At 39.4% G+C, this 251,211-nt stretch overlaps 7 protein-coding genes and 2 non-coding genes across 14 annotated transcripts; 5 read left to right on the top strand and 4 right to left on the bottom strand.

Annotated features, from left to right (window-relative positions):
- Positions 1 to 12,380: 12,380 nt before the first annotated feature.
- Positions 12,381 to 22,599, bottom strand: LOC117020340 (UL16-binding protein 3-like). Of its 2 annotated transcripts, none has more exons than XM_033102749.1 (5): positions 22,381 to 22,599; positions 18,584 to 18,838; positions 18,083 to 18,355; positions 17,092 to 17,218; positions 12,381 to 14,060 (listed from the first exon to the last, which is right to left on the bottom strand). In XM_033102749.1, the coding sequence occupies exons 1-5, from the start codon at positions 22,475 to 22,477 to the stop codon at positions 13,868 to 13,870; spliced, it is 945 nt and encodes a 314-aa protein (XP_032958640.1). In that variant the 5' UTR covers positions 22,478 to 22,599; the 3' UTR covers positions 12,381 to 13,867. The 2 variants fall into 2 exon arrangements, with proteins under 2 accessions (XP_032958640.1, XP_032958641.1); XM_033102750.1 differs by having other exon boundaries at positions 13,928 to 14,060; positions 17,071 to 17,218.
- Positions 22,600 to 33,293: 10,694 nt separating this feature from the next.
- Positions 33,294 to 72,984, top strand: LRP11 (LDL receptor related protein 11). The gene is made up of 7 exons (XM_033100348.1): positions 33,294 to 34,073; positions 41,273 to 41,430; positions 56,576 to 56,717; positions 60,647 to 60,772; positions 61,644 to 61,850; positions 66,176 to 66,268; positions 71,061 to 72,984. The coding sequence occupies exons 1-7, from the start codon at positions 33,440 to 33,442 to the stop codon at positions 71,213 to 71,215; spliced, it is 1,515 nt and encodes a 504-aa protein (XP_032956239.1). The 5' UTR covers positions 33,294 to 33,439; the 3' UTR covers positions 71,216 to 72,984.
- A 2,593-nt stretch (positions 72,985 to 75,577) lies between these two features.
- PCMT1 (protein-L-isoaspartate (D-aspartate) O-methyltransferase) lies at positions 75,578 to 120,304 on the bottom strand. 3 transcript variants are annotated; one of them, XM_033100362.1, is made up of 9 exons: positions 119,924 to 120,304; positions 106,752 to 106,856; positions 105,493 to 105,524; positions 94,061 to 94,165; positions 92,128 to 92,248; positions 90,179 to 90,264; positions 86,142 to 86,311; positions 76,894 to 76,976; positions 75,578 to 76,389 (listed from the first exon to the last, which is right to left on the bottom strand). In XM_033100362.1, the coding sequence occupies exons 1-8, from the start codon at positions 120,150 to 120,152 to the stop codon at positions 76,907 to 76,909; spliced, it is 918 nt and encodes a 305-aa protein (XP_032956253.1). In that variant the 5' UTR covers positions 120,153 to 120,304; the 3' UTR covers positions 75,578 to 76,389; positions 76,894 to 76,906. The 3 variants fall into 3 exon arrangements, with proteins under 3 accessions (XP_032956253.1, XP_032956269.1, XP_032956260.1); XM_033100378.1 differs by lacking the exon at positions 76,894 to 76,976 and having other exon boundaries at positions 86,095 to 86,311; XM_033100369.1 differs by lacking the exon at positions 76,894 to 76,976.
- On the bottom strand, positions 80,831 to 80,934 carry LOC117020926 (small nucleolar RNA U13). The gene has a single exon (XR_004422760.1). It is a non-coding gene; the product is annotated as a small nucleolar RNA U13 (small nucleolar RNA).
- Positions 98,648 to 98,778, top strand: LOC117020920 (U6atac minor spliceosomal RNA). Its single transcript, XR_004422755.1, has one exon. It is a non-coding gene; the product is annotated as a U6atac minor spliceosomal RNA (small nuclear RNA).
- Positions 120,305 to 122,346: 2,042 nt separating the features above from the next.
- On the top strand, positions 122,347 to 133,734 carry NUP43 (nucleoporin 43). The gene is made up of 8 exons (XM_033098744.1): positions 122,347 to 122,506; positions 122,852 to 122,974; positions 123,886 to 123,963; positions 124,958 to 125,138; positions 126,946 to 127,081; positions 127,830 to 127,981; positions 130,276 to 130,398; positions 133,302 to 133,734. Exons 1-8 carry the CDS (start codon positions 122,387 to 122,389, stop codon positions 133,529 to 133,531), a joined length of 1,143 nt encoding a protein of 380 aa, XP_032954635.1. The 5' UTR covers positions 122,347 to 122,386; the 3' UTR covers positions 133,532 to 133,734.
- Positions 133,735 to 140,697: 6,963 nt separating this feature from the next.
- LATS1 (large tumor suppressor kinase 1) lies at positions 140,698 to 187,032 on the top strand. 2 transcript variants are annotated; one of them, XM_033098731.1, is made up of 9 exons: positions 140,698 to 141,782; positions 151,041 to 151,207; positions 153,420 to 153,908; positions 158,163 to 158,310; positions 164,471 to 165,984; positions 168,016 to 168,598; positions 170,963 to 171,145; positions 171,374 to 171,480; positions 183,104 to 187,032. In XM_033098731.1, the coding sequence occupies exons 3-9, from the start codon at positions 153,567 to 153,569 to the stop codon at positions 183,611 to 183,613; spliced, it is 3,387 nt and encodes a 1,128-aa protein (XP_032954622.1). In that variant the 5' UTR covers positions 140,698 to 141,782; positions 151,041 to 151,207; positions 153,420 to 153,566; the 3' UTR covers positions 183,614 to 187,032. The 2 variants fall into 2 exon arrangements, with proteins under 2 accessions (XP_032954622.1, XP_032954613.1); XM_033098722.1 differs by lacking the exon at positions 151,041 to 151,207.
- Positions 187,033 to 193,236: 6,204 nt separating this feature from the next.
- KATNA1 (katanin catalytic subunit A1) lies at positions 193,237 to 228,830 on the top strand. Of its 2 annotated transcripts, none has more exons than XM_033101538.1 (11): positions 193,237 to 193,354; positions 202,085 to 202,259; positions 203,616 to 203,773; positions 212,099 to 212,279; positions 218,763 to 218,884; positions 220,005 to 220,110; positions 221,001 to 221,159; positions 225,289 to 225,415; positions 225,892 to 226,026; positions 226,341 to 226,467; positions 227,276 to 228,830. In XM_033101538.1, the coding sequence occupies exons 2-11, from the start codon at positions 202,098 to 202,100 to the stop codon at positions 227,472 to 227,474; spliced, it is 1,476 nt and encodes a 491-aa protein (XP_032957429.1). In that variant the 5' UTR covers positions 193,237 to 193,354; positions 202,085 to 202,097; the 3' UTR covers positions 227,475 to 228,830. The 2 variants fall into 2 exon arrangements, with proteins under 2 accessions (XP_032957429.1, XP_032957437.1); XM_033101546.1 differs by lacking the exon at positions 193,237 to 193,354 and adding an exon at positions 193,361 to 193,523 and having other exon boundaries at positions 227,276 to 227,628.
- Positions 228,817 to 247,798, bottom strand: GINM1 (glycosylated integral membrane protein 1). Its single transcript, XM_033101557.1, has 8 exons — positions 247,598 to 247,798; positions 243,593 to 243,652; positions 243,339 to 243,435; positions 237,876 to 238,027; positions 237,173 to 237,329; positions 236,515 to 236,645; positions 234,750 to 234,913; positions 228,817 to 229,686 (listed from the first exon to the last, which is right to left on the bottom strand). Exons 1-8 carry the CDS (start codon positions 247,718 to 247,720, stop codon positions 229,575 to 229,577), a joined length of 996 nt encoding a protein of 331 aa, XP_032957448.1. The 5' UTR covers positions 247,721 to 247,798; the 3' UTR covers positions 228,817 to 229,574.
- Positions 247,799 to 251,211: the final 3,413 nt, after the last annotated feature.

Here is a 251,211-nt window from a genome sequence, read left to right as displayed (position 1 = left end):
CTCGCAGCCCCTTCACCACTGCGCGCGCCCCCCTCCCCCCCGCACATCTCCCCTCCCACACACACTGCTTCCGGACACAAGGCCCCGCGTGCCTGCCACACACACACTCCACCCTCTACAGAGACACAGGGGCTTCCCTCTCCACCCATACCCTTGCTTCCTCTCATTGTTACACAAACTTCTTCAACAGAAAGTCCTACCCGCCTCCTACAAAATTCTTCCACACAAAAGATTCCAATCTATTTCCACTGTAATCTCCAGAAACACTCCTCTCACAGACATTTCCCTGACACACACGTCCGCGTACACACATGGTGCCTCCCCAACGGCACCTTACTCCCACACTCCCCACACCACACTACATACCCCTTCGATCCTGTGCCTGCCTGTCAAGTCACCGATGCAGACGTCTCTCAACACACCTCTAGCGAACATCACACACACACACACACACACACACACACACACACACAAATGCACCAAAACTCCCCAAAGTTCTCACTCAAGTTTTACTTGCCCCCCCTTACCCCACGAACACACTCTCCCTGTTGCTTGCTCACTCTCCTCACACTCACTCTTCCACAATAACAAATAAATTAGTGTCTCTGCAACCCATAGGCTGCTCTCTTCTGCCCTCCTCCCCTCATGGACACTGTGTCTCTATGTCTGTCTATGTGTCTCTCTCACCGATGCCCTGCCCAGTCCTCCCCAAGACAGGGATCCTTTCGGCAGCCTCAGAGCCTTCACCTCGGGGTGGTTCGCAAGGAAGCTGCTGCCAGGAGCTCCACTCCAGGGCTGAGCCAGGAGTGATTAGACGTTTACCTAGAACCCTAGAACAATGCCTTCTCCTTTTTGATGTTCCAGCCCTGTCTCTAAAGCTGCTCACCAAATCACTCTCTCACTGGCAGTACAGCCCTGAGCCCACCCTAGACGTTAGGGACAGCCACATCCTGCCCTGCTGCCTCCTTCCTGTCCCAGGCAAGGGACTCTCTTCCCAACAAATAGATCACGTGGCGCAGCTCTCCCACTCACAGCAGAATACTGTCCACCTCTTATGATTCTCAGCACCCACCACATGGCTCCTGCTGGGAAAGATGCTAGTCTGGAACAGGCCAGCATTTCCTACACCCACTTCTACACAAAATTTCACAGGGTTCCCCCAGTTCCAAATCATTAAGGACTCCAAGTCTTAGTGTAGACGTTTTGCCCACTGGCCCACAACAGTGTGTACCTTTGTAACTCAGAGCTTATCCTGCTTACCTGATAACTATTTTCTAAAGTAGGAGATCTTAGTCAGCTTTTCTCAGCTCTGTGCTGAGAGGGCTCAGCAGAGTGTGAGTGCAGCCCTCTGGATGTGAGCAGGAGGTAAAGACTACTCCATGCCTTACAGGGAGAAGTTTACTATAAAGAAGTATTAAACTACGCAAAGGAGTGACTACAACACACAAGGAGAGGCTACGTGGTTCCCTAGGGTTGAGGACAAACTTGGAAGGGGACCCCTCCCCAGGCTCTGGTTCACACCTTATTGGAAAAGCCGTAGTTCAGCTCACTGGATAGCAGAGAAGTTCTCTCTGGTTTGCCTGAGCTGGAGCTGATCTGCCCTTCCAGGGAAATAGGAAGGAACCTTCTAAAGTGCAGGCAGGCACAAGCAAGAAGCAACTTGGGGCATGTTCTCTTCCTTATTAATGTAGGGGATGGACCCACATTTTTTTCTTTTTTCAGTTTATGTTTTCTAAAGACTAATGGTCGTCACATGGTCGTGATGGAGGCCTCTACTTGATGTCTGGTGGGAGGGCTGATGACCTTCTAATGCCTGATTTCTGTAAAAACACTGGGTTGTTGTCCTGCTCTCAGCTGGCCTCAAGCCCCTACTTTGCCTGAATTCTTGTTCTTACTCACTGTGTGTCTCTGAGCCTAGCTCTTCTCTTTTCTCAACTCCATTACCATTACCATCCACAAATGGAACATCAGCTCATTTACTGAGTCTTCACACCGGACCCGTTTCATTTAAAGAAACAAAACAAAATGGCTGACACCAAATATATGTGTGTGCAGCCAACTTTACCAGGTTGAAGGGTTACATGGTGGTGATACAAAGAATTAAAAAATCGGTTATTAGCTGGACTAATTGCCTACCTCTTTTTGGACTAGACATAAAATATCCATTATTTGACTACATCCCTCACCTATTTCCCAGTCCTGGTTCTCAGCCACCATCCTCTCAAGCCTGGATTATTGCAGTCCTATCCCATCTGGTTTCCGTGTGTACTATTGCTTCTAATATATCTATTGACAGCTAGTGGCCAAAATAATTCTTTTTAATATTAAATTTATTAGAGTAACATTGGTTCATAAGATTACATAAGTTTCAAGAGTACAGTTCTATAATATATCATTAATGTATTGCATTGTGTGCTCACCACCAAAATTCTAATCTCACTGCCATCCATTCTTTTTAGTTTGTCATTCCCTGACAGGACCATTTAAAAGTGCAATATCCCTGCCTGCCCAGGCAGTCCCAAACCTCTTATTCTGAACATAATTTCCCCTAAAACAATGACCACTTTAAAACATATTCTATAATGCGCTTATTTACACATTTTGTGTTTGTACCTCCTATTAGAGTGACAATTCCATGAAGCCAAAGATTTTGTCTTGTTTGTAACACTTGAAACTGGACTTAGGACAAAGCAGACAGTCAATAACGAAATTACATGTGATCGTCATGCATTACTGCAGTGGTGTAACTCAGGACAAGGGCCGAGTATTTTCTTAGTATAAAAAAGACTGTCTACATGTGTCTCCAAGGTCTGGACTTCATTGCTGTTGAAATGTAAATACCTAGGGAAAAGCACCTCCCAGTCTTCCAAGCACCTAGGAACCTAGTTTAAGTTACAACCTCTTAGTCTCTCAGATCAGTACAATTAGCTAGATAAATGGCTACGGACCAAATTCTCACAGTATGCAAGAGTGAAATGCTTTTAGGGGAAGTGTAAGCAAGTATGACCTATCTGTATGTTACATACATTTCTAGAGCTTTTTACAAGAGCACTGAGTAGTCCTGGGCAGTTATATTCCCCGCACTTTCATGTAGAGAGATGTACGTTAATTGCTAGCATTTCAAAGCGGGAACATCCATTGTGCTGCCTCACTGTCTAACAGTCACCAAGGTACACAGCTACATGTTGCATTGTAGTATTAAATGTCCTATGTCTCCTGGCCATATGAGTAAAGAAATATGTGGGAAGTGAAAGCAAAATACAGTTTGAAAAGTAGGAAGCCTGAAACTTTCCTGGAAAAATTCTTTTAAGTATTAAGTGATTCTCTTTGTTCTTCTCACAGCCTAAAAGTCTTGTGCTAGTATTCTATTGCTACGTAACAAATGACCACAAACCTAATGGCTTAAACCATTCCTACTTATTGGCTCAAAGTTCTGTAGGTCAGCAATCTGGCTTGATGTGGCTGGTTTCTCTCCTCAGGGTCACACCAGGCTACAGTCAAGGTACTGGCCAGGCTGCAAACTCATCTTGACTGGAGAAAGATCTATTTCCAAGCTCACTCAACTTGTTGGTAGAATTCCCTTCCTTGCAGTTGTAGGACTGAGGACTGTAGGATATACCTATTTTCTTGCTGGCAGTTGGCAACAGTTTGTTCTCAGTTACGAGAAATTGCTGTACTTCCTTGCCACAGGGTCCCCTCCATCTTCAAAGCCAGCCAACAAAGACTCTCCCTCACCTGAGTCTGTCTTACACTCTGAATCTCTCTCACCAGGAAAAGCCCATGCTTTTTCGGCTCATCGGATTAGGTCAGGTCTACCAAGCATCACATCCCTTTCCTAAAGTCACCCGTGCCATACAATATAACCTCATCACAGGAATGACACTCCATCATATAGGTAAGGTCCTCCTACACAAAAGGAAGAGCATTATACAAGGATGTGGACCCTTGAAGGTCATCTTAGAGCTCTGCCTGGCAGGTGTGATGGGTAAGCGAGACGGGTGGGAGGGTGGGTGGGACTGCCTGTGCCTGTCACTGACTGACTCCCAGAGAGAAAGCACCAGGGAAGCTCTCCTCTTTTGCTTACTCCCTCACCCTTCCTTTTCTACCATGTTTATTCACCTGTCAGCTCCACCATTTTCTGCCAGATTACCCAGGTTATTATTTGCAAGCATCTTTTAAGACAGTAGTGATTTCCATGGCATAATAAACCTACCATTAATTTTCCCGTATCACATGGAGCAGGAATTACCTTTTAGTTACACAATTATGCAAGTATCCTTGTGCCAACTAATGATTAGTATATCCTTCACGGATATTTCTTGCCACCCCTATTAGGTGTGAAATTTCTAGCTGCACTAGGGTCTATTTCTAGGCTCTCTTTTTCTGCTCCATTGGTCTATTCTTTCTGTATCTACATTAGTACTTCACTGTTTTAATTACCATATATTAAAATAAGTTTTAATATCAATCTGATGGTTTTTCACAAACACACATGTGTAACCACCACCCTAACTCCCTCTCCCCACCCCCCCACCCCCCCCCCCCACCCCCCCCACCCCCCCCCACCCCCCCCACCCCCCCACCCCCCCACCCCCCCACCCCCCCACCCCCCCCCACCCCCCCCACCCCCCCCCCACCCCCCCACCCCCCCACCCCCCCACCCCCCCCACCCCCCACACCCCCCCCACCCCCCCACCCCCCCCACCCCCCCACCCCCCCCACCCCCCCACCCCCCCACCCCCCCCACCCCCCCACCCCCCCACCCCCCCACCCCCCCACCCCCCCCACCCCCCACCCCCCCACCCCCCCACCCCCCCCACCCCCCACCCCCCCACCCCCCCCCCACCCCCCCCCCACCCCCCCCCCCCCCGCTCAGGTTCAAGCTGTTGATTCTCAGTCTAGTTGTGTAGGACGCAGCTCTCCCTGGCCCATGCTGGTATTATGAGCCTTGTGCTCCACCCGGCTGAGACAGTTGATCGCCAGCAGCCCATGTCAGCCCTGCCGCTGTTCACAATCTTAGCTGTAGAGGGTGCAGCTCACTGGCCCATGTGGGAATCAAACCAGCAACCTCAGCGTTAGGAGCGCAGCTCTCCAACCACCTGGGCCACCGGACCACCAGGCCACCCTGGCAATTATTCTTCTAACTTGTATTATCATGAATTAGTTTGACCTGATCTTGACACCAGAAATGTGGCACCAGGACCACCCTCAGGTCACACCATGGCTTCATGCAGTGCTTCTCTTGGCCCTCTTGGAATAAGAAATCCAGTGTACAGAAAGGAGGGGGGCAGTGGCCCATACCTGTGGGACCCACAGCCTTTCATATTATCTCCACCCAGAAGCCACAGGAAGGACAGGGCACATTTCTAGTTCTTCAACACAGAGAGAGGCCTCCCTGAAAGATAATTCCCTATGGGACGGGGGCACCCGCATCTGGGACACCCTGTATACCTTAAATCTGGGATCAGTAAACCAGGATTGTGGCCAAATCTAGTTCCCCATTCTTTTGCATGTTGTATTTGGTTGCTTCTACATCATAAACATGGAGGTGTGTAGTATATACAGAGGCAGATACCAAGAGCTCTGTAAAGACAAAAATATTCACAATCTGCCCTTTATAGAAAAAGTTTGCCATCTCCTGCCTAAATCTATGACCTGTATGTGGTGCTGTCTCCCCAGTAGGAGGAAATATGTTTGGGACCAAAGGGTAGGGTCAGAGTGCCCCAATTTACCGTCATTCCCAGGGTCACACTTTGGGAAACTGGGCTTCCTGTCCCTCCTAATCTAGGTTCTGGGAGGCAGATTTGGAGGCTTTTACTGGGTGTGTCCTCAGGGCGGGGTTCGGGGTGGGGAGGTGGGGGATATTGGGTGCCATTCGGTGGAGGAAGGGGTTAGGGCCACTCAGAGATGGGAAGGTGCTGGAAGCACTGGGGTCCATGGGGACAGGGTGAAAGGCATGAAATGGACAGTGAAGGAATGTGCTGAGCTGGATAGAGGAGCAGTGACGCATGAGGGGAAGTGGCTGAGAGGTGTCTGGTGAAGTGAGAGCCTAGAGCTACAGGTCTGATGATCCCCTAGAGAGGACGCTGGGAAGTTCAAGGGTGGAGAGCAGTGGTATAATGGTTTGTGTAGAAAAGTTGTGTGAGCCGAGTGGGGGCGTGCGGTTATTCGGGTGGTGACCGTGCCTAAACGCCCCTGTCCTGACTCTCGGGAACCTGAGGCTGAGGCTCCCACCTCCCAGAAGTGCAGGATGCGAAGGGGACGACGGGGAGAAGGGGAGGGATGGTAGGGGGAAGGTAGGGGGAGAGCCAGGGGTAAGTGGAAAGGGAGGGGAGGGGGAAGGGTGGGTGGAGGAGGGGTGCGGGTTACGGGTGTGGGTGCTCCCGCAAATTTCTCGCTGCGCACTCTCTCCCTACCATCCTACTTAAAAACATTTTTTTTGCCTTTGTGGCCTCTTTTCAGACCCTCTCCTTCCCTGTGGTGGGTGACAACCTGAGCCTGCCGGCCGCAGAGCCGAAAACGAGCCCGAGTAGTGGACTGAGCTGGGGTGGCGGCGCCACCCGGAAGGCAGGTTCCCCAACCCGGGTGGGAACCCACTGCCCGTCCTGATCGTAACGCCGGTCTCGCCCCGCAATGTCCATCGACGAACTCACCGTCCAGAGCCACCCCATACAGTCGCGGGACCTGGAGCCCCGAGGCGACCCTGCTGTGGCGCAGAGTCGTGTCCACGCGGTCCGAGGAGGAAATGAAACCCCAGAGTCGTCCTTGCCCGTGACCCTCTGGGTTGTGCCGCCTCCTCCCCAACTTGCTCCTGGAGGCTAAGTGCACGAAAATTTCACTTCTTTCTCCTCGAGTCTCTCAGCCCTCCTTTTCTCTACCCCATTTTCCTGGCAACTATCTATTTCAGTCTCCTTTACGGTTTCACAATGATTCATTTTCTTAAAAGACTCACGATTTTATCTCAAGGTACTTCCTTAATGAAAGTGGACGAAGACAGCCCTTAGCAGTTATCCACTGGGTGTTTTTTAGTAGTTTCTATCCCAGCAGAGCCCAAGGCCTTTTGTTAACCAAAGTACTTCCTCTTTGATAAGTCTGGGGTACTGAGGTCAGATTTGTATTTCCAAGTTTTCCTGCAAAGACTCCAAAAGTCCCACAGTGCCACCTAGAGGCCTCCAATGAGGGTCACCTAGCACTTAAAGTTCCAGAACTGCCAAAGACAGTTTTATCCTCTTGGGCCTTTTCATGTTCACACTTGTCTCATCCATTCAATCATTCATGCAGCATCCGACCGACATTTAAATAACATCAGCTTCTCTGGGAATAATCAACACCAAGAGTAAAACCAACGTCTCTTGAATCTGAGAACCTCCTGATTCCTGTTCAGAGGTCCTGTTCATCTGTGGTTTTATTTCTGCATTTTCAAAGACACCTCAAATGACAGAAGAAGTACTATGGCCTGCAGTGCATGGCCCATCTCTCTCATCACGAGAGACGCTGGCCCATGGCTTCTGGAAAGGCTGAACAATTAGGAGACCTGTGTTGGTCCTCAGCACGTGCAAGCTCAGGATTACTGGTGTGATCTCCTCACTTAATCTCTTTTCATTCTCCGAGGTAGCGTTTCCTACATTACAACTATGGAAACGGATGCAGAAACAAGCACAGACCCATCAGCCAGAATTTCATCCAGATACGTGATTCCTATTTCTGGGACCATGATCTAGAGTTCACATCAATTAAAATCACTTCAGGAGCCAGTTGCACCAGCTCCTGTGATCTGCTAGGAGTCTGGGAACCAGGAGCATACGCTGGGGATGAGCCAGGGATGCCCAGGTGTCCACAGAGGTCCATCCTCCTTCCACCCGGCCTTCCTGCCGGTCTCTAATACCAGCCTTCTGCCTTCCTTGTGTTCTCCTGTCACGTGCCTACTTAACCCAGCTTCATGGGTTGAGCCAACGAGGCCCTTCCTGGTTACCTCCTCCCAGAGATTAAACCCGGGTTCCTGACCCCCATCCTTATGCATGGAAGTCTCTTCCCACACGCAGATCACCTGCCCACCAAGATCTGGCAAAACCCAAGCCTGAATCCTGCCCACCCTTTGTGAGTCTCTTATCTTCCAAACCAGCATAGGCCCCTCCTACATAGAGACTCCAGTGAATCAGCCCAGAGCCTTCTATCTCCTTTAAACCTGTTAATTTACAGTTTTCTGCTATCCAGTTCCCTGGGCTCAAGCAGAGACAAGTCCTGTGTCCTGGCAAGGGCCTCCTCCACTTGCCCACAGTCTTAGGACAGTTTGGACTTATTGCCACTTAAGCTTATTGTCTTCAGATGGAGAATGTGTGGAAGAGGAGTTAGTTCTTAGTTCTTTGTTCATTTAATGGAGAAAAGGCCCGTTGGATGGAAGCACAGCGAGATTTGGGGGCTCTCCAGTCCTCACACCAGGCTAGGATCTCTCCAGCAGCCAGTGGCTACAGGACTCCAACCTAGTATCTGTCCACAGTACCCGCTGCCTTTCCAAGAACCAAGTCAAAGATCCACTAGGGGCTGCCTGTTGGGGATGCCCCATGGGATCATAGTGATAAACTGAGTGGGGGTGGGGTTACAGCCTGGGAATCAGGGATGGTTTGCACAGGTGGTTGTGGTGTAAGTGGGTCACGTACATAAGGAGAACCTTCCCTAAGCTCACGTTCCCCCAAGGTAACTCAGTTCACCACAGATTGAGCAGCAGCATGTATTAGACTCTGTTTACAAAAGGACAAAGGGACACATTGTATTTCCAATGACCACACGACCGGTGGAGCACACCAATGTACAAGCACCTCTCTCCCGGTGTGACATCCTTACTGTGGACCTGGGTGTTAGGACACAGGGGAGGAGAGAGGAGATGATTAATTTAGCCTGCGGACGTGTCATAAATGGGTGAGCTTTGAGGAAAGAGATTGCCCCCATCCTGCTGGTAGGCCTTGTCGAATCAGTCGAAGGCCTGAAGAGAACAGTAAGACTGACTGCCTACAGAAGAGGGAATTCTCCAGCAGACTGCCTTCCCACTTCACGTGCACCGCTGGCTCTCCTGGGCTCCAGGATGCCCGCCTGCACTGCGGGTTTTAGACTTGACAGCCTCCATAATCACTTGAGTCAATATTTTATAATAAATCTATCTGTTAATCTGTCTATCTTTCTGTCCACATCATCGTGGTATGTCTCTCTGGAGTACCGAGACTGAAACAGGACGGAAAGAGGGACTTAACGGGAGGTGATATTTGTGCCCAGCTTTCCAGATCCTAGGCTCTTGGCCAGTGAGAACCAGATGCTGACAGAGGAATGGGCCACAACAGAAAGCCTAGGGGTGCAATGGTGGGAACCAGACGACTGGCCGGTGGCCAGACCTTAGAGTATTGGAGAGGAAGAAATTTCAGGAGGTGACATGGGACAGAGAGGGAGGCTATGTGGGAAACCCCTGGCACTCATGAGTTTCAGGCAGGAAAGCCATTAGGAACACACACACACACACACACACACACACACACACACACACTCGGCTATGTCCTAACACCCAGGTCCACAGTAAGGATGTCACACCAGGAGAGAGGTGCTTGTACATTGGTGTGCTCCACCGGTCGTGTGGTCATTGGAAATACAATGTGTCCCTTTGTCACTTTTGTAAAACGGAGTCTAATACATCCTGCTGCTCAATCGTCTGTCATGAATTGAATTACATTGGGGAAGCTGAGGGAAGGTTCTCCTCATGTACGTGACCCACTTACACCACAACCACCTGTGCAAACCATCCCCGATTCCCGGCTGTAACCCCACCTCCACTCAGTGTATCACTATGATCCCACGGGGCATCCCCAACAGGCAGCCCCTAGTGGATCTTTGACTTGGTCCTTGGAAAGGCAGCGGGTACTGTGGGCAGAAATGAGATGGGAATTGGAGGCTGCTGGAGAGACCTTAGCCTGGTGTGAGGACTGGAGAACCCAAGTCCCACTATGTCTCCTGCCAGTGGGCCTTTTCTCCATTAAATGAGCAAAGTACACTAAGAACTCCTCTTCCTCACATTCTCCATATGAAGATGATCAGCTCAAGTGACAGTATTGATAATGTATAAAGATAAAATGTGTATGATAATAACAGCACAAAGGGGGAGGGTAACAAAGTTATATTGGAAGAAAATTGGTATGAATCTGAACTAGATTATTTAAGGTTAAGAGGCTAATGGTAATCTCCAGGGCAACTAGTTAAGAAAAAGATTCAAAATAATACAGAAAAAGAAACAAGGGAATAAAAAGAGTTAAGGTGGAAGTGGTTTATTGTGTTAAGACCTGTGACATATGAAGGATGAGGGAAGTGGAATTGGCCAAGGAGAAACTTCAGATCACTATGCACATTTGGATACGAGTTCTGAAGAGCAAGTCCCAAACAGAAATGAACAAAAGTTTAAGTAATTACCTACAGAACATAATTTATGAGATTCTTTATGTGTTGGATTTAGTGTTTATAAAAGGTCATTCCATTTGACAGTAATGTGTAGGTTAGATATTCTCACTTTGCAATAATCCCAAATTTACAGAATAATTGCCATGAAATTATAGTTCACCATAAATATATGATTTACAGGTAACCAAATAATTTTTGCTTCTGGATTTGTTTTTTATCGAGGCAAAATATATATCGATTAAAAGTGGGTAAGAACAATAATCTTAAGTTTCCAGGTTGATGAATTTTTCCTTATGTGTTAGCCAAATAATTGCAAGATAAAAACTTCAAATATTCTTGCAAAATTTACAGCAAAAGTTGAATATAGTATCTCCTTTAAAAAGGTGACATGATATACGTGTGGGGTCTCCAAATGACTTAGAAACAATTATATAATTGCTTAGAGTCGCTGGGCAAAGCGTCAGGAGCAAAACCCACTGCTACCCTTCACACCATACACAAAAATTAACTCAAATTGGATTATACATATTCATGTATGTGAAATAAAACTATGAAAGATTACAGGAAAGGTACTCGTGTCCTTGGGGCACCAAAGAATTGAGTGATAAAAGGGCGTGAGCTGGGATGGAAAGCAGTGACCAATGAGGGGAAGTGGCTAGAGAAGTGATGCCTGGGGCTGCAGGTTAGGTGATCAGCCGCTGAATGCCCTGGGTGGTTCAAGGGTGGAGGGCAGTGGGCATGAAGGAGGGTTTCTATGGGAAAGTCGTGTGAGCAGAGCGGGGCACGCAGTTGTCTGGAGATAGAGACCCTGAGGGAGTGCCCCTATCCTGATGCCTGGGGTTGCTTGGCTCAGGCTCCCACCTCCCTTACAGGTAGCCTGAGGATTGGGCTGGGTGAAGGGGCTTCAGCAGAATTTCCCACTGTACCCTCTCTCCCTCTCCTCCCACCTCAAAGCATTACTTTTTCTCCCAAGCCACCTCTTTTCTGTCCCTCTCCTTGCCTGGAAGGGAGCCTGCAGAGGGGATTGAGAGGGGATAGCAGTGGTGCTACCCTCTGGAAGGTTCCTGAACCCCATGGCACCAGGTGACTGCCCCTTTCCCAGTCTTAACTGTCTCCTCCCCTCCCCCACCCATCGTCCCCACCTCCTCACCCCTCCCCACAACTCCTTTCCCCTCACAGCCCCTCTGAACCCAGAACCACCCCTCTGCTCAGGGACAGTCCTGCAGCTGATGTAGGACTAAGAGAACAAGACGAGTTGGTGGCCACTGTCTGTGCCAGTAGACCAGCAGCCTAGAGAGCAACTCAGCTGTAGCTCAGAGCCTCGTCTGCATCCAGGGTAGTGAAAACGTATCCCAGAGAGATTCATCCCACTGGCTTCTCTCCTTATTGCTCTGGCCCATGTCCCCCCTACCCTCCGTGGGGTCACAGTTCCTGAAATATAATACTCAATCCTTTTGCCTCCTTCCCCTCAGCCCTTCTTCAACCCATCTCACGGCCATCCCATCTTTTCTCATCTTCATTTCCAATTTCAGAATCATTCCTTCTTATCTTGCCATCTGTGACAACATGGATGGATCTAGAATAGGGGTGTCCAAACTGCGGCCCGCGGGCCAACTGCGGCCCATGATCCATTGTTAATTGGCCCCCAGCAAATTCCAAAAATACATTTAGTTTACTTAAATAAACCAGGTGAGGCAATATATACTTCAGCTCGAGTGAGTGGCCCGGCTGTTTGTGTATTTTACCGCATAGGGCCCTTGGTGAAAAACGCTGAAAAAAGTTTGGACACCCCTGATCTAGAGGATATTATGCTAAGAGAAATAAGTCAGGCAGAAAGACAAATTTCACTTATATATGGAATTTAAAAAACAAAATAAAGGAACAAACAAAACAGAAGCGAACTGATAAATACAGAGACCAAACCGATGGTCACCAGATGGGAGGGGTTTGGTAGGCAAGCGGAAAAAAGGTGAAAGGGATTAAGAAGTACAAATTCCCAGTTATATAGTAACTGGGAATGTAAAGTACCGCATAGGGAATGTAGTCACAATATTGTGTTAAGTATGTACAGTGTCAGATGGGTACTAGACTTACTGGGGAGATCACTTTGGAAGGTATATAGATGTCAATCACTATGTTGTATACCTGAAACTAATACAATGTTGTATGTCAACTATAATTGAAAAATAAATTTTCTTAATAAAAAAATTATTCCTTCTGGTAGTCAAAAGGTATGAACTTCCAATTATAAAATAAATGTCATAGGGATGTCATGTACAGCATGGTGACTATAGTTAATGATATATACAAATATAGAATGTTGAACACCTGAAGCTAATGTAAATGCTATATATCAATTATACCTCAGAAAGTTTTTTTAAAAGGAAAAATAAAACGAAGAAATACTCTTTGGGGGGCGGAGGATGATAGATTACATGCCTTCTGTTATGAGTTGAATGTGTCCCCCCTAAAAGGTATGTTGAAGTCCTAACTCCTGGTACTTGTGAATGTGACTTTATTTGGAAATAGGGTCTTTGCAGGTGTAATCAAGTGAAAATGAAGTCAGTAAGGTGAAGAATAACCTAGTATGGCTGATGTCCTTATAAGAAGACATACAAAGGCAGGCAGGGGAACACAGTGTGAACACACAGATTGACAGAGGGAAGAAGGCCTGGTGACAACAGAGGCAGACACTGGAGCTAAGCAGCTGTAAGCCACGGAATGCCAGGGGCGGACTGCAGGAAAATCAGAAGCCGGGGAGAACATGGCTCTGCCTTGACCTCAAATTCTAGTCTTCAGAACAACTGGAGAATAAAATTCCATTTTTGCTTTTTCTATTTTTATTTTTTATTGAGACATAATTGACATATAGCATTATATTAGTATGAAATGTACAACACAATGATTTTATCTTTGTATATATTGTGACGAGACCAGCACAGTAAGTCTAGTTAACACCTATAAATATGCATAGTTACAATTATTTTTCTAGCAGTAAGAACTGTTAGATCTACTCTCTTAATAACTTTCAAATACACACTATAATGTTGTTAACTATAGTCACCAGAATGCACGTTATATCCCCGTGACTTGTTTACCATGTAACTGGAAGTTTGTGCCTTTTGAGTATAAGAAGTAATGATTCTGAAAGTGGGAATGGAGATGGGAAAAGACAGGGTGATAAGAGAATGGGGTGAAGAAATGCTGAGGGGAGGGAGGTGGGGAAGTATGAAATATTAGCAGAATTACAGCCCATGTCACAGATGGCCAGGCACTGGGACTCAGTGACTCAGAACAAACTCCTGTGGCCAACACTCCCCAAAGTCTCCTTTGTATTTCCACCACCAACCTGTTCGCACCACAGTCAGGTCGCTGTCTCGACTTCTACACTTGAGGCACCAACTTCAGCCTTGACCTTCTGGTCTTGCATCTGCTACCGGACTGGACTGACACATAGTGAGTTCCAGATGGAAACCACGACAGACTCGCACATTAAAACCAGGAACGGGATGGGATGCCCTCGAGGGTGCAGGAATTTTCCTGCTGGTGACCAGATGATCCCACCTCTATCTCCGCCTCTGTGTCCTCTGCATAGCTGGTTGTTGCCTACCAGGCAAGAAGAGGAACTGAAACGAGAGGGGGAATTAAGCGAAAAAGTAATACCGGGCCACTGGATGAGGAGACAGGAGGGAGAGAGGGCAGGGCGGGTATTTCAAATGAGCCCCACCTCCGCCCCACCCCCACGCCCAAACGGCCCGTGCCCCCACCCCACACCCACCACCCTCCTTCCATGACAGATGCTTCTTAGAAAATGGAGCCCTGAGCCCCAGCATCCGGGGCGTGGACAGGGGACATTTCCACAGGACTGCAACCCAGAACAACTGCATGCCCCTACTCTGCTCACAGGACTTTCCCACAGAAACCCTCCATCATCCCCACTGCCCTACACCCTTGAACTTCCCAGTGCACTTTGCCAGCAGATCACCTAATCTGAAGCCCAGGCCACTCATTTCTCCAGCCACTTCCTCTCATGCGTCACTGCTCCCAAGCAGCTCATGCTCTTTTGTTACCCAATTCCTTGCGGTCCCAAGAACACCAGTGCCTCCAAGACCTCCCCATCTGTGAAATGACCCTAATCACTCCCTCCACCTAATGGCAATTTATCTCCCTGGCCTGAGGACTCACCTCAGCAAAAGCCTCTGCACCTGGCCCAGGGAACCTAGAGTAGGAGGGACAGGAAGCACACTTTTCCAAAGTATAAGCCTGAGAATGATGGTAAGGAAGGGCATCTCACTCTACCCTTTGTCCCAAACCCACCTTTTCTGCCCATTGAGGAGGCAGCAGCACATAAAGGTCGTAGATTTAGGCAGCAGGCTGCAAACCTTTTCTACAAAGAGCGATAGTGAGTGTTGTGATTTGCAGGACACTCAGTATCTGCCTCTGTATGCACTGCACACCTTCACCTTCCAGTGCAAAGGAGCCAAACAACATGCAAATGAATAGGGAAACCAGATCTGAACACTTTCCTAGACTGCTGACCCCAGATTTAGGGTACACAGGGTGTAGGGACAGAGTCCCAGAGCAGTTTCCAGGCTCTTGGCCTCACGTGGAAAGGTGCTGGCTCGGGTAATAGATGGCCATCAGCTGTGACTAGTTGGCCATCAGCTGTAACCAGCTATCCATTGGCCACTGCCGTGGCTGAGCTAGCAAGAGCAGATTGCAGTTAGCACGGCGGATTGCAGCTAGCAAGTGAGATTGGTTGGCAGAGAGAAGTGGATGGCAGGTTGTGGATAGTGTGTGTGGGGACAGAGCCCCAGAGAGCAGTTTCCAGGCTCTCGGCCTCATGTGGAGGGGTGCTGGCTCGGGTAGTAGATGGCCGTCAGCTGTGGCTGGTTGGCCGTCAGCTGTGGCTAGTTGGCCGTCAGCTGTAACCATCGAGCCATTGGCCACTAATATAACTGCCGCAGCTATGTTGGAGAGTTGAGTCGAGTTGGTCGGTTGGCAGAAAAGCGGACAGCAGGTCGCACGTCCTGTGAATCCAGCCTCCAGTGAAACTATAGTGGTACGACTACCCTACCTATGGCTCCGTGGGTGTTCCTTTTTGGCCTCACCACATCCTGTGTTCTTATGTGGGGAGCGGGAGCAGAGACCTGCCAGACGCCCCGCACGACTCCACATGGCTCCTGCTTCCTGTGTCTCCAACCCAGCCGCCAGCGAGAATATAGTGGTATGACTCCCCTATCTACGGCTCCGTGGATGTTCCTTTTTGGCCTCACCATATCCTGCGTTCTTATGCGGGGAGTGGGACTAGAGACCCTGGAAGAGACTCTGCCTGTCACCCTGCATGACAGCAGGTCATCCAAAGGCCACCAACCAAAGGCAGAGTCATTGAGATAGACACACTATCACGGGCTTCCTGGTAGCATCGTCAGCCTGCAGAAAAGAGCAAGTGGTGGGCCCAGTGGCTGAGGAAATCCTGGCCCGTTCTCCTGGGGCTACCGTACCCAGTTATGCCCCATCTTGAGACTTGTCCTCACCAAGGTTGTGTATTTCCCTGCACCTATCATCCCTTCCCTGTGACCAGCAGCCTCTAGCAACCTCCATCTTCCTTTTGCACGTAGAGAGTCAGCTCCAGAATCTGCTACAGACCTTTTGGGCTCAAACTAAAGTGGGGTTCCCTCACTCAGGTTCTGATTCTCCCAGTTACGGGAAAGCCTAAGACCTGGTGGGAGGTTTGATGGAAAGGAGGGCCTGTATCCTGACACCTCTAGCCTGGGGAGGGTAACAGACAAGCATCCTTCTTTTCTCTTTCTTACCAGCCTCTTAGCTAAAGCACATATAGCTCACAGTATGAGAGTCCCAGCCCTGCCCCATCCATCCCGGTCAGGCTCAGCTCTGAGCAACAGCAGCTCAGCCCCACCTGTCTCCCCAGTCACCTCTGCTCAAGGCAGAGGCCCCTCAGTGGCTCAGGATCTGAGTCTGGCTGTCAGGGGATTGCACAGGGCTCAGCCAGGAATCCCAGGTGTACACGGAGAACTGCCTTCCTTCTAACCTCGCCACGCACAGTCCCTACTGTTTGCCTTCTGCCTTATTTGCTGTCCCCGAAGCCACTTTCTGTGGGGACACAGCCCTGAACTCTACCTGTTTGAGTTGGGTCTGAAAGGCCTTCCCTCCCTCTTCCTGGGATGAGACCCTAGTCCCTCTCCTCTTAGCCCCCTGGATGAGCCCCCTTACCTTGGACACATCATATGGAGCCACCATGCTGCTCTCACCCGAATGTGAGTGCTGCTCATGCCATGTGTCCCTGCTGTCCCCACACTGGGCCCAAACAGACTCTCCCAAACAGAGAATCTGAGTCAGGACTGAAATGGCTAAAGACCGTAAGCATTCGTGTGGGCCCCTCCCTTTCCACTGGCACTGACAGTGAGGAGATGCCAGAACTCAAGTCTGAGCTGTCCCAATGGTTGCTATCAGGCGACATGAGGTGTTATTCTCCTGTCTCATTTCCATGATGAAAAGGTTAAGAGAGGGGCAGGAGTCGGGCTGGGAATTCACCCTTCCCCGTCTTCACTCCAGGCCATCTGCCCCTCGTTCCCACGCATAAGCCTTCAGTACTTGTTACTTTAAAGGACATACCTTGTGACCTAAAGGACATACATTATGATCCAGCAGGTAAGGAAGAGAGGGAGGTTCCAGGCAATAGGTGTGACGGTCGAGGCCTTGGAATGAGCTGTAGCTGCGGCCTTGGTTGGTGGGGCTGTGTTTGGGACCGTTGTTGTGGGGGCTGCAATGGAAACACAAGCATGACAGCCCTTGTCCAGACACCAAAATGGGGAGACGCTTCCTCAGGTCCTCTACCCCGGGTAATCCTACAGTGCAGACAGTTTCTAACCTACTAAATGGCAGCTGCTACCCTGTTTCCCTGAAAATAAGACCTAGCCGGACAATCAGCTCTAATTGTCTTTTGGAGCAAAAATTAATATAAGACCCGATCTTATTTTACGATAAAATAAGACCAGGTCTTATCTAACGTAATATAAGACTGGATCTGGTATCAATTTTTACTCCAAAAGATGCATTAGAGCCAATTGTCCAGCTAGGTCTTATTTTCCAGGAAACACGGTATGAAAGGACCTGAGGCAGGAAAGGAAGAAGGGGTGTGTCCTGTCCTCCAGGGGCTCATAAAGCTGATGGGGGAAGCAAGGGTTACAATATGACCAGTCACTGCTGCTGTGACAGAAGAGGAGGTGACACATGAGGAAGGTGCTAGAGAAGTCCTCTCAGGAACTGACAGTTGAGGTGGTATTGAAGGATTCACAGAAATAGGCCAGGTGAGATGGGAAAGAAAAGTGCTGCTAAGGAGAGGGAGCAGTGCAAGAAAAAGTTCTGGAAACAGAATGATGCCCTCCTGTTTGGGGCCAGCAAGAAATCCTCTGTGAATGACCAAAGATATGTGCAGTGAGGAAGAGACGTCACGAGGTGCGATGGGAAAGGAAGCATGGCACCTATGGCTATTATGCTCCCAGAAAGAACTCACTGAGGATGGATCCTTTTTCAAAGCACACACTCACACATACTCAACACACTCAACACACTACACAATCTCATCTCAAGACAACTACCACTTCATCCCTGCCTTCTCTCTTACCTGTTGTGTCTACCTGTTTCTCCCAGTGCACCAAGGCTGGAAGCCATTCCTGGCAGTCTCCCAAGGAGATCTTTGTGAAATGAGCCATCAATTCCTTGTCATGCTCCCACTTCTCTTTTATCTGTTCGCCTCCAGGATGTCCCACTGTATACTTTCTGGTCTTCGAGTCAAAGAGAAGGTATCTCTGTCCATTGAAGCTGAACTCCCAGGATGCACTGGTGCGTCCATTGGCTTTACACTCACACGTCATCCTGGCCTGCAGAGTGAGAGGAACTACCCCACAGCCCCATGGGAAAGAGGTCAGCCTCTGGTCTTGACAGGTCCTTGGCCCCCACCTGGTGTCTATCTCCCCTGGACTCTTTAAACTGATCCTGGTCTCCCTGACTTTTTTGCTGGGTTACTTAGAAAGAACCAACACCCACTTTCTTTTTCACACGAATACAATAAATGCAGCTAACCCCTCAATCTGCTCTTTCCTGCATTTGGACTTTTCCAACTTACCACTGTCTGGGTATTTCTCCAGTTTGATGTCAGGCAGTTGCTGTTTGAGCAAGTCCCCCACGTGACACAGTGTATCAATCTGGTCTTTCCAGACTTTTGTAGCATTAATATCCTCTCTCAGGTGATTCATACATATAACCTTCTTGCTGCCACAGTCATAAAAAAGAAAATTCTTTTCATCCACCTGGCCTTGAACTTTACACCATGGTTGTCTATTAGCAGTGACATTGAAATCATAGTGAAGAGAGTGAGCATCTGTGAAAAAAAAAAACACAGGGTGGGGTTGGAAATAAAAGTCCCAAGGCACCTCCTCCATGATCTCTGAGACAGCAAAGAATCCCCCTGGCTGTGCTGGTAGACCAAGGACTGACCCTGCCTGACCCCTCCCTTCACCAGTAGAAGGCAAGTGCCCCTCCTTTGCTTGAGGAGGACCAGGAGTCCTCTGCCTGGAAGAAGCCACACATCCCCGGATATGTCCCCTCTGTCGACCAGTCCAACATCCAGCATGAGTCAGCCCATCACCACTGCAGGGATGTGCCAGGTGGCTTTGGAAGAAAGGCCTAGATGCCAGAGGATTGTCAAAAATGAGCCCAGAGTCCTGAGGGGAAATGGGCAGCATATAGGAAGCTGCTCCTGGGGAAACTGTATCATGTTGAGGGTGTGTGAGGACATGGACAGATCCCAAAGTTGGAGAAGGCATCACTGACAATCATGGGTCAAAGGACTTAGCACAGTCCTGGGAGGTGGTGCTAACCTGATAACAAGATGGGTCATGTAAGCTTGGAAAAAGGCCTGGCAACACTGAATAAAATATTACAGAAAAGGCAGAATTCTGAGGCAGGTGGTGGAGGAAAGGATCAAATGGCTCAGAGAAGTTAATATGCCAGAGTGGCTATAATATGAAAAGGCAGAAAAGTGTCCAGTCAACCATGCTCCATGGGAAAACCTGAAGATAAACTCTTGTTTTTCAAACCTAGGAGCAAAGCATGGGTGAAAAGAGCTCCAGAATTCTCAAAAGGCACAATGGTGACCTTTGTTGAACGTCAGGATGGTGGTAGGAGTTGGTGTTCCCCAAAATGGCTTCTTGTAGTAATGGGGATGGAAAATGTCGAAATAATGGATGCCAGGTGGAAATGCTCTGTCAGGAGCAAAGTAGCCAGAATGATCAAAATGATTAGAAAGGTCAGAAATCCAGCCATGGCCTCAACCACAGACAGCAGTGACTATGGCTCATAGACCACGGTGATCGTCCAGGCAAAAGGCATGAGCACCAACCTGGGTACTTCCTGCCTGATTTAAGTGATAAAACGAAAGACAAAACACAAGGTAAATTATTAGGAGGTAAAGCAGCCTCCCAACAAGATTGGATCCTTTGCCCAGTTTTCTGAACTGAGCCACGTCTCAGACCTGGAACCCACTACTAGAAGGAGATGCCAGGTTCCAATGAGGAGGGATCCACCAAGGTGACAGCAAGTGCAGTGATTCTCCCGGCCTTCCCCAAGGAGCCATATGCAATTGACTCGGTTAAGTGTACATGGGGACAGAAACCCCCCAGTAGTTCATATGGGACCTAATGTGTGAGTTGTCATCATCCCTGGGGATCAGAAGCATCATTCTGGCCCCCCTTTTCTTGAGGGATGCCTGGCGGTAGGGCCTGGTAATAAACAGACACCTGTTCTGGGTCCTGTGTACAGAGGTGTTATTGGTCCATAAATCCACATAGTGGTTATTTCACATTCCCCAGATTTGTAATAAGAATGGAAAATCTTTGTAATTAGTAAATCACTTGTGAGCTGAGGGCTATCATAGTAGTGAAATTTAAATACAATCTTCTCAAACTATCTTCGCATTCTGTAACTAGAACTTTAAAACAGTATTTTATCCTGGATAAAATGACGGACGTGAATATGAACCTTCAAAGCCTAAAGGGTACAGGGGCATGATCTCTACCAACCCTGTAGCCATTTAATAACAGTGTGGTCTGAAGACACTCTGTAAAAGGCTAGCTACTAAATGTTTTAGGGTCTGCAGACTGTAGGCTCTGCAACTGCTCACCCCTGCTGTTGTAGCAGGAAAGAAGCCATAGACGATACATGAATGACTGAGTGTGGCTGGACCTGCCACTAGTGCCCAATGACCATGCAGAATCTATGACACTAGAAGTATCTGAAGTAGGAAAAGGTGCTGTGTGGACTTCATGGCATCTTAATGGGAGAATCACATCACAGACCCATAGGGTCAGAAGTAAGGCCATGCCCCTTGCAGCGGGGGTTGCATTCACACCATTTACAGAGCCTCCTGGTAAAGTACTAGGGCCTGGAAGAGATGAGGTGTCTCGCTGTGAGATATCAGAGTGCCCACCATGAGGGTCATCAGGTCAGACAGGCCCAATGGTCATTAAAAAAAAAAATCATTTTTGAGGCATTGAAATGAGCAGGGTCACAGGGAACAAATGAGATGCAGAAGCAGGTGGCCCTGATCTTGACCCCAGAAATGTTGCACCAGCAGAACCCTCAGGTCACACTTATGGCTTCCTGCAGTGTCTCAAAGGCCCCCTGGGGCCAAGGAATCCAGCCTACAGAAAGGAGGGGGGCAGTGGCCCATACCTGTGGGACCCACATTCTCTCCACCCAGAAGACAGGCAGGACAGGGCATGTTTCTCGTTCTTCCACATACAATGGAGACTCCCTGAGAGGTGATTCTCTAGGGGGCTGGGACACTCATATCTGGACACTTTGTATACCTTAAATATGGGGTCAGCAGTATAGGAAAGTATAATTCTTGCCCCCATTCATTTGCATGTTGTCTTTGGCTGCTTTTGCACTAGAAGGTGGAGGTGTGTAGTGCACTCCTCCAGAGACAGGCACTTAAAGGGCCTGAAAAAAATCACATTCCCTCTCTGCCTGCCCTTTGCTACTGTGTAATGAATGAGCCTTAAATGCTGCTGCTCGCTCAGCAAGTAGAAAATATGGGCTTGGGACCAAAGGGTGGATGGAGCGAGATCACTTCTTTGCCATCAATGTCAGCGGGAACTTTGGGAAAGTGTGATTCCTGTCCCTCCTACTCTAGGTTCCCTGGGCCAGGTGCAGAGGCTTTTGCTGAGGTGAGTCCTCAGGAAAGTGGGATAAGGTGCCTGGTGGAGTAAGTGGTTAGGATCACTTCACCCTGGGGAGGTGTTGGCAGCACTGGAGTTCTTCAAAGCCCATAGAATTGGGTAATAAAACAGCACTGTGAGCTCTCTGTGGGTAGTCCCGAGGGGAAGTGGGCATGGTGAGCAGAGCCTGCGGCTGCACGGTTACCCATCAGCTGGCAGAACCCGCTCAGTTCAAGGGTGGACGGCAGTGGGGATGAGGGAGGGTGTGTGTGGGAAAGCTGTGTGTGCACAGTAGGGGCACATGTTTATTCCTGTAGGCGACCCTGCGGAAATGCCCGCGCTGAGGCCGGAATCGCGGGGCTGGGGGTGTGGGTCCTTCAGCAGAATATCCTGCTGCGCCCTCTCTCCCTCCCTTCGTCTCCCCGCCCGCTCTACCACCCCTTACCCCCAACCCCCAATGTGCCCAACATCACTTTTTCTCCCAAGCCGCCCCGTTTGGGTCCCGTTTCTTACCGGGATGGCGACAACCGGCCCCGTAAGCCCGCGGGGCTGAACCGAGCCCTTGAAGAGGATTGAGGAGGCGGCGGCGCCGCCCGGGGACGTTCGCGAACCCCGCTGGGCACCAAGTCCCTATCCCCGGTCTCAATACCGCCCATCCGCTCCTGCCTCCCTCCTACCCCTCACCCTAACGCCCCCAACTCACCGCCGCGCGCCCAGAAACAGGGCGCTGCCCAGGTGCAGTCCAGCAACAGAAGGACCGGGAAGACGAGGCAGAACTTGGAGCCCGCAGTTTTCACCATCGTCACCACCGGGAGCAGCAGGGCAAAGCGACTGAGCCCGGGAGACGTTTCTGCGCAGAAAGCAACGTGTTCCTCCTCACACTTTCCTCCGGAGCGAATTCTCGCTCTACAGCCGAGGAGAAAGTCTACACTCTACTTGCGGGGAAAGTCAGCCCCAGAGGGCGGAAGAGGGGGTGGAGACAGGGCGCCGCCGGCATTTCTGACGCAACATTGGTCGGCCGGCCAGCCCCGCCTCCCCTACTGCTAGCTCGAGCCTGGGCGCTCCCGTCCTCCGGCAAAGGAGGCTGCGAAAGTGTACGTGGTCTGTGCGGCTACCTGGGGCCCCCGCCCATATGCCCCTTCTTGTCTGGCGGCCGCCACCCCTCTTCCCAGCGCTCTCACCCCGCGCTCCACTCTGCCACTTCCAACACCACCACCAGCACCACCTCCCCGACTTCCTTGCCTCCACCCCACTTCTGGGGACATGGGAGCCCAGACTATTGGGAACCGAGGAGTCAGGATAGGGGGTACCCCGAGGGTCTCAATCCACAGTCACCCACAAACAATCCTTTTGCCTACTCTGCTCAAATGACTTGCCCACACAAAGCCTCCGTCATCCACACTGCCCTCTGCCCTTGAACTTCCTAACAGGCTCTGCCAGCAGATCACCTGACCTGCAGCCCCAGGGGTTCTCTTCACCAGACACATCTCAGCCACTTCCCCTCACCACTCACTGCTCCCCACCCCAGCTCACCATGTTTTATTACCCAATTCGTTGGTGTTCAGATACTCCCGTGTTCTAACACCTTCCCATCTGTGAAGTGACCCTAATCACTTCCTCCACCAATGGCACCTTATCCCCCTTTCCTGAGGACTCACCTTAGCAAAAGCCTCTGCACCTGGCCCAGGGAACCTGGAGTAGGAGGGACAGGAAGCACAGTTTCCAAAGTATGACCTTGGGAATGATGGTAAGGACCGGCACTCTCATTCTACCCTTTGGCCCAAACCCACCTTTTCTACTCACTGAGGAGGCAGCAGCACATAAAGGTCATAGATATAGGCAGGAGGCTGCAAACCTTTTCTATAAAGAGCGATAGTTAGTGTTGTGATTTGCAGGACACTCAGTATCTGCCTCTGTATGCACTGCACACCTCCACCTTCCAGAGCAAAAGAGCCAAACAACATGCAAATGAATAGGGAAACCAGACGTGTACACTTTCCTAGACTGCTGACCCCAGATTTAGGGTATACAAGGAGTCCCAGATATGGGTGCCCCACTAGGGAATTATTGCGCAGGGAGCCTCCTCTGTGTGTTGAAAGCCAGAAACAATCCCTGTCCTGCCTGTGTCCTCTGGGTGGAGTGAATGTGAAAGGATGTAGGTCCCACAGGTATGGGCCACTGTCCCCCTCCTTTCGAAGACTGGATTCCTGGTCCAAGGGGGCCTTTGAGACACTGCATGAAGCCATAGGTGTGACCTGAGGCTCTTGCTAGTTTAACATTTCTGGTGTCAAAATCAGGGCCTGCTTCTGCATCTTATTTGTTCCCTGTCACCTTGATTATTTCAATGAATGAAAAATCACTTCTTTCTTATGACCACCGGGCCTATCCGACTGATGACAATCATGGTGGGCACTCTGATATCTCGTAGCCAGACACCGCATCTCTACCAGGCCCTAGTACTTTACCAGGAGGCTCTTTAAATGGTGTGGATGTCCCTGCTGCAAGGGGCTTGGCCTGACTTCTGACCCTATGGGTCTGAGATGTGATTCTCCCATTAAGATGCCATGAAGTCCACATGGCACCTTTTCCTACCTCAGATACTTCTAGTGTCATAGATTCTGCATGGTCATTGGGCACTAGTGGCAGGTCCAGCCACACTCAGTCATTCATGTATCGTCTATGGCTTCTTTCCTGTGACAGCAGCAGAGGTGAGTAGTTGCAGAGCCTGTGGCCTGCATACCCTAAATTATTTTGGAGCTACCCTTTTACAGAAAGTCTTCAGACCACTGTTATTAAATGACTGTAGGATACGTTATCATGCCCGGGCATCTGTTAGGCTTTTAAGGTTCATACTCTTCTGTCTGTTTTATCAAAGATAATACATTATTTTAACATCCATTTACAGAAAGGGAAGACAGTTGGAGAAGACTGTACTTAAATTTCCCTACTATAGTAGCCCTCAGATCACAAGTGATTCACTAATTACGAAGGTTTTCTTTGGAGAGTCTGTGGAGAAACAGGAACCCTCATACACTGTTGGTGGGAATGTAAATTTGTACAGCCACTATAGAGAAGAGTATAGAGGTTCCTCAAAAAATTAGCAATAGAATTACTATTTGACCCAGCATTTATTCTCCTGGATAACTACCAAAAAAATCTGAAAACACATATCCATAAAAATATGTGTACTCCGATGTTCACTGCAGCATTATTAATGGTGGCCAAGACATGGAAACAACCAAAGTGTCATTTGGTAGCTGCTTGGGTAAAGAAGATGTGGTATATACACACAATGTAATACTACTCTGCCATAAGAAAAGATGAAATAGGGCCATTTGTGACAACATGTATGAATCTAGAGATTATTATGCTAAGCAAAATAAGTCAGACAGAAAAAGTCGAGAACTGTATGACTTCACTCAAATGTGCGATACAAAACTGAAAGCAACAAAGGAACAAGACAAACAAACAAAGAAACACTTATGGACACAGACAACAGTTTAGAGGTCACCAGAGGGTAAGTCGGGAGAAGGATGGTAGAACAGGGTAAATGGTGTCAAATATATGGTGATGGAAGGAGAACTGATTGTGGGTGATGAACACATAATGTGATATACAGATGATGTATTATGGTATTACACACTTGAAACCTATGTAATTTTACTAACCATTGTCACCCCAATAAATTTAATTTAAAAAAATGTTTTCTATTATGGTTACAAATCTGGGGAACGTGAAATGACCACGGTTTGGATCTATGGACCAATAATACCTCCCTTTGCATGACCAGGAACAGGTATCTGTTTGTTACCTGGCCCCATATCTGTTTGTTACCTGTCCCCACCGCCAGGTACCCCTTCAAGAAAAGGGGAACAGGATGAGGCTTCTGATCCCCAGGGATGATGACAACTCACACACTAGGTCCCATATGAACTACTGGGGGGTTTCTGCTTCCCCGTGTACACTTACCCGAGTCAGTTGCCAAATGGCTCTTTGCGGAAGGTCGGAAGAATCACTGCACTTGCTGTCACCTTGGAGAGTCCCTCCTCATTGGAACCTGGCGTCACCTTCAAGTTATGGGTCCCAGGTCTGAGACATGCCTCAGTTCAGGAAACTGGGCAAAGGATCCAGTCTTTTGTTGGGAGGCTGTTGTGGGGACAGAGCCCCAGAGAGCAGTTTACAGCAGGTCGCATGTCGTGTGAATCTAGCCTCCAGTGAGACTAGAGTGGTATGACTCCCCTACCTATGGCTCCGTGGGTGTTCCTTTTTGGCCTCACCATATCCTGTATTCTTGTGTGGGGAGCCGGACCAGAGACCCCGCGTGAGTCCCTGCACGACAGTAGCATTCCGGTCTGTGTTGAATTTACGTGTCCTGAGTTCCAGCACTAATTTCTGGAATAAAAATTAAAAAAAAAATTTTGATCTGCCCTAAATAAAGAATTTGAGTTAGGCTCCAAATCAATTCTGCTCAGTGGAAGCAAGTTGTATGTCTAAAATGAGGCTGCTGGGTCCCTTCCTTAGGGAGCGATAGAAGAGGCTAGAGAAGGAAGTTTCCTAAGAATGATTAAGAAGACTCAATGGGTGTCCCCTTCAAGCAAGGGACCCATTTTCTCCATTTTCAATTCTTCCTAGCATCCAGCACAGAGCCTTGCATGCAGAAAAGGCTCAATGGACAAATAACAAGTGGTTAAGAGGACACAGAAAGAGCAAGGTGCTCTGGAACCAAGGCCCTATGTCATTATACTATTTATTTAGGAGTCCTAGGGCACCACTGCATGGGTAGGAAAGAACCTTTCCCCATTGACACACAAAAGATTAAAAGTAAGTGTCCTCAACAGACACCTACCCCAAGTATATTTACTAAACTTTTTCTGAGTTTCCAGAATTCTTTGATGCCTGTAGTATATGCGTATTTATTGTACATTTCTCATATTACTATTAGGACGTATTGCTTTAAATGTAAACGTACTTTACCTGGAAAAGTATCAGCATTTGAATAAAAATATACTGAGGATATTATTTGAAAACAACTAACACACTGTTTAAAAATAAATGTGTCCTGAGCCTCACCACCTTTTGGACACTTGGTGACTTGTTCAAGTGCCCACTCCAGCTGCTGTATTCTTCTCCAACTCCCTTCTTCACCCCCAGAGCCCCAAACCATTGGTCCACATCATTGGCCCTTTGGGGTCCAGACTCCTCCCTCTCATCCCCTAAGCCCATTCTCACACCACTTCTCCAAACTGGTCTGCAGTTTGTCCAGTTGTCAGGATCCTGCTAATTAACTGACTGGTTTCTAACTGAAGGGGTTTCTAACTGGATAGTGTGATTCTTTTCCCAGTCCCCTGCCCCAGCCCCTGGAATATGTGGCTTTTGTTTTTTTGTTTTGTTTTTTTCCCCCAGAAAAGGAAGTAAAGTTTATTTTCTATTGAAAATAAGCAAGAAAAATACCACTGCTTTCAAACTATAGGTAGGACTTGAAACATTTTAACAATACATTTTAAAAATGTTTACCATTGAAAAATTCTAAAGTGCGTTTAAGGAGCAGTAAACTTAGAAGATCCTAAACCATGCAAATTGAGGGGTAACAACAGCATTAAAATAACAGACACAGATCAGTATTTGTGTGGATAAGCTAATGCCCACTTTCCAGAAAGTCAAGAAATGCTCACATTCTTCCCCCAAATGTATTGGCTTTTCCAAGGGTAATGCTTCATATGAGCTCTGGGAACCAGCGCTGTTGGTCACTGGCGGTACTTGCTGTGGGCGTCGCATTCAGCTCTGGCGTGTTGTAGAGGAAGTCCTGTGGATTCTAGAAGCCAAAGCCACATCTGTACCAGTTAAGTCTGCTAAGGACCTGTCTACTGAGTATGTGTTTTAGCAGGAGCCTTCAAACAGCATAATCTAGTCACTGAGTGGGGGCAGCAGTTCCATGCATTGACATAGGTCACTGGGGAAGATCATTTTGATTGAGGAGCCTTTGTCGGGGCCCACCAAACCGTAAGGACATCCCCATGCATTGAGCACCTTGTGTGCTGGGCCGAGCACTACTGACCAGTATGGCATCCTACAAAGACGCGGGAGGTCGACACAGTATCTATAATTTGCAAATCTGCAGAAGACGGTCAAAAGGAAAAACCAATTTTCTTTGCCAAGGCCACACAGGAATTCAGGACTGGACCTGAGATCCATCCCAGGTCTGTGTGTGTGTCTGTCTGGTACCCCAAGCAACCCGTATACTCTCCCTTATACCCAACAGGCTTCTTGGTGAGCTCTACAACAGCCGCTTCAGAAATAAACTTGCGTGTCCGCCGTCCAGCCCGTGTGTGTGTGTGTGTGTGTGTGTGTGTGTGTGTGTGTGTGTGTGTGTGTGTGTGTGTGTGTGTGTGTGTGTGTGTGTGTGTGTGTGTGTGTGTGTGTGTGTGTGTGTGTGTGTGTGTGTGTGTGTGTGTGTGTGTGTGTGTGTACGCACGGGTCACAGTATCTACTTCCGGGTCACAGTATCTACTCCCGGGTCACATTATCTACTTCCGGGTCCCAGGGTTTGGCTTCTGTAGCATGGGCGTCCTGTGGTATCTCCCTGCTTGTCTCTCACTGGCCACCCTTGGAGGACCTGACCAGCTCCACAGTCACATCCGGTTCTGCATTTACTGAGTGAAGACTTGCTAAGATGTTTAAGGATGAAAGGACATCACTCAGAGCACTGGAACAGATTCACCATCACCACATCTTCCCTCCTACCTCTATATCCCCATGACCAAATATGAACAAGCTCCTGAACTCTGCAGCCCAGGAAGACTCCATGGAGCTGGGGGACACTGTGCCTACAAGCTCCTTTTCTGTTGCCACCTTTAGCGCTCCCAAGGAAATCCACAGAGGGCGTCCTTCAGCATTTGTGTCAGCGGGCTCTGGCCCCCAGGGGACTTCAGAATCAGAACCCGTGGCTAGGCTGGAATCTTATACTTTACTTTCCCTAGACATATCCACATTGAAAGAACTTTTACAAATAAAATCATAAGAACATTAGAGTTAATTATATGCTGTTAAATTCCTTGCTGTGGCAAAAGCCCGGGAAAATGAAGAACCTTTTTCTAATTAAAATAAACAAATTTCAGGTCACTTTTTGCGTTACTTTTCTAAGTGAAAATGAGGCACAACCACATTCCAAAACATGTTGCCAAAAACCAGGTTAAAAAAAAAAAAAAAACCTCTAAAAAAATACTTAGTAATATTGGAATCCCTGACCCTTTCAAAACATCTTCAACAATGAATTTCAGCCTGTACTTTTTATCCAGAAGAGCTCAAGGGTTTGGGGTGGGGTGAGGGTGGGGACGGAGGTAAAGAAAAGAGCTAAGGATACATTCTGCATCCTGTAGTTGGAAACATGGCAAGAGTCAGAATATCTGAAGCAAGAAATGAACAAAAGTCTTCACTGAGTCCAGCAGCAACAAGCTTTCTACTAAAGCCTGCGTATTTAATTCCACAATGGCATAGGCTTGTTTGGCTTCCAGAATGTATGGTGCCTATCTTATGTAATTTGCATAAAAATGTCAGGAATGTGAGGGTGTGAAATATTAACTCTCTATATAATTATTAAGGGATTCTTTTTCAGAGTAAAAAATTGTTATGGAGTTTAAATAAAGGCTGAGAAGTACATTTCGTTAGTTCCTCTTTTTTCTTTCAGAGCAGTGGGAATCAAAATTTATAATAATGGAGGTCTCTTTGATGAAGCGTGATAAGGCTAAGTTTTCTGATTATGGCTACAAATTCTTTAAATAGCTTCCATAATTAATTATTAAGAGAAGTAGACTTCTTTTACATGTGGAAAACTAAAATTGTGAGCAAGAGAAAATATAAGATGTCAGTACATGATCTTTTAGGGCACAGAGAGCTTTAAATGGATTCCTGTTGGTCAGTATTTTGGAAGTGGAGATGTCACTTTTGAGGAAGTGTCTCCAGGAGATGCTTTTGCCCTCAAAAAGTCATGATAAAGAAAATGCTGTTCTTTCTTTTGACTGGTGCTGTTCAACATTGGGGGACGAGGAGGAAAATCAAACACTCACTCTTGTATTTCCTCTCTGTGGTTCACAGACATAGGTCTGACTTGCAGAAAACATGTAGCAGACACAGGAGAGATGGTCATGAAGCACCACTGAGGGTCTAGATGGGTCCCCGAGAGGGTAGCACACCAGTGTTTCAAGGGGTGTAGGAAGGAACACCACTAGCTAGATTCGTTTCCTTTATTGATTCTTGGGAGGCTTGTAGTCACACAGTAGCCTAGCCAACTGTCCCCCCCGTGTCTTTCCTTAAGGAAAGAAGAGGCTGTAAGACTGTGCCTTTCTGGGACTCTGTTCCATCCTTGTGTTTACACCTTATGTCTCTCTGTCTGGTCCCCAAAAGATGGTTTGCAGCCAAAGACAGGTAAGATATCTCACGAGAGATACAACCTAAGCCAGGCGGAACCGAGTGGGGACCCCTAATGAGCTGCCTTAGAGAAATATGGAAAGGGGCTTTGCCTCCCCTTCCCCCTGCCTGGGAAAGTCTGTTGCCAGCTCTGGCTTTTCCCTTGCACCTGTTTGTGAGAGAAGTCATGAACACAATAAAGATCAGTTCTCTCCACTTATCTCAATGGAGCTGTTACAATATGAGAGACTTGACCCTGAGAAGATACATACCTTAGGTTAGACATCATGGGACATTGTGCTTCGGCTGTTTATAGACAAAGGGTGATTGGAATAAACATTTTTCTGCTATGATGTATGAGTCTCACAGACCTTGTAAGAAACAATGTTACTTTCTTGTATTTGTATAGCTATCATTAAAAACCTTCAGTCGGCCTTATTCTGGGCTCCAGTCCTCTGAGACTGAGAGACCCCTGGCCTTCTGAGAGATTTAACTGCATTAAGTCTCTGTTTGTTTCTTTCTTAAAAACTTAACCGAAACCGCCCCTTCTCGCACCCTCACTGCCCTTGTTGCGCTGGACGCGAGAGAGGCTGACTTTCATTTCCACATCAGCCTCAAAAAGGTCAACCCACAGTAAACACGTCCAATTGTGCGATAACCAGATGACCAACTGCTGTCTTCTCAGTAGAAATATGTGCTCCATGAGGACAGAGCACAACCCCTGTTCATCTTTAGACCACAGGACCTGATAGAGTGGCTGTCACATAATAAGTCGGTAGCCTAGAGGGAGGATGGTGTATTCTTAGATTTGACAGGGCTTATGCTTTTTTTTCTTTGTTTTAGTACCACCATTGAAGTCCCCAGATACGTACTGAAGAGCATGGATCATCCCCGTGATCTTCATTTGCTCAGTGCTAACTGGCATCTTCACTATGGTCCTTAGGAAGTCAGGATCCATGTCAGATGAGAAGCAGGCTGGCCTCTGGCTCTTGGCCAGGACATAACCTGGTAATGACTCGGGAGAGGTGCCATGGTCTCACCTGCCCCTGTCCTGTGATCCATCTCTACATAGAAACGATGCACTTTCTTAGTGCTGAGCCCCCACACTCCACAGCTGCCATTGGAAATCATGTACATGAAAGTGTTCAGCAAACTTTGATATCATATACAATTGTTTGTTAACATTATGTCATATTATCACATATGTTTATTTTTAACATTAATGGTTGTAATAACTAGTATTTAAAAGGTTTGCTGATAACTTCTGGGGTCATTTTTATCACAGGTGAAAGTTTCTCTTCATAATAAGCCTACTGAAGCTCTCTGAGGTCTAGCGCAAAAGAAATCCTTATGTTGCTTCAAGGGTGTCTTATAGTGGCTGCAGTTGTGTGGGGTAAATATCTTCTAAGTGGAAGAACCTGTAGCCCATGGTGGCACAGTCCAGACAGAGCCTTTAGAGGTGAGACCATTTTTTTCAGCATCCAAGTCATTCAAATACACACCTTCAAAAACTTGAAGGCCGGCCTTGGTTGCTCAGGCAGTTGGAGCTCTGTACTCCTAACTCCGAAGGCTGCCGGTTCGATTCCCACATGGGCCAGTGGGCTCTCAACCACAAGGTTGCCAGTTCAATTCCTCGAGTCCCGCAAGGGATGGTGGGCTCTGCCCCCTGCAACTAAGATTGAACACGGCACCTTGAGCTGAGCTGCTGCTGAGCTCCCGGATGGCTCAGTTGGTTGGAGTGCATCCTCTCAACCATAACATTGCCTGTTCCACTCCCGCAAGGGATGGTGGGCTGTGCCCCCTGCAACTAACAACGGCAACTGGACCTGGAGCTGAACTGCACCCTCCACAACTACGATTGAAAGGACAACAACTTGACTGGGAAAAAATCCTGGAAATACACACTGTTCCCCAATAAAGTCCTGTTCCCTTCCCCAGTAAAATCTTAAAAAACAAAACAAAACAAAACAAAAAACAAAAAAAAAAACTACTTTAAAATTTCTCCTTTTCATGGAATGACGAGAAAAATTGGGCTATTTTTTTTTCTTTCTTGTTTTTTATTTACCACCTCCTACTCTGTTCTGGATCTGAAAACTACGGGTTCCTAAATGTCAGCTCTGAAAATAAAACATTATAGTAAAGACGGCTATTTTCCTACATAGTTATTTATTTTTGCCCTCAAAAACAAGAAATACAGACAGTTAAGAATATACAATTCATGATGTTCAAGCAATCCAATCAGAAAATTTATGGACCTGCTAAAAAACAAGAAAATGTGATCCATAATCAGGAGAAAAATGAGCCAAGAGAAACTGAGAAATAAGATGCAGAAGCTGCTCACAGGCAGCTAGACCTCTGCAGTGTAGCCTCCACTGGGCTGAACATTTTCATATACCTTATTATGTCATTTAAAACACAAGTCCTCCCGCTCTTACCTGATCTAAGCTGAAGGCCCCTCCTCATGCTGTGGAGATAACATCAGGTCCCCATAATTGGCTGTGTTTAGATTTCTAGTTATGTTTGTGGAAACCTGAGTGAATGTGACTACCGATTTTTCTATTTTTCAACCGCACTGCCCACTCTTTGCTACTCAAGTACAACATCTCGGGAACCTAAAGTGGAATAATCAGGGACGTTGAAGGTGAAGGACAGATATGGTGTCTAGTGGTTCCTCAGTTGAGCTAGTCCGTGTGTCTAGAGCAGTCCCTGAAGTCACAAGGATTTGTGGGAGCCTCGTTCCCCAAGAGCTCGTGCCCCATTGAACTGACACCCTGAGCAGGTCTGGCTTGCTATAGAGAACGCCTGGCTTTGATATAAACCCTGCACAGAATGGAAGGGCCGCTAGCGAAGAACCACACACAGCCCAGCGCTCTGGGAAGCTAACTCACCTCCCAGGATTACTTACTTCCCCTTTCAGAAGCAGAGGTAGGAATGGACCGGGTCCAAGCAAAGGAAGGGGGCGGAGAGCGGAGCGGCGAGCGGGGGGCGGGCCTGGGCGGAGCTCCACGCGCCTCCGCCCGGCGGCGACCACTGTTCGCTAGCCGACTGCTGATCCGCGGGGAAGCCGCCCGCCTTGCGGCCACGGAGCGCGCCCCGGGTTCCCGCAGAGAGGCGCGGGCCCGCGGAGGAGCCCCCGGAAAGGACGAGGAGCGGCGCCAGGCCCGGTCGGCCATGCCTCCCGCTGCTGCTGTTTCTGTCGGCGATCGCGCGCCCGCGCCCCCGGGGGCGCAGCCAGGCCCCGGAGAGGCAGCGTTTTGAGGCGCCAGGGCCCGCCCGCCGCGGCCGCGAAAGAGGCCCTGGGCCCCAGCTCGCCGGCCGTCCTCGCCCACCTCGGCTCGCTTCGTCAGCGGCCGGCCGCCATGGCTTTCGCCGCCCGGGAGAGCGCTAGCTCGAAGCGCAGGCGGCCGCCGCGGCACCCGGTGCTGCGCGGGCTGCTGTTGCTCTGCCTGTGGCTGCCGAGCGGCCGCGCCCCCGCCCCGCCAGCCGCGCCGCTGTCCGAGCTGCACGCGCAGCTTTCGGGCGTCCAGCAGTTGCTGGAGGAGTTCCGTCGGCAGCTGCAGCAGGAGCGGCCGCGGGAGGAGCTGGAGCTGGAGCTGCGCACCGGCGGCGGCCCACAGCAGGGCTGCCCGGGCCCGGCGGGCGGCGGCTACAGCGCCATGCCCGACGCCATCATCCGCACCAAGGACTCCATCGCAGCCGGCGCCAGCTTCCTGAGGGCGCCGGCAGCCGTGCGGGACTGGCGACAGTGCGTGGCGGCCTGCTGCTCCGAGCCGCGCTGTTCCGTGGCTGTGGTGGAGCTGCCCCTGTGGCCGGCGACTGCGGCCACCGCGCTTGGCTGCTACCTCTTCAACTGCACTGTACGCGGCCGCAGCGTCTGCAAGTTCGCTATGCATCGCGGCTACAGCAGCTACAGCCTCAGCCGCGTCGCGGAGGGTGGGCAGCAAGGCCTGGAAGCCGGCTTCCCGGCCACCGCTCGGGCCTCGCCTCGGCTGGGTAAGCATGCCGCTGAAGGAAGCCAGGGTCAGACCGCTTGGCTTGCTGTCCTTGCACCTGATGGGTGGCTGCATCTGTAAGATCCCGCGCTGTGCCCTCATCAGCTAAGTCAGAAACGAAACACCCTTGTTCCAAGTTATCTTAGTTGCGTGCATCCAGAAGAGTGGCTTTGATTTCTTAGTGTTAGGGTTGGCTTCTGGAAAAGAATCCCAGTAGATTGAGCAGAAGCAGGCATGGTGGGCTGCTTCTGCAATTTTTCTAGCCTTGGGGATAGAGGCTGATGTGGGTGGTTTAACTGAAATTCAATAAGCTCAAAGCAAAAAATAAAGTTTATTTTAGCTTCATGTTTTTTATAAGATATGATTTGTGTCAAGTAATTGCCAAGAGCAAAATGTAATTAGATCCCAGATTGCTCATAACACCCTGTTTCTTAGCTTGGCTCCCGACTCCAGATTCCACCTACCCTTGCTTTCATCAGACATAAATGAGAAAGAACAGTGTCAGCTATTTTTGAAGTGGGTCCAACTGATTCCCATGAACTACGTTTCCCTTTCATAGAGTGAAAAGAAGGGACTTGATTTAGTTGAAAATAAGAAAGTTTGAGGCACATCCCTTTTTTAAAAGAGCTAAAAATGAAGCTTTTCATCTGATGGTTTTACTTTCTGCAGATGTTCAGAATGAAAATCAAGACACACAGGAGGCACAAAAAATTCCATGTTTCCCGGAAAATAAGACCTAGCCGAACAAACAGCTCTAATGTGTCTTTTGGAGCAAAAATTAATATAAGACCCAGTCTTATATAATATTGTGTTATAATATTATATTATATTAATAAGACCCGGTCTTACATTATATTTTACCCAGTATTATATTATAATAAAATAAGACCAGGTCTTATATTAATTTTTGCTCCACAAGACGCATTAAAGCTGATTGTCTGACTAGGTCTTATTTTCGGGGAAACACGGTCGTAGCACTTGGAGGTTAAGGTCACCGAGGGAATAAAATCTTGATTGGGCCCACTTGTGGTCAGCTCAGTGTGTTTGATCGCACTCTATTGTTGTTTGACTTATACTAACACAAAAATGATGTCATAGCAAGATTAGAGGGGGTAGTAGCCTCAGCCAGTTCAGAAATCCGGAGTCTCCATGACCTTCAGTTCCAATGAGAATGGTCTGGAAATCTGTGTGTACCATGTCCTGTCTGCCTACCCATCTCCATCCAAGAGGAGGCTCAGAATTCTTGTCAGGGGAACCGACATCAAAGATTACTCAGTGACTGCCTCCGCCTGGAGGGAGACACTGGGAAGGACCCCCAAAGTTTTCTCACTGAAGGGGGGACAGGAGGTACTTTTACTCGGATCATACCAGCATCCCTGAGCCTGCCCCACGGCTGTTACACATACATCCTTCCTCACTGTCCAAACATGGACCCAACAGCAAAAACACCCCAAATCCCTTTCCCTAGATCGCGGTGCACACCGACATTGCCAAAGGGAACTTGCCTAGAAGCCAGGGGAAAACGAAAGGAAAATAAACAAAGACAAAGCATGCCCGTGGAAATTTGTTGAAAGTTTAGTTTAGAAGTTTCCAAGTCTTTTTTTTTTTTTTTTCTATTTCTTTGCCTTAGGAGTTTGTCTAGGAATTCAGTTTTGTAGATGTTTAGGGGTGAAAATAGGTAACCCCTGGGGGGGTTGGTCCTCATTGTGGAAAAACACTGCCATGCTCACACTTCAGATGCCTAGCAACATGGAAATGTGGAATGGCGCCCTCATTCCTCTCTGCAGGTAGGGCAAAGGTTACCCTACCCAAACTCCTGTGGTTTCCCTGCCCAGATACTTAACCTTTTCACGTTCTTTAAGCTTCTGAGACTACTACGGTGTTTCCTCGAAAATAAGACCTAGCCAGAAAATCAGGTCTAATGCATCTTTTGGAGCAAAAATTAGACCCGATATTATTTTACTATAATATAAGACCAGGTCTTATATTAATTTTTGATTCAAAAGACACATTAGAGCTGATTGTCTGGCTAGGTCTTATTTTCGGGGAAACATGGTACAGTTTTCCTTCTTGAATGTTTTTTCCCCCTAACTGTGAGCATTGGAGCTGGAGGCTAAAGGAATATGGAAATGGTTGAGAAAAACTCTTGCAGAGAATTTGTTAGGATGAGTAAAAAGATCATAAATGGTGAGGGGCCAGGTGGGATGGGATAGCACAAATTTATAGGAAAACCCATCAGTCCTGTTTGTTGCCGTTTATTGGTTTTGGTGTTATAAGCTCCTTGGACATAGGACCTCTCTCTCCTCCCAATACCCAGAGATCTAAGTTCTATTATAAACCGGTGTGCTGGAGGCCTTGGCAAGAGAAAGTAACTTGCCTGAGGGTCTCAGGGAGTTGCAAGGGGGTTGTGGAGCTGTGTCAGATGGAGCAGCTCATGTGTTCTCCAGCAGCACCAGGCAACCCGGAAGCAGAGAAACAGACTGACCAGGTGGCTGTCGAAGGTGGTAGGAAAATGCAGGGACCAGCTGAGGATGCAGGAAAGAAGTGTGTTGACATGACTGAATCTGCCTGCAGTAGTGTGAAAAGAGCAGGGTAGGGGGCTTGTGGTCCTGACACCCGGGTGTGAGAGCCAGCTCCTCTATGTAAGGGTCCCTACTATTCTCTTGGGACTTGAGTGCTTGCCTTGCCTTCCAGCCCAGGCTGTTGTGCTGATCAAGGAAAGGATGCTTTGTGAATTACAAAGGCAGCACACATATAATGTGTTATGGGACCCTGGTTGGGTTGTGCAGCTGGTTGGAGGGAGGGGTTGGGGACTGGGAGCCCCAATAAAAGTGAAAAGCAGCAGCAAAGAGGGTGTGGAGAAGTTGGAGCTGGAGCTAGACAATATAATCTCAAACGGCTCACGGACCAGAACCTTTATGTTGTTTCCACTAGATGTTCAGCTTGAAAAGCAGGGTCTCTGGGAAGACCCTGTGCAGTTTTGGAAATCAGGCCCCCTTTTGTGTTAGGGAAAATCAAAGCTGTTAAGCAGTGCTCTGCTCTCCCCTCTGCACACCCACACACTGCCACCTCCAGCCTCTCCCTCTTCTCATCCAAGTGAAAACGAAAGACTTGATCTTCCTTATTCAAGGCTAATCCCTCCACATTGCCTGACCGATCTCCTCCAAGGAGCTTTCTGTCTCACATTTTCAACCTCTCCCTTTTGTTTTGTAAATAGACATCAGAAAAGAATGGCAAGCAATTATATTTAATAAATAATATTGAGATAACTGTTTGAGAATGTTGGGGAAAATACATTTAGACCTGCACCTCTGGGCACACACCAATCAATTCCAGATGGGTTAAAGAATTAAATATTTTTTTTAAAAAATTAAGCCGTAGGTTACTCCATACATAGAAAGGCTTGAAGAAAATAAATTTACTATTGTGTATCTGGAGGGAAGATAACTTTCTAATCAAAGAGATCACAAAGAGAAAGGATGGATGATATACATGTTTTTCAAAACCTCTTTATGTCAAGAAACAAAAGGAATTGCAAACAAGAGTCTGGGAAAGTATGAGATAAGAGTATTAATATATTAATAGAAAGTGCTTATGCCAATCAGTAAGAAAAAAATAAATGGGCAAAGGATATGAACCAAGTTTCCAGAAGAGGATGTATACTTGATAAACGTAGAAAAATGTTCAACCTTAGAAGTTAATCAAAGAATAAGTTTGCTCTTTATTCTGCTATTGGCATGCATGTGGAGAAGTTAGTGTTATGTCATATGGTCACCAAAAGTGTACGTTGGTACCTCTCTTTTGGAAATCGGGAAATATGTAGCAGAGGCTATTAAAATATTCATTCTTCTGGAATATATTTTTTAGGAAAATGGTCCATGCTAAAAAAAACATACCGTGTTTTCCTGAAATTAAGACCTAGCTAGATAACCAGCTCTAATGCGTCTTTTAGAGCAAAAATTAATGTAAGACCCAGTATAATAATATAATATAAACATAACAACATAACATAATATAATATAATACCGGGTATAATATAATATAATATAATACAATACCAGGTCTTATATTAATTTTTGCTCCAAAAGACGCATTAGAGCCAATTGTCTGGCTAGGTCTTATTTTCGGGGAAACACAGTATGAGCAAAAAAGGCATAACTTATAATGGTGTAAAACTTGGTAAAGTAAATGTCCAATAATAGAGGTTAGGAAATCAAAATGGCAATTGGGAAGTTCATGTAGTAATATGGGCAATACTAGGATATGTGCTAGGTCTAATATCAGTAAATAGAACATATTAATAAATTAGATTAAATTCAGGATGTAAATTTATATTTAGTATAACTGGAATATACTTTGGGGGTGTCAAAGAATAGGGGAAGGACAGAGCTCTTTAGTTAGAAAGATCTGGGCTGACATTTGAACTGACAAAGTTATCCCCTGTGTCAGCTAATACAACTGAGTTGACCTCTCTGAGCCTGGTTTCCTCAGGGGTATGATGACAATGACAATATGGTACCTTCCTTAGGGACTTGTGAAAGTTGACAGAAGTTATGCCTCAAAAGGACTTAGCGTGGTTCCAGGTATAAAGAAATCATCCAGTAAATGGAAGCTATTGTTGTTGTCATCAGTTCATACGGAGAAAGACTAGAACAGCACAACACCTGAGATGATGATAATGATATTGAGGTGGCGAATCATTTCTTTTCCTAAAATGTTGCAATTTTTAAAAACTGCCACCAAAAACCAACAAAAAACCCACAATGGATTTTGACTCATCGTAAATATCTTAGCCTCTTCCTTTAGTCGGGTCCCACTTTCATATCCTGGCTTCAGGAGGCCCCACTGATTTCTCAGCCTCAGCTGTATCATTTGTGTCCATTCAGTACCGATCCAGAGTCTAGAACCTCTTCCCTGTCATTGAGGCTCTGTTCTCAGCAGCGTGTTGTAAATAAGATTAGTGAACAATATTCTCTGTATAAAATGCTATCTTGGTATGTTCCCCAAAATTGGTATGAGTCTTACCTCTCTAAATCTTATCAAGTTTGTCTAGTTTTCAAAAGAAATCAATGTTACCATAGTACTTAACAGTGGCTTATTACATTTTTATGATGGGAATTCAAAATTACATATGTCTTGTTCTTCATCAGCAAGTCAAGTATTTTTAAGTGTAGCATACCCCTTTCCTCTTCTTGTTATCGTTTGTTTATTTTAAGGTCTGTTTCTGAGTAGATAAGCTCTGGCTTATTTGAAAATACATTATACAGTATAATTTACTAGACTTGAACTGAGGAGGAAATGTATCTCTGTTGTTTCAAATACAACAATGATCAATTTAGAGGACATGAGGATTTCACTGTTTATAAATCAAATCTTAAAGCTCACCTAAAGAAAAGGAAATGAGGAAAAGGATGATTTTCTTTTCTTCCTGGAGGGCAAGATTAATTAGTTATGTAATACGTGGGATATTTCAATGCTTATGTGATTCTTCCATCTGAAATCTTTGGGGTTAAATTTTTGAGGGTTTAAAGATAGATAGATAGATAGATAGATAGATAGATAGATAGATAGATAGATAGATATAATTAACATCCATTGCTGTTTATATGTTATATAAATATATATATATATGTTATAGCATATAGCTATATTTCAGTCTGTCTACTGAAAATTAGTATTTTAAAATAAATGTTAATGCAAACAGCTGCTAACTATAGTGTAGTACTGCTGAATTATATGATGTTTTCCAAAATTATAAAATGGTAAACCTTGTGTGAAAAGCAATGAACCTTCCAGAACCAAAGGCGAGTTCTCTATAAATCTCTATAAAATAGCCTATGAGTGATGCGGTTGCCACATCTCTCCTTACCTGGGAGAAGCAGAATAAAGACATCAGGCACTGGATTTTTGCTCAGAGGTGGAAAAAGGCAGAACAAGTTTCTTCTTAGGCAGGGGTTACTTCTGTGGCTTCTTCAAATCTGAGTTATGAGTCCTCATTATTTTAAATGACTGTAAAAATGGGACTCATCATGTTCTCAGTACACATATGTGCCCTTTGGCAATATCACATGTGCTTATTCTTTGTAAGATGCTCATTAAAAAAAGTCATCTCCATTTGAGGCTGGCAGCGGCATTCTCCTTCAGAAAAGTCACAGCTCAAAGAGCTGCCAGTCCCTCACATAAATCCCGTCTCTGGGCCTTCAGAGAATTACTAGATGAGAAGATAGGGGTCTGAATAAGTAGGTCTCTGAACATACAAAAGGTAATGCTAACCTGTAGAACTTGTTTTTCCAGTTACATATTACTAAGTTTCTTTAAAATACATGTGGATTTCGGTAAACTGATTAATAAGAAACGTAAATCGATGAAAATATTCACAGCTCTCCTCTTAGAAATGCAGCTTCTTCCATCAGTCATCACTGAAGCAGCTGTCAGTTAAGTATTACTATTTAAATGAACATAATTAGCCTTAAATTAGTACCATTCTAGATCATATGTAAATACATAACTTGTTTTACTATCTCAGAAACTCTATAAACCGGCTTCGGTTATAAAGATTAGTTATTTAGAAGCTGTGAGTCTCTTCTATTTTCCTAGATGAAAAATTGGATTCCATAAAATTTCTTTGTGGGTTTTATTTTGTATGGATCCAAGAACTTGCCTTAACTTTCCACTCCTTTTTCATATCAAGTTATATCACTCCCATTTTATCACTCTTATTTTTAAAACTTGAGGATAAGAAAATAAAAATCTATATCAGAGGTGGGTTTGGTTTTTTCAAGTTTTGTTTCAAGAATTTTTTTTTAATATAAGTTCATTTAACAGACCTTTTAACATAAGTTGTTTATAAATTAAGTGAAAATTTCACTCTAGAGAATAAAACTAATCCAGATTTACACATGGGAAGGCTTAATTCACTATCTTCTACCCATAACTTTATCCTTGCTACTGCTCACAGCTGACACTCCACACTTCCTCTTCTCTGTGTGTTACAGCTAAATTCCACATTCATAATTCATTGCTGTTTTATTTATTATGTAAAGAGAATACAATGAAAATCAGTAAGAAAATAACTTTGAGTTGCTATGTATTTTCTTAGCAGTTCTTTGCTAGACTATATTCTAGCAAACAAGATACCTGTCTTAATCAATTAGAGAAAAGTGGGGAATCATCTTTCCTGTGAATTACTTTTTTTCACAGAAAAGGATGAGCCTCCACTTAGCAAGGCTGGGCAGGATGTGGTTTTGCGTCTGCCGGTAGACGCGGTGGTTTTGGATGGCCGCGAGAGCACAGATGACCACGCCATCATCCAGTATGAGTGGACACTGCTGCAGGGTGACCCATCAATGGACATGAAGGTAAGTCACGTTGTCGTTGTAATGAAAACTCATGTTTCAGTGAAGTGACCCTTGGTAATGTCCTTCCACTTACGTTCCCAAGATGTCTGTAAGCTAGCAGGAAGGTATAAAATAGAGAAAGTACATATAAAAATAATCTCGGAAAAAATGGTTTATTCTATAAATTTACTTTTCTACTGAGTAAACAGTGATCCTGATAATTTGCTTTAAAGCTTACTCTCGTTCTTGCTGCTTTTTTTGTTGACTTCTCCAAAATCCAGAAATGCTTTAAGAAAAAGACTCAGATTACTTTTTAAATTTTTTATTTCTTTTCTTACTTCAAGATCCACGTAGAAAATGAGAAACATACAAAGCAGTATAAAGAGGAAAATAGCAATACGATGAACTCATTCTTCACGTGGTCCAGAAAGCAGCCATCTTACCTACAGTTAGGCCTGCTTGAGATAATTGAGTGCATAAGTGAGGGAGAAGGTGGCACGAGGTGCCCTGATCAGGTGCTCACACTGATTGTCATCAGGCTTATCTGGGCCAAGCTGGAACTGCTACAAATGGGACTGAACCACTTGTCAGCAGCTGCTGACACACAGTCTTGAGTGATGAGGCAAAGCAGCTTTCTATGAATCCTGTCAGCACCCTTCCTAGTTAGGAGGAGTTCCTGGCTTAGGCAGATAAACTTCAATCAAACCACTTCAGTTAGAGAAAGCGGAAAATGCATCCGTCTGCCAGGGCTGCCACAACGAAGTACCACCGGTTGTATGGCATAAACAACAGAAACTTATTTTCTCACAGTTCTGGATGGTAGACGTCTAAGATCATGGTTCCAACAGTGGTAGTTTCTTCTGACGCTTCTCTCCTTGGCTTGTCGTGTGCTGTCTTTTCCTTGCTAGGACTGCCTATGGCCTACCCTCTGTGGGGAAGCACTGATTTATATTCTGTTGGAACAAAAACAAAACCAATAATCACCTAGTCCCGTGAAACTGCTTGAAGTATACTGACTTGCTCAATGATTGTAGTCTCATAAATGGGCTGGACCCTTGGTCAGCATGTTACCCAGCCTCCCACCCATATCTGAACCCCTTCTATCCCATCCCTTCTGGGGGTCTTCCACCCTCTGCCTAAATATTTTTAGAGATTAAAGCTCTCTATATCACACATGTTCTATGACATCTTTAATCAGCTGTAATTCGTAGGCAAACCGGAAATGCCTCCCTGTTACTTCTGTGCATTGGTGCTGCATCTTCTCTTTGGAAAGGCACCGAACACGTCTTTTTTCATTCTGTGTAACAGTCCCTTAAGTCTTTGAAAAAAAATGAACCTCTTCACTTGGAATGCTCTCCTCAGAACTCAGTACTCCCGCTTCTTTCAGATGTTCTTCACATGAATTGATTTTCAGACCATCCACTATCCAGCTTCTTCTGGATTTTCTTAGATTCATCTATGCCCTTCTTAGAATCTGACATCCCTAATTGAACCCCATATGTCAACTGAAGAGCTGCGTATCTTCCTGACACAGACATCACCTGCTGTGATCCAGACATGATCTCTACCTCTATTAATGAAGCTTAATTTTCGTAAACTATTTTAGTAGCTGCATCACACAGTAGATTCGTGTTGAGTTTTCCATTAGCAGGATTACCTGAAACCTGCTTCATTTTTCTGCATGAACTGCCATCCTGATGGGCTCCACATCCTGTCTGTGTAATTGCTTTATGGAACGTGAGTGCGGGACCTTATATTTATCCTTTTTACATCTCAGCTTTTGGGTTTTCATCTACAACAGAAATATTTTTCAACTTTAAGTGTCATCCGTCATATTTATTATCCTTCTATGCATTGTCAGCTGCAAAACTAATATATCTTTATTGAAATCTTTGGGAGCTAAGGTTGATCAGGAAAGGTGCATGGACAAGTCCTTGATAGTACCACTAGACAGCTCCCTGAGATGGACACTGACCATTAATTGGCACTTCTGGAATATATTTGTTTGAGCAGCTACAAAGCTGCCTCTATTACCATCTAGCTTGTCATCTATGCTACTGAAAGCTTTATTCTGTAAACGATGAATTGCATATATGAATGTTAAATAAAAATAATGCTGATGATTCAGTATTTAATTTATTGAAGATTTTTGTAAAGGAATGACAAAATTAAACATTTCTTATAGGCTTTTAGGGCTGACTGCTGTGCCATCAAGAGGAAACTCTGGACCAGGTTCCCAGCCAAGTGAATAACAGCAATGGCAGACAGACCTAAAGTTATAAAACCATCAGCTCAGTGACAAAGTCTGTAATAGGAGAGACAAATTGTGACTGTCTTTTAATGGCATACGTTCACGAATGGCCCCAAAAGTCAGCTCTCACCCTACTGTGACTTGATCATATTCAAGGCGTCATTGATTGAGCATCCACTCAGTGCCAGGCAATTTAGACGTTTCTGTAATCCTCAGAACAACCTCACCAGTAGGTGTGTCCCCATTTTATGAATTTAGATTGTCATAAAAAGCTGTGAAAGACTGAAATGGCAAGAGATTACTGAGCATCTTTCAGTGGAATACTGGGGATTATAAAGCAGATTTTTTAGGGTTAGCATTTATAAATTTTAGAAAACAGATAGTAATACAAATGCTTCTTGTCTATAGAAATGCAAATAATTTTTTCATATAGAGAGGCAATTGATTCCTGCCCTGTAGAAAAGTGGATTTCAAATATGACATTTAGCACTTGTAGGTATTAATCTATTAATACACTCATTTCATTACCGAATAGATATTGATAGCGAACTTGGTTCAGTGCATTCATGACTGCTTACGAGTATATCTGTCTGTTCTTCAGATTCTCCTTTGAATCAGTGGAACATCTTATTGGCTCTTCTTCAATTAACGAGTTAAATAAAATCTTTGACACATGTTCATATTATATTTGTATGAGATCATGGTTTTAACATTTTGAGAATTTTCCCTTAACAGTAATTAGCAACCTTCAGGAACCATCCCCCTGGTCCCTTTTACCTGGGCAGCCTGATTTTATACCCCCAAATTTCTAACAGGAAAATAGGACTCTTAAATCACTTTTTTCTGAGAATGGGCTCCAGCTGACTGGAATGTTAATATACTCCGCCTTTAGATGCAAAATGGGGCAAACTGGGAATGGAGGAAGGGCAGTTATAGCCTAACATAGCACAGCCGTTGAGTTAAAACCCAGTGTTGGATACCCTTGTTCTTAAGCCCGTTGACTATCCCCATGACTCAGGATCTCTCACTGGGCAGACTGTCCCCTGAGCACCTACCCTGCCCCTCTGGAGCCCTCCTCCCTCATCTCCCCTGTTCTCCACCACACACGCAGGCTCCTCACCCCCTTCTCTCACCTTCTGTGGTGGAATACTCAGCCTTCCCTTTGTCTTGCAACACTTTTAAGACCAGGTCCTAAGGCCTATCTTTTCACATCTGGATGACCCATTCAGTTATTCGAAAAACAGCAACAAAAAAAATTAATAAGGTTCTCACTCTAAGAGGAGTTATGTTGCCAGCTTAATTATGATAAAATTAATAGTTAACCTCTTTTAGCACTTAGTGTGTCCGGTACTATGCAAAACACTTTGTACCAACTAAGCATATGGGACAGCTCGTTTTTGGTTTCTTCATTTATAAAGAAAGAATAGGAGAGATGACTGGTCAGAATCAAGAGGCTATCCAGTAGATTTTAAAGTTATACATGTCCTGCCCTTGAAAAGGATATTCTATATCCACTTAACTGAATGTTAATCTATAATACATTCTTAAATGCAAGAAGATACGTTTTTCAGGCAGCCCATTAGATGACTCTCAGTTTCATGATTATTCAACACAATACACTTAAATCTGAAGTCAGAATATAAAATATGACATTTCGGGACACGATACAGAGTATGAGGATGTTCAGGGAAATTTGGGATTCATAAATCTGTGGATTGATTTATATCCATCAGAGGTAAAAAAATTTCTAACTAAATAATTTTAGAATATCACGTGTAATCAAAACTCATGAAAGGATGGATTCTGTTTTCACCAATAACTTCATTATTATATTCAAACCAATTGCACACTGGCTTGCCTGCTGTACATAATACATTTTTAAAAACAGGTAGGTATAATATCATCTATATTGGGACATGTTTGAGAGTAAAAGGATGTGGTTTTAATAATTATACCATGACCACAGAGATAAACTGGGATTGTTTTGAGCAAACAGGAGCATGGGTTCTTCTTGATAAAATCCAAGTTTCATGAGACTGGACTGTCTACATGAGGTTTCCCAATCAATCTCATTTTTAGACCACCCTCAACAGATGAAAATAATATTTTAAAACTGAACCTTAGAGAAAGGTTTCGGGAAAGGAACATAAGTAGAAACAACAATATGGACTTTGATTTTTTTGTCATAGGGCAAAAAAGCCCAAAATAACTGGTGAATTTCAAAGTGCATTGTATCTCCTTGTATAAGAGGTATTTTGTCATGTAGTCCTCACTCAGATTCCCTGGGATCTAATTTGGCTTAATACTGAAAATGCCCACAAAAGGAAAGAATCATTATCTGTTAAGGAGACGATTTTAAATCGTATTGAAAGAATTTATAAAAATTTAGTGAGCAGGATTTTCAAGGTGGCCTGGGTTGTTCAACCAACACAGAAGGTTCCAGAGAACCTACAGCGATCTTGAAAGACTAAAGGCTAACTGCACCTGTTGTCTTCTGTTTTCTACCTGTCTTCGTTGATAATAGGCCAAAAAAATACATAAAATTTATAAATCACAACAGAATTTATAAAGATAATAAAGGATGTCTTTAGAATTATCTTCAATGAGGCAAGGAGTGATGAGCTGCAAATGGGTTTAAATTGCCTGTGGATGCTGCCAGGGAATTTTATTTCCCACCTTCTTCTCTCCTTTCTTCCTTTCCTTCTCCTGTTCCTTTCTTCCTTCTTTCCTTCCTCTTTCCATGCCTTTTTTCTATCTTCTTTTCTTGATATTTTTCCCTTTCTCTCCTAAAGCCTATAACTACTCTGTGCTTACTAGGATTCTAGTAATACTTGCTAACTGATTCTTTTCTTTGTTACTTTCTTTTTTTGAAAAAAAAATATTGAGTAGTTGGCTAACTTTTCAGAAAGTACCTTTCTAGCCCTCAAATTTTGATCATCTTTCCCAGCAAGACGGACAAAACAACACTGCTGAGCACGTCTGGCCGGATGGTGGTGTGAGGAAGGGCTGTCACGTGCGGTCTGGAGGTGCTTTGCACCTCGTCAAGGGAGAGCTAGGCACATAGAACCTACTATTACTTCTTGGCTGTTGGACAATTTCTAGTCTTCATAAAAACGAAATGTAAATCATCTCAATACAAGTTATCCCAGATACTCTAGGCCATGGAGTGGGAGTGTGGAAGAGAAAAAGAGGAGACTTTCTGGATTTAAAAAAGGAAGAAAAATAGTAACTAATTGAGAACGCTTCATACCACATTTCATCTATTTCTTTCCTTCCTTCAGTGAATCAGTTTAACAGGGAATAAAAGAGATCAAACAGATAGTAAGAAAAGGGATAGTACAGTACTTCTAACACAGCATCTACTTTACTTTAGTTTTTGAATCCTATTCCACCCCTTCCTGTTTATGTGACCTTGACAGATGATGTAAACCATTTGCAAATGAGAATAACAAGAGTCCTCTCGGGTGTTTTCCTGGGATTAAGAGAGGTAATGTAACTGTGACACCTGGAACAGTGAGCAGACAAAATAAACATTAGAAAAATTATGATGTTATTTAGTTTGTTATGAGATCATTTTTCCTTTGATGATGTTCACTCGGTTCCTGATAGTCTTGTCTTACGCCCAGGCAGGCTGTGTTGTCGCCTGGGTGATGTTTTTTTAGAGATTCTCCCAAGGAACCCTCAATATTCTGTGTGCCCTTCAGTGCCCTGAAGGCCTTTGACAGGGAACAAAACCTCTCACTCCTCAAATGCCTAAGGAGGAAACGCTTCACACTCTGGTCTGAGTCCAAAAAAAAAAAACTTTTAAAAAAGTACAATTGTTGATACTGAAAGAGCCAGACGGTCTGGGTGTTTTCTGGGAGTGAGAGTGTTATGGATACCAGGACCGGAAAGAACCCAAGCGGCACTCAGAGAGTTAGGAAGCTCAGCTTTATTACGCCAGCAGGCTCAGTGGGATCCTTCCCAAAGACTGAGCCCCTAGCAAGGTTTTGAGCAGATTTTCATGGGTTGGGGACTTCCTTGAGTCGGGGAAGGGGCAGGTGTCGTCTGGTGATTGGCTCGGGGTGTGGCTTGGATGGGGTTATGCGGAAGTGGGCTGGGGCTTAGGGACTTCCCTTTTCTCTTGGGCCATTTTAGGTCAGTTCTCCCATCAAGAGTAAAGGCAGAAGGAGAGAGGGAGAAGGCAAAAAAAAAAAAAAAAAAGCCACATCCCATGGTTGTAAAACAAATCTGAGCCTTCCCCAAATTTCACAAGCATTCCTGCACCTGAGTTATTTCATTTGCCCAAAGCTTTAAATAAGGACAAGAAAGTCATGGCAGCTGACAGGGCATTTCAGGGACAAAGATGATTCCTAGGGCTGCAAATTCCCTAAGTCACACCTGGGGATAAGGTGGTGCACGGGACTGAGTATTCCAACGTTGTTTTGAGGACTTCTTTTTAAGTATCTCTCTTCAAGAATGAAAGGTCATATCAGTCAAGAAAAAAATCCAAGTGAATCCTAGGACTTACTGCGCTAATTAGGCAGGAAGACACGTGACAGTGTGCAGGCTTGGGTAATAATCCAGACCTGTCGTGTTTCAGTGTTAACTAGGAGCCTAAATGGAAACTACGCTTACTTAAGCATGAAATTCTTCTTACACAGTAGCTCAAGGCCTTGAATACTTGCATTTTTTTCTTTAAGAAAATTACTTATAAGGAAATGTTGAAAAATAATTTCCCTGGGGAAAAAAATGTGCATACCTCATGAAATAATCTGGGTAAATTGAGTTAAAAAAACATCTATTCCAGTAGGAACTTAAGTCCTTTTTTCTGTTCAAAAACATTCAACTTCCTAGGCAATAAATTTACAGCACAAGAGGCTTCCAGTATCACAGTTGCCTGCAGGGAGTTGGGGCTTCCAGGTCATTCTGGGTTTCAACCTGACTTACTGTCCCTCTTCCTTCAAAGGTCCTGGCACTTCTATGTGAGGGGAAGCTTTAAGAGGCTTTAAAGAACTTGTTTCTTTTTGTGAAAAAGTATCTTGCTTTTCCAGACCATAGCAGCTGGCTGGTTTGTGTATAAGCTGTGCCTTATTCCAAGAAATGATTCTTGGAATAAGGCCCTGGAAGGCCTTTCCTGCTGATCAGGAGACAGGATCCTACAATGACTATGAGTCTGGAATTTAGAATCAGGTGGCCTGAGTTCAAACCTAGTTTTGTCTGTTTCTTGAGCAGGTTGAACCTGGGGAAATGACTTCATTCTTTAAGCCTCAGCGTCCTCAATTGTGAAGAGGATAAGAATACCTGATAGGGTTGCAGTGGATGTGAAAATGGGAAAATGCAAATCAAGCTCTTAGCATATTGCAGAGCATTGAAGGAGAGGTGACTGTCGTGGTTAATTCTAAACATCTTGGGATGTAAAATATCTGTGGGGTCTCTTTGACCAATAGTTTAATTGAACTGCGATCAGAATAGATTTACTCACTTGTATATAAACAAGGGCCTTCAAATGGCAAGGAGTGAGGAAGTCAGGCACTGTGACGAATGTGTAGAAGGAATTCGCCCTCAAGTAGCTTGACCTTGGTTGAGGAGATTAGATATACAATAATAATAGGAAGTAGAAAGTGGCAAGACTGTAAGCAAATGTAGATAAAGTGCTATTGGAATTCAGAGGAGGGAGAGATTACAATCTAGCTGAGGGAAGTCGGAGAAGGCTGCAGATGAGGGCCCTGTGATAGATGTCTCTGTAATCTTAACATTTTAACAATAGGACCTATAAATTATACTGACTTGAAAATTTCAGGTTGAAAAGACCTACATACTATGTAGTGCAAGCATTTTGGACATGTCTGATGAGAGTGTTCCAGTTCAAAGTGTGTTTTCTGATTTCCGTAACTAGGGCCGTGGAATCAGTATCCATATAAAATGAGACTCAGGTTTGGCTTTTCCCAGAGGATAGTGGACCATTTGCCCAGAGGTCTGTGCAGTAACATACTTTTACAAACTTCCCTAGTTTGGAAAGAAGGGACAGACAGTAGGAGAAAAAACAGGAGGGAAGCAGTGCCGACCTTTGGTCTGCAGAAACTCTGCGTTGTGGCCAGTTGTCGAGAAAATTGGCTCATGCTCTCAGGGAAGGATGTCCTGCTCTTGGTGGGAACATGGGAACGTCTGTCTTATTTTCTTTCTCCTCTCTGCTGTCTCTCTCCATCTTCTTTCGTATTCTTTGCCACTCTATTCACTCTTTTGCCTATTCATTCTTCAAACGATTGAGTTTCTAGTCTCAGACTGTAGGTACTGCTGGTGGTGAGAAGACAAATAAAGCAAGATTCCTTGTTCCAATCACCCTAGTGAGAGAGTTCAGGGAGGCCCAGGAAAAGCTTTCACCCAGAATATAGGGCGCAGAGTCTGTATATGAAACGCCTGAAACGTTGGCTTTCTCCTATATTTCTTTGCTTTCCATGTGTGTTTCTGCGTACTGTTGGGAGCTAAGTTTCCCCCACCCCTTTGATTTTATATGCTCTTTCTTCATGCTTCAGTCTCTTCTTCCTAAGTAAGCAGCTTTGCTTATATCTAAAAGCATTTTTAAATTTCAGTATAAAAAAGTGATTTTTGTCTGCCTGGGTTGAGTTAGAGGCATGAAAGGGAAATAAGGGCAAAGTTGGGGAAAACTGGTTGTAAACATATTCTGAAACGATAACACAGAAGTGAAATTTGGTTGGGTTGTAAAGGGCAGAATAAGCTCAGTTTTTCCTTCTATTCTCTACTTCTAGAGGCTTCTTCTAATCATGGCTAATTTTTTAGGTGGGCTACTATTTATATGGTGTGTTTTAAGAGGATTTGAAGAGCAAAAGAAAGGCCCCAGTCTAAAAATACTTCTTCCGGGCCGGCCCGGTGGCTCAGGCGGTTGGAGCTCCGTGCTGCTAACTCCGAAGGCTGCTGGTTCGATTCCCACATGGGCCAGTGGGCTCTCAACCACAAGGTTGCCAGTTCGATTCCTCGAGTCCTGCAAGGGATGGTGGGCAGCACCCCCTGCAACTAAGATTGAACACGGCACCTTGAGCTGAGCTGCCACTGAGCTCCCAGATGGCTCAGTTGGTTGGAGGGCGTCCTCTCAACTGCAAGGTTGCCGTTTCGACTCCCGCAAGGGATGGTGGGCTGTGCCTCCTGCAACTAAAAATTGAAAATGGAGACTGGACTTGGAGTTGTGCCTTCCACAACTAGGTTGAAGGACAAGGACTTGCAGCTGATGGGCCCTGGAGAAATGCACTGTTCCCCAATATTCCCCAATAAAAAGAAAAAAAGATGCACATGTGAAACTGATCGAGTGTATAGGAGTTGCCCTGCCTTTATAAATAAATAAATAAATAAATAAATAAATAAATAAATAAATAAATAAATAAACAAATAAATAAAAATACTTCTCCCTTTGATTCCTGAACTCTCAAGAGAAGCAGTTTAATTCTGTCTTAATTACTACCTACTGTGGTCCTATTCTTCTGAAAATGATCCTCTTCTATGTGGGATTACAAAACAAATCCCAAATGCTTGAGGAAACTGTTAAAATGACTTTCTTTCAGAATTGACAAAGATGGGCACGTCCGAGTTCTATTCCTTGTAAATATGATGTCACTCCCTTCGTTTGACCATGTATAACAGGAAAAGTCAGGCTATGGGATTCATTTTGCTTCTCTTTGTGGAATACTAAGTCGTATCTGTGATGAAAAGGAAATAGAAAAAGTAACCGTTAACTGAAACAGGGCCTAAACATGTGTCCTGCGGTATCTAAACACTTGTGGAACCAGTGTGTTTCCTGGCCCCTGATACTCAGGGTGACGGCCTCATTTCATTTGTCTCCTTCACAATACATGTGAGGAGATGGCATTGAATTATGACAACGGTTGTTATGTACTTCAAAACCCTAGTAGCGATCTTACCCGGTTTTGCAAGTTGGATTAGCCTACAGGAGGCTAAAAGTTAGTATACATTTGCATTTGTGGTTTCTGTGGAGTCTCCTACTGTATATTTTATACCATATTATCTCATCACTACTTTGTAAGTGACTTAGGCCCAATCGTTTTATACACTTGAGAACCAACTGTTGGGGTGGAGGGAATAGTTAGGTATGACTTATTTTGTAACTAAGTGTATGTAATGATAAATGTGTACACATGTGTGGGTGTGTGTATTAACTCAGTGAATATAAAATCCTTGCCACTTGGGCCGGCCCGGTGGCTCAGGCAGTTGGAGCTCCATGCTCCTAACTCCGAAGGCTGCCGGTTCTATTCCCACATGGGCCAGTGGGATCTCAACCACAAGGTTGCCGGTTCAACTCCTCGAGTCCTGCAAGGGATGGTGGGCTGCGCCCCCTGCAACTAGCAACAGCAACTGGACCTGGAGCTGAGCTGCACCCTCCACAGCTAAGACTGAAAGGACAACAACTTGACTTAGAAAAAAAAAAAAAAGTCCTGGAAGTACACGCTGTTCCCCAATAAAGTCCTTTTCCCTTTCCCCAATAACATCTTTAAAAAATAATAATAATAAAATAAAAAAAATAAAATCCTTGCCACTGGATTACTATCTAGGGGGGTAGAGTTAAGTTAGAACAACCAGCTGTGTCATATATATTGGTTTGCAAGAAGCTATTTACTTCTGAACATGTAAGGCCGTTTCTGCTGAACAAGAGATCGGGGGCAGAAATTAGAAGCTCCTTGTCTTATCTTTATTAAAGGTAGTATCTGTCTTCAAGTTACAAATTGGGTATGTTGTATATACTTTGTGTGTGTGTGTGTATGTGTGTGTGTCTGTGTATGTGTGCGTGTGTGTATTCTGACTCCTGACACTGCAGAACTGTTTATAAAATGCTTTAAATCCTTTCTAGTGTCATATAAAGGTGAGGAGATAACTGGAAGCGCCTGGGTGCTTGAAGGGAAAATGCCCGTCTTACAGTTTTATATATTCTAAATAGATGATTTCGAGGAAAGGCAGCCTTTTCCCCCTAAATCAATGAAGAGCCCGGAAGGGATAGTTAATCCAATCAGATCTAAGTGTGCCCCTGGGCTGTGGAAGGCGGTTACCATGGCTGGATGCCGACCTGGTGTTTCCTGCATTGGAGAGGAGGCTGCGAGGAAGGCAGAGGGAGACAGCAAAGCCCAGAGACGGGGATGCTCCTTCCAGCCCAGAGTTGGAAAGAAGCTGTGACACGGGTATGCTAAGTGTTGACAGCCGAGCCCAGTGAGGCCCAGTGACTCACTCGGTTAGCAGAAAGCTGGGGCACGGCCTGGGTGACAACAATGTCCGCGAGGACGGCTCAACCCGCTCCCTAACCTCATAGCTCCCCCAGTCCCTTAAAGTCTTCATTAACTTTATGTCCACTTCACTCTGATGGCCACACCCGGTGTCCCTGTGTCAACCCACCATACAAAGCCCCACTCGGATCAATCCCACAGTCTACCTTCTTCTCTTAGACCCCGGGCAGCAAATCCCACAGCTGCTGACCTTTGGTGGCTTTGGTCTTGTCTGCACTCAGGCAGCAGTGGGGACAGAACTTCCCTGTCTCACACCAACTTACTCAAGGCTGCAGGGCTCACGTCAGCACAGTGTGGTAGCCATCGGCTAGAGGCTCCCTGCATAGGTCCCAAGAAGCAATAAATATTAATAGTTGGATAACCCGCTGCGTTACTGCCACCCAGCAAGGCCTGCCTGGTTCTGAGCCAGAGCTGGAGAGAGTGGGAGCCTGCCCTGCCACCTTGGCTTAGGCAGCCCCTGCTGTAACCCCTCCCCTTGCACTGTCATTGGCTCCCCTTGGTTCAGCCTGGCACTACGGTGGCCAGACGCTGAGGTCATAACTGATCCTTTCCTTGCAACCACGTGGACAGTGGGGGGAGGGCAAGTTTCCAGGAAAAGGGTGCCAGTCCCACTGGAGCTCAGGTCTCCTGGCTACTGTAGTAACTCAGCAGAGACAGGATGGGCTCCCACCAGGGTGGTTACATTGGATGTAGTAAGAAGCCCTCAGATTCTGGATGTGTTTTTAAAGACGAGCCAACAGTTTTTCCTCATAGGTTGGATGTGGAATGTGAAAGAAAAGAGGGGTTAAATATGGCCCTGACGTCCCAAACCACAGTTCTTGTCGTTTTCAATCTTATTCGTCTGCATCTCTGATCTTCTCTAACTGTTCTCAGACTGACTTCCACTTTCAGCTCAGTGCGTCCTGGTTTCTGAGGACCACGTGCCCGCTCCACACTCTTTTAAAGTTATCTTCTTGTCCTTACCTTGTTCTCTGCTGGCCCTTCAGGTAGTATTTTATGAGTTCTCATATAAGTGACCATGGTTTGATATCTTTTTAGTGTAGTTGGGCCTGAAGATAATATAACAGTGTGACAGTGAATACTGCTTAACATCTCTTTGAAATAAGCAACAAGGGACAGGTGGCCTTCTGTGCAACTCTCTAGCTTAAAGCTTTTGCAGTGAAAGTGATGGGACAGCTTGAAGGCTGTTTTACAATGCAAGGTCTCAATTCTGTCGCAGCCTTAGTGAATGACAGTCACTTTCCTGGGGTTTCACTTCACTGTCTATAAAAACAGGGTAATGTCTTCCTGTTGAGATGAAAATCAACCAGTAGAAGTAGCGGTGTTGTGCGGGGGACCCTGCTTGCTGTGCCATTTGTCATGTGGGGCGGCCTGAGGGGTCTCTGGTCCCGCTCCCCACATAAGATCGCAGGATGTGGCTAGGCCAAAAAGGAACACCCACGGAGCCATAGGTAGGGGAGTCATACCATTATAGTCTCACTGGCGGCACTATCGTCTCACTGGAGGCAGGAGCCACACGACCTGCAACCTGCTGTCCGCTTCTCTGCCTGTCAACTAACCGACTAACTGACTGACCAACCAACGCAGCCGTGGCAGTTATATCAGTGACTAATTGGCTAACTGGTTACAGCTGATGGCCAACTAACTACAGCTGATGACCATCTACTACCCAAGCCAGCACCTTTCTACGTGAGGCCGAGAGCCTGGAAACTGCTCTCTGGGACTCTGTCCCCACAAGCGGATACATTTATGCATTTACCGTATTTGGTTATTTTTACATCTAAAAAATCAAAATTTAATTTTATAAGTTACACTATATTTAAGCCCTATATTTAGCTCTTTGTACATGGTTATCATGTTTGATCCTCATAAGGAAGGTGCTGCTATTACTTCCATTTTACAGATGAAGAAACTGAGGCTTTGATGGGTTAAGTGGCTTATACAGGGTCACATAGCTAGTATGTGGTAGGGCTGGTGTTCAAACCCAGGTCTGCTAGATACCAGACTTCGTGCTCTTAACAGCTTCACCTGCGTTTCTTCCAGTGTGATCAGGGGATTACCTGGGTGTGCTTGTTATGTGGAGATCCCCAGATCCCACTCTCCAGACCCGCTGACTCAGACTCTGAGGCTGGCCTGGGAATCTGTACCTTACTTAACAGGAGCTCTGGGTGATTACTGAGTGGCCCAAAGTGTGACCCCCGCTGTATCTCATTAGATTGTTGCAAAATAATTATAGAGCATTCTTCTCATGGGTATGCATAGTATTGGGAAACCCTCTGAGCCAAGGTTATGTGCAGGAGTCCAAATTCCAGGATTTCTTAAATACAAACAAGCAGATAACAGTTATAATAGGGCAACTCTCTGTCCTTTCAAGTCCATTCATGCACCAGTATAATAAAATATGCAGTGGTCGGAATTTTGTTTGTAGAGAATAATAGCCAGACTAGTTCATTTAAGTAGAAAAGAGTCTTTTGAAAAATAGGATATTGAACAGTTCATATTATCATTGGGGGGAGGGGAGAGGCTGAAAAAAACAGTCTTCAGATTAAACATCCAACACTGACTGCCAAAATCACACCACAGAACTGGGCCTCGAAAGCTGTTGCTCTCCCCACGCTCTGGAAGCTGCCACCAAGCGGCCTGAGGGAGGAGAGGATCAGGATGGAGCCCTGGGTTTAGGCCGTAAACAGACGCCCAGGAGGGTGGTCAGCATGCAGTTGTTGGGGGACACAGAAACAGAGGCCAGGGAGGTAGGAGTTCAGAAGACAGGAGTGGCCAACATGGTTCAATGCAGTCAGAGGGCCAATTAAAGAAAAAAATGAAGATAAGACTAATAATTATTGTTAACCTTGACGCCTGGGTGACCTTTGCTAGGTCAGTGAGTGAGTTTTACCAGCAGTTTCTGGGGAATGGTGGAGGAAAGAGCCAGGTGGGTGGGATAAAGGATAAATGGAAAAGGAGCAGATGGAAACAGCGCGTGCAACATGGACAGACAGCCCTTAGAAGACGTCGAGTTAAAATGTCAAGGAAATGAGGCTGTGGCTAGAGAGGACCTAGGCAGTTTTTTTATTTGTTGTTGGTTTGTGTTTTAGGTCAAAAGAAACTGGAGCCTACTAATATTACTAGCAGGGCCATTTGGAAGAGAAGTGAATTGATGGGTCGGTCTTCTTAGGGAAGGAGGTCGAGGACCAGGTGGAGGGGTTGGTCTGAGTGCCAGCGGGACAGCTCATGGAATGACGGGGGGCAGGAGGGGACAGGTGCATTCCCAGAATGGGGCGAATGGTGGAGCCAGAATTATGAAATAGACGAGGTCACCTGCTGAGGAGCAAGGACTAGATATTGGGTGTGGAGCTGGGAAGAGGTGCAGGCTTGGGACCGCAGCTGCCGAGGACAAAGGAAGTGATGTCAGTCAAGCATGTTGTCATCACAGATGAAACGGAAGTAGCGAATTCCAAGTAGGGCCAACCTGCCGAGACAGTGTACGATTGAGAATTCTGCAATCTAGGACCAGGCGTGGAGAGGTGGGTCGTGGGAGTGCTCCTGGGATGACCCTGGTTCCCAGTTCAGGACGATGCTGGTCTCCGTGCCTCATGCGCCTAATAACATGATGTTTTTCCTGTTTGGGTGTCAGGTGCCTCAGTCAGGAACCCTGAAGCTGTCCCACTTACAGGAAGGGACGTACACCTTCCAGCTCACTGTGACAGACACCGCCGGGCAGAGAAGCTCCGACATCGTCTCGGTGACAGTGCTCCCCATGGCCTTCTCCACGGGAGGTGAGAAGACAGTTCTTCCCTCGCATTCACAATGCCCAACAGAAACCAGACTGTCCACGGCAGGATGGTGTTGGGTTGGCATTTTATATTCTAACCATGTAGTCCATGGGCTCTTCCATTTAATTTTGGTGGTTGTTGAACGAGAGAGTCTCTACTAACCATCTGAAAAGAATAGGCTCTGTGATACTTGGGGCTAAGCGACCCTGCTGGACGGAGGTGGGAAGCACTCCAGGGGAGGAGAATAAGAATAGACTGTGTGAGCTCCGGCCCTAGAGATTCTCATCTCTCCTTGACTTGATTCCATAAAAGACCACCATCGGGCTTTTCCAGGAGAGGATGTGGTTTAACGGTGGGTGGTCTGTTAGATATGTATGTTCAAAGAGTGCGACAGAGAGTGTACATTTAAGACAAATTAAAATATATGAAGTGCATGTGTCAATTTAAAAGGACTATTTAACATTTTTCATGGACACTTTACGTAGAAACACAGGTCCATTAATAACAGAGTTTACATGTCTGGGACGGAGCTCACCTTCTGTTGCACAGTGGAAATGTATTTATCTCATTTATCTGTGTGTCTTACTTTCCCAAACATCTACATTTCTGAGATTAGGCCATCAACTTAAAAAAAACATTATTTGGAATCTGGCAGCAGTAAAGGTATAGGGAGAGGGGCAAGGCAGAGGGAAAGCCCCCACAGGTAACCTCTGGGGGAGTACTGAGACATTGTGTGTGTGAAGGTCCTGTCGTCCATTCGGTGATACGTCCTCCGTGTCTGCAGTCACAGAAGCTGTGCTGGGCGCTGGGCATGCAGGGGGTCGCTCCCTACACCTGCCCTGGGCCCGTAGTGGACCTTCACTGTCACTAGCCACGGCTCTAGTAAACTCGCAGCATGTCTCTGACATCCTTGATGACTCAGTGTTTGGATGGTGATTAAGCCAGCAGTTGGAAAAATCAGGATAAAAAGATTGGAACATGACTGATTTACTACTAGTGTTGCTGATCTTGACAAAGATCAAAGATATAGCTCAGTAAGCATTCTTAGAAATGAAGGAAGGAGATTTTAGAATCCCAAGGACTTGGCAACTTCGAGAATTTGCCTTCCACGGGGAATCAGAGCATAAGCGGCATTCAGAATTCGGGTGGCTGACTCTCTGTCCAGCCAAGGCTTACGCGTCCTGCGAGGAAAGAGGGCTGACCGCACAGGGACAGGCCGGACACCAAACTCCCAGCCACTGCGGCACCACGAGGCTGACGGCGAGGGAGCTGAGCCTGACAGCCCAGGCCCAGTCGAGCAGGCCTGTTGATTTCTGCAGCTGCACGGGAGGCCAGGCGGTTACTCAAAGCATTGCTGAGTGCCTTCACGTGCTGGGCGTGCACCGGGCCATTGGAAATGTGGCCCTGGCTCCCGCCGGTCACTCCCCAGCAGGGGACCAGTGGTCCCGAGGGCTGTTCTCCTGGGATCGAGGGCAGGCACCTGGGCAGGGACCAAGTTAAGTGCTGATGCTGGAAGAAACGTGCTCGTGGGAAGAAGACAGAGATACGCTGTCATCCCCTACAGAGATTAGGGGATTGCTTTTGCACAGCCGAGCTGCCTGGGAGGGAGGAAGGGCCTGCACTGATAGAAGCAGACGGAGACACCTCAGCAGCCCCTTATTTGTCCTGGCTTTTTACTCAGGCCAATTTTCCAGGGCTCCAAAGGTAAATTGCCAGTTGTACATCTCTGGCCTCTCTCCAAGATGATAATAGAATGTACTTGAAGTGGCAGACAGTTATGTGAATCACTTTTGATCACTGAAAGGCCACTGGGGTATAGGTCTAATACCTAGAAAATTAAAAAAGAATGGCTGTGGTACTAATGGCTGCTCTCTGGAGGCACTCGGTGGTTAGACTGGAGAAACACACTATGAATTCAAGTTAATGAAGTGCCACAGGGAGACACTGAAAACCAGAGGTGGGGGCCAAGAGGTGTTTCTCTCCCCTGCAGTATAAATACTGCTCTTGTAGCTAATGACCAGCTGCAGTAGTCACCGAGGATGGCACTTTCTGGGGTAAACAGACAAGCACGTACCCCTGCTTCTGTGATAATAACTTGGTACAGTTTTAGATACAGAGGCTGCATGATTTCAAGTTTGGGGGAAAATAATATAGTCAAGCCAACAAACACTTCTGTCTGACCTACATCAGGGGTCCCCAAATAGGATCCCCCCACAAACGGTCAAGACATTTTGAGGATGAAAAAGAAGAAACCAGGACTTACATTTGATGAACTTGTGATCTTAAGTTCTCAGTGTATTTTATAACATGTGCAATATATTACCACAGCAGTGCATGCCTGTTCCGTATAGATTGGAGAGGCGTGTCCACCAATACATTACTGATCAGGATGCATGGCCAAAAAGTTTGGAGACCACTAATCCAGAAATCAATGGGTGAGTTGTAAATATGGATCTGTCTCCAAAACTACCAAGGAATACGTGAAACCTTGAGGTATTCAGGATTTTCACACCATGAATTTAAGGAATGTGAGCAGTAGCTGCACCTTTCTGGGTGTTCAGAGTCTCCTTCACTTTTCCTCTTCTTTTCCTGAGCCTGAAACTTAATTCTCCTTTCTAGGCCCAACTTCTGCGTTATCACTGTGGGCTCTTTGCTGCTGCTTCTTTCTCACGCGACGTAACTACCATTTCTGTTCTGTATTCTCTTCCTCTCTGAATTGCCTTGCGCTCAGATGGACACCTTTCCCAGCCTTTTAATGTAACTGCTTCCCAATGGAATATTTAGCCAGGATTTCGCTTGAGCATGTATTCTGTGCTCAGTTGTTTGTCTCAAGGGACTGTCATCATTTACCACTCGCCAAGGTCCTGCGAGAATTGTCTAGTCCTTTCTGTCCCTGGAAAATTATGGAACTTCTTACGTACCTACTTCTAGCCTGATACTTTTAATCTGCATTACCAGCGTCCAAAAGACACTTAGTTGTTACCGTGTTTCCCCGAAAATAAGACCGGGTCTTATATTAATTTTTGCTCCAAAAGATGCTTATTTTCAGGGGATGTCTTATTTTTCATGTACAACAATCTACATTTATTCAAATACAGTCATGTTATCTTCTGGAACATTGTCATAACGTACTGAATGCATTCATCTGGCTGACGATCTTAACTGGGGCTTATTTTCAGGGAAACACGGTATGTAGCTGAGTCTAATAAAGTTGGCCTAATTGGGAGTGGGAGGATGACTTTCAAGAAAACGCATTTGTCTCCTATATTCATAAAATGTGGATTAAAAACTACCAAGAGCTCCAAAAGAGAGACAATTTCATTATTTGAAGAAATGAATTCGACCAGCTAGTATCTAAAGGTGCTGTGTGTTATTTACAGCACTAAGGATGTATGGGAGTCAGCACATAGGGTTCAACAGTAGAAAGATAATCTCAGTAAAAAGTATTACTTAGAAAACGAAAACAGAGGACATAGTGTATATAAAATGGTGTCTCTAAGAAAACACAGTCAGCCACCCAAGTGCCATGCAGGAGGTATAAAATAACCATGTTAGGTGGCCTACTGAGGAGACGATGGGATGAAGGAACCGGTGCAGAGTGAGACACCTGAGGGAGGAAACCCAGGTGTGACTCGATAAGGCCGCAGGGCTTCTCTCTTCCCACGTCTTCGGCAGCGTCAGCTCCGAGAACGGCCCTCGGATGAAGAGCCCATAGTGATTCCTGAGAATTAAGTTGGGGCGGGGGAACAAAGAAGAGACCCCCTAACTTTTCCAGAACCTATTGCTCCAGCTCAGACGGTTAGGTGTTTCCTCATTATCTACATCTCTCTGCCCACATGCATTTCATCACACATCTAGCCTGTGTTCATCTTGACACTGTGGAAGTATTAACTTTCCCGCACCCCTGTGACTTGAGTCTTGTTTATAAACAGGATGCTTGAAAGTCTGCTCACGCTACCACTTCTTCTGTGACGATGGCTGTTGCATTGACATCACCCTGGCTTGCGATGGAGTAGAGCAGTGTCCGGATGGGTCTGATGAGGCCTTCTGTCAAAACTGTGAGTCGGCTGCATGGCCCTTTGGGGTAGAAGGGATGTCTGTATTCTCATAATAAAGTGCTAACTCACTATTGCTCTTTTTCTGCCCGGCATTTGTTATGCTAGTCACAAAGGTCAAATATTCTATATTGCTTACATTTTTAAGGAATTGTTTTCAATTTTCCAAAAGCTTCTTTCGCATCCTCAAAAATGCTCGATAGCATGTGCTTTTTAAAAAACTGAAGTGAGTTAACATTTCCTTTTGACAATTTGTTTAGAAAGTTTATGACACACTAGGGTGTGGCCCAATCAGATCTTTCGAGCAGTCTTGTGATGTCATATACATAAACCTGTCCCACAGGAAAGAAAAGCTGCAGAAAGTCTAGTGAAGTACCGTTGGAGGAAGCAGATGAAGAAACTCACAACCTTAGGTTTAAGTTTTGTCTTTGTCAATTTGTGTGCGACATTTAGAAAGTTAATTATTGGAAGAAGAGAGAAGATTACCTGTTGGAAAACAAAAGAGAGAAGATTTTATGGGTCTCTGACATGTTTTATTTATTTATTTACTTATTTATTTATTTATTTTAATTTATTGGGGTAACAATTGTTAGTAAAATTACATAGATTTCAGGTGTACAATTCTGTATTACATCATCTATAAATCCCATTGTGTGTTCACCAGCCAGAGTCAGTTCTCCTTCCATCACCATATATTTGATCCCCCTTACCGTCATCTCCCTCCCCCCACCCCCTTTACCCTCTGTCTGACATGTTTTAGATAGATAGGTTGTTATGCCCAAATATCCACAACTTGAAATCTACTACAAATTTAGTGGTTTTAGTTAAAGTTCAGAAAAGGAACCTGAGTAACAGTAGCTCTTTCATGCTTCAGTGAGCCTTGACAGGAAAATGGTGACTCACGTGGCACCTGCCCAGCCTAGAACCACTGGACTCAGCCAAGATGCGGCAGGGAGCGTCCTGTTTGAAAAGTCCCAGAAAGCCACTGCCCCAAACTGGCCTTCTACATCATCAGACACGGAGAAGAGGAATCATTCCACCGTTTGGGGACCCAAGAGTCAAATTGATCCTGTGATGCCAGGTAAGGACTTGAAACAGGTTCTCCACAAAGAGCCTCATTTTCTATTATGACACTGGGCTCAAAATGAAGGTTATATTTGAAGAGTGTGAAGGAAATACCTCAAAAGAAAGAAAAGAGTTAAAATGAAGAATTTGTCCAAAAAGCACAGAAAAGCTGCTGACATTTGCACTGAATGTTTATAGTAGGAAACACCTACTAAATACCGTCATATATTCACCCATAGCTACACACTCCAGAGGTGTCAACACGTTTGTTTGTAAGTAAGTTAGTTAGAAAGTTTTAACACGTATGTTAAAGAGGCTAGTGAAAATGCCCTAAGTGTTAGATTTTAGGCTATTTTGAGATGAAGCAGCATAACCCCGATATTTTCATGTGAGTTCTCTTCACACTAAGCAGGTGAATAGAAAGAAAATATTGTGTCATGTGGAAATGGTTGCATGTGCTAGTATTTCAGTGTCATGCCTCCAATTTAACCAAATCTGTAATTTTTAATTTTTTAATAAGGCTATAAGATTTTTAAATGCATTCATACCACTGAAGCATTACAGAATTGTATCATTTAAGATTTCTTTTTTACACCTTTATATTTGCGTGATTATATGACATATGAGTCAGAAATATAGAGTATCACAATTCTGTATGCTTTTGTGAATGTCTTTTTAGTACTCAAACTATGCATACATTAAACTGAAATAATCTGTCACTATTTTAATATCTTCTTGATGAAAAGTTTATTGTTCATTGCAGAAGATACAAAAGCAACAAACAGAAAGGAAATGATTCTAAATACCACTTCATTGAACACAACTTTTAAGGTTTTGGTATATTTCCTTCCAATCTTTTGTTTATCTACCTTGTAGGTTTTAAGTGCTTCCATAGAAATATGTTTGCAAAATATTCCATACAGAGCCTTTCTTTTTGACAGTTTAGGTTACGTGCCCTTCAGAACGCCAGCTTCTGGTTCAATTGCTGGTTGATGCTGCCACCTAACGGGCACATCAGTCACTGCAGCCCTGCCTTGGGACTTGTTTTAGTCATTTTATCTGTATGGAAGGAAGGGTGTATGGAAGGAAAACAGCCGCCTAAGAAACAGGAGTCAGGGGAGACCAGGTGTTTTTGGCAGAAGGAATGAAGAGCTGACAAAGAGAACTGAGTTCTCAGAGGCCAGAATGGGGGAGCTCTCGCCACATCCTGGGTAGGGAGGCCCTCGTAATCATGAGTGAATTCACTGAAGGCAGAGTGGAGACCAAAGGCCAGGTCTCCTTAATTAGGTTCTAGTCTTGGCTCTGTCTTTAGAGCCTGGAGCAAGTTGCTTCGTATCTCTGGACCTCAGTTTCCCCATCTGGCACTGAGAGTCTGTCTGAGGAGTGGTCAGTAGCCTGATGTTCCCACAGTGCTCCTTCAACCCTTACCCATGCTAGATACTGCTGCTCAATGACCCCAGCACTGGCTCCTGGGGAGTCAGGTTCCGCCTCAGAATCCCTTTGAAAGCAATGCTGCAGGCTGCCACCACCAGCTGATGGGAATTGGCACCCGGTTTGAAATGTATTTGCAATCTCTGTTTTTGTTCTTTTTGGTAATGAGCCTTTGACTTGGGCTATGAAGATGTAAAGACTGGAGTTTTGCAGATGCAGAGAGATTAGAGGTCCAGTTATTACACATAGTATATATTGTTTTTTCCTAATTATGGAAGTGATATGTAGTTACTGTAGAAAATTTGGAAAATGCAGAAATATATGAAGAAGAAAACTGAAATCATCTAGCAAAACTCCCCATTAATATTTTGTTTCATTTTCTTCTGGTTACTTTTATTTATATACACACACACACATTTGTTCACTTTTAACAAAATTAGGGTAATATTTTTACAAAATGTTTATTTTTCTCACTTATGGGCATTTTTACATGTTATTAAATATACATCAAAAACACAATTTTTTAAAATCCGGGGTAGAGAACGTAGGAAGAGAAAAACAGAACTTTGAGAATGTTAGAAAGGGCTCTCCCAGCACGTGGTTTCTGTTTAGACCACAGCTCTCTCCTCCCATCCCCTCTATGATCCCGAAGACCACCAGACTAGAATCCTCAGCTTCCAATTTCATGCATAGCATAAATAGACTTAAAAATACATTATTGTTTGTGACCTATGCCTGCATTTTAATAAGGGTCAACAGCTAGTACAATGAATATGCACAAGTTAAATTTTCTGCTGCTTTCCTTCCCCTACAGACATGTTGTGAGGATAAAACAACCTTCACTCACTGAAGATATACTAAAGAGATAGTGAGTTTTTTTATAAGGTTAAATTTATTCTATTTAAAGATCTGTCCTTTAATTTATTAAATCCTTCATGATTTGGAGGTTTAGACATATTCTTACTTTATAATGAAGTGAAGGTGATGGCCTTAGTAAATGGCCATTTCTTTTCATGTCTTTATTTGGCAAAGTAAGAAAAATTGACAATCCTAAATTGGCCCCCAAATTATTTTGAATTTATACCGGTTCACACACATCCAAAGGTGCTGAAATCACCTCGCCATGTGGACCAGAGCCCATGTTCTCGATGGCCCTCGAGCTGCACCAGCCCCGTCACTTAGATCCAACATTCCCTGTCCCTGTCCTGCTAGGACACAGGTCTCCACAGCTCCAGGCCATGCCCCCCTTTCCTCCATGGTTGAGCAGCCCCTATACCTGGCAGCCAAGCCACAGTCACATAGCTGTCACCTGCCTGTCTCTTTCCCCTTTGGTTCCATGATGGTCTCTGTCTTCATTTAGTCTCACATTGGCTGCTCTTCTTCCTTTCCCTCCCCTCACTGTTCTGGAAGGGAATGGGGTTTCTGCCACTACCGTCAGGTGGACAATAATATAATAGAAATCAACTTGAAGGGTAAATCTGATTCTCTAGCCTACAAGAAATTGCTTAGGCCTTACTCATCTCTCATTCTCTTTGGGCTCAGAGTTTGTAGAGGAAAGCCCAAACTATTGGTTCTATGTGGGCTGCTGTGCACGGCTCCTTTTAGAGCGCTACATGACGAGCCTCGGCAGAACGTAGCGAGCCTGCTGTGGCCTTGGCCGAGAGAAGCAAACATGGGCCAAGCTCACTGCCCTGATCCGCTGAATGAGCGCGGTGAGGAACCTTTGCCGTCACCGCCAGCTGGAATGTCTGAAGCGGATAGGCCAGGGAGCAGCTTGTGCAGGGAGCAGCTCATGCAGGGACTGCAATGATCATTTTCAGTCATCGCCTTCTGGCTCCAGTAGGAATCTGGAATAACTTTACAGTTGTCCATCATCCAGCTGATTGGTGATGTTTAGTAAATTCATGTGTATTTCTTAGTACAAATGACCAAAGAACTTTGTAATATGCTACCTTTAAATAGTCTTATTTCAGTTGCAGCTGTTCTGAACATTTCTGTTAATGAAACGTTCCCTATGAATAAAGGAGCTTTCAATTGTTTGTTTGTTTGTTTCTCCATAAAATTCCTCCTGTCCTCAGATCATTTTTAATGCATGGCCTTAATTAAGCATTGTATTTTCCAAAACGCTCACTTGAAATCACACCACCGCATGAGGGTAACTCCCCTAACTCATTATTATATTGTCAATGTAAAAAGCACACAGATGCTATAACTTACTAGGCGAGAACGATAGAATGGCACATCTATTGTTCCTTAGAACCTGGGGTTAGAAATTCTAAGATAAGATCTTTCTGAACATTTGTTCTCAGTAGTATATTACAACAGAGTAGAGTGATTCAACAGTTAGCAACATGTCACTAAACCAGAAGTGCTGGTTCTCACCCACACGCAGTTAGACCCTGACTTTAAATCCAGTCTGTGGCCCACTTGCTGCTGGAATGGACCTGGGCAAATGCTGAACCTCTGAGTCTCACCAGAAAAAAAATGGCGCAAAAGGTGAGAAAGTGAAATAGCATGTGTGATTATGTATGCTCTCTCTCTCTCTTTTTTTTTAAATGAAGACAAAGCTTTCTGGACTATTTCTGCTTTCCATTGTATGAAGTCCAGAGAGCACCCTTGTCTTTTCTAGCTGAGTTCTTCCCCTCCTCCTCGGGTGGGAGTGGGAGTTCTGGTAGTGTGTTCCCCTTTCTCTGTCCACTGGTTTTGTACTAGCCACACACCCTGCTTTATTGAATTGGTCACATTAGTTATCTAGTGCGTTAGTATCACACGTAGGTCTATGTTTATTAGAGAATTAGATCCTGTAAATCCTTCAGTCCATCCTAAAAAAAGTAAAGAAGCTGCATTTGCATGTCTGTTTCCTAAAGTTTCAGATGTACCTTCAATATGTGCTCTACTTATTTTCCGCAGATAGCGGTTCCTCAGGGAAGAACAGAAAAGAGGAAAATTATATTTTTGAGTCAAAGAGCGATGGAGGAGGGGCACACCCTGCCCCAGAAACAGGTAAATATAAACGTTGGAAATTCACTGCAGAGTATAAACATTTGCAGAACCACACACCCACTAGTTGAAGATAATAGATGAGGCTGCAAGAACAGTGACCTGTGGATCAGAAGAAATGTATTCGCATCTCCTGTATCACACTTCACCTTTGGGCTCTTGAAGTAGTCAGCTCCCATCGCTGGCCTTCGGCTTCCTCTTGTATGAAAGTTGATTAGACGAGATAATCACTAAGTGCCTTCCAGGTGTAACATTGTGTGACGAGGCACTCATGGCACAGTGGTTAAGAACATGGGCTCTAGAATCAGATGCCAAAGCTCAGATCTTTGCTCACTACTGAACTCTGTGACCTTGGGCAGGTTATCTAATCTCTCTGGATCTCAATTTCCTCATTAGTAAGATGGAGGTAATAACGATACCTGCCTCACAGAGTTGTTAGGGAGAATAAATGGGACAGTTAGTAGAAAGCGTTTAGCACACTGCTTGGCTCATACAAGAGCCATATAAATTATGGCTGTTATGACTGAGTTATTTATGACACAAGAGTAAAGGTCTTAGCGTAAATACCCAGTTCTCTTTCCAAGTGTTGTAGTGACAAAGACAGGACAATAGGAACAGGGAAAGTGTCAGGGGTAGAGAGAATATTTAGTAAGTGGAAGAAGAATACCATAATTCCATAATTTGGGTTGTTTCTAACTAGAAAGAAAACACTTTCAACCTAGTCCTATAGAAAGGCAGGTTTTAGACCTAAATCCCACAAACTAATTAGTATAAGAAAATTTAGGAGAACAAAATATGATTCTTAAGTTACAGATCTTTAGATCTATCAACGTTGAGAAAACTTTCTTTTTACCTTAGAGCATTCTTTGTAATATCTGGATAATATTACAGTATAATTTTTTTTAATTGGGAATATTGAGGAACAGTGTGTTTCTCCAGGGCCCATCAGCTCCAAGTCATTGTCCTTCACTCTAGTCGTGGAGGGCACAGCTCAGTTCCAAGTCCAGTTGCCATTTTCAATCTTTAGTTGCAGGGGGAGCAGCCCACCATCCCATGTGGGAATCGAACTGGCAACCCTGTTAAGAGCTCGTGCTCTAACCAACTGAGCCATCCGGCCACCCTATTACAGTATAATTTTTAAACAACAGATGGTTAAAATGTTCCAGTTATCAAGTACTTAGATGCCACCCAGTCTGCTGGCCTGCTGGACTTACCCTGCCAAGATATTTAAATAAAAAGAGCCAACCTCAGCCATATGAACAGAATACCCAATTCACCCCCTTCACTGGTTTCTAAGAAAACTATCATGATGTGTTTTAGAAGGGGCTAGAAAACTGTAAATCTCAAATTACACAAATTAAAAACACTGAAGAAACTATGCCAACTAAGTCCTGGAAAGCAGAGAATAATTGTCCGTATTCTAACAAGTACTGTGTGGAGGTTTTGTGTTCCTTGTCATCAAAGCTGTAAACAGGACTCCGATTTGACAGTTCAGCAACCTCACATCTGACTTGGCAAACAGAAAAGTCCCCGAGATTATATGTCTGTTTTACTGTGACCCTATAGCCTAAACTCATCTTTACACAAGTCACGCGCATGTAGAAGGGCAGCCTCTCATCATTTTCCTGCCCTGAATGAGCAGGGCTTGACCACAGTCTCTCTGTCCACTTCGTTTGTGACATAGCCAACCTGTGTGGCTTTTACCGAGTGCAGGGAGGACTGCCGGCCCTTAGCCGTTCAAACCTGCCTTCCTCAGGGTGGCCGGTAGGAGTCTGTCGTAGCTAAGGCCCAGCCGTCAGCATGAGCCATTCGGCAGTGACTCCCGACTCCTCCCGAAGGGCTGGTACGTGTGCGATGTATGAGCCAGCTCTAGAATCAAATTCTAGACTGTTGGCCTCTCACAGATTTTTATCTTCCGCAATTCTCTCTGGGAATACCAGCCTCACCCTAAACTTTGTTTGGTACCCAGCGGTCACTAACGCAACTCCCACATCCCCTTCTCCTGCGCCCACACTTCCAGACTGTTCTGGAGAATCTTCTTCAGGAGTTTTACCTGGGATTCTACAAATTCACCAGTAGTTGCAGTGCCTTTAGTATGCACTCAGTGCCAGGTCCTCTTGTCTTGAAGAGCTGGCAGCTGTACGTGGAACCAGTTTTCAGCCTAGAACGTCAAAGCTGTCCGGAGTGAGCTTCCTCATGTGTGGTACCTCAAACGTAGCCCTTGACTGTTTGCATCCACCCTCTCTTCTTTCCTCCAATACTAAAGCAAACGGTGTCCCCTCTTCCAAGGTCAGTCTTTCTCCCTGACCTTGACGCAGCTCCTCATCTCCTCAGGTACGTTTCTCCATCATTTATTAGCTCTTCTGTTTTCATCTGTTTCTCCTGGCTCATTACCAACAGCTGCAGCCACGTTCAGATCCCTCCCAGTACATGAAAAGCACAATGGTGTCCCTCACCCTTCAGTCTCCCTGTGAATGGATTCCCGGTTGCCAAGTCCAGTGGCCTCCCAGCTCACTGCACTGGAGCTCTCCTGAGCGTTTCGTTCAGCTGAGCACTTTTCTCTTGAGAGCATTTCTTCCTTCTGCTTCCAAGACTCCCTCACTTGGTTGCCCTCCCATTTCCCTGACCTGTCGTGTTCTGTTCTTCTCGGTTCTCTTTTTCCGGCTGCCCTCCTAAATACTGGCTTTTCTTGGGTTCTTGTTTCTAGCCTCCCTTTCTCTCTGGCAATCGCACCCACTTTTGTGGCTGCAGCAACCATCTTGATGCTAACAGCTCTCACATGTATAGGCCCAAATAACCCAGGAGCCTAATAGAGAATTCCACCTGGATCACCTCTAGGAATCTCAATCTGAAAACATCAAAAAATAAACTCCCGCGCCCACCCAGACAAGCTCCATCATACATCAGCTCACTCAAGCAAAAGTCCTGTGAACCTGATACCTGCACCGCTTCTCTCACACTGTACTTCACATAGAATTCTATCATAGTAACTGTAACACTTTATTGCATTTTGTCATTTAAATGTCTATCTTCCCAGACTTGAAGTTACTTAAAAAACACCTCCTTCACCTTTTGCAGGAGTGCTGGACCCTAACGGTCCGGGGCTGCTCTGTCTGGGCTGCGTCCGGGCTCCAACACTTACTGCACAGACTACGTCACTTAATTCTTTTTTTTTCTTTTTCAGTTTAAAAAAATTTTTTTTTTCAGTTACAGTTGACATTTGTTATTATTTTACATTAGTTTCAGGTGTACAGCACAGTGGTTAGACATTTACGTAATTCATGCAGTGATCCCCCTGACCTAGTCTAGTACCCACCTGGCACTATGCATAGTTGTGCAACGTTATTGACTATATTCTCTACTATGCCACATATTACATCCCAGAGACTATTTTGTAACTGCCAGTTTGTATCACTTAATCCCTTCTCCTTTTTCACCCAGCTCCCCAGTCACTTAATTCTTGATGCCTTCGTTCCCTCATTTGTAAAATGGGGATAATTCTACCAGCTCATGGTGGTTGTGAGACTGAAATGAGTGAAGCTACACAGGCCTGAGAACAGTGCTGGCACTCTTTGGCGTTAGCTTCTTATCTTTGCTTACCAGCACTTAGCTCAGTGTCAGGCACCTACCTGGCTGTTAATGCAGAAGGAATGAATAAATGAAAGAAAATATTATGGAATCAGCTTATGCGATGGAGATTTTGGCTTCTCTAGTTCCACCAGTTGGCAAGACCCTTGCAGCTAAAAATGGTTCCACCGTATCATCTGTAAGAGTGGCCTAACTGTAGAGTAGGTCAGACTAAAAATAGAGCCTGCTGAGCTCGGTAAGAAAGGCCGATCTATTTTTTACAGGTTTGAGTTCTTTAGATTCCACAAACAAGTGATATCATACAATAATTGTCTTTCTCTGTCTGATTTATCTCACTTAGTAAATACACCATAGAGCTCAAATGCACAGTATAATGAATATAGACAGTAACATTGTAGTATAATGTCATGTGATAAACATTGCTTCAATGGCAATCATGTTACAATACATAAATGCATCAAAGTAGCACACTGTACACCTTAAATTTGCAAAATGCGTATCAAATTGATCAAATAAAAAGAAAGACTGACTGACCTGGGACACCCGCTGTCCCTTTCAGACTCCAGGAAGCCTCTAAGGGCTGCTTCTCGCACGGGTGTCCAGGACCAAGCCCACAGGAAACCTCGATAAAGGAGAACTCGAGATTTTACTCCTCAACTACCCTTAGCTAAAATTACACCAGCATATTTTGAAGTTACTTTCCAACAATGGATTTAGAAAAGGAAATACATTTCTTAAAGCCCTAATCAGAACCGGAAGTTGGGAGTTACTCCATGCTTATTTTAAGAGAATGATCATGTGTGAGTGCATAGACGAAATCTAGGACAATGAAAACATTTCCTGTGGCCACAGCGTCTTTACAGTTGTCTGTTTAGAGTCCCCATGACAGTGGATATAAGGGTGAGCTGGCTGCAACCTGTGGACGTACCGATGGTCTCCGTAATTAATTGTAGGAACCTGGTAGAGAATTTGGTTTTAAAGAAGCTTGGGTTTGAGACTTAGATCTGCCATTGACAGGCTGTCGGCTCTTGAACTGATTACTTAATCTCTGTGCACCTCGGTTAATCTGAAAAATGGTGCTAACACAGGTATTTCCTCAAGAGAGCTCTGCATATGAGATGCAAGAGCGTGCAAAGTCTTACCGCCTGGTAGATTGTGGCTGCTATTAACCACTGACCTACCCGCGTCACGCCTTCCCTTTGCGCAGGTGCAGTGCTGCCCCTGGCACTGGGTTTGGCCATCACTGCGTTGCTGCTGCTCATGGTTGCTTGCCGACTACGCCTGGTGAAACAGAAACTGAAGAAAGCTCGTCCCATTACATCTGAGGAATCTGACTACCTCATCAATGGGATGTACCTATAATAAGTGTCACTGAAGTAGCTGGGTGGGGCAAGGACACGTTTCACTTAAAATGATACATATATTGGTTTCAGGATATTTGTAACTTGTTTTTCACTGGGCTAAGAAAACTACTGAAAACCCAGAAGATTCTACAATCCCCAAACTTTGTTCTTATTTATTGTAGATTTTCCTTGGGAGATACGTGACATATTTTGAAATTTAGAGTCTATATGGTTAAAGATTTTACAAATGTAGTTCTGATTTACCTAAGCTGTCCCTGAAAATAGAAATATGTAGTTAGCCAAGGCAGAAAATTTAGAATCTCAAGAGGTGGCCTTAGAATGGCAGTGCTAATAACCCTGTACTTTTTGGAAGCCCCTCGTTGCCTCTGGCAACCTGTACCACCGTGTGCACCGCCTGGGTCTGTGGCCTTCCTATTCCTCACTTTAAGCTTCCAAAGTTCTGCTTGTCCTTCTCCCCTTCAAACCTGTTTCTGAGAATCAATCTCAAGTGAGTTTATAGCTTCGATGAGATGTTACCTATGGCAGGAATATCTAAACTGTAAACCTTACGAACAGGTCAGTGATGTGTCAGGGGAGGTGAATGTGTGTTCTTCCAATGCCTCTGACATCGTGCTATGCAGGTGGCTGCCTCCTTAGGCTGACCTTTGGGAGAAAAAACTCAGACTGGATTACAAATACCATTTTTCCCCGAAAATAAGGCCTAGCCGGACCATCAGCTCTAATGCATCTTTTGGAGCAAAAATTAATAGGTCTTATTTTTGGGGAAACACAGTAGCTCTAACATGGTCATAAAATGATATGAGAAGTCAAGGTGGAAGAAGAGACCCTGGCAGGTCAAAATTGTAACAGAAACTCAGCTGAGGGCAAAGTGAGCAAGGAGGAGGATTAGTCCTTTCTTGTATCTACTCGACACTGCTTGATGGTCTAGAACACAGCAGCTCATTTTCAGTCACTGGGTTTCAACATTAGTATGCGTTGATGGAAGAGAAAAATGCATTTAAATTGAAAAGCAGAACCTGGAGTCGATTTCTGGGTGCCGCTTTTATAAAAATGTCACATGTTTAAGTATCAGCAGGTTCTCTCATCCAATGGAATGAGTTCTTCCCATTATTTATTTGATGCTATAAAATGTTATGTGCCATTAGCTAATGCCAGGCCATGTATTCCCAGAGTACAAAGCAGTTTTGCACAAATTTATCTTTACAGAAAACAGGAATCTAGCTTAGCATCTCTTCTAGTCCGTAGGATTGTAAAGGCAAATTATTTGCATCACCAGTCATTGCCAGGATTACACATGTTCTAAAAAACACTCTAGAACACATTAGGTTCACATGAACCTGAAACATGTTGTTCGTTTAGCAAAGAGCTTAATTTAAGTTGGAGATGTAACAGAATACATTAACAAATGGAAAGTTATTTCTAGTAAAATGAAATTAATTTTTATTTTCTGAAAACTTTAAGCATTTTGTTGAATGTTTAGAATTGAGCAAAATTTTAAATTTCTCAAGGGCAGTTTAGAGAAATGACTGTGAATGAACTTCAGATGTTTGTATGCTGTATTGATGCTGTGCAGTTTGTTTTTCTATGGAAGGATGTCATCTATAGCCATACCCAATAAAAGAAAAACTGTTGAGGCATGTCTTTCAGCACATCTTTTATACGAAGAAATTAAACAATTTAGGATTGCTATGGTGTTGAAATACTTCAGAAAAGATGTCCTATATCTATGTGTACAATATTCCTTTAATAAATTGTATTTTATTCTTACGCCTTCTTTACAACTTTTTAATATAATCATAAGGTGCTAATAGTTACTGAGCTGTTACTGACCTGGCTTGAATCATCCCAACCCTATTGTACAAAGAGGGAAATTAAAGATTAGAAGAGAATCACGGTCTACAAAATATTTATATTGTCGAATGGATGAATGGGACTTTTTAAAGTCACCTTACCTGTCGATTACATGATTGAAGGAATTCTGCATCTAAGGCCAATTTAAAGGTAATTTTAAAGGGAAAGTTGTCCACAATTTACCTCTGAGACACATTCTTATGTTTCACATCTCATTTCCTAAGAAACAGCCCACCTACCCTGTTTCCCCGAAAATAAGACCTAGGTAGACAATCAGCTCTAATGCGTCTTTTGGAGCAAAAATAAGACTGGATATGTATACACACATACATATATATATATATATATATACACACACATACACACATATATGTGCATATATATATATATATATATATATATATATTTTTTTTTTTTTACTGGCACTGTTTTGAGCCATTCTTTAAGTACAATAGAGACAAAACACTCACTTCCTGAAAAATGGTAGAACTTGAGGGAGGCAAAACTGAAATCCAGTAAGAACTCATTTGTTTTACTGAACATAGTTCTTTAATAACACAGTAAGCTATAGGAAATGATGATTTATACCCTGCAAGAATTATGTTATTGGTGTTTTGAACCCCATTTAGAATATTTTTTAAATTACTCATGTTTATTTCATGTACAATACTAGTACTCAATTACCACAGGCAGAGTTCTTTTAGTACCATACCAAACTATTGGAAATGTATTAACATTTAGCTAAAAACTACAAACACCTACCTCTCTAATGAAACAAAATTAAGAAGCTCTATTTCTTGGCTGATAATCAGATGTCAAGAATAGCTTCAAAGAATTTGAGTATTAGGATACTAAAAAAATGTTATTATATTTTAAAACACACTGAATTTTTAAGATGCTTTAGTATAAGTACATTATCATCAATTTAAAAAGCACGATCAATTTTTTTTGAACAATGAGTTTCTTTAATTAAGACAGTGGGATTTTAAATATTTCCATGGACAATGTTAGTGTACTATTTCCCCCCAAATACCACTTTTTTTCTAATGTTACTAGTTGGGAAAGTTGAAACCCTCATTAGAAACTGGAATTTCAGTTTTAATTCTTAATTGAGAGCTAGGTTGGGCCTTTAGTAAAATCAAATCTGTAAAAAAAACACCTTGTTGCAACAGGATCTCACTAGACTGAAACTTTGAAAGAAATTTTCATTGTTGCCCTTCATATTATGTAAAGGAATCACTTCTATTAATGAAAAATGAAATGCTAAAATACTTTAGAAATTATGAATAGTAAAGACTAAAGAGATTTCTTATCTCTGACCAACACATATATAAATTCAACTCTTAAAGAGAAAACCTCTTAGACCTAGTTAAAACTCATTATTTCCGTCTCTACCCATTTACTATGCCCCCTTAAAATCCATTCATATTTATTCAGTATTTAAAATATTTAACTCACCAACGTGTGAAATCCAAGAGCAATGCTTGGCATAGCATTTATCTATATCAATCAGGTGACACTTTATAAAGTGTCCCCTCAACCAGAATGCAAACTCCTTAAGAGTAAGGGCCTTTTTCTATCATCCCAAAACCTAATACAGGGATTTACATATAACAAAACGTTGGTAATGGCTATGACGGATACAGACTAGAGCATAAGTTTAAGAATTAAATCCTAAAGAATACTTAATCTTTGAAACTAACTTAAATGACACTGAGTCCTGGACCAAAAGGGTTCATGGCCTGGGTCCAAAAGCAATACCAACACCAGCATCTGAAACCAATAATGAACTGAAACTCACAAGTTTTGGCCACCAACTAATACTAGTTTCCTGTGCCTAAGACCTTGCCCAAGAGATACTAGTGAAAAGATGTACGCATAATTTTAAGCCATTCTTAAAGAAGTAATGTCTAAGGCTTCCGGAGGTGGGGGAGAGGTGCCTCACACTTCACTAAGGATCTCTGTGTTAGAATCATACACACTTATACACTAGAGGGAAAAGCTTTGCTGGAAGTGCTGGTTCTGCTAGCTCTAAAACTTATACTGCTTCAAGTTCTAGAATCCTCAGAAAAACTAAGATCTCGCTGCAAAAGGTATAAAACCACAACCTTTAAACGAGATCTCAAAGTGCTACTACTACCTTCTTAGAAACTGATTTATAGTCATTATATGAATAAGTCCATGTGTAGGTGAGAGATGGGTGTTCGTAAATTTATCCTCAACTTGGCTCTCCCCTGACATTCAGTCAACTCATTCACTCACTCATTCAACATTTACGGTACATCTACAAGAGGACAAGCTCTGTGTTAGGCAAAGAAAAATGATAAATGAGGTATCCTTGTCCTCACGAAACAGAGTCGCATTCTACAAATCTACAGTTCAATTAATGCTCCCACCTACACAGATTTCACAAAATGGGAACCATAGAAACAATGTTTTCTGTGATCTTGCTCAGCATTCTGTGGCTGGTGAACATGCCGTTCTTCCTTCTACATTCAAACACCACCAATGCCTCTTTTGCTTTTAACTTTATTTGGCAAAGCAGCACTGCATAAACTGTTCAGTGACTAGGACACAGCTTACACAGCACGTGAAATTCATATACATTCTCAGCAGCAAATTAGAAACAGAAGGAACACCATTGAGCTACAAGTCTCCTATCATTTTTAACGGGAGAAAGGAAGAACTATGTCAGTTATGTCCAATCTGAACAGCCGAGTGTTAAGGGACATCACCTGCCATCTTCTTAAGTTTTAATATTTACAAATGCTTAGTTTTAAGGTAAAAAGCAGCCAACTGTATCTACAACATGCTATTCTATGACACCACATCAAAAGCTTTAAAAAGGAAGCTCATCTCTATTTTCTTAGTAGCATCTAACAGACATCCAAAAATCAAAGAATCTTAACTTGTGAATGGTGGTATTAGCTGATGCACAAAAGCAATCTGATAAATTAATATTGGAACAGAATTAAGTATCTAAGAAAAAAATAACCACTCCTCCAAATCAAGTCACAAACTAAGTTTTCCATTTTGCAGAACCCCTTCATTTAATATTTTAAAGTAAAATGTGGGCAAGTTAAAGTCATAATACACAGATGCATACTTTGCATTCTTCGTCTACCAATTTGGCTTCAGTGCCTTTTTGAAGAATTAGAAACCCTATAAAACCACACATTTTCATGCTGAAAATAATAGTGTAACAAAGTCCAAAACAAGCTGTGATGCTGTTGGTTTTCAAAAAGGTTTGAGGACTGAGATGAGCAATCCACTGTAATTATTATATTCTGGTCAAGCTGATGTTGCTTTTACAGTTCATCCCTGGGGGGAAAAAGAGAAATATATAATAAGTAGGAGTGACATACTACCAAATTTGGCTTTCTAATAGTTTAGATACAGCTATTAAATCAGTAAAAATGCACTGATCCCCAAGCAATATTTAAAAAAAAAAAAAAAAGAGCAAACGATCTCAAGTCCAAGCAAAAATGGAAATCAGCCATTTCAAACATCTGTCATGCTAATCCAGAATGAAGTATGAAAACCAAAGGGCCTCAATTCTTTACTTTTTAAATCTACAGATAACCTGCTTCCTTCAAGACCAAAAATTCAGAAAAATGATAACTTTTAGATCTAGGATCTTGCTAATACTATTTATTGTAAAATGACTTGAGTATTTAAGAGTTCAAATAATTTTTTACAGTTACATTCACAAAATTGGACAAAAATTGTGCCTTTCGCTTCGAGTATCTGTTAGCAATTGCTGAGTGGGTCAATCTCAGCCCAAACTCTTTGGGAGAAAAAGCATCATCTGTAGGTACAATATACCTGTCAGCTGATTTCATAAGGCAGCTTTATCAGCTCCAAAAGAAACCATTCGCTCAGCCAGGTGGGGAGCACTGTACCAGCAACTGCCAGTGAGAGGAAGGAAGGAATAAAAATGCAATCTATGGTATATCAATTATACCTCAATCAAGCTGTTCAAAGTGAAAAAATAAAGCTACCAGAAAAGCCTAAAAGCTTCATATCCGAGGGCAATCTGAGTGACAAAAACATTGTTAAACATTCAAGTACGTCAGAGGCAAAGAAGTTTGATATTTGCAACAAATCTCCAATGATTCAGGAAAAACATATTACGTGTGTGTGTGTGTGTGTGTGTGTGTGTGTGTGTGTGTGTGTGTGTAAAGAAGGAGTGAGAAAGCAAATGTGGAAAAACGTTAGTAATTGGCAACTCTTCATGAAGAGATTCAGGTGTTCTTTGTACTATTCTTGCAACCTGTCTCTAATAAAAAGTTTTTTAAACATTGTTTAAATAAATTTGAAAGGAAGGCAAATAAAGAGCAAACATTTCCCAGGTAAGTGGTGAATTAAGGGATTATCAGATATTTAAAAAAACAAAAACAAAAACTGAATTTCATAAATAGTGCAAGAAAGTATTTTAAAAATTATTTCTCCCATAAGCTGCCTGTGTCATACAGTACTGGATTTCCTTTTAAACAATAAATTATCAGTCTAGTTCCTCTTAATACATTCTTCTAAGTAATTTAAGTACCATAAGTCTCATAGAATGGCTTTTACATAAAATCATGCAAGCATTGAAAATATTTATGAACACTTGTGAAGTGCTCTATTCATAAATTAACTTCACTTGTGTTTTTAAAAACATGAGTTGAAGATACTATTGTTTTTTAAATAATGTATCACATTTTATTTACCTGTTGCAAGGCATTAAGGACATCATAAACAAATATCCTTATTGCCCAACAACATAGTACAACATTTCCAAATATCCTCGCCATTTAAAAAAATTTTTTTAAAGAAAAAGGATAAAAACTCTCAACAAACTGGGGTATAGAGGGAACGTACCTCAACATAATAGAGGCCACATATGACAAGCCCACAGCTAACATCATACTCAACGGTGAAAAGCTGAAAGCTTTTCCTGTAAGATCAGGAACAAGACAAGGATGCCCACTCTTGCCACTTTTATTCAACATAGTACTGGAAACCCTAGCCAGACCAATTAGGCAAGAAAAAGAAATAAAAGGCATCAAAATCGGAAAGGAAAAAGTAAAACTGTCTCTTTCTGCAGATGACATGATGTTACATATAGAAAACCCTACAGCCTCCACCAAAAAAAAAATACATAAAATCATTAGGATAAACTAATTCAATGAAGTTTCAGCATACAAAATCAATATACTAAAATCAGTTGCATTTCTATATACTAACAATAAACTGTCAAAAAGAGAAATTAAGAACACAATCTCATTTACAATTGAATCAAAAAGAATACAATACCTAGGAATAAATTTAACCAAAGAAGCAAAAGATCTGTGCACTGAAAACTATAAGACATTAATGAAAGACATTGAAGAAGTCACAAATAAACGGAAAGATATTACATACTTACGGATTGGAAGAATTAATATTGTTAAAATATCCATACTACCCAAAGCAATCTACTGATTCAATACAATCCCCATCATAATTCCAATAGAATTTTTCTCAGAAATAAAACACTCCTAAAATTTGTATAGAACCACAAGATCCCAAATAGCCAAAGCAATTATTAGAAAGAACAAAACTGGAGACATCACACTTCCTGATTTCAAACTATATTACAAAGCTGTAGTAATCAAAATAATACGGTATTAGCATAAAAAGACACATAGAACAATGGAACAGAACAGAGAGCCCAAAAATAAACCCACACATATACGGTCAATTAATTAAAAAGCTAAGAACACACAATGGGAAAAGAATAGCGTCTTTAATAACTGGGAAACTGGACAGCCACATGCAAAAGAAGGAAACTGGACCCTTCTCTTACACCGTATACACAAAAAAAATCAACTCAAAGTGGATTACAGACTTGAACATAGGACAAGAAACCATAAAACTTACTGTGGTAATCATTTTGCAATATAAACATATATCAAAGCACTATTTTGTACATTTAAAATACAACACTGTAAGTCAATTATATCTCAATAAAACTGGAAAACTCATACTCTAAAAAACGTTTAATGATGTGAACAATGTTGATGACATTTTATGAAATGAAAAAAGATTACAATATAGTGTTACTGTATGGTCTCGGGATTACAAAAGAGATGTACATATATCTATGGATAAGAGTAAAAAAAAAATGACCAAAATGTTAATAGTGGTAGGCTACCTCTGGGCCCTGGGATTATGAGTGACTTTTACTTTATTTCTGTACTTTTTTCTATTTTTATAATGCACATGCATTACTTTGGTGTCAGTAACAGTACAGTTAAAAACAGAAGGAAATGTACAGCACTAAAAAGAAATTGAGTTTATAAACATGAATTTTAACATTTGGCTACCAAGGAAAACCAAAACTTTGCTGCCAATGTATGGATAACCTTGTCACACCCTAATACTTCAATGTTCCTAATGTTCAAAATTCTGTATCATATCTTGATCTGACTTAATTATAGACGTAGATTATTTATAATAAAAAGTAGCATGACCTAAATTTCTAGAAAGGCCATTTCAATTTGCCATACATGTGCTAAATATTTTCATTAAGTTAATAATTGTATACATTTATGATTTTGTTATATAATAAATAATTATACATAATTTAATTAATTATTAGGTTAATAACTCTAAGCTACTAACATTTAGTATTATATATTCTTTACCAAGAACAAATGAAACAATTAAAATCCATGAATGTTTTCTAGTTAATGAGCTTTCCGAGGTAATAAAGGCTGTGTATAATTCACTTTGTACAAAGCATTCTGAGAGACATAAAAAGAATTCCAAAGCAACAGAATAAGTCCCTGTCTTAATGCATGCAAAACACGTCATAATGTTGAAACATATGTAAAGAAATTTAGAAGGGACAACATAGAACAATTTGGAACACATGATCAACTAGATGCCCTAGGATCTATCCTGTCAATCCTAGAAATGCCCAATCGATTCATAATATCCTTTTCACGCGTGCATGGCACTTTAAAAAGACAATGCTAAACAAAGTGCGTATGGAATGAGAACCCTGAAACATTCCTCAGTTTCACAAACCACAGATAAACTTATTCCATTGACTCTTGTGGGTAGTAAAAACAAAACTTACCAGAAGATTAACAATATATTGATTTCTACATACATACTTATATAAAAATTTTTAAGTATCTATAGTTTATGAAGCAACTAATACAACTATTATCCACATCCTTAGTCATGAACATAATACTATAGATTCTAGGTCAAAATCTGGCACTCTCTCCTCCTTTATTAATCCACCAAATTAGAAGTGACATTTTTCCAAGTATAAGGAGACATGAGTCTACATTCAGATTTTGGGCTTTATTTGGCAGTAAAATTCAGCATACCCACTAGTTCCCTTTTTTTCCTATATAGTTTCTAGCAGATATCCTCAGCAAATACTGGGTCTCACGCTCATAGAGCACTGCACCTAGCTCTGGATTCCTCAGGAGCAGAAGGATGGAAAATTGGTGAGAAATAAGGTTCCTAAGAAAGCACTACGATGAATTGTTAAATTAATCCTGAAAAAAACCTGAAAGAACTGAAACCATCTCGCCTGGCAAGAAACTAGGGAGCTTTTCCGATAATTCCCAAATGTGGGATGGGCACTTAGAAAATGGTGCCTCTTTTCAACCACATCCCATCCTTACTTCCACTGCCTTAATTCAGGCCATCATTTCATCCCTGACTTGCTACAACCACCTCCTGTTATTGACTCTAGAGTTAGCTTCTTTTTTTTCCACGTGAGACGGGTAATGTGCCGATGTCGTAACAAGGTTTGTGGGAGGCACATCTCACGCAAAAGCGTGACCACCCAACCATCACACTTATGAACTACATAAGGATCTGAAGTGTGATTCTAACCCCTTCACTGCTGGGCTTCAAAACTTCAATTGCTCTCTACCACCCTCTGGAAGCATCTAAATACACTACTCTATGGGCAGACCTTGGAGACGTTGTGGGTTCGGTTCAAGACCATTGCAATAAAGCGAATGCTGCAATAAAGTGAGCCACACACATTTTTTGGTTTCCCAGTGCATATAATAATAGTTATGTTTATCATGTAATCTATGAAGTGTACAATAACATTATGTCTAAAACCACAATGTACATAATTTAATTTAAAAATACCATATTGCTAAGAAATGCTAACTGTCACTGAGCCTTTAGTGAGTCATAACCTTTTTTCTGGTAAAGGTTTTGCCTCAGTGTTGACGGCTGCTGACTGATCGGAGTGGTGGTCGTTGAAGGATGGGGCGGCTGTGGCAACTTTTTAAAATGTTAACGAAGTTTGTTGCATCAATTGACTTCCTTTCACAAATGATTTCTCTGAAGCATGCGATGCCGTTTGACAGCATTTTATCCACAGAACATTTCAAAATTGGAGTCAATCCTCTTCAATCCTGCTGCTACTTTATCAACTGAGTTTGTGTAATATTCTAAATCCTTTGTTGTCACTTCAACAATCTTTACAGCATCTTCACCAGGAGTAGATTCTATCTCAAGAAACCACTTTCTTTGCTCATCCATAAGAAGCAACTCCTTATCCATTTAACTTTTATCATGAGATTGCAGCAATTCAGTCACATCTTCAGGCTCCACTTCTAATCCTACCGTGTTTTCCTGAAAATAAGACCTAGCCGGACAATCAGCTCTAATGCATCTTTTGGAGCAAAAATTAATATAAGACCCAGTATTTATTGTATATATAATATTATATTATACTATACTATATAAGACCTGGTCTTACAGTCTAGTAAAATAAGACCGGGACTTATAGTAATGTTTGCTCCAAAAGACACATTAGAGTTGATTGTTCGGCTAGGTCTTATTTTCAGGGAAACACGGTAGTTCTCTTGCTATTTCCATCAGAGCTGCAGTTACTTCCTCCACTGAAGTCTTGAAACCCCTCAAAGTCATCCGTGAGGGTTGGAATCAACTTCTCCCAAATTCCTGTTAATGTGGACATTTTGACCCCTTCATGAATCACGTTCTTAACGGCATCTAGAATGAATCCAATTTATTTTGCCCAGATCCAGCAGAGGAATCACTATCTTATGGTAGCTATAGCCTTATTTCAATAAGACTTGAAAGTCAAAATTAATCCTTGGCCATAGGTTGCAGAATGGATGTTATGTTAGCAGACATTTGAAAACAATATTAATCTCATTGGACATTTCCATCAGAGCTCTCGGGTGACCAGAAGTACTCCAATAAGAAGTAACATTTTGAAAGGAATCCTTCTTCTGAGCAGTAGGTCTCAAAGGTGGGCTTAAAACATTCAGCAAACCATGTTGTACACAGATGTGCTTGTCATCCAGCCCGGATGACAGTTACTCCTTTTATAGAGCACAGGCAGAGTAGATTTGGCGTAATTCTTAAGGGTCTAGGGGTTTTGGATTGGTAAATGAGCACTGGATTCAACTGAAAGTCACCAATGGCATTAGCCCCTAACAAGAGAGTCAGCCTGTCCTTGGAAGCTTTGAAGCCAGGCATTGACTTCTCCTCTCTAACTATGAAAGTTCATCTTCTTCCAATACAAGGCTGTTTTGTCTACATTGAAATTTGTTGTTTAGTGTAGCCACCTTAATTATCTTAGTTGTATCTTCTGGATAACTTGCTGCTGCTTCTCCACCAGCACTTGCTGCTTCACCTTGCACTATTATGTTATGGAGATGACTTCTTTCCTTAAACCTCCTGAACCAACCTCTGCTAGCTTCAAACTTTCCTTCTGTAGCTTCACCTGTCTCAGCCTTCACAGAATTGAAGCAAGTTAGGCCTTCCTCTGGATTAGGCTTTGGCTTAAGGGAATGTTGTGGCTGGTTCGTTCTTTTATATAGACCATTAAAACTTTCCTCATATCAGCAATAGGCTGATTCACTTTATCATTCGTGTGTTCACTGGAGTAGCACTTTTAATTTCCTTCAAGAACTTTTCCTTTGCATTCACAACTTGGCTGACTGTTGGTGCAAGAGGCCTAGCTTTCAGCCTATCTCAGCGTTCAACATGCCTTCCTCACTGTGCTTAGTCATTTCTATCTTTTGACTTAGAGACACATGACTCTTCTTTTCTCTTGAACACTTAGAGGCCACTGAAAGATTATTAACTGGCCTAATATCAATATTGTTGTGTCTCAGGGAATAGGGAGGCCCAAGGAGAGGGAGAGAAACGGGGCAATAGCCATTTGGTGGAGCAGTCAGAACACAAGCATTTAGTGATTAGGTTAACCATCTTATATGGGTATGGCTCATGGCACCCCAAAACAAATAGCAATGTCAAAGATCACTAATCACAGATCACCGTAACAAATATAATAATGAAAAAGTTTGAAATATTGCAAGAATTATCAAAATGTGACACAGACACAAAGTGAGCAAATGCTGTTAGAAAAATGGCACCAATAGACTTGCTCGACCCAGTGTTGCCACAAACCTTCAATTTGTTTAAAAAAAAAATGCAGTATATGTGATGCATAATAAAGAAAATCATAATGAAACAAGGTGTGCCTGTAATTGCCTATTTATCTTCGTCTTTGGATTTTCCTGGATCTCCCACATGACTAAGTTCCACAAGAAAGGTCAGTTTGTGTTCCTGGCCCTAGTACAGTGCCGGCATAGTGGGTACACACACTCCTATTGAACGAATGAATGTATTAAGAAGGGCCTCACACTGACAAATATTTAACAAATTTAACAACAAATGACCCTGGGTGTCCCTGCTCCCTGGGTATGTCAACATCCTTTACTGGTTCCCATAACCTTTCCCATATTTCTTTGAAGACTCGCTTCATTAAAATCACTTCCAATTCCTAGCTGAATACTTTGTTTCCTGCCTGGAACCTGACTGACAGTTTATGAATACAAACAGAGATAGCAGATTAATGGTCGCTTTAGATTAAATGTTGATGTTTTATCCTCTCAAGCACCCTATTTTCTAGTAATTTTCAGTACAAAAAAAAAAAATTTAATGTAGTTGTCTTTTACAATTTTGTTTCACCTTTATATTCTTAAAACTTATATTCTTTAAAATTCAAGATTTACAATTAAGTAACTGATTATCTTTGTAGTGAGAACTACATCTTTGCATGTAGGAAAATGTGCTTGAACAAATAGAAAATTTACAGTAGAAAAAATAAGAAATTCCTTGTAGTACAACAAGAGAAAAGTTTCCAATGATGCATACACGTTTTAAAAAGTTGAAGGCCAAAAAGAAAAACAAGTATTGATGCATTTAAATATTTGGTAATTGAATAATTGCCCATAAATTTAAAAATTATTCTTAATTTAATAAAGATAGTTTAGTTTTATGAGGGGTGAACACAGGTGTTCTGGAAGCCTAAAGCTTATATAATTTTTGTGGAGGGGAGGATGAAGAGAAAAAAAAGAAAAACTAAAAACAAGACTACTCTTATAGTATCAGGTATAGGTCAGGAAGGACCCTACACAAGTAAGGGCCTTGAGGCTTAAGTTTCATTAGCTGCATGAGAAATCCACCTCTGGTTATCAAAACAAAATACCTTTTACCCTTCATTAAATTATAGGTAGAATGTTCAATACTAATATTTATTGTGTATAAAAAGAGAAATTTAAAAGTTTTAAGTGAAAATCTGAACTTTTAATATCAAATTTCAGTTATTTCAGTGATATGTTTGCCTCCTCTTATATAACAGCAATCATACAATTCTGCAGTGGTATAACCAGAGAAGCAAAGTGAAGGATGGTCATAATTAGCTGTTAATAACTATATCTGATTCTAACCTATAAGACTGACAGCTTTCTAAAAAACTTTTAAAAGAAGTGGCTGTGCTCCAGATTAGAATTCAAAGAAAACAGCTATAACCACATTAAGTGAAGAATAAAATGCAATTCCTAATAAGACATCCTAGATAAGAAATGGCCAATCAGAATTTAATTAGAAGACTCATTACCATTTTTGCAATTAAACATTCATCAAAATGTTCCTTTCCTCTTTTCAGAAAACAAAATTGAGAGATCTTTTACACTTATAATCACCATGTTACTTATTAAGAAAATAATTGCCTTAAAATAAGCACTTCTGCCAAATAAAAATAGATTCTAAAACAAGGAAACTGTAAAGCCTTTTTTATTTTGGCATTTAATTTCATGGGATCTTAGCTAATGTCACTTTTACTTACTGACCGCACTCCTTCCCACAGGAGGAGTTGGGGAGGGAAAGGAGGAGAGGAAGAAGAGACATCTTTGCCTCAAACAAAGATTGTGATGATGCCGAGATGAACAACACAAGTGGGCGTTGTCACGAGCCATGCTATGCTGAGGATTATGCTGCATGCTTTTGACCTTTGGGTGGGTTTGTGAGACCTGGGCACTCCTTTTGAGCTTACAGAATCCCCTCCCCTATACAGGAATTTAGATCAAGTAGGTTAAAAATTGGCTGGCCTATTCTATAGAATGGCCAGAAGTTTATTTGTAATAGTGGCTCTGAAACAACAGCTAATGTAAAACAGGCACAGGCTGTCAGACATCTATGAACTTGACTGAAAGAGAGAAATCAAGCTGAGAGGAAGAATGTCCTCTCTGGGATTCTGATACCTTTGAAAACTGGGACAAAAGTATCTTTTCCCTTCTTTCTCTTTATAACAATGGTACAACAGAGAGTGAACAGGCAGGAAATGGTGGCCCTTTCCCTTCAAACCAAAGCTTTTTTTTCCATGACCACAGCAGCTGTAAAAATGATTTGTAAATATAGAAACGGAGTGGCTGATAATAAAATCTCCTTAGAGAAAGCACTGAACTGTGGCTGAAAACCTCTTTTAAAAAAAGAAAACAGAAAAAACACCTTTGTGCCAACCAAGTCTCACCCTCCCTTCCCCAAAGATGTGAGTTAAACCAAAAGAAGGGCAGACCATGCAAAATTTTCTACACTTTTAATGTAGTGAATTTCTGGTGTTAAAATGGAGTAACATAGAGGTGACAACCAAAAAAGCAGCTCTTGTAGTCTAATGTCTTAAAATCCACACCCTTTCACCTTGCATGTGTGGAAGAAGAGAGAGCAGAAGGTAAAATCACTTCCACCTGGACCACTGCTTTTCTTTATCTGTTAAAGGCACGTATATCACTCCCATCAGAGGCTTCATTTTGACACTGCCATCCTGTAACTTGTCGTACTGCTCCAGCATCTGATTTCCACCTGCAGGACCCACTGGCAATATCAATCTTCCACCAGGCTTTAACTGGTCTATTAGCTAAAAAAACAAAACAAACAAAACACATACACACCAAGTTATAGATTTTATACTAATAGTCATTTTATATCTCTGCAAACAGCTTCTCGTGTCCATGAGAAGAAAGTAGAAATGGACTTTATTTAGTACACACAGTTTGATTGCTAAACTTAGTACTCAATCACCCACTTACTCATTTATTTATCCACCTCTCCTACTAAACTACAAGTTCTCTGACGATAGAAGTTGTGTCTCACTCATCTCTGTGCTCCGAACATCTAACAGAGTCCCCAGTACAACTGCAGTGCTCAAAGGTTTGAGCTGAAGCACATACGAGTAATACAGAACTATCCTCTCGGGTAAACCAAAGGCAAAGCTGAAAATTTCAATGCCCGTATGCCTGTCACGAATCTTTGTGGTTTGGAGGGGATGAGGGGAAGCATAGAAATTCAGCAAGGAATCCTTCGCCTATCATTGTAAAATTTAGGGCATCACTCAAACAAAGGTAAGGGAATTTGGTTTTATAGCTCCTTTAGATTACTGGTACCATGATGAAGGAAGGTAGGGCTGGAGCCCCTGCAGGTTTAGAATGAGGGCACCTCTGTCAATGAAGAACCAAGACCACTCAACAGAAGCTCGTCCAGTCAGGTAGTTTTTAAATCATAAGTTACCATTTGAATGTAGCTTTACAAATCACCACTAATCAAAAACAATGAGAAAGAAACCTTACTTTGAATAGTAAAATCATCCCCAAAAAGTGCGTCCTCAATTAAAATTTTGGTCATCAGCAAGTTTTTTTTTCCATTTTAATTTTTATCAAAGTAGTATTTGCAAGTATTCTTTGCGTTGTCTTTCTAAATGTCAAGGTTTATAATGAAAAACAGCAGACTGCTTCCCTCTACTCCAATCTTGCTCCTTATATCCAGTCATTTTAATCCTTTTACTGTATCTTCCAGTGTTTACTTTTTTATTTGGTAGTGCTTATTTCTAAAGCACGTCTTTTATTTTTAAATTGAGATGTAAATGACATATAACAACATATTAGTTTTAGGTACACAACATGATTTGCTATATGTGTATGTTGTGAAATGATGACCACATTTTAAAGTTAATGAACATCCATCACCACACAGTTACAATTACTTTTCTTGTGATGAGAACTTTCAAGATCTACTCTTAGAAACTTTCAAATATACAATACAGTATTGGTAACTATAGTCACCATGCCATATAGTATTTACTTTTTGATTTCAAATTATATGCTGGTGAGGACTGAGCTCTCTTACATATATATTCTGCTCCTTTCCCCCAGTCCAACCAATATCATAATTTTTTATTTAAACCATTTTCAGTTGTGACTGTAAATATAATTTGCAGCTGAGCCAAGAGGTATCCAATGATTGTTTCCTTTCTTATAAAATAGTTGTATGCCTGCAGTTCAAAATTGAAGCTTTTTCTTTTTCATTCACTTAATTTTCTTAGTAACTGTTTCTAAATGTTTGTACTTGCTAATAGCTGCTCAATGAAATTTTTACACAATCAAACCTACCTAAGCAGTGTTTTCTTGTGTTTTTTTGTTTTTTGGTAGACACTCTTCGAGTGCCTTCTTCCTGCTGCTCCAAATCTGGACTGGTTATTCTTACCAGGCCAGCTGAGTGTCTTTCATCCTGGGACTTCTCTTTGCAATAGTACTGGGAATTCTTATCACCTTTCTCCTGAACAAGATGTCCGACCTTCCCAGAGCCTGTGGCTTCCTAGCTTTGTTTTTTCCTATTGTCTTTCCTCATTTTTTGCTATTATTAAACCAATTCCTCCAGAAGTATTATGTGAAAGAGTGCATAAAATATTTTAAAAGAGAGAGGCTGAGATTTGTACATCTACAACTATTTTTATTCTACATATTTGGCGGTATGTGTGGGTACAGAATCCAAGGTTGGAAATCATTTTCAGTTCAGAATTGTGATGTTTTGTTCCCCTGACTTTCTGTTTCTAATGCTGCTATTCTGCCGTCCGATGCCTTTCTGATTACTAATCCTTAACAGATTATCCTTTTTGTTTTTCTGGAAACTTTTAGAATCTTCTCTTTAGACTTAGTGTTCTGAAATTTCATGATGATATTGTGGTTCTTTCTTTAAAAATTCATTGTACTGGATACTCAATAGATCTTTTCAAACTATAGAATCATGTCCTCTGTTCTTGGAAATTTTCTTACTTAGGATTTATGGCTAAATTGTTCCTCATAAAGAATTTCAAGCAGCAGCGCCCCTTTTCAGACCCAGGCTTTATCTCTGATATCCCAGGTCCTGACGCCTCCAATTCCTAACCCTTTTCAGAGGTCTGCAGAGCAAACTGCTTCTGCATTGATACTTGCCACTATAGTCTCTTTGGTTCCACTTCCTCCACCCTTCTGGGTCAGTTACTACTCCATTTGCTTTCTATCTTCCTACACTGTGGAGTTCAGGATTATAGGTATAATCTCTTTGATAATTGAATATAGAGCTTTTGTTTCTGTTTCTTGTTTTTCTAATTGTTTTGGGGTGACATCCAAGAGGAGGCATAAACATCTTTACTGTTAATCTTAAAACTGGAAAGCCCATTCAGCGTGTCTATCTTTAAATTTAATCAGATGTATAAAGACCCCTATAATACTTCCAAGTGTTAATACAACATTTAAAATCATATTGAGCTAAATTTATTCCTAGGTATTTTATTTTTTAAATTCAATTGTAAATGGGATTGTTTTCTTAATTTCTCTTTCTGATACTTCATTATTGGTGTATAAAAACGCAAACGATTTCTGAGTATTAATTTTGTATCCTACTACTTTACTAAATTCATTTATCAGTTCCAAAAGTTTTTTGTTGAAATTGTTAGGATTCTCTATATATAGGATCATGTCATCTGCAAATAATGACAGTTTTATTTCTTCCTTTCCAATTTGGATGCCTTTTAGTTCTTTTTCTTGTCTATTGCTGTGGCTAAGACTTCCATTACTATGTTGAATAAAAGTGGTATAAGTGGATATCTTTGTTTTGTTCCTGATCTTAAGGAAAATGCTTTTAGCTTTTCACCACTGAGTATGATGTTAGCTGTGGGTTTGTCATATATGGTCAAAGCAATCCCTATCAAAATACGAATGACATTTTTCACAAAACTAGAATAATCCTAAAATTTATTTAGAACCACAAAAGACCCCAAACAGCCACAGCCATCTTGAAAAAAAAGAACGAAGTTGGAGGTATCATGCAACCTGTTATCAAAATATACTACAAGGCTATAGTAATCAAAACAGCATGGTATTGGCATAAAAACAGACGCATAGATCAATGGAACAGAATAGCAAGCCCAGAAAGAAATCCACACCTATATGGTCAATTAATCTATGACAAAGGTGGCAAGAATATACAATGGGGTAAAGACAATCTCTTCCAATAAATGATGTTGGGAAAATTGGACAGATACATGCAAAAAATGAAACTAGTTCACTTTCTTACACCATATGCAAGAATAAACTCAAAACGAATTAAAGACTTAAATGTAAGGCACGAAACCATAAAACCCCCAGAAGGAAACATGGGCAGTAAACTCTCTGACATGGCTCTTAGTAATATTTTTTTGAATATGTCTCCTTGGGCAAGGGAAACAAAAAAGTTCTTTGCTGGATCAAATACTGCTTCAAATAAGACAGCCATGAGTTGAGGTTTAGTAATGTTGATGTCATTTATACAACTATTTGCATGCAAAAAAAAAAAAATTACCTACTGACTAACTAAAATGCATGACATACAAGCCTGATTCTATTTTAAACATCATCTAAAAGTCATTTCTCTATAAATCTTTGTGAGTTTTAGTTGAATAAAGCACACAAACAGAAAAAAGCCAACTCACTGCCTGGGGCACAACGGGGGCTGCAGCTCCGACATGAATAGCATCGTAAGGGGCTTCTTCAGCATGTCCCATTCTTCCATCCCCCACTGAAAGAAAAACAATTATGCTTTAAAAATCTGTTCAGATAGAATTACCTAGTGTGAAGAATTGTAGGTTTACAGCAGGGAAAGGGTATATTTTTTAAATAAACGATATGATAGGACAACTGAATATTCAAATGGAAAAAATACATACTTGGACTACAACACCTCATACATGTATCACAATCAACACCAGCAAGATCAAAGACCTAAATGTAAAGATCTATAATGATAAATCTTCTAAGAAATAACATAGAGACTATTTTCATGACTTCAGAATAGCCTTAAGCAGGACACAGAAAGCATTGGGAAAAACTGGTAAGTCTGGCTACATTAAAAATAAGACTTTCTTGGAGTATTAAATGGATGTTAATGTTGATGCAAAATCTGTTCTATTATTAAAAATTTACAGCTTACTTCCAAAAAAAAAGAATAAAATTATTTGCTCAATAAAAAAAAAAGACTTTCTATTTAACAAAAAAGAACCAATATGAGAGTGAAAAGGCATGCCACAGAGTGAAGAAGAGATTTATAATACGCATAAATAGACAAAGGGCTAGTCTCTAGAAGTCCTACACATCAAAGAAAAATATAAACAGCTCAGTATCTGAGAAGCCATTTCACAAAAGAGGAAATCCAAATGGCCAAATATATGAAAAAGGGTTCAACCTCATTGGTTAATAGAAAAATACAATATTAAAACACAAAGAGATACTGTTACATACTCACTAAGTGAACAAAAAGACAAATCGAACAATACCAAGTGTTGGTAGAGATCTGCAGCAATAGGAACCCTGCTGCATTGCTGATGGGAATGCAAATTGGTACAACTGCATTAAAAAAGTTTTGCAGCGTCTATGGTCACCCTCTGGCCCTACAATAACACGCCTGCAGAAACGAGTGCTTGTGTGATGAGTACATATATGAATCTGGACTTACGAACACATGTTCATAAGCAGCATTGTGATATCCTCAAATTAGACACAGCCCAAAATACTCATCTACAGTAGAATTAATAAACAAATTTTGGTGATGTTCTTACAATGGAATGATATACAGCAATAAAAATGAACTACATGCAAAAAGATGGATGAATCTTACAAACATAATATTGAATGACGTAATTCATCAGAGAATAGACACTGCATGATTCCATTTATCTAAAGTTCAAAATTAAATTAAACATTGTTTCCGGACGTGCAATTTAGGTCCGTATTACACAGAAGTAATGATACTGGTTACCACTAGGAAGAAAGGAGATTTATGATGAGAAAAAAGCAAGCAGAGGACTTCCAACATACTAATAATGTTCCATTTCTTAATCAGTGTGGTGATAAAAAGGTATTTAAGCTTCACATTTATGTTTTACACATTTTTTTGATTATTTTTCACAATACAAAATATGCTCATGTGGAAATATGTCCATTGTATACTGAGTGGAAGAAAGCAAACTACAAAATATGTATAGTATGAGTCAATTAAAAATAATTGTGTGTAATTCATACATATATTTATATGTCTAGAAAACAAGCGGGAAAAGGAGGGGGCTACCTTTTTTTATCTTACACATCTTTGCACGGTTTAAATTTTTTATAATGAACTCTGATTGCTTTGGTATTCTTAAAAAGCAATGAAGAAAAAACTCAACACGCGCATTTTCTGAAATAGTTAACAGTCATGTCACCCATGGTTAAGGTAGAACTATTAATAGCATAACATTTTCAAATAACTGTTTTTCTCACCTAGTACTTAAAAGTGAACGCTTAAAAAATGCAGTAATTAGCTCTAAGTATCATTCAGCTTGCAGGGGGATCTTCTGAAAATAAAACTTCTCCAGAGAGGACGTTTTTTAAGTTTTCGGATACTCACCGACCAGCTGCACTCTCCCTGAAGACAAAAGTGTTGGATCGTCCTTTCTGACATTATTTATTGAGTCATCTACTAGCTCTTTAATGTGGTCAATTCCTATGACTTTCCCACTAGCTCCAACCTAGAAATGGAAGAATTCAATAGCTTATTGGTCTCAATTCATCTTTCTAAAGTGTTATTAAACTGTTTTTTTTCTAAAGTCATATTCTACAATGAGAAATGAAAACAAATACACAGCTTAAGCCTACAATTAGATTGTTACTCAGTTTACTATAAATTATTAGCCAAATACTACTTTCTCAACTATAACCCTCAAATGAATGTATTTCAGTAATTAAGAAGCTGGAATAAATTTTAAAAACTTGTAATACTAAGAAAAATGCTATCATTCTTGGATTTCTAGTTTTTAAATCCAAGACACTGAAGTAGGACTTAACTGCCAGTATTAAATGGTAGTCAGTGCAATCATTTTTTAAATTTAAATTTCATCTAGAAGTGTGACTTTAAATATTAAAATGTTACATAAAAAAAATTATAGAGATTTCTACACCTGATTCTACTGCCATAGGTGGAAACTATAAAATACATAAAAAGGCCACAAATATAATTAATTGTAAAATAAGTTTAACATATAAAGACTCATCTGGGTTCACATCTAAGTTTCATATCATTTCCTTACAATAGAATAGCCTTGGCAAGTTATTCTATAAATCAGGTTCCTCAGCTGTAAAATAAGGAGGAGAAGGGGATATACCTTTACTAGACGATAAATGATGTGAAGATTAAATAAGAGAATATGTGAAAAGCACCTAGAACACGGACTAGCGCATAGTAAATGTGTGGAAGACATTAACTTAAATTAATATTTTTGTAAAAGATAACTCAGAAATCTAATGATTTTTAAAAAATTAATTTTCTTCTGAAACCATAAATATGTGGTATAGCAAACATGTCACTAATTAAATGTTATTTCTAAGCTTTAAAAATAAAAGCAAAAAAACCTGACATCCCAGTAGTGAGGGCTTAACTTCTAGAGACAAGTGAAACAACTGAAGTATCTAAGCCCTTATTATGTACCAGGCACTGTTCTAGATGCTTAGAATACATCAGGGAAAAAAACCAGACAAAACTCCCTAAAACTTACATGCCAGTGTTTTGCTGATTATACATTTATAGTAAATTAAATGGATTCTAGTCCAAGTTGGATCCAGAAATTCCAGTTTTACTAGATCAGAACCTTCCAATCTGGCCTCAAAGGACAAGATTTTTTAAAATCAACTTGATTTGATTATTCGAACACAGATGAACCTTTCCTCTAGGTGCTTGAGTGGCCTCCAGACTTAGAGTCTGGTAGTCATTTACTAGATAAGCCTCTGCTGATACAAGTATAATAAATAAGACATTTTCCTAAAACCACATTTCTTATGTAAAAGAACTTCTACCCTCATTCTTGATAAACCTGTAGGCCTGTTTGGAAATCAGGCTCTCTCTAGTATTTTCTACCAGATGAGCACTTGGAAGAACACAGTTTGGGAGCTACCGGCTGCCATCTTGTAATCATAACAGCCCGTCTGATAATGAAGCCAACATGCAGAGAAAAGCAAAGCCAAACCAAGAACCACAGAAAAACCCATTGTCATTAACAATATCTGATGTTCTAAATCCAACAACACAAGAAGCCAGATACACCTTTAGATGTTTCCATTATAGCAACCAAACAAATTCCCTTTATCCCTGTAAGTTTGGACTGAATATTCTGTTACTTCCAACAACAACAAAAAAATCCTAAATGATATATATTCTAACTGCTATCTTAATAGAATTAAAAAAGAAAACAAAAAAACCAACCTTCAAGAACTACTAATGAAAAAAATAACAGCCAAATCATATACTATGCTTCTGTTGGGGTCAAAACAAAAAATAAAGATCTTACCATCCGAGCAAAACATGCAGTAAGGATTCCACTTCCAGATCCCACATCAAGAGCTTTAGCTCCTTCATGCAATTGATCGTATAGAAGTTCTAGTGCGTATGCATGCTGCCAAAAGAAAACAAAGCATATATTCATTTTTTTTCAAGACTCTATGAAGTCTATATACCATGGCATATAAATAAAGTTGCCAACTTCATACCAATTTTTCTACTATTGTCATCTACCAAGACAATGAAAACATATTATATAGTACTTACACCTACACTGCAATTACATAAGAAAATTCTCACTGTTTGATTAAATTCTTACATTTAGATGAAAAAATGTTTCAGTAATTTTTGATCTCCAGTGTGTGAACTTTGAAAATTTAATTAATTCAAAGTCAAAAGCTATAAAAGGATTTACAGTGAAAAGTCTCCATCCCAACCCTGTCCCAACCATTCCCGTCTCCAACCAGTTTCATTCCCTACAGGCAACCAATATGACAAGTTTCTTGTGATTCTTGCCAAACATAACCATTCTACGTACACACAAGCAAATGCATATGCATTTTTTTCATTTATTGTATCTTGAAGAACCTTTTTTATCAATACTTAAACAGCTTATTGATTCTTTTTTACGGCTGAGGAGTATATTCTTGTATGGATGTATTATAATAACAAATATCCCTAATGAGAGATATTTAAGTTAGCTCCAATTTTCTATAACGAAAGACATGAAATAATCTTAAAAGATGGATCTGTAAGATAACATACAAATCTTTTATAATAATATTATAACATGTATCTATAGAATAAATTCCTAAAGTAGAATTGAGAGGCCAAATGATATATATTTTTATATTTATAGTAATATAAATTATAAATCAAGTAAAATCATATTGGTTATTCTTTGGAACAACAAAAAAAAAACTACTCCATCTATTTTATAAACTTGTATTTCAGTGCCTTCCCAAAATATGAAGTTAGAACTAATAAATGTTATCTCCAAAGCTGCTCTTAAATGCCTGGTATGTTCACTATTAAAAATCATCAGGTCCTGCAACAATAAAACATTCACTACCAGATTTTGGTGGATAAAAATACACATCCATGAATCCACTGGATATGTAAATAGGTACATACATAAGTAAATATGTATATACATCTATACATACATAAATGGAAAATAAAGGGAAACTGTTCCCAACTAATAAACATAGATGAAATGATGAACTCAGAAAATCACCATTTGGCAACCATTTCAGTAACAAATGATTCAAGCAAAAATCATAAATGGATGCTAAAGCTAGTGGATTATCATTTGAAGAGTAACAGGATAAATACATAATCTCAAAATGTTTATCCAAGACACTTAATAATTACACAAAAGAAAACTGTAACTTTACAGTGGAGTTCAGAAAAACAATTTCTCAGTGGAGAAAACTAGGTGACATTATCTTAATCAGTTGATCAACGTTAACACCACCAATGGGACACCCTGACATATAATATCTGCTAAAATACATAACTTCTGGAATATCCCAGACAAAAATGCATAACCCATGCCTAATCATAAGAAAATAGCAGATAAAACTAAATTGAAAAAAAAAAAACTAAATTGAAACATTCTTTAAAATAACTGGCTTGTATTCATTAAAAATCTTTAAGACCATTAAAAAAAAAAAGAAATTATTCCAGATTAAAGAAGACTTAAAAAGACATGACAATTGAATAATACTCCTGATCTGCAATTTTCTTTTCCTATAAAGGACATTAATAGAGCAATTAATAAAATCTAAATAAGGTCTACAATTGGCTAACAGTGTTGTATTAATGTCAATTTCCTGATTTTGATAATTATACTGTGGTAATTTAAGAGAATGTCCTATTTTTAACAATGAAGAACACTCTGTCTAGAAATCACTCCCGAAATTCATAAACAATACATATATATATTTCATATATATGTATATGTGTGGGGAAGGGGAGACAGAAGGAAGGAGAGAGACATAATAAATGATAAAGCAAATATAGTAAACTGATAACATTTAGGAAATAATAGGTAAAAGATATATGGGAATTATTTATGTTATTCTTCCAACATTTCTATAAGGCTGAAATTCTGTTAAAATGAAAAAGAATTAATAATCAGAAACAGGTAATGTTCAAAATTGAGGATAGACTGGAAACTTCCTATTTGGAAAACTAATTTAGGTGACAAAAGCCAGAATACTGGTTACCTTGAGGACAGAGGTTGACTAGGAAATGGCATGAGGGAGCCTTCTGGGTTACAGGACATGTTCTATATCTTAATCTGGGTAGTGCTTACAAATATGGACACATGTAAACATTCATCAAGCCATACACTTGAGATTTGTGTACTTTACTGTGTGTATATCACAACTTAGTAACAAAAACTTTTAAAAGACTATTTAATCCAATTACTAAAAGTATAGTTCATTATGTACATCCTCATGTGATGCAACAGGAAGAACCATTAGGGACTGTTCTTAAAAAGGAAAGAAAAGGAACAAGTTAAATACCACTAGGAAACAATAAACCAAGTTCGAATACAGGAAATTCTATAGGACAAATGAATAAGTTTTGTCAATAAATAAGTGGCAAAAAGAAAGGGGACTGTTAACATTAAAAGACTATGAAGAATAAAAAAGACAGAAAGATGCAATATACAGACCTTGTTTGGATCCTGATTTAAGCAAATCAACGGTAAAAAAAATTTTTGAAACACCTGGACAAGTTTGAACATGGACTAGTTATAATACTAAGGAACATTGTTAGGTATGATATGGTGTTGTGTTTTTAAAGTCTTTCAGATTTATACTAAAGTATTTAAGGGTGAAATAATATTATGTTTGGGACTTGCTTTTAAACAGTTCAGCAAAGAGAATCATATAGATTCTTTTGCAAAGAGATTGGAAGAGTGAAAACCATTAGTACTATGGAAAAAAAGAGTTCTGGATTAAATGTCAAAAGTACTGGATTCTACTAGTGCTGCATTTATTAGCCCCATGACATTGGCAATTAGTTTTAGCTCATTGTTCCTCAGTTTCCATGACATTAACGTGGAGAGAAAAAAAGTTGTTCCAATCCTGCCTTCTCCACAGAACTATCATTGTGAATAAAAGTCATGATGTATTAAAGTACTTTATCAATTCTAAAGTATTTAAAAACGAAAGGTATAATGTTTACATTAATGAAAATCCAACCATTGCTGCACAACAACCTGTTGCTATTACTCTATAAGGTACCTCAAAGTCATATATAACAAGTAATATATGTAAAATTACAGGTAATTGATCTTTTACTTCTATTTAGTGTGTTTTAGAGTGTTGGTAAACCCTCTCTTAGGAAATCTTGTATATAACTGTCAAACTATGAATGGTTTCCCTCTTTTTCTTGGTTAGAGAATGAAATGACTTCGTTGGTAAAAAGAAAAAAAACATTTGGTTAACACCCTCCTGTCCCTTTTCTCCTGTTATCCTGCCCCATCCCTTCCCTATCTGAACAGGTCACTCGTAAAGCCTTAAGCTGGGCCGAACAAGGTAGTTGCCCATACCCAGGAGGGCGAGAGGGTAGCTGCAGTGCCCAGCCAGAGTGTCAGAACCCAGGCAGGGTCAGGGGTCATCTACACTGACAAAGGGGAAGAGACCAAAACAAGCGTCGGAATCCAAGCTAGGTGAGGAGGGTTTCTGTGCACCACGGTGCATCGCTGCCAGGTGTTAGAGCATGAATGGGGGAGAAGGGGACGATGGGGAGGATGGGGGAGACAGTGACAGCAGTGGGAAACTGGCTACTACGGGGAACTGACCAAATAAATAAGTATATTAGGAAGAAAGGAACCAGGTTTCTCACTGTCAGAAAAAGAAGTGAAATATGAAAAGGGAGAAGACAGGAAACCATGAAAATATACTGACATAAACAAACAATAAGGGACAGACATTTATAAGATCTCAAAGTACCCCCTCACAAGATGATGATTAATTGCAAATGCCAATAAAAGTAACTGTAGAGTGGAGAAGGCTCACAGACACTACCTTAATCAAATGAGTATCATATCTTTAGTTAATGGGACTCATCAAAATTGTACACTGTCTGATGGGATTCTAATGAGAACCCAGCATCACTTCTGTGATACTCCCACCCAAACGGCATAACCTGAATCTAACCATGAGGAAAAATTAGACAACCCCAACTGAAGGACATCAACAAAACAACTGGCCGGAATTCTTCAAAAGAGTCAAGGTCATGACAATCAAAGAAAGGCTGAGGAACTGTTCCAGATTCAAGGAGACCAAAAGAGGAGTGATTCTTCTGGATCCTTTGTCATGGAGGACTTCATAGGGACAACCAGAAAAACCTGAAAGAGGTTTGAAGATTCAATGTTCATGTCCTAGTTTTGATGGTTATATTGTGGTTATTTGGGGGAATGTCCTTGTTTGAAGGAAATACACCCTAAAGTACGCAAGGGTGATGGGGCGTCATTTCTCTAACTTATTCTCAAATGGAGTAAAGAAAAGTTCTTGATACTGTACTTGCAACTTTTCTGTAAGTTTGAGATTGTTTCAAATTAAAAACATATCTGACTGTGTTGTATGAAAGGAGAGAAGGTTAAGGTTAGCACTCCCCTTGACAAGGATGGAAGAGGCCCTCGGGCCTAACAACACACAGATGGTTAAGGGATTGCCACCAACTTCGGGACATCAAACCATTCATTGTGTTTTATCACTTTGTGAGGGATGTAAATGTCTAACTAGTACATTGTTTTGTACACCTGAAACTAATTTGAAAAAAACAAAAAAAAAACCTAGAGTGGCCAGGTAACTCAGCTGGTTAGAGCGCAGTGCTCTTAATAACAAGGTTGCTGGTTTGATCCCCACTCGGGTCACTGTGAGCTGCGCCCTCCACAACCAGATTGAGAAAACTACTTAACTTGGAGCTGACGGGTCCTGGAAAAACATACTTAAAAAAAAAAAAGACAACACAAAAAAACACACACATTCTCATCTTAAAAAAAAACTCACTTTATCTTTCTGTGGTGTTTCAAAATGGTACAGTGGGATAGTATCTGAATCATCATTATGAACACCAACCAAGAGAGCAAGAAAGTACTAGTTAATGAGTTTTTAAGACACGCACTGGATTAACTCACTTTTACCAAGGAAACTGCTGGGGATATTTTATTTAAACTTGCTGTTCTTAGACAAGAGGCTTAACCCAAAGGATGTAGTCTCTATGGAGAGAGTTTGTGTACTTTTGGGGGGGAGGAAGATCTGTAGCTTTCATCAGACTCTTAAAACGACCAGTATTCCCTGAGAGTTAATAATTTCCATTACAAAGACACAAGTGTCACACATGATAAGAAAATGGAAGTAATCAAAGAGACGAAGTAACTCCTATAATACCTGACTTTCCTAAACCCAGAAATCAAAGGACTAGAAGAGACTTCTTTAAGGTGCCAATTCCCAATCAATAGGCAATACTGTCCCAATCTAATGCCAAAAGAAACTCAGGAATCTTTTTTTCAGTATTATGTTGGCATAAGATTTGTTTTTTTAAAAAGGGGGTATGCTAAGTTACTAAGTCTCATTCAGATTTAAAATGTGAAGGCCTTCGATCACAATTACTAGCTTTCTTTTCATGTTTTTATCACTATAGATAGTATTTTTCTGGATAACCCATGGTCATCTCTAAATTTAAAACTTAACAGTTCTTGAAAAGTTGGTTTTTGTAACTATGAAAAACTTCAAAGCCACAGAAAAACTGGAAATGCAATGGACACCCTTTTCTCCTCGTACAGAGTCACCGACTGTTTATACTGTGCAATGCTATTTTACCAAATCATCTAAAAACAGGCTACAGACATCATACTTTGCTCCTAAATACTTCAGCATGTATCTGCCAAACACACACACACACACACACACACACGGACATTTTCCTTTGTAACCACATCACCATTATTACCACACTCAAAATCATCAATTTAGCATCATCCAACACATGCACCATACGCAAGTTCCCTCTTTTGTCCCCAAAATGTTCTTTACAGCTGTCCCCCCCAATCCATTCAAAGTTCGTGCACGGCATTTGCCAATCTAGAACATTCTACCCCCAACTCTCCTCCACCTACCACTGTTTTCTGTTCTTCAGAATACTGACTCCTTTAAGGAATCCTGTCTGGTTGTCTTACGTAACAGCCCATATTCTAGATGTGACAATTTCCTCGTGGTTAGATTCGGATCAAAGACTTTCAGCAAGAGCACCACACAGGACTTGCTGGGCACTTCCCATTACCTCACATCAGCACCTTTACTGCTGGACTTGCCAAGCTCAGCTGCTCAGTAAATGCTGTAACCACCAGATCACTGTAATTTCGAGGAATATTTTTGTTATTAGCAAGTATTATGTAATCATTTGAGGCTACACAGTTATTTTTGTTCCCTAACAACCTTCCTTTTAATAGTGTTGATTAATTGATAATCATTGCCTAATCCAATCATTATATTGATGATAACAAAATAGTGATTTTTAAAATTCTATTATTCCTTTCACATTTATTAATTGGCATTCTTCTGTTTTTCATTTTTTCCCTCTTCCTTTTTTTTTTTTAAATCTCTATGGACCCATAGATTTTTGTTTTTTAATTCACTGTGCTACAATCCATTGTCTTCATTATCATTTTTTGATTCTCAAATTGTTTCCAACGTAGCCTCTGGCAGTCTCTTCAAACCTGTCCCTCTGTCCTTCCAACATTACCCCAGGAGCCTCTGAGAACTTCCTCACTTTGCAACAGTCAGTCACTACTCCAAGGAGCTCTAGTCTCTTTAGTGAGAAATGGTATTTAGGATCAATATCTGGATGCTCAGTATGGTGTGCTCACTGCTACCAGGACGCCGTTTTAACAGGTTGCTTTTAATCTCATACCCACTGCATATATCACATTTTTATTAAGACTTTGCAAAACATCTCAGGGTTGTAGTTACTTCCAACCTGTGATTTTAAGGTTCCTTAAACGTAAATATCATTTCTCTTTGCTCCTCACTTTCTGTTTCTCTTTTAATACTTCTAAGATCTATGCAATAAATGATACAAAATCACAACTGCTTGTTCATATAATATAATTAACACTATTTTATTCTATTCACATCCTTGTCCAGCAAGCATCAAAGGACAACGTATGCTTATTGTTTGTATATGTATACATACATGTAGCTGTATTGTGTGACTACTTTCACACGTATACACATACACATGCTTTCTTTATTAAGAGACATAGGTTACTCAGCAAATGTAAGTGATTAAAAATGCACCCTTTTGAACCCTCATACACTGTAGATGGGAATGTAAATTGGTGTAGCCACTATGGAAAACAGTATGGAGGTTCCTCAAAAAATTAAGAATAGAATTACCATATGATCCAGCAATTCCTCTCCAGGGCATCTACCCGCCAAAAAATCTGAAAACATGTATTTGAAAAGATGTACGTACTCCGATGTTCAGTGCAGCGCTATTTATGGTGGCCAAGACATGGAAACAACCAAAGTATCTTTCGACAGATGACTGGATAAAGAAGATGTGGTATATATACAAAATGGAATACTATTCTGCCACAAGATGAAATACTGCCATTTGCGATAACATGGATGAATCTTGAGATTATTATGCTAAGTGAAATAAGTCAGACAGAAAAAGTCGAGAACCATATAACTTCACTCGTATGTGGGATATAAAACTTAAGGCAACAAAGGAACAAGACAGACAAACAAACAAAAAAAACCTCAGACACAGACAATAGTTTAATGGTAAGGGGGGAGGGAGATGGTAAAAGAGGATAAAGAGGGTCAAATATATGGGGATGGAAGGAGAACTGATTCTGTGTGGTGAATACATAATGAAATATATAGATGATGTATTATAGAATTGTACACTTGAAATCTATGTAATTTTGTTGACCATTGTCAGCCCAATAAATTTTAATAAAAAAGATTAAAATGAAAAGAAATAGTATCCTTTTTAGAAAGAAATTCTGATACAAGCTATGACATGGATAAACCTTGAGGACATTATGCTAATTGAAATAAACTAGTCACAAAAAAAGAAATACTCAAAAAAAAAAGAAGTACTCTGATTCCACTTACGAGATACATGGGGTAATCAAATTCATATAGACAGAAAACAGAATGGTAACCTGAAACCTATGTAGCTTTATTAGCAATTGTCACCCCAATAATCTTTAATTTAAAAAAAAAAGAAAAGAAAATAGAATGGTAGATGTCAGGGCTAGGCGGAACAAGAAATGGGGTATTATTTTTAAATGGGTATAGAGTTTTAGTTTTACAAGATGAAAAGAGTTCTGGAGATTAGTTGAACAAAAATGTCAATGTACTTAAGATAACTGCACACTTAAAAAATGATTAAGATGGTAAATTGTACACTATGTGCGTTATACCACTATAAAAATTTTTTAAATGCATTCTTTTCAACAATTAAAAGACAAATAACCCAACTAAGAAATGGAAAGGGATTTGAACAGACATTTCTCCAAAGGAGATACACAAATGGTCAACAAGCACATGAAAAGATGCTCGGTGTCATTATCCTTAGGGAAATGCATATCAAAACCATGAGACACCACTTTACAGCTACAAAGATGGATAAAATAAATAAAACATACAGTAACAAGTATTACCAAGGAAATGGAAAAATTGGAACCTTCATACACTGCTGGTGGGAATGTAAAATAGTGCAGCCACCTTGGAAAACAGTCTCTCTGTTCCTCAAAATGTTAAACACAAAATTACCATACGACCCAGCAGTTCCAAGTACATACCCAGGAGAACTGAAAATATATGCACACACAAAAACCTACGTTAATGTTCACAGTAACATTATTCATAGTAGCTAGAAAGTGGGAACAAAAGAAAAAGTGGGAACAACCCAAATGTCCCATCAACTGACAAATGAATAAACAAAATGTGGTATATCCATACAATGTAATATTATTCAGCAATAAAAAGAAATTAAATTCTGATGAATGTTACCCCATAGAAAAACCTTGAAAATATTATGCAAAATATAAAAATCCAGTCACAAAAGACTATATATTGTAATAATCCCATTTATGTGAAATGCCCAGAATGGGCACAGAACCAAAAGTAGGTTAGTAGTTGCCAGGACCTGGGTAGAATGAGGGATGAGAACAGACTGCTAATCGGTACAGAGTTCCTTTTTGAGGTGATGAAAACGTTCTGAAATTAGATAGCAGTTTTGTTTGCACAACTGTGAAATAGATTAAAAACTACAGATTTTAATTGCATACTTTAAATGGATGAATTTTATAGTATGTGAATTATATCTTAATAAAGCTGTTATATTTCGTTTTTTAAAAATGCATCCTTTGCCATGGAGCTACTATCATATTTTGTTTGGCAATTAACTGGACAATCAGCAAAAAACATCAGGAGAAAAAAACAATTCACACAGTATATCCCTAAATATCTAAAAACATACACCTCCAGTCAATTTCTCAAACATGTTGCATACCAATTCTCCAAAATAACTTTTAGGTTTAAATGAATGTTTCTATGTAAATCTTTCATTTTAAGTAGTAGTTCAAACTGTTCATTGGGATCTTAAAACTGTAACTTTTTTTTAAATCACTAATTTCTTTGAATTAAGTAATACATAAAAATAGCATTCCTATTACATGGTTTGAAAAAAAGAGAAAAATTGACAACATATAGAGGGAGAGTACAGAGTGAAAAGATCTCATTTCCACTCCTATTCCTCCAATCACCTAATTCACTACCTTAGAAGAAATCATTTTTAGTTTTCATGCCTATAGGAAGATATACGCGCGCGTTTTTGACTTTTGTATATTAAAGAACTTTATACTTAATGTTTTTTTAATACTTAATGTTTCCTAAAGATCTCACCATATTTGTACTAATAGAGCCTCCTCATTTAAAAGTTTCACAGTATTTCACTGTATAGATATACTATAATTTATTAACCGTCCACTATTAGTGGACTATTAGTGATTGTTATTTTTACCCTATGATAAATAAAGTCAATGACTGTATCTTTAAGTCATTTTGCACTTGTACAATATACTATGGGATATCTTGAAATAAAACTGGAGAGTCTGAGGTATATTTCACATTTTATAAATATGGCCAAATTGCCTTCCAACACTATCAATGTACTCTCTCACCAAAAAAGTATGTGACTACCAGTTTTCCCTTTCCAAAACAAAATATCAAACTTTTTGATCTCTGACAATCTGGTAAGTGAAAAATGGTACTTCATTGTAGTGCTAATTTGCAATTTACTAAACATAAGTGAAGATGACATCTTTTCATTTGTTTAAATACCAATATCATTTGTATTTCTTTTTCCATGAACTATCATTCTTATACTTCATCCATTTTCTTTTGGGCTTATTGGCCTTTTACTTAACTTACAGGATACATGTATACACATATGTATGTTATATACGTATGAGTATATAAAAATTTGCTCTATGTCGTCTTATGTATTACAAATATTTCACTCAGTTTTTCCTCTTTTGTTTATAACATTTTTTCTTTGCAGAAATCCCAAATGTTGCAAAATATGTCAGGTTTTAATGGCTTCTTTGTCTTTTGTCATGTTTTAAAAAGTCATTTCTGGGTGCGGGGGGGTTATCACTTTGTAAGGGGTGTAAATGTCTAACTATTACATTGTTTTGTACACCTGAAACAAACAAACAAAAAAAAGTCATTTCTGCTCAATGTTTATAAATATCTTTCTATATTTTTCTTCTAGTTTAATTATTAGTTCATTATGAATATATGTGTAGAATCTATTTTAGTATTAGGCTCTAAGTTTAAACAAGAGCTTCTCCAACCCCAAGCCCTTGCAGAGAACTCAGAAAAGCTATTGTTCTGTTCACCAAAACCAACAGAGTACTCATTCAAATAACTGACATCTAAAACCCAAGAAAATTCCCAACAGATTAAAAGTGTTAGATAACTTAAAATAGGTCCTTCTGAAACTTATATAGCTTTATAGCTGCCACATTTGACCAATCTGTAATGAATTTTTCATATAAAATACGAATATGTAATGTGAGATTTCTATAAAATGTCCATTATTTGAAATATTCTCTCCGTTCATTAAGTCATCACTAAACAACCTGATAGATCCATTTTGTACATGATTAGATACCAATGGCAATCACCAAAAACTTTAATGAGTTTCTACTATGAAGAGTTCCTTCTATATACCATGTATTAAGAAGATGTTCATGATCAATTTGCTATAATTCACAGGTGATAAAACTGATGTAACTAAAAGTTTAAAACGTTCTTTAAACCTTTTTTACTGAAGAAAACGATTGTAGAGGAAAAATATGATCCATTAGTACCCAAATGACCAAAGTTAACTTACCATATGCGGAGCACTGATTGTTGCTTGGAAACCTACAAAAGAAGAAGAGAACTACTGACACATTCAGCTGCAAAAACATACCAAAGACTCCATGTAATTCCTTTCCTAACATCCATAAATTACTTTCCGTAATATTTTTCATTTTTATGACCACAAGAAATTAAAACTTTTATTTTGTACTTTGGAGTTCTGTCATGCAGCAGTTAAAATTAGGAAATCATGCAAAGGCTACTGTGCTCATCTAATACAACACTCCACTATTTCTAAAGATCTCTTCTCCCGTATAGTTAGCTAAGAAAGGAAGAATTTAAATAAGTTGAGCTGATAAATGACTTGTTTTCTCTTCAGATTTATAAAAAGAAAATAAGCTTCCATATATATAATAGATATGTAAAATCTAGATATGTAAAACTGCTTCATATTTCTAGCAACTAAAAAAAGAAAAAAACTAGAGCAACCAGCAAAGTAGCTTAAGAGACTAATAAACTACATCAATTGACTCTTTATACTATCACCTGATGTAAATTTACACAATCTTTTCTTAGATTTTTTTTTCTTCTTCTAGTGTTGCTTTCTCAGAATTTATTTACCTGCTTCTGCATCTGAAGCAATTTTCACTGAGCGGTGGTAGCAGGTGCCTTTGGGGTTCAGAAGCTCCCCAGGATCTTCTCTGCTGACTGTTACAGTGCTTCAAAAGAAGAAAGCATGGCAGCCGGCCGAATGAATCCTGAGGCACTTCTAAGCCTCAAAGGCGCCCACTGCCAAAGCTCAGCAGTTCAGCAAAACCTGCTTCAGGAGAAGGAGTTAAATATGGAACTTTATAAAATCAAGCGCAGGTCAAAACATTCAGGGCAAGTGAAGCAGAAAAGTCAGTAATAACTACACTTATTTCCTTTAGCACTGAGTTTTAAAACTGATGCGAATAGGAAAAACAACTTTAGTCCACATTAAATCCCCTAAAGAAAACTCAGCACGCAGCTTCAACTGTACATTTTCATTAAAAGTGTATTTTAAGAAAAACTGTTTTAAAAATTCTTTATATATATTATATTGCTTGAAATACTAGAAAAGATACTTCATATACATATAACATCATTTTATTAAAATGGATATGTTTGGAATTATGAAACTTACAAAGGCATAAAATTCAAACTAGCAAGGTAATGCTAGATAAATATCTGTGTCCCAGTCTATTTTACTTACAAAAATTATAGAATAAATGCGTGAAAATGTGACATTTTCCGAAATCCAAAGCTTACCTATTGATTGTGGGGAGTCCATATAAGGGTTACACTTTGCATAGTGGGCGCGGTCAGTGGCCAGCATCACTTCAAATACTTTATCTGTTTTGATGATTCCATTTTCTGAAATGAATGAGGCAAATATTTTAAGCTGGGAGTAAGATAATCGGATGTATTTTACATTAATTACTCTTCAAATATATGGTGATGGAAGGAGAACTGACTCTGGGTGGTGAACACACAATGGGATTTATAGATGATGTAATACAGAATTGTACACCTGAAATCTATGTAATTTTACTAACAATTGTTACCCCCAATAAATTAAAAAAAAGAAAAAGAAAATAATTAAAACAATAAAAATTAAAAAAAAAAAAAAGAATAATTACTCTGTCTGCATGGTAGAAACTAGACTGAAAGAGACCAAGATTGGAAACTGTTGCAAAGGTCCATGTACTCTCAACCTGACCTTTAATGACAGTAAGAATGAAGAAAAGCAGAAGGATTTGAGTTATACTTAGTAGGTAACATATACCCGACTGACTAGATTTGGAGAGAGCGGGTAATGGGTGAGATGTGGATGTCACGTATTGATTCGAGAAATCCCGGAGAAGGATCAGAGTTAGGAGGAAAAGGACAACTTATATATTCAGTTAGGGGCTATGGACCAGACAAATGGAGATATTCGACAGTCAGCTGACACATGGATCTGGGGCTCACGAAGAGATCTAGGATAGAGATGCAGATTTCTAGTTACACAGATGGCAACCGAAGCAATGGAAGGGAACTAAAGTGGCTAGAAAAGAACAAAGAAGAAAAACAAAGTGAACATTTAAGAGAGATGCAAAGGAAGTGGAGCCTTCAAAGATTATGACAAGGCGCAACCACAGAAGTGAATGAAAATCAAGCAGATAAACTGTTACAGAGCCCAAGAGAAACAAATTTTCAAAAGGAAAGCAAGGTCTCTATATGTATCTTAAACTATGTATTATATCTGTTAAATTATACATATATACATTAAATTTTAAACATAAATTATACACACACACACCTCTCCCCCAACTATCAATTCTTTGAGCTTAAACATAATATGTTAAACTTCAATAACCCTCATGGCACCATGCAAAGTTATTTTTCTGTGTTTTTTTTTTAAAAGATTTTATTGGGGAAAGGGAGAAGGGGTACAGGACTTTATTGGGGTACAGGACTTTATTGGGGAACAGGACTTTTTTCCAAGTCAAATTGTTGTCCTTTCAGTCTTAGTTGTGGAAGGCGCAGCTCAGCTCCAGGTCCAATTGCCGTTGCTATTTGCAGGGGGCACAGCCCACCATCCCTTGCGGGAGTCAAACCGGCAACCCTGTGGTTGAGAGGACGCGCTCCAACCAACTGAGCCATCCTGGAGCTCAGCAGCTCAGCTCAAGGTGCCGCATTCAATCTTAGTTTAGTTGCAGGGGGCGCAGCCCACCATCCCTTGCGGGACTCCCGGAGTTGAACTGGCAACCTTGTGGCTGAGAGCCCACTGGTCCATGTGGGAATCGAACCGGCAGCCTTTGGAGTTAGGAGCATGGAGCTCTAACCACCTGAGTCACCAGGGCCGGCCCCAAAGTTATTTTTCAATAAAGCCCTTGTTAACTCAATATGTTTAACAAGATAAACAAGACAGCATAGTTTCTGTCCTCACAGATCTAAAATCGTAAGATTAAATGTGCGAACTTAATTTTAACAATCCAGAAATAAACTTTTTAAACCAAAATATGCTTTGCTAAAAACCACTGAATTTTACAATTTAAATGGGTTGAAGTATATGGTATGGAATTATACTTTAGTAAAGCTGTTTTAGAAAAGAATTTAGGGGGACTGAAGGTGGTAACCAGGAGAAGCACCGCTTCTGGGAGAGAATCAGATAAACAAGGAAAGGATGGAGCCTCTAGATGAGGTGATGAAGTAAAAGAAGGAAGAAAATTAAGGATCCTCCAGAAACAAAAAAGCAACAAGATATGCCAACTCCTCCCCTTTTCCCAGCACTACTACCAAGACCATCATCCATTAAAGAAACTGCAAGTCACTACACTGACAAAAGGTGCTCTTGAACTGTAAAATAGGAAAAAGAAAAAAAACTTCCATTCAAAGCTACCGTGTTTCCCTGAAAATAAGACCTACCCCGAAAATAAGCCCCAGTTAAGATGTCAGCGAGGCGGACGCCTTTAGTACGTTATGACGATGTTCCAGAAGATGACATGACTGTATTTGAATAAATGTAGATTGTTGTACATGAAATAAGACATCTCCTGAAAATATGCCCTAATGCGTCTTTTGAAGCAAAAATTAATATAAGACCTGACCTTATTTTCAGGAAATACAGTATAAGACCCGGTCTTCTTTTCAGGGAAACATGGTATGGGTGGAATAATAATATTTAAGTGTTATTTGTTTTTAAAAAGCAGAAAGAATACAACTAAAAACAATGGGAGAAGAAAAAAGAGCAAAAGTAAAATCAGATCATTAACTGTCATATAGGTAACAGGAAGAATCAAAGGACACCATTTAATACTGACTGACAGACAATAAATAGTTAAGAAAAAGGTGGTTTAAAGACACTATAAAAGGTATAAATACAAACCCTCCAAATAACAAGAGTATTTTTTAAATTAGCAAACAAGGCAGGCACACCAAATAGAAAAACATTGTAAATAGTCACAGATTGGCAAAGATCAACTTATACCATCTTTCTATTTTAAAATATTGTAAGTTTTGGATAAATTAAGCCAAATAGAAAATATTATTTCTACACAAATAAGCTTAGGCTAGGTACCTGAAAAGGTTATTAAAATAAAACAGTGAAATAAATAAAAGTGAAAGCATTTTTTAAAAGATTTAAAATCAGAGTAATAATAATAGAGATAACTTACTGAATTTACCATGTGCCAGACAAAATCCTAAGCACATTACATACACTACTTCTTTTAAGATATGAACTTACGGTCTATGAACTATGAAACAATCGTATGTTATCTCTAACAGTTCTATAAAGTAACCACTGTTATTACTCCATTTTTCAGATGATGAAATTGTGTTTAGATAAGAGACTAGGTTGTTCAAGATCACAGGGCAAATAAGGGCCATTCAAACTGAGATATTAGATTACTATTGACCACTTCACTCTATTGCTACTAACATTCAAATAGCTTAGTGACTTCTACTAATTCATTTCCCAAAATAATTGTTGAGTGGTTCATTTGCCCTGAACTCAGTTCAAATGCCAGACAGGTGATTCATAGACTCTCTAGGTCACAAGGGGCCTTAGAAGCCATCAAATCTAACTTGATAAATTGGTACCATGATCTCTACTTGAAGAGTTCCACTGATGTGGACCAGCGCTTCTCACATTCAGACCACTCTAATTATCAGAACACTTTTCTGTATTAAGATGAAACGACAGGGTGGCCAGTTGCTCAGTTGGTTAGAGCGTGGTGTTAATAACACCAAGGTTGCTGGTTCGATCCCCGCATGGAGCCACTGTGAGTTATGTCCTCCATTAAAAAAAAAAAAAAAAAAAGAGAGATGAAGTGTCCCTCTTTTTAACTCACTTACATGAAGCCTTAGTGCTGCTCTCTGAAACCAAAGGACATATTGAACTTTCTATCCAGTCAACCATTTTTACACATCTGAAAACATACCACGACCACTTCAAGCCTTCTTTTTTAGATTAAGCAGCCTCACTCAATAATTTCAATTATTCATCAGTTTTAAACCATCATCATATTCACTTATTCTTCTCTAGATGGGCACTTAAAGTGTGACATCTGAAAATATTGCTCCAGGTATATTCTAAAAATCAAAGTAAATTCAAGAGATTACCTCCCTTAAGCTAGATAATATACTTCTATCAAACTTATGTGAGTTTCTTTGGCTGCTTTCTTAATCTATAGAGGCATGTGTAATTTACTAAAAACCCTAAACGGTTTTTAAAAGCCTGTCACCAGTCATTTATTCAAAAGCTGAACACATAAATTTTCACCACAAGGTTATTACTTTTGACCAGGATTCCATGTTCTGAAAGATGCCTAAACCAAGCTGTATTAACTAAGTCATTAAATCATTTTCCCAGTTTTGGTAATCTGGCATTTACAACTGCCAGTGCCCTGAGATATTTCTGGCAAACAGCAAAGTAATTTAATGTTTCCCTTTGCCTGTATAGCCTTAATTATGAGTAAACGTACAGTTACCATTAGTCTTTCTGAAATACTGAACAGCTTTAGAACCACCCATATAACAGCTTTGGAACCACAAATCTTCCTGCGCCCTAGAGACCAAGGACCGTAATTAAATAATTGTAATAATGGCTAATGTTGGTCCAAATATGCAATTGATCCAAATGAGAAGTTAGTAGAATTCAAAAGGAGAATGCAATAGAATCCAAGCTATAAGCTAAACAAAAAACTGAAAAAAATTAGAGCCATATTAGGAAGGTTATCTGTTTCTCTTCTGAACTTGAGGGATGAGAAAGGGTGTAGGGGAAGATAAATACCAAGAAAAAAAAAACAAAAATACTACATAGGAGTCATAATTTAGATATGAAGAACACTAAAATATAGCACAATGTCAAGCAACTGACGAAGTGTAAAAAAAGGAGACACATTTGACTATCTCACTTCAATGGTAGAGAGGTCTGTGATATTACACACAAACAGCAGGGAACAAACTCATAGCTCACTACATAGCTCAACAAAGTATTGACGCACTCACGCAATTAATGATAGTTATTGTTTTTCAACACTTAAAAATCAACAAAGTACCAAAGATGTATTTACTGCTCAGAACAAAATGTAAATGTTACATTTGACAATGTAAAAGCTGCTAGTAAGTTGGGAAATGAGAGGGAGAACTCCCTAATATCCTTTCTTACAAAGTAGGCGGGGTTAAGACGTAGTGTTTGGAACAAATTGAGATTAAAGTATATTACTCAAAGTTACAAAGATAACCACAAAAGAGGAAGCAAAAATTATGATGTAACTATGTGGAGGGAGGGGGGTTTGTAGGGTATAAATAAATACTCATGATCTTGGCGGGCGGTCGGTAGATGACATCTGAAGTTGATAAAACAAGAAATAGCAGTTTAAGCACATGATTTAGAGATATGCAGATAATCATTAGAAGAACCAAAAACGTAGTTTAAAATGGTTCACTCTAGACAGTGAGTCTGAGGGTAGAAGGAACAGGGCATGTAATTATTATTTTTCATTGTAAGTCCTTCTGCACTGTTGCACGTTTTAATCATGTATATGTATTACTCAACTAAATATTAATCTTTTTAATTCTCCTAACCTTGTAAGTATAGATAGTACATATTTATACAAATGTATATACTGTATTGCTACTAACATATTAGCACACATGTGCGTGTGTCCTCCAATTAGCACGATGTAGAAATGGCCGGGGCTCCTTTTCTTTCGTAGTGGCAGAATTTTCATTGGATGCATTACCTAGCCTCTCTGTAGTTATGTGTACAGCCTTACAATTAAGTTCCTATCAACGGAACATATGCAGAAATTCTGCACGCAGCTTCCAGATCATGCCCTTAAAAGGAATGGGTTCTTCTCTTTCCCTCTTTTCTCCCCACCAGCTGAAATATTGAAATGATAGAGGTAAACTATCTTTAATCTTGCACATGAGGGAGATTTTAGGGAGTGCATCAAGACAGAAGGAGCCCAGGTCCTCAACACCATGGAACCACCATATTAGGCCTGAACTTCTTATACTTGGGTTCTTACAGGAGAGGGAAGCTGATTTTGTTTAAGCCACTGTTATTGTGGTTTTTGTTCTAGCAACCGAACAGGTACCGTAATGCACAAGGTATATGAAGAGAAAAATGAGATCAGTCTGAAGGATTGGAGCTAGAACATGGGAACTGGGTGTATAAGTCCCTAAAGGGGCCGGAAAGGTAAGAAAGAGGTGTTTATAATTAATACAGTAAGTGACAGAAAGCCTGGACAGAAAAGCGTCACAACAGAAAGCAGTATGCTATGAAAATCAGTATAATGTATAAAATGGATCTGAGGAGAGGGAAATTTAGAGTGTGATGACCAATCAGACACTTGGAAGCATATCCCTGCAAGTGCGAACTAAGAAGCGAGGCTAGGATAGTATCAATGAAAACACAGTGAAAGGGATGGCTATGAAAGGCATCTGTAAGAACTGAGCAGGTCCTCGAATAATGTCATTTTGTTCAATGCCATTCATTACAATGTTGGTAAGAAAAAAAAATCCATTCCAGGACTATCTGTGAGGAGTCTGTATGTTCCCCCCATGTCTGTGTGGGTTTTCTCCGGGTACTCTGGTTTCCCCCCACATCCCACAGATGTGCACGTTAGGTCGATGGGCATGTCCCACTTGTCCCAGTCTGAGTGAGTGTGTGTGTGGGGGTGTGATGAGCCCTGCAATGGGAGGGCGTTCTGTCCAGGGTGGGGTCCCGCCTTGAGCCCTGAGCTGCCTAGATAGGCTTCTGGCAACCTGCAACCCTGAAATGGAATAAGCGTGACCAGAAATATGCCTTAGGAACTTAAATTAATTCTTGTTTATATCAATTAGTCTATGGTAAAACTGGTTTCGTTATATGTTGTTTTTGCTTAAAGTAGCAGTTTCCAAGAACCTATCAATGACGTTAAGTGAGGACTTACTACCGTGAGTTAATCTGGTGACAGTCTGAAAGAATCAATGAATACTCCAAAATTTCTGATCTGGGAGAATGGAAAAATGGAAGAAATCCTGGCAGAAATGAAAAAAAAGAGGGCCTGTGTTGGTAAGAAGCAATGAAAACACAGGTAAGAAAACAAGCTACAGATGGATTTCAAGCCACATAGAAACTTTCTCTAAGCTTGTTACAAAGTTACATCTCAATAAAAGAAATGTTACTTTATTAGTTTATATGACTTGAACAGTTGTTAATCATCTACTCTATATTTCTTCTCAACTGTCAATATGCTAGGGAAAACAAGAAAAAATAAACCAGTCATCTTTTACTTCCCATCTAGAAGATCAGGCATGGTAAGTGGTAAGTAGAGCATGAGACACTTTCAGTACAGGAAATCTGACAGGTATTAAATTCACACGATAATCAAAGAAGAATTTTATGTGATGGCAAGGTATGATAAAGCATTTCACCTAAGTACCAGAGATTATCTAAAAATACATCTTTCCCTAAACTGTTATCGCACTTACTAGAAGAGTGAATATGAAGTTCACTGACATTATTTCTACAGGAGGATGTTCCTTGGCCTTCTCACATCTCTGACAACTAAAGTATTATGCAAAACTCTAAAATATATAATAGATAACCAAATGTTAACTTCTGTGGCTCTCTCCTAAAACAAACGCATGCCCGTGTGTGCGAGCGTGTGTGTGCACACACACACACACGGTTTTAACGCAATCCATGATGCAATTAAAATTACAGAATCTTAGATTTAGAAGTGTCCTTACAGATCTAGTATATAGTCAAAGCTGAAGACAAATCTCTTCACAATATCCCTTACAGTGAAATGGTCAACCACTCTTTGCTTCAACATATCCAGTGACAGAAAACACTGTTTTTCAAAGCCAACTCTTTGATTGTTAGGTTTGCCTTGTGCATACTTATAATGAGCCAAAATCTGCCTCCAATTTGTCTTGGTTTGACCCTCTACTACATGATATTTCTTCAAGTATTTAAACACGATTGCGCTCTTAAGCTTTTGCATTCTTAAACCAAACAATCCCGATCCTTTCAAATGATCGCTTAAAATGTTGACACCCTTATCATCTGCATCACTCTTGTCTGAAAAATCTTTGGTTTTTAACTGCTACTCTTAAAGCATGCTGGCCAGAGCTAAATGCAATATAATAAAAATATGTGGAACAGCACAATGGAACTAAGATCACATTAAACAGAATGTAATGCAACCGAGCACCGAGCTCCAGTGCTGCCCAACAGAACTTCTCAGGAGCATGGACATGTGCTCAGTCTGTACCGTCCACCAGGCGGGCCACTGGCCTCAGGGGGCTGCTGAGCTCTTGAAATGTGGTTAGTATGACTGATTCTTAAACTTTATTTAATTTAATTAACTTAAATTTAAGCAGACACACTGATATTAAAATTTCCCAAGTTTTTTTTTTAACATAAAATTAAATCCTATTCAGTGCACTGTTAAGTTTACTTATTAGTAGGTATCTGTAAGACTGACTTGAAATAAGTTAAAATGAGGAGGTATTTTCTGGATTCTAATTAAATTTAAATTTTCTAATTTCTAATTTCCAATTTCTAATTAAATTTAAATTTTTATTAGCTGGTTATATTTGGGTCTTGAAAGCACACAATAAAAACTAATGGAATATTCTCTTTTCCACTAGTTATGCTACTAGTGACTAAGAAGTGATGCTTTAAATAGAATTTAAAACTAATTTCAATTTATTTGCAGAAATAAATAAGGATACACAAATTGCAAATTATCATAATTCTTACACATTCAAATACCTACCAAAGGTATCCACTTAAATGTCTTATAAACATCTCAAACCCAACATTCCCCAAATAAACTCCTGCTCTCCCACACTTCCTTGCACACCCTCCCCGCCAACACACACACACACACACACACACACATCCCTGCTGCTCAATCACTTATTATTTCCAACTCAGAAAACGGCAAGTCACTCCAAGTTGCCCAGGCCTAAAACCTTGGCATTATATCCTTTACTCCAATCTTTCTCCCACATCCCAAATCCAAATCTAGCACTTGCTATTTTCTCTACCTGGAATGCTCATCCCCCAGCTCTATCTACATAGCTTAAATTTCTTCCCCTCCACCAAATCTTTGCTCAAATGACACCTTAGTGAGGACTTCTCCCCTACAAATGCAAACCTAATACCCCACACTCCCTAACCTCCTTCCTTACTTTCTCACTTATCATGTGATATATATTTTGTCTGCTCCCATTACAAGTAAGCTACAAGAAAGAATGGCTGTTTGATTTGTCACTGCTGAATCCCTAGTGCCTGACATATAGAAAAGTCAAATATCAGTTGACTGAATGGCAATTCTATATACATTATATACACAAAATGACACAATCAAGGATACAAAAAAATATATAAGTAGAAATAACTGATGTATTAGGGTAGTGGAATTTTTTTACAAATAAAAATAGGTAAAAGAACAATTGTTAGCATTGTTTTAAGTAGCCAATACAGCATTTGAAGTGTGTTAGTTAAGAGTTAACCTTCCACAAACTTTCTGGTTTGGACATCCCTGCTTTAGGAGACCACCACTCTCAACCTCATTCACTCCTGCCCCACCCTTTTCCTCAATTTTACCATAGCTTGAAATTGTCCCCATAAAAATAGAAAATAAACTCTAGGGCTAGCCCGGTGGTTCACGTGGTTGGAGCTCCATGCTGTTAACGCCGAAAGGTTGCCAGTTCAATTCCCACATGGGCCAGTGGGCTCTCAACCACAGGGTTGCCAGTTTGACTCCTCAACTCCCTCAAGGGATGGTGGGCTCCGCCCCCTGCAACTAAGATTGAACACAGCACCTTGAGCTGAGCTGCCGCTGAGCTCCAGAATGGCTCAGTTGGTTGGAATGCATCCTCTCAACCACAAGGTTGCCGGTTCGACTCCTGCAAGGGATGGTGGGCTGTGCCCCCTGCAACTAACAACGGCAACTGGACCTGGAGCTGAGCTGTGCCCTCCACAACTAAGACTGAAAGGACAACAACTTGATTTGGAAAAAATCCTGGAAGTACACACTGTTCTCCAATAAAGTCCTGTTCCCCTTCCCCAACAAAATCTTTAAAAAAATAAAAAGAAAAAAAGAAAATAAACCGTAATATAAACATTATTTAAATTGTCACGTTCCCTAGATTAAGCAGGTTCACAGTTGTTTTAAATTAATCTGTTTCATGAGCACATTATCAGCCTGTAATTACAGAATAACTGTATTTTTCATTTCTGAAGACCTGCACTGTCCAATATGGTAACATTAGTTATATGTAGATATTTGTTAGTTTAAATAGCACAAAAACCCAGTTCCTCAATTGTACTAATCACATTTCAAATGCTCAATGCCACCTGCAGTTAGTGGCTACCATATTGAGACATCACAGATACAGACATTACAGAGAACTCTATTGGGCAAGACTGCTATAGATTTTTCCCCAAAATTTTATTTAAAAGCATAAAACTGATTCAGCTGAAACACTGGCAGAGTTTAACCTTAAAATTTTCAATTCTCTATGCTAGTGATTCTCAAAATGTGGTCCCTGGACCAGCAGCAGCATTATTTAGGAACTTACTAGAAATACAGTTGACCCATCAACAACATGGGGGTTAGGGGCACTAACAACACTCCCACACAGTCGAAAACCCAGGTATAGCTAATGACTCCAAATATTTAACTACAGTTGTCCCTTGGTATCCACGGGGGATTAATTCCAGAAACCCATTCAGATACCAAAATCCATGGATCCTCTGCTTAAGTCCCATATATAAAATGGCAAAGAACAATGCATTCAGTCAGCATGCCGCATCCGCGGATTCCCAACCGCTGATTAAAAATACTGTTTTCAACCACGGGTTGGTTGAATCTGCTGAAGACCAATCAGGGATACAAAGGGCTGCCTGTATATTTATTGAAAAAAATCCATTTATAAATTGACCCATGATGTTCAAACCCGTGTTGTTCAAGGGTCTACTGTACAAATTCTTGGGAGCCTCAGCAATCTGTCTTAATCAGTTTCAACCAGCTCTCCAGGTGATCAAATATGCTCCACTTTTAGACCACTGTTTTAAGTTATTAAAGAGCAGTTGTCATCACAACATAAGCTATGAGATATTAGGAGATGTACCATTATAGTCTAAAATAATCTATAAACGGTATATCAACTACGAAATCATACATAATCATGCTTCTATTGTGATTTATAAAAGAAATCTACAGTAGATATTTTCAACAATTACAATATTAAAATGAAACCAATTATGAACTTCATTTCTTTAAAAAAAAATTAAAACCATAATTTGCTTCCTCTTCAGGTTTGCAGATCCTTTTTTCTTCAACATCAACATCATCACATTTTAATCTTTTTCTAAAGACTCAATTAGAAGCCTTCAGGAAAGCTTCCAGTGGAACCACCAGGAAAAAGAGCAATTTTCAAATTTTGTGCCAATTGAAATGTTTACATGAGCAAATATTACTTTTATAATAAACTAATAAATAAAAATGACACCTATTAGCTGGAATGAATTTAACAAGAAGTTGAAACTAAAGTTACAAAAGGGTTACAAAAGACGCTAAACAATATGAGTACTCTAATTTCCTCTTACCATAGATCTACTATAAAACTAAATATCTACAATATCAACATGCACATTAAATATTTCTTATCAGATTCGCTGATAGAACAACATCCTTAGGAGTTTCAGCTAAGAATAGTAATGCAATACGTTAAAGTGGGAAAAGATCTAGTCTTGGCTTACTATAAATTTGGCCCCAAAAGGAGAGACTTTAAGAGCCTGATTGATTACAAGCTTCTGCCACAGCCAAGTGTCTACTAAGATAACCTACCGGTGGAAAATTACCTAATCACAATTCGAGTGTAGAATGTTTCAGGTGTATATACTGCAACAGCAGACACTAGATCATTGTAAGAAATTTTATAAAAGTACTTACAACGTATTGAGCTTATGTGCAATCCATGGGGAACCTAAATGGCACCTAATAATGCTGTCTCAGCATATAAATGCCCATTTCCAATCAAATATCCTTCAATAAAGTGAATACTGGCAATGCTTGACAGAATTTTAAAATCTAAATATTCTTCATTACTAAACACTAAGGCCATGATTTCCAAGTATCAAATACTGTTTTAAAAAACGTCAAATGACTAATATTAAGTACTAACCATGCGCCAGATAGTGCTATTTCTCTAACTCATCGGAATATTCCTAGCACAGATCCAAGCATATAACGTACATTTAATTGGCATTTACGGAAAAAAAAAGGAATGAGTATTAATTTCTTTGAGAGGATTCACAGGTAATTTTTAAAAGTCCCAGAGGTTACCAATTGGATTAGGAAATATGACAGACACATGAAAAGCTAAATAACCTATGACAATTAAAAATATCACGTGGCAAGGTATGCTTATTTGCAGTTAGTGGCAAAGAGAGTGCTATAAATTCTGACCAGAGTATTATGGGCTGCAATCCTGGTTTCCCCACCACACCGCGACACTACACTTCGATTTAAAAAAAGAAAGTGACACAGCACTCATCCCGCCCTAAAATTATCATCAGAGGAAGGAATACAATAACTCAAGAGAAGGATATAAAGAAACTTCCACGCAAGGCTTTTAACGCATATGGCAGTCCTGAAAAAAGTTAGATTAGACACACACACACACACACACACACACACACACACACACACACACACATACTCGTTCGTTGGATTCCAGGACCTCTAAAGGCTCCTTAAACACAAGTCTCTCAGGAACAGCATCCCGATTATTTCTTCCTCCGCCCCCCACGAAGCTTTCCACTGGACAGCCGCCCCAGAAATTTCTCCCAGCATCCGCAACGACAATACTCTCATCTTCCTCTCCCTCCCCTCGCCTGTATCAGACGGTGGCATCTCCCTCCAGAGGAAAAAACGGAGGGCGGGGGAGGCAGAATAGGAGAGAGCGCTCGCAGCGAGGTCGATCACGAAGACGACGGAGGTGAGAAGACGCGGGGGGCCAGGGTGGACCCCTCAGTTCCAGACCAGACTCTAGGAGGCCTAGCCAACATCTCCCCACCCCGAGTGCACGCCCCTCGCCCGCCGGACCCGGACGTCCAGGAGAAGGACTCGAGTGACAGCCCCACCACCTGTGCCGCGCCCTCTCCTCCCAGGTCTCTGGGGAGACGCCTGCCCCTGCCCCACCAGCAGCGGCCGCGGGCTCTTTCTCTCCCCTTCCAGTCCACGTAGCCAATGAGTGACAGGTCCCGGGGGACGCGATCGCAAGCGCATGCCGTTCGGGACTGCTGGTGCAACCCTGGGCCGAAGCCCTCCAGCAGACACGGGGGAGGAGGGGCGAGAGAACGCTCCGGACAGCCCGGGGGACTCTGTCCAGGCCTGGCCTGCCCCAGTTGCCCCACACCCAGCGGGGGTGGCACTTACTGCAGAGATTGTGGATTAGCTCCGAGTGGCTGGCGCCGCCGGATTTCCAGGCCATCGCTAAGCACACCCGGAGCAGGTACAGAACCACCTTCAGCGCGGCGACGGTGCCCAGCAGCTTCCCCAAGAGTGAGACCACCTCCCACACGGTCACCGGCCCGCTGGCGTCCCCGCTGTTGCCGCCGCTGTGACTGCCGTCGCCGCCGCTGCCGCCACTGCGCGCTCCCGGCATCCCCCGCGGCACGCATGCGCTCTGTGACGCCTGGCGGCCTCGGGTGCGGCTGGGTGGGGCCGGAGGCGGGGGTGGCCCCGAGTCCAGCCGCCCCCGTTGGTGGCTGCTGCGGCTGCCGGAGACCGGCGGAGAGGCCAGGCAGAGTTAGCGCCGCCGCCGCCGCCGCCCCCGCCGCTCCGTGCCCCCTTATGAGGCCTCGGGCTGCAAACCGCCTCCTTGTTCGGTTCGCCCTGCGGCCAGGCGGCGTGGGCCCGGCTGCGGTGGGTCGCGTGCCCGGCTGAGGCTCTGGTCGCCGAGCGCGGTTGCAGGATAGCGGTGCCTTTCTGTGACGTCGCGTCTGGACGATCTGGTTCCGCCGCTGCCGGTAGCTCCGCAGTCTCCGTTGGGTCAGCTGTTGCGAGCGGCGGGTCTGCTCCTATAGCTGCCCAGATTATTAGACGGTGGGCTTCCTCCGTCCTGCCTCACCCAACCCTGTTGACTAATATTTAGGTCGGTTAGAGTCAGAGCTTTCTGGTGCAGCCTGAATAATATTAATAGCACCAGAGAGCAAAGGCCCTCTCTAACCCGAGTTCGGCAGCCTCTGGCTTTATGACAACTACATCGGTGTTCGGTTAGAGAGACTTCGCAGCCCCTGGTTTGTTCTCAATTCTAAAGTACAAATTCAGAGAGTAGAAGAATAACATGACATGTGGGGGCGAGGAATGCTTTACTCACCAGAACAATGCAATTGGTTAAAAATACCACAGTATTCTATCTATATCCAATGTATTACTCTAACACAAGTGTGAGCTTTCAGCAAATTAAACCTCGCAAATGGTACCGTTAAACTGGACATCAGTACTATTGCTGTCATCTCTGCAAGACTGAGCAGCTGAAAGGGAGCATTGCTTGTCGCATTCAACTTGCTGACTCCTAATCAGAACTGATACTGACAGAATCCAATCATCCAGTCCAATAAAATTTTAAGGAAGAAAAAGTTATGTCAAAACATTATGCGCCAGCAGCAATTTTCAAATTCTAGTTCTTTCCAGATGTCAAATGTGATACTCAGCCTACTTCCAATACAAAAAATATGTTACGTATTTTCTGGAATTCTGTGACCATAAATGAAACCACACTCAAAACCGTGTTCTTTACTTCAATAGTAGGAATAAAACTGTCAGTGTGGGATTAAGTTTTCCATTTCATCTCTCTGCAGTTTCCTATTGTAGTCCATTTAAAAAAAGCCTCAATCCTCAATAAGACCTGATAACTCTCTAAAGCTGACAACCAACACATCATTATGAATACAGTATAAAGGAGATTTTTAGAAAGATGAATAAGTCACACCTCTTATGTATGCAATAGGATTTACATTCTAATTGGGGAGATCAGCATCAAAATAAAACTAGCAACAGAGGACAAAACTTAAGTGCTATTAGTGGCCAAAATTAGGGGTCTAAAGTGCTATGTTTATTTAAGATCACGGGCTGGAATAATCAGGAAAAGATAACAGGAAGGAACTGGTCCTTGAAAGATGGGTAGGATCCCAAGAAGTAAAGAAGACTATACGGGTATTATTACAGGTGTAACCAAGAGCACTGGAAGAACCTACAGCACTGATTCCTGGGCTGTCGATGTTACATATCAAACTTAATTGTTAATACATATATAAGTCAATTGAAGAAGGTTGGGCAATGGTCATGAAAACTAGAACTGGAGTCTTCAGCATTCCAACTCCAGGCTTTGCAAGTGTGCGTTAAGAACTTTGAAGCAAAGAATTTGTTTGGGAGACAGAGGGAGAGGTTTAGAATAATAAGTTGGTGTGTTAATGGCGTGCACTTCCATGAGAATTTAAGGATTTGAATAATCTATGCACAGTGAAATGCAAAGCTGAATGTTTAGGTGCGGCTACTTGGTGGTTTCTCTTAAATTTGTTTTAACATTGCACAGTTATTGGATGAATGCATTGTGTCAGTGTTCCTAAACTGATTTTGAAGATTAGGAGCAGGTCCCACAGTACCAGGACCAGCACACTTGTTGCCTCTGTTAAAAAACGCGTGGGTAAGGAAGAGCGTCAAAGCTTCCTTCTGCTTGGGAGCTGGTGGTCCCCTCATTGCCGACCGCAGAGAATTGGCTCTCCGCAGCCACCGTCCGTCCCGTAAGGTCCAGTCCAATCAGAGCTCCGCGGGAGGGGGCGGGACTAAGAGGCGCGCGCTGTGCTTTTTGCTGTCTCCGCCGCGGTTAATTTCGGCATGGAGGAGTTTTATGCTAAGTACGTGTCTCAGAAAATCAGCAAAACCCGCTGGCGACCGGTACCTCCGGGAAGTCTGCAGACCGCGGAGATCTTCGCTACGGGCTCTTGGGACAATGAGGTATCTCCGTTCCCGGGCCAGGAAGCCCCTGTCTCCTCCCCCTCTTTGTTCCCCGCCCGGGAAGCCCCTGCGACCCCCCGGCCGCCTGCGCGCGAATTCTCTTGCCTTCTACATCCTCTCACTTTTCTCCATCCCCCGAGTCCCTGTCGCGGGCTCGGTTGACCTGTACCCCAGCCATCGATGGTATGTGCCTTAGCCTCGAATCTCGTGTTTTAAACTATCACCACACTGTCACCACTATTCTGAGATGCTTTCAAAGCAAGGTTGCCTGTAGGCAATACAAATGTTAATTTCCGAAAGTTTAACGTAATATTTCATCTCAAGGTAAAACTTGCTGCTTTACAGGAAAATTATGTTTCACTGTGGTCTATTGGAGATTTTGGGAACTTGGACTCTGATGGAGGGTTTGAAGGAGACCATCAGTTACTGTGCGGTACCAGACACCATGGTGATGTTATGGATTTACAAGTAAGTAACATCTTTTTTGGATGTATAATATCCAAAAGCTAACTTTTAAAAAACACTCATACATTTAGAGATGTAAAGGACCTTACATTTTCCTGGGTCTACAGGAAACTGAGTTCTCTATAGGTTATGATTTTTGAACATCATATAGCCACTTAATGTTAGAATCAGGAGTGGGGAAGGCGATGTGGGTTTAACCCTAGTTTTTGAATCCTAGGGTTTTTTTGTTTGTTTGTTTTTTGTGTTTTTTTTGTTTTTTTTTTTTTTAGTTGACCATCTACTGTATGCCAAGCACTATTTGGGGAGCTTCACATAATTCTCATTGCATGCTTGTGAATCAAGTATTGTTATCTCTGTTTTATCAATGAGAAAACTGAGATTAAGATCTTTTGAGCAAGTGCTGTGTGACAAATACTGTTCGAGTTACTTTACATGTGTTTTGCTCTTTGAATTCTCACAACTCCCTAAGTAGGGATTAGTTCTCTCCTTTTAAAGGTTTACCTAGACTTAAAACAATTTAACTTGGCCAAAGTCTCAAAGCCAATAGTAAGTGGTGGGACTGAAATTAAGTTTTCAAATCCTGGTATGTGTGACTTCAGAGTCACTGTGTTTTCTTCAATAGTAACTTGCCTCACCTTACTTTTCTAAACCTTTATGATAGTGGTCCAGAATTAACTAAATCAGTTTTAGGGGAATGAGTTTAGGGAAAAAAATTGTTATTTTTTTTCCTTCACAAAAATACTTATATTGGTATTGGAATTTTTACTTTCAGGTCTGTCATCACATTTTATTTGCTTAGCATTTATAGGCTCTTTGCATTTTAAAACTATTATTACTACTAATTAAGTTAAACAAATGGGCTTCCACTTTACTGGTATTTCTCAATCCATAACAAGCATGAATTTTCTGTTTAGTTTTTTGACCAGGAAAGAATGGTAGCTGCTTCATCAACAGGATGTGTAACAGTTTTCCTTTACCGTCCAAATAACCAGGTAAAGAAATTTTGTTTGAAAACTTAATTAATTTGTATTTTCATTATTTTTAGGAAGGCTTTAAAAAGACTGTTTTTAATAATGACACAAATAATAAAATTATATAGTCTCAAAATATGGAGGGGAAAAACATCGTTATATTACCCAACTTTTAGTAGACTAATTTTAGAACCGTGTTTGTGTGTGCTTGTATTGAATTTGGTTATCTCTTAAATTCTGTTAGTCTAGAGTCTAGACTTAACAATCTAGTATTCTGGCAAGGAATTTTCCTGTAATTCTGTTTTAAGTTCCCATTTTGGTCTTTGAAGAAAGAGCACCTTTTAGTTAAGGTATCATGAGAGAAAACAGGAACAGCTACTTTGCTTCTGTGGATAGAACCTGGGTTTTAATTAGAAGAGAGGATACTCTGTGTGAAGACTTGACATTTTTTCAGTGCCTTTCCTGTGTGCTGAAGCCTAAGAGTACTGACCTTCAGAGCATAGTGTTGAGGGCATTCCTTTAAAATAGGTAGTCCCACTTGTAATAGTTTTAAGTTGCTAGAAGAGAGTGCTTATTTAGACTTTGGAATTAATAAAGGTCACGTTGCTAATAGGCATGTCTAGAAAATATAAGACCCGGGTCTTATTAAGTATTAATGGAATCCTTTAGAAAGCATTATAGAGATTTATTTCTTAGATGTAGGCTAATTCCCTTAAGAATTTAAAGTTGCTTTTGAACACACAACTACCTGATACCTCAAAACCGTTTCTTTAGTTTGAGATAAGATTGGCCTATTATTGAACAATGGTCTTTTGAATCTAATCCAGTGTATACAGAGCTTTGATGGAAGTAGTTTCTAGGCTTTAATACTTGGAAATAAAAAGGAAAAAGGAGAGAGTTGTCCTTTTGCTAGAAGGGTATGAGACGGAATTTTAAAATACTCTTTAGTTGGGAAAAAGTGCTATGTTTTTAGAGCTTTGCTTTGATTAATCATATTGTCATTTCTGACACCTAGACACTGTCCGTCAGCCAGCAGTGGACAGCAGCTCACCACCACACCGGTCTGGGCAGTCCTTCCTGCAGCAGTGCGCCATGTACGGGGGTTGTGTGCAGCAATCCAGACATTGTCACCGTCGGAGAAGATGGTCGAATCAATCTCTTCAGAGTTGATCACAAGGAAGCTGTGAGAACTATAGGTAAGAAAAATCATTATATTTTTTTCTAGCATCACCTAGGAATCAATCACCTACCACGTGCTAAGTGGATACAATGTTAAGTGGTTGAGGCATATAGAAATGTGCAAAGCAGGATCCCTTTATCAAGACACTGTGGTGATAAGGCATATATGACTGAGTGACTACAGAGGAAAGAGAAACTTTTTATTTGGCTGGAGTGGGTGATTGGATAAAGAATTGAGGGGCAGGTGGCAATTCATCTAGGTTCTAGACCATAAATAACTAAAATACGGCACCCCAGACAAAAGAGATAATGTGGAAACAAGAGAAGGCCATTTAGAGAATGACAAAACATATAGTTGGACCTGACTTTATTTATATAGGAGAGGTGAGAGATGAAGCAAGACAGGTAAATTGGGGCCAGGTTGTGAAGAATCTAATGCACAGCTATGGAGGCTACATTTTGTTACTGTGTTTCCCTGAAAATAAGACCTAGCCAGACAATCAGCTCTAATGCGTCTTTTGGAGCAAAAATTAATATAAGACCCGGTAGGTGGGCAACCAAGGAACCGTTGAGTTTTTGAGTAAGGGGTTGATATACTCCCTGTTGTGCTTTAGAAGGATTATTCTAGTATAGTAGTTCTCAACTATGCTTCACAAAGACTTCCCTGAGAAGATTTTTCACAGCCCACTATCCTAGACCTGAATCAACCTGCATGGATTGAGTCCATGAATCCATTTTTGGTGTTGTTTATTATGATTGTAAGTTCTGAGGAACACCACTTGTGTAACACCATTGCCTGGTGACAGTTTGGAGAAGTGTCACAAAACAAAAGTCTGTAAGTATATGCTAAATTATGTGATACAAGCTTAAACCTGTTGGAAGAAGAAAAGGACCATTATAGCAATCGGGAAGGACTTCAATGGAGGAGAGAGTTGCAAAAGATAAAGATGAATCAATTTGATATGAGTCAGCAGAATAATACAGGATCAGAATGAGCTCTGGAGGAAGTACTGGGGTTTGGCCCAATAGAATGGAGGTTCTGGGTTAAGCACTAGTCAGAATTAAACTGGTTACAGAAGAGCTTAAGCAGCTGTCTCAGAAATGCAGAATAACAATCTTAAGTGGAGATGGGGAAATACATAAGTGAAAATTAAGCCCTCTGTGGAAAACAGTTCAGGTATCTTGTGAGTGGTATCATTTTTCTATCAAAGGAGATTTAATTTTAACATACACATTACTGTACGTTTTTTATAAAAATTAAACTGTGACATATTTAAAATTTCACTTATAATATTTCAATTAAAAAAGAATTGATTTAAGGAGGTTGGTCCGGTGGCTTAGGCAGTTGGAGCTCTGTGCTCCTAACGCCGAAGGCTGCCGGTTCGATTCCCACATGGGCCAGTGGGCTCTCAACCACAAGGTTGCCAGTTTGACTCCTCAACTCCTGCAAGGGATGGTGGGCAGCGCCCCCTACAACTAAGATTGAACACGGCACCTTGAGCTGAGCTGCCGCTGAGCTCCCAGATGGCTCAGATGGTTGGAGCACGTCCTCTCAACCACAAGGTTGCCGGTTTCGATTCCCTCAAGGGATGGTAGCCTGTGCCTCCTGCAACTAACAACGGCAACTGGACCTGGAGCTGAGCTGCACCCTCCACAACTATAATTATAAGGACAACAACTAGACATGGAAAAAGCCCTGGAAATACACACTGTTCCCCAATAAAGTCCTGTTCCCCTTCCCCAATAAAATCTTTAAAAAGAATTGATTTAAGATTTTCATGGAAAAGGGGGACCCATTAACACTGCTATTTTCTTAATTTGTAGACAATGCAGATAGCAGTACACTCCATGCTGTAACCTTCCTTCGAACTCCTGAGATTCTTACAGTAAATTCAATTGGGCAGTTAAAAATATGGGATTTCAGACAACAAGGAAATGAGCCGTCTCAGATATTATCACTGTAAGTTTTGGTTTTTAATTTCCATAGTGTAATGCAAAATTAATTTGTTCGATTATTTATAGCAGTTGACTTTAACTATATTTTAATTGTATTTTAAGAGAATGCAACCTTGAATAAATTTGATAAAGCAACTATAATTTAATGGATTTGATACTACCAAACTACATTTAGTAAATATTTGCTCCCTTGAGTCAGAACTTTTACTCTTTGAAGTTTATATTATTGTTGTTCATCAAATGATTCTATTAATAGTGGGTATATACACTCCAGATGTGATGGGGATAAAAATACAATCCAAGATCTTTTTTTCTGAACAGAAATCCCCTTTCTCTGTGTGCCACCTATTCTCTGACAAGAAAATAGAATGTGTTTCAAACTGAAAAAGGTGTTACATAAACTAAACGCTAAGTAAGGTAGGAGTAAAGATATGCTGTTTAGTTAATATATAATGCTTTTTAAAAGCCAAGAAATGGAAATGCGTTTTGCATATCTTACCATCAGATCATCTTGCTCCCTATGCCTCAAAAATGAAGAGAGAATGAATAACTTTGGCCCTAACCACCTCCCGCGCAGATTCTAATATTAGAAGTATATTTAATATAGTCAGTTTTTTTTACATGAATTATGTTCAGCCAGTAGCTCCAGCTACAAAGTTATTTAATTACTGGAATGAAACATGTTTCATGAACTATGAGAAGATAAATTTTACTTTACAACATGTTTGATGTCACTGTATCTCCCATAAAAGGACTGGTGACCGAGTGCCACTCCACTGCGTTGATAGACATCCCAACCAGCAGCATGTTGTAGCTACTGGTGGCCAGGACGGAATGTTGAGTATTTGGGATGTTAGACATGGTACTATGCCTGTGTCTCTGCTGAAGGCTCATGAAGCTGAAAGTAAGTGTTATAGAGATACGTGTTTTCGTTGAGTGAGTCGTGCAATATATTGCAAGCAGTTTTCAATAACAATACATATGGATCATCTTACATCAACTTTTGTATGAATTTATAATAATTAACTCATCCTTTTCTATTCAACATTTAAGTTCTTTAATACATTTCATAATTATAGCTAAAACCACAGTGATTAGCCTTATATGTTCAGCTTTATGCATTTATTTTCTTAGGATAATTTTTAGAAGTAGAATTGATGAGCCAAAAAGGTTTGCTTAATTTTAAACCTGACACATGTTGTCAAATTGTTCGACATAAAAATAATACCAGTTTGTATTGCCATGCTCAGTGTGTGAGAATGCCCATTTCCCAGGCAAAAACAGGCTATTATTTTTAATATTTGCTAATCTGAGTGTACAATACTTTTTCCTTTTTTTTTAACTTTTTATTTCCTTTTTCAAAAGCCAGTGCCATAAAACTTTATTTTCCTTTAACAAGAACCATAGAAATTCTTGTTTTGTTTTTGTTTGTCTTCCAATATTGGTGGGGATTTTTGAGCTGGACACAAGTTTTTCATTATAGCATCACTGTGTTTGATATCACGCCAGAGTGTTGTTATAGTTTTAAATTATGACTTAACAAAAGTTTGTATTAATGTTTGAATTAAAGTACAAAAGAGCAAACATATCAATACTGCAATGTCTTAATTTAAGTTTCACATTATTACCTTGGAAAGATAAAAAAAAACTTTTAAGATTATATTTAAGGTAAAGCAAATAAAAAGAAAAATTTTTGCCTCTTCCATTGATAGCCATACCCAGGAAAATAAAAGAATAAAAAGGAATAGGGTATGCACTCATAGAGTCTGATGTTGGTGAACCCAGTGGTAGTAGAATTACAAACTTTCAGATCTCTTCTTACCAGCCTCTTTTTAACTTGACTGTATTGTTAAGCAATACACACACAAATGTAGTAGATTGTAATGTATTACTTTGAATTCATCCTGACTTTTGGCTAGAGATGAAATAAGACGTTTTACAGAGGTTTGTTTTCTTGTTTGAAAATAAATACTTAAGAATCTAGATTTGGGCAGTTTGGTTATGGCTATATGGTTTGGGTTTTTTTATTTTTAATTTTTGGGAGGTGACATTCATTAATAAGATTATATAAGTTTGAAGTGTACAATTCTGTAATATATCATCTGTGTGTTACATTGTGTCTTCACCACCCAGAGTTTAATTTCCTTCTGTCACCATATATTTGACCCCTTTACCCTCTTCTACCTCTCCCATCTCCCTCTCTGGTAACCTCTACATGCTGTTTTGTTGTACTTTGTTTTAATAAAACAGTATGAATATACTTTTTACAGGGACTCACCCAGGACACATTCTTCTCCTAAGAAAGGTGACCTTTTTATGTTTTGTGACACGGTGTTTAGTTGTGGTAACTGTCCAAATGAAAATTGCTAGCTTTCAAACACGTGCCTTGCACTTTTTATGCTACATCCCAGGCACTTTCTATACTGCCTCTTTAAGGTCACCTAATCCAGAATCATAGAACCCTTGTTTACAGACTACTGGTTTTATCTGTGTGCTGCAGAGAACTTGCTAAGACTGCAGAGAACTTCCTGGTCAGTCATTGGCTCCCAGATGTCTATTGGCACATAAAGTCCCCTTAAAGTTTAGAGTTTGAGGGTCCTCAATCTCAAGTTGGCTTCTTAACATCCCTGTGTCTGAAACTGGATCCAGATTCTTGGAGCATTTCCAGGTTTGGGTTTGCTAGGAGCTAGTTGCTAATTCCGTGATACAGACCAGAATTATCCAGAGTCCTGTCATGAGCCAAAATTGGATTCTGCCTCTTAGAAATTCATTTGTATATTACTTTTACGGCCTTCTCTGTCAGTTTTTCCAATAATATAACCTGCATACATTAATGACATAGGAATTAAAAATAAAAGAACGTAAACCAATTTTTAAAACGTCTTTTCAGAATTATCCCATTGTCATACTTCTAAATAAAAAGTGTAATAGGTCAAATAATTAGCATTTATTTTCATTCTTTTGCTGGCCCAGTACACAAGTAGATTTACTTGACTTCTCTGTCCTATCTGCACGCTATAGCCATTTGGAGAGTTACATTAGATCTTTCTTTTAAATCCTGAAGCCTTTGGTTTTTATCACAGACTTGGGGTTTGAAGGTGTGTGGTGGAGGTTAGTGGAAAATGATGCCCAGAGACAGGGTTTTAATATTTGTTCAGCTAATCTGCACAGGATAAGCTCCTTGGTTCCTTCTTTCAGTGTGGGAAGTCCACTTTCACCCATCCAACCCCGACCATCTGTTTACTTGCTCTGAAGATGGATCCCTCTGGCACTGGGATGCCTCCACAGATGTACCTGAAAAGTCATCGCTCTTTTACCAAGGTAAAAAGTTTTAATGAAGATTCTTGAGTGTAATTTTATCATACTTTAAAATACCAAATTAGAAATTCTCAGAATTTTAACATTGAAGAATGGCAACATGTTGCCATTCTCCTGCCTCGGTAAATTCTAGTATCATAGGGCTTGAAACCTGTCAGCTACTTACTGCTGTACTGCTTATAATGAGCAATGCTATCAGCTGGCTAACTTCGGACAGCGGGGGGGGGGTGCGTCTCGTTTTGTAAGTGCACTGTCCTCATGCCATAGGACAGGCATAGACAGCTCTTTTATATTACATTACCAACAGCATGTGGCAAGACAAAAGTTTATCTTTTAGGTATTAAGGTACTGTTTTCTTCTCAGACTAAAAGGCCTTGTGTCCTGATTAAAGGCAGGTAAGTAAAGGTCAGCCAGAAACAATAGACTTACAATCAAGGGGTATTTTGTTTTGTTTTATTTTGTTTGGGGCATTTTCCAAGCTTCCTGTTTTTGAGTTTGTCTGTTGTTCCAAAGTTCATTTGTTCATTTAAATGTCTGTCAAATGGCTACCATGTGCTAGGCAGTCTTCTAGGTGTTGGAGCTGACTATAATAAGCAGAACAAAAAGTCTCTACTCACAGAAAGCCAATATTCTAGTAGACAGTAAATAAATAGATAATGTGGCAGTAAAGGTCCAATCAAAAAAACAAACTACCTTAGGTTTAGAAGGAATTGGTTTCACATGTGTTCACAGGACTAGAACGAAAAGGAGGAAGAAGGATGGTAGAAGAGCAAATAGGAAGAAAGAGTAATGCCCAGAAATTTAAAAAAAAAAAAAATGTGTTAATACCTCTGCTGCTGCAGGGTTAGAAGTGCTGTCAAGGTTGGTTCCGGATCAGCAGAAACGGTGCCGCCTCGGCCAGGGCTGGAATTACTGCCGTTGTTGTCGTTGCCAGAAGCCTGGAGCTTCTCCCCTCATGCACCTTCCGGTCACCCGCAATGGTCCCTCCATTGGCAGGGCCTGCCTGGAAGGCAGATGGCAAGGGAGCCTGGAAAATGGAGTTTGTCCCTGCAATACATGGCAGAGCACGGAGAAGTGGGAAAGGGGACTGAGAGCAAAAAGGAAAAGAACTGGGCCAAACAATAACTAACTATGGAGAAGAACGAAGCACAGCAGCAGGATAAAGAAGTAGTGGGGAGAGGCTACTCTAGTATAAGGAGCAGAGACCTGAGAGAAATAAAAGGATGAGTCACATGAAAGCATTGAGGCAGAGGAAAGAGCAAATACTAAGGACTTGAGAGGCAGAAAGCAGCGAGGAGGCCCGTGTGGCTGCAGTTCCGCGAACGGGGTGGGGAGAGGTAGGGGATAAGGAGAGGTAGCTGAGGAACGGGACTTTATAGACTATGATAAGCATCTTAGGTTTTATTCTAAGTGATAGAAAGCCATTGGGGAATCGTGAGCAAGGGAGTGGCATGATCTGACTTAGGTGTCCTAAGAATCACTGGCTGCTGTGTGGAAAATGGACTGTAGTGAGAGGGGTGGTAAAAGTGGAGGCAGGGAGACCAGGTAGGAGATTTATCACAGTCTTTCTAATGTTCATTTTCACAGTATTCAAGAGTAATGTAAAAATATAGCAGCAGTAAAATATGAAAAACTAAGGGAAACTCTAAACCTGTTCCAGAAAAATTTTAGAGAAATACGGAATGTGTAGAGCATGTCGCATATCTATGCTAACTTCACTTATGAAGAAACTGAAAATATTATCTAAGGATTAACTAAGTAGTTGGTTTTTACTTCCTTCCTTCCCTATCTCCACTGTCTAACATTTGAAATTTTGAAGAACCTTTGTTAGACTAGAAGCAAAGCCATTTACTGTGCTCTGTGTCTAGTATTGCAAGACACAGTATTGGACACTGAAAAGGTAAAACAAATATAAACTGTGTAACCTGCTCTTAAAAAATACTTAACTTAGCTATGGAGAAAGGGCATGTAAAGTTAAATCATGATATGAGAAGTATTATAAGGTAGTGAATCAGTGGTACATACAATGCTGAAGGCTCCAAGAAGAGAGAAGCACGAATTAGTGTTGTCTAAAAAAGCTCCTTAGAGAAGGAAGTTGAGCTGGGCCTACAAGATTTAACCCTCACCAATCATTAAACTTCAAAACATCAGAGACTTCGCCTTGTATTTTCTGCACTTAGCACAGAGCCTGACACAGTAGTAGTTACTCAACCACATAATGAGTAAATGAAATCTGTCCTTATTTGATCTGACAGAAAGTTGAAAGGGAAAAATTTACAAATAATAGCTTACACTGAAATACACTGCTTCTGCCTCACTTAATTCTATATTAAATGCAGAGCACTGTTAGAGATAAAAGTTTATCTGGTAGTGTTCTAAAATTCTACTTTTAGAGCAGTTACCTAAAATAAAGGGTAAGAAAAAAGGAGATCTAAAGCAAGTTGATTGTATTTTTAGAAATACAGAAGTAAATATATCTTTAGAAGTACTCGTCTAGAAATATGTCCAGAAATTATGATCACTTGATTTTTTTATTACTCAAGAGCTTAGATTTCTGTGTATTATCTATATACGCATATGTATTTTTTCCTTATTTGTTCTACTTTTCTTCCTGCCATTTTACTACATTTCTGACACTTTCCATTAAATGAACAGAAAGACAGGGTCAAAATGAATCTGCTTTGCCTGAAAGACTTCAAGTTTGATACCCGTATTATCCCATGGAAATTTGAGTATTCAATATCACTGAAAAAGCCTTTGGTCAAAAATGGTGATGTGTAATAATGGAAGTATCAGCCTGTTATTCTGAGAATTAAATGAGTTTAAACTGCCTTTTTAAAATATCAGTAGAATTTTAGATGTTTACTTATATAAAATTAGCTTTTCCCCCCTTTTTTTTCTCCCAGGAGGAAGAAATAGTACTTTTTTGTCTCATAGCTTTAGTAACCAGGCTGTTGTTCACCAGTCTCTTAAAAGCTCCTGGCTCAGCACTGATCCTGCGAAAGACCGTATTGAGATCACAAGCTTACTTCCCAACAGGACTCTGTCTGTGAACAGTTTGGATGTTTTAGGCCCTTGTCTTGTTTGTGGAACTGATGCAGAAGCAATTTATGTTACTAGACAACTTTTTTCCTGAAAATACTGTAATTATAAGATTGCAAGTAAAAACAAACAGCCTTTCAAATTCCATCTTCTATGCAAATTTTTATTATTAGAAAATGTGAAATTTGCAGGGGAAGCATTCGTAAACTGTTGTTAATGGCAATGCCTGGTTTGGGATTTTGTTAGTTGGATAGTCCCCTAACAATTGCAGAATCTGATAGGTGACTGATGGCAAAAGAACTGGAACGTGGACGAATGTCAGAGTGGGATCCTTGTGTTAATGAATACACTGCCTTCACACACTGTCCTGGACAACTCACAGGACCTACTTTTCATTTTTGATGTTGTGAAACTACTGTCGAACCACCAATGGGTTCCTATTCTTTTTATCAACAGTATGTGGCATTAGTCAACATTATTGTTTATTCTTTTTTTTGTAAGTTTTTTCTTCAATCCTTCCCCATTTTACTTAATAATTTTAATAAACTTTTTCAGAAAGAATAGAACAAAAATGACCAATATCTTTAAAGGTAAAAATGTTGTGACAGGTTCCTTTATTAGAATACATTTGAATAGAATTCTGTCAACAGCTCAGACCCAGCTTTATTTTTCTTAAAAAGAAGAAAAATACATTTGTCTTAGGGATTTTTGCTTTTGTTGAGTTTTACAGTGTAGTCAGAAATTACTGAACTGGACATTGTGCAATAAAATAGAATTTGACATTGATAAGTGAGCTGACTTCTAAACTAAAATTTGATAGGTAACATGTATAAAATTAATATTACGATGTGGCAAGAGTAAAGAATTTTGCCATCTTTATCCTAATCCAAAATGTTAATGATGACCCTAGCATAGTGTTTTAAGACAGGTTTATGACAATGACTTTCCAAAGTTTATTAGATTAAATGCATGATTGATTGTTAAGACCTTGATGACAAATCTGTTACACAATTGAAGTGTGTTCGTTTACTTTATAATGCCAATAATAGTAATTATGGTAAAGTTTTGCTTTTCTGTCCTAATATTTTCAGTTTTTTTATGGCACTTTATCTCAGGGTTTTTTGTTTTTTTATCACCATTTAAAAATGTAATGCATATATGCATCTGGTGTTTTATATATATTTGGCTCAAAAATGTTTCATTAATGATAATTAGTAACTTTGAATTCCAAAAAATTAGAGAAGGAAAGAAAATGTGGCTGATAGGAATTTTTAATCTGTTTATAATTTTATAGCTTGGACTGTTTTAAGACTTTCTGTTATAACAAAAATAATTCATTACAGAAATAAACAAATATAGTCAAAAGAAAATTGTAAGTACTTATAATCTCAGTTATTAGTCTTTCATACCCTTTTTTATCCATCAATGTGTATAAATTTTTTTTTGTAAAAATGGACTGTATCATACAAACTACATTTGTAGATGCACATTCTGTAACATTAAAAACATGGATTCAGTTAAACAAACATAGCCATGAATTTTCCTTTGGCTTTATATTTCCCTTTGTATGAATTTCTTGCTGCAGCCTCAGCTGCAGTGTCCCTCTTGTCACCCAGCACAAGCACACCCACTACTGTCAGCAGACTAACATCCTTGCTCTGAGTCGATCTCACTTCTAGAAGACTCTATCGCCCAGGTTGTTCGTTTTCCATATACAATGAATGGCAGGCTTGTTGAGACTTTGATTTCATCTGCATTATCTGCTGCTGAAAAGTTTAAAGGTTTCATATATGTTGTTAGCACCCTTTTCAGTTTTCAGCAGCAGGGTATACAATGTCCCTTGATTATAGTGAATAATTGGTAAAGGGAACGAGCCAGACCTCTAGGCTTAGACTACTAGGTTGGACTGGAAACAGTTTTCAGTTTGAAGCTTTGCTTTGATTGAAGGGTATTTATAACCATGTGTAAAAGAAAGTACATTTGAATAGTGTTGCATTCAATAAAAAACAAGCTTTATGTAGTATAAATAAAACCCCCATATATGAATGTGCTCCTTGTCACTGCTGTTACTCATGAAACTATCAAATAGAGTTTTTTTGAGGGCTGCAAGATATTAGAGGTAGAAAGCACCCTGGAGGGCATCTCCAACCTAAATTTAATCATCTCTTCCACAGCATTCCCAACAAATTTTCTTCCATATGCTGTGACAAAGTTTCCCCCTTCCCAGTGCGATCTCGCCTCATTTGGACAGCTCTAGTTGATAGAGCATTATGGCAAGATTTTAGTGTTTGAGTGGGACTCAAAACATCCCTGTATAAAAAGGTAGAATGATGTTAATCGTGTGTTAATAAAATGATGTGAACCTACTATGAGACAGCCAATTTACCTAATTTGCATTATGTTGGGGTACTTTACCGTAAGGTTTCACTAAATAAATGAATTTTCATATGCTAAACTGAAATATGCTTCCATTTGTCTTTTTTCCTCAGAAGCCACAAAAAACATTCACATATTCCAAACTATATATCGTAGACTCTTTGGGGTAAAACTTTTTAATCCGTCTTTTTAATGGTTTCTTGTGAGCAACATTTCCTTCCCAGCCTTTCTTGCCCCTTCTTGGCTAAATCTTGCTTACCCTTCTGGACTCCTGTTTTCTCAAGAAAGCCTTCGTTGGCCTCAGACAATCTGGGCTGTATTGTACCGATTGCCCACTTCAAAAGCCCACTGTGTAGAGCTCTATTGTGCTTCTAGCAGTGTGTTAAACAGCCTGCCTCCCTCTACTGGACCACAAGCTCAAGAACAGGGCCCATGTCTTAGTGTTATAGTAACTATTTAATGCAGTATCTGATCCAAGTAAGCACTAACTCAGTGCAAACTGAACTGAACTCAATCTTGTTTTCCCTTTAAAAAAATACTGCCATTTGCCAAAGTCCATCTTTAAAGTATGACTTCCAAAATGAACAATTTTCCAGGTGGTGTCTGACTTGCTGAGAGTATGACAGAAATCTTACCATCCTGATTCTGGGCACCATATCTTCTGTAAAACTGTCTTAGCTGATTTTAACAATTCTGATACTTGTTCAGTTAGACTGCTGAACTAGTTGGACTTAAACCCGTAAATTATCAGACATGATACTCCTAAGCCATACTTCCCATATTCTTGAGTTAATGCACATGGTTTTGATCCTTTACTATAGGTCCATCTTTCCTGCTCCAAGAAGACAAATTTTATTTTTGTATAGAAAATAATTAGCCATCTCTTTTCAATCTTTTCTGTAAGAGCTAATTATTTTCAAAATTGCTCATCACGCTTTCTGCATTCTCATCCCACTGGTTAGGAGATAGGTTAAATGGACTAAAGTGCTTATGCCTACTCTTAAGAGTCCTCTCAATTACCAGTGATACATGAATCATTGGTATTTGGCTACAGTCACTGAAATATTTATAAACCAACCTAATTTATTGACATTCTGCCCCATTTATCTTGTTCACAAGGCTTACTGTGAGAAAACATCTATGCTGTAGCTATCATCCTATCAAAAAAATTGGCCTAATTTAAAAATTCCTTGTCCTTTGTGAAAATACCATAGTATTATGGAAATAACCTTTTAATAATCCATTCTAGATTCTTGTCCAAGAAGCATACTGAGTTCACCAGTGTACGGTGTTTATCAAGACTTCATTTAAGCTTACAGTATCAATGTCATATGTAGCTCAGACTAATTCGATGAAGCAGTAGCAGTGCTCTTGTTTTCCAGATGTGAAACCCAGGGAGATCTAAACTATGACACGCAACTATTTGAACTATTTCATTGACGTCATTCTTAACTACGATTAATTAAATGGCGGTGTAGAAGAACTAACAGCTACATCTGTGACTAGTCATCCTAGCATCAAAACAATTCCCAACAACGTTTCACTATACTAGAGGTGTACATGGAAGAAAAAAATGAAGGGATGGGCATGGTGAGAAGAGAGAAGTCGAATGACTAAAATCTAGCTGATCACTTAAATGTTTTTAATTAATGAAAAATAAACTAATGTTCAGTTCCAAACTGTCATGAGTGGACTTTGGGGGAAAGTAGCTGACAGACCAGCCTAACAAAGCCATCAGAAATGCATTCACTGTCAAAACAATTTTTGTGCAGGCCATGGCTATATGAAGTTAAACTGTAATACTAGAATATAAGAGACAAGATGGCATAAGTAGGTCAACACCGTGCCTGCTTCCTTCTGTGAACACATTAAAATTACAACTAAATTATAGAACACTCAACCTGCAGAACAATCTGAAGTCTGGCTGAACAGAAGTTTTATAACTAAGGATATAAAGAAGCCCGTGGAAACTGGTAGGAGGGGTGGAGATGTGGAACAGGCCCCACACCTGTATGTAGTGGTTGGGAATCAAAAGGGATATCACAGCTGTGAAGGTTCCCCCTGGAGAAGCAAGAGACCACAGCCCCACGCCGCCCTCCACAGCCCGAGTACTGTTGCCGGGAGGAGGAGCCTCCACAACATCTGGCTGTAGAAAACAATGGGGATTCCGACCATCTGGGTGGGATGTAAGTCTTCAGGAAACCCAGATTTCCTCTTAAATGGCCCTCACACAGACTCACTCACTCATAGGCACTTACCTTGGGCTCCAGAGGAGGGACAATGACTTGGGGGGCATCAGAGCCATACGGGGGGCAGAATGAGGTGTGTGGCCTCAGGGCAAGGGTTGAAGGACAGTCATTTTCCCTGTGAGGAGGCCTCCCGTGCCGCCAGAAGGCGGGTGCCATCTTTCCTGTATTGAGCCTGCCCCCTACAATTACAGCCAAATCTGAATCTGATTGGTCTCGTGAGCTCAGATGTAAAGTACAGCATAGGGAATATAGTCGATAATATGATAATAACTATGTATAGTGCCAGGTGGGTACTAGTCAGGAGGATCACTTCTTAAATTATATGAATGTCTAATCAATACGCTATACACCTGAGTTAATATAATATTGAAGGTGAACTGTAATTGGAAAATTTAAAAGGGGGAACGGTGAAAGGGTATAAGAGGTCCAAATTTCCAGTTATAAAACAAATAAGTCATGGAGATGTAATGTACAGCATAGGGAATATAGTTAATAATATTGTGATAGCGTGGTATGATGTCAGATGGGCTTATAATAGTGATCACTTCTTTAGGTATATAAATGTTGAATAACTATTGTGTACACCTGAAACTCTTATAATATTGTATGTTAGCTGTATTTTTAATACAAATCTTTTAAAAACACTAGTCTGTAAAATAATAGCTGCAACAAATCACAACAGTTTTTACCCCTGGATAGTATGGAATGAACTTAAATTTAAAATCTCTGCCATTCAGGTCCTATAAGCAATGATACACTAGTAACAATGAGCACACCTAGAAACCAGATTTGGTTTCTAATGCCCTTCTCCAGTAAAAGGAACCAGGGCTCCTTAAAGGGGTAGGATATACACAAGATAGCCTGAAGCATCTTGTAGTGCCAGAAAATAAGGAAGTTCTAAAAAAAATAAAAAGCCCACAATAATGGGAATATATCAAAGGGACACAGAAGCCAACCGGAAGAGCTCCCAATAACCAAGGTGGAACAATTTGATCAACAAAATAAATAAAATATCCAAAGTATAAATATCCATGAGTCCACATTGATATAAACGCTTGAATGAATGGGGGCGGAGACAAATCTCAGAATTCCAAATAATTTATGTAGATTCTCTGCCATCAAAGAGGCAGCAGAATACAGCACTCTTCTCCTTCGGTGTGGGCTGCTCATAGTCTAGAGCCTTCCCCTAAGATTGTATGAATTCTTGGGAGGGCTAATGCTGTCAGGGCTACCAATAGTCTCCAGACTTCTTCCGTGTGTGCTGCTCCTCCATTCCTCCATTCATCCGAGCATGAAATTTGGTCCCTACATAATGTTGGTAAAAATACAATGAAACCAAGAAATGCCACTTCCATGAAGCACTGAGGAGCTGAGAAAGCTGAAGCTGGATCAACGGTTTTCCATCACAGCAATACAAAGACCTTCAAATACAATGGCAGATATTGCCATTCTCAGATATCCAGCACCCCTAGTAAGCATTTCCCTGGTCTTTCACCTCCACCTCCACCTCCACCCCCACCTGCAGTCTCAGACCCTTTTCAAATCTTGTAGGTTAGTTCTCTCCTGATCACTCCTCTCCCTTCCCGGCCCTTTTGTCCCCCTACTTCACAGAAGTAAATCTCCTAGTCTTAGAAAGCACAATTCACAGAGCTCCTTGAATTATCTAGGAATTTTCCCGTACATGGTGGCCTGTGGAGCTACTCACCTTTATGCTTAGAGAGAATTGAGAAACTTCAGTGAGGAAGTTCAATGGGTTGGTGATAGAGATGATGACCCTCTGGAGGTAGGATGCTATTCCAGATACATAATCCTGGAAAGGGCAATCAGGACTGTGAATTTATTAGATTCAGATCATTTATATAATTTTGAGGCTGAAAGGGACCCTCGAGGTTACTTAGTTCTCCCATTGAAGCAAGTTATACCTAGGACTTTTAAGTGACCTTGGTTCATATTCTCTATTTCCTACAAACTCTGCTTGTGGAACAGAGTTTCAATCAAGTGCTCTTAGAATGTAATCTTTTTTTATTATTATTAATAGTTTCAGGTGTACAAAACAGTGTAATAGTTAGACATTTATACCCCACAAAGTGATAACCCCCTTCCCTAATCTACTACCCCTCTGACATCGTATATAGCTGTTACAGTTCCACTGACTCTATTCCTTATGCTGTACTCCACATCCTGTGACTATATATACATATATGTATTAAATTATAGTTGAGATTCATTATTATTCAGCTTCAGGTGTACACTGCAGTGGTCAGGCACCTCCACTGTCCATGAAGTGGTCTCCTTAATAAGACAAGTGTCCATCGGATACCCTATAAAATCTTTATGATATTATTAATTATATTCCCCAAACTGTCTTTCATATCCCTGTGGCCACCTTGTGGTTAATGACTGTGCTTTCTAATCCCCTCACCTTCTCCCTCATCCCCACCCCCTACCAGCTAGCAACCCTGTTTTTCCTCTATATCTCTGACACTGTTTCTGTTTGTTTTGTTCATTTATCTATTCTTTAGATTCCACATATAAGTGAGATCATATGGTATTTGTCTGTCTTCGTGTGGCTTATTTCACTTAACATAATGTTCTCTAGGTCCATCCATATCATTGCAAATGGTAATATTTAGAATGTAATCTTTTTAATAGAGGTTTTCATATTTGAACTTCTGGATACAGTAGCCAGTAACTAATTTAACATCAGAAAAAGAAGTCATTAAGTAAAAAAAAAATTAATAGACTCTAGTAGGAAAATAATGAACGGGGGTATTTGGAAATACCAACTGCATACATTTTCAAGAGGCAGAATTGGCCAAGGTGCTCTTTACAAACATCATAAACCCAATGATTCCATCCTAAATTTCCAATTCAATTTAACAAAAAACAAAACCTCTATTTCAGTCACCGTTATTACAGTTATCGCAATAGTGACTTTCTCTTCTACCGATTTGGTTGACAGATAAAAATCTTTAAACTCTGTTACTCTTTCTTGGTTCAAAATTATCTGGCTGACTCAGAAAATACTTAAAGTCACGGATTTACTGGGGGAAAGCGTGCTAAGCAAAAATCAATTTATTTCAAAGCTGCCAGAAATCCTGAACCTTTACGTCCACAGCGAAGTTTCAGAGAGCAAATCATTGCTGTTTCCTTCTGAGAATTAAGCTTCTTTGAGAGGCGCATCTTTATTCCATATCTGTCCATTGAAAGAGCTCACTTGAAAAAAAGACTGAAGTACATGCGTGGGCTTCAGCGGGCGAGAGCTTGGTCCCACGAACCGGGGCGAGTCACCTGGGCAGCGTGAGGCGGGGGCGACGCGGGGAGACGCTGGCGAACTCGCAGAGAGGGCAGCGGGTGGAGGGCAAGAGACCGCAGGCGGCGCTCTCCAGGCGGCCGGGCGGGCAGAAGCCCCCAGTCCTCGGGCCCCCGCGCAAGCGACGCCGGGAAATGCCCACATCCGGGAAACCTGCAGCGGAGTGCGGCGGCAGCGACACCGAGTGGAAGGCAAAATGGCGGCGGCGGCGGCGGCCTAGTGCTAAGGGGAGAGCCAGGTCCCCGCGACCCTCGCGACGGGCTGCGCTGGCCTGTGGCAGCCCCCCGGCCTCTCTCCCCGCCCTGCCCCACCGAGGATACTTGGGGTCCCTGGGAGGGACTCCGGCCGCCTTGGCGCCCGCCCTCCGGCCCGTGGCCGCTGTCCAGGAATCCCGCACTCCGTTGCTGGTAGGTCCGGGGCTAGCGTAACGGGTGGGGCGCATCTCTCCTTCGGAGGCCGAGTTGGCGGGGCGGTGGCCGCCGGGGCCCACGCCCATCCCGGCTGGCTGGGCTCCAGGGGCTGCTGCGACTGGCGGGCCGGCTCGGCCCGGTGCGGGCCTGAGTTGGCTGATTGCATGGACCTGAGAGGAGCCCTGCCCTGGGGAAGCGAGGGTTGGCCGTGCCGGGGGCTGGAGGAATAACCCCAGGCTTTGCGGCCTTGGAGGTGCAGGTTAAGCTGGAAAGAGCCTGCCTTGCTGAAGGCTTTGTGGCGACTGTCTGCCACCTCCATCCCCGTCCGCAGCACGCAGGGATCAACGGTGTTTAGGAAGGAAGGAAAGCGAAAGGTGGTTCTGAAGGAGAATTGCAGTGAAAGAGCTACAGTTCTTTGCAACCAGAGGGACCCGGTCGGTCCTGAATATACCTTGAAGAAATCCTAGGAATTTCTATGTACAGTCCACTGTAATGTTAGGTTACTGTTCATAGTTGGAAGGGGTGGGAGAGAGGGAGGGCTCTTTATGGAGTAGGAAGGAGTGTGTATATAAATACAGAAAATGAAGAAAGGAAAATTAAGGGAACATTATTTATTACAGCTTCAAGAAGAATTTGTATCTTAAAAAATGCCTCTCAGGTGACTTGATTTAACCCCATTCTCTGACTTTTTTAATTGAAAGTTATTTTTTAAAGGAACAAAATTTAATAGTTTGTCAACCCATATGTTAATATGACTTAAAATATATGTCATCACGTAGAAGTTATTCATAAACCTAGTAAGAAATATAGTCGCACACACAAATAATACTGTGCCACTCCAGTTTGGGAAGTGGATTTGAATGTCTGGAATCAGGAAGCTTGTCAGGGCTTTGTGGATTATTTATTGAAGATTTAAAATTTTTTATCAAATTTCCTCCATGAGGAAGAAAAGGTAAGAATATAATTGTTCGTTGTAATTACAATGAGTGTTCTCTGCTAAGATATCTACATTGTGATTTAACTAAGGTTATTTCTTTCCTTTAGTAAGTTGACAGACAGGTAAAATGGGCTAGTTGATTCCCTAAGGCAGTGGAGGAATTTGACTGATTTAACAGTAAAAGAAGTAGCATTGTGTTCCTCTGATCAGCTGCTACTGCAAGAAACTAGATCATGGTACATGCTGGAAAGGTGCAGTCTTTCTATGGCTAAATAGTTATTGAACATGCCATGCCACTCCCTAAAAGCAAATAAAAAATTTCTGCTACATTTTTTTGGGTATGATATCATCTGGATTTACTTCTGTAGTTTGAGTTTTTATTTTTTGGTTTTTGTTTTTAATGCTATTCCTTGATGTTTTATATAAATATGTATAGCCTTGGAACAGTTCCAATTCTGGTTATTTGGTTTTCACTTTAGATGTTAGGTTTAGATTAGTGGGGGATTTTTGTAGACCACAAAAGTTATTTAGTCATTGAGCAACATTTTTGTCACATAGACATGACAGTCATTTTTCAGCATGTAGATAAAATAACACTGATTGTCTTCACTTTTGATGAGTTAATTCTTAGAAAGCGAATTGAAGGATATATCATCATACAGAGATTCTTGATTATTGCTGTCTAAACAACTAAGACTGCTGCTAAGAAAGAAACAGTACATGTTACTGTTGCTATTCTCATAACTGATTTAGTCAGAGCGTTGAGACAGGCCATCTTTTTTATAAACCTAATTCAACCCAAGATAACACTCTGAAATGTGTTTTCCTAGGTTGGACAAGATATCAACAGTATTTCTTTGGATTTACTGACATTTGTTGTCATTTGATGAAAGTCTGAACTTTCAAAGAAATGTAGGTTTTGTCTGTTTAGTCTAACCAATTTCATTGTTCGTTCAAAGAATGAGTGAGTCCTGATCCCTGCTCTTAGGAAACTCATTTGAGTATATAGGTGTGCTGAAAGAGCCCTGAGCTGGTTCAGGATGTGTGGAATCCTTTCCTAACATGACTTCCAGCTGGCTACATGACCTTAGACAGGCCACTTTGCCTTTCTAGATCCATTTCCTCATCTGGGGGGAGGAAAAAAAATGTGTGTTGTTGTGTGTTTATATGGCACCTTATGCTTTATGAATCTGTAATCTGGTAGGAAAAATAAGCACAAGAATAAGGCAAAAACAAATTTGACCATGCAAAATGCATTTAGAGTTGAGAGAAGAACAACAACTGGCAGTTCAATGAAAGCTTTGTGAAGGAGGCATTGGAATGGTACTTTAAAGGTTGGGTGTTTTCTGTAAGAAGAAATACGGCAGGGGGTCTCCCAAGAAGAATAAACAGGATGAGTAAGGACATGAAAATAGACAAGCACAAAGTATGTTAGCTGAGAGCAAGTAATTTGCCTTGGTTAGAGTTTAAGGTACACAGCGGGGGTGGGGGCTTGAGGGGTGTCTGGGTGAGATAGCGGGAAGAAATAAGATGATAATTGACATTTATTGAGTTGATCACGAATTCTAAACATTTGACATGTATTAAACTTATTTAAGGCTCAAAGTAACCCTATTAAATAGGATCATAATTGCCCACATTTGAATATGAAGGAACTGAGGTACAGCTTGCCAAGATCACACAGCTAGTTAGTGGTAGAACTTGGATGCGTACCCTGCAGTTTTACTCCAGAGCTCTTACATTAACCACTATGTTAAAGAAATTGTTGAAGGTTCTGAGTAGGGAGCAACGTGATCAGAACTGTTTAGTAGGAAGACTAATCTGGCCCCTGTAGCATGGGTTAAAGAGGTAAACTTTTGCTTTGTACAGTTCTTTTAAAAATTCTCTTTACCTATTATTAATTTGAATTTTCACATCATATTAGTAAAGGTTACTAAGATTCATTAATGCCAGTGTTGACCATACCTTGTTGAAGAGATTGTAAATTAGTACACCTTTCTGGAAGGCAATCTGACAATAAGCATCAGAATTTTTTTTTTTTTCGGTTTTTTGTTTGTTTGTTTGTTTGTTTTTAAAGATTTTATTGGGGAAGGGGAACAGGACTCCATTGGGGAACAGTGTGTACTTCCAGAACTTTTTTCCAAGTCAAGTTGTTGTCCTTTCAGTCTTAGTTGTGGAGGGCGCAGCTCAGCTCCAGGTTCAGTTGCCATTGCTAGTTGCAGGGGGCGCAGCCCACCATCCCTTGCGGGAGTCAAGGAATCGAACTGGCAACCCTGTGGTTGAGAGCCTACTCTCCAACCAACTGAGCCATCGGGGAGGCAGCTCAGCTCAAAGTGCCGTGTTCAATTTCAGTTGCAGGGGGCAGAGCCCACCATCCCTTGCGGGACTCAAGGAAATGAACCAGCAACCTTGTGGTTGAGAGCCCACTGGCCCATGTGGGAATCGAACCAGCAGCCTTCGGAGTTAGGAGCACGGAGCTCCAACCGCCTGAGCCACCGGGCCAGCCCCAGCATCAGAATTTTAAGTACACATTCTCTTTGATCCAGCAATTCCACTTCTGGGAATTTATCTTGAGGGAAATTGCACAATAATTTTTATTGCAGTATTTTTTTTATTAACTAATTTTGGTAATATGTTATTGTTTGGTAACATTAACTAATTTAAGTAATATGTTATACACATGTAAGCTATGAAGCATAATAAAATGAACATCCATGAATTTACCACTCACCCCAACATTAGAATATTACCAATACAACTGAAGTTACCAGTATTTGAAACATTATTTATAATAGCAAAAAATTGGAAACAACCTAAATGCCCATTGGTAGGGGATAAATTATGGTATGTCTACACAATGTAATTCAATATATAGTTATTTTAAAAGATGAGGTTGAATTGTCATTTTCACAGTTTTGAGACACCATTAACATATAGTTTTTATTAACCTTCAGAGCATACGTTTATCCATTCAGTTGTATCTTTTTTTTAGTCACAGTAGAGATGGAGTCTCAGCCTTATTCATGTTCAGAGCCTAGGATTCTTCTGAATTACTTTGGACTTTGGGTAGTTAACACATAATGTCATGGTGACATGCTTTTCAAAACCCTAGCTAATTATCTTGAATCTCTTGTCTTTATGATTGAGTATATAATTTTGAGGCATATTGTCTTCCTTTCCATTTTTCTTAAACTCTTAGTTTTGTGTTTTTTCTTAGTTGAGTGAGTTACTGCTGGAAATTAAATGGCTTCTGAAGATAACTCAAAAAGTTTTGACAGGTGTTTATGTCTGAGTGCTTGTATTCATAAGAGCCTCTCTCACCTTCAAAAATTCTATTATCTTGCCTAAGTTCAGCAGTTGTTTATGCCCTTAATTTCATTGCTTATTGGGTGACAGACATTTTCTGAGTATGTAATGCTACATCACATCTTTTTAAATACATTTTGAGCATTAATCAAGGGTCTAGATTCAACCATACATGGTGCTGCCAATGAAAATAATACAATTGAAGTGAGAAGGAAATTTCATCTTTTATTTATGGTCAGGTTAGCTATGTGCATTGTCTGCTATTCCAGAACTTCTTTGTTTTGGAACTGGCAAATTTCTTTTAATACTGATTTTAAGATATACTCAATTTTAGAAATATTGGAATGTAGAAAAGCGTGCATTTTAGAATCAAGAATACATTGTACTTACTGTGGTGGAAAGGTATTCGTAGTATTATGCTATACTTTTGCTAGCATATTGGGCCCTAAGCGGCAGTAGCTAGTTCCACAGGTCCTGTGGTCCATACGAGTATGTCCAGTAATCTCCATTAAGTCCAGATATGGCTTCTCTTGGTCCAGAGACCTGTCAAGTTATCTGCTCTTGCTCTCTGTCCCTCCCCACCCACCTACCACAATGGTAGAACAAGGATGAGGGGACCACAATAAGCACCACTATTTTAATGCAAAGGAGAAGAAAGAGAGAGCGCAGCAATTCCTGATCTATAATGATTTTGAAATCTTTGTAGGTATATCTTGTGAAAGCAACCAGCCCCGGAGGTAGGAGAGAGTCCTTCATTGGACCTGGATTCCGTTATCTGGAACTCCTTCATACATTGTTCCCTGAGACCCTTGGCCATTCTCTGAGGACCTCCTGGGAGTTCTTTTTCATTATCATCCTTGGTCACAGATGAAGTGTGAGCTTTGGGGGCATATTCCCTCTTTGGAAGATGCATATCTTTCTCAAACAGATTACTGCGCTTAGAAGTTGGGAGTTCAAGGGTTTTAAATTTTGAATAGTCAAAGGCTTTTTTAGTTTGAGCTCGAGTGGTAAACAAAACCGTTTTCTCAAGAGTTTTTAAGCCCCTGATATGTTTAGTTCCAGTCAGTCCCATGTGTCAGTAACCATAACCAAAGTTCACATGTGTTAGTAACCTCATGCAAAGATTTGAGAACTCCCGTTTCCCTTCTCAGCTGGTTATCTGAAGGGAGGCCCGACCCTTGTGCTTTTTACCACTGAGGTACTTTATTTTAGTCAGCTAAGAGGTTTTAGTTGGCATCCAGGCTCAAGGTGTTTTAATATCATCTCTTCCCGTTTGTGGTCTAGAAGCAAGTTGCTTTTCCAACCTTGTAAGACTAAATTTCTGAGCTCTTTCTGGTTCTTTCTATTTCTGCTTGCAAATCAGCTGCTTCTTTCTTGACCTTATCATTTATTTATAATACTTCACCAAACAGCCAATAGCAGCCAAAATACACTTTTAAGATTCCCTTTTCATAGAACTACAAATTCAGTAGGCTCCTTGTTACCATGTAAGTTATAACAGGCCACAGCTTTGTGAAATATTTTGCCACTGTAAAACATGGTTCTACATTTTTCTAGCCCCCAGTATCAGTTTCTTTGAAGCCCTCATTCTGACTACTAAGCCAATATCATATTAGGTTTTTTGTTATAGCAGCACCTAATTTCTAGGTACCAATGTCTGTATCAGGATAATTATGAGAGACATAGACAATGGCCAGATCATCCATGAAAATAGAACTCTGACCAACAGCCTCAGGAGCAGTTGACCCAAACAGTCAGGTCTTAGTCAGTAACTGCCAGCTTCCAACTTAAGACCAACAAAGCCAAATATGCTCTTCAGACCAATCACATAGGATGCCCGCTTCTAGTTAGCTGGCCTCCGGCTTCCTCATGGTAACAACCTACAGTCAAGACACGCCTGAAGTCTTCCCTTTCCCCCCATATAAAGCTTTTCTATTCCCCTGCCTGCCTTTGAGTCTCTGCCAAACACACGTGGCGGTGGCTCATTCCCTTGCTACAGCAAGCTCTGAATAAAATACTCTTTTTGTTTTGGGTGGTCTCTGTTCCACAATAATATTAGGCTGTTTTGTAATTAAAAAAATACACACACACACACATATATACATCTGTATATATGTGTGTGTGTGTGTATATATCTCTCAATGGCTTAACACAACAGAGATTCCTATCTTGCTCACACAAAGTCCGAAGGGGGGGGGGGTCCAGTTATAGGCCATATTCCCTCCATATTGTGAAGCTACCATCTCAAAATGTGACCTGCATTGCAATTGAAGCAGGAAAGAGAGAGATGGAGAAGCACACTGGCTTTTACCTGCCTCAGCCCAGAAGTGGCACAAATTACATCTCACAGGGCTTTGGCCAGAGCTAGTCTGGGAAATAGAGGGGAGTATGTGAATATAGTCTCTTCCACAAGGATTTCTCAACAGTGATTGGATAAAGATATGCCACATTTCCTCCATTCCAACATTTCTGAAATCAAGATGCAAATAGTTTACAAGTGAAATGAGCATTTAAATGTTATGTTTTTGTTATTTCTCCTGAAAAGCTCATGTTGAAATGATACTGTTATGTAGAATTAATGGTTTCTTCAAAGAAATCCTGTGTTTTTAGTGTATTTTGTATTTGAATAAGAATAATTTGTAACAGAACTACTCCCAGATCTAGAGTGGTATAGTTATTTCCTTTTATTGTTTTTTATTTTTTAGCTTTCTGTTTTGGAAAATTTCAAACATACACAAAAGTAAAGGAAATAGAACAGTAAACTCTCATGTACTCACCACCCAGCTACAATCAATTTATTGCTACTTTTGTCTCATTTATATCTCCATCTATTTCACCACAAATCCAAAATATTTTGAAATAAATTCCAGACATATTCTCAGGTATTTCAACATGTAGACGAAAGAGATAAGCATAAACTAATTTTTCATTTATTTTAACCTTAAACATTATTAAACATATCCCAGTACTTAGTCATTTCTTTAACTGTTGTGCACTCCATTGGATGTTAGCAGTATTAGAAATTACATTATCAAAGTACAGGGTTGTAGAATATAGGACTAGAATCAGTTTTTCTGATCCATCATTTTCTAAACTGTACTCCATAGAACATGAATTTAATGAAATGCTCTGGGGATAACAGTTCTTTGGATGAGGAAGTTTGGGCAACATGACAGTCTCTTCTTGTAAATTCACATGATGTGTAAAAGAATGGCATTATAGTTTGTGTACTATAACCCCATTTTGATTAATAGTAATATATGTTCGAATGTGCAGTATTAATAATGATTTTATTTCCTGTACCTTATGTAACACATTACTACAAACTTGATGGCTTAAAATAACATAAGTTTATTCTCTCACAGTTTTGGAAGCCACAAATCCAAAATCAGTATAAATGGCCTAAAATCAAGGTGTCTGCAAGGCCACTTTGCCTCTAGAGGCTCTAGGAGAAAAGCCATCCCTTGTCACTTCCACCTTCTGTTGGCTGCCGGAATTCCTTGGCTTCTGGCCACATTGCTCTAGTCTCTGCCTCCATGGATACGTTGCTGCCTCCTCTTCTGTGTGTCTCAGATCTCTGTGTACCAAATCTCCCCTGCCTCTCCTAAGGGCACTTGTAATTGCATGGACTGCTCACCTGGATAATCCATGATAATCTCCCTATCTCAGGATCTTTCATTTAGTGACATCTGCAAAGTCCTCTTTTCCAAACAAGGTAACATTTGTGGGTCCCAGGGATTAGGAGTAGATATCTTTTGCGATCTCATTGTTCAGCCTACTATAATGATTCTCTGTTGAGGGCTGTGAATGAGGGACTCTACATAATTATATAGTATTCGAATTATTCAGTAAGAATGTATCTTTTTATAATTAGGAAAAAAACAAGATAGTTCCTTAAGAGTGAAAAAGAAGGTATCTATTTTTAATAAATGCAGGTCCCCTGCATTTATTAGTTCAACAGAGAGATTTCTGCACTGCCTACTGCTTACCAGGTCTTCCTTTAGGGGAATGAAAGCAAAATGCTGTATCTTGACAGAAAGAAGCAAAACTATGCTTATTTTTTTTTCTCTATCAAGAATGTTCTTGGAAATGGGAAAAATAATAAAATGATGGTTAGCTAGCAGTTGAAACCCATGAGGTATTAAAGGAATGCTTAGGTGCTATAAATGAAATACAACCTAAGTAGTGAGAGAACTGACATGTGAGATTGCACAACCACTACTGTTAATCCTTGATCGTGCTGAAATGAGAGGTTCCAGAACCAGAAATGGAAAATACCTTCACTTTCAAAAAGGGCAAGAAGGTGAATTCTGCAAATTTTAGACTGGTGAGTTAAATGTTAAATATACAAAAATTCATTAGTAAGCTATTAAATTAGTATTTTGGGGAAAGCTTAGGGAAAAATGCTTATCATTAGGGACCATCTTTCTTCATAAAAGCACAAGATGTGTCAGTCTTAAATTTCATTTATGAATCGTCAGTAGATCGGGTTATGTTGTAGACAGAATATGTAATTTTCAGCAACACATTGCCATACGTCATCATTGTTGTTTTCACAAAATGGGAAAATGTGGGTTGCTTGTCACGTAGAATTTGATTGATTTATAACTTATTTAATAGTCGTACCACAAAAGTACTGATTATTTAGGTGCAGTCATTAGCAAACTGTGCCTCTAGGACTTCATCCTGCCTCAGGCCTGCTGCATATATTCATGTACGTGTATATATAATTAATCTCCATAAGTATTTTAAAACATAAAAAAGGTTTATTTTTAACAGTTCTAAGGTAAAATGTATATACCATGAAGTTTACTCATTTAAAGTATACAATTCAGTGGTTTTTAGTGTATTTACAGAGCTCTACAACCATCACCATAATCTGATTTTAGAATAGAAACTGGCTTTATTTTATACGTAGTGTTTTGGAACTTGCCTTTTTTGCTTAAGAATACGTTATGGGTATCTTTTCATGTCAGTACATTTAGATAGATGTGCATCATTCTTTTTGACAGGTGTTTCATCACATATAGATGTACTGTGAATTAAACAATTACTGATGGGTATCTAGATTGATGTCGTCTTTTGCTGTCTTTGGTGTTGCAAGAAACGTCCTACATCTTCGAATACCTGTCTGTATATTTCTTTAATTGTTCCTCTTAATCCTTGTTCAAGCCATAAGGTAACTTTGTTACTCCAACCATTTTATTCCTCAGAAGACAGTTTTTGAGTAAATTCAATGCCCAAGTCCATATTGCTAATAATTAACAGAACAAGTACTTGAATAACTTTTTTTTGTTTTTCCATTACAAGTGCTGTGCTGCTGTTTGTTTGTTTTTTAACAAACTGGAGTGTATCCAAAAGAGCGTGACTAGAGTTAGAGAACAGCTAAAGGAACTAGGGATGTTTAGGAGACACATGTTTATTTCATTTGTTCAACATACCGGGGGTGCCAAAAAAATGTATACAAGTGGACACTTTGGTCAACATTGCTCAAGTAGTAGTTCGCTGTAATCAGAAGTGTCTGGACGCTGATGGTAACCACTTTGAGCACCTCTTCTTAAAATGTGTATATATGTTTTTGGCACCCTCTGAATGTCTGTACTGAGCACTCATTATATGTTAGGCTCTAGTATTTTGTTGGGTGTAATGCGCTTCCGTGTATAATGCACACCCACGTTTTGGGCCCAAACTTTCAGGGAAAAAATGTTTCATTTTAATTTTTTAATTCAATTTTTTTTGTTTAAATTTAGGTACTTGTTTTTTGTATTATAAAGCAATTTTAGCATTTATTTTTTTAACATGGTACAAGAAATTTTTTTAACAAATAATTACTTTTAACATTATTTTTAACAAATAATTACAAAACACAAGAACAGATGCAATGTACAAGAAATTTTATGTACTGGCAACAAATTTATGATACTTACATATCATAGAAGGCCAAGAAGTCTTTGTCTTGCAAGTTTGTCATAAGTTCAATTATGGTATTCCGTGTTATTTTGCATACAGATACCATTAGTGATTTCTAGAGTTACACTTTTAACTCATAAGCGTAAGTAGATTAAAAACATTTATATAGCTAAGGAATTAGTACTCCTCACGTATAATGCTTATCCTTATTTCCCCCTCACAAATTTGGGCAAAAAGGTGCAAATTATACCTGGCAAAATACGGTGGGTGGTAGACAGACAGTGGTTGAGAGACAGATCAGGTCCTCTACTCTCGAGCTTTATTTCAGTGATGGGACATAGACAATAAACAAGTAAACAAGTAAGATAATTTGAGATAGTGATAAGTACTATCAAGAAAAACAAAACGGTAATTAGGTGACCAGGGAAGGAGTCTGCGGAGGTAACAGGGCTGATACCTACATGACAACAAGGAGATACCTGTATCTGTCTGTCTACACACATGTTGATGTAACGTGAGTGGTGGTTGCGACTAGTGAGAAGAGAAATGGGCTCCTAGCTGATGATAATTAGCAGTGTTTCACGTCCCAGTGGTCCCTCTTACAGACGTTTGACCCAAACTCTCGGAACCTCAGTTTCCTCATCTGCAAAGTAGAGACAGTAAACCTCCCTCACAGGGCTGTTAGGATTGTTAGGTAAGAATGTAAGCCAAGTTGTTTAGCACTGGCCCATAACAGGCTCTCAGCATGCACCGGGTGAGATTTCACAGTGCTCCACATAAAACATTCCTAAACAATCCTTGTAGATCGCAAGTGGAATAGCTTTCTTGAATTAGTGATTTTCCTATCAGTGGGGACATGTATGTAGATTTTAGATGACTGTTCTTCCAGTGTGTTGTAGAAGACATTCCTGCGTTAAGTGAGGAATAAGACAGTTTGTCCTCAGAGGTCCTTTCCCCATCCCATTGTTAAGAAGTGTACAGTCTCGAGACTCTCAGTCTGCAGTTTGGGAAATAGACCCAGGCATCTGTTTTGAAGCATGAAGGAATCTTCTGAACTGGTGGTTAAAAAACCTTTTTAAAGCAACAATACGCTTTTTTTCCTAAAGAAATCTTATACTTGAAGTCTGATTTGTAAAATCTAAAATTAGAGCCACTAGGTGAAGTTGATCATGAGAGGTTGCCTGTTGTGTTGTTCATTTAGCAGTCCCTTACATTCGTATATACTTTGTATGCTTACAAAAGCACTCTTAAAATTATTTTTTTATCATTATAACCACTACTTGAGATAATGTCATAGATTAGGAAATAGGCACAGAGATGAACTAACTTCTCCTTATCATACAGTAGTCTATAATGGAGCTAGAACTATATAACCTAGGTCTCTTAACTCCTAAATCAGTGTCATTCACCACCACCCCCATTCATGGTAGTGCTTTATCAGTTAATCACTTTATAGCTTTTATTTGTGTTTTCTTTTATAGGTTTAATTATTTAAATTGTAAAGAATTTTAACATTCCTGGGGACTTATGCAAAGGATCCTTTTCCGTTTTGCTCAAGAGAAGTCTCTGAATCTATTCAGTAGCTCTTAAAGAAGTCCTGTGTGTGGGTTATACATATAGATGTTTTCATGAAGAGGAGTGAAAAGCCAGAGGGATATAGACAAATGAGGCCTAAGACCTTTCCTGCCAGTAACTACACTGGCAGCAGCCGGCAAATGTTGCAAGAAATTCGGGAATCCCTTAGGAATTTATCGAAACCATCCGATGCTGTTAAGGCTGAGCATAACATGAGCAAAATGTCAATTGAAGATCCTCGACAAATCAGAAATCCACCCAAATTTGGGACTCATCATAAAGCCTTGCTGGAAATTCGAAACTCTCTACAACCATTTGCAAATGAAACAAGTCGAAGTACTTCAGAAGTTAATCCTCAAATGCTTCAGGATTTACAAGCTGCTGGGTTTGATGAGGTAAGAACTTTTAAAGACAAAAGAAAAGATTTTTCTTGCTTTATACTACATAACACATTTTAGGTGATCTCCTGCCTAAATGTTTCCTTTGAGAGAGTTTATCAGGTATACATTTTGTATATTCTATCAGCAAAGAATGTTGTTCACAATTCCATTAATTATTAAAACAAAATAATTATTATTTAGTTTTCTCTGTGGTTTCTGGGATTTAAAAGGTCAAGCCATGAAGTCAGAATAGAAGTGCAGTTGAAGAAAGCCACAGGTGAGGGCGGGGTCAGGGCATGTGTGTGCGCAATAGGAGCTCTGGTGAGCTAAGTGGCTGTGGCAGAAACGACAGCTCTCAGGAGATGGCAGCTTTAAGTTTATAGTACAGAAGAAGAAATACAATCAGAGGTTCATTGCACAGTCATGTTCACATCACTCACAGGCCCAAATCTTATATTCATAAAGACTGAAAATTTACATGTTGATCAAATCTCCAAGAATTTCAGTTTTATTTTAATGAAATTTCAATTCCTGTTGAATATGCCAAGTCTTTAATATTTGCTTTCAGAACTCGTTTAAAAAGTTTTTCATAGCACATATATTTAATCATATTTTATTAATAAATTTATTTTCTGTAACACATTTTATATGAATGAATCCTTTAGGTGGCATAAATCATTTTAGATGAAAATTGGCCATGGAAAGTATAATGTGAATAATCAAGCATTGATTATATTTCCTTTCAAAATTATAGGAACTTTTTTCCTGATCATAAAAGTAATACCTATTTGGGGTGGCCGGTTAGCTCAGTTGGTTAGAGCGTGGAGCTAATAACACCAAGGTTGCAGTTCAATCCCTACATGAGCCACACTGTGAGCTGCACCCTCCTTAAAAATGGTTAAAAATAAATAAATAAAATAATGCCTATTTTCTGTTAAAAATTAAAAAGTATAAAGAAGAAACTGAAAATTACCTTTAGTTCCACAACACAAAGATAGTTACCTTAAAATTCCTTCTCTATTGTTAATATTTTGGTGACTACATTTCAGATATCTCTATATTTAATTTAAAAAATGAGAACCTAAGTTTACATTATACTAAAGGATTTGAAAAGGGAGATTTACAATTAATTAAACTAGGAAGAAAAATGATTATTCTTTCTGGCCCTTTCTATTCATTCATTTGATTAATATTTCCTATAATTTTTAGTCCTAAGTGTTCTAAAAATATTGGATTTGCAACAGAAGAGAGAGAGAGAGACAGAGGAGAGGACCTGGATGGTTTTCCTGGTTAGTAGTTGGAGGATCCAGGAAATGGTTTGAATGGAGAATTTCCAGAGTATTGTACTTTCTTCCTAATCCCTTAGCCAAAAGGCAAAGAATAAAGACACAGCTGAATTGTTGCTCTTATTTTTTTCCTTTTATGTATTGCTAGGAACAGTTTAGAAAAACACGTGATATAGCAAAGGCCCTTAAGTGGTAATGTGTATGTCAGTACGTCAGTTGTGTTAGTAGATATGTGTGTATTTATGGAGCGCTTATTCTGTGTGAGTTCATCAATCAAAATAGTCATACGAAACATGTTCCATACCTTTAAGGAACTTAAAATTTCTTTCTAATGTAGACAACTTTAAGAAATGCAAGGCATTGGTCAGTGCCCTATTCTTTATCTGTTGGCAATAATAACAATAATTGCTTCGCATCACAAAGATATATAGCTTTATTACAATCACACAAAATTGTCATCTTATGATATTAATAACCCCTTAAGCAAGGTTGCTTTACTGAAAGCATTTAGACATTTATCAATCCTCATTTATCCAAATAATGAAGGTACGGTATTAGGTTGGTGCAAAAGTAATTGCTGTTTAGAAGGTTAAAAATAATTGCAAAAACCACAATTACTTTTGCACCAACCTAGTTATTTATACCCATGGTGATATAAAGAATATGGCAATTCTACTCATCCTTGAATCACTGATTCTGATAGCTTCCCATTATATTGCAGAATTTATTCAAGATCCCAACTTGGCTCTTCAAAATTCTCACCCAGTTATTCATTATTTTTATCATTTCATAAGCTCTATTCTTTTAGCTATGCCAAATTCAAGGCAGTTGCAGTTTTTGAGAATATGTTTCTGGTGCTCTATAAATTAAAAAACTCAAATATTTCAAGATTAATTTCCTCATAGGAATAAATGTTAAATAGAATTGATGCATTTTTGGTACACAAATCGACAATCACTAGAGTGTATTTTTGCTTCTAAGCATGAAAAGCAGAAGCATAGTATTATGGACATAATGTTTTCTTACCACATAAGACTTCTGTTCCAAAGTTACTCATTTGAGGGTGCTCTTTCATACTGGTACTAACACCCCCACCTGAAGAACACTTGGTTAATATTGTTGCTGATATAAATATATTTTAATGTATAGCAATAAATACTCAAAAATAAAAGCCAGCATAATTACCACCAGAATGACAGGCTGAAATTCTGGAGCATTTTATAAGATTATGGTACCCAACATATTGAAAAAGGATAGTGGGTGCCAATTTTCCTACTAACTGAGATGGCACTGCTATGTGATAATAGCATAAATACAGTTCCCTTGGCTTAGCCAGGTTTAAAGTTAAGTAGTCCCTGGTGAATTTTAATTTGGGGTGATTTGTATTATTTTAAATTTGCACATAAAATGAAACTTATTAATTCCTACGTATTTCACTACAAATTTGCAGAGTCTGATTGGCATAAAATGTGACCATACTGTACCTTTATACCAGTTAAGGATTGTGTTTGGTTGCTTGTAACAAAAATCCAAATAATGCTTTAAACAAAATAATGACTCAGATTATATTGCTAGCATTGATTCAGTCTCTTAAAGATTTCAGAACCAATGACTCTTAGAAGTTTTTTGAATTTTCCTTCTTGATGATAACATGCTCTAGCACAGGTGGTCTATCTATGTGTTGTCTAGGAAACAGGCCATAGGAAGGAACAGTACCTAAAGCAGGCATAGCAACATTCTTCCAGAAATTCTTGCTTTTGTCTCCTTGGTCATAATTGTCATGTGACCACTGTAGCTATAAGGAAAATTTTTCTACCTAATCAGTACCTTTTTCCAAGAAAGGGAGAATGGATCTTGAGTAGGCAACAAGCGTCTGTCACAGCCTATTTTCGCTTGGTCTCACATCTCCAGTCATTTCACATAGGAAGATCATTTCTCAGTAGCCTGTTCACCCACTAGTCTGTCTTACTGAGCCATTTCTCATTTAAACATATTGTTTGAAATACTAAATCCTCTAGGACATGTAAATAGCTGCTTAGCTCTTGAAAGACGCCTATCAGTATACTTTCTGCAAGTTCGTCTGTAAGTGGGTATGTTTACATATAACATAAAGGACGAGGAGCAGAACAGGAGGACGTCCCACACCTGAGCTTCAGGCGCTGTGCTTATGTGCTTCCACAGGTTTTCTTATTTAATCTTCACATCAACTCTGTGAGTCTATTACAGATGAAGAAATTCAGCTCTGAAAGGTTAAATAACTTGCCAAAGTTCACACAATTGTAAAGTGTGGCACATAAATCTACACTCACTGGAGCATACTTTTGCTTCTAAGCATGAAGAACAAAAGCATAGTGGTATGGGGCCACTAAAACTCAAACTCAGTTCTCTTTGATTCCAGACTCTGCTGTTTCCATCATACTATCTAGCCTCCTAAAGTCTTCATCACATAACCATAGATAGTCTAAGTGTTATTCTTCTTCCGGTTGTCCTATATTTATGTCCTTGTAAATAAAGTTCCCTAAAATGTAAGTTTGAGGAGGATAGGAACCAGAACTACATAGTTCTTTTTAAACATAGTGGCGAAGGTGCTTAATAAAATATTTTAATGATACAAAAGAATGATTTTCAGTATTTTAAATGATATCTTTTTAACAATCTGATAGTCTGTTCATATAAGAATGAAATTAAGAATGAGAAATAATCAGAATCATATTGCTATGGTTGTACCCAGAAGTAGTTAATCCTAGAAGAAAACAGTAATACGTTACATAGAGGTGAAAAGATTAAAGAAACATTTGAAGGATTTGAGTAATTTGAGAATGTATGGATTCTTATAGTAGCTTTACAAACAGTACGTGAATATATATGGTTCAGGGCCCTGTTCTTCAAATTATGGGTTTTGCTAGTGGAACTCATAGTGCTTTTTCCCCCTTATTAATTACAAGCTTTAAATTTTGTTTCCTTTTTTCAAATTTCATATCAGGATATGGTTATACAGGCTCTTCAGAAAACTAATAACCGAAGTATAGAAGCTGCCATTGAATTTATTAGTAAAATGAGTTACCAGGATCCTCGACGGGAGCAGATGGCTGCGGCAGCTGCCAGACCTATTAATGCCGGCTTGAAACCAGGTGATTAATCAGACTTTTTCCCTAGTCTCTCATAGTATTGTTTTAAATATTTAAGAATATCAAATATTTACTCTAAGAAGTTGTTAAAAGCATCACAGCAAGTGAAAATCTCAAATTAGGATAATAATATTATAGTGTTATACTATACCAAGATGAGTTAGAGGATGGCCCCAAAAGTTCCACAGGCAGTTCTGATAGGCGGTGGTCTGGATTGAGAACACTGTGATTGGTTACACTGCAGCTGAACTACTTCTTCTATTTGACCATGAGTATTCAAACTGTTTGTTTTTATAATCTTATTATAAGAGTAAACCATGTTCATCATAGACTATTTAAGAAGTCTTTATTAAATAAGCAAAAAGAAAACACCACTATTAATACTCACAATATTTTGTTTTTGTTTCTCGGTATTTTTTCCTGTGGAAAAACTGAGTAGGTTTATATGTGTATATTTTGATTCTTGTTGTATAATCAAAAAACGGGTCATACTAAAACCTACTTCATTCACTTAACATACCATGCATAACTTCCTTGTTATTAAATGGAATGATTTTAATAGCTACATTAAAATAGATTTATCAAATACTCTATTTAACTGATCTCTCCTTTTTTTGACATTTGCCTTGTTTCCTTTATCTTTTTTGCCATTATAGACAGCCTTGCTTAAATGCCCTGGTACCTAAATATTTGTACATTCCTGGTTTCATAAAAGTAACTTTTTAAAGACTTGCAAAAATTTAAAGTTTCTCTTAGATTTTACTGTGGAAAAGGTGTTACCAACTTCTATTCTCCCAATCAGTTTAATATGAGAATGCCTATATTTGTAAATCCTAGGTATTATCATTTTTATATAGTTAATGGCAGTGGAAATACTATCTCAGTTTACATTCACATTTCTTTGATCACTGGTGAGGTTGAACATTTGTTTATTGGTTATTTTTCAAGTGGCATTTTAATTCTTTGTTAATCTTGTGTTTCTCTTTTTCATTGATTTATAAGAAGCCTTATTTATTCATTTTTCCTTTCATTCAGCAAATTTTTATTGATCAACCACTGTTTGAGGCCCTTTGGTCGGCATTGGGTATGAAGTTCTTGCCCTTTTGTGGAGATGACACTTTAGTAAGGGAGATCAGATACATATAGAATTACAACTACGTAAGTGTGAATGAAGAGGGGAAAGTTACATGGTACTATGGACTCCTATAATAAAGGGATTTTGACCTAATCAAGGAGATCAGAGAAAACCTTCCTGTGAAACTGATAGTAGAGCTGATATCTGCAGAAAGGCAAGGGTTTAGTGAGGAAGTGTGTCCTTAGCATGGCGTGTGTGGCAGGTTTTGATACCACATTCGAAGAAATAAAAATGTCTACAGCACTGAAAACAAAAGTATGAGATAATGACAAGAAGTACATAGGAGCTGACTATGCAAGACTGTCTGTTGATTTTCTCCTAAGAGTAGCAGGAAGGTATGGAAACATGATGACATGATTAGATTTGTGTTTCAAAAAGATGGCTTCAGTGCATGAGAACAGGTTAGAGAGAGCAAGGGAGAGTATCTGGATAGACTTGATAAGAGATACAGTCGTTCACAGGAAATGAGGGCAGTCTGACTAGGGCGATGGGAATGGAGAAATAGGAATGAATTAAGAGAGATGGGAGAAGGAAAGTTGACAAGGACCTGGTGATAGATTACATGGGGGAGGCTGCTGGAGAGGGATGACTGTTAGGCTTGTGGTGTAGAAAATGGATGCTGCTACACCATGTTATAAAGGGAATGCTGAGACAGAACGGGATTTGGGGGAGAAGGATCGTTAAGTCTGGTTGTAGACATCAGGTTGAACTAGGCTCATTGAGTTATCTCAGTGAGATGTCAAGTAGGGATCTAGATAAATACCACTCTTGTATTAGCCCTGCATGAAGTAGGGCGGCTGAAGGAGGTAACGTCGACCGGAATGACACGATGGACTAGAGCCAAGCCTGTTACTGCTCAGTAGCTGATAGGAGAGGATAAGCCTGCAAAGAAGACAGAAGAATTAGCTAAAAAGGAAGTGAGAAAACCAATAAGGTTTCTAGTGTCTTAAAAGCCTAGGGAAGAGAGTGTTTCAAGAAGGGGAAGGAATAGTCAGAAATGCCAAATGCTTCTAAGAGGATCGATCAAGGTGAGAACTACACAATGCCTTGTTGGCTTTAGTGACCTGGTGCATTAGTCTGCTGGGGCTGCTATAACAAAATACCACAGGCCGGGTGGCTTAAATAAAACATTTATTCTCTCACAGTCTGGAGGCTAGAAGTCGGAGATCAAGGAGACAGCATGTTTGGTTTCTCCTGAGGGCTCTCTCCCTGGCGTGCAGATGACCACCTTCTCACTGGGTCCTGCGTGCCTGGTGTCTGGTGTCTTTCTCGGTGTCCAGACTTCCTCCTCTTATAAGGACACCAGTCATACTTGATTAAGGCCTACCCTATGGCCTTACTTAACCTTAATTACCTCTTTAAAGGCCCTGCCTTCAAATACAGTCCCATTCTGAGGTACTGGGAGCAAGGCTTACTGAATTTTAGGAGGACACAATTCATCCCATAATACATGGAGTAACTTATTTTTGTTCGGTCATGGGAGCATACTTCAGATTGGAGTGAGTTGAGGAATAAATGGATGTGAAGAACTCAAGTATGGACAATTCTTTGAGGAGTTTTTCTCTGACGGTAGAGTGAGGCCATTAGCAAAAGTAGTGCTTCCTGTCTGTGGTAAAGATCTTTCTTTAATCTTCAATTCATTACAGGTTGGTAATTTTATAAAATAAAATACTAATAAATTATTAGAAAACAAATTTTTAATGACATATAAAATACTAGTCCAAGTATTTCATTACTACATTTAACAGACATAAAATTATTGTCAGATTTCTATAAGTCTGTAAATGTTCACTCTCAACTTCCATACCTATTTCATAGTGGGCTAATACTACTTTGTGGACCAGCACTATGTAACACTTTATATCGGAATGGACGGAGAGCCTTATAATTTTTAATAGGAAAGACTTAGGCATATTTAAAAGATAGTTACAAGATTCTAGTTAGAGGATGAAATTAAATATTCAACAGAGAAGGATCAAGTAAGGTTCCTGAGAAGCCAGGAGAAGAAAGGATCTAAAGCATAGAATGAGAGGTTATTACCATTACGTAGGAAGAGAAATAACCATTTTGCTCTAATAGGAACACATGGCCCTAGGTTACGTAGGGAAGATAAGGGAATTCCTTTCTGCTGCGTTCAGTTTTCTTTAAAGTAGAAAATCAGATGATGGGTGAGGAGCTGGGCAGGCAATTTAAGGACACTGAGGATTGCCAAGGGTTACAGTGGAGACCAAAAGGAACAGTAGGATTTCCAGGCAGTGCTGAGGCCATTTAATGATGCTGCTCATGAATTTATGGTGGAATCAATCTGCTTTTACTTCACCTTCTCTCGCAGGTGAAATCACCTGCTAGAAAAGAAGAGGCTGGAATCACCCGTGACTGGAGTTTTACTAAACAAGTTTACAGAATAAGGCAGGGAGATAAAGGGAGTTCAGAATGTTGCTGAAAGGGTCATTTAAATCCTTAATCAGGGCATATTCTTCCCTGGCCGTAAGTGGCTTCTCATTTCTTCCAAACTCCTCTCCATGGCTTCTCTACTCTCATACTTCATCCAGTCCCACCCTGGCCCACATTTACTGCTCTCCAGCCATACTGGGTTTCTTTTTGATCTTGGAAAATACCAAGCTCCCTCCTCAGGACTTTTGCTCAGTCTTAGGTCATATGTCATGTTCTTGGTAGAGCCTTTTCTGACCACTGACTCATCCCTTTCTATCCTCCTGTTACTTTCTCATTTGCCACCATTTATGTTTGCTTCATGTAGCATTTATTGAACCAGGATGTTACCTTACTTATTTATTCACTTGTTTATTGTCAGTCTTCTCTCTCAAGAATGTAGGTTCCATGGGGCCAGTGATGTTGCCTTACTCATCAATGTGCTTGGATTGCTCGGAGGGGCCTGGCTCTAGGTGCTCAATAAATATTTAGTGAATGAATAGAAATGAGAGGAGAAGGGGAATGCAGAGGGAAGAAAGAAGTCCTGGACCATGGATTTCAGTTGGTTCAAGTGTGCCATAAAGAAAGGAGGACTGATGAAGTAGAGGCTTACCATGGGAGGTCCTGAGGAGGTTGAAGAACGTTTGCAGTTGGTGTAGTTAAACATGAGGAGAAGGAGAAGGAGTTGTGGTCCAAGAGTATAAACCTCAAATTAGTGATTTAAAAAAGCAGATATGGGTGGTATCAAAATGAGAAATGTGGTCTTGGGAGTAATAATATTTGCAGTGGAGTGGGCGGGGAGCTCAGGAAACAGAGGTGAGGGTGATGGATGGTTTGTCTCTGTGGATGTCGAAATTATAGAATGTTGGCTAGGTTTCAGGTACAGCAAACGCCAGTTATGTGTGATTGAGGGCAAGCAAGTAAGAATTCATTAGGTTGGTGAGAGGAATGGATGCAGCCTCCTGGATAGCAGGAGTTTCCAAAGAGCCGGCTTTTTAAAAAGAATATGAAGAAAAGCAGTGACCTGGAAGCATAAATGGAGAGCAAAGAGGTATAACCTCACCTTTTAGCCAATTTATTTTTAAAGAAAACCTTAATTGCAAAGGGCTGAAAGGAAAGTAAGGTCCGCAGAAGATAGCCAGCTTTAGGGAGGTGGTGGGAAATCTTGGAGCCGAGGTTAGGGATATAGGAGCACTTGCTGGTTAGAGTGGAGCATTTCTAGAGGGCAGTTGTGGCAGGGTTTGGGAGGTGCAGAAGTAGGGATGGCAGTCTGCTCTAGGGTCGCAGTGACTTACATTTTAACTAATAAAAGTTGAGTGAGTGACAATGATGTGTTTAGCCTCAGCTGACTATCTGAAAAGGTGGCCAGAGGACTTGTGTAGCTCGCTCAGAGAGATGACTTTTCCTGGAGTGGTAGGCCCAGGACGCTGCCCAGCCTAGATGAAATGGAGTGGTAAACTGTACATTCTGATTATTTACCGTTTTTTTCTCATATGTTATTAAATATATTTTGTCCCAGATTGATGTTGACCTTTCAAATTTATAGATGTTTCTGGTTTGTTTTTTTTGATGGTGATAAGTGTTTTTGTGTTTAGATCTGTTAGTATTTTACTATATGTTCTCTACCTTTGTCATATGTGAGAAGACTTTCCAAAGAGATTCCCTGATATTGTTGAACGTTCACTTGTTTTTTCCTGGTATTTGTATGGTTTCATCTTTAACACTTAAGTGTTTAATCCTTCTGGAATGTATAATATTGTATTTTATACAAATGTATTACATATATAACATATTATATACCTTTTTCCAATGACCAGAATATTTTAAATATTTTTTTGTATCGCATATTTTCTTTCCTATTTCATTTGAAAATTCCAGTAAAGAGACTCTGTAAAATCCATATCTATTTAGTATTCAACTAATTATCCCACTGCTGTCATTTTGTTTTAAAAGCTATATTGAAATGTATTTAAAGTTAGTTATATCTATTAAAATTACAAGTAGGCACACTGTTTGGCTCACTAATGCTATTTCTCATAATTTTCTACTTAACATATGCATGAAATGAAATCTGTACAATTTTTTTTTTTTTTTGTAAAGCAAAAGACTAGAAACAACCTTAATATCCATCAATAAGGGAACTGATTAAATAATTTGGGTATATCTATACAGTGAAAAACTATGATATAATTTTTTAAAAGTGAGAAAACACTTTATGTACTGATAAAAAATCTTTCAACTTTTTTAATGAAAAGAACCAGGCACAAGAGTATAAATAGGAGGTATACTATTTACTTGTGTATAACTAAAATAGCTTACTGATGACATTGGTTACCTTCCAGAAAGGAAATTGGTTGACTGAGGGACAGAGGTGGGTTTCCTTTTGTACCTCTGCAATTTTGAGCTATGAGAATGTATTACCTAGTCAAAAAAATAAAAATAAAAACTTAAAAGGTAAAATAAAACCACTTACTGAAATTTGATTTTAATAATTCTTGAAAGAGAATTATCAGTAGTATTGCAGTTCCGAGGTAAATTTTTCAAAAGTAAGAGGCTAAAACATTTTGTTTTCTTTTCCCTTCTGTTTTATGACCATAGGGAATGTGCAACAATCAGTTAACCGCAAACAAAGTTGGAAAGGTTCTAAAGAATCCTTAGTTCCTCAGAGACATGGCCCAGCGCTGGGAGACAGTGCAGCCTATCGTTCTGAAAGTCCCAGCTCGCAGACAGACGTAGGAAAACCTTTGTCAGGATCCGGTATAACAGCCTTTGCTCAAGCTCACCCTAGCAATGGACAGAGAGTGAACCCCCCACCACCACCTCAAGTAAGGAGTGTCACTCCTCCACCACCTCCAAGAGGCCAGACTCCTCCTCCAAGAGGTACAACTCCACCTCCCCCCTCATGGGAACCCAACGCTCAAACGAAGCGCTATTCTGGGAACATGGAATACGTCATCTCCCGAATCTCTCCTGTTCCACCTGGAGCCTGGCAGGAGGGCTATCCTCCACCACCTCTTAACGCATCCCCAATGAACCCTCCTAATCAGGGACAGAGAGGCATTAGTTCTGTTCCTGTTGGCAGACAACCAATCATCATGCAGAGTTCTAACAAGTTTAACTTTCAGCCAGGGAGACCTGGCATGCAGAATGGTGGTGGTCAGACTGATTTTATGATCCACCAAAACGTGGTCCCTGCTGGCGCTGTGAACCGGCAGCCACCCCCTCCGTATCCTCTGACCACAACTAATGGACAAAGCCCTTCTGCTTTACAGACAGGGGGCTCTGCTGCTCCTTCATCATATGCAAATGGAAACATTCCTCAGTCTATGATGGTGCCAAATAGAAATAGTCATAACATGGAGCTTTATAACATTAGTGTACCTGGACTGCAAACAACTTGGCCTCAGTCGTCTTCTGCTCCAGCCCAGTCATCCCCGAGCACCGGGCATGAAATCCCTACCTGGCAACCTAACATACCAGTGAGGTCAAATTCTTTTAATAACCCGTTAGGAAACAGAACAAGTCATTCTGCTAATTCTCAGCCTTCAGCTACAACAGTCACTGCTATCACACCAGCTCCAATTCAACAACCCGTGAAAAGCATACGTGTATTAAAACCAGAGCTACAGACTGCCTTAGCACCGACGCACCCGTCTTGGATACCACAGCCCATTCAAACTGTTCAACCTAGTCCTTTTTCTGAGGGTACCACTTCAAATATGACCGTCATGCCGCCTGTTGCCGAAGCTCCAAACTATCAAGGTCCGCCACCACCTTATCCAAAACATCTGCTACATCAAAACCCACCTGTTCCTCCCTATGAGTCAATCAATAAATCTAACAAAGAGGATCAGCCGAGCTTGCCCAAGGAAGACGAGGGTGAAAAAAGTTATGAAAATGTTGATAGTGGGGATAAAGAAAAGAAACAGATTACAACTTCACCTATCACTGTTAGGAAGAACAAGAAAGATGAAGAGCGAAGGGAATCTCGGATTCAAAGTTACTCTCCTCAGGCATTTAAATTCTTTATGGAGCAACATGTAGAAAATGTACTCAAATCTCATCAGCAACGTCTGCATCGTAAAAAACAATTAGAGAACGAAATGATGCGGGTAAAACCTTTTAAAATGTCCATTTTTATACTTGATCATCTATTTGCTTGGTGGTGTTTTAAAATATAGTGGTCCAGAATTTTTCTCTTTTCACAGCCAACTATATTGTCAATTATTTAAAAGTCAGTAACCATTAAAGTACTTTTGATTATAGCATTTTATTTTAGTATTTCAAGATTTACTCAGAATTTCCTATAATAAAGTTCTAATAAATTAAGAAAAATATAATTTACAGTGTGCAGTTTAGGTGTATGTAATCCCTTTATATGGAAATTGGAGCAAGGATTATTTTTTGTTTTACATGTTATCTTACATTTTAAAATGAGCTAGAATTATCTGGGTCTCATTTCTTGATACATCTGTGAAACATTTTTACTTAGTAGCTTTTTGGGCTTGTGGGTTTATTATTCATCAAGTTGGTCTTACTTGAAAGTGTCAGAGACATCTCCCTTCAGTTATTTCCCTATCTAATTTCATTTTTATAATGTACTGGAAAAATGTGCTGAAATTATTCAATCAAAGTCTGCTAAAGAGATTAGAATAAGTAAACACTCACTTTAAATTAATTTCTGTTGTACTTCCATATAGATCTCTTTACTAGTAGATACTATATGGTACTGTCATCATTATTGTTTTTATCATATGTTTATAGTTCAAAAGTTTGAGTCCTAATCTTACATCTACGTATCACTCAAAATCCAAGAGGCTTAAATTTGTGATAAAATTTTCTCACAAAACTTGAGAAAACCATTCTTTTAAAATTGTTTTTCTAAATATGATTTCACAGTATTGTTATTCCTGCTATAAATTCGATTTTGTTAGATGAGAAATACCATGATAATCTGTATGACTTATCCATATTTTAGCTCTTAAGTTTTCTTACTAAAGTCTGTCTGTGTATTTTCTTAGTTTATTTTTCCTTTTTCCTCTTCACTTTCACTAATAGCTGATTTAAACTTTTATGGTGTTGGAAGCTTTGCTGACTTCTGTAGCCTCCATTACTGTGTAGGCAAGTAAGATTTTAAGAGAAACAGTTCTATACTAAGTCTAGCATGCCACCTTTCTTAAAAGATTTTGCATGCAAATGTGTATCCTAACAGAAGCATGAGATTGCTATATTTTAATTAGTCTTGCATTTCTAGAATTAGACTTTACTTTTCAAATCAAATTCCTTTTCTGCTTAAACCCTTAAATTAGTTCTTTATTAGCTAGCTAAGAATAAACTGTTCCTTCCTTCTAAATCCAGATATTCCATGTCTACTTAGCAGTTGGTTTTTGTTTTTATCCATCTTGGTATCTTCATAAATCACACTGACTATTCCTTGAAATGTTCCAAAATATCTAAAAGATACCCTGTAATCACACAAGTTGTTCCTTTTAAAGAAGTTAGGTGAAACCCTTTGCACTTTGTGTTAGTGATGGCTGTGAGTCCTACCTACCCTTATTCTAATGCCTTGAGAAAGTAAAAGGAAAGACTGACTATTAATGAGTGGTTAGGTTAGAAAAGATATTCTTTTGTTCTTAACACATCATTTTTTTAGAATAAATGAACCTAGAGTGAAATAATTTCTTTTAATTAAGGATGAAATCAGAGAAGAATATTTGAGGCCTAGGTGTTCCATAAAGAGAAGCTTATAATGAAGGCAGTCTAATCGTGTGATTTGGGATGACTATGCATGGAGGGATAGATGAGGCTGCATGGGAACAGATGTTTGGTTATGGCACATGGGGACCCTTTTTTGAGCGCATTAGAGAGGAATAGAAAGCTGGTCACTGGTATTGTCTTCTCCTTGCTCTCCACAGCAGAATCTGCGTATGTACTCACTTTGTATATACATCCTCTTAACTGTCCCTTAAGCTGCACTTTTGATAATTAATTTTCTCTGAAATATATTCTAGATCTCTAACATGCTTTAGTAAAAATTATTGTGCATTTAACCTTTAAATATGTGCCTGAATTTTTTCCAAGCTATTTCTTAATTTTCTGTATAGAAGATAATTCCTCCTTTAACATTTAGTTTATTTGCCTAGGTTGGATTATCTCAAGATGCCCAGGATCAAATGAGAAAGATGCTTTGCCAAAAAGAGTCTAATTACATCCGTCTTAAGAGAGCTAAAATGGACAAGTCTATGTTTGTGAAGATAAAGACACTAGGAATAGGAGCATTTGGTGAAGTCTGTCTGGCAAGAAAAGTAGATACTAAGGCATTGTATGCGACAAAAACTCTTCGGAAGAAAGATGTTCTGCTTCGAAATCAGGTTGCTCATGTTAAAGCTGAGAGAGATATCCTGGCTGAAGCTGACAATGAATGGGTAGTTCGTCTATATTATTCATTCCAAGATAAGGACAATTTATACTTTGTAATGGACTATATTCCTGGGGGTGATATGATGAGCCTATTAATTAGAATGGGCATCTTTCCAGAAAATCTGGCTCGATTCTACATAGCAGAACTTACCTGTGCAGTAGAAAGTGTTCATAAAATGGGTTTTATCCATAGAGATATTAAACCTGATAACATTTTGATTGATCGTGACGGTCATATTAAATTGACTGACTTCGGCCTCTGCACTGGCTTCAGATGGACACACGATTCTAAGTACTATCAGAGTGGTGAGTAAAATCATAAAATTTGTTTGTACATATTAATGTGATTTATTAATGCATTAAAATATAAGATGGTATTATCACTGGACGGGAGCCAAAAGTCCTGGGTCAGGTCTTGACTGTTGGGTAAGCGTGGGTGATCTTTCAGACACTTAGACATATCAAATGAAAGAGTGTGTTAGATTCAGTGACTTCTAAATCTCATTAACATTTTTGAGTTAACCTCTTCACATTTTGTTATTTTGAAATAGATCAGACAAATAACATTTTTTAAACAATTTTTACATGAAGTCCCGTGCCCACCATTCAACTTCAGTACTAGATTATCAGTACTTGAAGCCCCTAAACTTAGAACCACTTTCGCTTCTTCACATAAGTCACCATTATTTCAGAACTTTGCAATCAGTTCTTTACTTTTCTCTTTTTACCACATATGTATATATCCCTAAACGATATATCATTTTGCCTCCTCTGGAACCCTTAAATATAATCATTTTATATGTATTCTTCTGTGTTGACTTCTTTTATGTTTGAGGTTCATCTGTGTTTTTGCATGTAACATTTATTTTCACTGCTATTTTGGATTCCATTGTATGACTATTACGCAACTTACTTTACCTTAAACACTTTATGTACATGATTCTGTTCAGTCCTCACAATGGCATTTGAAGGCAGTATGAAGAAACTGAGGCTTTGTTAGATGAAGTAGCTTAACTTGCCCAAGTTCAGACAGAAAATAAGTGCAAGGGCTAGGCTTTGAACCCAGGTTTGTCTGATTACAGGGTGCATGTTATTTGTACTACACCACAGTACCTCACCAAGATCCCTTCAAGCGCTAATGGAAGTGTAAGTCAAGCTGACATTTGTTGAATACTTACTATGACTAGGTGCTTTTACATATATTTTAATTTAATGCTTACAGCAATCGTGTGAGGTAGGTATTCTTAGCCTCTTGGGCTTCTGTGAACACAAGTTGACATTAAATGGATAGAACTGAGACACCCAAACCTACTTTAATGTTCAGCGTAATGTAATATAATGTCTCCCGAGATTCACCGGAATTATTTGGGGTTCTTCTTAAAAATATGATTTTTAGGTACTATTCCAGTCTACTGATTGAAAATCGTCACTGGAGGGTAGAAATTATATTTTAATCAAACATCCCAGATGATTATTACAGTTAGGTTAATTTTAGATAATTTTTCTAGGTCATTTCATCTAGTCATGGCTTTAAATACCATCTCTGTATCAGTGACTTCCATCTCTCTCTCCAGAAATGGCCTCTCCTTTCCCATGGATTTCTAATAGGCCTTTCAAACTTAACATTACCAACAAACAACTCTTTTTAATTTTCTCCTCCTCCTAACTCTTACCCAGTTTAGTAAATTATGCCACCACACCCACCTGGTTATCCTTGATTCTTTTTCCCATGCCCTCTACATCTAATTCATCAATAAGTCCTGCTTACTCCACCTCTACATATATCCTGAATCTGTTCACTTTTGTCCATCTCCTCCATTGCTATCATATTCCAAGCTTAACTGTAATAGCCTCTTAAGTGGTCTCTTTTTTACTCCTGTCCTCCCTTATTATCTATTCTCTACACAGCAGTTTTCTTTTTTAAACATAGATCAGATCTTGTCATTTTCTTGCTTCAAACTCTGCAATATCTTCCCACTGTGCTTAAAGTGAAAGGTAAACCATTTCTTTTGCTTACAAAAACCATTTGCACTGGCTCCTGCTCCATTTCCTACCATTCTCCCCTTTTCTATCCGCACTGGTCTTCTTTCTGTTATTGTTTCTATATAAAACGCCTTGCCCTGGTTTTCAAATGTTTGTTTCCCATTTGGGTTTCACAAATACCACTTCCGTTTGTCACATCACCTCATGTTGACTCTACATGTGATGAATCACTGTTTCTTACATACATATTTGTTGTGTTTCTCCCCTACAGAGAAGCTGCCTGAGAGAAGAACCCTGTCTTTCTTATTTATCATTGTCATTTGTTGAATGAATGAAACACTGATTTAATTTCTTTGAAACTTTGAACTCCAGAGTAGTAATGGGGAGCATTCTGAATAACAAAATCTTAATCCTGCCTGCTCATGACTTCAATTGTCATCGTTCAACATTGAGTACATTACTGATTCTTGGGCTAATTTTTCTTAGTGTAAAACTTGTCCTGTTGATACCTAAGATCGCAGCATCTAGTCAATAACAAACACGAGCAGTGATTTGGTATATATTGTGTCTTAGCTTGTCACAGGGGGAGAGTCTTGTTAACTGTAAGCCGTGATGTCAAAAGATTAAATGGACTGTAGGTTTACTCTTGTTCTTGTTGCTTTTATTTCCTTTTGTTCGACATTACAGGTGACCATCCCCGGCAAGACAGCATGGATTTCAGTAATGAATGGGGTGACCCCTCTAACTGTCGATGTGGAGACAGACTGAAGCCCCTGGAACGGAGAGCTGCACGCCAGCACCAGCGATGCCTCGCGCATTCTTTGGTTGGGACTCCCAATTATATTGCTCCTGAAGTGTTGTTACGAACAGGTAAAACATTTGTTTTATAAATAATCTCAGTAGGCCTTTAGAGCAGCCGAAACACCATAAAATATGGCTTGTTTTTCAGTCATTACAATTTGGCTTGTTTTTCAGGTTTATAGTAAATATTAATTTTACAGTATAAACTGGTGATTTAATAGTAATTTTGATTGTATTGATTCTGAGCACTTTTAAAAAGTGCTTATAAATAACTGTAACTTTGGTATCTTATTTTAGGCTATACACAGTTATGTGATTGGTGGAGTGTTGGTGTAATTCTTTTTGAAATGTTGGTGGGACAACCTCCTTTCTTGGCACAAACACCATTAGAAACACAAATGAAGGTAAGGTATAGAATCTATACGAAAAGAATTGTCACAAAGCCTCTTACACTGAACATGTTTATCAGCCCTTTACACAGAGCATCTTAATCTGGAATTATAGAATGAACGTGTACAGATCTAGGAACCCACTAAAATTCCATGAATGAGCTCTGATCTCCATCATCCTGTCATCGTACTCTTACAGTCTCCTTCACTCACACTCCACTCATATTTCATTCTCATAGAAGTCTTCAGTACCTTTTGAGGATTTATTCCAATTTACTGTTTGTCTGTCACCTGTTGGCTCCTGGCTTTGTTTCCTTCCACGCACATTCTTGCCCCAAACTACAAACAGATGTCTATACAGTAGTTCCTCCTTATCTCGTCTCACGTTCTGCACTTTCAGTTGCCCTTGGTCAACCATATTCTGAAAATAATAAATGGAAATTCCAAAAATATAATTCGTAAGTTTTAAATTGTGTGTTCTGAGTAACGTGACAAAATCTCGTGCTGTCCTGTCCCCTTCTCACCTGGGACATGAATTATCCCTTTGTCTGGCATCTCCACCCTCTATATACTACCCACCTGTAAGTCACTTAGCCAGTTCACTTACTAGTTCGACTGTCGTATCTCAGTGCTTGTATTTAACCCTTATTTTACTTACCGTGTTTCCCTGAAAAGAAGACTTAGCCAGATAATCAACTCTAATGTGTCTTTTGCAGCAAATATTAATATAAGACCCAGTCTTATATCATGTCATGTTATATTATATTATATTATGTTATATTAAAGACTGAGTCTTATAGTAAAATAAGACCGGGTCTTACATTAATTTTTGCTCCAAAAGACACATTAGAGCGGATTGTCCGGCTAGGTTTTATTTTCGGGGAAACATGGTAGTAATGGCCCCATAGCATGAGTGGAGTGGTACTGGCAATTTAGATATGCCATAGAGAAAATGTAAAGTGCTTCCTTTAAATGAAAAGGTATGTATGAAAAAGAAAAAAACATAGTATTAATATGTATAGGGTTTGATACTATCTGTGGTTTCCATCATCCACTTGGGGATCTTAGGTAAGGGGGAACTACTATATCTCCACTTGAAATTACCTCTGACACTTAAATGACAAGCTGCCTACAATTTTTTTTATTTAATAAATTTATCGCAGTGACATTGGTTAGTAAAATTATATAGGTTTCAAGTGTACATTTCTATAATACATCATCTACATACTACATTGTGTGTTCACCACCCAGAGTCAGTTCTTCTGTTACCATATATTTGACCTCCTCTACCCTTTTCTACCTCCCTCCTCCTCCTTACCCTCTGGTTTTGTCTGTGTCTATGAGTTTTTGTTTCTGTTTGTTTTGTTCCTTTGTTGCCTTCAGTTTTATATCCCACATATGAGTGAAATCATATGGTTCTTAATTTTTTCTGTTTGACCTATATCCCTCAGCATAATCTCAAGATCCATTCATGTTTTCTTATGGCCGAGTAATATTGCATTGTGTATATGTACCACATCTTCTTTATCCATTCGTCTGTTGATGTTTTTGACCACAAACTGTCCATTAAACATCCCTTAGTGATTCTCTTGTCCATGGGTAAAAGTCCAAATTTGTCCTCTGTTGCTTTGTTCACACCATTCCTTCTATCCAAAATGTCCTTTCTCTTCTGTCTTTCACAACCCTCCCCTCATTCTGAAGCCTGTTTAACGCCTGACCATTTTTAACCATTCTTTGAGGGTGTCTTGAGATATCATCTGTTCATAATACTCCCCACCAAGTTGTAACTATTTCTGTCATTGCATTTAATGTATTCTTTTCTTAAATTTCCTTTAGAATTTCTTTTAGTACAGGTCTACTTACCAGTATACTTACGCGCATTCTCTCAGGTTTGTGTCAGATTTGTTTGTCTAAAAGTGTCTTAATTTCACCTTCATTTTAATATGTATTTATGTAAGTATGTGTGTGCGTATGTGTGTGTGATGCATGTGTGAAAAAGTGAATGCTTTCTTCCTAAGATCAAGAAAACGGCAAGGATTTCTGTTCTCACTAGTCTTACTCAAGGTAGCTTTGAAAGTCTTAGCCAGTGCTCTAGAGTGACAAAAAGAAAGAAAAGGAATACAGATTAGAAAGAAATAAAAACTTGCCCTAGCCACAGATGACATAGTTTTCTACATAGAAAATCCCAGGAAACCTATCAAAAACCCATAGAATTAACAAGTGAATTTGACAAGATGGTAAGATACCAGGGTAATATATAAAAATCTGTTGTATTTCTATATATATTCAAGCAATAAAAGGCTGAAAACCGAAATTGAAAAACAATACCACTTACAATAGCTTCCCCAAAATGAAATGCTTAGGTATTAATGTAATAGAACATGCACAAGACCTGTATGCAGAAGGCTACCAACTGATGAAAGAAAGCAAGGAAGATCCTAATAAATGGAGATACATACTGTGTTGATTGATTGGAAGACTCACCATAATAAAGCTATCAATTTTCACCCCCAAATCTATAGATTTAACTCCAAATCTGTAGACTTATCTCCAATTCCAATAAATTTCCAGCAGGAATTTTTGTAGATATTGATCAGCCAATTCTGAAATTTATGTGGTGGACTAAGGAACTGGAATAAAGAAAACAATTTTTTTTTAAAAGAACAAAGAGGAATCAACTACTAGATTTTAAGACTTACTGTGAAGTTACAGAAATACAGTGTGGTATTAGCAGAAGGATACACACATAAAGCTATGCAACGGGATAGAGAATGGAAAAATAGGACTGCACAAATATGGACATTTGATATTTGACAAAGATAACAATAGAGAAAGGATAATATTTCAACAAATATATTGGAAAGTTTGGTCAGCCATATAAAAAACACTGAAATCTACATAAACCTAGCACCTTGCACTAAGATTAACTCAAAATGAATCATAGATCTGGAGATAAAAATGAAACCATAATACTTTTAGAAGAAAGCAGAAAATCTTTATGGCTTGAGGTTAGGTGAAGAGTTCTTAGAAATGATACCAAAATCATGATCCTTAAAAGGTGAGAAATTGGACTTCATCAAAATAAAAACATTCAGTCTGCCAAAAACACAGGACAATGAAAAGACGAGCTATAGCATGGGAGAAAATATTTGTAGATCACCTATCGAACAGAGGGCTTTTTTCTAGACTTGTATGTAAAGAACTTTTCAAAACTCAACAGTAAGAAAAACAGCCCAAGCCAGTGACCTGATAGAGATTTCTTTAAATGTCTGGATCAAAAAAAGAAAAGTATGTCTGTCTCTTTAACTTTTCCTGAGGGGTCTAAAGAAAGTCATCTGGGCCAGTCCCTCAGAGAATCACCAACACCAACCAAATGCACAGCCCCCAATTTTTGGAAGGCCAGGTCTTTACTGCCCACCCAGGCACAAGCCAGCAGCTCCAGGACGCTGGGCTGCCCTCTCCATAGTCACAGCGGGGCTGAGGAATAGTGAATGGTAGTTGGTCCTTAACACTGCTGTCTTAACAAATGTTGATAGCCTCTCCCTTCATGAAGCACTCCCCTGGTTGCTGTAGATGTCCAGTTTCCAGAATTCAAACATAGTTAATTCTGGTAGTTTTTTTTTTTTCCAGTTTAATTATTGTTTTTGTGGAGGGACTGACCCTGAAGCCTCCTGTTCACCATTTCCATGAGACACCCTCTACTGTGTTCTAGACTATTATCTCCTTACATAGTTTTGTTAGATGTTGTTCTAGTGATTACACAATACATACATTACAAAATACATACTAGACAGCCTTCCACTGTCTACTTAGAATTGATATTTTCCCATTTCACTGTAATTCAGTATAGAACTTGACTACCATATAGATCCCTTTATTCTCTACCCTGTTGTAGTTATCTTGTACATAATAATATCTATATACATTTAAAACCTCATCCAACAATGTGACAGTTTTTGTTTTCAACCATCAACTTCTTTGAAAGAATTGAAGGTGAGAATAATAGTTATTTATATTAACCCAGATATTTAGCATTTCCTTGCTCTTCCTGCATTCCTGATATTTTAAGATTCCTTCTATATTATGTCCCTCTGTCTGAAGAACTTCTTCAGCAAATATTTTAGAGCAGGTTTGCTGATAACAGATTGTCTTAGTTTTCCTTCATCTGAGAACGTCTGTTTCACCTTCTTTAGGATGTTATCATTTGGTATAGAATTCTGGGTTTCAGTTCTTGCAGCACTTTAAAATGTCACCCACTTCCTTTTGTCCTCCCTAGAAGTGGGCTTACTAGGTCCTTTATCTCTTGTTATAGTCTTTGTTTTAAAGTCTCTCTTGTCTGGCATAAGTATTGCTACCCAAGGTTTTTTTTCATTTTCATGAAATATTGTTTTCTGTCCCTTTACTTTCAGTCTGTGTGTTTTTCCATCTGAAGTGAGTCTCTTATAAGCAACATATATATGGGTATTGTTTTCTTATCCATTCAGCCACCATATGTCTTTTGATTGGAGCATTTAATCCATTTATATTTAAAGTAATTGTAGATAGATATGAAGTTACTGCCATTTTATTATTCATATGTTTGATCCTGTTTTCTTTGTTCTTCTTAAAGAAATCCCTTGAGCATTTCTTGTAATACTGGTTTAGTGTGATGAACTCCTTGAGTTTTTTCTTGTTTGGGATGAGGTTCTTATATTTTTAAACTTTTTTTCTCTTTGATGTTCAGATTGCATAATTTCTATCAATATATTTTTTTTCTCTAGGAAATTTTTTTTATTAGTTTCAGGTGCACAAGACAAAGTAATACTTAGATGTTTATCTTTTATATCCCTCACACTGTGTGAACCCCCCTCCCCCCATCCACTATCCCTCTGACATTGCACAGAGCCTTTACATTTCCACTATCTCTATTCCTAATGCTGTACTCCGCTTCTTGTAAGTACATACATATAAACATATATATATATACACATATATACATACAAACTTGTAGTTGATATTCATTATTGTTCAGCTTCAGGTGTACAATGCAGTGATGAGGCATCTACATCATCCCTGAGGTGGTCTCCCTAATGAGACAAGTGTCCGTCGGATACCCTACAAAATCTTTACAACGTTATTGATTACATTCCCCAAATTAATTTTCAAAACCCCGTGGCCATCTGTGGTACTGACTGTTTTCTAATCCCCTCACCTTCCCCCTTTTTCCCACCCCCCTCCCATCTAGCAACCCTCAGTTTTTCCTCTATGTCTCCAAGACTGTTTCTGATTAGTTCATTCACTTATTCTTTTCTTTAGATTCCACATATAAGTGAGATCATATGGTATTTGTTTTTCTCTGTCTGACTTATTTCACTTAACATAATGTTCTCTAGGTCCATCCATCTTGTTGCAAATAGTAAGATTTCTTTCTTCTTTATGGCTGCGTAATACTCCATTATATAAATGTACCACAGTTTCTTAATCCAGTCATCTACCGATGGGCATATAGGTTGTTTCCATGTCTTGGCTATTATGTATAGTGCTGCAATAAACATAGGCGTGCATAAAGTTTTTTGAATTGGAGTTTTGGATTTCTCCGGATAGATATCTAGGAGTGGAATTGCTGGATCATAAGGTAGTTCCATTTTCAGATTTTTGAGATACCTCCATACTGTTTTCCATAGTGGCTGCACCAATCTGCAATCCCACCAACAGTGCACAAGGGTTCCCTTTTCTCCACATCCACACCAGCACTTGTTTGTTGATTTATTGATGATAGCCATTTTGAGTGGGGTGAGGTGGTATCTCATTGTGGTTTTTATTTGCATTTCTCTGATGGTTAGTGAGGTTGAGCATTTTTTCATATGTCTGTTTGCCATCTGTATGTCCTTTTTAGAAAAATGTCTCTTCGTGTCCTCTGCCCATTTTTTAATTGGGTTGTTTGTTTCTTTGGAGTTGAGTTGAGTGAGGTTTTTATAAATTTGTGATAATAACGCCTTATCAGATACATCATTGGCAAATATCTTTTCCCATTCAGTAGGGTCCCTTTTTGTTTTATTGATGGTTTCCTTTGCTGTGAAAAAACTTTCCCGTTTGATGTAATCCCACATGTTTATTTTTTCTCTTACTTCCTTTGCGCGAGGGGATATATCAGTAAAAATTTTACTCCGGGTAATGTCTGTGAAGTTTCCCCTATATTTTCTTCTAGGAATTTTATGGTTTCGGATCTTACATTTAAGTCTTTAAGCCATTTTGAATTTATTTTGTATATGGTGTAAGGAGGTGTTCCAGCTTCATTTTTTTGCATGTGTCTGTCCAGGTTTCCCAGCACAATTTATTGAATAGACTGTCTTTACCCCACCTTACATTCTTGCTTCCATTGTCATAGATTAAATGGCCATATAGGCATGGATTTATTTCTGGACTCTATTCTGTTCCATTGATCTATGTGTCTGTTTTTATGCCAGTACCATGTTGTTTTGATTACTGTAGCCTTGTAGTATAATTTGATGTCAGGTATTGTTATACCTCCCACTTTGTTCTTATTTCTCAAGATTGCTGAGGCTATCCGGGGTCTTTAATGGTCCCATATAAATTTTAGGATTAGATGTTCTATTTCTGTGAAAAACGTCATTGGAAGTTTGATAGGAATTGCGTTGAATATGTATATTGCCTTAGGCAGTATGGGCATTTTAACTATATTAATTCTTTCTATCCATGAACATGGTATGTGTTTCCATCTATTTATATCTTCTTTCATTTCTCTCTTCAGTGTCTTATAATTTTCTGAGTACAGATCTTTTACTTCTTTGGTTAAATTTATTCCCAGGTATTTTATAGTCTTTGGAGCAATTGTAAATGGGATTGTTTTTTTAATTTCTCCTTCTGATGTTTTATTATTGGTATATACAAATGCAACTGATTTCTGAATATTAATTGTGTATCCTGCTACTTTACTAAATTCATCTATCAGCTCTAATAGTTTCTTGGTGGAGCCTTAGGGTTCTCTATATATAGTATCATGTCATCTGCATATAATGACAATTTTACTTCCTCCTTACCAATTTGGATGCCTTTTATTTCTTTTTCTTGTCCGATTGCTGTGGCTAGAACTTCCAGCACTATGTTGAATAGAAGGGGAGAAAGTGGGCAACCTTGCCTTGTTCCTGATCTTAGGGGGAATGGTTTTAGCTTTTCCCCATTGAGTATGATGTTAGCTGTGGGTTTGTCATATATGGCCTTTATTATGTTGAGATATGATTCCTCTATTCCCACTTTCTTAAGGGTTTTTATCATAAATGGCTGCTGGATTTTATCAAATGCTTTTTCTGCATCGATTGATATTATCATGTGATTTTTATTTTTCATTTTGTTAATGTGGTATATCACATTAATTGATTTGCGGATGTTGAACCACCCTTGCATACCAGGGATGAATCCCACTTGATCATGGTGTATGATCTTTTTAATGTATTGCTGAATTCTGTTCGCTAATATTTTGTTGAGGATTTTTGCATCTATGTTCATTAGAGATATCGGCCTGTAGTTTTCTTTTTTTGTGGTATCTGTCTGATTTGGGGATCAGGGTGATAGTGGCTTCATAAAAAGTCTTTGGGAGCCTTCCCTCCTGGATTTTTTGGAAGAGCTTGAGGAGAATAGGTGATAATTCTTTTTTGAATGTTTTGTAAAATTCACCTGTAAAGCCATCTGGTCCAGGGCTTTTGTTTGTTGGGAGATTGTTGATTACTGATTCACTTTCCCTGGTGGTAATCAGTCTATTCAGGTTTTCTGTTTCTTCTTGAGTTAGCCTTGGAAGGTTGTACGCCTCTAGAAAATTGTCCATTTCTTCCAGATTGTCAAATTTGTTAGCATATAGTTGCTCATAGTAATTTCTTAAAATTTTTTGTATTTCTGCGTTGTCTGTTGTCACTTCTCCTCTTTCAATTCTCATTTTATTAATTTGGGTCCTCTTTTTTTTTAATGAGTCTGGCTAAAGGTTTGTTGATTTTGTTTATCTTCTCTAAGAACCAACTTTTGGATTCATTGATCTTTAGTATTGTTTTTCTGGTTTCTATTTCATTTATTTCCGCTCTGATCTTTATTATCTCCTTCCTTGTACTCCCTTTGGGCTTATTTTGCTGTTCTTTTTCCAGATCCCTTAAGTGTGAAGATAAATTGTTGATTCATGATTTTTCTTGTTTCTTTAGGTAGGCCTACAATGCTATGAATTTCCCTCTTAGGACTGCTTTCGTGGCATCCCATAGATTTTGGGTCGTCGTGTTTTCATTTTCGTTTGTCTCGAGATAATCTTTTGATTTCTTCCGTGATCTCCTGGTTGACCCATTCATTATTTAGTAACATGTTATTCAGCCTCCATGAATTGGTGTGTCTTCCAGTTTTTTTCCTGTAGTTCATTTCTAATTTCATAGCATTGTGGTAAGAGAAGACAATTGGTATGATTTCAGTTTTCTTAAATTTATCAAGACTTGTTTTGTGGCCTAACATGTGGTCTACCTTGGAAAATGGTCCATGTGCGCTTGAGAAGAACGTGTATTCTGCAGCTTTGGGGTGAAATACTCTGAAAATACCGATTAAATCCAAGTGGTCCAATGTGTCATTTAAGGCTGTTGTTTTCATATTGATTTTCTGTCTGGAAGACCTGTCCCTTGTTGTCAGAGATGTGTTGAAGTCCCCTACTATGATAATGTTATTGTTGATCTCTGTCTTTATGTCAGTCAGTACCTGTTTTATATATTTAGGTGCTCCTATGTTGGGTGCATAGATGTTTACTAGGGTTATGTCCTCTTGTCGGATCGATCCCTTTATTATTAAATAGTGCCCATCTTTATCTTTAAATATGTTCTTCATTTTAAAGTCTATTTTGTCAGATATAAGTATTGCAACTCCAGCTTTTTTCTCGTTTCCATTTGCATGAAATATCTTACTCCAACCCTTCACTTTCAGCCTGTGTGTGCCAAGTAACTTTGGATTGTGTTCTGAACATTCTGACTATTACGAGACTCTGAGTCTTGTTTAAATCTTGATATTGATAAAGAGAATATTGATATTGTTTTGGCAGGCATTAAACCTGGTTGGTTTCAGTCCACAAGTTCCAACCACTTTCTGTGGCTTGTGATTTCAATGTCAGTTTCATTGTCAAAGCCTTTACATTGCTAGGTAGATCTCTCCCTGGACTATGGTATTTTCCTTAGTTAAGTTCTCAAAGTCTTTGATGTGCTCTTTAGGATTAGAGCCGTATAGGTACAGTTTGGAGGTGAGCCCAGCAGTTTTTACATAACTTGTTGGGGTCAGTTTCCCAAGCTCCTCCTTCTCTGCCATGTGCCCGGTACTTTCCAGTTCCCTCGGGCTTCCCTTTTCAGTTCTTTGACCAGAAAGTAAGGCTTTATTTACCTTACTCTGCCACACACACGTCTCATGACTGCCTGCATCCAGGACAAAGTCGAGAGAGGACAGAAAAAGGAAAAAGTGACATGGATTCAAGCTATCCTCTTGGGACAGATGCTGTATGATTTAATCTCCAGTTGAAGAGGAAGGGTCCCCTCTCCCAGAGTTTTAGGTGGCCCTTATTGCACCTCTGTTGTGGCTAGGAAACCACTTTCCTACTCCCTGAGCCTGAACTAGAGGGCCTTTTCATAGAGCTCATTCTGTCTGTTATGCATCTTCAGGGTCAGGGCTACTTTGAGTATTGGCCAGGGGATTCTAGAAGGGAAAAAAGGGTAAACTCACCACCATTTCATTGGTTTTGAAATTCTTCTTCCCCAATCTGCCCGTTACTGTTTACTCTTCAGGGTCCTCAGGTAGGTGCTGCACGCATTGTGTCCAGGTTGTATGCCGTGTTTCCCCGAAAAAAAGACCTAATCGGAAAATAAGCCCTAGCATGATTTTTCAGGATGAGGTCCCCTGAACAAAAGCCCTAATGCATCTTTTGGAGCAAAACTTCCCCGGTCTTGTTTTCAGGAAAACACGGTAGTTGTATTCAGGAGGAAAGACTAGGTGGAGTATACCTATTACATCTTACTCTGAACTGGAGCATCCGTCTCTGGCTTTTAGGATTTTTTTCCCCTTTAACTTTGGTTTTCTGCAGTTTCATCATGATGTGACTGTATGTAGTTTTCTTTTTCTTTATGAACATCTTGATTAATGTTCACAAAGCTTCTTGAATTGTAGGTTGATGACCTCACCAATTTTGGAAAATTCCCTATCATTACTCTTAAAAGATTTCTTCTGCCTGCTTCCTGCTCTCCTTCTGGGACTCTAATTACTATACATAAATGGTAGACATTTGATACTGTTCTTCATGGCTCTTATGCTTTATTCTTTTTTTATTTCGTTCTTTTCTCTATACTTCAGTTTACATTAATTTCTATTGATCCATCTTTGAATTAATCATCTTTTTTTGGTATGCCTAGTCTTTTCTTATTTTACTTTTGCCTTAAACCAAAAAAATCCTGAATGTAACTTTAAAGTGAAGAACTTGTCCAGCCGATTGTATATTTTAATTTCCCATATTTGAAATACAAGATGATGGAACCAGGCATAAAGAACTAATGTATTGTGATATTTTTTTGTTCAAAAAGAATTCAAAGACATATCGTATTAGTTGAGGCATCTCCTTTTTCTAACTTGGGAGAAAATTTTAAGATGAACAGATATTAGAAAAAGAGGTTTATTTTCCTTCCTTCTACAGTAGCTGATGAGCTCTTACCATGTTTCCCCGAAAATAAGACCTACCCGGACAATTAGCTCTAATGCGTCTTTTGGACCAAAAATTAATATAAGACCCAGGCTTATTTTACTATAAGACCGGATATGATATGATATATGATATGATACGATACGATAAGATACGATACAAATACCGGGTCTTACATAGTATAAGACAATACGATACGATATGAATACCAGGTCTTATATAGTATAAGACTGGGTCTTATATTAATTTTTGCTCCAAAAGATTCATTAGAGCTGATTGTCTGGGTAGGTCTTATTTTCGGGGAAACAAAATATATGAATAAGGAAGAATGGGGTTCATTTATTCATTTAACAAATATTTATTGACGCCTTCCTTCCTTCCTTCCTTCCCTTCTTTCCTTCTTCCCTTCTTCCCTCCTTCCCTCCTTCCCTCCTTCCCTCCTTCCCTCTCTTTCTTCCCTTGCTTTCATCCTATCTCCCTCCCCACCTCATTCTGGTTTATTCAAAACTATAATAAATATTTACTGAACATAAATTATATGCCAGGCAATTTGCCAAGCACTGGGAAATAGACAAAATGGCCTATATAGCCTTATGGAATTTTATATTGCAGTAGAAGGACACAGACATAAATAGGTACCACAAGGTATTAGATGATACAAGGAAATATGTAGAACGGGGGACACAGTAAAGATAGCCACTTCTGCCATAGGTAGGAGGACTTAACGGGGGAGCTCACGCTTCTAATGTAAGTTGCCTGCAGAGGAAGCGCTAGGAAGAAAGCTTATTTCCCACCAATGATTCATTATTAAAGGTAAGGAAGGTGAAATACCATGCAATTTATTTAAAAACACAAATAATTCATTAAGACATCTTGGTATAAGACTTGGAGGAAATTTTGTGCTTTTATCTCTTCCTTCCTAATTTTTAAAAATCTTCTTTAAAGGTTATCAACTGGCAAACATCTCTTCACATTCCACCGCAAGCTAAACTGAGTCCTGAAGCCTCTGATCTTATTATTAAACTTTGCCGAGGACCAGAAGATCGCTTAGGCAAGAATGGTGCTGATGAAATAAAAGCTCATCCATTTTTTAAAACAATTGATTTCTCCAGTGACCTGAGACAACAGTCGGCTTCATACATTCCTAAAATTACACATCCAACAGATACGTCAAATTTTGATCCTGTTGATCCTGATAAATTATGGAGTGATGATAATGAGGAAGAAAATGTAAATGACACTCTCAATGGATGGTATAAAAATGGAAAGCACCCTGAACATGCTTTCTATGAATTTACCTTTCGGAGGTTTTTTGATGACAACGGCTACCCATATAATTATCCAAAGCCTATTGAGTATGAATATATTAATTCACAAGGCTCCGAGCAACAGTCAGATGAAGATGATCAGCACACAGGCTCAGAAATCAAAAATCGTGATCTGGTGTATGTTTAACACACTAGGAAATAATTGTCAATGAGGATTTACAAAAAGGCCTGAAATGCAGGGGTTTTTAAGACTCTGAGTAAAATTATGCAAATGTGACAGAGCTGTGTGTGTGTGTGCTCTGTGTACAATATTTTCCTAAATTATGGGAAATCCTTTTAAAATGTTAATTTATTCCAGCCTTTTTAATCAGTAACTTAGAAAAAAATTGTTATAAAGTAAATTATGAACTGAATATTATAGTCAGTTCTTGGTACTTAAAGTACTTAAAATAAAAAAATAGTGCTTTTTTTTAAAAAAGGAGAAGCCTGGTATCTATTTGTACATATGATAAATAATTTTAAAAGACAAGAGTTTCTGAAATTTTTTTGAAAGACAGTTTTAGTTTTATCTTGCTTTAACCAAATATGAAATGTACCCACATTTACAAAGCTCTCTTTTTTTCCCCATAACCTTGTTTGTTGGTACAAAATAAGCTATAGAAATTAAGCCATCATGGTGGTGAGTGTTCCTAGGCTAATGATAATCTGTGTAATTCACATCTTGGAACTAAGAAATACAGGGTTGAAACAGAACGTTCATCAGAAGAAAGAAATGTTTATCTTTTTTTCCATCTGGGGAATATTTAACCTTCTAGCATTTGTTTCTCAAGGATTGCTGGCATTAAAAGAAGCAAAGCACTACCATTTTTTTTTCCATGTTGGTATTTTTAATGCTGCTTCCAGTTTTAAAGGGGAACAAAGCTGCCATAAATCTAAGCTTCTTCTACTAAAAGCTAAGATTTTTCATATTTTTGCTTCGAAATTTAAAACATGATTTCCATCAACCTAAGCAGAGAAATTGTTTTCAGTTTCATGTGAAACTTTGATTAAAAATTATTTGTGTGTACTCACTAGAGAAGTACTTTTTCTATATAGTGACAGTTTTGACTATGTCATCAGTAATGTTACAGGTTTCCTCTTTCAGAACAGTGCTGCCTGCACAGATTATTTATTGGCAAAGGAAAATCTGGCTGTTTGGCAATATATTACCTATGGGCAGATTAATTGATGAAAAAGTTAATTATTATTTAACTCTTAAGGTGAACATTTGTAATTAGGGAAAGTTACATAGTGGTCTTAGAAAATTCAAATGCCCCTAACTTATTTAAGGTTAAATAATATGTTTTCCATCATTCCTATTATATAGGCTTAGGTTTCAAGGAAGACTTGTGGTTTCATACCAAAATACATTTAATAATAGCTTATCTTTTAGGAAGGGGAAAGGGTTCTATTCTTTCATTAGTAAAATTTGTTTTTTATTTTTGTTAAGCTTCACTAGTTGGGAATAGTTTTATCAAAACAGTACAGAGGGTGCCAAAAAAATGTATACACATTTTAAGAAAGGAAAAAACTATTAAAATTGTAATACTCAATATATACCGATAACAAAAGATGAATACAAGTTATGTGTACATTGTTTTGGCACCCCCACTATATGTGGATAAGAGGCATAATTTTAGTGATTTTCAAACTTTTAGCTTTCTTCATATGAAAATTAATGGAAATCACATATGTAAGTAAAATTAACTCAAGCTGTTCCAGTTGAAGTAGGGACGGCAAAGACTTACTAGCTCCCACTTCCCACCTTTCTGTAGATGGCCCTCTCAGAGCTCAGCTTGTAAACCATTGCACAACCCACTGTGTAATGGTGGGTCTTCGGGGGTCATTGGTCCTTTTGGGAATCTGATGAAATCTGTGGGCTCTTCCCAGAAAAAATGGACACTGACACATACACATAAAATGTGTGCAGTTTTAGGGATTCTGAACATGTTGAAACCTATCATAAACTCTTGGTTAAGGACCTCTGTCCTATAAGAACACTAATATATAAAACTAAGTCCTTTGCTTTAAATTTACTGATTAGTACACAGATTAGCACATTTTGTATAAACACTGATAATTTGTGATGGAAAAGTTCTGTACCATGTGATAAGACATCCCTATGAATGCTTCTCTTGCTGGTACAGCACTAAGACATTTTAAACACACCCTTTTGAGGGCACTGAAATATATGGCTTGTGACAGGCTTGGTAAATATTTCTGAAGGTCTTCTAATGGGAGAATTGTAAGAAAATGCACTATGAGATGGCAGTCTTCACTTCATAAAACATTTGATTAGTCCTATAAAATTCTATGCAAAACAAATCAGTTCAATAATTTTTAGCTCAGTCAGTACTCAGATTTTTTAAGATATCCACTTGCTCTTGGGCTTTCTCAGTCAGATTTATTTAAATTTCCATTTAGTTATTTTACTTCTGGACTATGGTGCAATATCGTACAAAACCAACTTTGTTACATTTATGTTGTAGGGAAACTAAGGTGCTGTCTCCTCCCCTTCCCTCCCCACAAAATCTGTGTTGCCCTTATTTCTCAAATGTAACAGACACTATAAATTTTGTATCCTTTTGAAATTTCCTCTGACTGTAAGCTTTTTGTGTTTATCTGAAGCCGTGTACAAGCCTTCAGTATCTGCAGTTTTAATAGTTTGTATATACTTATTAGCTATTTTATTCCCAAACTATATCCAGTTCTTCCAGTGTAGAATCTGGTGCTTCCTGCCCCAAAAGATAAGAACACAAAAATCTATATGCTTTCAATTGAAATGGAGTGAAAACTTTGGTTATTCATGTTTTCTTTTAAAAATAACTTTCCCACTCATGAAAAACTTACTGTCTTTCTTATACTTATCCCTTTTATGCATATCAATAGTATTTATGAAATGTTTTCTATAATTATGTTATTGTAGATACTGTTATGTATTGTCCAGTGATATCCTAAGGCAGGCCCTATTGTATCTTTTCTACCTTATTTGTAATAGAAACTATAGAATGTATGACTAAGAAGTCACTTTGAGATTGACTTTTTAAAGAAGTGATTACCTTCTGCTGTTGCAAAGTGCAAAACTGTGAGTGGAAATGTTTTATTCTGACTTAATATGTTAGAAATTAGAGAATACAGTGGGAGGACTTTTAGATATTGCTGCTGCTGTTACCTAAGGTACTTTAGAAAATTGTCTTGAATAAACAAAAATAAAAATCCCTTTGGTATTTAAAGTGAAACATTTAGCCTGTTTGTTTTAATCTAAAACAAAAAGTAATTTGGGTCAACATATTGGTATATTTGTAAAGCGCCTTAATAGACCCCTTTGTGGAAGGCACTACACCATGGTTTACTTTTATATTGTATTGTGTATATAAAGTATTTTGTATTAAAATTGAGTCAATACAACACTACAGTTTTATAAAATAATGCTTTGTTAGGAAAAGGAATTACAGCTTTGCAATATAACTAAATTGTTTTGCATACTTTTGAATGTAGTAGATATGAATAATCAACCTGTGTTTTTAATGAATCTATTTGTATTTTCCCGTTTTATCTAGTGTAACATTTGCTGGGATAATAAAAACAAAATTCGAATCTTTCAATTATGTGTGGAAAGCTGACTTTTTAAGCCACTTAAGTATGTTGCGGTTTTTATTCAAATTTTATTTTAATCTTTGTATTCTCAGAGAAAATTTAGGATTAAAAATTTGATGGTTTGGAATTAATATAACTAATGGTAAATGCCTAATTAGGTTAAAGCAAACTGAATAGTTAGTGTAAGCCACTAAAATGTTTTGATTTTGTCCAACGTAAGTACAAAAACTATTTCATGTTAAAGGCTTCCTTTAGATCAGCACATATTTAAACCTTTTTCATTATTAAACTCTGCATTTAGTATCATTTGAATCCAGTTTATAATTTTTAAAATGTGAAGTTGTTGGTTCATCTATTTCCCTTTGTAATCCTTTATCATCTGAACTGCCTACCAGATAAAATATGTGTTGATGTTACATCTTAAGTCAACTTTACACAGATGAACAAATAGTTAGGTTTTTTTTCCCCGTCAAGCAATACTATGATTCTTAGGTCTCCTTTTATCCTCTTGTGTGCACTGCCTTGTAAAATTATATTTGGTCTACATGAGGCCATTATATAGCTGATGCAAGTTACATTATTTCTATGATTCCTGTTAGTACAGTGGGGATCCCAGTTTGGCATGCTTCATGTTGTGGCTGTACCGTGTTCTACCAAAGCCAAACAAAAACTGTATCTGCTTATGTGTGTGAGGGTAGAGGACGTCATATTTGTTTGAAACACAGGCATGATTATCCTCCTGAGTATCCAGTCTTTTCCTTTTTCCTTCCTTAGAATCACCTAGAGATCCTGAATATTTTGCTGGATTCAGAATCTGAATGGAACTTCGAGTTGTTTCCCCTGGAGAGGGGTTAAATTGGGTAGAAAAAGGGGTTCTCATGACTGCTTAACTCCCAGAGGAGTTGACAAATGACAAGGCGGCTCTTGTTCCCCGCATCCATCCTCTCATTCTTCCCTGTACTAACAGCCCTCATCCCTGTCCAAGTTGGAACTGCCCACGAGAGCCCATGTTCCTCATACTCGATTACCTTATAATTAGGTGTGGCCACAGCACTAGGTTTTGGCCATTGGGATATGAATAGACATGTAAATTCTGCTTCTTCAAGTTGATATTGCTTGCTGTCCACTTGCTCTTTCCCTCTTCCCACAGGAGGGAAGAAGAAAAGAGTGGTGATTTCATGTTGACCATAAAAACTAGGAAAACACCTTAGCTGGTAGATCAACCGAATGAATAAGTTACCTGAAAGATTGTGTGAAGCGGAGCTCTCTGTCCAGCCTGGACTGATCAAGTGCAGAATGTTACAGAAAAGAAACATATATATTTGGAGATATATACACACACATATATTTGTTACTGCTGCTGAACCTATATCCTGAGAGAGTGTTAATTGTATTAGTGTATTATCTAATTTGCAAAACAATTTAAGGTCATTTTGTACTTTGTGCAATCAGTCATGAAATTCAGTTATTTCACCTTGTACATTTTTCTCTCATTCATCTTCATTCCCAGTGTTACTAATTTGGTTGACACCCTCATCACCTTTTGCCCAAATTATTGTAATAACTTTCTAACGAGTCTGACTTCATGCTGGTCCTTCAAGTTTATTATCCAACCTATCACCCAAATGATAACTATCATCCAAATGATAACACCCTAACAGATAACTCTTGATTCTGCTTCTAGTATGACTGAGGAAGCTCCTCATGGATTGACTTTATCACATATAGCTATATAAACTAGATGTAGCTAGGGCCGGCCCGGGTTGGAGCTCCGTGCTCCTAACACCGAAGGCTGCCGGTTCCCACATAGGCCAGTGGGCTCTCAACCACAAGGTTGCCGGTTCAATTCCTCGACTCCCGCAAGGCATGGTGGGCTGTGCCCCCTGCAACTAACAACAGCAACTGGACCTGGAGCTGAGCTGTGCCCCCCACAACTAAGATTGAAAGGACAACGACTTGGAAAAAGTCCTGGAAGTACACACTATTCCCCAATGAAGTCCTGTTCCCCTTCCGCCAATAAAATCTTTAAAAAAAACCCAAAACTATATATAGCTATAAAACTATATATAGCTATAACTATAAAACTCTGGGAAAAAATATAAAAATCAACTACCTATAGATAATAAAGTGGAGCCAAGAGCAGGCGGATTCTGGATAGAAGTCAACTTGGAAAAGAGGAGTGGCACTGGATGAGTATCTCATTTTCATATCTTCCCTGAAAAAGGCTTAAATCTCTAGTTGAATCATGAACCACGCGTGTGGGGAGGAATCCAAGCGTCTATCTAAGAATAAAAACTAAAGGAGCATATGAGGTGCTGCCCAACAGGAAGAGTCAAACCAAGTTAATTGCCTTCTTAACAAAAAACAAACTCCAGAAGCACATTACAGAATTCAATATCCAGGATATACTCCAAAAATTACCTGACATACAAAGAAATGTAAAAATAGCGCCTAGTCTGAAGAGAGATTACAATCAGTGGAGGTTGACCCCAAGATCCTATTTCTCACATCTGGAATTGGCAGACACAGATATTATAACTATGCGTGATGTAAAGAAAAATATTCTCATAACAAATGTAAAGATAGGGAATCCCAACAGAAAATAGAACCTGTAAGAAATAACCAATACGAAATTTTCTTTGGTTGCAGACAAACTGTCAGATGTTGAGAAGTTCACGTGGAGGAACTGGGCTTAAAGGAAGAAACACTTTCATTGAGATGGGAGGCAAAAGCCAAAGGGCAGTGTGAGGCGGAGACATTTAAATTGGAGGGTAAAAGTAGTATTGGGATTAGGTTCAGCTGCACATACAACCCCAAATAACCATTGCTTAGACATACAATGTCTGGAGTTGGCAGTTCACAGTTGGTATGGCAGCTCCATGCCAGCCCACACTTCATCTGTTCAATTCTGCTATCCTCATCATATATGGCTTTTATCCTAAAGGTCACTTATGGTCAGCAGTTGGCTGCTTATACTCTCTCCATCTTTTCCCTGTTCTAACCCGGTGAAAAGGAGATGGTGCGGGGAGGGAGATTTCCAGGGCCTCTTCCTTTAAGGTGCCTTCTTAAAAGTTCTAAACAATACTTCTACTGGCCAGAAGTTAGATCCATGGCCACACCTAGGAGCGTGCGAGTCTGGAAAATACAGTTCTTAATTCCAGGGGGACCCAATTTCATCAAGCTAGCTAGGTTCTGTTATTAAATAAGGGAAATGAGTATTTGGTAGACAGATGGCAGTCTCTGCCTCCGTGAGCAAGTTGAGGGAATTTCGATCTGAGAGCTATTTTCTCTGAAAGTGGAGACACAGCAGAAGGGGTAGGTGGCTGACTTGAGGAAAAAGGGGTAAAAGTTTAACTAATAGGAGGAGTAGGAGAGATAACTGAGGTGGGATGTGCAGAAAGATATGTCAGGTGTGTTGGAAGTTATACAGTTGTGGTACATCAATTTCATAGTTGTATGATCTTTTTTTGGTAGCATTCAGCATTCTGGGAGTCACAGATTGGTGATGGAAACTCTAAGAATGTGTATAAGATTGATGAACAATACTGGAGATCTGTCCTGGTTTGTTACTCCGAATATGGTGACATAATCGAAAAGTTTAGTAGTTTCTTACTCATGTTTAGAATGTTCTAATCTTCCATATACTTTGTATCCCAAGAGATGGCTCACATTTTTGAAGTACATAGAGAAGGATGAATCGACCAGATGAGTGAAGTTAATAAATTGGTCCTGAAAGTCTCTATTAGGTTTCTCTGATAAAATGTAAAGTGTCTCCAAATTCTTTTTTAAGGGAGATAATGTATTTATTTATTCTACAAATATCTAATTAATGCCAGACATTGTTCTAGCCAAATGGAGGAAATACCGTGTTTCCCCAAAAATAAGATCTAGCCGGACCATCAGCTCTAATGTGTCTTTTGGAGCAAAAATTAATATAAAACCCGGTCTTATTTTACTATAATATAAGACTGGGTCTTTAATATAATATAATACAATATAATATCCAGTCTTATTTTACTATAATATTTATTATATATATTATATTTATTATATAAGACAGGGTCTTATATTAATTTTTGCTCCAAAAGATGCATTAGAATTTATGGTCCGGCTAGGTCTTATTTTCGGGGAAACACCGTATTTCCGCCAGTTGGAAACACGGTATCTAACTGCATGAAGTTTACTTGCTGGGGCAAGAGAGAGGCAACAAACACATAATGTCAAGAGGTGGTCTTTATGTCATTCCTTTCTTTGTAATTCCAGAGGTCACAACACCTCTTGCAACAGTTCTCCCAATCTATTCTCTCTCCCCTCCAAACCTTCCTACTCACAGCTGCCCAATTAACTTCCTATTTGCTGTATAACTTATACCTTCATTTGAGAACTTTCAATGGCTCCTTTATGCCTGCTGAATAAAGTTTAAACTCTTCACTGGCACCTTTCTATCTCTTTTTCCATAACTTTCTTTCATGTGTCCTATGATCCTGCCAAATTAATGTGACCATTCACCAGGAAAAAATAAATCTCTGATTTCTGCGTCCCAATTTGGAACAATCACTTTAGAAGTGTGATGGTTGTAGAAGCCACAGTGTAAAAGAAGAAATGACGAGTGTAGTAGTCATGAAGGCAGTACACAAGTATTCTCTTTCTTCTTCAGGGTACACAGAGATGAATACTCCCATCCCTTTAAAGTCAGGCTTGGTCACATGACTTGCTCTGGCCAATGAAATGTGGGCAGTGGTGGTGACAATCACATCCAGGCAGAAGTTGTGCAAGTTATCTAATTTTCGTTTTTCCGTTGCCAAGGGTCCAAGTGCCTGCATCCTTTCTGCGATGAACATATAGAGTAAATGAGAAAAAAAATCCTATTGTTTGAACCTCTTTGAGTTAGGAGTTACCAGAGCATAGGGTTGTCTCCCCTACTAGTAAAACTAGTGAACAAACGTAAGTAGTGAATGTAAGCTACACTTTGGAAGTTTGTTTTTTTACTTTAAAAATCAACTTCATTGAGATACAATTTATGTACCATACAATGCTTCCCTTTTATGTGTACTGTTCGATTAGTTTAATAAACATATACATCTGTTTAATGACTACCCTAATTGAGATATAGAAAATTCCCTCATGCCTCTTTGTAGTCTATCCTTTCCCCTCCCCCACTCCTCAATGGAGCCTCAAACACTGATGGCTTTTACTATAGATTAGTTTTGACTGTTCTAGAATTTCATATAAATGGAATCACACAATATGCACTCATTTTGTGCCTTTTGAGATGACTTTAAACTATAAATTGGCTTTATAATTCAACATACCTTTGTACTCACATGAAAGATGAAAATTCAGCCTAACTAGAATAATCTATACCTCTCTGAATTGGTTTATTTCAAAAAGATATGCAAACTATAGCACCTTGTGCACCATTGCAATAGAGTTCATATCCACCATAGCAAAACTATTATTCTCTATTTAGCTGAGAATATTACAAGACTTTAAGCTCCATGAAATATTCTATTTTGTTGACCACTGTATAACCAGTGCCTACAACAGTGTCTGGCACATAATAGTTGCTCAATAAATATTTGCAGATTAAGTGGATGTATTACCTTTGAATTGCCTTTATCTAAGTCTGTGTTAAATTACTGAGATGCTTTAAATGTGCCTTATTCCTTCTGTAGATGGATGTACTGAAGGAAGCATAATACTGTCGAGTATATATCTGTAAATCAGGAAACATCCTAATTTTATTTCTTGTCTGGTTACATAAAAACGACCCCCAAAAATCAAGAGAATGAAATTTCACTAGTTTCGTGTCGGAATATCTGTTTATCCACCCCCTATTTTATTCATGTTATGTCGTGAGAAGCACCTCAGCCAAATTCTGACTATTTGGTTCTTCTAAAACGGTATTTGTCATAAACGAATTGTTTGACCCTGACACTCACCTATAAAATAGACACTGACTTCCTAACTTCTGAAGTATGTGGTGGAAATCAAATGGGAGGAAGAATGAGCCAACACTTCGAAACAGACATCGAGATACGCGACGTGGTGCTTTCTTAGGTCATTACTATCCCTGCTCTCCCGCCGGCCCGCGCCGAGGAGGAAACTCGAAATGCGCAGGCGCGCCCCTGCCGGCCTAACCCCACCTCCATCGGCCCCGCCCAGTCCGCGCCCGGCGCGCGCACGCCGCCCGGCGTCCTCGCTCCCGGGGCGTCGCCCCGCGTGCGCCGGAGTCGCCGAGGCCACCCCCGGCACCGGAAGTGACCCTGGCGGGTTTGCCTTCAAATTCTTGGTAGCATCCCGGAGGGCTGGTGACGGTTGGACCCAGCAGTGCTGGGACGGTGGGCACAGAGCTGCGTGGTTGGGGCTGGGCAGGGACTTCCTTCCTCGCGCGGAGCCCGGCTCGGCCCTGCCCCTTCACCTGGCGGTGGGCGGTTTCCGAGGAGCCACGGCCTCCGCAGGTGAGTGTTCGCTCTCCCGGAGATGTGGGGATTCCCGGACCTCCATGGCCGGCTTGTGGTGCGAGGCCTCCGCGCATCCTGCGGTGAGCTTGTCTGTGCCTGCGCGGATGTCTAAGGGCCGCGCTGTTGTTGACACCTGTGGCTCAGGTGACAGTTCCCTTATCTAAGGAATTCTCTTCAGCGGGGGACTTCTAGGGGCTCCTGCCGAGCCGATCTCTAGGTCTGTGTCATTAGAGAAGTTTCCGGCCGACAGAACATGTTTTTATTTCTTTGCTTTTGATCGATCCTCTCCCAAATCTGTCCACGCCCCCGCCCCCGCCCCCCTCATCCTTGAAAATTCCGAATCAGGTAGGGGTGATATTGTTGAGGATGTTATTTCTTATCTAGTTTATTACTGAGCTGGGCGTCCTTTGGGAAGCTTATGGCCCTTTTTGTTGCGAGTTGGTACCTTTTAGAAAATTTATGCCTCGGAACGTTTGTTTCATACAGTATATTATATGGTGACGAAGTTAGAAATAAACGTGGATGTGTAACTGCCTTACAGTGGATAATCTCAAGCCGTCTTTTTTCAAAAGTAATTTTCTCTTTTAACCGCGAAGTGCCACTTTTGTATCAGTTATTAACTTCCAACAGCACTGTGTTGCACTCTTCTGGCTTGAAAGCACTCGTTTACGCCAATGTCTTCCCTCTTTGAAATCAGGACTTTTAGTTACTCCTGAAAACATTCCTAATGTTTTAGAATGTGATAGATCGTTGCCCCATAGTCACAATGATAGAACGCCACGGTGGCAAAAAGGATTCTTGCAGCGTTCATATGGGCCTGTCTCAGTGTGCAGCCCTGTTTGCTTTGTAATCAGAGTTCTCACACAGAGAAATAGCGGCAGGATTCTTTTTTTTTTTGGTATTAATAGTAATAACTTGTGGCCTGAATCATGCCTTAAAAAAAGTCAACTTTACAACATTCCTAGACTGTGCAAATCTATATAAAGCTCCTTTATGGCATTGGTTATTCAAGAAGATTTTACCTTTTGTAGATTCAGGACTAGGCATACTATGTAGTCTACACGGATTCTGCCTGTTATTTTCAAACTGGTATCACAATTCTGACAAATACTAAGGACTAGAGAATCTTGTAGAATTTACTGTATTAACAACATTTGAGTTTCTTTTTACAACAATTTTTTTTTTTTTAGTAAATTGGTTAAAAAAGATAGGGTATCAGATTAAAATGGTCAGTGTTGATGACATGCTAAATATATTTTACTTGTGGTGCTTATTGATGTGGCTTTTAAATTGCATTTTAATTGTTACCTGATTTATTTTTGCACTGTTCAGGGTAAATGGAAAGAAAGGTTACTAAATGCACATACAATATGTTTTTTTTCCCCTAAGTTGATTTTCCGTGCTCTCTTTGTAAAAAGATAACTTTCTCATGCTTCATTTATCATATGATTATAAGGGTAAGACAAATGTATTTCATGCTATAATTGGTCATGGATCACTCATTTATTGTGCTTATTATTCGTAATCGTCAGTAACTGACTGTAAATAGCATGGTTGCTTTCATATCCCAGACATCAACATTCTGAAAACTGGTTAACATTGTATTGTCACCTTTAAAGTTACACACATTTGGTTTACTGAAATGCCTCAGGAAAATGCATGATTGAGCTTCATCTGTTTTTGTTTTAGGACATCAGTTTTACAGGTAAATATTTTAAACATTGATGCTGATTTTTTTAGCCTGTGCTTAATAATCTAGGCTTGTTTCCCATTACTAAGCAAATTGAAAAAACCCACCTAAAATTAAATTATATCCCTTTTACTAAACTTCAAGGATTTCAGGATCTCATTCTGTATTTTGTTTTTTAACTTTTATTTATTTAAGTGTGTTTCTCCAGGACCCATCAGCTCCAAGTCAAGTAGTTTCAATCTAGTTGTGGAGGGCACAGCTCACACTGGTCCATGTGGGGATCCAGTCCGCAACCTTGTTAAGAGCACGGCGCTCTAATCAACTGAGCTAACCCACTGCCCCTCATTCTGTATTATTTTTGTCTTCGGTGCAATTCCTTGCAGCTCATGGGTGCTCTGCAAATATTTATTGAATGACCTACACACATTATGGTAAAAACTGCAATATAAATGGAACCCAGTCTAAGATTCCTTCAAAAATTAAGTGCATAAGATACCCTTTTTAGATGTGGAATAGGGAAGGCCCCATATTTGTTGTTTTGGGAAGAGATTAGGGATAGGAATTAGAATTCAAATATTTGGTTCTGTTGCCTGTTCTTTTTCACTGTCTTTGATCACTTCTTTTTCCTAATTCTAGAGGAGAAAAGGCACTTTAAGTCTCTTTGTGGAGATACCACACACATCAAATATTAAGTTTGCTAGAAATTTTGCTGTAATACTGAGTTGTTAGTGTTTAATTTTAAAAAATTTGACCCTGTTACTTGAATTAAAATTTTATGGTGCAGCTCATTTAGTTTTAAAAAAATGAATTTAGTCGTTAACTAAATCATGAATACTCAAGCCATGTAAGCAAAAGGGTTTTTCTGATGGAATAATGTAAAGGAGAAGCTTGCTGGGAGATAAAGCAAGTATCACCACCTATGGTTATTTTCTCTTTAATAACCTCTATAAAACAAGAGTCTGAATTTTATTGCCAGATATTATGTTAGGTACACCCAGTTTCGGTCCTCCTGCCCCATAGTCACAATGATAGATAAATTTAGCAATGATAAGGATATATTTTTGAAAGTTGAAGAATCTCATAAATTTGCAGTGTTGACATTCATTTGAGAAGAACGATGTCTTTTGCTTAGGGACCACTAAAAGGATAGGAAAAATTATTTTTGGCTAACATTTACTTAACTAAGGGTATTTTTAAAAAATTTTTATTTTTTACTTTTTTTTTTTTTTTTTTAAAGATTTTATTTGGGAAGGGTAACAGGACTTTATTGGGAGAACAGTGTGTACTTCCAGGACTTTTTCCAAGTCAAGTTGTTGTCCTTTCACTCTTAGTTGTTTAATCTTAGTTGTGGAGGGCGCAGCTCAACTCCAGGTCCAGTTGCCCTTGTTAGTTGCAGGGGGCACAGCCCACCATCCCTTTCGGGAGTCGAGGAATCGAACTGGCAGCCTTGTGGTTGAGAGCCCACTGGCCCATGTGGGAATCGAACCAGCAGCCTTCGGTGTTAGGAGCACGCAGCTCCAACTGTCTGAGCCACCGGGCTGGCCCAACTAAGGGTATTTTGATAGTTTTCAGTAAACATGTTGTTGCTTTGATATCCGAGAATTTTTCAGGTCATTTGTTAATGTGACCTCGGATTGACTTTACATTTTTGTTAGAAAAAGTCAATCCATTGGCTCTTAAGGAATTTTATCTGACTAGAAAGAAGTATTCATAACACAGAAACTTCAAAGAAGGCCAGGAGTGACTTCTGTGAGTTTTGGGCCATTGAATCATTAAAAAAAAAAAAAAAAAAAAAGGACCATCCATATATAATAACAACTTGATTTTTTTCTTTTTTAAGTGGGGGGCAGGGAAGAAAGATCAGGAGAAAGTGCACATGAGAGGCCTGTTATCCAAGCTCTTCCAGACGTACTGTATCCTGTACTCCCAGCAGCTGGCCCCAGCTCTCCCTTTCTAGTGACGCCCAAACTAGGTGTCACTACAGAGCATGTAGTTTCAGGGCAGAAGCAGTCACACAGCTCTGTAGGGAATGAGTTGAGGATCAAGGCATGTGTGAGTGCTGAGGGTCAGAAACTGGAAAAGGTAAGAAATCTTCGTAGTTAAGACAAAAACTTGGCAGTATTCATTCATTTAAAGATTTATTGCTGTGTGCCAAGCATGGTTCTGGGTGCTTCAGATACACCAGTAAGTAACAAAGAGCCATGGTCCTTAGCCATGGAGCTTTTATTAAGATGGAGTATTATCAGTGACTCCAGAGAGTTACTGTTTAGGTCATAGGATTTTTTTTCTTTTTCTTTTGAACCTCAGATGTCCAGTCTTAAGTAATTTCTATACCTCGGTTAATAGCTGTGTTGCTTCATAACACACTGGCCCCAAAACTTAGTGGCTTAAAACAGCAGGCATTTGTTACTCAGTCTCTCTGGCCAGGCTCTGGGCCTGGCTTTGCTGGGCGCTGCTGATCCAGGGTCTTTCCAGGCTGTGAGCAGGGTGTCAGGGCTGCGGTCATCTCAGGGCTCCACTGGGGAGGGCCTGCTGCCAGGCTCCTGCACACGGCTGTTGGCAGGATTCAGGGCCTCTGGCCTGCTGGGATGAGGGCCTGCGTTCCTCACTGGCTGTTGGCCTGGGGCCTCCCTCACTTCTTTGCGATGTGAGCCTCTGCCCTGGGCAGCTCACAGTGTGCTGGGTCGCTGGTTTCTCTTAGAGCGAGCCAGCAAGAGAGCAAGAGACAGTGAGCAAGATGGAATCACAGTCTAATCTCAGAATGACATTCCGGTATTTTTGCATATTCTGTTTGTTACAAGCTCACACTCAAGGAGAGGTGATTGATTACACATGGGTATTGAGAACCATTGTATAGGCTTTCTGTGATTATCAATAGGTATGAGGCTCTTTTTTGTTGTATTTATTTCTTTTGTTTCTACCCTTCCCTATCTATAAGATATTTCCCTATCTTATACTCCATAGACACTGCAGTATACTTAATATGTGTTCTTGGATGTGTATGTATCCTTAAAGTTTTACGTAGCTATGTAAATATAGCATATTTTTTAACTTACAAAATGGTATTGGAATTGAGGTCTTGTTCTATGTCTAAGGTTTTTTTCACCCAACACTGTATTTTGATGATTTATCTATGTTGCTATTTGTAAATTTTGCTTCCATCTGCTTGTTACATTGTATTGCATTGTCTGCTTCCACCGCATTTCCTTATCCATTTCCCTGGCTGGGAATAGATAGCTTGCCTCCAACTCCTTGATTTCGCAAAACAGTTAATGTCATTAACATCCCCAGACAAATCCCTTTATGGATCTGTGTGAGATTTTCTCAGCAATAATCACTGAACAGTGGGATTGTAGGGTCATAGGATATACACATACGTAATTCCCCTTAGTACTGCTAGATTGCTCTCCAAAATGACTGTACCAGTTTCTGCCCACAGGTTATATGTGAGGGTTTCCTTTTTCTCAACTCCTTGGCAATACTTAGTATAATTGGATTTATTAATTTTTTTTAAAATCTGGTAAATGTAGAAGGGATATCTCATTGCTCTAATTTGTATTCATCTGTTCCTAGTATCTGTACTTATTAGCCAGTTGGGTTTTCCCTTCCGTGAATTGTCCTCAATGCTCTTTACCCCTTTTTTGTGTGATGTCATTTTGTCCATTGGTGTGAGGAATTGCATGATGGATTTTCTGATCTTAAGTTATTCTTGCATTCCTGGGATAAACCTTCCTGAATGTGTGTGTGTGTGTGTTGACATATTATTAGTTAGCTAACATTTTATTTAGGATTTCCACATCTATGTGCCTAAGCGAAATGGGCTTTATATTCTTACTCAGTTTTGAAATTGAGGTGATCCCAGCCTCATAAAAAGGGTTGGTCAGTTTTTCCCTTGTTTTCTGGATCAACTTTTATGTGATTGAAATTATCTTCTATTTAGAAACTAGGTAAAAACCCACCTATTAAAAAAAACTTCTGGGCCTGGAGCTTTTTAAAGGGGGAGGTCTCTTACTAAAATTTCATTTTTTAGGCAGTAAGAGAAAAAGAAAAAATATGATTTTCTTTCATCTCAGATCTAATTATCTCCTCTTTTTCAGTTTGTATTTCGTTTATTTGCATGTCCTTCCCCCACCCCCACCCCCCACCGCGATCAATATTGCCAAAGATTTGTTTCCTGGTTTTTTAAAGATCCCAATTTTGGTCTTTTCTGGTATTTTGGGGTTTTCTTTTGATTTTGTTTTTATTTAATATGGACCTTTATTTTTTTTTCCTCTTGTACTTTTTGTACTAACCAGTTCTGTTAGTTTTTTTTTTTTTCCTAGCTTCTTGAGTTAATGGCTTAGCTCAGTTATGTTTACTCTTTATGATGGAAGTGGAGTGTGGTGAGTCCATGCTTACCAGTCACTCCTTACCATTTTGAAATTGTGTGCCTGTCCCAGTCCTGCCATTCAGGGATCCTCAGCCTGAACTGCTTTTTCCTAAGAACTGTCAGTTGTTTTCATCTAGCCTAACATGAGCAAAGGAGTGGCAGGAAGAGACCACTCACGAGATGCTATATTGACCTCTTGTCTGTTTTTATCCATGGCCTCCCCCATCCAGGCCTAGGTTTGCCCTGATGTACCCTGCTGTCTCCGTCTGGTACTGGGCTTACACTTGCAAGGGTGAATGGGTGAATAAGGGTTGGCCAGAACAATAGAAACCAGAAAAGGCACAGCTACAAAACTCTTACCTGGTTCTGTTTCCCTGTGGGCTGCCTGGGACCTCCCACACGCAATGACCCAATTACCACCTGTCATTTCAGTTGTTTTTTAGAATTTTATGTTTTATCCTGGGGCCCATCAACCTTCTGCTTGATTCTTCTAAGATTTGTTTTCAGGAAGAGGGCCAGCAGCTATCTTGGTGTCGTTCTTATGAATTGAAACTGATAACTGAGATTAAAGATGTTTGGGTTCGAAGATCCTAATACATATCCTAATATATAACACATGACATGTATCAGTTAAGTCTAACTGGGTCATGGAACAACACTTGTGCCTTCGGCTGGTTAGAGAAAGAATTACCGAAGACTGGCAGAGAACAGAAGCCTGAGGAGGTTGGTGTGATTGTGGCATCCCTACTCCTCCACTGAGGTGGTGATCCCTTCTCACTCTAATCCCTGCCCGAAGGAGCGTAGTACCCGCCCTCTTCTCCTCTGGCATAGCAGAGCTGATTTTTAGCTCTTTCACCGTCAACATTTCCTATTAATCTTGCTTCCTATAATCCTCTAATTGTGGACTGTAGGGATATGATTACCTTCTCTTGTCTATTTGGCAGAAAATCTTTTTGGTCCCATGTCTAACACATAGTCTGATTGATATTCCTGATTGGCCTGCCATCATCCTCTTGGCCCTGCCTATCAGCTAAACATTCTACATTAAATGACACCCAAGAAATTCGATTCACATGTTTTTTCACAGAAAATCTCATCCCAGGGTAAGAATCTAAAAATGGAGCTCTTAAGAACCATTGTGATCTTGGTTAGACTTAAGCTCTGTTGCATCATTTGACCTTAACCATAGATGGGGAGGAAGAGAGAGGTGTCAGGAAGCACAATTTTAGGAACCGCCTCTGGCTAGATTAAATTAAGCTAGGTAGAGAGGTCCCCACATAGAAGTTCTTTCTGTTCATCTATGAAACACATCTATGTGGATATCCCACTGACACACAAAAGCAGTCAAAAATAATGAACTTATTACTACCTTCATATATCTGTCTCTTCTCAGCTCCCCTGTGAAGAGGAAAGCTGAAATCCTTCATGAGCCCTTCAGTTCTTTATTCTGCAGGCTTGAAACTTCATTCATTTTCAACAACTCCATACAAGTTCATAAGTACTCTCAGTAATTCTCTCACCACGTTTCAAATTTGTTTCTTTTTATTTCCAAAGCCACAACCCTAATGTAAATCATTGTCCTCTCAAAAGCACTCAGGTCTTTCTGACTTTGAACTTCACCATGCTCTGTACAGTTAATAAATAATAGTAATCATCATCAACATCAACAAAGCTGACGTTTATCAAGTGCCTACTTCTAATGTTTTGTACCCATATCTATCTGTTCATATTTTACCAAGTACAAACACTGTGCTTGGTGCTTGTATATAGAAAGTTTCAGGGAAGATGCATTTAAGCACTTGATTAAAGACCTACTGTTTGTCAAGGAGTATGCTAGGTACTTGAAATATTATTCCCTATATTTTAACTCCTGGAGATAGTTACTATCTCAGTTTTATAAACTTAAAAACTGAATCTTAGAAAGTTAAGGGACTTGACGAAGGTGGCAGAATTACAATTCTAACCAAGATTTTTCTAACTTCAAACACACGTGCTTCCTGCTCTTCTGCATGCCTTCCCAAAACTGTGCCTAACAGTCTACATTTGTTCTGCAGATACTCAATAAGATTTGTGTGTTATTCATTGGGGATACAGTCTCACGCCTTTCAGATGCAAATCCTGCTCTCAGAGAACTCAGTGTAGTAGAGATAAGACATATATCAATCACTATCATTCAAAGAAGACAAGCGCCTTGAGATGGAAGGTCCCAGAAAAGTGCCTGGGGACTTTAGAAGGGGAGAGTTTATTCTGAACTGAGAAGTTCGGAAGTTAGATATACTGGGAGAACTGTCACCTGAGCGGGACTTTGACACATAGGTAGGGTTTGGCCATGGGAAGAAAATGTCTTTGAAGGAGTGGAAACAGCATGAGCAAATGTTTAGAGATGGAAAATGTGCTGTGAGCTTCTTGAAGGAGTCCTGGAAAGTATACTTTAAAAAAACTCTTCATAGTATTTATTTTTAAGAGATATATAATATGAAATGTTTCTTTCTTTTTTAGCTTACAGTTGAGCATGAGTCTTCTTATGATTAGTGAGAATGTAAAATTGGCTCGTGAATATGCGTTGCTGGGAAACTATGACTCCGCGATGGTGTATTATCAGGGAGTTCTTGACCAAATGAACAAGTATCTATACTCAGTCAAAGATACGTACCTCCAACAGAAATGGCAACAGGTGAGAATCATTCCTGCTGTGCTTTTAAATAGTTTACTCAGAAGAGAAAATTGAAATAGCTTGTCAGTGCTTTTTGAAGTTACACATTAAGAGTATATGATTTATTACATTGATTTGTGTATGATGTTACTTGAAACTGGATGTATTATATTAATAATAGTCTATATTCACCATCAGCAGTATTATGAGTTCTATTCAATTATTCTAATTGTTGAACTCTAATAGATTTTTAAAAAATAATGGTTGTGAAATTTTTTTTCCAGATCACATTTTCACCTGGTAAAGTTAGAGTTGACTTTACTAAGCCATTTTTGAAACTGCACATGACACGTGAATCTCATGGGTAGCAAGTTTTCTATAGAACGTTGTAAAGCAGACCATATTTGAATCCCATTTGAGGAACGTTAGTCAACGAGGACCAATAGAAATTTACAGGTGGAAATTGTAGAACTCATAGGTCCAGTTGAAGGTGGCATTTATAACAAAGTTACAGAAGTTAGTCTTTTTGAGCTCCTCTTCTAGGTAAAATATTATCCCTCAAATTCAGCTGAACTGCTTTTTTTATATGCCATATTTGTGCTTCATTTCTTTAGACGAGAAAATATCCTACCTCTTTGAATTTAACCTCTTTCCCTAAATCTGCCTCTGTATATTCTTGACATTACTGGAAGGGAAAAAGAATTCATTTTATAAGGAGTCTCATTTGTCATTGAAGACTTTTAAGACCTTTTGTTCTTAGGCCAGAGACTTTTACTTAAAAATTCTAAGATTTTTTGTAAAGATACTCAAATCATTTACTTTTAAAATTTCATTTCAACATTTCATATATAGACATATATATATGTATATGTATGTATACATAGTTTTTAAATTGAATCAAGACTGCTTTAAAAAAAATCTTGGTTGTATGTGAATTGAGCCATTTATCTTCTGAAGCCATTAGTTTTCACATGCAATCCATTTAATGAGTTATGAAATCAGTGGATTCTGATCAGCATTTAACATGTCAATTAAATAGCATAAAAAAACCATCAAAGTGCAACTTGCCAAGGTATTATTCTTATCAGACTTTATAGTTGAGCTAACTTTTCAATTTGTTATTCAATTTGAATAAGAACCGTAAGTCAGTAACATGGCTTAATTGGCCAGAATATTTAATTAAGTGTATCAGAATTAATTGTGCAATTGAAAACAAAGAATTAATGAACCATTATTAAAATTTCAACAGAATATCTTGGTGTGATTTACTGTATATCTGTCAAAATGGAAGTTTCTAAATAAATGGCCCTAGTTTAATCTTGCCAGTGATTTATTAGTTATAGAAATTTAAAGAGCCATATTCTCCTTTGAAACCAGGTTTGGCAGGAAATAAATGTGGAAGCTAAACATGTTAAGGATATCATGAAAACACTAGAGAGCTTTAAATTAGACAGCACTCCATTGAAAGCTGCACAGCATGAGCTTCCCGCTTCTGAGGGAGAAGTCTGGTCCTTGCCTGTACCTGTTGAACGAAGGTAAGTGGAGACCTTTTCAGAAACAGGCTAGCACAAGAAACTGATGGCATTGGGTAAATCGAGGAGGAGAACTGGGTGGCTGGAGCGACAGGCATGGGAGATGGGTTTTTTCTGAATGCCTTTTATAGCTTTTAAATTATATATTATGTGGCTGAACCATTTCAATAAATTAAATTTAGGTGTAAACAAGCCACAGTATGCTTTTGTGAGGTGAGTTTCAAATAGCGGAGACACCCTTATCTTAAATGTAAGAACGTAGGGTTGGGAATTGAAATATCTGGGCTCTAGTTCTATCTTTGCCACTCTTGGTAGCTTTGGGAACATCATGTAGTCTTTGTAGGCCTCAGATTTTTCTTATGTAAGATGAAGGAGTTAGATGAAAACAGTGGTTCTCAAACAATTGCAGAATACTGCTATTCAAGCTATACTGCTGCTAACTTGAAAAATGGGCTTTTTAATTCACAGAAAAAAGAAAAGATAAATTGTTCTCAATTTTAGATTTTTCTCTGGCATTGTCACCTGGTGCCAGTTAATGAACAATTAGTGAAAGTGGTATTTACTGAAATGCTCTGAAGAGCCTATGATGTTTAGTTTCACTGCATATTTTTTAACTGACTGTATGCAGGTGGATGGCACTTACCTATTTTACTCACATAATAGATTTCCAAGTTTGTATTGTCAGTTTAAATATATGTGTGTATCACAGCATTCTATAAAGAGCATGTGTGACTTGCAGGTTCTTTGTCCCCTAACTAGTTTTTAGAACCTTGCATTAAGACATTGCTTAAGTGTTTTTCAGTTTAACATTCTGTCATTGTAACTCTTAATTGTTGATTGTATTTTGTGATCGGTGATAGATGTTGAGTGCTCAGAGTGTACTCACAGTGTTGTGAGCACTGTCATAGCCTGCATGTGCTGGTTTTTTTATGTTTCAGAAGAAGCCTTCCAAATAAGTTATATTTTCCCAATATTTCAGATAAAGTAGGTGAGGTACAGTGAGGTCATATGACTTTTCCCCATTATCACAAAGCTCATAGGAATTGAACCTAGATATATTTGACTACAAAGCTGGCACTCTGTGCCATACCAGTCATTTTTAAATGGTAGTATTCATAGATATCTCTTGGGGGTGCTCATTAAAAATGTGGATTCTGGGTTTCACTCCCAGGAGTCTGACACAGTAGAGAGCATGTAGAGCCCAGGAATCTGCTGGTGATTCTGATACAAATGGTCCACACTTCTAGATGTACCATACCAAAGTGTTCCCTGTCTAGTTTAAGGCCAACTAATGGGTATTGATTGTTTCTTAGCCATTTTTTTTGTTCAGCTCCAGATAAAAATACTAATGTTCTGTTACTGACTCTGATATCTTTTCAATATTTAATAAATCTCTCCCTTGCTCATAAGCACTATCATAAAATATTTTGTTGTATTTTAGAATTCATGAAAAAAAGTAAGTACAGCAATAGGTTCATCAAAAAAAAAAGGGAACTCCATAAAAGTAGAGGAGCAGTCATACAGTGTGACTTCTAGTCTTCTGTGCATTGTCTATTTTCATAGGTGTAGTTGTGCTGCATTCATAATTCATAACTTTGTGCCCTAAAAAAGACCTAAAACTGTGCCCTGTTTTTTAAAAAAATTCTAATAATAGCAGTTGTTACACACTATGTACCGGGTTTGGTCTTAATTGCTTTACATATATTATTCAATTCTGAAAACAATCTTAGAAGGTAAGTACTCATTTTTTTAGGCCCACTTTCTGATGAGGAAACTTGAGCTTAGAAAGGTTGAGTAATTTGCTCTTCATGTTGTAAACACTGATGATTTATAAGCCATGTCAGACCTTTTTCTCTGCTGCTTTTTAAGAGTTTTTGCTACTCTTTTGAGTGGGCTGTCACCTGCATAGCTAACCATGCTCTTATTGGTTGTCACCCCCTTTTTTGTTACTATAAAGTTGCAGTGAATTTGTGAGTGAAACTTTTTCTACATTTATAAATACTTTTTTCTTTATTTCAGAAGTAGAATAATACATAAGTGACTTTTTCCCCATTGTCCATTAATAATGTTTTATTCCTATTTACTTTTCTCTTTTCTCCTTCCGGAGAATTATCCCTTGGCCCCTGTATTAGTCTGCTAGGGCCACCACAACAAAATACCATAGACTGGGTGGCTTAAGCAACAGAAATTTATTTCTCAACGTTCTGGGGGCTAGAAAGTCCAAGATCAAGGTGCTAGTTGATTCTGTTCCTGGGAAGGACCCTACCTGAGCAGATGGTCACCTTCTCTCTGTGTTCTCACACAGTGGGGAGAGTGAGCCAGCTCTCAGGTATCTTTTAGGACACTAATTCTGTTGGATCAGGCCCCCACTTTTACGACCTTATTTAACTCTAATTACTTCCTTACTCCAAATGGTCACATTGGGGGTTAGGGAGTCAATGTAATGAATTTTGGGGGTACCCAAACATTCAGTCTTAACAGCCCTGTAACTCCTTTCCGTTATTGGTAAGAACTTTCCAATTAATAGATATTCCCAGTGAAAATTTAGTTGACTTGAATTTTTTTTTTCAAGGATTTTTGGAATTTATTATTTTGATTATAAATTTAGACAGTCATGAAGAGGGATTGTATTATGGAGTACATGACCTTCCATCATTTGGGTGGGTCCACCAGTAGCAGTCTCTCCTGTCCTCTCCTCCAAGAAGTGAGCAACTTCTTTGTTTGTCTAGCTTAAAAGAGTTCCATCCATATCCTTGGAATCTTGTTCTGTACCCCAAATGTTTGCTCATCTAAGTGAATTCTAGTGAATGCAGTTTTCTCCATCTTGTTAAAATTTCCTCTGAGTGAAAGTAAGGAGGAGAATATCAGCAGTTTTTCACAGCTTTTACCAAGTTCTCCCCAAAGGAACAAGGCAAAGCATATCGATTGATTACTTGGCACTCAGTCCCTTTCACACCACAGACCTCTTCACTCAGACCTAACTTCCCCCATCTTTCTCCTAAGGCCTTAGAGAAATCCAGTCTCTAACTATCCTGTTGGAATCCTCTTTTGGCTTGCCTCTTCATTTATTTGAGGGGTCTCTCCCACTCAGCTCAACCAGACAAGGCCCTCTCCAGCAGCAGAGGTCTCCAAAGAACCTAGAAAAAGCCAGCAAATTTAATGAACTATTTCATCACCTCAGTCTAACAAGCAGAGGCAGGAGGATTCTCTCTTGGGGATAGTGGGAAATTGAATTAGGTGAGCCTTTTCATCTTGAAAATTCTGATGATGAACCCTAAATAGTGTCCTTCTTGTTGCTTCTTGTTGCTTCAGTTTCTTTTCCTGTGTCTGATTTTAAATGCCCTAGATTACTATTCACTAAAAAGTTATCCTCTTTGACATTATTTGCTGCATCTTTTTTCTTTTTTCTATAATTTCACTTGCTCCCTTAACTGGATAGCCCCCAACCCTCTTCATTTTTCTGTTAGTCGTCATTTGTACTTATACTCAAGAGAGCTATTCTTTCTTCAGCTGTTGGTGATTCTAACCTTGTGTAAATTTTAAGAAGAGATTTAAGTGACTTAAAGACCAGATTCAACTGATCCGGTATTCTCTTCTAGAGCTGTACACAAAAATGTTTGTATAAGGAGGTTCATTGAAGCCTTTTAGTAAAGATAGAAATCGCTTAAAAGCTGTTAGGTATGATTATTTTTAAATGTCTTAAATGTCAGCTCATGTTCCTCGGTTATCTTCTCATCTTACAGGGAAAAAAACCCCTAAGTTTTATCATGTCCTTCAGCAGCCACTGAGATGTGGTTCCCCATTACGGCTGTGATTTAAGTTCTTACAACTCTCTCCCCCAGCCTCCTTGAGCAAATCAGACACACGGATGCTTCAGTCCTTTGCAGTTGCCTTTCCTTCAGCTCAGATGTTTGATAGCTTGTTCTCTCATTTCTTCAGGTCTTCTCAGTGTCACCTCAGAAAGGCCGTCTCTGATCATCCTACTTAAAATACCCCTCCACCCCCATCAGCCTATAGCCCTTTACCCTTCTTTATTTTTTTAAACAGCACTTAGCATCTTCTGACATACTGTTCATTTCTTCATTGAAGATCCCTCACCACCACATACACACTTGTATGTAAGACTTTGAGAGTAAAGGCTTTTATTAAAATTATTTTTAATGTTCTTTCTTTAATGCTCAGAGTAGTGTCTGTCAATAGGAAGAGTTTAGTAAATTCTTTTTTGGATAAATGAATTGCTAGCAGTAAGAACTGGGTAAAATGGGGCGCATTTTATGTGATTGACTGCCATCTAGTCATTAAAAGTCATTTATAAGGAGATGATACAGGAAATGCCTCATGATGTAATATGTAGAGAAAAGTATGATTATATGTGTGTATAATGATTCCAATTTTGTTTAAATGAAAGGCAACCACAAGAAAATAGGCTAATATTTTAAGTGGTTAACTCTGGCTAGTGGGGTTACAGGGGACTTTTTATGTTTTTTTTTTCTTTTTTGTTTTTTTTCACATTTTTTTTATTAGTTTCAGGTGCACAAGACAAAGTAATACTTAGACCTTTATCATTTATATCCCTCACACTGTGTGAAACCCCTGCCTCCCATCCACTATCCCTCTGACATCGCACAGAGCCTTTACATTTCCACTATCTCTATTCCTAATGCTGTACTCCGCTTCTTGTAAGTATACACACACACACAAACTCACACACACACACACACACATAAACGTGTAGTTGATATTCATTATTGTTCAGCTTCAGCTTCAGGTGTACAATGCAGTGATGAGGCATCTACATCATCCCTGAGGTGGTCTCCCTAATGAGACAAGTGTCCATCGGATACCTTACAAAATCTTTACAACGTTATTGATTACATTCCCCAAATTAATTTTCAAAACCCCGTGGCCATCTTGTGGTTACTGACTGTTTTCTAATCCCCTCACCTTCCCCCTTATCCCCACCCCGCCTCCCATCTAGCAACCCTCAGTTTTTCCTCTATGTCTCCAAGACTGTTTCTGATTAGTTCATTCACTTATTCTTTTCTTTAGATTCCACATATAAGTGAGATCATATGGTATTTGTCTTTGTCTGACTTATTTCACTTAACATAATGTTCTCTAGGTCCATCCATGTTGTTGCAAATGGTAAGATTTCTTTCTTCTTTATGGCTGCGTAATACTCCATTGTATAAATGTACCACAGTTTCTTAATCCAGTTGTCTACCAATGGGCATTTCGGTTGTTTCCATGTCTTGGCTATTGTGTATAGTGCTGCAATAAACATAGGCGTGCATAAAGTTTTTTGAATTAGAGTTTTGGATTTCTCTGGATAGATACCTAGGAGTGGAATTGCTGAATCATAAGGTAGTTCCATTTTCAGATTTTTGAGATACCTCCATACTGTTTTCCATAGTGGCTGCACCAATCTGCAATCCCACCAACAGTGCACCTTTTCTCCACATCCTTGCCAGCACTTGTTGTTTGTTGATTTATTGATGATAGCCATTTTGACTGCGGTGAAGTGGTATCTCATTGTGGTTTTTATTTGCATTTCTCTGATGGTTAGTGAAGTTGAGCATTTTTTCATATGTCTGTTTGCCATCTGTATGTTCTTTTTAGAAAAATGTCTCTTCGTGTCCTCTGCCCATTTTTTAATTGGGTTGTTTGTTTTTTGGAGTTGAGTTGAGTGAGTTTTTTATAAATTTGTGATATTAACCCCTTATCAGAATATCATTGGCAAATATCTTTTCCCATTCAGTAGGGTCCCTTTTTGTTTTATTGATGGTTTCCTTTGCTGTGAAAAAACTATTTAGTTTGATGTAATCCCACATGTTTATTTTTTCTCTGACTTCCCTTGCTCAAGGGGAAAATCTCCGGGTAATGTCTGTGAAGTTTCTCCCTATATTTTCTTCTAGGAATTTTATGGTTTCGGATCTTACATTTAAGTCTTTAAGCCATTTTGAATTTATTTTGTATATGGTGTAAGGAGGTGTTCCAGCTTCATTTTTTTGCATGTTTCTGTCCAGGTTTCCCAGCACCATTTATTGAATAGACTGTCTTTCCCCACCGTACATTCTTGCTTCCATTGTCATAGATTAAATGGCCATATAGGCATGGATTTATTTCTGGACTCTCTATTCTGTTTCATTGATCTATGTGTCTGTTTTTATGCCAGTACCATGCTGTTTTGATTACTGTAGCCTTGTAGTATAATTTGATGTCAGATATCGTTATACCTCCCACTTTGTTCTTATTTCTCATAATTGCTGAGACTATCCGGGGTCTTTTATGGTCCCATATAAATTTTAGGATTATATGTTCTATTTCTGTGAAAAAGGTCGTTGGTAGTTTGATAGGAATTGCATTGAATATGTATATTGCCTTAGGCAGTATGGACATTTTAACTATATTAATTCTTCCTATCCATGAACATGGTAGATTTCCATCTATTTATATAGATTTCCATCTATTTATATCTTCTTTCATTTCTTTCTTCAGTGTCTTATAATTTTCTGAGTACAGATCTTTTACTTCTTTGGTTAAATTTATTCCCAGGTATTTTATAGTCTTTGAAGCAATTGTAAATGGGATTGTTTTTTTAATTTCTCCTTCTGATGTTTTATTATTGGTATATACAAATGCAACTGATTTCTGAATATTAATTTTGTATCCTGCTACTTTACTAAATTCACCTATCAGCTCTAATAGTTTCTTGGTGGAGTCTTTAGGGTTCTCTATATATAGTATGTCATCTGCATATAATGACAATTTTACTTCCTCCTTACTGATTTGGATGTCTTTTATTTCTTTTTCTTGTCTGATTGCTGTGGCTAGAACTTTCAGCACTATGTTGAATAGAAGTGGAGAAAGTGGGCAACCTTGCCTTGATCTTAAGGGGAATGGTTTTAGCTTTTTACAGGGGACATTTTAAAAATTCTTTGTGCTTTATTATATTTCAGTGTCTATTTTGTGTTATTTTTCTAGTAAGGGAAAAAATAAATACATATTTTAAGGGAGTATCTCCAGTTGGCAATCCAAGTTTCTAAATCCAAAATTGAACCACCGTTGTTCTTTCCACACATACATTGGTTTGGCTTTATCATCCTCCCAAATTCTCATTTTCAGATTTCCACATTTAGGAATGTCTTTTTTAGTAGTGTGTCTCTTGGACTCTTACTGTCTTCAGCTAGGCTCTCATCTTGTGCCTTGATGACATTTGTAACCTACAAACATCTCCCTGCTTTCTATGTTTTCTTTATTAGTATACCTGAAAAAGATATACTAAGGTCTTTCTAAAAGCTTTTCAGTGGCAGTTAGCTAAAAGCCAAGCCTCTGTATTCAGATCTACTTACTGAACCATTGTATCTGTTCAATATCATGTCGCAATGCTCACCATTGTCTTTATCGGTAGTGTCTTCATATTCCTTTACGTAGATGAAGCTCATTTTAATTTTATTGCTCCTTTGTTGATTTTCTTGTCTGCAGTTGCACCCTCTTATTCAGTTCAATTATTGTGTTTAGAGGCCCAATTTATTTTCTGTCTTCATGAGGCTATTGCCATCACACCAGGTGTGTCTCACACTTTCTAGAGTAGCACTTGCCTAGTTTTACATATCTTCTTCTTTCTTAACTAGAGGTATTTAAGGATAGGACGCCTCTGCCTTTGTTACTGCTTATTTTAATGACCCCAACCAAGTCTAGGGGCATAGTAAGAGCATAAAAAATATTTGAGAGGTCTGACTCCTGCCATAGAAATAAAACTGAAATGAGGTGATATGTACAAATGTAAAGTACTGTCTGCAGAGCTAGTGCTTATATCAGTTTTGTAATAGGAAAATGATTAAATTTTGTGAATTAAAACATGAGAACTATGAAACAGTCTAAATAAAATGGTACCAAATTGCATATATACGAGTGGATAAATGTTAATTCTACACCTGCACTGTATTCTGATTCTTTTGATAGTACTCTCTTCTCTGATAATTGCTCTGTTTTCAGTTTCCAAGAATCAGACTAATTTCTCAATCCCTCCTTGGTATACAACAGCTAATTTCCTTTCGAAGGAGAGGTGACAATCACTTGCCTTTCATTATGTCTCCCATGTGACCACACTGCATTCCAGTCCTCTCATTAAATCACCACACACAGCTGTCAAATTAAACGTTTGATCTTAGATTTCAGTGACCTTCAGTTTATTCAGTCCTACCTTGTGTTCAATTATTGCCTTGGCTTCTGTAGTTCATAAACTCTTATACACTAGTGTGTGTTCATTTATATTTGACCTCACTCCAGGAGTTGATTAATTTTAATGATGTTGTGTTTGATTAGACCCTCACCAGGTCCTAGAAAACGCCAGTCTTCTCAAAGCAGTGACCCTAAACCACACAGTAACCGTCCAAGTACAACTGTCAGAGTTCACCGTCCATCTGCACATAATCTTCACAATGACAGAGGGAAAGCTGTTCGTTGTCGAGAAAAGAAAGAACAGAATAAAGGAAGAGAGGAAAAGGTAAATGCTGATTTTCATAAATGAAAAAGTTATTAACTTTAAAAAATGAAGACTGTACAGATTTTAATAATTTTTAGTCATTAAAACTGCCAGACTATAAGAAAACCTTAATCAAATCCACCTAGGCTAGGATTTTTCCCACTCACTATTCAACAGATATTTTTGGTTGGTTATGTAACTCTATATCTTGATATAATTTCAGACTTGAAAACAAGTTGTAGGAGTGGTATAAGGAACTTCCATATATTCTTTACCCAGTTTTACTAATTATTAACATTTTGCCCCTTTTGCTTTATCATTTACTCTCTGTCTGTCTTTTTTTTTTCCTGAAGCACTGGGAGTAAGTTGTAGATAACATGGCCTTTTACCCGTAAATATTTTAGAGTGTATTTCCTAAGTACTAGGACATTGTTGTACTTAAACACAATACAGATATCAAAAGCCATAAATTTTACCTTTCTATAGTACTGTTATGTAATCCACAGAACTTAATAAAATTTAGCCAATTAGGGGGCTGGCCCAGTGGCTCAGGCAGTTAGAGCTCCGTGCTCGTAACTCCGAAGGCTGCCAGTTCGATTCCCACATGGGCCAGTGGGTTCTCACAAGGTTGCCTGTTCAACTCCTCGAATCCCGCAAGGGATGGTGGGCTCTGCCCCCAGCAACTAAGATTGAACACGGCACCTTGAGCTGAGCTGCCTCCGGGATGGCTCAGTTGGTTGGAGAGAGAGCTCTCAACCCCAAAGTTGCCAGTTCAATTCCTCGAGTACCCCAAGGGATGGTGGGCAGCGCCCCCTGCAACTAAGATTGAACACGGCACCTTGAACTGAGCTGCCGCTGAGCTCCCAGATGGCTCAGTTGGTTGGAGCGCGTCCTCTCAACCACAAGGTTGCCGGTTCAATTCCCTCCAAGGGATGGTGGGCTGTGCCCCCTGCAACTAGAAAAATCGGCAACTGGACCTGGAGCTGAGCTGCGCCCTCCACAACTAAGACTGAAAGGACAACAACTTGAAGCTAGATGGCACCCTCCACAACTAAAATTGACACACTGTTCCCCAATAAAGTCCTGTTCCCCATCCGCAATAAAAATCTTAAAAAAAAAAAAAAATTTTAGTCAATTATCTAACGTCACTTTAGCTTTATTCCCCTGTGCCAGGATCCAGTATAAAATCACATGTTGCATTTAGTTCTCATGTTTCTTTTCGAGGTAACCAAAGATTTATTAGATTAGATTTAAAAAGCACAGACCATGAAATAAAAAAGATAACACTCCTTAACATTAACATCTTATCTTCAGATGACATTATTATGAAAATGAAAAGGTGATCCCTTGATTGGTAGAAAATATTTGTGGTACCTGTATCTGACGAAAGACTTGTATCCAAATCATACAAAAATTGCTAAGACTCAAAAATAAAAAGTCAACCAATTCAATAAAAAATAGGCACTCAGACATGGACAAAAGAAAATATTCCCAACAAAAAAACTTCATTTCTTTTAACATTATTATTATAATCTGAGCCCCAGGTTTTTCATCATAATTATTTTTGGTGTTAACAACCCAGTGATAATATCCAAGCAGAATCCACTAAAAGGCAGGAAAGCCCCACAAATAAAGGGTTCTCATGTTTTTTTAGTCTCTTTAAATGTGAACATTTCCTCAGCTTTTGTCTTTTTATTGCCTGGCATTTTTAAGAGTACAGGCCAGTTTTTTTGTAGAATGTCTCTCAGTTTGGGTTTGTCTGAGGTTTCCTCCGGATTAGATCAAGGTTATGCGTTTTCATCAGGAATACCACTGAAGTGAAATTTTAATCTCAGTGTATCATGTAAGGAGGCCCAGGATGTTTATTTGTTCTGTTACTCACGAGAAATTGGATCTCTTGGTTAAGGTGGTATCTGCCACGTCCCTCCATTATAAAGTTCCTCTTTTTCTCTTTATAATTTGTGGAAAGATACTTTGAGACTATGCAAATATCCTGTTTCTCCTCAAAATTTTATGTACTTGTTTTAGCATTCAGTGATTCTTGCTTGAATCAGTTATTTCTATGAATTGCAAATCATGATATTTTTTAAATGTCACTATTTCTTCTAGATTAATTAATTGGCACTTCACTGTAGGGAAAAGCTTTGTCTTCTCCATTATTTAATTATATCAGTAGGGACTCGTAAATTCTTATTTTTTTAAGTGAGTTATAATCTGTTACAGTCATTATTTGATGCTTAAAATTGTTCAAAATTTGAGGACTGGGAGATCCTTAAAGCTGAATCCTATGTCTTTTTGACGTGTGCTCATCGTTCTCTGAGCATTTCCTCATTTTCTGGCACAATAGGGTATTCCAGGCTCATCCCGCATGGTTACTATTAGTGAGGAATGGGAGTTAGAAACCAAGATTTCAGTGCCAATTAACATTTTTTTGAGGGCTTATACTCTGTTGTAATAAGAAACACATGGGAGTCTGAGAGCTTTGTTTCTGTCCCCTTTACTTCTACCTCTTCCCGCTCCCTGCGCAAGGCACGTATCCCGTGGCTGTGATGTAGTAACATACAGGGTAACTTGTTTGGCTTGCTGTGCCAGAGGACCCCTCTGCACCACCTGGGCAAAGTAAGAACTGTCGCAAAAGGCAAAGTCCCCAGTGCCACCCTTCCGCTCCTTTTCAGAACTTCTCATCAGCCCCTCCGTCATTCTTTCTTTAGATTTACAACCGAACTTTATAATTCTACATGAGAACCTCATCTAGTAACTAGCAAAGCCACATACTTCAGCACAGCCTTCCTTGTTGATAAAGATACAGGTGTTCATTTAGCTTTGCATCTTGTGCCATCTGCCTGCTCCGCCTCCTCGTTTCTGGAGGTCACTTGTCCTTGTACATCTGGACAGTTAGTTCTCCTGAGTCCCTCTGGCCAGGTAGTTCTATAATCCTACACCCCGATGCTTTCAGCAGCAGCAGTCCTGTTTTAGTTCCTGAAACAAGGAAAGGTGTGGGGAATCTGGCCTTCGGGAGTATTACCAGGACCAGAGTTTCCCTGGCCTGTCTCCTAGGGATAGGGTTAAAGCCTTATAACCCTCTGTGGTCTGCAGAGCACAGCTCAATGTCCTATACCTTTTTCATTTTATGTCTATACTTTTATACCCTGAGAAATGATGTATAGAACCTGAAGTACTGTAATCAACAAATCGGTTTTCCTAAAGAAACTAAATTAATATTTGCTTAAGGCAGGAAAATAGAAACCTCAAAAATACGGCGTGGTGATTACGAGTATGGGCTTTGGATTCAGGTGAACTGTATTTAAGCCCCAACTCTGCTATTTCTATGTGGTGTTAAGTTCTTAACTCTGCTTGTCCCTAGGTCCCAAAACTTTTCTGTTTTTTCCTGAAAGTTTACATTTCACATTTAAGTCTATGACTTATTTTGAATTAATTTTATTGTAAGATGTGAGACCTTAAGTCAGGGTTCATGTTTTGCCTATTTTTTGCCATTTGTCTCAGCACCATTTGTTGAAAAGGCTATTTCTCCATTGAATTGCTTTTGTACCTTTGTCAGAAATCAGTTGGGCACACTGATCAGTGGGTCTGTTTCTGGCTTCTCTGTTATGTTTCATTGGTACATGTCTCTCTACGAGTACCGCACGGTCGTGGTTACCATCGCTATGATAATAAGTCTTGAAATTAGGTGGATAGAGTCATCCCATTTTATGTTTCCTTTTAAAAATTGTTTTAGCTATTCTAGTTCCTTTCTTTATCTATATAAATTTTATACTCAGCTTTTCTACATCTACAAAGAATCTTGTTTGAGATTTTGATAAGAATAACATTAAACCTTTATATCAATTTGGGGAAAATTGACATCTTTATTATGCTGAGTCTTCCAATCCATGAAAACGTTTTTTATCTCCATTTGTTTAGATCTTTGAGTTTTTTCATCAATTGGCATTGTTTAGTTTTCAGAATGCAAGTCTTGGCATATGTTTTGTTAGATTCTATACCTAAGAATTTCATTGTTTTAAGTGATTATAAGTGGTATTGTATTTTTTTTCAGTGTCCCCATATTGATTGCTAGTATGTAGAAATACAATTGACTTTTTAAAAACTATTTTTTTATATAGTGGTTAAAATATATGGAACATAAAACTTACCATTTTAATCATTTGAAGTGTGCGGTTCAGTGCAGTTGAGGAAAGTCACATTGTTGTGGCGCTGCCACTACCATCGTCCACAGAACGTTTTTAATTTTGCCAAACTGCAACTCTCCCCATTAAACAGTCACTCCCTGTTTTCTGTCTACTCATTACTCACAGAACACTTCTGTACCCCACGTGTATAGGGGTTTTTCCTACACCAAGCTGCTGTTCTACAATTTAACTCAATTTTGACACTTTATCTACCTGGAGTTAGTATCAGAGTAAGGACTCAGTCCTATAAGACTTCCCCCATATCTGATGCCAATTGCAAGTCCACTTGTCATCTGTGCTTCTGACCAACTGGTACAAATCGGAGAAGACCAGGACTCTCTCCTTGGGCCCAGTGATTTGCTAGAGCAGCTCACGGAACTCAGGAAACAGTTTACTTACTAGATGACTGGTTTGTTACAAAGGATACAGCTCAAGAACAGCCAGATGGAACAGGTGCATTAGGGCGAGGTAGGGGGAAGGCTGCACAGCTTCCATGCCCTCCACATGTCTTTTTTAATTAACTGGTTGGAGACAATGAATTTGGATTTTGTGTGTATAATTTTGCCAGCTTTTAAAATAACTGGTTTTAAACCCAGGGACTGACCTCCTGGTTAATTGGTCCATCTTCAATTTCATTTTGAGTATCAAAAAGGAGTCTACGTTCTTTTTAACATCTTTGCTGCCTTCTTTCACCTCCTAGTAATAGGTAATATTTTCACGTTGAGCAAGTTATTATGTGTTTAAAGGAAATTTCACTAGTTCAGCTAATTCAATAAAATCCTATTAAAAATGTCAACATTTGAATTCTGTAACTCCTTTTGGATGACCTATTATGGAATCCTTTTTCCTTTCTGCCTAACTTAAATTTGTTTTGCTTTGTCTACAAACATTCCCTCAGTGCTGTGTTCTGTGGAAGAAAAGAAAGAACTAGAAAGTGCCTTCTATTTGTGTCTTCCTGGGTTTACAGTGTAAGTTCCCAGTAGTTGGGACAGTGTCTTCTTTCTATCCCCCACAGCTGCTAGCACAAAAAGGATTCTTGGTAAATATCTGTGAATGAATAACAGCTTCATAAATACTTAGAAGGAAAGATAACCTTCTCCTCCTTTAAATGCTATACAACACCTACCTTGTTTCTTTTAGGTTAGTATTGGATACTGAATAGTCTGTAAATTGTGAGACAGATGCTTCTTTGGTCATCTAGTGTTAAGACTTTGAATATCATAAATATTGGTTAAGTCTAGGCATTACTACAGACTTTAGACAGCACCATTGACAAAGAAATCATCGTGTTATGCGCAAAGAAAATATGGAGATGGGGTAACAATTATTTACACTAATGCAGAGCCTCAGAAATTTTCTTGGCTCATAAAATTCATGAGTTGCTCAGTAATTTTTTCACAGCACCTCTAGGACAAAAAATACCCATCCATTTATTAAGAAGATAGGTTCAAACAACTTGATGTCTTTTTTGTTTGTTTGTTTTTTGTTTATGTCTTAACAACACCTATTGGACACTGCAGAGTTTCTCAGACGTTGGAGTCAGAGTGGCATCCTATCCTCATTCCTCTTCCACATTGATTTTTCCCACTATATCTTTTATCACAGCAACTGTCAAAACCCCAGTTTTCACAGAAACATGGCTTTTCTGAAAGGAATGTAGCAGTCTTCATGTAGAAACTGGGGACTACCTTGAGCTGGTAGCTCACCCAGTGTTAAACAGATGTTGCTGTGTTTTCCTCAAAAATTTAAAATATCTTTCAGTGCCCTGTGAGTTTGCCACTGTCTCCTGGTGTACTTTAGTGTACAGTTGGGGACCTGTGGCCCCAATGACTGGCATCACAGGCTGGGAGGGAATCTCACCTAAGGACTGAGGGGTCTCTTTTGGAGGGCGGGAGGGAATAGTGGAAAGAGATGTTTTAGTTTTAGGAACGATGAGGACTGAGTAGGTGGTTAAAGACTGTGCTATAATCTTAGTTAAATAAGTCATCTGTCTGTAGCCTTATCTCCTTTAGCTCGTTGAGGTATGTGTCACACGTACCTGATGTACAGTAGTGACCACAGTTAATTTCAGTATTAATATTTTGATTCTCATCAGTTCATATGCATAATATTTTTATTTTTATTTAACACCTTTGCCATACTTTTATGTAAAAATAAAAATTGAGTATGAAATTCTGATTATAGTCTTTGATTCTATCTTTGTTACATTTATTAGCTTTTTAAAAAATATCACTTGAGCCCAATCTTTGTTTCTGACTCACAGAAACAAAATATAATTTTTCGAGTCAAAAGCTCTTGTTTTTTTCTCCCGATGTAGAGCAAATCACCTGCTGCAGTGACAGAACCAGAGACAAATAAATTTGATAGTACTGGATATGATAAAGATTTAGTAGAAGCTTTGGAGAGAGATATAATTTCTCAGAATCCCAATGTTCGATGGTAAGTTCTATCTCAACAAAATAATTGGTGCTGTTGATGCTTTTAGGACAGAAAATGGAGCACATGTGGGCATACACTGAAGATCAGTTCTTGGGGACAGAACCAGAGAACATGCAATGAGAGTGTGACACATCACTTTGGTTCAGGCTGTACCAAATATTTTATCTGAAACTTTTAATCAATAATAAAAAAAAATTTTTATTAAATAAAAAAATCTTAATACAGAATGGGAATAAGATCACAGAAATTTCATCTTTTTTGGGCAGGGACATCCTCTAATGGTGAAATGACAGTGATTCTTATGCTTCTGTGTTGCTTGTTATCTATAGGTTTATCTAGTAGATGCTGCTTTTATTTCCTATTAGTAGAGCAGTAGTTCTCAACTTTATTAAATTGTATCTAATCAGAGAACTGTAATTTATCACAATTAGTTATGAAAGCTCCCTTTCTCACAAAGTTAGTTAGGTATGTTCTGTTACATATTTTTTGTTAAGACCTTCAAAATTTTTAGGTGTGGTTTTGGGGATATTTAAAAATATTTTTTTATTTGACACATATACAATGAACATATATTTTCACTGAAAATACCATGTGTGCCAATGGTGGTGGTGGTGGTGGTGGTGGTCTAGTGGGTGGGGATGACTTCGTAGCCATCTCTGTGATACTCTAACTGTGCTGCATGCCTCTTAGGAGGGGTGGGCCAGAGCGGCAGTATTGCAGCCTGTCTCTGCTTTATGCCTTTTTTATTCTTTATCGTTTTTTATTCTTTAAATGGGCTCATTGTTTCTAAGTCATGGAGTTTATGGAATGAGCATCAGAAACAAGAGCAAGAATTTAAAATGAGAAGGCATAATAGTACATGAGGGGGCGTACAGACCTGGGATCGCATTCGCCGAGCTGAAAAATCATCTCTGACGAGAACTGAAAGTACGGCTTGTCTCCTTGTATGTGCCGGTTGGCGTGACCTCGTCACAGTGTATTAGGTCACAAGTGTCTGGGGAGAGGCGCTTAGCATTCGTCAGCAACGTGAAGTCCTGTGCTTCCAGTGGTTCTCAGCAAGGACTGCCTGGAGTTAAGTAGATAATCTAAGAGGTGGCTGATGAAACCTCTTCTCTTTCAGGGATGATATCGCTGATTTGGTAGAAGCTAAGAAGTTGCTTAAGGAAGCTGTGGTGTTACCAATGTGGATGCCAGAGTTCTTTAAGGGCATTAGGAGACCATGGAAAGTAAGTTCATTACTGTACGGCATTGTCAGCGGGAATGGCAAGTGCATTGCTATAGAAAGCCAATATTTATCTGTATTGGGGAAATGAAGGGAGAAAGTAATAGAGTAGGTAAAGAAAATTTTAAATTACAAAGTGTATGTTGTGTTATTTAGAATTTGTTTAGACCAAAAGCTATTGCAGGGTTCCCAGAATAAGAAATAGGTACAGTGTGATCTTAGGAAGTTGGACTAGGAGCAGATTTAGAATGAGCTTGTATTTGCAAATGTGAACAAGTTGCCCAATGCAAAAATACTCCCTTTTATGTGTCATGTTGCAGAACTTGTATCCTGTTCTTAAGAAATTAAGATATATCTGCATCTAATGCAGATATTCTTAAGAACTGAAACGTACCCGTATCTAATCAGGACTTTTTAAAGTCATGGGCAGATCTGAAAAGAGACTATCAAAAAACTCTTGGATTTAGAAAATGTGCTAATGGCTAATTCTGCACTTATTTTTAAAAGTTCTTTAAATGTTAGCGATAAGCAAGATACAAGACTATAGACATACTTTGAGTCCAGCTGTGTAAAAAAATAACTGACGTGTTTGAGCTAGCAGGAAGCATATCCAGTAGCTAAGGGTGCGTGCGTTAGGGTGTGATCTTATAACATCAATATTTTCAACATCTTCTCTCATCTCTCAGTTCTAAAATTTTAATAATGTTATTTTTTTACTTTTGTAATGGATAAAGTAAATTTGTGGGAAAGTATCCTTCTGTTTCTTTGTTTGTCTTTAATTTGTCTTAATATTATGTATTAGTTGGTTGAAAAATTCATCCTTAGTAATGGAATTCTTGTGAATTAGAACAATGGCAGATAAACCCTTCACTTATGCTATTCTATTCCCGACAGGGAGTGTTGATGGTTGGCCCGCCCGGCACGGGAAAGACCCTCCTTGCTAAAGCAGTAGCTACAGAATGCAAGACAACATTCTTCAATGTCTCTTCATCAACGCTGACTTCCAAATACAGAGGAGAGTCGGAGAAGCTTGTTCGTCTTCTGTTCGAAATGGTGAATGTTTGAGACAACTCTGATGGTCTTTTCCTCTGAAAGGGTAGAAAGTGAGCTGTAACTGTCTCCGGTGTATAGAATAGCCGGGCACAGGGACACTGTGCCCAGAAAATGTGCCTGTGCCCTCGGAGCTAGACTCCTAACTAACATGAGTAACTTGAGATTCTCTTCGTCCCCTTTCCTCTGGAGGAAGAGCCATCTCTGTTAGCTTACGGGCATGCTTACGATATGGGATCTGCTGTAGGAATTTGAAATTATGTTTTTTAAATCAGTAGGCTTAGTTATACTACGATGATGATAAAAATGTGAACATCATATGTAGTTGTGGAACTTAGATCACCTGCAGTCTATTAACTATACCAAATGCGCCAGCTTTAATGACACAGTCTTTGGATTAGGTTCTTTGTTTCTTACTTTGAGGTTCTTTTATGCTTGTCCGTTCCCACTAAGCAGAGTGTCAGCAGAAGTGTCACTCCAGCGAGTGCTGGTAGAGTGTTGGGTTGACTTCAGCAGCTTTTTAGACTTGACCTTGTTAAGCTTCACTGATTCTTTCAGTCTTGCCTCATTTAAGAAATAGTGTAGTTATATGTATTAGGGCAGATGCTTATTACGTAGATAGTGACAGAGACTTGCATTGTTAATCATACTGGAATAGAACCTTAGATTCCCATGCTAATATACCAGATCTTCCTTCCTGGGCTCAGAATAAGACAAACCAAGCAAACAAAAAGCCTCACAATTTCAGGTTATCCATTTTCTTAATTAGGTTGATGCAAAAATAATTGCGGTTTAAAAGGTTAAAAATAATTGCAAAAACTGCAGTTACTTTTGCACCAACCTAATATAAAGGCTTCCTGTTTCAATCCCCATTTTCTTTCTCCTTCAACTTTGAGAAATTCATAAGGCAAGATGCAAATTCCAACAGGTTCTTAATGGCTTATTAATAGTCCAAACCACAATAGGAATCCAATGGACAACCTCTGAGATCATTTTGAAAAATTAGTTTGCCCTTTGCATAAGGGGGAAAAAAAATTAGTACCAGTGTTTCAGAATAACCAGGCCTTTTAAAAATGTCAGCTAAATAGAATAAATGACTTAAGTGTGGGGTCAGTACAGTCGGTGGCCTGGGTTCAGATCCCACCTCTGTCACTTTCCTAGCTGGCTAACTGGGCAAATATCTTTCCTTATGCTGAGTTGCTTTTATCTGTAAGAGGCCAATAATACAGGACCTACCTCTGTAATGTTCAGTGGGTAAAACAAGCTAATACATGTTAATTCTACGGAGCCTGACTTACAAGGGCTCATAGATATTAGCTATTCCTTTTTAAGAATTATTTGACATATTTTCTAATGCAGGGTTTTATATTCAAGAAAACGGACCATTTTCTTCTATGCGGAAAGCCTCTTACCGAGTACTAACTAGCATGGTTTTTATAGTGAGGTTTATGAAGGCCTATCCAACAGCTTATTTTTCAGCAGCTTCACTGGTGTTTCCTTGGAAAATCTTAGCCATCATTAAATCAATCCCTGCTTATCTGAGCGTGCTGCTTTGTTACCCACTTGAGCAGTGGTTCATCACAAACTAGTGCGTGCAGTTTGGAGCTTCTGCCTTTGTGAATTTTGGTTAGGGCTCATATTTGAAACCAGCTTGATATTCTTCTGTTCATCATATAGACTTTCTCAAGGAGTAAAATTGTACTGTCTCCATCTTGGTTTTGACTGCTCTATAGATGACTGCCTCTCTTGAGTACCCATCCCCTCCAGCCCCTGAATCTCTCAAAGTGAGCATACCTCAAGGCCTATATTTTAAATGAGGCCATTTAGATATTATAAAAATCTGTCCAGGATTTTTTACACAACATGGTAACAGACATACAAAAACTTGATTTAACTTTCATTTTCAAATGTCAAATGATTTTAGACAAAAAGAATAATATATTGGTTCAGGTAACTGGGAATTTTCACAAGTTACATTTTAGATTTTTAGGCCTAGCATGATCCAGCAATACAGATGTCCTCGGAAATGTTTCTGACTTTTGGTTCTGTTTACCTCGTTACAGGCAGGTCTGTGGTGGCTAAGATAGTCATCAGAAGTTTAAGCCTTATTTTTATTGTCTTTATAGTAATCCCAAGGAAACTTGCCCTCATTTCTTCCAGCAAAATTCCAGGGATTAATGTTTTGCTTGTTTAGAGTCACATGTCCATGCCTGAACCCGCCAGTTTGGCCAGAGAGTTAGAGTAATCTGAGTGGCCACTGAGTCATACCCCTGGGACTCCCGTAGAGTTGGCCTCTTTTGAAGTAGTGGAATAAGAATGGAAAAAGGATGATTTATGAATGAAAAAGAGAGCTTCTCTTACCGGAAGGGATGCTGTGCAGGCAAAAACCATTGGTCCACTCCAAGTCTCTCTCCGGTGCTTTCCCGGATCATCCAAAGCCAATTTTACATGGGCTACATACAGTCTCTGCTTTAAGTCAGACTATTCTTTACACCCTCAGTATTTGGGTAGAATCAGTCTGGTTTTCACGTGGTGTGGCAACAAACAGATTGAAATATTATTTGTGTCAGTATAGGTTCTGTTGGCAGATGGTTTTTAGCTAGAATTTCAATTGTGAATTTTCTTTTTTCCTTTCTTTCCCTCAGTCCATTTCTTGAAAAGTACAAAATTTTTGGTACATAGTACCTAAAATCCAATGAGGATGCTTTATTAAAATGAAATTACCCCTTTGAAGGGAATTGATAACTTAGGATCCAAATTTTCAACTAGAAAAGAAAGGGAGATTTAAATACTAGGATTTTCCATATGAACAAACTAAAACTAAATTCATACTTTGGAGAGACAGTGCTTTCAACACCGTTAATTGCCCCTTAAAAGGGTGCTACTTTATAACCTCCTGGTCCAAAAGAATTGATAGGCCCAGTACAATTGCATGTTCAAGTCTGTAATGTTCACTTGCCACTGTGGACTTTTATTTTTACAAAAACCTTTAAATTGCTGTTTGTTCACTCAAGCTATGTTTTGAAAAATCTTTGTCATTTAGGATCAAAATTCTTGTGCAATGATTCTATAAGTTTGCATATTTTGTTTAAAAAATGATTAACAAACTTTAGTTATTGTAATAATTTGCTTCTTCATTCTCCTTAAGAGAAGGGCGAACTGTTGAGTCTCATAGAGCTATTTACTAGATTTATACTTGACTAAATCTATTATGTAATGGATCAGTCTTTCCTATTCTTTGGTTTGAGGAAGAAATGCATTTAAGGTACAAAAATAAACTTGGGGAATATTCAGCCATAAAAAGGGATGAAGTACTGTACATGCTACCGTATAGATGAACCTTGAAAACATTATGCTAAGGGAGAGAAGCCAGACATGAAAAGGCCATGTATTTATTGTATGATCCCGTTTATTTGAAATATCCAGAATAGGCAAATCCATAGAGACAGAAAATAAATTAATGATTACCACGGGCTGGGGGAAGGGAAATTTTTGGTTATCCTTCTGGGGCAATGAAAATATTCTGGAATTTGATAATGGTGATGGTTGCACAGTATTGTGAATATACTAAATATTGAATTGTATACTTTAAAATGGTTTAAATGGTAAATTTTAAGTTTATGTGAATTTTTTCTCAAAAAACCTCTGGGCCATATAAATTTACGCTTCTTTTATCCTTAAGAGGATAAAAGTACTTGTATTAGCCAAATGAAAAATGGCAATTTTATTAGAATTTCTTAGAAGGAATCTATGTAATTTTATTTAAGGTTAATGATTCTCTTTAACCAGATTTTTTCTGGAACTTGAAACACCAGTATCTGTAATGTTCTCCCTTCATAGTTATTCATGTGTTGTAGTACACAGGATAACCCTGTATTTATATCACTTACAATGTAAATGTATAAAGCCAGTTATAGTACTGAATGGTAAAAAAAATCATGTAATATTTAAGCATATGATGAGTCCATATTAGAAGCTGTGTTTTAGCTGTTCCAATTCTATCCTCTCGCCCCAATATTTGGACAAGAGGGAGAGATACACAGTTTGGCAGGCTCCTCAGCTATTTTCTAGTTGCTGTAGATTTATTTTTAAATGAAATAAAAACCTGGTATTGCATGGTTTCTTCCTTCAGGCTCGATTTTATTCTCCAGCCACCATATTTATTGATGAGATTGATTCCATTTGTAGTCGCAGAGGGACTTCTGAAGAGCACGAAGCAAGCAGAAGGGTGAAAGCCGAGCTGCTGGTTCAGATGGACGGTATGCATGAGCCTGTGCATGAACTGACAGCACAGGACTAGAGGGGGCTGGCGGATAGGTCCTGGAGAGTCACAGCAGTAAATTTGGGAACATTGATGGGTGTCATGCCAGAAATAATGGCTATTCACAGAGCACCCTTTGGCATGTACGCTGATCTCTTATTTTTAGTCATGAAATTGAAATAAATGCAAATAAATTGGCCGTAGAGGGGGATATGTATGCTTTTGAAAATTAAAATAAACTGGTATGTATTTGAGCTGAGCTGGTCTTATTAAAATTTGCATGCTATAAGAACTCATTTCACTCGGACCACAAATTCACGTACGTGTGTGCCAGTTTTCTAAGTCTTAAGGAGGCTTGAGGGTTACATTACTTTGTAATGTTGTGCTAAATATTTGATTACCTTTAAGTAGTAGAGCTTTATTTTGTATAATATGACCTAGTGTCTTTTTCCTTTCTCCTTACCTTTCTTTTAGGTGTTGGAGGTGCTTCTGAAAATGATGACCCTTCCAAAATGGTTATGGTTCTGGCAGCCACTAATTTTCCCTGGGATATTGATGAGGCTCTAAGACGACGTCTTGAGAAAAGAATCTACATTCCATTACCGTCAGGTATCTTCATGTGAATCTTGTTTGGAAGCTCATGTTAAGTCTTAGGTAGTTTCGCTTAAGAGATTTAAAAATTTGGTAATATCTTTCTTTAAGGGACAAATGTAGGATGTCTTTCTTTATATTAACCGGTTTGGCTATATCTAGAGTCTGAAAGCCTTGATACTAGGAAATTTAAAATTCAGTGAGGAATGGCTCTTAAAGTTTTAGGCAAATGAGCTGTAAGAGTTGGAAAACTCACAGAAAGTAGACTTCAGAAAAAATAACACTTTGTGTATGTTGAAGGCTTACATTTTAAAATTTGTTTCTATTGTTAGCAAAAGGCAGGGAGGAGCTACTACGAATTAGTCTCCGTGAGCTGGAATTGGCCGATGATGTTGACCTTGCAAGTATAGCAGAAAACATGGAAGGTTATTCAGGTGCAGACATTACCAACGTGTGCAGGTATGAATTATTTTGGAAGCATAGGTTGTTTTGTGGGTGTAAGATTATGAAGTGTTTATGCCAAATTAAGATAGATGAACAATAAAGACATACATTATAGTCTACAGAGACAAGTTTTGGTTTTGTTAACAAGTGTTAGCAGGTGCTGGTAAGATACTGGTGTGTCTTGCATGTCAGTGAGGAGTCTGCAGTTCATTTCAAAGCTACAAGTTCAAGAAGCTAATGTTAGAACAGGCGTAAAGTAGAAAATCAATCATTATCTTGGATTTGAAAAATTAATGTTGGTGTATTTGTTTAATATACTGTTATGTAGGAAATATAATTGTGAAATAAATCGATTTGGCATACCCAAGTAGAGTACAATCCCATTTTCAGTGAAAATGTCCTAAATGTGATAGGAACAGCAGTTAAAAGAAAAAAGACTGCTTATAGTCCAGCTGATTCAAGTTAAGTTTTGTCCTAGTCCAAGTATTAGCTCAGATTTTATTAGCAAGGTGCTTGACTGCATGTTTTCTCATGTGGTGAGTATGAGGATCAGTGATAATGTGTGTGTATATAAAGCAGCTCTGTGTTGCTGTCTCTTTGCACAAATGGAGGCTGCAGTTAAGGGTAAAACTTGGTGAAAGAGGTCCTTGAATCTGAAGTTTCTCCTTTTTTAAAAAAACAACACTAAAATAGAAGGGGGAAAAGAGAAATCACCTAACTTTATCAGTAGCATCTCCTACACATGTAGAAAATACGTAATTTTCTAGCAACAGGTTTTTATTCAACCAAAATATCATTTTTTTTTTTTAAATTTAAAACCTAGGGATGCGTCCTTGATGGCAATGAGAAGGCGTATTGAAGGTTTGACCCCAGAAGAAATCCGAAATCTTTCAAGAGAAGAAATGCACATGCCTACAACTATGGAGGATTTTGAAATGGCTTTAAAAAAGGTTTCTAAGTCAGTATCTGCTGCAGACATTGAAAGATACGAGAAATGGATATTTGAGTTTGGATCATGCTAAGTTCTCACATGTAAACTGTGAGAAATCTGCCTTAAGTGTTTGAATAATTAAATGTAGTATTTCATTGCACTGAGTGCTATATTTTTTTAAACTTTCATAATGGTAAGATTAAAAAAAAACTTATGATTCTGAATAAAGGCAATTTTTTAAAGCTCCAAGCAGCCTGTTTTACTTTAGCATTACTTGGTTTCTCGTTCACTGACCACAAATGTTGCAACACAAATGCTATTACTTAGTTTGGAAAACCATCTTTATCCACATTTCTCAGTATAGCATCTTCATCTGTGGTTGCTCTTCCTTCTAGGGAGTAAGACTGGATCCAGCTTCTCGGCTGCTGGTTGAAAACTCTAGATTCCTGAACATTTTTACACAAGTAGCCAATTGAAACATGAACCGCACCCAGTGTGCCTTCCTGCCTGCTTTCTGTTAACGGTAACTTCCATTTCCTGGGAGATCTTTAAAGACCCTTCATTTTATCTACATACAACGTTACCTGATTTTATTCTGCCTACATAAGCGAGGCTGCACTACAGGCAAGTAGCTGTTTCTAAGCCGGTGCTGCTCGCTGTACTCCAATGAAATGCATTGACCCATTCATTCAAGGATACTAAGCATAATTCGAATAATAGTTAATGGTGTAAATAAAAGTTAAATGAAATACGAGTTAATGGTATAAAATTTTAGGTAAGATTTCCATTTCTGATTGCTTGTAAAAAAAAAAAAAACACAAAACAATTTATTGTATCATCCCAACCATAGAAAACAGAGCCTCAAGGAGATTGAGTGTCTTGCCATCGTCCCAAGTCCCACTGGTAAAGTGAAAAGGCAGGACAGGAATCTGCTGACTGCAGAGCCTCCAACTGGCCATGTAGCCTCCTACACTGTCCTCCATGCTAGAATCTGTAAGCTTATGCTCAGGGGATGGGATAGACTCTGTCATTGTGTGGAATTAGAAGTGGTGACTTCTAGCAATTAAGAGAGTGAAGGAGGACATAAATAGTGTTGCTAGCTGGGTGACTTTAGGATCAAATAGTAAATTGCCATTATTCTATAATATGGAGATAGTACATTTCTCAGGGCTATTATTCCTTATTAAAAAGAGCTAGGCAAAATGAAACATCACTCCTTCACTCTACTTACTTCCTGCCATCCTTCCCCCTATCTATTTAGCCTAAATATAAAATGGTTTTAAAAACCAGTCATTGCTTAGTTGGACAATGTGTTTAAAATGATGGGTTGCAATAAAAAATTTTATTAATAAAACAAGAGAAAATATCACATGGAGTAAAGTATTGTATGTAATAGATCATACTGTAACATCATGTCAATATGGGTAATGGTTAAAAAAAAAAAAAAGACCAAACACTGTTGGAGGATAAATAGCACTACACTCAGAACCATAGGAAAAGTACATTGTAACTCCATGATATTGATGGACTCATGAACTGATGTAAGCCTTGTTTTAGCCAGGGCATGTAAAAGGAATATTGTATAGAAGTAATTCTCACCTGGGCAAAGTTTTCATACCAAAAAGACTACTTTTTTCCTCCAAAAAAATTTTAATTTAGAGTGAGAACATGTCACTACTATTTTTAAATCCTGGTGCATTTAAGGTAAGTGGTCTTGGTACAGGACAAGCAAATCATGATATACTTCAGTGATTTTACACTGAGTCACATACTTAATATAAAGGCACATTTTACTGAATACAAAAATAAGTGTTAAGTTCTTGAGCTTTTAAATTAGAGTTTTATAAAGTGCTCTTCAGAAAATCTTATATATTACAGTAATTAAGTGGATATAATTTCCTTAACAAAGGCACCTTGAAAAGTATTGGCACGTGGCATTGTGTCTTGCCTTTTTTTTTTCTTTTTGGTAATTTCAAAGTTTCTTCACGTCTTTTTTTTCCACTTTAAATTTTTCTTAACAATTCATTATCTAAATAGCAATCCCTGTTAGAGAATAAGGTGAACTTCAACCTATTAAAGCTCAAGTTTTAGGAGTTGAGCAATTTCTGTACTGTGTAAACTGATTCTTATTTTCAAGTGGCGAATTTAGAGCCAATACACTAATGCAGAGTCCATGATTTGAGCTGATGTTTTAAATACATGTTTTATCTCCAAGGTTTTCTGCTGTTTTCTCAGGACCATCTGGATATAAGTTGATAGCTGTCACAGGTACAATATTAACTTTATCCAACTGAAGAACTCCTCTGAAATACAAAAATTAAAATCAAACATGTCCTACTTATAGTTTGGCAGTAAGATGGGGCTACTTCTAGGTAACAAATATATACCTGGGGTTAGGTGCTTTTGCTTCATTTTATCTAGTTTATAGTGGTTGTATAAACTCTCTGAGTCCAAAGTTCACTTTAAGCAAACTGAGGGACTAGGAAGGTCTAAGAGCAAGTTCCTTACCTGGTACTACAGAAAAGGACAGGGTAAATACAGATCTCCAAGGCAGAGAGTTAGAGCCCTAGATTTGTACAAGCTGGGCAAAAAGCTGGCCCAAGCAGCTTCCTAACCAATCCTCACTGCTGGAATGCAAACTTAGATCTTTAGACAGCATTTCTTTAGTTACTAAAGCCCCTGATGAAAGACATCTTTACCCTGGATCCAAGACCCCGTGTTGCAAGTTCCATGTTATATCAATCAAACCATCCACAGAAGTTAGTCATTTATAAAACTGAACAAGCTGATTGTAAAAAGTTCACAAGGGAGAAACCAAGAATCGCTATAACATCACTTAAAAAGAACAATGGGGATAGAAGACAGTTGCTCCAACCAGCTATCAAAGATTTTATTAAAACTGTCCTACTGGCAAAGAAATAGATCAGTGGAAGAAGAAAGTCCAGAAACAAAGATCAGTGGAAGAAGAAAGTCCAGAAACAAGACTAACCTATATGGGGATTTAGTTCATAACAAAGTAACATTCCAACTCAACGGGCAAGTTACTAATGGAACAATGGCCTGTGTTTAAAAAACAAAATCACAACTCTAGCTTAAACTATACACAAAAGTGATGGTAAAACGTAAGTTTTAAGAAAACACGTAATTTTAGATGGGAAAGGTCTACTTAGGAAAATTAAAAACCCTAGAAGCCATAAAGGAAAATCACGAATTGCTTTGACCACAAATTTAAAACTTCTGTATGACACGGAATGCCATAAATAAGAACAAAAGACAAATCGTAGTCTGAAATAAATAAATTGTGTGTGTGTATAAATGGATGTATCACAAAGGAGCTTCCACATATGAATGATTACAAAAGGCAATACAATTGAAAAATGGGCACAGGTTGTCAGTAGGCATGTCACAGGAGAAACACACAGCCAATCGTCACAAAGATGCTGGACTTAAGCTAGACCTAGACTAGCAAAGATGCTGTTAAGAAGAAAATGCAAATTCAAATGAGATTATACTTCTGTCCACACAGTAGCAAAAACAAAAAAGATGACTATCAGGTGTTGAGTTGTTAAATACATAAACCCTTTCACCGAGTAATTTCATTTTTAGGAATCTACATAAACACCCATGTGCAAACACCTGTATGTGCATTTAGGAATGTACACTGCAGCATTGTTGGGAATAACATGAAATTGGAAATGACCTAAATGTCTAACAGAGAAATGCTCATATTATGTCTTATCCACACTGTGGAACACTGTGCAGCCATAAAGAGAGTAAGTGACCTCTGTATGTATTGACAAGAAAGATCTCAAGCCCCTGGTGCCCAAACTGCACTGAGCCCCCGTGGGGTGACCTGGCACCACAGAGGCACCACAGAGAATTTTAAAATTTCAAGGCTTCATGTGTAATACCAGCCTGAGTGCAGTTCATGGTTTCAACATCACAATGCACTACACATTCTTTTCAATGAAGTCGTATCTTTGAAAAGTTGGATTTTGGGCAGTTACTCTGATAAAAACGAAATATTGTGCAAAAACTAGAGTTGAACAGGCAATGAGGGTGGCAGTGTCCAATCTGACTCCAGGCTAGGAGTACTGTGCAGTGCCCTACAGGCACACACGTCCCATTAGGAAAAAGCTAGGAATTACAAATTTTATTTTCTTCTGGCCTAGGTAGGCGCACCAGGAAAAAATTACTAGCACACTAAGAGTGCTATGAACCAAGAAAGTTTGGGAATCTCTGTCATAAGTGAATAAATCAATTTCCAGGGCAGTTAAGAGTCTAGATTGATAAATAATTATAATTATCTAGTATATATTTACATCAATACACAGAGTTTGGATAAAAGATGTCCACCCAAACAGTCAAGGATTACCTTTAGGTATAAGAATTGAGTGACAGGAAAATGAAGAGGTGCTTTCACTGAATTGCTTTCTACATTTCTGTACTGATGAAATCTTTTACTAACAGAAAGTATCCTCAGTCCAACTGCCACTGATAAAGCATATTGCAAATTTGGTTTTGAGTTTTACAATGCATCTTTTCCCAGAGAGGAGCCCATGACAAATAAAACATTTGGTAAAAGAACACAAAAATTTTACAACACTGTTTTCTATGCAGGTTTGCATAATACAATTAAAAAAAATTCTGAGCTTCTTGGCAGCCAAAGGAAAAAGGAAGAAACTGTTAAGTTTCAGAATTTTCATTATCAGAAAGAAATAAGACTGTGATTTCTTCACGGGAAACCCAAACTTAAAAGGTGGAAGGGGAACTCATATTTCTTTACTCTGCAGATACTTTGCTTACATTATGACTCTGATCTTTAATAATCTTCTAAGGGAGGAATTATTTCAATGTTAACAATGAAGAAATGGGAATTTCGAAGACCTTATGACACGCAAGAAAAAAGCGAATGTTTAAATTGGGTCTTGTTTTCTATAAGTCCTATGCTCTCTTCAACGTAGTACAAATGTAATTTAGCTAAGCCAAAAATTGTGGTCATCTCTATTCTATTGATATTTACTTCTATTAAGACAATTAAATGGCTAACTTGTAAAGATGCTAACAATAAATTCATTTTTAAATTTATAAAATAATTTCTTATGACTAAAAAAATCAAGAAGGGGAAATCAGAAGGGGAAAAAGTGCAAAGTCAATCTCTCTACCCCTGCTCTCATTCTCACTTATTAGGAGAGAACTTATTTTCTTTTGACATTTATGAAATTTTCTATGCATTTATATACATATACCCATAATATTTTTGTTTTACCCAAATGGGATCATACTGTTATGCAACCCCTCCTTCCCCAACTAATAGATTTTGGGCTTCTTTCCATCTCAGCATGCATACCTCTTTCTTTTACAAGTTGCACAGAATCCCACCGCATGTGTGGACCATTATTTAGTTAAGTCCCCACTGGTACACATTTCAGAGGTTTCCTCTTTTCCTTTTGTTTTCTGTTATGAGCAAATCTGCAGTGAATATCCTCCTATTCTTCTAAAATTAACTTCATTTAAAATTAATACTTGGGGTTGGAGATGCATAGTGAAGCCCTCTTGTTTTGTTCTCCCTTATACACATTGCATTTTCCATTATAGATTTTTGTTTCCTTTCTATCTCCAATGATTTCAAGTTCTTAGAGAGTAGAGTTTATGTTATTCACATTTGAATCCCCAAGATGAGAGTCGTGATCATAACCAATAAATGTCTTTTGATTTTACTAAAGTTGGAAGATGGGCTAGGGAAAAAAAAGGTGTTATTTGCCCTCCCACTTGTTTTACCCTTCCTAAGTTTTATATTTTCTACTCTAAAATACAGTTAATAGAACCCAGAAATAAACTCACACCTATGTGGTCAGTTAATCTATGACAAAGGTGGCAAGAATATACAATGGGGTAAAGACAATCTCTTCAATAAATGGTGTTGGGAAAACTGGACAGACATATGCAAAAAAATGAAACTAGACTACTTTCTATACCACATATAAGAACAAACTCAAAATGGATTAAAGACTTAAATGAAAGACTTGACAACCATAAAATCGTAGAAGAAAACATAGGCAGTAAACTCTTTGATATTACCCTTAGAAATATTTTTTTAAATATGTCTCTTTGGCCAAGGGAAACAATAGGAAAGTCAACAAATGGGACTCCATCAAACTAACAATGTTTTGCACAGCAAAGGACACCAACAACAAAACGAAAAGAAAACCTAATGAATGGGAGAAGATATTCGCCAATGATAAAACTGATGAAGTTAATATCTAAAATATGTAAAGACCTAACAGAACTTAACACCAAAAACAAACAAACAAACACAAAAAGCGATTAAAAAATGGGCAGAGGACCTGAATAGACATTTCTCCAAACAGGACATACAAATGGCTAATAGACATATGAGAAGATGCTTAATGTCACTAACCATCAGAGAAATGCAAATTAAAACTATACTGAGATAACACCTCACATCTGTCAGAATGGGTATCATCAATAAATCAACATGTGTTGGTGAGGACGTGGAGAAAAGGGAACCCACGTGCACTGTTGGTGGGATTGCAAACGGGTGCAGCCACTAGGAAAACAGTTTGGAAGTTCTTCAAAAAATTAAAGCTAGAACTACCATATGACCCACTAATCTCACTTCTGGGTATTTATCCGAAGAAATCCAAAACATTAATTCGAAAAGATATATGCATCCCTATGTTCACTGCAGCGCTATTTACCATAGACAAGGTATGAAAGCAACCGAAGTGTCCACTGATAGACGATTGGATAAAGAAGATGTGGTACATACATACAATTATTATTCGGAATATTATTCGGCCATAAAAGAGAATGAAATCTTATCATTTGAGACAACATGGATGGATCTAGAGATTATTATGCTAAATGAAATAAGTCAGAAAGAGAAAGACAAATACCATATGATTTAATTTACATGTAGAATCAAAAAAAACAAAATAAATGAACAAAGAAAACAGAATCAAACTCATAGAGAACAAACTGATGGTTGCCAGATGGGAGGGGGGTTGGGGAGCTGGGTGAAAATGGTAGAGGGATTAAGAAGTACTAACTGGCAGTTACAAAATAGTCACGATGTAAAGTACCATCATAAGGAATATAGTCAATAATAACCAACTATGGTGGCAGCTGGGTACTAGACTTATTGGGGCGATAACCTTGTAAGTTATATAAATGTCTAACCACAATGCTGTACACCTGAAACTAATACAATATTGAATGTCAACTGTAATTGAAAAATAAAAAAATTTTTAAGTAAAAAAATAAACAGCGAAAAATAATACAGTAAATACAATGCAGTTTTTAAAACATTAAAAATACGAATGTTTCAAAAAGAAATACTTACTTGTATTCACAAACTGGGAAAAGCACCTTTAAGATGGTTATTACCACAGCTGCTCCTATAATTCCAACCACCATGACGTTCAGAAACATAAAGAACACTGGGAAAACACTGCTCCAGAACCTGCACAGGTCTTTTCTGAACGTTTCCATCCACTGACACATCACCTAAAAAAGGAGTTTTGATTAGATATGCAAGTTTCATTTGAGCTCTAAGAAACTTTAAAAATTATGTTCTAGTTTTGGGGTAATAATATTCTATACCTTGATTGTGGTGGTGGTTACATGGATGTCTACACTTGTCAAATCTCATCTGTTTTAACAGGTGCATTTTAAAAAGTTTTTTACAATTTTAAAAATTACATTCTAACAATACAGACATAGAAATATTACTAACCTTAACAATTATTTATACTGTTGTCTAACTATAAACCAAGTGCAAATAATCGTTAATTGATAAGAGGTAGGCGAGGCCACTTTACACAAAATGGGCCAGAGTGAACTATGTGTTTCCAGTAGTTGGAGGACAAGAAATGGAGAGAAAGACAAACACAGGATTAGCTCTTGGAACACATGGGGAGTTTACTGTGTATAAAAATGTTCCTACATTTAAAGGGTGAGAGAAGCAGCAGCAATGATGGCCTGGGCTTTATTAAAGACTGTCTGTCCTTAGGCTATCTAGCTCTCAGGGAAGTGGGGGAGGCAGGGTGAGGGTGCTAGAGCTTAGGCAGCAGTGAGGGACCTGGGTTTCTCCAGCAACCCCAAACAAGTAATCCCCATTTTCAGTGAGTACTTCTTCCAAGAATCATCTCTGGATTCTAACCACAGACCCTGCTCATTTAAATGGAAATTATGCTGAGCAAAGGACCTAGCTAATATATACGGAGATAGCAGGATACTCTCTCTGGACTAGGGTTCCTGGGCGGGAACTCCTGGCCGTTCTCAGGAATTTTTTTGCTTTCCTGTTCCCAAATCCCAAGATATAAACTGTTTTCTGTGCTCCACGATGAATCATTTCCACAAAGTGAAGGCTGATGCTACCAACCACCTGGATTCAACGAGCCAATTTTCCTCATTTCCCTACCAACTTTTCTCGGGATTCGGGAATGGGAATGCGAAAAAAATTCCCAAGAAGCCCAGAAACCCTACTCTGAACCCTTAATATTTCCCAGCCAGCAGTATAATGTCATTCGTAATATGTGAGTACTTAGCAAGTGCCAATGCATATTTACATTTGTACCCATTTATTAATCCTTACACCACCACATGAAATAGGCTCTACTTTATAGCCTACCTGGGGGTCCCATTGTGCAAATAAAGAAAAAGGCCAGGAATTATCCTAGATCATAACTGGTAAGTGGCAGAACCAGAATCCAAACCTAGGCAGTCTGACTCCAGCAAGTACACTCCTAACCAAGCGTGCTTAGTCACCACCCAAGATCTGAGAGCACCGTGCGTGCAAGGTAGGAGTCACAGAATAAACAGACACACGGGGATATGAGAAAGACTTAGGAACTGAAAATCCCCAACAAAATGAAATCCAGTGCCTTGATAATCATTATCTGACTATATTACTACTAAATGTAACTTGAAAAGGAAAACAGAACTACCTAAAAATATCACATTAAAACAGTGATGAGTTCATTATGAACGATGTCACATGGTTCCAATCTGCATGGTTGCCACCTCATTTTAAATGCTAGTATCTCTTCTCTTCACCATAACCATAAATGCCTTAATATAAAGATAATCCTAAATACCTGATTTACCTTATATGAAGATGGAGGCTCTGCTCTGAGGGGAGTTTCAGGTAATTTGCCAGGTAAAGCGTCTTCATCTACAGTGGTTTCCACATTCCTGATAAGATACTGGCTGGTGGTCTGCAATGAACTGACACTTTCTATTGAGGAGGAAGAGCCAAGTTACCAAAATGCTGGGGTCTCTCCCACGAGTCCTAAGATTACTAGACTAATAACATTTAGGATAGCAAGAACATAAATCTTTCCACGGAAGGAAAAAAATAAACCTATTTAATTATTCGGATTTAAATGCCATAAACTAAGACAGTTAAAAGGGAACTATAGCAGTTATGATTCTGTCACATAACAAGTCAAAGTTTTAAAAGTTCTATGACTTCTTCTCCCTTTAAAGAACCTAAATGAACGATATTCTTATTATGTATTTTGTGATGATTCCCCAGAGTAAGAGTTGGTAATTGCAGCAAAATGTTGCTTTGCAGTCGGCATTGATCACATTCTATTAAGACTTAAAATAGATTCCTCAAGTCCTCAAATGGGTATGTGAAATAATACATGCTAAACAGCATTTTTGAAAGAAGCTCATTCCAAATATATTACTTATGATTAAAAAGCTACCAACTAAAGAAATAATTTCCTTACTACTTTAAATAATGGTCTTTTAAAGTACCTTTTTTGGAGAGATTGGGAAGGGTAAATAAAATGTCGTCATCTCGGGAAATGGAGTACAGCATGCTTTCTTCCAAAGGGAGCGTGTAGTTTGAATGCCTAAGTATTCCCTGGTTCTTAACTAAAATATCAATTTCAGTAACATCCTTTTGTTGAGCCTATAAAAAAATAATAAGCAATTACTCTTTAAATAATGGTACAACCCCATAAGAATTTAAAACTGAACTTTCCTCGCTGATGTCTGTCACCAAAAAATATGTATTCACATAATTCCTCTTTATTCCCCACTCCCACTTTGAAGCATTTAATTTGCAACCTTAATCATATTCCTGTGTGCTGAAGCACTCACTTCAAGCTTGCTGTCAGTTCCATTTCATTTTCTTAGGCTTGGCCAGAAGAAATAGTAGCAGAGCTACGAACCAAATTCAATCTCTTCACTCACTCACTCTGTTTAATGATGTTCGTATCATTTTAAAGCAATATAAACATGTACGAATGTGATCTTTTCTTAAAAATTAAGACTTCAAATGCTAAATAAATGCTAAAACCAGGAGAAAACTTCTGAATGATCGGATATAGGCAACATTAGAGTACCTTTCTTCCTTATGAAGTCAGTAATAAATAATAAAATAATTGAACACATGCATAATACCTAACACAAATCTTTATCATTTAATTCCCAATTAATAAGCATATTATCTTACTTGTTTTCCATCAATCTCTACAACCTCTTCTTGAATGACAATTAGTTGCAAACTGGAACCAGATGTCATAGGCCACTCATGAACTAAAATCCTTACACTGACAATTCCAAAATATTCTTTTTTCTCCAAATTTTCCAGATTTTTATTCTCCACTATAAAAAAAAAAGTAGTGACAGCTTTGAATAAAAAATGAAACCATATCTGTTACTGAATTTGATTATTTTGATGACATTTACATTGAACAAGACAGTTGTAAACCAATTTCTTAGGCTTTCTTCATCTCTGACTTCACTGATATTTCAGATTTATGAAAACAACAAAGACAACTTGACAAATCACTACAATGCTTATAGTCACTTGAAAAGGGAAAACTGCTTGATGGTCTTTGGATTTTGTATGAAACACTACACTGGTAAAGTGTAGTGTTTCCTATTCTTTTACACAGATTGTCAATGAGGAACCAACATGGATGGCTTCACTATTCACAGACCAGAAGACAGAGTCAATGCCATGTTTTAGCAAAGTAAGCACGTTCATCCATCTGTTCATTTACTCACAAAATCCAGTGACAGAAGGGGAAAGGATTGATCAAAAAACTCAGTGTCCTCACTGTATGGAGAAGGCAGGAACGAGGGAGTGGGAAGGCCCTGTATTTACTCCCTACTAACAGACGATGGGGTAGGAATGGGGTAGGATTCACTACGGCCATGGCCACGTTCCTCCCAGATAAGAAGCCCCCAGCCCACCCCCATGGAAATGGGGTGTGGCACTTGCAGGTGGCTTATAGAGCGCATGGCTACCCTATTAAAGCAGAAAGTGCTATAGAAAAAGATAAGTCAACAGACACTAATGAAATTGCCACAGAGGAGCATTTAGTTTCTGTCCCTCAAAGGTTATCATCTGAGGATTATTTGCCAAAAAGCAACCCAGATGGATATTCTGAGTGCAGACCCAGAGGTTTAAACTGATTCTGTATCTTTATAGCCCTATTCCTTTTATCTGGAATGCTCTCTACATCTTACTCTCCCTAACTACATTTTTAAAATAAACTCCAACTTAGGTAGTTCTAGCTACCGTATCCCCACAATGCTAAGTTTATGCCCTTTTTTCTTTGTTTTTTTTTAAAGCATTAATTTTCTTGCAGTGTAGCTTAGTTTATAAACCTCCGTCCTCGATTAGCTGAGTTCCTTGGGATTATGCATCAAGTTTATTGTTCTATAGCTTTTGTTGAACAGTGATTCCATCTGGAATTATAAAAACATAATTTAAAATAAATATGCCCTCATAAATTATCAATAATGTTCAAACACCTGGTCTAGTGGTTCTAAGTTCTAACTATGCATCAGAAACCACCAGGGAACAGTATAGATGCCAGGGCCCCACCTCAAACTTAATAATAAAATCTCTAGGGGGTATAGACCAACTTTTGTTAATTTGTTAAACAGGTACAGACATTTCTGTTGAGAACCAAGTGATCTAACCTTTTATTTTTTTATTTTTTTTTAATTTATTGGGGTGACAATTGTTAGTAAAATTACATAGATTTCAGGTGTGCAATTCTGTATCACATCATCCATAAATCACACTGTGTGTTCACCACCCAGAGTCAGCTCCCCTTCCATCACCATACATTTGATCCCCCTCCAAGTGATCTAACCTCAATCTAAGTTTTCACAAAATTCCTCCTTGACTTTGCTGTTTCTGTTAATAAATCTGCTCTTCTTCAAGTTACCAAAGACAAAAGTTACTATGTAAGTTACCTTTAACTTCTTCACCCTCATTCTTTGAATCAAGTCAGTTGCTTCCTTTGGGCCATTTCAGCTCCAAAGCATCTTATACTTCCATTTGCCCTTTCCATCTCCTATCTACCTCCCCACCCAGTATCGAGCTCATAGCTCGTTAACTGCTGACTAGTAAACGAGTTACCTAACTATTCCCTCCTTCTTTAGTCCCTCCCCTTCAAACCACTCACACAATAGTGCCAGGTTAATCTTACCATAATACATTTTGATTATACAGCTTCCTTGCTCAAACACCTTCCGTGGCATTCCTATGGCTTTTTGGTAATTCTCTGAATGGTCCTTCTTCTTCATGCTCCTTATGGTATCCCTTGGGGCTCCTCTCTCTCGTCTGCCTAACCTCCCTCATATCCTCCACGGCTCATAACTGTAAAACTCCCCCTCTCTCATGGTCCATCTCAGAGTTTTCATGGCCTGTTATAACCTATCGGTCTCCCTTGGGGAACAGTGGGCTCCTCGTCCGATTATCTGTATGCCCAAAAGCTAGTGCACTAGGGCGCAAGAGAGTCAATGGATGAGAAAATTCAGTCATATAAGTACATCAAAGTGGCGATTCTTCAACCCCCAAATCTGGTACCTGTGCTGCAGAATAAAATTAAATTAAAAACAACAAAAACCCTTCATATTCTTACTTCCCCTACTGTGGAAGGCAGCTTTCAAAAATGGCCCTCAATGATCTCTGCCTCGCGGTATTCATGCCCTTGGGTAATTCCGTCTCATTAAGTGTGGGCTGGACCCAAGGACTTGTTTCTAACAAACAGAATACAGCAAAAGTGATGGAATGTCACTTCTATGATTAGATGATAAGAGACTGGACTTCTGTCTAGCTATACTCTCTAAAGTTTATGCAGACATAAACTTTAAAAGTATTGCAAGTAATGGGTTCAAGAAAATGGATGATAAAATAGAGAATTTCACCAGATAATTATAAGCCATTAAGAAAAAAAAAAGGAATGAAATAGAAGTCCTAGAAGTAAAGTCCAATAAATGAAATTAATTAATTAGACAGATGATAAATTTGTGTGCTAGAAGGATAGAAAGAAAAAAGGATAGGGAAAAAAAAACCCAGAAAAGAGTGTCAGATATATATGGAAGCCTGTGAAAGGGTCAAACATGTAAATAAAAAGCAAGAAGGGAATAAGAGAGCATGGGGAAGTAGCATTTGTTGAAAAGATAATGGCTAAAAACTTCCCCAAACTGACAAAAGACATTCAAGTCACAGACTAAAGAACCCCACACCTGGGCCATATCAGAGTAAAGCTACTGAAAATCTAAGACAAAGAGAAAAAAAATCTTAAAAACAATCAGAATTAAAAAACAAACAAACAGAAAAATAACGTATTATCCTCCATGGAGCAATGACACACACTGATTCTCAACAGAAACTGCAGAAGTGAGAATACGATGGAAACTAGTCTTTGAGGTGCTGCTACCCTATGCTTCCATACCCAGTAAAAGTATCCTCCTAAAAGGAAGGCATAGTAAAGATGTTTTCAGACAAACAAAAGCTCAGATAATTCATTGCTAACAAATCTGCACTAAAAAAATTGTAAGGGGAATGCTTTAAGCAGAGGGAAAATGACGCCAGAGGGGAACACAAATTCAGGATGGAATGCAGAGTGACGGCAAGGGTTACTGTGAGGGTAAACATAAATGAATTACTGAACTATAGGAAACAATAAGAATAACGAGTTTGCATACGGTTTCAGAATACAGAGTTAAAACACATGACAATAACAACACAAAACCAGAAAGGGGATAAATGGAGTTTAAATGTTCTAAGGTTCTTGCATTGTTTGGAAAATGATAAAGGTGCTAGTTTATTTATTTATTTATTTTGGTAACTTAAAAAAAATTATTTTTTCAGTTACAGTTGACATTCAATATTATTTTAGTTTCAGGTGTACAGCACAGTGGTTAGACATTTATGTAATTTAAGCAGTGATCCCCCTGAGTAGTCTAGTACCCACCTGGCACTATACGTAGTTGTGCAACGTTATTGACTATATTCTCTACTATGCTGCACGTTACATCCCAGAGACTATTTTGTAACTGCCAGTTTGTATTACTTAATCCCTTCTCCTTTTTCACCCAGCTCCCAAAGACCCCTTTCCTCTGGCAACTAGCGGTTTGTTCTCTGTATCTATGTGGACCTCAAAGGTAATCTAAAAAACCAACAAGATAAAGAAAAATCATAGAAAATAAATAAATAAATAAATAAATAAATAAATAAATAAATAATTTTCCCAGAGGATGGAAAAACGGAGAAGAAAAAGGAACACAGAATAGGTGGGACACAAACAGGAAACAAATAATTAAGATGAAGACTTAAATCCAGATATATCAATTATTACATTAATGTAAATAAATTAAAATTCCAACTAAAAATCAGATTGACAGACTGAATTAAAAATAAAAGCCCACAAGTATATGCTGCTTATAAGATATTCACTTTAACTGTAAAGACCCAAAATACTGAAAAAAAAAGGAAATATACCATACAACAATCCACTTCCCTCCTCTCTGCCCAGCCAAAAAGCAGGTATTGCTAAAATAATATAGATAAAGCTCATTTTAAGGTAAGAACAGCAACAGACATAAAGAAGGTTACATTATAATGATAAATGAGTCTACCAGGAAGACAGACAAAACAGTTCAAAATCTGTATGGATTTAGTATTATTGTATCAAAATAAAGTAAAAGTTGATGAAACTGAAAGGAGAATAGACAAATCTACACAGTGGAGATTTTAACATATTATTCTCAGTTATAGAGTAAGCAAACAAACAAGAAAATCAGTAAGTCCATAAGATTGAACAACATGATTAATAAATTTGACCTTACATAAATAGAACATCATATCCAACTAATTATATATTTTGCTTTCTTTTCAAGTACATGTGGAAAGCAACATTTACTAAAACTGACCATATGCTAAGCCATAAAGCAAATCTCTAATTTCGAAGGGTTAAGATTGTACACAGTACATCTCTGATGATAAGAGGTGGAATCAGTAAAACAAAGTCCCAAAATGTTTGGAAATTAAACAGTATACTTGTAAATGACCCATAAGACAAGAAAATATCACAACAAATAATTAGAAAGCGCTACTAATTTATAACAAATGAAGCATAGGATACAAGTGCCAGAGAAAAATTTACTGCCTTAAATGCATATATTAAAATAGGTAATAAGAATACTATACATATTTCTCATATTTCATTCAAATAATACGGTACATTCCAATGTGACATAGTAGCTTGTCTTTAAACAACTCAAGATTGTTAAAAGTTAAAAAGAAAAATGTTACACAGTCATAGGAGTAGAAGCAAGAGGCAAACTAGAGAATCAGACAATTCATTTTTTCTTTTTTACAACTGTGACAAGCACTTCCCCAGGATTTTGCCTCTTGCTTGTAAATCTCGTGTTCTACTTCTTTGCACAGTCTTACATTGATACCAACCTACTAGAAATGCAGTTCCATCAACGCCAACCTCATGAAAGAGAAAATGTGAGTATGTCAGAAATAACCAATGGGAAGCAGAAATAGTTTTAGACACACTTTAATTAGTAAAGTGGAAATATATAACATCCAACAATTGTGTTTTACTAAGTTAGTATTATTAAAAAAAGAACAATTATGAAATAATTTAGCTTTACTCACCTATCAACGTCCGACAGCTTATTCGGGTTACACCACTATTTACTGGGAAGTCATTTACATAGACCTGTCCACTCTGATAGGTTATGTTAAGAAGAACCTTAAAATAAAGCAGCATATACGTTATGGTTTATAAATGACAAACTCTTCACATCAAAAATACATTCTCTAACTAAATTAGGTGTGCAGGTAAAAATAAAATAGGCTGCACAATACTTAGCTAGGTAGTATGCTAAAAACAATCAAAGGACACAAACCTGTTCTTCAGTTCCCTCCCCATCATCATTCAGGGTAGTTACATTAATTCTAATGCTGTCCTGCAAAAGAAATATTATATAAATTGAATAGGTATAAATTTCACGAATTGAAAATAATTCAGTTCTTGCTGTTCCCCTCAATTATATTTATTGTTATAATCACTGATGACAGTAAAAGAATGTTTTTAAAAACCCATCATTTTCATTTTTACAGCCTTTTTTAGGCCCTCATTCACAATTCCGGTTTTTCATTTTCTATATACCTTTTCCATGTAATTATTACATACATCACACATGAGACTATAATATGCAAATCTAGTTTAAAAGATTAACACTCATGTACCTACTACCCAGGTTAAAACCTAGAATATCATTCACCCCTTAGAAGTCCCCTCCATGACCCTCTGTCCTATTCTCTTCCCTCCCCCTAGAAAGAATCCCTATACTGTCTTCCAAGTCAATCATTTCTTGCTTTTCTTTATAGTTTTACTACCTGTGTATCTCTCTCTAAATATGTCACTTAGTTTTATCTCTTTCTGAGATTTATATAAGTGGGATAATATTATATTCTTCTAGAATGTTTTTATCTAAATTTGTTGATACATGCAGATGTAAACATTTATTTACAGCATAACATTCCATCAAATGATTACAAATTTACTTATTTGTTCCACTACCATCGGACATTTGAATTGTTCCCAACCTTTTGTTTTCATAAACAAAGTTGCTCTAACCCTTCTTAAATTGTCCCCTAGTGCCTATGGACAAGTTTGTGCAGTGCACAACCAGTTTTAGTGCCTCCCAAGATATGCTCAAAAGTGGTCTACGCCAATATTTAAGTTCACTGATGACATGTTTTCTATAGAGAAGAAAGCAATTATTCTAAGAAGTATTCACCACTGGTCACAGGAATTGCAACTTGTCATTTGTAAATCAAATTCTTCTCTAAGTTTATTCATATTGTTATCCCAGAATAAAAACAATACTCCTCTCAAATACTTTTCCCTTGGGGTAGTCTTAACTTTGAAAATAGTCAAGTTATTCATAAACATCAAAATAATATACAAGTATATTTTTTAGTACTGTGACTATCCCCATTACTTTATACATTTCCAACAAATGAGAGAATAAGACTGAAGTGATTTTATGAAGTTGAGTTGATTCCAACATAGGAACAGGATTCTAACTTGTAAGGCCCATACATGTAAGCTGTAAGCTGACTTTGGTACACTTCCCAACTCCCATAGGGGCGCAGGCAGCTTTTGAACTAATGATTCCTCAGAACCAGACTGGCTTTCTCCTAGCCCATTCAAATCTAGAATTAAGCTAGAACTAATATACTCATCTCTAATAAGCCGTCAAGTTAGTGGCTATATTGCTTTGTGTACAAATTTCAGCCCAAAGTTCCTCTTTCCAAATAGAGAATCTGTTCATTGTAGACTATTGTTCTTCTATTAATAACAGCCCAGACGGAGATAACCCTCCAATGATGGTTTCTAAGAAAACTTTTTATAGCTTCTTCCTTTCAGTAATAAACATACACTATATTGATAATTTACTACACTTACATATATTACTTGCCTAGTAGAATACAGGGTTTGTAAGCGACAATTAAAAATATAGCATGCTATATTTTCTAGAGAATCAAACTCAATTCTCTTTGGCCCTTCTGTATGTTTTCATTTTAGAAGAGACCAATCAATCCCTTACTGCCTCCTGACCAGAAGTTCAGAGTTAGGTCATATTTGTTTCTCTTCCTGAAAACCTGACTGAACTGGAAGTTCAGGTTTATGAGCCAGGGTGGTGTATACTGAGACAGCCGGTGGCAGAACTGAAATTTCTCGCCATCCAATTTCAACCCTTTATTCACAAGATGCCTATCTGGGAAACAGTAGTTTCCTAAGGACCAAGGTAACAGACAATTTAACATAAATCAATAAGCCTGAAGAAAACATATGAAATAAATATTAACACGTAAGAAAATAAGTCTCCTCTGGATGCCTCTCTTTGGTGAACAGGCATTTTAAGGAGAAGAATGCACTATAAAAAATTTTATTATTTTACAATCTGTATAACCTCAATTTCTGACAACTACATATATAAACAACAACAAAAGATGTTTATAATCCAGTAAATCTGAATCATTGAGGCGAAATAAGGAAAAATTTCCAGACTTCAACAAGCTTTCTTACATTTAGATCAGGATGGATATAAAAAAATGAACAGATGAGCTGATATTTAATAAAGCAAGTATATATAATAGAACCTTAATTGAAGTCTAAGTTTGCACTATTCAATATGGTACCCACTGATCACATGTGGATATTTCCATTCAAATTAATTAAAAAAGTCAAAATTTTAAAATTCAGTTTTTTAGTGTCCCTGGCCACATTTTAAATTCACAATAACAACAGTAGTCCAGTGGCTTCTGTCATGGAAAGAACAGACAATACACCATCACTGCACAAGTGACTAGAAGGAATGTTCTGTACATTCGAAATTTTTCACTTTAAATAAAACATTGAAAAAGTTTAGGTCAACAGGCTTCAGCTTCCCAAATAAATGTTTCCAAGGAATGAGATTCTCCTTCCAACTGCCCAGCATTCATTTAATCTATGAAATTGAATTTAGATCTGAACTTTCCAAAAGTGGAATGAAGACGGGAGAATTGAAATGATGAACTCACTAAGAGCTCCTAATGCGGTGTATTTTCTGCTTGCAGTCAAAATGCATTTTTCTGATTATACGGACAGACTCCAATGTCTTTTAGGTTCACAAGTGACTATAATGAATCTTTAAATTTGGAAAGGGGGAAAACAATGTCTTATTTGAACTTCAGGAATTATTTCATTTTTATGTGGTCTCCTGGTGCTTGCCCATCACATCACAGTGATATTTTTGCCCAATTCCAACTGTGGTCCACGTAAAATTTCAGATGTAAGTGGTTTTAGGGCTTGTATTGTTGTGGCTTCTTGGAATGCTCCAGCAGAACTGAAACAGATATGCTCGTTATTTCTGTACCCAGGGAGTGTAATGTCGTAACTCTATAAAAAGTAAAATGTGGCATTTATAGTGTCACTCATCCCTGAATTTAGAGTATTCAAGTCTTGACTAATAGGAAAAAGTGTCTTTCTATTCTGGGAACACTTGCATTTTAAAATTTTCAAACTTTTCCCTACTATACATTCGACTGATGAAAGGCAAACACTGGTTTAGGTCAGAACGACTCCACGGCAAAAAAAAGATAAGAACCAGCCACCTTACAAGGATGCAGTGGTTTTCAAATGTCAGACGACCTCAGTATCATGTGGAGGGCTTGCTGAAACAGACTGCTGGGCCCCCACCCCAGTGCGTTGGATTAGTAAATTTCTAATAGATTCCCGGATCCTGGTGCGGCTGGTTCCTCCACGCTCGAGGAGCCATTTCTCTAACATCACCCGCCACAGGGATGACGCTGGGCTAAGCGTTGGGTCTTCATCTCTCCTTCCGTGGTCCCCTCGACCCGGCGCGCACCCCGGAGCCCTGCATGCCGGGGGAAGGCAGTCCTTCCCGTTGCCGCCGGCCGGAGTAAACAGTGGCCTGGAATCGCTCTCACGCTCTCTCCCTGAGCAAATGCTACATTTCCAGAGCACATAAACACTGCCTTGCCCCAGTGCCCGGTTCTACTCCAGGAGGAGCCATTACAAAGGCTGAGATCACTTGTGACCTCGTACTTTCGACGGCAAGACCCCGTTCGGGTGGCAACAGTTTGGTCTGCGGTAAGAAGCTCTAAGTTTCGCGGCAACAGACTTAACACACTGAAAGCCCCATTTCGTTACCCCCTCCCACACCGCCCCCATTTCCTTGGGTGCTTTTCCCCACTCCTCCTTTGGAGGCCCGGACCCCAGCCCATGGCCTGCCGGCCGGAGGTCAAACACGTCGATGGAGATGCCGCGGTTCTACGGCCCCAGCCTCCCGGGAGGGTCCGGACCGCGGAATAGCCGAGCCATGCCCGCCCTGCCCTACCTTCGGGGGTCGGGGCGGAGGCGGCGGCGGCTCAGGGGTGCCAGTCTTCAGCCACCCGGCGGCCGGCAGCGCCGCGATCAAGAGAAGCCGGAGGGCGAGCAGCGACACCCGGACGCCCTCCATCTTGGACTGGCCAGAAGCAGCGGGCGGCAGTACCGGGAAGGCCCGATCGGACCGCGGGACGGGCCCAGGGAGGGCGGTTCATGGGGGCGGGGCCTGGAGGGCGGGGCGGGCCTCGGAGGGCTCCGGGAGCGGCGCACCGCGCACGCGCGCCGCTGCACCAGGTCGAGGGGCGGAATCAAGTCAAAAAAGGTGCGATTTCGTCGTCAGACTGGTGCTCGGGGTTGGAGAAGATTTCCCCGCCTAAACGAGAGTAAGCTTTTTCGTTGTCATTATTCTAAAATTAGTAATATACTCTATATACACATAGCTATATTTATGTGTATATGTATTTAGCTATTCTGTAAAATGAAAATAATGGTAGTATATCGGAACACTATTGCACATTAAAAATAAGATGTATCATGTTTACCGGGGAAATTTTATTAAATCGGTAGTTCTCACCCCGTGCTGTCCATGGGAATTGCCTGGACAGTTTTCAAATTTACTGACGGGGGTTTTCCGGGGCACAGAATTTCCGATTTAATTACATAGTTTCGGCTGCGGTTCTGGCATTGGTAATTTTTAAAGTTCCCCCAAGTAATTTATTGTGCCAAGGTTGAGGATCAACCACGCATTCAATGTTCAACATTCAGCAGATCACTGGGGATGGCTTGGGAATAACAGAATCAACTGGAAGGCAGTCCACCTGGGCTCTGTCTTGGTGTAGAATTAACCCCTGGTCGTTGGCAAAATGTAATTTATGAGACTCAACAAGAGTATCCATAGAAAAGATTTATTGAAAGTTGGAGAGAGAGAGAGAGAGAGACAGAGACTGGCAAAACTTTAATCAGGGCAGGGTCCCCTAGGTGAGGAGTGCTGGGGTGGGGTTTTATATTTTACCATGCAGGATGTAGGGTGCTTGTCAGCTTGCAGGGGCGCTGCTGTCACAATTGTCTTCTCATGGGAACTGTCCTGTTCCCATCGATGATGGACGTTAGCTCGCAGGGGGTTGCTGTTGGACTGGGAACCCTTCTGTTCCCATCTATGATGGGTGATTGTTAGTTTGTAGGGGGTTGCCATTGCAGTTGGGAACTATTTTGTTCCCACCTATGATGAATGTAAGATGCTTGTCAGCCTGCAGGTGCTGTGCTGACCAGGGGAGTCAGAGCCAAGCTGTTAATGTTCAGCTCGGTCCTGTTAGCTCACAAGCTCACTCCTGTTAACTCCTTGCCTGTCCCATCCTGACAGCTTACAAGCTCACTCCTGTTAACTCTTCTCTTGTCTCATCAGGCTCTAGGGGCCTTTCTAGTCAGTTTCTTAATCTACAAAATGAAGATGATAGACTTTTTTTCCCCCTTTCAAATTAAAAAAAATTATGAAACCATCTAAAAAGCAGAGAATGCCAAGAAAGTCAGGCATTTCAAATTAACCGAATTGCATATTGATTGAGAAGAATCTGGAGACGTTGCCATTCAGGCAGAATAAGAAACAGTCTTTTTTTTTAAAATAAAACTTTTGATATGAAAAAGAACACAAATCTGGTTCTCTCTTAGACCCTCTTCCACTTTTATCAACCTCTCTCTTCATACCTGCTTTTTTAGCTAAACTCCAACATCTTTGGCCAAAATCTTTGTAGCATAAACTACAAAATTGTTCAACTAACTCCTGGCCTCTATAATATACTCAACAACATTATTATAACTTGCAAGCCCCACCCACTCTTGGGTTCCAAGTGCAATCATTGGCCTTTTCACTATTTTAGACTGCTGGGATTAAAAACGAACTTAGAGGTTAGAACACATAAAATAATGGATCTGTATAATTTGAACTAGTGATATATGTATAAGGTTCCAAAGTATATACATATGAAAAAGTACTCGGGGAAGGTAAGGTAGGCTGTATTTCCCAAAAGAGCGTCCCCATTAGTCTGCCCATCTATCATTCTTTCATTTGTCTGTCTTCTTGGCTAGCTCTGAGCTCCCGGAGGGCAGTGGCCAAACGTTAAAGTATGAAGCCTGCTAGAGCAGAGGTTTGTTGGATTAATAATGTCTAAGTAGTTGACATTTGATAATGAACAATTTTACTATTTTTTATGACATGGTTTTCTTTAGGACACTGTTTTGCTGTATCCAAGCACAAGTACCGTGGAATTTCTTATTAAAATGTCCCATAGTTTGAAAAAAACCACTATATCTACTACAATTCTTATGAATTATAACAAAACTTTAAACAAGACTTGGTGGGGTTCCACTCACTTGTTATCTGTTGGAAGACTCAGCTTGATATACTCAGCCTTCACATTAATCTGCAAACCGAAAAAAGAATTAAGTTGGCAAAAATCCATCAATGTGAATACAAGGTGTGACAATTAAGTTTGTGAACTTGTTTTCAATGATGTTGTTAACCTTTTTTGATATCAGAGGGATTATTCATTATGAATTTGTGCCAACTGGACAAATAGTTAACCAAGTTTGCTCTTTGGAAGTGCTGAAGAGTCTGTGTGAAAAGTTAGACAACCTGAACTTTTTGCCAACAACTCATGGCTCTTGCATCACGACAATCTCACACGGCACTGTCTGTGAGGGAGTTTTTAGCCAGTAAACAAATAACTGTATAGGAAGCCCCTCCTCACTCACCTGATCTGGCCCCCAATGGCTTCTTTCTTTACCTGAAGATAAAGGAAATATTGAAAGGAAGACATTTTGATGACATTTAGGATATCAAGGGTAATACGACGACAGCTCGTCATATTATTTATGGCCATGCCAGAAAAAGTTCCAAAATTGCTTTGAAGGGTGGACTAGGCGCTAGCATTGGTGCATAGCTTCCCAAGGGGAGACTTCATAGGTGACTGTAGTGATATCCAGCAATGAGGTATGTAGCACTTTTTCTAGGATGAGTTTGCGAACTTAATTGTCTGACCATGTATGGTGTGAACTTTGATGTTCTTTTGAGTAGATTCATGTCAACTTGATTTCTTTAATTGTGAAAACCCATCCAAAAGAGTTCAGTTTGCCTATAGAAATCCAGTGTATTTCTGTGCATATTAGATGCTTTATGTTCTTTGAAGATAGCCTTCCATATAGCAGAAGATATTCTAAAAAATTTTAATACCATAGAAAACAAAGTGTGTAAGATGTATAAAAAAATACCTCTTTATTTTCACACCAAATAGTACTGTTTGACTCCAAACTTTGATATATTTTCTTTTTCAGCAACCGATTTCATTATTATTTTCATCATTCTCACAATCAAAACTTGAATTCCTCTTTTTCTATAATTCACGAAGGGAAATCTGAGACATAATCTGTCTCTGTTTCCGATTTCTGGGAGAAAGTGAGTCACTGCAGTTCTAGCACAAACAGTCTACTCCATTATTTTCCAGAATTACTCAACTATGTTTTTTCAAACTTCCTGAAGACCCCCCAGGAGGTGACAAAAGGAGAACAAGAAAGATATTCCTTTTACATTTCCAAAGCCATTCACAATTTTTACCTCATTTTTCTTCTATT

Source organism: Rhinolophus ferrumequinum, chromosome 3, assembly GCF_004115265.2.
Source record: "Rhinolophus ferrumequinum isolate MPI-CBG mRhiFer1 chromosome 3, mRhiFer1_v1.p, whole genome shotgun sequence".
NCBI classification, from domain to species: Eukaryota; Metazoa; Chordata; class Mammalia; order Chiroptera; family Rhinolophidae; genus Rhinolophus; species Rhinolophus ferrumequinum.
Note: the sequence above shows the minus strand (reverse complement) of the source record. Positions and strands in the feature narration are given on the sequence as shown.

Excerpts from the sequence above, each read along its gene's own strand:
- LOC117020340 (XM_033102749.1), bottom strand. The coding sequence starts at position 22,477 with ATGGTGAAAACTGCGGGCTCCAAGTTCTGCCTCGTCTTCCCGGTCCTT. Across the intron at positions 17,219-18,082 it reads GAAACAGGTAGACACAACAG|CCCCCACAACAACGGTCCCA; the intron begins GTAAGAGAGAAG and ends TTTCCATTGCAG. Across the intron at positions 14,061-17,091 it reads CTTACCTGCTGGATCATAAT|TTCCTCTTCTTGCCTGGTAG; the intron begins GTATGTCCTTTA and ends CTCTCGTTTCAG.
- LRP11 (XM_033100348.1), top strand. The coding sequence starts at position 33,440 with ATGGCTTTCGCCGCCCGGGAGAGCGCTAGCTCGAAGCGCAGGCGGCCG. Across the intron at positions 41,431-56,575 it reads ACCCATCAATGGACATGAAG|GTGCCTCAGTCAGGAACCCT; the intron begins GTAAGTCACGTT and ends TTTGGGTGTCAG. Across the intron at positions 61,851-66,175 it reads AATTGATCCTGTGATGCCAG|ATAGCGGTTCCTCAGGGAAG; the intron begins GTAAGGACTTGA and ends TATTTTCCGCAG.
- PCMT1 (XM_033100362.1), bottom strand. The coding sequence starts at position 120,152 with ATGCCGGGAGCGCGCAGTGGCGGCAGCGGCGGCGACGGCAGTCACAGC. Across the intron at positions 106,857-119,923 it reads GCTAATCCACAATCTCTGCA|AAAATGGAATCATCAAAACA; the intron begins GTAAGTGCCACC and ends CATTCATTTCAG. Across the intron at positions 86,312-90,178 it reads CCCCCGTTGTGCCCCAGGCA|CTAATAGACCAGTTAAAGCC; the intron begins GTGAGTTGGCTT and ends TTGTTTTTTTAG.
- NUP43 (XM_033098744.1), top strand. The coding sequence starts at position 122,387 with ATGGAGGAGTTTTATGCTAAGTACGTGTCTCAGAAAATCAGCAAAACC. Across the intron at positions 123,964-124,957 it reads TTTACCGTCCAAATAACCAG|ACACTGTCCGTCAGCCAGCA; the intron begins GTAAAGAAATTT and ends TCTGACACCTAG. Across the intron at positions 127,082-127,829 it reads CCGTCTCAGATATTATCACT|GACTGGTGACCGAGTGCCAC; the intron begins GTAAGTTTTGGT and ends CTCCCATAAAAG.
- LATS1 (XM_033098722.1), top strand. The coding sequence starts at position 153,567 with ATGAAGAGGAGTGAAAAGCCAGAGGGATATAGACAAATGAGGCCTAAG. Across the intron at positions 165,985-168,015 it reads TAGAGAACGAAATGATGCGG|GTTGGATTATCTCAAGATGC; the intron begins GTAAAACCTTTT and ends TTATTTGCCTAG. Across the intron at positions 168,599-170,962 it reads TTCTAAGTACTATCAGAGTG|GTGACCATCCCCGGCAAGAC; the intron begins GTGAGTAAAATC and ends TCGACATTACAG.
- KATNA1 (XM_033101538.1), top strand. The coding sequence starts at position 202,098 with ATGAGTCTTCTTATGATTAGTGAGAATGTAAAATTGGCTCGTGAATAT. Across the intron at positions 202,260-203,615 it reads TCCAACAGAAATGGCAACAG|GTTTGGCAGGAAATAAATGT; the intron begins GTGAGAATCATT and ends CTTTGAAACCAG. Across the intron at positions 221,160-225,288 it reads TTCGTCTTCTGTTCGAAATG|GCTCGATTTTATTCTCCAGC; the intron begins GTGAATGTTTGA and ends TTCTTCCTTCAG.
- GINM1 (XM_033101557.1), bottom strand. The coding sequence starts at position 247,720 with ATGGAGGGCGTCCGGGTGTCGCTGCTCGCCCTCCGGCTTCTCTTGATC. Across the intron at positions 243,653-247,597 it reads CTCCGCCCCGACCCCCGAAG|GACAGCATTAGAATTAATGT; the intron begins GTAGGGCAGGGC and ends TTTCTTTTGCAG. Across the intron at positions 234,914-236,514 it reads AGCCTCCATCTTCATATAAG|GTGATGTGTCAGTGGATGGA; the intron begins GTAAATCAGGTA and ends CTCCTTTTTTAG.